The 288358-nt window shown below is 44.7% G+C and overlaps 9 protein-coding genes and 1 pseudogene across 17 annotated transcripts; 8 read left to right on the forward strand and 2 right to left on the reverse strand.

Annotated features, from left to right (window-relative positions):
- Positions 1-6152: 6152 nt before the first annotated feature.
- Positions 6153-18783, reverse strand: LOC103007461 (cytochrome P450 2J5-like). The gene is made up of 8 exons (XM_057544922.1): positions 18498-18783; positions 17641-17801; positions 16978-17361; positions 16425-16566; positions 15444-15631; positions 10446-10587; positions 10163-10357; positions 6153-6256 (listed from the first exon to the last, which is right to left on the reverse strand). The coding sequence occupies exons 1-8, from the start codon at positions 18781-18783 to the stop codon at positions 6153-6155; spliced, it is 1602 nt and encodes a 533-aa protein (XP_057400905.1).
- A 16477-nt stretch (positions 18784-35260) lies between these two features.
- ABCC5 (ATP binding cassette subfamily C member 5) lies at positions 35261-232818 on the reverse strand. Of its 8 annotated transcripts, none has more exons than XM_057546143.1 (30): positions 232075-232818; positions 116963-117143; positions 93677-93834; positions 93336-93491; positions 92534-92681; positions 87484-87717; positions 87163-87336; positions 86404-86551; positions 83357-83505; positions 82840-82947; positions 78282-78638; positions 74619-74690; positions 72295-72419; positions 72103-72175; positions 70279-70482; positions 69257-69400; positions 66703-66805; positions 63691-63875; positions 63146-63292; positions 62716-62845; positions 61043-61196; positions 60823-60951; positions 57942-58128; positions 56144-56233; positions 53390-53579; positions 50740-50899; positions 39800-39878; positions 38655-38768; positions 37831-37995; positions 35261-35770 (listed from the first exon to the last, which is right to left on the reverse strand). In XM_057546143.1, exons 2-30 carry the CDS (start codon positions 117086-117088, stop codon positions 35669-35671), a joined length of 4311 nt encoding a protein of 1436 aa, XP_057402126.1. In that variant the 5' UTR covers positions 117089-117143; positions 232075-232818; the 3' UTR covers positions 35261-35668. The 8 variants fall into 8 exon arrangements, with proteins under 8 accessions (XP_057402126.1, XP_007195392.2, XP_007195393.2 ...); XM_007195330.2 differs by lacking the exon at positions 232075-232818 and adding an exon at positions 120414-120518; XM_007195331.2 differs by lacking the exon at positions 232075-232818 and adding an exon at positions 118253-118360.
- LOC130708171 (40S ribosomal protein S15a-like) lies at positions 66207-66671 on the forward strand (annotated as a pseudogene).
- LOC103010942 (5-hydroxytryptamine receptor 3C-like) lies at positions 131290-136206 on the forward strand. The gene is given in 10 exon segments (XM_057546150.1): positions 131290-131356; positions 132510-132676; positions 133051-133095; positions 133559-133668; positions 133923-134092; positions 134276-134436; positions 135233-135262; positions 135265-135449; positions 135632-135872; positions 135985-136206. Coding segments are annotated over 10 exon segments (1398 nt in total).
- LOC103010665 (5-hydroxytryptamine receptor 3C-like) lies at positions 158339-164073 on the forward strand. The gene is given in 11 exon segments (XM_057546151.1): positions 158339-158405; positions 159670-159836; positions 160256-160300; positions 160764-160876; positions 161149-161315; positions 162147-162263; positions 162266-162303; positions 163101-163298; positions 163300-163309; positions 163495-163736; positions 163849-164073. Coding segments are annotated over 11 exon segments (1389 nt in total).
- LOC103010371 (5-hydroxytryptamine receptor 3C-like) lies at positions 182066-187681 on the forward strand. The gene is given in 10 exon segments (XM_057546152.1): positions 182066-182132; positions 183436-183601; positions 184046-184091; positions 185329-185438; positions 185709-185875; positions 186223-186246; positions 186249-186382; positions 186746-186950; positions 187156-187371; positions 187479-187681. Coding segments are annotated over 10 exon segments (1338 nt in total).
- Positions 232819-233810: 992 nt separating the features above from the next.
- EIF2B5 (eukaryotic translation initiation factor 2B subunit epsilon) lies at positions 233811-242956 on the forward strand. The gene is made up of 16 exons (XM_007195329.2): positions 233811-234040; positions 235140-235264; positions 236101-236286; positions 236378-236555; positions 237056-237136; positions 237412-237489; positions 238013-238325; positions 239212-239357; positions 239586-239727; positions 239854-239955; positions 240137-240244; positions 240381-240471; positions 240775-240898; positions 241613-241738; positions 242171-242281; positions 242457-242956. Exons 1-16 carry the CDS (start codon positions 233831-233833, stop codon positions 242514-242516), a joined length of 2181 nt encoding a protein of 726 aa, XP_007195391.2. The 5' UTR covers positions 233811-233830; the 3' UTR covers positions 242517-242956.
- A 5861-nt stretch (positions 242957-248817) lies between these two features.
- Positions 248818-265393, forward strand: DVL3 (dishevelled segment polarity protein 3). The gene is made up of 16 exons (XM_057545759.1): positions 248818-249229; positions 254646-254715; positions 255244-255365; positions 255486-255595; positions 255785-255920; positions 256098-256191; positions 256407-256476; positions 257115-257254; positions 257422-257498; positions 257607-257674; positions 257830-257979; positions 258583-258714; positions 258907-259074; positions 262132-262347; positions 262447-262857; positions 263715-265393. Exons 1-16 carry the CDS (start codon positions 249069-249071, stop codon positions 263744-263746), a joined length of 2157 nt encoding a protein of 718 aa, XP_057401742.1. The 5' UTR covers positions 248818-249068; the 3' UTR covers positions 263747-265393.
- A 1171-nt stretch (positions 265394-266564) lies between these two features.
- On the forward strand, positions 266565-275598 carry AP2M1 (adaptor related protein complex 2 subunit mu 1). The gene is made up of 11 exons (XM_007195326.2): positions 266565-266704; positions 268612-268728; positions 270570-270835; positions 271573-271655; positions 272267-272402; positions 272493-272634; positions 273140-273259; positions 273365-273500; positions 273604-273701; positions 274203-274314; positions 274988-275598. The coding sequence occupies exons 2-11, from the start codon at positions 268655-268657 to the stop codon at positions 275120-275122; spliced, it is 1302 nt and encodes a 433-aa protein (XP_007195388.1). The 5' UTR covers positions 266565-266704; positions 268612-268654; the 3' UTR covers positions 275123-275598.
- A 2035-nt stretch (positions 275599-277633) lies between these two features.
- ABCF3 (ATP binding cassette subfamily F member 3) lies at positions 277634-285585 on the forward strand. 2 transcript variants are annotated; one of them, XM_007195322.3, is made up of 21 exons: positions 277634-277787; positions 278016-278163; positions 278304-278383; positions 278889-278935; positions 279101-279198; positions 279300-279422; positions 279588-279854; positions 280167-280247; positions 280336-280395; positions 280497-280553; positions 280666-280688; positions 280799-280854; positions 280971-281171; positions 281272-281348; positions 283345-283389; positions 283470-283602; positions 284198-284286; positions 284391-284482; positions 284670-284802; positions 284941-285028; positions 285118-285585. In XM_007195322.3, the coding sequence occupies exons 1-21, from the start codon at positions 277715-277717 to the stop codon at positions 285274-285276; spliced, it is 2130 nt and encodes a 709-aa protein (XP_007195384.3). In that variant the 5' UTR covers positions 277634-277714; the 3' UTR covers positions 285277-285585. The 2 variants fall into 2 exon arrangements, with proteins under 2 accessions (XP_007195384.3, XP_057401373.1); XM_057545390.1 differs by lacking the exons at positions 277634-277787; positions 278016-278163; positions 278889-278935; positions 279101-279198; positions 279300-279422 and having other exon boundaries at positions 278310-278383.
- The last annotated feature ends 2773 nt before the right edge of the window (positions 285586-288358 follow it).

Below are 288358 nucleotides of genomic sequence, written 5' to 3' on the forward strand. Positions count from 1 at the left end.
GAACGGATTAGTGACCTGGAAGACAGAATGGTGGAATTCACTGCCATGGAACAGAATAAAGAAAAAAGAATGAAAAGAAATGAAGACAGCCTAACAGACCTCTGGGACAACATTAAATGCAACAACATTCGCATTATAGGGGTCCCAGAAGGAGAAGAGAGAGAGAAAGGACCAGAGAAAATATTTGAAGAGATTATAGTCGAAAACTTCCCTAACATGGGAAAGGAAATAGCCACCCAAGTCCAGGAAGCACAGAGAGTCCCAGGCAGAATAAACCCAAGGAGAAACACACCAAGACACATAGTAATCAAACTGACAAAAATTAAAGACAAAGAAAAATTATTGAAAGCAACAAGGGAAAAATGACAAATAACATACAAGGGAACTCCCATAAGGTTAACAGCTGATTTCTCAGCAGACACTCTACAAGCCAGAAGGGAGTGGCATGATATATTTAAAGTGATGAAAGGGAAGAACCTACAACCAAGATTACTCTACCTGGCAAGCAGCTCATTCAGATTCAATGGAGAAATCAAAAGCTTTACAGACAAGCAAAAGCTAAGAGAATTCACCACCACCAAACCAGCTCTACAACAAATGCTAAAGGAAAGTCTCTAAGTGGGAAATACAAGAGAAGAAAAGGAACTACAAAAACAAACCCATAACAATTAAGAAAATGGTGAAAGGAACATACATATTGATAATTACCTTAAACGTGAATGGATTAAATGCTCCAACCAAAAGACGCAGTCTCACTGAATGGATACAAAAACAGGACCCATATATATGCTGTCTATAAGAGACCCACTTCAGACCTAGGGATACATACAGACTGAAAGTGAGGGGATGGAAAAAGATATTCCATGCAAATGGAAATCAAAAGAAAGCTGGAGTAGCAATACTCATATCAGATAAAATAGACTTTAAAATAAAGAATGTTACAAGAGACAAGGAAGGACACTACATAATGATCAAGGGATCAATCCAAGAAGAAGATATAACAATTATAAATATTTATGCACCCAACATAGGAGCACCTCAATACATAAGGCAACTGCTAACAGCTATAAAAGAGGAAGTCGACAGTAACACTATAATAGTGGGGGACTTTAACACCTCACTTACACCAATGGACAGATCATCCAAACAGAAAATTAATAAGGAAACACAAGTTTTAAATGACACAATAGACCAGATAGATTTAATTGATATTTATAGGACATTCCATCCAAAAACAGCAGATTACACTTTCTTCTCAAGTGCGCACAGAACATTCTCCAGGATAGATCACATCTTGGGTTACAAATAAAGCCTCAGTAAATTTAAGAAAATTGAAATCGTATCAAGCATCTTTTCTGACCATAACGCTATGAGATTAGAAATAAATTACAGAGGAAAAAACGTAAAAAACACAAACACATGGAGGCTAAACAATACATTACTAAATAACCAAGAGATCACTGAAGAAATCAAAGAGGAAATCAAAAAATACCTAGAGACAAATTACAACAAAAACACGACGATCCAAAACCTATGGGATGCAGCAAAAGCAGTTCTAAGAGGGACGTTTATAGCAATACAAGACTACATCAAGAAACAAGAAAAATCTCAAATAAACAATCTAACCTTACACCTAAAGGAATTAGAGAAAGAAGAATAAACAAAACCAAAAGTTAGCAGAAGGAAAGAAATCATACAGATCAGAGCAGAAATAAATGAAATAAAAACAATAGCAAAGATCAATAAAACTAAAAACTGGTTCTTTGATAAGATAAACAAAACTGGACAACCATTAGCCAGACTCATCAAGAAACAGAGGGAGAGGACTCAAATCAATAAAATTAGAAGTGAAAACGGAGAAGTTACAACAGACACCGCAGAAATACAAAGCATCCTAAGAGACTACTACAACCAACTCTATGCCAATAAAATGGACAACCTGGAAGAAATGGACAAATTCTTAGAAAGGTATAACCTTCCAAGACTGAACCAGGAGGAAATAGAAAATATGAACAGACCAATCACAAGTAATGAAATTGAAACTGTGATTAGGTCTTCCAACAAACAAAAGTCCAGGACCAGATGGCTTCACAGGTGAATTCTATCACACATTTAGAGAAGAGCTAACACCCATCTTCTCAAACTCTTCCAAAAAACTGCAGAGGAAGGAACACTCTCAAACTCATTCTGTGAGGCCACCATCACCCTGATACCAAAACCAGATAAAGATACTACAAAAAAAAAAGAGGACTTCCCTGGTGTCGCAGTGGTTGGGAATCTGCCTGCCAATGCAGGGGACACGGGTTCGAGCCCTGGTCTGGGAAGATCCCACATGCCGCGGAGCGACTAAGCCCGTGAGCCACAACTACTGAGCCTGCGCGTCTGGAGCCTGTGCTCCGCAACGGGAGAGGCCGCGACAGTGAGAGGCCCGCGCACCGTGATGAAGAGTGGCCTCCACTTGCCACAACTAGAGAAAGCCCTCCCACAGAAAACGAAGACCCAACACAGCCATAAATAAATAAATAAATAAATAAATTTATATTAAAAAAAATTACAGACCAATATCACTGATGCATATAGATGCAAAAATCCTCAACACAATACTAGCAAGCAGAATCCAACAACACATTAAAAGGTTCATACACCATGATCAAGTGGGATTTATCCCAGGGATGCAAGGATTCTTCAATATACACAAATCAATCAATGTGATACACCATATTAACAAATTGAAGAAGAAAAACCATATGATCATCTCAATAGATGCAGAAAAAGCTTTTGACAAAATTCAACACCCGTGGGGCTTCCCTGGTGGCGCAGTGGTTGAGAATCTGCCTGCTAATGCAGGGGACACGGGTTCGAGCCCTGGTCTGGGAAGATCCCACATGCCACGGAGCAGCTGGGCCCGTGAGCCACAACTACTGAGCCTGTGCATCTGGAGCCTGTGCCCCGCAACGGGAGGGGCCGCGATAGTGAAAGGCCCACACACTGCGATGAAGAGCGGCCCCCGCACCGCGATGAAGAGTGGCCCCCACTTGCCACAACTAGAGAAAGCCCTCGCACGAACCAAAGACTCAACACAGCCAAAAAAAATAAATAAATAAATAAAAAAAGAAGTGTAAGCCTACTGCAGGCTTTAAAAAAAAAAAAAATTCAACACCCGTTTATGATAACAACTCTCCAAAAAGTGGGCATAGAGGGAAGCTACCTCAACATAATAAAGACCATATATGACAAACCCACAGCAAACATCATTCTCAATGGTGAAAAACTGAAAACATTTCCTCTAAGATCAGGAACAAGACAAGGATGTCCACTCTTGCCACTGTTATTCAGCATAGCTTTGGAAGTCCTAGCCACGGCAATCAGAGAAGAAAAAGAAATAAAAGGAATACAAATTGGAAGAGAAGAAGTAAAGCTGTCACTGTTTGCAGATGAGAATCCTAAAGATGCCACCAGAAAACTACTACAGCTAATCAATGAATTTGGTAAAGTTGCAGGATACAAAATTAATGCACAGAAATCTCTTGCATTCCTATACACTAATGATGAAAAATCTGAAAGAGAAATCCATTTACCACTGCAACAAAAAGAATAAAATACCTAGGAATAAACCTACCTAGGGAGACAAAAGACCTGTATGCAGAAAACTATAAGACACTGATGAAAGAAATTAAAGATGATGCAAACAGATGGAGAGATATACCATGTTCTTGGATTGGAAGAATCAATATTGTGAAAATGACTATACTACTCAAAGCAATCTACAGATTCAATGCAATCCCTATCAAATTACCAATGGCATTTTTTATGGAACTAGAACAAAAAATCTTAAAATTTGTATGGAGACACAAAAGACCCCGAATAACCAAAGCAGTCTTGAGGGAAAAAAACGGAGTTGGAGGAATCAGGCTCACTGATTTCAGACTATACTACAAAGCTACAGTAATCAAGACAATATGGTACTGGCACAAAAACAGAAATATAGATCAATGGAACAGGATAGAAAGCCCAAAGATAAACCCACGCACCTATGGTCAACTAATCTATGACAAAGGAGGCAAGGATATACAATGGAGAAAAGACAGCCTCTTCAAAAAGTGGTGCTGGGAAAACTAGAAAGCTACATCTAAAGGAATGAAATTAGAACACTCCCTAACACCATACACAAAAACAAACTCAAAATGGATTCGAGACCTAAATGTAAGACCGGACACTATAAAACTCTTAGAGGAAAACATAGGAAGAACACTCTTTGACATCAATCACAGCAAGATCTTTTTTGATCCACCTCCTTGAATAATGGAAATAAAAACAAAAATAAACAAATGGGACCTAATGACACTTAAAAGCTTTTGCACAGCAAAGGAAACTACAAACAAGATGAAAAGACAACCCTCAGAATGGGAGAAAATATTTGCAAACGAATCAATGGACAAAGGATTAATCTCCAAAATATATAAACAGCTCTTGCAGGTCAATGTTAAAGAAACAAACAACCCAATCCAAAAATGGGCAAAAGACCTAAATAGACATTTCTCCAAAGAAGACACACAGATGGCCAAGAGGCACATGAAAAGCTGCTCAACATCACTAATTATTAGAGAAATGCAAATCAAGATGACAATGAGGTATCACCTCACACCAGTTAGAATGGGCATCATCAGAAAATCTACGAACAACAAATGCTGGAGAGGGTGTGGAGAAAAGGGAACCCTCTTGCACTGTTGGTGGGAATGTAAATTGATACAGCCACTATGGAGAACAGTATGGAGGTTCCTTAAAAAACTAAAAATAGAACTACCATACGACCCAGCAATCCCACTACTGGGCATATACCCAGAGAAAACCATAATTCAAAAAGACACATGCACCCCAATGTTCATTGCAGCACTATTTACAATAGCCAGGTCATGGAAGCAACCTAAATGCCCATTGACAGATGAATGGATAAAGAATGTGTGGTACATATATACAATGGAATATTACTCAGCCATAAAATGGAACGAAGTTGGGTCATTTGTAGAGACGTGGATGGATCTAGAGACTGTCATACAGAGTGAAGTAAGTCAGAAAGAGAAAAACAAATATCGTATATTAATGCATATATGTGGGACCTAGAAAAATGGTAAAGATGAACTGGTTTGCAGGGCAGAAATAGAGACACAGATGTAGAGAACAAACGTATGGACACCAAGGGGGAAAGTGTGGGGGGGTGATGGTGGTGATGTGATGAATTGGGAGATTGGGATTGACATGTATACACTGATGTGTATAAAATTGATGACTAATAAGAACCTGCTGTATAAAAAAGTAAATTAAATAAAATTCAAAAATTCAAAAAAAAAAAAAAAGCTATCGGAGCAGTTTACTAGGTGTAATAACAGGAGGCTTTTCTTTTCTCCCCACTACCACCTCTGGACTCATGGGCTTATGAGATATATTACAACACTGTCCTCTGATTCAAAGCTTGTACTGCATCCTGTAAGATAGAAGCCCATTCTTAAAAAAAAAAAAACCAAAACAACAACAACAAAAACATATAACAGCTATCATCGTGAGATTATAATTAGAAACTGAAGTGAAAGCCCATCCACAGGGGAAGGGCGCCTCTCGTCATCATTTTCATTTTAGGGCCATAAATGAAGATGTAGTGCTTATGTGTGTGTGTGCATGGGGGAAAGAGATCTCCATCAACATCAGCTGAGCACTTATCATGTACCAGGCTCTATGCTGAACATTGGCATTCACAACAGTCCTAAGGGAGAACTCCTATTATCATTCCATTTGACAGATGAGGAAATAGAGGCACACACGTGTTTTATTGATAGCAAAACTGAGATTTCAACCAAGGTCAAAGCCCATGTGAAAGAAAGCTTCCTGGAAAAGTTGGCCTTTGAAAGGAGTAACATGCAGGGGGTCAGGCAGGATCAAAGACAGGAGGCTGGATGGGGGTGGGGGTGGGTGTTAGAGGGTGCTGCAAGCTTGAGATAGTGGCTCCAATGCATGTTTTTCACACCACGAAGCAATTCTGACATGATCTACCTGGAGATTCCACAGGTTATGGGCTAAGTCCCACAGGACTGCTCCCATTCCTCACTTCTGATGCCAGTCACAAATTCAGGGTATCACCCGTGCTTCTGACCAACAGGCTATAGGCACTCCTGTCGCTTGGGAAATTCCAAGGGTTTGAGGAGCTTTGTGCCAGGAACAAGGGACAGAGACCAAATGCATTTCTTATTATACCACAGGGGCTCTAACAGGGAGAGAATTGACAGAGGATTAGGAGAGTGAGGCAAGAAGTAGTTGAATTAGGGCCCACTTTATTTTCTCCACACTAGAGCCTGCCTGGGTCACAAAAGGCTGCCAGCCCTGGGAGGGGATCACCCAGGCAAGAGAACCCTAGGCTTTCTGCTGCTTTCTGGTACCCTGCTTGCCCAGAGGGCCCCACTCTGGACTCCCCAGGCGCTGGGTATGGTTCCACACAGAAAATGAGGTATCTGTGAGAAAACTTCAAGATTTCTAAAAGCCTATAAGAGAATATTACTCAGCCATAAAAATGAATGAAATATTGCCATTTGCAGCAACATGGATGGACCTAGAGATTATCATACTAAGTGAAGTCAGATAGAGAAAGACATATATATGATATCACTAATATGTGGAATCTAAAAAAATGATACAAATGAACTTATTTACAAAACAGAAATAGACTCACAGATATAGAAAACAAACTCATGGTTACCAACGAGGAAAGGGGGAGGAAGGGATAAATTAGGAGTTTGGGATTAACATATACACACAACTATATATAAAATAGATAAACAACAAGGACCTACTGTATAGCACAGGGAACTATATTCAATATCTTGTGATAACCTATAATGTGATAACCTTTTTTCACAAAAGAATCTAAAAAAGAATATATATATATAGATATATATATACACACACACATATATAACTGAATCATTTTGCTGTACACCTGAAACATTGTATGTCAACTATACTTCAATTTTTTTTTTTTTTTTTTTTTTTTTTTTTGGCTGTGTTGGGTCTTCGTTTCTGTGCGAAGGCTTTCTCTAGTTAAGGCGAGCGGGGGCCACTCTTCATCGCGGTGCGCGGGCCTCTCACTGTCGTGGCCTCTCCTGTTGCGGAGCACAGGCTCCAGACACGCAGGCACAGTAATTGTGGCTCACGGGCCCAGTTGCTCCGCGGCATGTGGGATCTTCCCAGACCAGGGCTCGAACCCGTGCCCCCTACATTAGCAGGCAGATTCTCAACCACTGCGCCACCAGGGAAGCCCTATACTTCAATTTAAAAAAAAGAAGAAAAAAAAAAAGCCTAGAAGAACTGTACATTTGCTTACAAAAAGGCCAGAGGCTAATTAATACAAGTTTCCTCATTTCTGGCTGGAATTTTCCCAGCTCAGTGTAGCAGTTGTGAATGAAAAAATTAATAGTCGATCTAAGAAAGAAATGGAAAATTTTATTGGAACCAACCTGAGGATTCCAACCTGGGAGACAGTCTTTCAGAAAGCTCTGAGGACTGTTCCACCCATTAGAGGTCAAAGCACAGTTATGTAAGTCTTTGAGACAAATATACATCAAATGACGTATTACTGACAATTTACACAATCCAGATCTGCATGTATAAAGCGAGTAGTGGGTCATGTGTCATCATGGCCCCTTATGAGATTAAGAAGGAAGGTTATCTCCTAAGGAGGTCTGGTTAACGCAGATGCACGACACACACTAAAGGGGAGGGAGGAGGCCCAAACCGGCAAAGAAAATTTTTGTTTAAATTTGTTCTTGTCTTGCTGTAAAGTATGAATTTTATTTCATCACAGTAATGACTGATATCCTACTAATTAGAAATGTTGGTTCATTCTGTCCACTGAAAAAACACACAACTTAAGAGCAGTGAGTTTCAGTTTTATTCAGGGACTGTACTGAGGACTGTAGCTCGGGAGACAGCCTCTCAGAGAGCCCTGAGGAACTGCTCCAAAGAGGTAGGGGAGGGGCCAGTATGTATATGAATTTTTTGGTGGAAAATACATGTAGTTAAGCATAAAAAAGGTTACTGCTAATCACAAAGTTAATGATTTTAGTGCTTATCTATCTATGCATAGGAAAATGCAAGAACCTGGGGGTCATTGAAATTCTTCCTGAGGTAAGCATCTTAACTATCTAGGGGCCTTTATACCCAAAATACAGAACACTTCGTCCTGTTTTTTCCATCCTGAATTCCCCTCAGAGTGCATTGTCATGGGTGACTACACTACCCCTGGTAAGTGGGTTGCGACTTAACCCTTTGTATAAGGGGATGATGAGTGACACCCTTTGTTTGTTTGTTTGTTTTAATTTTTATTGGAGTATAGTTGATTTACAATGTTGTGTTAGTTTCAGGTGTATAGCAAAGTGAATCAGTTATACATATACATATATCCACGCTTTCTTTTTTTAGATTCTTTTCCCATACAGGCCATTACAAAGTACTGAGTAGAGTTCCCTGTGCTATACAGCAGGTTCTTATTAGTTATCTATTTTATATATAGTAGTGTGTATATGTCAATCCCAATCTCCCAATTTATCCCTTCCCCTGCCTTTATCCCCTGGTAACCATAAGTTTGTTTTCTACATCTGTGCTTTGTTCTATTTGTTTACAATTCATAGGTACATCTTTTAAATAACTCAAAGGAGAAAGGTAAGACATTTCTTAGAAGTCAGATTTACTGAGATATGATTTATACACAATAACATTCACCCTTTTAAGTATACAGTTCAATGATTTTTGACAAACACATACAGTTGTGTAACCATCACAATCAAGATACAGAACATTTCCATCATCCCAGAAAGTTCCCTTGTGTCCCTTTATAGTCAACCCATATCCCTACTCCTAGACCTTGCCACCAGTTATGTTTTATGTCCTATAGTTTTGTCTTTTCGAGTATCACAGAAATGGAATCAGATAGTATGTTTTGTTGTGAACATATATTTTCATCTTTTTTGGTTAAATACCAGGAGTGAGACAGCTGGGTTATATGGTATAATGTTAATTGTACCAGGAATTCCCAAACTGTTTTCCAGTGTGGTTGTACCATTTTACATTCCCATCATCAGCACTGTGTGAGAATTCCAGTACTTGGGCTCAGGGCTTTGTTTTCAGCAATTCAAATAGCTCTGTAGTGGTATCTCATTTTGATTTTAATTTGAATTTCCTTAACACAAGTTATTCTTTTTTAATAAGCAAGACTTGTCTGGAGACATGGTGTTTTAAACCTTGGGGCATCCTAATTTGCGGGCTTTGCCTGATACAGAGACTCGGGAAGATCTTTCCCTGTCCTGTGTTGGCAAGGACCTGCACTTCTTACCTCCAGTCAGTAGAGGACAGGAGAGGACAGAAAATAAGCTTCCCAGTTTTTGGACTATCAGGGGCCAGCGTGGATAGTATTCGGATGCATTACTGTATTTATGGTTTTTCTCAAATTCCTCTCCCTCTGAACCTCTTTAGCTGCCACCTTGTGAGGCTTGACTCCCCAGATTAATCTTGTGAAGTGATTCAAGGCCAAACCTCTTAACTAACCTTGTAAAATCCTAAGAACTGAGCTACCAAAACTGAGCCACCTTTGTAGAGTCCTTAATATGTCTACTCTCCAATGTCACTCATCAGAGCCTGTGTTAGGGGGAACCACAGGCAGCTGAGTTGGTGAACCTCTGTTCTTCAACTCTTCAGGAGCCAAAAGAGACTAAGGGGGCTTCCCTGGTGGCACAGTGGTTGAGAATCTGCCTGCCAATGCAGGGGACATGGGTTCGAGCCCTGGTCTGGGAAGATCCCACATGCCGTGGAGCAACTAGGCCCGTGAGCCACAATTGCTGAGCCTGCGCGTCTGGAGCCTGTGCTCCGCAACAAGAGAGGCCGTGATAGTGAGAGGCCCGCGCACCGCGATGAAGAGTGGCCCCCACTTGCCGCAACTAGAGAAAGCCCTCGCACAGAAACGAAGACCCAACACAGCCATAAATAAATAAATAATTTTTTAAAAAAACAAAACAAAAGAGAATAAGAAAAAAAAAAGAGACTAAGGAAGGTCTTTGTCGGGGACAAGTCTCCAGACCGCCCCCACCCCCTGCCATTGGCCACACGCCCTCCTCTCCAGGACCTGGGCTGGGGCAGTTCAGACGGGGCACGGCACAGATCTTCTGGGGCCGGGGCTGCCGAGTGCCCCCAAAGATGTACTCCAGCCTGAGCCCTGGGCTCCCCTCTGGCAGTTGGAACCAAAAGGTCCTGAGGAGGGTGGCAAACATCAGGAAGAGCTCCATCCGAGCCAACTGGTCCCCTAGGCACACCCGATGCCCTGGAAGCAGAAGGAAAGGTCAGAGGGTGACAGCTGTCCCTGTGCCTGTCCCGTCACACCCACCATGACCCAGTGCTGTGTCCAGTACCTGCAGAGAATGGCAGGAAGGCCTCATTGACCAGGAAGTTTCCATCCTTGTCCAGGAAGTGGCCAGGGTTGAATTGTTGGGGGGTCTCCCAACACTCAGGGTCATAGAGCACAGAGGCCAGGTTGGGCAAGATGATGGTGCCCTGCAGAGAGGAGCTGGTATGGCTCAGGGAGCTCAGCTGGCCCAGCACCCAGCCGCGATGCTGGGCTGATATGAGCTCAGAGAACACTCGGTGTGCACAGGGGAGTTGCCTGGGACCAGGGGGCCTCAAAGAGATTCAGCAGACAGGCCTTCACATCAGTGAAGTTGTTGGGCATTATGCTCTCCTGGCTAAGGGGCACCCACCTCCATCCTAAAGACTCCCGGCCCAGGCTAGAGACTCAGCTTCTGCCTCCTAGGAAGAGGGCCAGTGTCTATTGGGCATGAATGGAGGGGACCAAGTTCTGCACAGGGCAATGAATACTGGCGGTGTGTGTGTGTAAGTGTGTGTGTGTGTGTGTGTGTGTGTGAGAGAGAGAGAGAGAGAGAGAGGAGAAATGGAATGGCAGACAAACAAAGTGAAAGAAAGACTGAGTAACAAGGCAGAGAGAAGAAGAGACAGAAAACTTCAATCCTTAGGATTAGGGAGAGGAGAGAGTGACCTCTAACCCTAACCTAACCCGAGCCCTCACTCTACCTCAAAGAAGTGAATAACTGGAAAGAGAATCAGACTGAACAGATGGGAGCAGAAAGGAGCCAAAGGCTCCTGTTGGTGACTTCTGCTCCTTATCACGTGGGCCCTGCGCTGACCAGGAAGCCAAAGTGGAACCAGGATGGGGTTGGCTATGGACCTGGGACCTGGGAGTGCAGCTCCAGGTGTTCTGAGGAAGGCCTCATATCCTGTGGCTCAGTAACCAACACCAGATAATTAAACTGGTCACCCCTGTGGGGACTAGAGAACTGACCACAGGATTCTCAGTTTTGACAAAGGCATCTTGAAATTAAAAATTAAAAACTCAGCAGTTTGAAGCCTGCACACCAAAGAGAAGCCAGTGAAGAATGCAGAAGTTCAGACAATGTAAATACTTTCAGAAGGCACTTTTCTTTTTTCTTCTTCTTCTTTTTTTTTTTTTTTTTTTTTAGTTGCTCTACTGTAACCTTAAGGGAGGGGCCTGACCTTAGCCATCCAGACTGACAGGCACCCAGACCTCTTTACTCCGTGGCTTTAATCAGTGGGATTGGGAAGCACATGTTCTTGCTGCTGCCTGAGTGAGCTGTTTGTTTCCTAGTTACTGTCCTGGGAATTTCCCTCCATTTTCACTACCAGGGATGAAGTAACCTCTGCATTACAACAGTTCTTAATAATCACCTTCAGATGCAGAGGCTCCTGGCAAGATGCTCTTTTCCCTCCAGAATTATTTATATCCTGTTCTGGGTAATGTTCTGGACTCCTTGCAAAGTGATTAACTGATATTAATTCATGGGACAGGCTCAGACCATAGCCTACCCAGCACACAACAAGGGCAACCCTCCCTCCCCTCCAAATTATAGAGCCATCTGCCTGCTGGATACCTCCTGGGGATTCTATCCCAACTTCTTCCCAGTAAATGGCAGCATGGAGTTTACAATCAAATAGAATGTCTGAAGAGAGACAGGCTTGAAGTGCCACCTCTGTATTAGGGACCATTGCTGTTGTCGCTGTCACTCGACTGATGGAATGGTTAAGAACCATTTAGGAATATGTGTAACATTTAATGATCTACTGTCAAGCTTTGATTCTACTTTCAGGAGACGTCTCTCGCCCAAGTTGGAAAAGCTCAATATTGATTCCAGGCTGTTAATGGTTCCCTGGAGCTCTTATCACAGAACACCTCCTAGAATCAAATTGGCAGGAATGGGCTATTAATAAGGAAATTTTTAATCCCAAACGACATAAAACAGAGCTGAACCTTAGTTCCCTCCTTTTTAACTTGACCTAATTTGGAACAACTCTTGGACATCCAGGGCCTGGGCCCTCCTACCAGGATAACAGCAAAATGAGTTGATGACATGGTCCTATCCTCACAATTAAGGAGACATTTGTCTAACCTCTGAACTTGATGGCCAAAAACTGTCAAGGACTGTTCAGTATTAGCCAATCTGGCAGACCAATAGACAATGCAAAACACCTCCTTCCAACGTGCTGATACATTTACCTTCCTAAAGAGGCATTTTTGGAGCAATATGAACGGCAGGGAGTATGGTAGAGCAAAAAATTTGGAATCAGAGGGACATGAATTCGAAACTCAGTTAAGTACCTTACTAACTGTGTGTTTGGGGCAGTTACTTGAGCTCTCTTAAGCTATCTGTTAAAAAAAAAAAGAAAGAATAACAGTAGCAACAGCATCTAAAGGACAGGGTTATTATGAAGAGAAAAATGCATGGAGACAGGAATCTCAAGTCTGATCAAATTAATAAGAATTTAATAATCACATCCTGGCAGGGCCCTTGCTGTCAAGCCTGCCCTGAACCATGGTTGTAAGAGTTGAACAAAGATTCTCATGATGGAAAAAATTGGGCCCCCATACCTTCTATCCCCAATGTGTTCATGGTGTACCACCTGGTACCATTGAGGCTTCCACCAGAGACAGGCTGGAGCATCAGTGCTGAGCCAAAGTCCCTTTCTGAGGAAAGTCTTACACAGCGCACCTCCGTGCATAAGGCACCAAGATGAGTGACTCTGTTTCATCTTCATTAAAATGGCAACCTTGCCACCTACACACCTGTGCTACATTTCCTTTAAAATGACACCCCACTCCCAAAATGATTCTTGATGCCTGTCATTCACTCCCCATAAAACCATCTCCCCTTGAGGGTGGGCTGGCTCTAGTGACTCACTTCTAGCAAATAGAATATGGCAAAAGTGATGGGATATCACATCTGAGATTAGGATACAAAAAGACTGTAGCTTCTGTCTTCTCACTTGCTCTCTCTAATGGAGGTCAGCCGCTATGTTTTGAGCTGCCCTATGTAGAGGCCCAATGTTAAGGAACTGAGGGTGGCCTCCAGCCAACAGCCCAGGAGAAACTGAATCCTGAAGATAGCAATGCAAGTGCTCTTACAGTGGAATCTCCCCATGGAGCCTTCAGATAAGACTGCAGCCCCAGCCAACAACTTCATCATAACAACATGAGAGACCTTGAATCAGAGGCATCCAGCTAAGCTGCACCTAGATCCCTGACCCACAGAAACCCAGATCCCTAGCCCACAGAAGTGCTATTTTTGTAAGTTGCTAAGTTTGGGGGTAATTTATTACAAAGCAAGAGAGACAGACAACTAATTCAATAAATATCTTTTATCTAGGATCTGCATGGCAGTCAGTCATTGTGAGGACTGAATGCTGTAGTGGACTCAAAGCCCTTAGCAAACAGTAAGGCTTGGCAAAGAGCAGGAATTATTATATTGTTATCCAGTTCATGTCAGAAACCTGCACAGAAACCTGTTTCAAGCTGAATCACCAGAGAGCTACAAACCTGAACTCTCTTGTTTAACTCCATGCAGAAATGTATTCATGTTAAACTTTCACTGTTTAAAATGGGTTGAAGATAAGAAGAAGCTACCATATGAAAGAATATTTCTGTATCTTTAAACTCCTACTGAAGGCACCACCCAATACATTGTCCACTGGCCCTCAAAAAGGTATTATGATTGATGATCTTCATAATAACTTCTTGAAGGGTGATAAGCCAAAGTTTTCCTGATACAGGCATGCTTCCTTTTATGACATAATGAGAGCCATACCTAATTGGGATTTCCTTTTTTGACTTGATCCAGGGAAGCTCAGACTCAAGTTTTATGTACATATACAGTGGCTGTTCTTGACCTAAAGTTCGATTTACCTTTATTCCTCTATCTCTCCTTATTCAGTACTTGTTCTCTTAACCTAGTTATAAAATGAAAGAAACGAGACAGGCATGTCTACTAGAAATCAGTTCTAAGGATATAACACAAAATGCAGACCAAGCCTAAGGCACATAAATTGCAAATAGGCTAAATGTTCACCAATAAGGGTTAAGAATTACAAAACATCCATTTGGTGGAACATTATGCAGCCATTTAGAGTGATGTGGAACAGTGGTTTTCAAAATGTGGTCCCGGGGGCTTCCCTGGTGGCGCAGTGGTTGAGAGTCTGCCTGCCAATGCAGGGGACACGGGTTCGAGCCCTGGTCTGGGAAGATCCCACATGCCACGGAGCAGCTGGGCCCGTGAGCCACAATTGCTGAGCCTGCGCGTCTGGAGCCTGTGCCCCGCGACGGGAGGGGCCGCGATAGAGAAAGGCCCGCGCACCGCGATGAAGAGCGGTCCCCGCACCGCGATGAAGAGTGGCCCCCGCTTGCCGCAACTGGAGAAAGCCCTCGCACGAACCGAAGACCCAACACAGCCAAAAATAAATAAATAAATAAATAAATAAATAAATAAATAAGAAAATCCTTTAAAAAAAAAAAAAAAATGTGGTCCCGGGACCCAAAGCATCCACACCACTTGGGAAACTGTTAGAAAGGCAGATTCTCAGCCCTCACCCTCAATACTCTGGGAATGGCTCCCAGCAATGTACATTTTAGCAAGCCCTGCATGTGATTCTGGTGTACCTAGAAGTTTGGGAACCAGTAATGTAGAAGAATCAGAATGATATGTTAAGTGAAATGAAGGATTCAGAGTTATATATTCAGCATAATCACAGCTATGTAAAATGTCGGACAAAAAAGATTGGAAAGAGGTGTGTTAAACTGTCTGCAGGGGTTACTTCTGAACAATACAGAACATTTAAAAATATCCCTAATTGAGTGTATTCTTTCACAATCATAACTCTCCATCCGGAATGACATAGATAGAGATGAATGGATGGATGGACGGATGATTGACTGAGAGTTGGCAGACAGGCAGAAGCTGCAGCAGGTGGCTGTGCTGGGCAGGCAGCCCAGCGAAGGGTGCTTTCTGCAGGCACTGGATCGGGCATGAGGTCACACTGGGGCCACCTACCTTGGGCACGGGGTGGCCGTGCACACGGGTGGAGGTCACGCACTGGCGCACGGCACCTGCGGTCACGACGCTGTTGAGGCGCTGCACCTCGTGGAGGACGGCGCGGGTGTAGGGCAGTCGCTCGCGGTCCTCGTAGCGGACGGCCCGGGAGGTACCCAGCACCGCATCCAGCTCCCGCTGCACCCTCTCTGCAGGCGGCTCCGCGTGGGTCCCGGGAGGGGCTGCAGCCCGACCTCCCCACTACGCCCCACCGTCCTCGTCCCCACCCAGAGACAGTCACCGAGGTTCATCGCCCCTAGGTTGCCCTACCCCCCTCAGCCACCCCTGGTCCCAACAGTGGCAGCCCCTGTCTGAGGCAGAGCTTGTGAACAAGATTTTGCAGGATTTGCTCCTCCAAGGGGGACTTGAGGGAAGGGCTAGGACCCAGATTTGAGCACCCACTATGTGCCAAGTGTTCTATATACAAAGAGTCCTATGGGGTAGGAACTGTTGTCTCCACTTTACAGACAAGAAAACTGAGGCTGTGACAGGACAGGTACTTTTCTGAAGGTCACAAAACTAGTGGAACCAGGATTTGAACTTAGGTCATGGCCAGTTTGTCCCTGAGAGAACTCTAGCCACCTTTTTTTCCTTTGTGATCTTGAGTGGACATTGACACAGGGCCTGGCACTTAGTAGGTGCTGGATCATTACTGAATAGGTGAAATAATGTTGCCTCATTTCACACTGTCCCTAAGTGGTTGAATTACTTACCCAGGATCACTCAGTAAGTAGCAGGGTGGGACTAGAAGTCCCCACCCCCCAGCCCCTCCATCTGATTCAAAGCCATGAACACCTCCTACACCACAGCAGTGAGAGCAGGACCCACCCCTGGGGCCACAGACCAAAGACAGTGATAGGGACAGGTTCCTCCAGCCCAGAAGCCCACAGCAGGGGTAATGGGCATGGCGCAGTCAGCAGGGTATAACCACGGCCCCCTTACCCTCGATGGCTCCATGCTGGACCATGTAGATGAGTGCCCAGCACAGGGTAGTGGCCGTGGTGTCGGTGCCTCCCAGAAACAGGTCGACCACCACCTGGATCAGGTTTTCTTCATTGAATGTGGAGACAGGGTCGTCCGTGGCCTGGTGGGTGGGGGATGAGTGGTGGGGAGAGCAGCTCCGAGTCTGAAGCTCTCCTCTCACAGAGCCCTGGCATCTCCCTGACTGAGGCCTGGCCTGTCCCTAAACTTGTGGGACCAGAACTCCTCTGGGGTCAGAAGGGCCTGAGTCCCAGGACTGCACTGACTTTTGAGGGGGGAACTGCCCTGACATCAGCCAGGTCCCCTGCTTGCCACCCTACCCATGTCTGCAGGAGCCAGCGCTGGCCTGGGAAAAGATAGGGAGGGAAAAACCCGAACGGCTGCTGCTTCAGCGTGCTCTGAAGAACTGAGGCCAGGATGAGGAACTGAGGCCGTGGCCTTGAAATGAGATGCAGCCGGGAAGACAGCCCCCTCCGTCCCTCCCTCCCTCTGTCTGCAGCTGTTTCAGGCCCACCTTAGTGATCTGGGCCAGGTAGCAGCTGATGAAGTCCTTGGGGGCCTCAGGTGTCCTGAGTTTGTGTCTGCTGATATCCTGGCAGAAGATATAGCCCCGCACAGCCTTCTGGAACCTAAACATCTCCTGGTGGGGGCCTGGGAGGCGGCAGAAGGCCCAGGGGAACAGATCATATAGCTGTGGGGGAAGAGGCCCACCCAGGGGTTTCTCAGGTGCTGACCCTGAGTCAGGGCAGCTCAGAATGGTGCTGGGGGCACCAAAGTGGTCTGGGACCTCTGACATGGGCATCCCAGGACTGCTTGTCATCTGGAAACTCTCCACACTCCCAAAGTAATCTAGACAGTAATGAAAGCAGTAGTAGCGGAGACTGGATCCAGGGCTCAGCTAGGATGTCGCAGGCCCAGATAGCTGTATTTAAGGGGATTTAACCTGTCTCTTACTCCCTGCCCACACTTCCATGCTCAACCACAATAAAGGAACTTTGATGCTGTGAATCGTCATTTTGCTGAGCAGAGGCTGCCTGAGGAACACAGAATCAGGCCCTGTGGCCTTCCTCCTGCCTGCCTGACACCCTCCCTGCTATGCCCTGGCTGAGGCCCCTGCCTGCCCTGGCTACCAGCTGTCCAATGGTCGGCACACCTGCCTCCCCGAGGGCCAGCTTACCCTGCGCCAAATGGTGCTGACAAAGGCCAGGCCAAAGTCGATGGGTTGAATCAGTTCCTGGAAGAAGGGATCCTCCAAGAGGAAGTGGCGGCCAAACACGAGGGCCCCAATGACTCTGGCCGTGGACGTGACAATGTGTACCCGAGGGTCGAAGGGTCTACCTGAGAGCAGAGGGGCAGGGCTCAGGGTGAGGAGGCGAAAAGAGCACTGCCCTGAGTGTTCATCCAGTCTGTATACGGTCACTCATTGCATCACTCATTCATTCCCAGTCTTCAGTCATTCACTCAGCAAATGCTTACGGAGCAACTTCTATGAGCCAGGCTTGGTGACAGGCACTGGGTTTGCAGGGAGAGGTGTGGGAGACAGACCCATTTAAACACACTAGAACGTGGGGCAGGTATGTCCCAGCTGGGAACAAAGGATGCAGGAGCCAGCTGTGCCTGGGATTTGGGGAGGGCTTCTTAGGCAGGTGATGTCAGCCAGGTCTGAAAGGAGCAGTGGTTTCTCACAGGGAGGGAAGGGGTGTGGATTAGGACATTCCAGAGGGGGAACAGCATGTGCAAAGGGTCTGTGGTGTAAAAGGCTCGAGATGTTGAGGGAGGACATTTCCCCACCTGTAGAGAAGGGCGTCAGGCTTCTCAATGGACTGGACGTTCCTGGGCCTGTGTCTGCCCACTTGCCCACCTTACAGAAACTCCTGATTTATTGATGTAGCACAAATCCCCTACTGGATCCGCAAAGGGTCCACCCCTTTATACACACATTCCCCCCCCACCCCGAGGGCTCAGCCTCCTTGCAGAAGTGTGCGTGTTTGTTGTGGAGGGATTAGGGTGGGCCTGCCCCCGCCCGCTCCTTACCCTGCTCCTGGTGGAAGGCCTCTGCCAGCTTTGCCGCCTCCCCCTGCAACTGCAGGTCCAGTGCCAGCTTGCCTAGGCCTAGCTCCCGAAGCATTGCAGAAGCATCTCTGCTGCCTCCACGTGTGCCCATGGCTGCAGATGACCCCTGGGCCCGGGTTGGGGGACAGTCAGCAGCCCGTCCCAGCCTCCCAGGCCAGGGCCACCTGGCTCTCACCCAGGCAGGGAGAGCAGACCGCTGGGCAGCCTTCCCAATCAGCTCGGGGCTGGTGCTCTGACCGAGGGGCATTTGGGGGTTGTGTGGTCCGTGAGCCAGGTGCCATCAAGGTGGGCTCAGCTATGCCCTCCTCCCAAGCTGCCAACCTGATTTTGCCTTTAAGAGTCCCCACAAGAAATGGACGAGGAGATAAAGAAGGGAAGGGAGGACGGAGCCTGGAGGGGAGGAGGCGGGGGGAAGGACATGTGCTGAGCCAGGCGCTGTCCTGGGCACTCTTGGCTGTGGGGCTCACTTAATCTCCCCCACATCCCGGGAGGCGAGAGCAGTCACTATCCCCATCTAACAGATGAGCACACTGAGGGACGAGAGCGAGGCTGCCTCGCCCGGTCACAGAGCTGGTTCCTTCCCATGCCCGCCCCTCCCCTCGCACAGCGGTGTTTGAGGAGACCCGAGCCCTCCTGGCAGATTCCTCCCTGCTAACAGTTCTGGGTCACCCCAGCGGACTCCTGAGTGCGGTCTCCATCCAGCCACCCCGTTCCCCGCAGACAGGGCAGCCTTGCCTCTTTCTCCAAACAGGTCCCGGAAGAGCCGGGTGAGGGGCCGGCCTGAGAACTGCTCCGAGTTGGAGACCAGGGCTTCCTTCACCACCCGGAAGCCGCTCAGCACCACCACGGGCGTCGGGCCCACCCACACGGTGAACACGTTGCCGTGAGCCTTGGCCAGCTGCGGAGAGACAGGGTCCCAGGGCTGCAGAGAAAGCTCAGCTGGCCCCATTCCCGGGCACCTTCCTCTTGGCATGAATCTCCACCTTCTCGCACCCAACACTTACCTCAGGTGCACCTTCTCAGTGCACCCGCCACCCCATTCGTCAGACAAGCCAAACCCTGGGTTCCCACGCCAGCACTAGGGCCAGCTGGGGTCACATCACAGGCTCCCTGAGCACGTAGAATAGTCAGGGCCCAGCACTTACACACACAGCGTCTGGTTTGGACCCCAACGATCCTGGGAGGTGGGTATGCTCTACCCATTTTACAGATGATAGTCAATTATAACGATACTTTCTTCAGGGCTCAGTGTCCAGTGTGGCCTTTACATAGATTACTTTAGTGCACTTTCAGTATAAGTGTGCGAGGTAGGTATCATTATCTCTAGTTTATGAAAATGGAGGCCAGGGAATTCCCTGGCGGTCCAGTGGTTAAGACTTGGCGCTCTGGGCTTCCCTGGTGGCGCAGTGGTTAGAAATCCGCCTGCCAATGCAGGGGACACGGGTTCGTGCCCCGGTCCGGGAAGATCCCACATGCCGCGGAGCGGCTAGGCCCGTGAGCCACAATTACTGAGCCTGCGCGTCTGGAGCCTGTGCTCCGCAACGGGAGAGGCCGCGACAGCGAGAGGCCCGCGCACCGCGATGAAGAGTGGCCCCCGCTCGCCGCAACTGGGGAAAGCCCTCGCACAGAAACGAAGACCCGACACATCCAAAAATAAATAAATAAATAAATTTATTTAAAAAAAAAAAAAAAAAAAAGACTTGGCGCTCTCACTGCCAGGGGCGCGGGTTCAATCCCTGGTCAGGGAATGAAGATCCCATAAGCTTCACGGTGTGGCCAAAAAAAGAAAAACAGAAAGAAAATGGAGGCCAAAAAAGAAAGCAAAAGACCAGGGCTCCACACCCGGGTCTCCCAACTCTCAGTGCCGTGCTTTTCCTACTACATGAGGAGCCTGGGGATCATGGTCATCTAGAATCTTCAACCAGAATTTTATAAAATTCTTAGTCAACATTGATGAGAGCTGAGCATTGTCATGGGGAAGGGAATTGTCTCCTGCCCTCCAATTCTCAGCAATAATTCAGCTCTGGCCCGGATTTCAAACCCCCCACTCAGGGCAACAAAACCCTCCCACTGGTGGGATCCACCCACCCTAGAAGGGGGCCTGGTGTAGCAGTGCTACTTGAGTGTGCCCTCGGGGGTCCCATTGTCCCCAGTTCCCATCCCGAGTGGCTTTTCAGAAAATTCCTTCCAGCCACAAACAGGGCTCTCCTGGAGCAGAGTCCTGTTAAAGAGTTTTCTCCACCTCATTACATTGGCAGTGGAGCTCTGCCGCAGAATCCTCTTGGGTGACCTCTGTGCAAAGTTTTTTTCTTTTTTTCTTGTAAATATTTATTTATTTGGTCACTCCAGGTCTTAGTTGTGGCATGTGAACTCTTAGTTGTGGCATGTGGGATCTAGTTCCCTGACCAGGGATCAAACCCATGCCCCCTGCATTGGGAGCATGGAGCCTTAGCCACTGGACCGCCAGGGACGTCTCTGTGCAAAGTTTTTACATTCAATGTTTGCAATCTCCCAACAACCCTGCATTTGACAGATGAGGAAACTGAGGCTCAAGGTCATAGAGCAAGTGAGTGGCAGGTGCAGGATTCACCCCCCCCACGCGTGTCTGAGCCCAGTTCCTTTCTTCTAGTGTCCCTGGGCTGAGAGGGAGGGTCCGTGTGCCCACCCCTCCAGAGGGCACAGGACGTCCAACTCAGGACGGATTCCCTACCTGGAGAAGTGTCTCTGGGTGCAGCTGAAAGCTTAGTTGCCATAGGTTTCCAAGGATGGGGAAGGGGAAAGGACCAGGAGGAAGGCGGCTCCTTTCCCAGTAGACGGTGCCAAGTTTCAGGAGCAGGAAGGAGACAGCCAGTAAAGCCAGCCCGCTGAGCAGGGAGAACATCTCGGGCCTGCACGTCCCTCACCCCTTTGCCTCCAGCCCTGGGCTGCGCTCAGGCCTTCTCTTTAGCTCTGTCCGGCCACCCTCCTCTCCAGCGCCATCTGACCTCTGCTGTTATCCCAGCACAATCAGGCAGTGTCATGTTGGGAGGCAATCCCAGGAGTCTTCTCACAGTGGAGTAAATCCACTTGGTCACGCCAGTCACACCCAGGCCCGGCTACTCAGCAGGGCCACAGGGCCCCGGCCTGGGACAGGTTGGGAGAGCTTCATTCCCAGAGCAGCCTCACCTCTGGCCCATGGAGCTCAACCCCAGTCAAGGTCCTCTCGGCCTCTTCCTGTGAGTCTCAGCCGACCGCCTGGATCAGCTCGGCGGGGATGGGGCAACCACTGGCAGCGGCGGTGTCTCCCCTCGGGATACGCTATTCTGGCTCAGCATGATGCAGACCGGGCTCATCTTTCCTGCTCCCCTCTGCCCAGGTGCTAAACAGTCTCTCTGGAGGCCTCACCAGCCTCCCAGTCACCCCCATCCCCGCTCCAGCGTCTGGTCAGCTTGGACTCTTCACCTGCCCGGGATCCTCGTGTTTGTCAGTTGTCACATTCTGTAGCCTTTGCTTTTATCTCAGCTGTCCTGGAGCCAGATTGCTGAGTGGAAATCCTAGTTCTCCCCTTACTAGGCGAGGACCTTGGGCGAGTTATTCAGCCTCCCCCTGCCTTGGTTTTCTCATTTGTACAATGGTGATGATAATTTTAGGCACTGCGTCAGAGAGTTGTTGTACCAGGTGTGGCGGGAGATAAATGGTACACTCAAGTTGAGTAAATTGAAGATTGGTTAAGAGAGATTTACAAAGGTGTGTGGGCAGGAGTTAGTGGAACCACAAGGCACGGTGCAGTGCTCCAGGGTAGCCACGTGGGGGAGCCCTGCCCACTCAAGGCTGAGAGAGGAGAGGGGCATCGATTAACGAGTGTGGAGTTTCAGTTCAGAATGATGGAAAAGCTCTGGAGATGAATGAGGGTGATGGCTACACAACAATGTGAACGCACTTAATGCCTCTCAACTGTCCACTTAAAAATGATTAAAATGTGGGAAATTCCCTGGCAGTCCAGTGGTTAGGACTCCTTTCTTGCACTGCAGGGGGCCCAAGTTGGATCCCTGGTTGGGGAACTAAGATCCTGCAAGCTGCACGGTGTGGCCAAAAAAAAAAAAAAAAAAAAGATTAAAATGGTAAGCTTTATACTGTGTATATTTTACCACAATTTTTTAAAAAGCCAAGGGACAGAGACATCAGCAGAGGAGCCTGGAGCCCCTAGTTTGGTGGAGACCCACCAGTGACTTCGGTGGATCATTGACAAGAGCTCTGGCCTTCATTAGTGAGATGCAGCTGGTTTATGGCAATCCTGCAGAAAATAAATACCTCATCCTCACTCTGCTCTACCCTCTGATGTCTGTAATGTAATGTGCCTCCCATTGGTCAAATCCAATTAGAAGCTGGAGGGCAAGAAATCCCGTAGAAAATGTAAAATGGTGCAGCTGCTTTGGAAACAATCTAGCAGTTCCTCAAATGGTTAATCATAGAATTAGCACATGATCCAGCAGTTCCACTCCTAGGTGTATACCCAAGAGAAATGAAAACATATGTTCACACCAAAACGTGTCCACAAGTGTTCACAGCAGCATCATTCATAACAGCCAAAAATGATGAATGGTCCATCAACTGATGAATAGTTCTCAGACTTCACTCTGCATATGGAAACCCTGCACTAATCTCTCCATCCACACAGCCAGTCCTTCCCCATCTCTATGCCTTTGCTCATGTAGTTCCCTCTGCCTGGAGGCCCTTCCCCCATGTCTCCTCCTCTAGAAGTTCCATCTATCTTCAAGGCCTCTCTCACCTGGATGTGATGACAAGGATCCTCCCCTCACAGGGCTGTTGGGAGGATGAGCTGAGACAATGTGAGATGAAAGTGCTTGTGGATAATGTACATGCTGGTACAAATACTGTTACTGCTGCAATTTCCACAAAACTGCTGGCTTCCACTTTTCATAAGTTGCCTTCCCCTCTCCAACATGTCATGTTCCTTCTTCCTCAAATTGTTGCTTAAGAGCCTACACTTCTTGAAATGCTTCTCTAGCCAACCTCACCGGTCTCTATCCACTACCTCCAAACACCCCAACCGTCTCCCACAGTGGTCCTTGCCTTGGCTCTGTTAACTACGTGGTGTCCACTCCATCTCTTCCACAATATGACAAGGTCCTAAGGGCAGGTGTCATGTCTCCCTTTCTTTGGGTTTCTCCAACAGTGTCACCCGATCGCTCAGAGTCCCAAGGTGCCATTAGGTAATGTGGACTTACTAACAGAAGGACCTGGTGGCCCCCCAGGCCAGTCCCATGGCTCACTTTCCTCTGTGTGAGCACACCAGTGTCCACTGCATGAGAGCTCCTCCATGGTGGTCCTTCCACACACGTCTAGACTTCTGCTTTACCCCCTTCTCTCCCCCACTGCAGTGGGAGGACCTTGGAATATCTCACATGTAACCTAGTACACCGTTGCAGCCTTTGAGTTAACTCAGATGGTTTTGGTGGTTTGAGCACATGAGGATGGTGTTCTGGGGATGGCTGGGGTGGGTGGTGCTGGCAGTCATGAGGGTTTTAGTAGAGGCTTTTGCACAGATGCAGGGAATTGGGCAGTGGCTGTGATGGTGACTCTGGTTTGGGAGATTGTCGTAGGATAGAAAGATGGGTCGGTCATCTGTCTTGTGACCCACTGACAACATTTCATTCGGGTCCAGCTACATTCTGGGTATCTTGGCTAGGTAGGAATGTTTCTCAGAGCCTCCTCAAAATCAGATATAGCATTTGAAGCCTTTTCTTTAAGACACAGAAATTTATTCCCCTAATGGGAGACTTGCCTGGTCAACATTCCTAAGTGTGTTGAACTTTGACAAACTTCCTCCCCTCCCTCTGGCTCCTGAGGGTGGGATGTGGCTTCTGGAAGAGAGACACACACAGCACACAGGGCCAGACTGCAATCAGATTCCAGGGATGGCAGGTCCAGGACCTGGAACAGAGGCCCCAGGGCACTAGCCCCCTCCTTGTTGCTTGGCCAAGGCCCTCAGTGTTACACTGTGAGGTGTAGCCTCCCCAGCAAGATGGTGGACGTGGGCCACACGGTTCCCACCTAGAGGGAAGTCCCCATGCAGAGTGTCTGATCCTGTGGTAGCCCACTCTCAAGTCGTACCTTCATAGATGGTCCCCTTATGATTCCAGCCACCATCACCACCCAGGCCATAGGGCTCCCTGTTTCCTTGTTAGAATTCTAAGCCAAGGGCGGACAAAGCTCAGACCCCTATCTCCTATTCCTCTAGGAACAGCTCAAATCAACTAAAGATGTCTTGGCTGAGCACCTGCCCTGTGTGAGGTATTTGCCCATCAAATTCCTAAACCAGTGCTTTCTATGACACTGTGATGGATGTTACTATAAGCAGGTAAGGTAGGGGATCCCCGGAGAAAGAAATCCAAGCAAGCCTGGCTTTCTGGACATAAAAGAAGCCATTTTTGACCTAAGCCATTTTGTAATCTAAGCCTGGCCACAATGCTGGCCCTTGATTGTTAATAACTAATGATCTTAAGGGAACAAAAGAATGCAGAAACAAACAGCTGTTATCAGGCAAGAGAAGTAAAAATAGCAAAGGTAATATCAGTTGTCAAGACTCCCAGTTCTGTTACGACGGTAAACATTAGCCTGAAGGGCTCAACCACCAGATCAACTGGAACCTAAGGGATGATGATGTTGACCTTTTCTGACCCTCATGACTTCAATCAACTAAAGCTTGGACTCTGTAGACCGCCCAGGCCCCTTTATGAATATGCATCTGCACTTAGCTTAAAACGCCCCCAGTTTTGCTGTTTGGGGAGAAACTGCTTTAGGAAAGATCCCTGTGTTCTCCTTACCTGCTGCGAGTAATAAATCCTTCTCCTCTCCTGCTCTTTGGCTTGGTTGCATCTTTTGGCTCGACACCCACCAGGAGGTGAACCCAGTTTTTGGGTAACATTATTGCTTCTGTTTTACAGATGAAGAAAGCAAGGGTGAACTGATTTGCTCAAGAAAGTGGTAGGGCTATAATTCTAACCCAGGTTTTCTGTCTCCAAGTTCAGTTTTCTCTTTCCCCAGCTGCCTCTCAGCTGGGACAAGCCAACATACTCAAAAGGGAGCTTACTAAAGGCCAAGAGAAAAACGAAAGTGAGAAACCCTGAGCCAGTCATGCTTCCAGAGATTCTGATGCAGCTGTAGAATCTTCCTTCACAGGGCCCAGGCTGGTCCCAGGTCTGGCTTTGCATCCTGTCTGATGCTGCAGCCAGGAGCCCCTTCTTCAGAACTGAGATGCCTTTTCCACTCCTCCTTTCTCTCCTCTCCCCCATCCAGGGGGACCCCCTTCTGTGGCCCCTGGAGAAACAGTGGCTATGGACAGCATATCAGAGCCTCAACCAAGGGGCCTGTGCCCCAGGCAGGAGGTATTCTCCAAAATAGACTGCTCCCTGCAATGTGATGGATTCCAGATAAAAGGCTGCTTCCTCCCACCTCTAGATCTACCCAAACCTGGGCCTAATCCGTGCTCACTTCCACTCCACACCCACTCCAGCAAGGTTTGGGCTATCTGTAGCCCCACCCCTACCTCTCCCTCCACTCTGAAGGGGAGGAGACAAAAATAAGGAGGTACGGAGACCACTAGAGATAAAAGAAATAAGAAGAGGTGAGGGAGGAGAGGCCCCTAAATTTATTTCCGTACACATGAACAAAGAGAGGGACTTGTACTTCTTACATTTGTGTTGAATTTGCACAATGTGCCTTATGCCTCCTGGGAGTGAGTGGGAAAAAATACAGGTGGCCTCCGGACAGTTAGATGAAGTCCCCAAAGAACTGGAGCTATTTCTGGGGAAGATTGGGAGACCCACAGATCCCTAACTGAAGGAGGGTCAGATTCAGAGACCACACCCAGGCAACTGGGGCAACGGCCGGCCCTAAAGGACATGTCATGCTTTGCACATTATAACATCAATTGTGCCTCTTTCATTCTCCAAAGTATCCCAGTTTGACCACTCCCCATGAACACCCTACAGCCTCCGACTCCGAAAGTGTCCAGGCTTTGCAGGCGGGGAAATGATGATGTGATGTCTCACTGTAATGAGATCTCGGCATTGAGAATTCTGCTGAGCGTTCCAGTTCCCACAGGGAGTGGCTCTCTTTCAACCCCAGTTTGAGAGGGGGAGTGGGGCCACAAAAGACACTCCCGCGCGCCACTGCTGTGCCCCAGGAGTAGGACCCCAGGGCTCAGGAGGAGGCTTGGTGTCTGAAGAGCGCGGCAGAGGGCAGCCAACACCCTCCCCACGCGCACGGGCACACCCACACCCAACACCTTCTGCCTTCACGGAGCTCCGGGGGTAGTTGAATTATTCATCAAACCAGAACGATGTTTTCGTTATACTCAGCCTATTCCTCTTATGCAAACAAGATTTATGGACGTTTTTCATTAAAAATATTAAATATATTTTAAACAGTCAAAAGGAAAGACCCAAAATCTTATGGAGGACCCTGGAAATAGACGGAGACAAACGTACTTACAGTGCCTGAGCTTAAGAATAAGAGTGGAGGGCTTCCCTGGTGGCGCAGCGGTTGAGAATCTGCCTGCCAATGCAGGGGACACGGGTTCGAGCCCTGGTCTGGGAAGATCCCACATGCCACGGAGCAACTAGGCCCGTGAGCCACAACTACTGAGCCTGTGCGTCTGGAGCCTGTGCTCCGCAACAAGAGAGGCCGTGACAGTGAGAGGCCCGCGCACCGCGATGAAGAGTGGCCCCCGCTTGCCGCAACTAGAGAAAGCCCTCGCACAGAAACGAAGACCCAAACACAGCCAAAGATAAAAATATAAATAAATAAAAATTAAAAAAAAAAAAAAAGAATAAGAGTGGAGACACCACGTGTTCCAGAATCCCCATTGAGAAGCAGAGAATTTTCCCAATAGCAAATTCTGAAAGGGATTTACTGTGTGGACTATTATCTAGTAGACAAAGTTGTCAACAGAGATTTTCTGGAAGATGAGCAGCAGCTTTCCTCATGGGTCCATTTCTGAGAGTGACTCTAGTACTGACCAAGGACAAAGAATTGAAACCAGAGGAGCGACGGTCTTTCTGTAAGTACAAAATGGCTCGCCTAGGGTGGTGTGATTTACAGGGAGAATCCGATCATACCTAGGAATGGGTAGTATCACATCTCTTAGTCAAACATTGTTTTGCTTATCTAACTATGAATGCCAGCAGTTGTATCACATGGTGGGTGGCCAGGACCGAGCACCTACAATCTTGACCAGCTGCCAGGCTCCCAAAGGAAATATCCACCAAGGATGCTCTAGGCAAAAACCCTTCCACTGATTGCTTCAAGGCTTTGCCCTCTGTGAGGCAGCTTGGTGGGTTAGTCTGGACAGTCTGGTGCAGAGAACTCCTGTGGCCGGTCTCAGGGTGGCCCAAGGCCCAGAGGCCTTTTTGGCCTTTTAGCACCAGCCCCGGGTTCACATCCTTATATTAGACCTTCAGACCTTTCCACACCCAAGGTGAGAACGCATGACCCCAAGGTAAAGAACACTGCCGAAAGGAGGAAAGGGTGTCTGTACAACCCAGGCCAGAACGGGTCCAGGCACCTCCCCAGTCATGAGAGAGCCTGGCTGCTTGGAACAAGAGCGGAGAATCACGGAGGAGGAAGGAGGGAGAGAAAAAGAGACAGCTACAGAGAGCACATTGTTTCAGTCTCTCTTCTTTTTCAGCCGTGAGCTCCATGTGTCTGTTTTTGGTCTCCAGTGGCCAGCAGAGTGCCCAGCACTTAATGGGTGCTCCATAAATATTTTGGGGGGAAAGGAAAAAATCCAGAGGAAGCTAGAGTCCAGGTATTGGGAAGCTGCGAGGGAAGAGATAGTTGGGTCAATAACATGGGAAGGAGAAGCGAGAGCTTGGAGGGAAGGCCTCTCTCATAGGCCCATGGGGATGAGGTAGGGGAGGACCCCAAGTGGGCCCGTTGACACATTTTCTGTCATCAGTGGACAGAATGGCCCCAGGACCACAGCCCACTAGATTCTTTGTCAAGGACACAAAAGGTTCATCAGGACAGTGTCCCTCAGCCCCTAGAACTGTTCTGAGCAAGGTGAGTGTCTTGGCCCCAGCAACCGTGTGCCCACAGTCCTCCCTGGCTGGCACTGGGCCAGTCCTGGGTGGGTGATGGGGCTCCTCTTCAGGAAGGCGGCTGTACCATAGCTGTGGGAGACCAATTCCAAGCTCTGACAGTTCTCACTCGGGCAGCAGCTGGCTTGGTCTTCCTATGCTGAGTCCACCAGAGGGGGTGGGTGGGAGTTTGCCGGAGCCCAGGCCAGAGACAGCAGCAGGATAGGGAGAAGATCCCAGGAAAAGAGGTGACCCCCTGCCTCCAAATACACACCATCTCCCTCGTGGGAGCTAGGAGGGATGGACACAGTTCTGGAGCTATGCTTCAAATGAGGTTACCAGGACCCAGGTTTTTCAGGACATATTTGTTGATCCACATTAATCAGAACTGGAGCTGGAAGAAATCTTAGAGACCATCTGGTCCAGCACATGCATTTATTCCTGAAGCAACTGAGGCTGAGGTCATAAGATGCAAGAGAACCACTAGAAGTCTAGAATCAAACTGTCTGGGTTTGAATTCTATGTAATTTACCACGTACTGGATATGTGACCTGAGAGAACTTAATCTTCATGGACCTGCTTCTTCATCAGCAAAATGTGTTTAAGAACACCTACCTAGTACAATAACGGAGAAAATTAAATAAGGTCATATTGCAGGCGCCTCCACAGTGCTTGGCACACAGGTGCTCAGATAATATGAGTACTCTCTTTCCGTGTTGAAGGTGACAACACTGATAGGTTATAAAGCTTATTAGGTTTAAAACCTTAATTAAAATACAACAAATTAATACCTATTATGAAATAGACATGAGGATTTTATGGGACTAGTATTTTGTTTCTATACCTGTAAACAGGCTCCAACGGGTCACTAATTCCCTGCAGCAGAGGTGGCTAGATGTTCACCAAAGCTGTTTTGTCCTCAAAGCAGTTTTTGCCTCCTGGGCACACAGCTAGACATTGCCCAGCCTCCCTTGCAGCTAGGTGCAGCTACAGAAGTGAGTTCTAGCCAGTGGAATTTGAGTGGAAGCAATATATACTATCTTTAGGTCTGGCCCACAAAAACTTCCTGTTCACCATTCCATGCTCTTTCTTCCCTGGTTTACTAGCCCACACAGAGGATCTGGCTGAGGACTTCAAGCCTAGAGGTTGGCAGAATGACCAGAAGGAGAAAGCCTGGGTTCACGAGTGACTCTCACTCCCCCCTCCCAGCACCACACTGCTCTGTGACAGGGGTGGGGTCATTGTGATAAGCTGCTGAAAGCTTGGCTTGTTACAGCAGTTAGCACACTCTGACTATCTACTTGGACTCAGGGAATTATAAGCTGTGAGAGGACAGAATGGTGATGTGGAAATTGCCTTTAAAAATCAAATTTAGGGACTTCCCTGGTGGTGCAGTGGTTTAGAATCTGCCTGCCATTGCAGGGGACACGGGTTCAAGCCCTGGTCCGGGAAGATCTCACATGCCACGGAGCAACTAAGCCTGTGCACCACAACTACTGAAGCCCGCGTGCCTAGAGCCCACGAGCCACAACTACTGAGCCTGTGTGCCACAACTACTGAAGCCCGCGCGCCTAGAGCCCATGCTCCACAACAAGAGAAGCCACCGCGATGAGAAGCCCGCACACCGCAACGAAGAGTAGCCCCACGCGACACAACTAGAGAAAGCCCACGTGCAGCAAGGAAGACCCAACGCAGCCAAAAATATATAAATAAATATTTTAAAAATCAAATTTAAAGACAACATGGAAAAATGAAAACTGAAACAACCTAAATATCCATCAAAATTGGATTGTTTAGAGACTTTCCTGGTGGTGCAGTGGATAAGATTCCATGTTCCCAATGCAGGGGGCCCGGGTTCAATCCCTGGTCAGGGAACTAGATCCCACATGCATGCTGCAACTAAGAGTTTGCATGCCACAACTAAGGAGCCTGCTTGCTGCAACTAAGGAGCCCATGAGCCTCCATTAAGGAGCCTGCCTACCACAACTAAAACCCAGTGCAACCAAAAAAAAAAAAATTGGATTGTTCATATAAAAAGCACATCAAAGTCATCTTCTCAGTGAGACTGGACAGCCTCTCTATAATTTTACCCTCTGATGCCCTTCCCTGCTTTTTTTTTTTTTCCTGGTCCTTATCATTATCTAATATTCCATATATCTTACTGACTGCCTGTTCTCCCAGTAGGATGTAAACTCCATGAGGGCAAGGATGTTTCCTGTTTTATTCACTACGATACTGTCAGTTCTTAGAACAGTGTCTGCCTTATACTAGATGCTCAATAAATACTTTTTGAATGAAACAAATAAGTGAATCTCTACAAGAAAATGCTATAAAACTATTAAAATCATGTTTCTGAAGAATATTTGACATGAGAAAATGTTCATAATATATTAGTTGAGATCATACAAGTTGTATATGTAAGTTATCCTAATTTTATTTTTAATGACTTTTATTTTATTTTGGCCATGCCGTGAGGCTTGTGGGATCTTAGTTCCCCGACCAGGGACTGAACCTGGGGCCATGGCAGTGAAAGTGCCAAGCCCTAACTGCTGGACCGCCAGGGAAGTCCCTGAATTATATTTTAAATGAATAATGCTGTTATGTGTTTTTAAAAATTGCCTGGAAAAATATAGATCAAATTATTAACAGTGGTTGCCTTTTTTGTAGGGAGTGATTAAGATGCATTTCTACTCTCTACATTTTTATGTTTAAGTGTTATTTGGATTTCTAACAAAAATGCATACATAGTATTTTTGATAATTTTTTAAAAAAGAAAAAATACATGTTTAGAAAAAGCTATAAAGAATACAACCAGGCACGAAGAACCTAGGGGCAAGACGGGAATAAAGACGCAGACCTACTAGAGAATGGACTTGAGGACACGGGGAGGGGGAAGGGTAAGCTGGGACAAAGTGAGAGAGTGGCATGGACATATATATACTACCAAATGTAAAATAGATAGCTAGTGGGAAGCAGTTGCACAGCAGAGGGAGATCAGCTCGGTGCTTTGTGACCAGCTAGAAGGGTGGGGTAGGGAGGGTGGGAGGGAGGGAGATGCAAGAGGGAAGAGATATGGGGATATATGTATATGTATAGCTGATTCACTTTGTTATAAAGCAGAAACTAACACACCATTGTAAAGCAATTATACTCCAATAAAAATGTTAAAAAAAAAAAAAAGAAAGAATACAACCAGGGACTTCCCTGGCGGTCCAATGGTTGAGACTCCGTGCTTCCACCGCAGGGGGTGAGGGTTTGATCCCTGGTCGGGGAACTAGGAACCTGCATGCTGCGTGGCGGAGCCAAAAACAAACAAACAAACAAACAAAAAACCTGTTAAAAAAAAAAAGAAAAGAATACAACAAGATAACACTGGCTATTTTTGGGTGATGGATGCCTCAGTAGTGTTGTGAAACTACCCCAAAATGTAATGGCTTAAAAAAATTTTATTTTGCTCAGGAATCTGGGGACAGCTCAGGCTGGCCAGTTCATCTCTGATTTACGTGGCATCAGCTGGGATGTCTGGGGCTGGAGGTTTCACTTCCAAAATGGCTTCTTCACTCACATGTCTGATGTCTCGGTACTCCCTGGCCTCACTCCATCTCCATACAGTCTCTCATCCTCCAGGAACCCTCCATGTGCTTTGTAAACCTCACGGTATGCTGGTCTCCAGATAGCTGCACTGCTGACATGGTGGTTGGCTTCCAAGAGGCAGGAAGTGGGAGCTGCTAGGCCACAGAAGGGCTTTGTGCAGAACTGACACAGCACCGCCATATTCTGGTGATGCATAGGTGGTAGTGGTGATGCATAGGACCTGGAAGTGGCTAAATTTACTGCGAAGGGGCAGGAGAACTGAAATAACTCAAGGCTTCTAGCCTGAAAGACTTAAGGAAGTCAGAGGGGCTATTAATTAAGACAGGGAGCACTGATTTGCAAGAAGCTGTTTGAGGGGCCTGGGAGATGCGCCCAGCAGGCAGCGGAGATTGGTACTAAAGAGAGAGGTCAAGCCCACAGTTGAAGGTTTGTGTTGGTGGGAGTGAAAGAATCCAGGCAAGGAGAGCAAAGGGAGAGGGCAAAAGGCAGGGAAATGCCTCCTTTTAAGGGGACAAAGCAGGTTACAGGGGTGGGAGGAGACCCAAGAGATGAAAGAACAAAACTGAAGGAGGGGAAGTTAGTGTCACGTGCAGCAGTGAGCTTGACTAGGACAACCACGTAGGGCTCCTTCTGCTGACCTTGTTACTTTTTTTTTTTTTTTAATTTTTATTGGAGTATAATTGCTTTAGACTGTTGTGTTAATTTCTTGCTGTACAGCAAGTGAATCAGTCATACGTGTGCTTATATTCACTCTTTTTTAGATTTTCTTCCCATTTAGGTTACCACAGAACATTGCGTAGAGTTCCCTGTGCTATACAGTAGGTTCTCATTAGTTATCTATTTCATACATAGTAGTGTATATATGTCAGTTCCAATCCCCCAATTCATCCCACCCACTTCTTCCCCCCTTGGTAACCATAAGTTTGTTCTCTACATCTGTGACTCTATTTCTGCTTTGCAAGTAAGTTCATCTCTACCATCTTTCTCGATTCCACATATAAGCAGTATTATACGATATTTTTGTTACCCTTCTTGGAGGGTAAATCCAGTGCATCCAAAAAAGTGGTTGCTTACGTTGGTGCCGTCCAACAGAACTTTCCACAATTATGGGAATGTTCTATGTCTGCGCTGTCCAGTACAGTAGCCACAGGCCACATGTGGCTACAAGAGCACTTGAAATGTGACAACTGAGGAACTGAATTTTGTTTTTAAATTTATTTTATTTATTTTTGGCTGCATTGGGTCTTCATTGCTGCACCCAGTCTAGTTGCGGCTAGTGGGGGCTACTTTTCGTTGCGGTGCGCAGGCTTCTCATTGCGGTGGCTTCTCTTGTTGAGGAGCATGGGCTCTAGGCGCATGGGTTTCAGTAGTTGTGGCATGCAGGCTCAGTAGTTGTGGCGCACGGGCTTAGTTGCTCCGCGGCACGTGGGATCTTCCGGGACCAGGGCTCGAACCCGTGTCCCCTGCACTGGCAAGCGGATTCTTAACCACTGCGCCACCAGGGAAGCCCTGAATTTTTAACTTAACAGCCAAACCCCTGAATTTTCAAGACACCGGTTTACAAAAAGGGCTGGGTTTATGATATGATTTCTGATGACTCAGCAGAACCAATACCAAATAGTTTAATGCCGCTTTCTTGGCTGCATTCAACATGAGATATTGAGAAACTCTAGAATGAGTACCCTTTCGAATGGGCACTTAATTCTCAATGAGTTAATCTGAATGAATTGGCTGAAAGGGCCATTATATTGTTTGAATTGCTGAGAACCCTCAACGAACTTCATTTAAAATGTATTTCACCACAACCATCCATCTTACCACATCCCGTCCCACTCCCCACCCCTCTTATTAGCAGCACAGGCGCTTGATTTGATGACCATGCCCAGGAACACAGGCTGGAGGGACTAAGGCCCGCCGCAGCGATTCCAGGCAAGCGGGGCTCCACGCCCCTTGCAACCAACCAGCTCTGCTACTGGTCCCTCCCATCTGTCACTCCACAGCTGAATATTCAGATCCGAGGCTCCGGGACTCCGAAGCCATTCAAAGACGCTTGTTCCCCTCCCAGATAATTATTTTATACACCGAGAGTTTTAGAAAATCCAAAATAATTTTATTCACTTTTTCAGATTTTTGCCTCCACAAGGTGTTCAGCAAACATGCTAAGGCGACAGAATGTCTAGTTGGTCACAACATGCAACGCTGACCATTGGACGGATGACAGCAGCGACCACGCCCACCTGAGCTACTGGCCCCAGAGCACAAACGGGGTTTGCGGGGAACACACCGAACCACACGGCACTCAGAACCTGAGGTAGGTCTCTTTACAGTACAAAAAACTTCTACACCAGTGTGAGGCACTGATGAGCAAGAGCTGCTTTAAGTCGCAGACTCTGGAGAGAGGAAGAGACTCTGCGGCGACCACAGGGAGAAAGGGGAACAGACCCACAAAATCCTGAACCCTGTCACTCAACTGTGGGCTCGTGGGGCAAATGAAGGCAAAGGAAGAAGTACCACCGGGAAAAGCAGCAGTGGGCTCCAGGGTTCGGAACCAACGGGTTGAGGGGCCGGAGAGCTCTGTGCAGTGGCCAGCGTTAGGAACCTGAGGCAGTGGGACACTGGGAACAGACTCGATGCTTGTTGTGAAACAGCAGCGAAAAAGAGGAAAGCAGGAAGGACACTCCCCCCTCACTGAGGAACGTCTCGGCGACTCTCATTTCCGACGGAGGGAGCGAACAGAGGTCTGGGACTTCGCCCCACCGCTCTCCCGACAGAAACAGTGAAGTGACAACAGGACAGAAAGCAGGAGCCCTGAGAATTCACGGTGCTCTGCGTGGCCTCCAGTGGCCCCCGCTCCACCCCGCCCTGGAGTGGCTTGCTGGGGAGGCGACAGGGGGGCCACTGGAGGGCCCGCTATTGCCACACGCCTTCCTTTTGGACACCCAGAAAACCCGGCACCATGAAACAACCAGCTGGGGAAGAACATATGCTACCCTTCCTATAGTCTAATAGTGAAACCAGATTCTAGTGCAGCAAACTGTACAAAAATGATAGAAAGGAATCTGCACTGTTCTTAGCACAGTGCTTATTTTAATATAAAATAAACGGCTTACATTTTCACTGGAAATATAGGCTATGTACAGAATTATATATAGATATAGCTACACGTATAAAGCTTCATTATAGGCCTCTGATACATATATAATAACGGTTCCCTGAACCTTTTAGAGTGCAATTAAGAACAAAAACTAAATTTTGTTTACATGAATATGGAATAAATACAATAATCAAAATATGGCTCTCCCTAAAAGTGAAACACACAAGCCAATCCTGAATTGCTGTGCTAAAGATAAAATCGGGAAAGGCAAGGTTTCGGCAGGAGGACACGATGAGGGGCCCGCCCCAGGCAGGGAATGGCAACGCTCCAAAGAAAAGAGACTTGGGCGGCGGCGGGAGGAGTTAGCCCTTGACGGCGATCTTGTTCTCTGCAGCAGCAAACATGGCATAGAACCGGGAGCTGTCATTGGAAAGAAGGACCGATGGGGTGTCGAACTCCACCACCTGTAAAGGAAGGAGACGGTATCAGAATGTGACTCGGGGACACATGGGGTGATTTAGAGGATCCACTGCTCAGGAAGAGGGGCAAAGCCCAAAGACCCCTGAGGATGGAATCAAGGTGGCAATTCAACTAGCCCTGTCATGCCCAAATGGGTTCTTTTTTTTTTTTTCAACTAACCAGGGTTTAGTTAAGAGAAAGGTTAGAGAGAAAAACCTCCAGACCTCCTTCACATACAGCTCAGTTCTTTCAGCCTTGGGTATGAAGGAATCAATCAACAAAGTCCTATAAGCTGCAGGGGAAAAAATTGCAGCTCAAGTCAAAGGCATACCAGGCAAATGTCATCTTGTTGTGCAAGCTGATCTGAACCTATGGATAGAAGAGGAACAGCTCAGGATGCCTAGTTGGCAGGGGGAAAAAAGGGAAGTGAGTATAAAGTCAGTATAATCAACTCAGACAATTATCCATTCGCGTGATGGACTTCTAGGCGGCCACTGGAAATTATATTTCAGTAGAAAATGAATGACATGCTGGCAGAACCTGCCTCCCATGAGAGAGGACACATACTCTCCCAGCCTCCCCTGCTGCAGGGCAAAGGCATGGAATACAACTTTGGCCAAGGAGAGGAAGGGGACATCTCCTAGGGTGCTTCTAGGAAAGGTTGTCCTGCCCAAGAGACAAGCGTAAGGACAAAGTGTTCTTCCTTAGGACTGTCTGTGTGAGGGTATGACGTTGGGTGCTAGAGCAGACATCCTGCACCATAAGGGGAAAGGTAGACACTGGCTCTATTGAGGGATAGGCAGATTATAAGCAGATCCATATGGGAGAGGGAACAAGAGGAAAGGGCATTTTAGGTAGATGGCACTGTATGAGTAAGACACAGAGGCGAAAAAGCTTAGGGGATTCAAGATTGTTTATAGCCAACAGCACTGCAAGGAAATAGCAGGAAACGAAGAAGGCTGGGGGGCCAGATTGTAGGAAAGCTGGGACCAGCAAGAAGTTTGGCGCCACTACATGACTGTAAAAAGCAGACATACAGGGACTTCCCTGGTGGTGCAGGGGTTAAGAATCCGCCTGCCAATGCAGGGGACACGGGTTTGAGCCCTGGTCTGGGAAGATCCCATATGCCGCAGAGCAACGAAGCCCGTGCACCACAACTGCTGAGCCTGTGCTCTAGAGCCTGCGAGCCACAACTACTGAAGCCCACGTGCCACAACTACTGAAGCCCGCGTGCCTAGAGCCCATGGTCCACAACAAGAGAAGCCACCGCAATGAGAAGCCTGCGCACCGCAGCGAAGAGTAGCCCCCGCTCAACGCAATTAGAGAAAGCCTGCACGCAGCAACAAAGACCCAACACAGCCAAGAATAAATAAATAAATTAATTAAAAAACAAAAAAACAAACAAAAAAAGCAGACATATAGTGGCTGGCCTCAATAGCTTTGGGAAATTCTTGTGCATGTGAGTGAATTACTAAGTACACGTGCTCTCTGACCTAAGTCAAAATGTTACTGTTGGGCTTCCCTGGTGGCGCAGTGGTTGGGAGTCCGCCTGCCAATGCAGGGGACACGGGTTCATGCCCCGGTCTGGGAGGATCCCACATGCTACGGAGCAACTAGGCCCGTGAGCCACAACCACTGAGCCTGCACATCTGGAGCCTGTGCTCCGCAACGGGAGAGGACGCGACAGTGAGAGGCTCGCGCTCCGCGATGAAGATTGGCCCCCGCTCACCGCAACTGGAGAAAGCCCTCGCACAGAAACGGGGTCCCAACCCAGCCAAAAATAAATAAATAAATAAATAACTTTTTAAAAAAAAGTTACTGTTTACAAGTAACAAAAGAACAGGTAGTAAAGCATAATGAGAACCCTGTAAGAGTGCTCCCAGTTCAGTCTCTTGACTGGGAGGGCTGCATCCCACCCAGAAGGAACCAGACTACAGTCATTATGGCTGCTTATCTGAATGCTCAGAACTACTCTAAGAGGGCCATCTGCCCAATCCTGCCAGGGCCCAGTTTTCCTCCCAGACAAGGCCATGTGCCAAGCCAAGGTCCCTTGGGGGCTCAGTACCTGCCCCTGGGCCAGCACCATAATCCTATCAGAGCCCAGGACTGTATGTAGGCGATGGGCAATTGTCAGCATGGTGCAGTCGGCAAATGCTTCTCGGATGGTCTCTTGGATCAGCAAGTCTGTCTCCGTGTCCATGGCAGCTGTGGCTTCATCTAGAATCAAAATCTGCCGGGGAAGAGAAGAAAAAGAGGGATCCGACCAATTCCTTAAGCATTCTGGTTAATCTGGGTTTCACTAAAATGTATTTTATGATTTGAATTTTACACCATATGTTGTTTTTTCTAAATAGGTACACGCATATGTAAAAATACTGTTTTGTTTAGAACTGATATAACTTCAAACCCCTATGTTTGCTGTGATTTCCATGAATGAAAGGATATATGTGAAATACTGATCTAACAAAAAACTAGCCCCACTTGTTCTGTAACTCTAAACACGTACAGTAATCTTTCTGGACCTCCCTTTTCCAGTTTTAAAATGAGGGGACTGGATTTGATGACCTGGATATGTCTTACAGTTTTAAAATGTTTTAAATCCATGGTTTCCAGTACTACAACTACTCAGTGGCTAGAAACAAGGTGCTCTTGGAAACTGAAGGCTCAGGGAAGTTAAAAATAAAAACAAACAAGCAAACAAAATATCCATATACCCAAATCGTGTCAAGGTTAATTTAGAAACATCTCTGGGCATACTCTTTAAGAAGTGCCACTGGGCTCGGAGCCAGGAATGCCTTTGGACCTTGTGCCACAGGCAAAAGCTGTTCTCCCATCTTCCTGCGCTTCTCTGCTGATCCCCCCTCCCTGCCACCCACCAAACTGCCTTACCTTACAGTGACGGAGCAAGGCTCTAGCTATGCACAGGAGCTGCCGTTCCCCCACTGAGAAGTTATCCCCATTCTCCATCACTTCAGATTCAAGTTTCAGAGGTAGCTGAGCAATCTAGGGAGAAAGGAAGTAGAGATTAGAAGGGTAAAAAAAAAAAAAAAGTAAATTTTGAAAGATAGAAAAAAAAAAAAAAGAAACTAAATTTGGTCAAAAATCCAGTGGCAAAAATAAATTATTCTGAAACAAATGAAAGAATTATTAGCCCAGAACCTAGCTCACCTAGAAAGAAGGTACAGGTGTGATGATCATGTAGTAGGACCACATTTTCTAGGCCATTCCATATTTCAGCTAAACTATTCTATTAGTCTCATATCATCAAAACGTCCCAGAAATTCCAATATTTTCGTCCCCAAAGCCTGTCATTTTTGGTTCTGAAAATATGGTCACGCAATGAGAAATGGGGTAAACAAAATTACTCTCTTTCTGAAGTCCAAAGCTGTAGGCCCATGGCTGTCAAACCTTTCTTTCCATAAACTATAGAACCTATTCTTCGAGTGAACTTGTTTGAGGAAGCCCAATATAAAGGTGATGAAGGCAGAGTGGATCTAGTTGAATCAGCGGAAGAGATCCTGGGCTTGTGTGCAGGAGCACAAGAGACCCTTCTCCAGGCCAGGGGTATCTGCAGATTGTGGCCCCTGGAGGGGGGCTGCTGAGTTACCCTAAGAGGTCTGTGAATCCATTCACACACTTTCTCAATAAGTGATATATCTCTTACACATATATAGATGCTTCAAAAAGATGTTGTACTGTTACAGTTAATAAGAATAGAACTTGATTTTAAAGCATTACTGAATTCTGAGTGGTTGTCATTAATATCTTTTCAATTAATGGATAGTAAAAAGGGCAATATGACCATGGGAGGGGGCTAAGGGGGGAGGTGAGGGTCGGGATATTAACAACCTTTATGCCCTTTCTGAAATGCCTGGGAAGCCCTGCTCTAAAATGCTCCTCCACAGACATCCTGGAGGTGGAGGGAAAGGCTGGGCTGGACAGCGGCAGCCAGAGCAGGCTGGAGAGTGACCACAGCATCACTGTGTTTCCAGCCCTGAAAGGCCAGCAAAGCCCTCCGTCAGTTCTTTACTTACACATTCTTTCATGTGTGTCCTTTCTAGGGCATCCCAGATCTGGTCTTCAGTGTACTGGTTGAAGGGATCCAAATTTGACCTAGTGAGAAACATAACAGGAATTCTCAGGGATCCAACCTGTACGTGACCATGCTGCAAAGGCTGACTGTGGTAAAGGGTTTAGACATTGGGGCTCAAACCCCATCCAGCCACAGGGGGAGGCTGAGATGGGAGCGCTGCTGCCTGCCTGTCGCAGGAATGAGCCTCCCTTTCTTCTTCACAAAACTTTATTATTATTATTATTATTTTTTTTTTTTTTTTGAGAAGAGCGTGTGGTCATTGCAGGCCCGACTCCAGGTATTATTTTTATTATGTAAATGATACAAGTTAGTTACAGAAAAATTAGGAGATATAGGCATACAAAGACCAAACAAAAACTAATGTATGTTTAATGACTTCTTATCAGACCCTCAGAAACAAACACTGTTAGCACTTTGGCATAGATCCTTCTAGATTTTTTCTATGTATATACATGTTAAAATATCTCTCTCATATGTATAAACTGAGAAAAACGCCCTCTTTCTTCTTGCTGCACCAGGGTGAGAGCCCTGCCACTGAGCAAGGGGTCTCAACAGCTAGCTGACCAGGAAAGGAGCCAATCCAGCAGGAAGGCAGAGGAGAAAGCTGAGCATAATGGGGTCAAGAGGAAGGATTTTACTGGCACCGAAAACTAGTTTGGGGACTATTCTTGCTTACTGTACTAACAGTATCCACCTCAAGGACATCAAGATTGATACCAAAAGAACAGGTCTAGGTATTTCTGGAAGTGTTAAAGACAGGAGAAAAAGCTCTTGGTCATGGAGGATGAGGGGGAACAGGTGGTGATGAAACAGATATTGGGTGGAAAGTGGGCTGTTGCATTAATTTGGGGTGTCTTGTCTCGACCTAAACGTCGCATTTGTGGGTCTAGTAATCTGAAAGGTATTAAGTATAATTTGCTTTGCTCATAAATTATGGTTGGCATATGGGAAATAGAAAAATCTTTGGGAGAACCTTAGCCCTGATCCACACTCGTCTCTGTGTCTGGGGAGACTAATCCCAGGCGTGAAAATGCAAGCAGGTCATTATCGCAGAATTCTGCCCGAGAGGAGAGCGCAGGCAGGCACACGCCATCTCTGGACTCCTGGGCAACTCTCTAACCGACCCTGCTCTCTTGTGCCCCTTTGCACGTGTGCTTCCCCCGACTTAGAACATGCGACCTCTCCCCACCTTTTTACTTGAGAGGCACTGGTAAAACAAGGGCTCTGGAGCCAGACTGCCTGACTCCTTCACAGCTTCTATCAATGACAGCTGTGTGACCTTGGCCAAGTTAGCCTAACTACTCTATGCTTCAGTTCCCTCAACTGTAAGACAGGGATAAAAGAGCACCTCCTGAAAAAGGTTTGTTTCGGGGACTACATTTCACATGTATAAAGCACTTACAGCAGTACCTGCGGCAGGACTGGCAGTGTGTACGTGAGAGCTACGATTACCGTGTTATTATCATCATTGTTCTTATTCCTTGGCTGTGATTCCTGCTTGTCCTTCAGCTCTCAACTTAGATGGGGTCTTCAGGAAGTGTCTCCTGACCCTTCAAGCCTGGACTGGGGGTCCCCCTGCTCACCCCTATAATGGCACTCGTCACTTTGTTCACTTGCCTCTCTCCTCCATTGGATTAGAATCCTTGTCTGGATCTTATTCACTGTTGTAGCCCATGTATTCTGTCTAATATTTTTTGTAAGAAAGAAGAACTTATTCCTCCCATCCTTATTTGGTTCCTGATAACAGACATTAGTATGTCACAACTTAAGTATTTTCAGTAATAACAGAGGCAGAAAGCAGCATGGTGGAGGGCAGGTGTAGGCACACATAGGATCTGGGCAGACTGGGTTCGATCCCTGCTCTGCATGGGATTATCTGCATGACCTTGGACAAGTTAGCCCTCAGTCTCCTCATCTATAAAATGGGGAGATAGTGACACGACCTGGTAGGTTGCTGTGAACATTAGAGCTGTGTAGATACAGTGCCTGGAACACGGCAGACACTCGATAGCTGGTAGCTGTTAAACTGACAAGGGACGTGGTCACTTTAGATGCCTGGTTGCACTGCTTGGTGGCTTTGACTCTTATATTTGATGCATTTTTCAAGTGGACACAATAATCCCAGGATCCTGAATACCAGGGTCCGAAATAGTTCTGATAAAGTCCTAGCCGTGAAAGGTCTAGATGGGAAAGACATTCTCTGCAGGCATGCCATCTAGGAAGAGCCCTCTCATTTAAAGAATGATGGTCTAAAACTGAAATGGCAGAGCATGGGCCTAAGTCTAAGGAGAAGCTCACCTGCTTCTAATCAAAAAGAGATGCTGAAAGCACCTGATCTTCCTTGTCCCTCTAACACTCTGGAGTCTGCCTGAGCTTGCCTCAGGGTTGATGAGATCTGTGTCTACGGCTCTCTCTCCAGCTGCCTTGTACACTGATACACCAACAGATCAGGGTGAAACCTGTGTTCTCCATCCCAAGTCTGAGGGATAAAAGGTTAATCACATTTTTGTTTGGTTCAACACAGACTGGTGGGAATTCCCATGGGGCAAGATTAGCACAATCCACCCCCCCCAAAAACAACAACAACAACAACAAAAAGATTAGCACAAGCCTCTGAGTGACATTTATCTAGACGGCAATGCAAGTTTTCACAATAAAATATTCTCTCTCCTTTTGTGTCTCATATCGACTTTCTCATATTTTACAGCAGGATTCCTGACCTTAGGGCTCACAACAGGTGTCTCACTTTTGAACCATAATGCTCAGAGCTCTTTTTTTTCTTTCTTTTTTTTTAAAAACAAGTTCCTCGGAGCTCTTTACAAGAGTCTTTGGAAGTCCTCATCAAACCTAGACAGAAGGGGCACCCGCCCAGTGGGAAATCACAACTGGTTCCATACAGGGGTCACGTCCTGCTTTGCCTGGTCTCTTGCTCCTCACCCTCCACCTTGGTCTCTGTACAGCTGCCCCACAGGACTGCACGCTGGAGAAGGGCCTCTGCCCATTACAGGGAGTCAACTCTGACCTCGGGCAGTAGGACCTGAAGTCGGTCCACATGTGGTTTAGTGCCGGGCTGCTCTGGATCTGCATCCTGCTCTGTGATTCCCACTTAGCGTCACGGGACCCTATTGAGCTAGAATCTCCCCCTGTCGGACAGTTCTGCTAGGTCAGTTCCTGTTGTGTCTCCACGTGCCCAGGTTCCTATCTTGACAGGCTGCTCAGGCTCCCAAGTTTCGGGGCCCCACCTTGCTCTGGTTTTATCCGTGAGCTCCCTGATTATAAATATCTGCCTTTTGGGGTCTCTGAACACTGCCCAGTCGCCACTGCTGTGGTCTGTTTGCCAGAGGAAAATCCATATTACCTAAGGCTGGAATTCCCAGCACCAATAACTTGATAAATTGCCACCTATGGTTTGATGCCTCACTTTCTGGATTTCTGGTTTAGCCCATCTCCTACCTCTTAAATCTTCCCTTTCTCTACCTCTTCCTGGAAGGAATGTGTAATTCTAGGTTTTAGATTTTACCACTTGTTCAGATTCCTCCCACGTCTGCTGAGTTGAGTCCTTTGTACAGAGTTAAAGACCTCAACAAATATATGTTCAAGATGGAAGGGTCCATAATGTTGGTTTCCAGGAAAGGAATGTGTAGAGTTCCCCTAGACTTAGTCTAGGAAGTGTTCTTTAATACTGTACAGTGATGCCTAGTGTCATGGGTTGAAGAGTATCCCCCAAAAAGATAATGTTGAAATCTAACCCTCAGTACCTAAGAATGTGACCTTATCTGGAAATAGGGTCAGTGTAGATGGTATTGGTTAAGATGAGGTCATCCTGGAGTAATGAAGTAGGGTGGACCCTTAACCTAGTAGGACTGATGTCCTTATAAGAGAGCCACATAAAGACAGAGACACAGAATGAGAAGGCCCATGTGACAACAGAGGCAGAGACTGGGATGATGAATCTACAAGCTAAGGACACCAAAGACTGTTGGCAAACCACTAGAATGTACTAGAGGCAAGGAAGGATCCTACTGGTTTCAGAGGGAGCATAGCCCTGTTGACAACTTGATTTCATACTTCTAGCCTCCAGAACTGTGAGAGAATAAACTTCTGTGGTTTTGGGCCACCCAGTGTGTGGCACTTTGTTGCAGCATGCCAAGAATACAAATACATCTAGTAATTCATCAGATACCTCTTACCAGACAAAGAGTAAGTACACAAGAGTGCAGTCCCCTGCTCACTGAGCAGCTGCCCCATCAGACTCGGCAGACACACAGACGGGCTTGGCATTCAACCCCACCCAGGCCCGTCACACCAGCTGAAGGAGACTCCCAAGGCTAAGCAATGGGTTCCGGATATGTAAGGAATATACACGTACACCAGCAGGTGGTAAACATACACATTAAGGCAGACCAGACTGATCTCAACAGGGAACTCAATCAGGAATGAAAAATATATATATATACCCTCATTAGAGGGACCAGATGGTCCTGGTCTGACCCACAGATACAAATGAAAGCGAAGTTATGCATCCACTGCATCAAGTACTCAGCTGGGTAGATGGAGAGAAAGAAAAGCGTCTGAGCATGAAGGCACTTATTTTTAACAGAACTCCTGGAGTCCTATGTTGCTCAAAGTGCATTTTCATCTTTGGTTCTTTATATGTTATTTTTAGCAATATTCTAAGTTTACCTATTGACTACTACTGAATAAGGTCAAGAGTATCTCCCGGGGTGTCTGAGGATACAGCAATCCCCTCCGGGCACACAGAAGACACCATGCTGAACCACGTCGTCCTCTGTCGGTGGTGAGTGCCTCCCTGCAGCCTCAGCCTCAGGACAGGAGACTACGGGACCCTCAGACCTTCATCTCTCAGGATGTTAAAGGAAAACTCAAAATAGTTATTCAGAAACAAGGTCTGGCTTTTAGTTAATAGTAGAGTACATGAAAAAGACTAAAGAGAACAGCAGAGGTTGTGTGAAAATTTTTTTCAAGAAGGGGTACAGAGGCTGTGCAAATCTGAAAGCATATGAGATTTTGAAGATGTCAGAAAAAGAAAGGTAACTAATGGTCAAGACCCCTGCGGAAGCAGGCCCAACCCTAGTTTTTGGAGAAAGAGATTACCTCCCGAGGTAGTGATTAAAGAGGCTGTGGTGATAACTTCAGAGACAATACAGTGAGCGGAGTGAAGGAGAGCCCAGGCTCTCAGCCAGACAGCCCAGGTTCTTATCTTTGGGCAAATTATTTAACCACTCTGGGTTTTAGCTTCTTCATCTATAAAATAGGCATAATAATAGTGCCTACCTCATTTGAGTTTTGAGTATTTGATGAATTAATACAATTTAAATGCTTAGGACAATTCACCGCATAGTAAGTCCTCAATATGTTGTTGTTGTTCTTTAAAGCAGCAATATCTGGCACCAAAGGACCTTTTTCTTTCTTTTTTTTTTTAAAGACAATTTTTTTAGAGCAGTTTTAGGTTCACAGCAAAATTGAGAAGAAGGTACAGAGATTTCCCATATACCCCCAGCCAGAAGGACTTCCACAAAAGTTAGATAACATCTAGTGTTCTTCATATAGTGATCCTAGACTTCGCATTACTTTCTGACATTGAGATTAGAAGCTTTGCGGGATTCTCCGATTCCACTAAGGGACTAAGACGTCAAAAAAAGTAAAAGGGGGTCCCTTAAACAACAGAATAATTCAAAGACAAATGAAAGACCTTGAGATTCTAAGATTCTGTTTCAAATCTGGAGCAACTTCCATTCCCTCTAGAGCACTAGGTGCTTTTGCTTGAAGGTGTCTGGGTCCAGAATGAACCAAAGCAGAGTGGGTCAGTTGTGGCCTCAGTTGTTTTTGTTATGATTTTGAATTGAGAGCTTGAAATATTCCTCAAAAGCAGAAAAAAAAAGAAAGTTAATGGGCAGTTGGAAAAGGAGAGAGAGCATCTGAACAGGAAGAACTGAGAACACTGCCTCTTGCTAACGAAGGGATGCCAGGCAGAGATGCTCCAGGTGATGAGAAGTGCTCACCCCCCACAAGGAGACTGAGACTCAGAGACACGCTAGAGTGACAGCTGAGGACAACTAGTCTCACTAAAGGGCAGATTAACCACCAGCCAAGGCAGGCTGCAGACAGTCCACAAGGATGGAAAGCATTTGAGCAGGAGCTGCTTAGGGCAGAGGCAAAGAGATAGGCTTTCTGAGACCAGGAAGCACGGGTCCTCTGGGGAAAGAAAAGTACTGCCAGGACCACGAAAGAAGGAAGGTCAACAAAAGTGTTAGGGCTGGATGAGAAGGGACCTCTCTTCCTGGAGCCAACCATCAGGGCAAAAGGCAGGGGAAAGGCACTGGCCACAGAAACACAGGCCCTACAATTCAAACCCAGACAGTTGGATGAGGGAGGGCTGGATGAGCTATTGGAATGGACTGAGGTTCTGGCTAACCTAGGGAGGACTGTGCCCCTAAATGATCCGGTCTATGATTTATTTATATTTGTATGCAGAACAATTCAGAAATGTTTAACTTGCAAAATTCTCTGAGTTCTGTTTGTTTGATTTTGGTTTTACCTTGACTTCCCTCTAAGAGCTCCTGATACGTTTTAACTGCATGTCGGTATCTCCAGGAGAGGTATGCACCCCCAATGCTGGTTAAAGGCAGTGGAGAGACAGTTTCCAAATTCAGAGTCTCCTGGAGGTAGCTGAGGAAGCAGCTGATCTACCCTGCCTTTGCCTTGGGAAACTCATTATAGGCCTTCTAATTTTCTAACAAAAGCAAAAGAACACCAAAAGCTGGATATTCTTTTAAACCTATGAGAAACCTGAGAGGATAAAGGGAAGATAGAAGGTCTGGGATTTAACTTGTCCTCAGTGTCTACTACTGACTTAAAAAGTCAAAATTACAGCAGGCAGAAAGTGAAACTTATATGATTTCCTAGGTTTGCACAGCCGACTAACCAAACAGCGCTCCAAGCTCAATTACTAAAAACTCAGTCAACAGCACACCAGGCACTGAGCCTGTCCATCAAGTGGCAACATATCTCTGGAGCTGATAACAAATGGCCCCATCTCCCACGAAGGCTGTGCTTCCACAGTGTTCTACAAACAGCAGCCAGCAGGTCAATTCTTAACCATTAACTCCAGAAGCCCGAGTCACAGACCCAAATGAAGTGCTGTAAAAATTTGAAATGAACGCTGATACTTCTTGGTGGCAGCATATTCAAGGGAAGTCTAACGTTTAACATGCCTTATTTCCTAGTTCTCTTCTGTTTTTAAAATTTGTTATTATTTTTTACATCTTTATTGGAGTATAATTGCTTTACAATGGTGTGTTAGTTTCTGCTGTATAACAAAGTGAATCAGCTATACGTATACATATATCCCCGTATCCCCTCCTTCTTGCGTCTCCCTCCCACCCTCCCTATCCCACCCCTCTAGGTGGTCACAAAGCACTGAGCTGATCTCCCTGTGCTATGTAGCTTCTTCCCACTAGTTATCTATTTTACATTTGGTACTGTATATATGTCAATGCCACTCTCTCACTTTGTCCCAGCTTCCCCTTCCCCGTCCCCGTGCCCTCAAGTCCATTCTCTACGTCTCTGTCTTTATTCCTGTACTGCCCCTTGGTTCATCAGAACCATTTTTTTTTTTTTTTTTAGATTCCATATATATGTGTTAGCATACGGTATTTGTTTTTCTCTTTCTGACTTACTTCACTCTGTATGACAGACTAGGTCCATCTACCTCACTACAAATAACTCGATTTCGTTTCTTTTTATGGCTGAATAATATTCCACTGTATATATGTGCCACATCTTCTTTATCCATTCATCTGTCAATGGACACTTAGGTTGCTTCCATGTCCTGGCTATTGTAAATAGAGCTGCAATGAACACTGTGGTACATGTCTCTTTCTGAATTATGGTTTTCTCAGGGTATATGCCCAGTAGTGGGATTGCTGGGTCATATGGTAATTCTATTTTTAGTTTTTAAAGGAACCTCCATACTGCTCTCCCTAGTGGCTGCATCAATTTACATTCCCACCAACAGTGCAAGAGGGTTCCCTTTTCTCCACACCCTCTCCAGCATTTATTGTTTGTAGATTTTTTGATGATGGCCATTCTGGCCGGTGTGAGGTGATACCTCATTGTAGTTTTGATTTGCATTTCTCTAATGATTAGTGATGAGCATCCTTTCATGTGTTTGTTGGCAATCTGTATATCTTCTTTGGAGAAATGTCTATTTAGGTCTTCTGCCCATTTTTGGGTTGGGTTGTTTGTTTTTTTGATATTAAGCTGCATGAGCTGCTTGTATATTTGGGAGATTAATCCTTTGTCAGTTGCTTCCTTTGCAAATATTTTCTCCCATTCTGAGGGTTCTCTTTTCGTCTTGTTTATGGTTTCCTTTGTTGTGCAAAAGCTTTTAAGTTTCATTAGGTCCCATTTGTTTATTTTTGTTTTTATTTCCATTTCTCTAGGAGGTGGGTCAAAAAGGATCTTGTGGTGATTTATGTCAAAGAGTGTTTTTCCTATGTTTTCCTCTAAGAGTTTTATACTGTCTGGCCTTACATTTAGGTCTTTAATCCATTTTGAGCTTACTTTTGTGTATGGTGTTAGGAAGTGTTCTAATTTCATTCTTTTACATGTAGCTGTCCAGTTTTCCCAGCACCACTTATTGAAGAGGCTGTCTTTTCTCCATTGTATATTCTTGCCTCCTTTACCAAAGATAAGGTGACCATAGGTGCATGGGTTTATCTCTGGGCTTTCTATCCTGTTCCATTGATCTATATTTCTGTTTTTGTGCCAGTACCATATTGTCTTGATTACTGTAGCTTTGTAGTATAGTCTGAAGTCAGGGAGCCTGATTCCTCCAGCTCCGTTTTTCTTTCTCAAGATTGCTTTGGCTATTTGGGGTCTTTTGTGTTTCCATACAAAGTGTGAAATTTTTTGTTCTAGTTCTGTGAAAACTGCCATTGGTAGTTTGATAGGGATTGCATTGAATCTGTAGATTGCTTTGGGTAGTATAGTCATTTTCACAATATTGATTCTTCCAATCCAAGAACATGGTATATCTCTCCATCTGTTTTTATCATCTTTAATTTCTTTCATCAGTGTCTTATAGTTTTCTGCATACAGGTCTTTTGTCTCTTTAGGTAGGTTTATTCCTAGGTATTTTATTCTTTTTGTTGCAATGGTAAATGGGAGTGTTTCCTTAATTTCTCTTTCAGATTTTTCATCATTGGTGTATAGGAATGCAAGAGATTTCTGTGCATTAATTTTGTATCCTGCTACTTTACCAAATTCATTGATTAGCTCTAGTAGTTTTCTGGTAGCATCTTTAGGATTCTCTATATATAGTATCATGTCATCTGCAAACAGTGACAGTTTTTCTTCTTCTCTTCCAGTTTGGATTCCTTTTATTTTTTTATTTTCTGATTGCTGTGGCTAAAACTTCCAAAACTATGCTGAATAACAGTGGTGAGAGTGGGCAACCTTGTCTTGTTCCTGATCTTAGAGGAAACGGTTTCAGTTTTTCACCACTGAGAATGATGCTGGCTGTGGGTTTGTCATATATCCTAGTTCTCTTCTAAATGATGATTTAAAAAATTAAGAAAAATGGTTATTTTTCCTGAGTCAAAATTATAAGGTTAATTTTATTCTCAAAGGTATTCCTGTGGCCTCTAAAAATAGAGAGATTTATGGGAAGGAAGAGCAGATTTGGCAACATCTCTCAATTTCTTAATTTTAGAACTGAGTCTTCAATAAGTTTTAATTCTCTTTAATGTTGCTTGTTTGACCTTGTTATCTCAGTACCCAAAGGGAATGACATCCTCATCAACAGATCCAGTCTATGCTGTCCAAATTCATTAGTGTTTTAGAGAAATGCCAAAGTAAACACACCCAAGAGCATTCACCCCACATAAATGCAGGTGAGAAGTCAGTTTATCCACCAAACCTCCTTGAATCAGTGGGTTCAAATGCCACTTCTGAAGAAAGGGGGGGCAGTGTGGAGGCCTAGTTTTAAAGACAAGCCTGAACATTGCCTGTGGTTATTTGAAATTAAGTTGGTACCTTTTTTTTTTTTGGAAACTGCTAAAAATTAAAGAGGGAATGGCAATATCACTTTTAGAGTGATTTAAAAAAAAGGAGTCCTATCTAGGTCAACTGTATAGTTAAAGCTGTTTTTATTTAGAAGGAATCAACTTAAATACAAATGGACTCAAATTATGGAAACACATTGTTTTTAGGAGGCAAAAGCTTCAGGCTAAAGGTAGAATAAAGCATAGGAAAAGATAACGGGGTTAAACATATTTCCTTTTTAGTTATTTTATCTTTGGCAATCTGGCAGATTTCAGAGACAGGCATCATTCTAGAGTAAGAACCAAAGGCGGGGGAAGATACTGGAAGATGAAAAAACGTGAGGAGTAATAATGCCTGAAGACCATCGTGAGAACTGTGACTTGGAGTGTACCTAGAAGAGAGTACAGCATGGGGAGGATGATGATGGCTGCTACCACGTATAGGATGCTCACCCTCTGCCAGCCTCTGTGCTTGTATAAAATTTGTACAAATTTATTCAATCTTCACAACAAGAGGGCTTAGTAGTATCCCCATTTCATGGAGGAGAAAACAAGCTTAGGAGTGGTTAACTTGTCTAAGACACAGAGCCCAGATCTCTCTGACTTCTTACCACCACGCTGCAGGGCCTCTGGGCCCCACTTAGCTAATGAGATGGCTCGCACACTGGAGCTACCCCTTCTGCGATGGGGAGCACGTGGTGTCGTGGGAAAGCGCTAGATCAGAGGCCACTAGATCTCAGTCCCCGATGGGGGCCCTAACATGCCCACCTGGCCTGAAATGTGGCACGAAACACATGGGCGCTGAGCTCCTCACCTGACAGTGCCGCTGAAGAGCACCGGCTCTTGGGGAATGATGGAGAGTTTGCTCCGGAGGTCAGCAAGGCCGATATCACTGATTCTCACTCCGTCGATCTTGATGCAGCCTCCAGATAACTCCACCAGACGGAAGAGGGCCATGCCCAGAGAGGACTTCCCTGATGAGTCAGAAGACGGGCAGAAAAGTCGTTCAATTAGCAAATTCTGTGAAGACAAAACTGGTTTATTCTCAGGGCAACATCATCTATTTTTCTATTTCTGTTCAATCATTATTTCAACTGATTAACTCAGATAATGTATAAAATGACAGCCAGAAACAAAAACAAAAACCAAAACCAATGAACTTTCCTGGGACTTCCCTGGCGGTCCAGTGGTTAAGAATCCACGCTTCCACTGCAGGGGGCACGGGTTTGATCCGTGGTTGGGGAACTAAGATCCCACATGCCGCGTGGTGCAGCCAAAAAAAACCCCCAAAAAACAATGAACTTTCCTGGGCTACCAAGCATATACCTTTACATCACACAGCTCCAGCCTGAGAAGGAGTGGGAGGGACCGTTATACTCTCATGAGAGTAAAATGGAAAAACGCCTCCTGTCTATCTACCATTCTGCAAGTCAGACCCATAGTTTAGATGCAGAACCACAGGTTTTTATCTGTTAGAGCAGTTTTCCTAGTTCTTGGCCCTCCTCCCCTCCTCTGGCTCCATGTTCTGAAAGACCTCTCATGGCAGCCTTGTGACTGTCTATTCAGAGGTCAGTGAGGGCACAAATACCTGCCTCACCCCAGTGTTCGCAGCCACAGTCCTGCTGTTGAGATTTGACCCCCGTCAAACAACCTGTGGGAACCCAGAACGTCCATCTCCCTAAGGTAGGCGTCCTCAGGTCCATCTACCAGAAACGAGTTGGGAAACCTGAGTCCAGGTAGCAGGACAGTTCTTGATGAGGCCTCTCTTCCTGGAACTGGCTTTTTCAGGACTGGAGGATCTGGTTAGTGGCCCCTCACCCAGGTAGAAGGGAGGAGGTGGAGGCCCTCCCCAGTGCCATGGCAGTAGTTCAAGATTTAAGCTGAGGAAGGAATGGCGCTCAGATAAATAGGTTAAGTTGTTCCATTTCAACAGAAGATCTGAGACTAGACTACCTTTGTACTGATGGAACGTGCTGGTAAAAAAGGCAATGAGGTCCTCACGGTGGTTACAACCACGGCAGAGAGCCAGGGCCTATGACATAGTCTCAGAAGAAGCTTATTAGGATTACAGTTTAGACTTCGTAAGTCGGGTTATTTATAATTATTTTATTTTTGTTTATATCTCATCTGTCACTACTCATGGTTTAATAAAGTCTTGGTGAAAATTTCGGTCTGTCTTACCTGTGTTAAAGGGAAATCACAGGAAGGGAGGTCAGTCAGAGCTTTCAGGGGAGCAGTGCACCCCTGGGGGCCAATGTAGCAGAGGGAATTCGAGGGAGAAAGCAAAGTAAGAGCCATGGGGACATTCCCCCTCCTTGGCTGGGCATTCTCTTTCCAATGCACAAGCCTAGAGGCAGTATCTTGTTTTGACATGAAACAATTCCTTCAAAGAGGAAGCAGCTTTTTCTTTTCTGCTTAGCAGGCTCTTTAAAGTAAATTGGCTAGAAAAGACTTTTTTTTAATGGCAAGAAAAAAAAAGTTAAAAGAGTTTTGATGCCATGGAAGCATGGAACTCAGAAAGCTAATGAGAAGTGACTCAGAGAGACCTCTTACACAAGGGTGAACAGGTTAGTGAAAGAAGACAAGACTCAATCTTGAAATGTTATTCAGGAAGGAAAGAGGGAAAGAAACACATTATTCAAGTCTTGACTCTAGAAATCTAAGGGGCATATAGTAACACATTTCTAAGAATAAGAGTGAAATTAAATGCCTAAAATGAAGGCCTAGTCTCTATTTGCAACTGATGTCAGATCAAGAAAATAACTTCTGTCTTCAAAGGAACATAGGTTCCTTACTTAAAATGGTGTTGGCTTCTGATAAATATGAGGCTATACAGGCAACACATCACAAAGACCTTAAATTTTTTGTATATTTTGACTTCATAGAAATAAGGATGTTCACTGCAGTGCTATTCATAATAGTGAAAAACTGACAACAACCTCAATGCCCTTCAATTGGGGCAGGGTTAATATAAATGATGGTACATCCATAAAATAGAATTTTATATCATGCTGCATAGAAATCATGTCATAGAATATTAATTGACATGGAAAATATTTGGTAATTTTAAAAGCAGGCCATGAAACAGTATGTATAAAAGGACCTCATTTTTGTAAACACACTTGTTGATAGAAAAAGCCTAACAAGATATCCACCAAAATGTCAGCAGTAATTATCTCTGGGTAATGGAGTTATGGGCGCCTTTCCCCTTTTGTACTTTGCTATATGTTCCAAGTGTTCTGCACTGAGAATGTATACTTTTATGATTAGAAAAAGCATTAAATATTATGAAAGCAGGGTTGAAAATAAGCCTAGAAAAGTGGTTTCAGAGACCGAGACACTACTGCTCATCTAACAGGAATCTGATATGAAGGGATGAGACTGGTATTCAATAAACAGGAAATCATGGGCCCCAGACTCGATTCTGGTAGGTTCAAATGTTTCTCCAGAGAGGACATCCTTACCCGATCCCGTCCGTCCCACGATGCCAATCTTCTCCTTAGGTTTGATGGTGAAGGACACTTTCTTCAAGACCAGGGGGAGATTTTCTTGGTACCTCATCTCTGCATTCTCAAAGGTGACCTCTCCTTCCTGCGGCCAGTCAGGGGAGGGAGACTTGTTCTTAATTCTGGCAGGTGCTTCCAAGGAAAGAGTCTGGGGAGACAGAAGTGGCTGGTTCAGACTGACTATAGATTCTGGGGGAGCTGCAAGGCCTTGTCACAGAGAAGTAAAACCAGGACACCCGTAGCAACCACACAGAGAAAGCTGCCGCTCTGTTCCCTTGCTGTGAAAGAGTCCCCTGGCAGTGAATGCTCATCACCAGTAAACTAGACAGAGACAGAGTACAGTGGTCTCTACACTTAGCAGTTTACAATGGCTACTAAGCAGCAGCTCGGGAAGGGCAGTGGCTTTCAAACTGCCTTCTGTCATAAGGAATTCTTCCACAAAACCTCCTTGGAGGGACTTCCCTGGTGGTGCAGTGGTTAAGAATCCGCCTGCCAATGCAGGGGACGCGGGTTCGAGCCCTGGTCTGGGAAGATCCCACATGCTGCGGAGCAACTAAGTCTGTGAGCCACAACTACTGAGCCTGCGCTCTAGAGCCTGTGAACCACAACTACTGAAGCCCGCGTGCCTAGAGCCCGTGCTCCGCAATAAGAGAAGCCGCCGCAATGAGAAGCCCGCGCACGGCAACGAAGAGTAGACCCCACTCGCCTCAACTAGAGAAAGCCGCACAGCAACAAAGACCCAATGCAGCCAAAAAACCCAAAAAAACAAAACAACACTTCCTTGGAGGCCAACGTGAGGCATGAGGCCTTCCATCCCTCTTCAAGCACAGCAGTTTTTATTGGAATTTTTTGAAAATATTCCCCTTGAAACAGGGTTCCATCATTTGAAAACCACTGGCCTGAACCCAAAGGAGGGAAAATACATTTATTGAACATTAATCAGACCCTGGCATCCCGCCTTCTCAGTCAGTCCAGGAGAGACAGACTCTACTCCAAACTCCACCACTAATAGCTGCGTGACTCAGACATATCACTTCTTCACTCTTTGTCTTAGTTTCTCATCTGCAAATTGTGGGGAATAGATTAGATGATTTTAGAAATCCATTCCAGCTTTAAAATGCTGTGTTTATTAATACAACCATTGGGTAATTTTTGTCATCAACAGTCACACTTCACGATGCTTTAAAACTCTCTGGTGACTAGTCATGGAGCTTATAGCCTCACAGGGAAGTAATGGCCAAAGACTGCAGTGCTCTGGCAGGCGGGGGTGGAGACTGAAGTCTAAAACTCCGTGTTGGGACAGGCATTCAGGGTGGGGACTGGCAGTGGGGAGCCAGTCCTCAGGAATATGACTGGTTTGTGCAGAGTATACTCTGTACCACGGCTGACCATCACCCTGACCTTTCCAGCAAGAGACTCACACCAACAGTGATATTAAATCAAACACGACACACCCACATGTACACCCAAAAATTGTCCACAGACCAGAGCACTGTGCCAAGAGACTCATGTATAAACATGAAGAATAGCTTTTAGCAGATTTATCAGATAGCCATCCGCCATTCTTTCTGATAACAATCATTTATAAGTTTAAGAAATATCCTACGACTGATGAGTTTCATTGTCAAAATAAATCAGCAGGGCATGTCTCTACTAGAAAGTGCAGTTTACATAAAATACTCGTTCTCAGTGAAAGGCTAGTTTTTTAAAACTATGTTTGTAAGTCAACGTTCTAGTTGGAACTTGGACTGTATTCATTATCTGTAAATAACGATATAAATGCTAATAAAGTGGGCAGTTCACAAAATAGGTAACTCCTGAGAAATAGATTAAATGCGAGAATCCTAACTACTCAGGACTCCGCTTCTCTCTACAGAAAATTGCTTTCGAGTTCCAACTATGACACCAGCAAGACACTGCCCCATGGCAGGACTGCAGGGGTTACTGGGGAAAGATGGGAAGAGCTAGATCATCTCAGTACCAACTCAATTAACTGGTTTCTGAACTGTGAATGCAGTTTAGAATTAGCTACGGAGCTTTTAAAACTTCAGAAGTCTGGGTCCTAACCCAGACCTATTGCATCAGAATATTCAGAGATGAGGCCCATGTTAGTCTTTGCCTCAAGCTCCATATGGGATTCTGATGGCCTCCCTGGTTAAGAACAAGTAAACTGGACTAAGACTTGAAATAATACATGGTTTTAAATAGTGTAAGGAAAATGTTACATTAGCCAGCTTAACTGAATTAATGAGATTAGTAATACTTCGGGGACTGCCCTGGTGGTCCAGTGGGTAAGACTCCATGCTCCCAATGCAGGGGGCCCGGGTTTGATCCCTGGTCAGGGAACTAGATCCCACATGCACGCCGCAACTAAGAAGTCTGCATGCCACAACTAAGAAGCCCGTACACCGCAACTAAGACCCTGTGCAGCCAAAATAAATAAATGAATAAATAAATAAATAAAAGGAATGCTTTGGAAATTAGCTGATGAACAAAGGTTCTCAATCAGGCACAATTCATAAATATATTTAGAAAATCTTAAGATATTCTCTTCTCCACTCCACACATGCTGGAGAGACCGCTGCCTCCCCTGTGGGACAAGATAAGGCAGAGAAAACAAGCATCCTCCTGGGACATTTACTCCAGGCTGTAAAAGGGTAAAATTGCTCCATGAAAAGTCAGATTGTAGCAAAAGGCCTGTAGTAGCCTGACCTTGATGTAGTGGTTGATCCTCTCAACTGAGGTGAAGCGAGCTTCTGTCTCAGACGCCAGTCTGACAGTAAACTGGAACAGTCCTGTTAACTGATAACGGAAAACAAGAATCCAAGAGAGAATTTACTATTAATACACACCAGGCCAAAGTTAGAAAACCTCCTTCATCTAAGGGATCACAACTCAAGTTATAAGAACTAACTGGGCACATGCAGCAGCTGGTTTTAGGGACCAAGTCATTCTCTAAATATTTAAGACAATGCCTAATAGCACCCAATCAACTGCAATTCTCAGTGAATGCAGGTGGCGTTGTGGTACTGCTGGCATTGACTTTCCTGTATCTGAGGGCTTTCCGCCTGTCTTTACATTTCCAGTAATTCAACTGTAGCTGAATAACTGCTGTGCTTCATACTTGTACCTACACCTGACGTAGCAGTCACAACAAATGAAGATTATATCAACCTGTGTGCAGCCGTGAGAATGCTTCCAGCAAGGTCAAATAAGAGAAATGAGGCTGGGCCAAAACTGAACACAGAGCCCCTGTGTGCCTCAGACTGAGAACTCTGAAACACAGTATATATAACACAGATTCTCCCCCCACCTCTAATAATCAAGGAAGTCTGCAAAACATGGACAAATATCTTTGGGTATCTGTGAAGATACATCTCTCTTCTTAGGTTTCTTCTGGCTACTTATTTTTATCTTTCCAATATAGAAAAATGTCAAATGTATACAAGAATAGAGAGGAGAGTATAATGAACTCCCATGTATCAAACATCCATCTTAAAAAATTATCAGCTTACAGCCAATATTGTTTCATCTATACCACCCCATCCTTCCGTATTATCTGGAATCAAATCCCATATAGGCTATCATTTCACCCATAAATATTTCAGCTATATCTCTCTAAAATATAAAGACTCTTTAAAAACAACCATTGTCATATCTTAAAAAGTTAGTAACAATTCTTTAACATCTTCAAATATCTAGTCAGTGCTCAAGTTCCTAATTGTTCTTTGAGCTATTTGAAGACCTTCAACCATCCCTAGGGGCCAGAAGGGTTTACATATGTAACAGTATTGGGAAAATCAGGGGCCTGAAAATAAAACACACAGAAGAAATGTATTGATACATATTTCTTAGAAGACTAGGAAGAGGCCAGAGGTGAAAGGGTAGTGAAGACAGAAACCTGCAATTAAGAAACCATTTTCAGAATCATATTTATTTAAGAAAAAAATAGCACCTATTTCATAGACACATGCAACAGAGTTAAATCCTTTTATTCCTATACAGTCAACCTTCAGTATCCATGAGGGATTGGTTCCAGGACTCCCGCCAATAAAAAAAATCCACGGACGCTCAAGTCCCTTATATAAAATGGCATAGTATTTGCATATAACCTATACACATCCTCCTGTATCCTTTAAGTCATCTCTAGATTACTTATTATACCTAATACAATGTAAATACTATGTAAATAGTTATCAATACAATGTAGAAAATAGTTGGGCAAAAATAAATAGTTGCCCACCTACAGTAAATTCAGTTTTGCTTTTTGGAACTTTCTGGAAATTTTTCCCCCCAAATACTTTTTGATCTGCAGTTGGTTGAATCTATGGATGTGGAACATGTGGATGTGGAGGGCTGATTGTATACCAGTCCAGAGTGTTACTGCCAAAGCAGACGGGGAAAAGCTCTAGGAGTCGGAAGTAAAACAATGGCTTAGGGTAGAGCCCCCTACCAGCTCTCTCCTAGGCCAACATACGAGCAAGAGGACGCCCCCATCCCACAGACTAACCTGGACAGCATAGGAGATGGCAAGCCCCGCGTAGGCCGGGGGAATCTGCCCGTGCATGAGAACAATCATCAGCCCGGTGGTGGTGATCAGGGCAATGCTGATCAGGTCCAGCCGCACTGCCAGCCACCGCATCGCACACGTGAACAAGAAGAAGGGACTCTGGTTGTTATCCAGTAGCTCCTGGTACCTGTGAGGAAGACAGAACACCTAATAGGCAAATAAAGTACCACACCACCCTGGTCATGGAAGATGCCAAAGCTCTGGTGAGTTATGGGTGGAGGGCTAATACTGAAGTACTACTGTTTGTAACCAGGAGCGTGAGATGGAAACTTAAGGAGTGCAGAGTATTCCAGGCTCCACAGACAGGAGGACACGAGGGTTTTCTAGTTTTACCCTTTCAAAGAAACGTGTTAAAGATGCTAGGGAAAGATATCTACTTCAACAGCATAGGGAAAGCAGGAGGGAAGGAGACCAAATAAAGAGGCTGCTTAAGCTTTAGAAAAAGGTTTTAGGTCAGGGGTCATTTTCTCAAAGAAAGAGAGGTTACACAGGTAAACTGCAGAAATGGCACAAGACCAGAAAAAAAGAAAACCTTGGACCGAAAGTGGAAATTGTCTGCTGACACACTTGTTTCCCAAGGCCATGGAGCAAAGAACCAGGAGCAGTGATTTAAACCAGAGCAAAAAGACCTAGACAACCTTTGTCACTGCAGGAGCAAGACACCACTGTCACCAGGGGGCCTAGAGAGCAGATCACGCCCCACCTGAAGGTCTGGCACCTACACACAACTAGAACTCCAGAGTGGGAGATCTGGGTGGGCAAATGTGCTTTGCTTTAAAAAAAATCACTACCCTCCTTACAATAAGATATGTGCACTTTAGAGAAAATTAAGAAAATGCAATAAAAGAGGAAAATGTAAAATTCCAGTACTCTCACCACTCAGCTAAAACCAGAGTTAATATTCTGCTGCATTTACTCCCAGCATTTTTTTCAATGCACTCACATTTCTGTGGGTATGTACATACACACGTACACGGTCAGCATATTTTACTTTTTTTCACTAAAAGTTAGGATGCATTTTTCTGAATTGTTTAACTAGTTAGGATGCATTTTTCTGAATTGTTTAACTAAACCGTTCTATTTTAGAGTTCCTTTTTAACATTAATTACTTAATTTTTGGAATGAATAATATACCCTACAGGACAGAATATTCACAAGGTACAAAAGGTTTTATTATGAAAAGCTGGTCTTTCTCCTGCCCTCCTCCAGCTACTCAGTTCCCCTTTCCAGTGGCAACTATTAGTTTCTTATGTGTCCTTTCAGAGATATTCTAAATGTTACAGATACAGACACATAATTAAAAGGAGCACACAATACCCGCCCATCTGTACCTTGCTCTTTCACTAATATACCTTGGAGATCATTCATTATCAGCACCTAGAGAGCAGTCTTGTTTTTTTTAGAGGCCATATAATATTCTACCACATGGGGACAACACAGCTTATTTAACCAGTCCTCTACTGAATGACCTTTAGTCTAATTCAATCTCTTGTTAACACAAATCTCCACAATGACTATATATGTACATAAATTTCTCATACAAACAATACTCAACAGCTAAATAAAATGTCAGTCTAATGTCAATGAATGTCTTTTACTGTTCAAAAGATAAAAAAGTAAAAAAAAAATAAATAATAATAATAATAAAAAAGCAAAACTCTGGGACTTCCCTGGTGCAGTCGTTAACAATCCACCTGCCAATGCAGGGGGCACGGATTCGATCCCTGGTCTGGGAAGATCCCACATGCTGCAGAGCAACTAAGCCCGTGCGCCACAACTACTGAGCCTGCGCCCTAGAGCCCGCGAGCTACAACTACTGAGCCTGCGCTCTACAGCCCGCAAGCCACAACTACTGAGCCTGCACCCTAGAGCCCGCGAGCTACAACTACTGAGCCTGCATGCCACAACTACTGAAGCCCATGATCCTAGAGCCTGTGCTTTGTAACAAGAGAATCCACCACAACAAGAGAAGCCACCACGGACCTCCTTGGTGGCGCAGTGGTTAAGAATCCGCCTGCTAATGCAGGGGACATGGGTTCGAGCCCTGGTCTAGGAAGATTCCACATGCCACGGAGCAACTAAGCCCGTGCGCCACAACTACTGAGCCTGCGCTCTAGAGCCCATGAGCCACAACTACTGAAGCCTGCGAGCCACAACTACTGAAGCCTGCGAGCCACAACTACTGAAGCCCGCGTGCCTAGAGCCCGTGCTCCGCAACAAGAGAAGCCACCACAATGAGAAGCCTGTGCACTGCAACGAAGAGTAGCCCCCACTCACTGCAACTAGAGAAAGCCTGCGCACAGCAACAAAGACCCAGCACAGCCAAAAATAAAATAAATAAATTTATAAAATAAAAATTAAAAAAATAAAAGTAACCATTCCAAAAACAGTAAAAAAAACAAAACAAAACAAAAAAACAAGAGAAGCCACTGCGATGAGAAGCACATGCACCACAACAAAGAGTAACCCCTGCTCTCCACAACTAGAGAAAACCCACGCGCAGCAGAGAAGACCCAACGCAGCAGCCAAAAATAAATAAATAAAATAAATTAATTTAAAAAAAAAAAAAGCAAAACTCCATCAAATATAGCCATTCAGAACTGAAAGCTAACAGACTCCAAATCTGTGTTTTTGTCTTCCCATTTGCTCAGAAGGGAGTTCCACCAAGCAAGTGAATCTTAACCAGAGATCATTAAATTACTAATACTCTTAGTAATGAGTTTTATAATCCGGAATTCTGACCTTCAAAGGCTTCTTAAACTCTCATTAAATGCTGAGATGCTGGCTCCCCATTGAGCCCTTGGGCCCCCATTGAACTAACCTGTGCAGAAATTCCTGCCCTTTGTTGTAGGCGTGGATGGTGGCAAGGCCCTGTATGCTGGATGTGATGTGGGAGAGGAAAGGTGACTGCGTGATATTGTCCAGACGCTTCAGCTCTCGGATCAGAACCCTGGAGAGAGAATGTGTTCTGTGTCAGAGGGGTAGACTAGCAACTCTGGCTTCATCCTTTGCCCTGGAAGACATGAAGACTTCCTGTTTACCTGGAGACAATGTGCAGAACTGAAAAGAGGATGATGAGGGGCCCCACTGCCACAAGGAACCACGGGAAAACTCCCGCGATCATTCCAACACAGAAGAACACAAGGATGACGTTCTGGATGAACATCTCAGCCTGGAACGGCAGGCGCACATCGACTGGGGAAACCGTAAAGGAACATGTGTCAGATGCTGGGATCCACAAACAGGGAAAATGGAATTTTAAATTTCCCCAAATTTTTAAAAAACAAAAAGAGGCTCCCTAAAATCCCTATCTGAAAGTTGTGATTTTTGCCTTTTAAACAGTCTGATCAAAGAAAAATCTGGAAACCCGGTTGCTCTAATTTTTCTTATCCCAAGAGCATTAAAGTGATCTTTCTCCCCTGTGCCCTCTTTTTGGTTCACTATGCTGCCCAACCCCTTTAAACATTTCTTCCACTTTGCAAAGTAATATATGCTTGTTGTAAAATATTTGGAAAATAAATATGCAAAAAAGTTAAATAAACATAGTCTTTATTCTTACCAATATCAATGAACTGCTGCTAACATTTAAGAAATTTTTCATCACGGAAAATTTTAAACATACACAAAAGTTGAAAGAGTATAGAACCTCCAATAGTTCAATCAACATTTTCTTCACCGTTTTTTGAACATCTCCTCCCCCCACCTATTTTCATGCAAATCTGAGACGTGTTGATACCACTGATTTTTTTTTTTCAGTCTTTTTCCCACTTGTCTGTGTGCATGTGAGTTTAACGGAAATGGGATCATGTCATGCATGTGTATCACTGTTCTGTGTATCAGTGATGGTTTTGATCCCTTGTTACCTCTGGCCATGGCTTTACACTGGCCTATCAACATCTGAAACAAACTCCTTCTATGGAGGCAACACAGTACAGTAGCTAAAAACATTAGCTCTGGGATCAAAAAGATCTGGGCTCAATTCCCAGCTTGTTATTTAATAGCTGTGTGATCTTGAGCAAGTTCTTTAACCTTTCTAGGCATCAGCTTTTCCATGTATTCAGTGGATGAAACACTATCCACACCTCATAGGGCTGCTGTGAGGATTAGGATAACGCATGCAGAACATTCAGTACACTGCTTGTTACACAGTAAGCCCTCAATAAATGTCAGGCAGCATCACTATCATTATGGGCTATGGGAGTATAGTTGACCCTTGAACAACGTAGGGGTTAGGGACGCAGACCCTCTGTGCAGTCAAAAATCCACATATAACTTACAGTCAGCCCTCCATATATGTGGTTCCTCATCCATATTTCCGTATCTGCAGATTCAGCCAACCTGTCGTTCAAGGGTCAACTGTATTTAAGTTCTGGTGCTGGCACAGTCCATGAAGCATCCAGCATCCAGCAAACCTGTCAGAGGTTGCAGGTGTCCAAGAACCTATGCACTACCCACAAGTAAATATGTGTTTTGGACTCAGATGCCCCTGTCCAAAGCCTCTATGCTAACTCAGTGCTCTGAACTGGTTTTCAGTTTAAATAAGATCAAATAAGAACTCAGACAAAAGGTGAAAAAGCAGATAGGTCCTCAGCCTAAAGAGAGGCTGCAATGTGGAGAAAATGCCAAAACTAAAATGTTCCTGACGCAAACATCGACAGACACTGTGCTCTGGCTTGTGCTCCAGAGCACAACAGAGAGAAGCAGTGAGAAATACCTTCATCCATGTCTTTGGAAAACCTGTTGAGAATCCTCCCAGTGGGGGTAGTGTCAAAAAACTTCATAGGGCTTCGGAGGATCCTTCGGAAAAGCTCGTCATGGAGCCGGGAGGAGGCTCGCAATGTGCCCTGAGGGGCAGAGCACAGCGTGATCAGAGATCTGGGACTCAGGCAGGCTCAGCTCCCACTCCACGGGTCGCAACTCCACAGGACATCGACGCCCAAAGCCGGAGAAGGGAAAACGGCCATGGAGGAGGGAGGTGGCTAGTAGGAGAAAGCTGAGGCTGATGGGATGCAGGTCACTTCGGCGAGGGCCATCCTGCTTTAAAGGAGCTCCCCGACTCAGAGTAAACCCGAGAGATGCCATGCGGGGTCCTGACCACACAGCCACTGGGGAGAGGAGGAGCAGAGGCCCCCACCGGTGCATACCTTGACAAAGACCACTCCGCGAATGGCTTTCAGGATCAGCATGACCGCCATGGAGAGGGCGTAGATGCTGGCATAGTACTGCATGAGAGGATTGTCCTTCATGCTGCTGCTCACAGACGTCCTGTTTTCCTGAGTCACTGTGGTGTTCTGTTTGGAGGCAAGGGTCTGTGAGGCAAGACTCCCAGGGACTGCCAAGAACCCCACATCGGGGCCATTCTTGGCTCAAGGGAGGGTACAGGATAAAAACTCTGGGACCTGGTTGAGGCAGACACAAGGCAGACTTTGCCCCGCTCCCTCTCTCTTTTCTAAGGACGACAGCAGACAGCCTACAGTTGGCTACTGATAAGCTCTACTGCTCCGTGAGTTGGTCAGGGAGCAATTATCTGCTGAGGTTACATTAGGGACTCATCTCTTATCCTGGGTAATCCTTGTTCATTGCTTCTTTTAACTGAAAACTAGAGCAGTTCCCCTAAGGAGAGACAGGGACTATGGAGAGACGGCCACTTTATTAGACATATAATTTTCCCATTAATGAGGAACCTTACCCCACTTCCTTGCTTGATCCAGTAACCCAACCACCAGTTGCTGAAGGCGGTACTGCCCACGTTCAGCATGAAAAGGGACAGAATGACCAGGAATGCCAAGGGGCCCCCAGCAGCCTGGATGTAGACACCATATACTGACCAGGGCACGGAACCCTGCCCCTTCTCTTCCATTTGCACAAGCTGCCCTAGGTAAGGAAAAGAGAAACACGAACTCAGAAAGGAAAGGCTGCTTTTCAAAACTAAGTTACCTGTAGGAGAGCAGAATCAAAGGGAGCCTACAGTTTCACAGAGCTCTAGATGAGAATTATTTCCCCTTCATCAGGAGCATTCATTTATCCATGTAACATTTACTAAGCACCAACTATGAACCAGGCCCAGGATGAGGCCCTGGAGCGGTAACGGAGATTAAGTCCAGGTCCCTGCCCTGGAGATCTGGCTCAGATCATCCTTCCACAGTCTAGTAAGACAAACAGGTAAATAAATACACAATTATAATAAAATGTGTGAACTCCAACGCTAGAGCTATTTGCAGGGCAGCATAGGAACATCCAGGAAATGCATATAACCTACTTGCGGGAGCTGTGATGGGCTTAGCAGGGAGTTTTCCGGGAAGACTTTCTATGCAGTCCATATTGCGTATTTTTTTTTTTTTTGTCTGCACCACGTGGCTTGTGGGATCTTAGTTCCCTGACCAAGAATTGAACCCAGGGCCTCAGCAGTGGAGGCGCCAGGGAATTCCCCACACTGTGTCTTGGAAGGTAAGCCAGAGTCGGCCAGATGGGGAAATGATGGGCACAGGTGTGGGGAAACAGCAAATCGGTATACACAGATATCCAATTCAGCATGGCTGGAACATTCTGTGTGCCTAAGGAGTGGCAGGAGATAAGGCTGATGAAGTAGGCTGTGGTCAGGGGATAAAGGCATTTGAACTTTATCCTTCAGACAAGAACTTCTCAAGAGAATGGGCTACAGGGGTGTAGAGATTTGACTCCCCGGCCCTGCTGTGCACTAGATGGGCCTGGGATGGCCAGACCAGCCACCTCAGGCAGCCTCTACCATGCATCCCAGGGGCTCAAAGAAATAGTGGCATTTTTCTGTGTGCGCCAAATCAGGAAAAAGATTAGAAAATGCTGCTTTGACATTGGGAGGCCACTGAAAGGCCTCAGGCAGTAAAGTGAGTTGGCTGGTTTTTAACTAGATCTCTCTGCTGTTCGTGTGGAGGACAGATCTAAAAGGAGGCAGCTGTAACAGTCTGGGTAGGAGATGATAAAGGCCAGAACCAGGGTCATGGCAATGGGGACGGAGTTTCAGGAGGTAAATTCAGTAGGACGGAGTGACTGGCTGTGGGAGGAGAGAAGAGATTCCAGGATATTTCCTAGGGGCTCCCTGGGCTGGTCAGGTGATTGACGCTGACAGGAGAATACAGAGAAACGGCCCCACAGGAAGCAGCCTCCCCTTTATCATATATGATGTGTAATTACCTTGGAACAAGCCACACATGCCTTGAGCACTTTGCGATGTGAGTCTCCAGGTTAGTGGCTATGTAAATAAGGACAAATGTCCCCTAAAGACATTCTATTTCTTTTATGCTGTCTATGGCAGGAACTGACAGATGTCTCAGGCTTCTGTGCTGTGTTTGCTTTGTGTGTGTGACAGTAAGGCATCTCAAATCACACCGGAATTCAAAAGCTCATATGTGGCTAATTGAAAGAAAGACAAGAGGCAGGGAGTGGTAAATCAGGATGGTCACCTCCTAACGCCAAATGCTTTAAGAACAAGGAAATGAAAAAAGCAGTGGCAAACCCAGGAAACGTCCTGGATTCAACACGTCAGGTGAGGAGGTGACACAACAGAAAGAACTTTAAAACAGGACTGCATTTTTATTTATTATTATTCTTATTCTTTGCAAACTGATATGCAGCTTAAAGTTCACAAAAGTGAAAATGCCTAAGGTATTGCATATAGCTTTTCTAACTCCCAAGATTTCTTTCAGTTGATAAGATAAAGGGTTTAAAAAACAGGACCAAGGACTCTGGATAGGAAAATCAAGTAGGAAAAACCTTGGCTGTTAACTCTTCACCACAGCCCTCCTGCAGTCTGCTTGGGACAAGCAGAGGAGTGTATCATTGTAACAGGGGAGGTTCTGAGGATGTAGGCATTCTTAAAGCTGGCATGCCTCTGCATTGGTTGGCATGACTTCTAAAGAGCAGAGATGAACCCACGATTCAATTTTTGCTTAGTCAAGATGACTCAGCTATGACTACCTACACCTCACCCCACCCTGCATAGGAAAAGAAGGCATAGGATTAAAGGACATTCTTGTTGCCTTGGTCGGCTTAAGCAAACACAAGGTGCCTCATGGTCTCCCAACAATCACACAAAAATCTGGTATTCTAGAAATATAAGGCCAGGCGCTCTACAACACACAATGCTATCAAACAGCATGAATTACCACATGGCGTAATTTCTGATAAACTTTAATGACACACTTTCCACCATCTTTCTGTGCTGCCAAAATGGTGCTCATGAACGTCCTGGCTGGCTGATGCTCTCAAGAGTATCATCAATGGGAAAAAGAGAGGCAAACGTCAGGCTCTTATCAGGCCATGCTCCAAAGTCATCACCTGGTTTCTAACTGTGATGGTGAAGCATGGTTATACTGGCAAATTTAACTGACGATCACAGGGCTGGGAAAATCGCTGTGAACTTAAACAAGTGTGGAGATCAGCCCCAGATTTGATGGGCAACACAAAGATGTAGAAAAATGGCAGGTCCCATCCCGCCAATTTGGTTTCATTGTACTGACAACCTCATCTAACATCATGGACCATGAAAAAGCAAGTGTGTGAAAACACACTGGAGGGAAAACAATGGGATCCTTTTTCTAGGGATGTAATACATATGTGCAAATAAAATGCTTCAATGCTTCAATACATATGTGCAAATAAAATGTTTCAGTGGAAAATAAAAACCAAAAAAACTTGAATGACAAATCTCAAAAAAGTTCATTACCTTCCTCTGGCTTCACTGCTTTCTCCTTCTTTACTGATCCTGTTTTAGGACACTTGTCTTGTGTTTTCTTCTGTGAACCACTGGTTTCCTTTTTAGAATTAATCTTAAAAAAAAAAAAAAAAAGAAGTGTCTCTGTCATCATGATATGGCCATTCAGACAAATGGCCAAAGGACATGTTAGCAAATCATCCATCGAGCTGCTGCTCTTATTGAAAAGAGACACATCCAGCTTCTTAAAAGTTAACTTCTGTAACTTCCCCAACTCCTTAAATCTTTGAGCTGGGTTCCTACCATTCCACTGACACTGCTCTCCCCAAAGTCACTAAAGACCTAAACTCCAAACACAGTAGCCTTTATGCTGTTCTCATCCGTTCCAACTTGTCCAGAGTATTTGAGCTGGGGTCACTTCCATTCTTTCCATCTCTGATCCCCACGTCACTAAATCAAATCATAGATCTACCATGGGATAAACTCCCACTTCTCAGCCTGCTTTTGCAGCACCTCCACATTCTGGCCCTAGCCTAGCCATGCCTCACATCACACTGCCATTTCCCACTTCTAGACTTCTATCCACACTGGTTCTTCACTTGGGATGCTCCTCTCCTCTCCCAACTCAATCACAGTTGTCCCCATTCAGATGGATTCAAATCTTAATTCTCCCTGAGGCAACTTAACACTCCTCTAGAATAAAGTTCACCCTCCCCTGCTTTCCCAGGCACTTGTTAGTACTTTCACAGCATGTTGCTACATACGTGACCTGGTGTTGTTACATATGTCCCCTGTACGAGCATAAGAGTACTGGTCTTCCCTAGAAGACTGCGAGTCCCTCAAGGACAGAGATGACATCTCACTCATGGTTATAACCTACACAGGGCCCAGCACCCAGAACTGCCCATAATAGGGCACGCTGGGACTTAACGAAACATTCATCAAATTGAACCTGAGATAATAGAAACTACTTAATGTCCTCCTTTCCAAGTTCCTCTTATATCGTTATACAGGAAATTCTCTATACATAGTTTATTACATTTAATTCTATGTCATTGTCAGCCTCATGACCCCAGTTTGCTCTCCAACTAGATTTTTTAAATTGACAGTGAAAATAAATCAGAAAATAATATAAAATTTAGAGCCACATCTGGAACATAAGATAGGACTCTAAATTTTATATTTACCACAGTGCATGAATAAATGCACTCTCTAAAGAGAAAATTACTACTTGTTGACCACTGACTGGGATAAGAACATTACATATTATTTCAAATGCACCAACTCAAAGAGGCAGGTGCCACCCCCATTTCTAAGATGAGGAAACTGAGGCTCAGGAAAGTGAGGTGATATACTGAAAGCACGCTCCTCCACTCAACATGCTCCCTCTCGATACTCCTTTGCTCCTTGGACATTTCATGTTTTAGCTTCTCTCCCTCTCATTTTCCCCTCCATGTGTACAGTGAGGAGGAAATAATCTGAAGAGCCCAAAGTACCGTGAGAGTCACAGGGAGAGATCATAAAATCCAAATCTGGATCAGGTGTCTCTATAGCAGTTACTGATGACACTCGCAATGTCGGAGTTATATCAAAAGGCCTAAAACACATCATGAACAATGAGTTGTACTGAACCTGAAATCAAACAGGATGATACCCAAACACTGAAATAAGATTCCCAGAAAAGGTCCCAATAACTTTTTGCTTTCATCCTACTCAACACCAAAATGACCTAGTAGCTAAGAAGCGGCTTTTAGCCCAGCCTGAGTGAACTCCTAGGACCCAAGGCGACCAGAGGATAAAAAGGTCAATACGAGAGCCAGCTCTACGTACGCCCTTGTCTTTGCCTAACTCAGAGCCCAGAGGGGGCGGCCAGCTTTCCGTGTTGCTGCAGGAGGCCTGGCAGCATAGCAGAAGGAGCACTTTGGAGTTGAACTGACCTTTCCAGCAGGCTGTTTAGCCTTTCTGAGCCCCCATTTCCTCGGCTGTACAACTGGGGGATAATCATATCTGGCCGCAGAGCTCTGTTAAAATGGCTGAACAGGATGACAGCTATAAAGTGCCTAATCCAGGAATTGGGACACAGCTGGTACTAGTTAATGAGTGCCAAGTCGGCAGCCAAGACACCATGGATAATTTTCAAATGTATGCAGTATTTAATGTCTCTTCTCTGCCACCTTATTCATTTGATTATTAAGAAAGGAGCTTCCTAATGTTTCAGTCAGGATTTGATGGAGGTTAGGAAACTAAGTTATGACTGAACAGCAGCACACACTGAGCCCACGTCCTTCTCCTTGTCATTGCCTTGCTGATGAACTCTCAGTGACAGAAGACCTCGGTTCTCTAACCCCACAGCCCTGCCCTTGTACAATAGAACCAGTATGCGGACTAAAACACAGCAGTCTGGTCACCAGAGAACAGGGCCCCTGCCAACAAGACACAGACAATGAATTCAGCTGAGATTTCTCCATCACTCACTACGGTCCTATCTCTCTTGCTGGAAACACACACACACACACACACACACACACACACACACACACACGTGCATGCACACCATGAATCTTACCTCAACTGGGGGTGTCTCTCCCAGCAACAGGTTATTAAAAATGGTAGCATAATCACCATTTAGATTCATCAGTTCCTCGTGGGTGCCTCTTTCTGTAATACAGCCCTCTTTCATGAAGATCACTTCATCACAGTCAGCCAGGTACTGGAGACAAAGACAGGGACAACATAGTGTGGCTGATATTTGTGCAAATACATCCAAACGCCTATACCTTAGTTCAGCGGTTCTCATCTGGAGGTGACCAAGCCCCCCAGAGGATACTTCCTAATATCTGGAGACATTTTTGGTTGTTACAGTTGCGGGGGAGGGGGTACTACGGCCATCTGGTAGATAGAGGCCAGGGATGCACAGGACAAGCCCCCCACAAAAGGGAGCTCTCTGGCCCCCAAACCCCACTGTGCTGAGACTGAGAACCCCTGCTTTAGTTTGTCCTGCCTCGTGATGTAGTTCAAAAACCAGTTCCTCTAATTTTTGACATAAATCTGCTGATGAAGCCACACAAAGGCCTGCATTAAACTTCACATCCCTTCCCTGCACTCAGAAGTACATATAATTACAGTCTTTCTGTGGCAGAATGGGGGGTTAGCCCCCCAAACTTGACAACATATGCAAAGCAGATGGTAACATCCTTAAGCGGCTCTCTGAAGTGGCTGCTGGTCATGGAATGACAGAGGGAGAAGAGCTTGTTTTCCCTAAACAGTTCCCACTCGCATATAGATGTTAACACAACCCTTTCCAAACTGTCTCATACCCAAACTCCATTTTCAGTCTACTCCTCTCAGCCCTTTTACTTACTGATTTACACGCAGAAGCTAACATGCTCCAAGGATCTCTGATTCAGATGGCCATCTGATATAAAAGCTTTATTAGTACAATGGGACAGGGGGCTGTTTGCTGAGGAAGTGAACACTCATGATTCCAGGGACCTCTAGGGGCCCCACAAAGGTACCTGGACCAAGCCCACCTCCCTGTTTCTGATTTCCCAAGCCAACGTGGGGAGCCTGGGGAAGGAAGCACCATACCTGTAACTGGTGGGTAATGAACAGAACCGTCTTGGACTTGAGGTGCTTCTGGATAGCACTGTTGAAGATGTGGTTGCCCACGTGGGCATCTAAGGCACTGAGGGGGTCATCCAGGATGTAGATGTCTCGGTCACTATACAAGGCCCGGGCAAGGCTGATCCTTTGGCGCTGCCCACCACTCAGGTTGGCTCCTCGCTCGCCAATCTACAGGAGCCCAGAAAGCACAGGAAGCCTCCAGCTCAAGTCCAGAACAATGCTCAGTGATCACCCCAGTCACCTCACCTCTCCTCCACCCAAACCAGCTTCTTCTCTTCACTTCCCCACCTGGATGAAGTGCCGCCATGTCCTCCAGGGCCCACACAGAACTGGGGGGGCATCAGCCCAGATGCCGCCTCCTCTCCCACAACCATGTGGTTACTAACCAATCCTGTATCTGAGCCTCGCCACGCCCTCTTGATGCCCCGCTACAATCCATTCTCCGTGGGCAGAAAGACCTTTCCAAAACACAAAGCTGACCATGTCCCACCCTTGCTTAGTCCTAAAGGACATAATCTAAGCCCCCAAATATGGCAGACAAAGCAGGCCCTTTACCACCTGGCTTCCCAGCAACTCTCAGCCTCCACTGTCAATCCCCCTTCCATACCCTGGGATCGGAGCATTTTCAGTTGTGTGTCTATTATGAACACACACCACCACTGTCATGCCTTCTCCTGTACTGTGTCTGCTCAGTTCTGGAGTCCCCTCCTCTGTGAAGCCTACCCCCACCCCTCTCCACTAACACCCAAAAGAAAGGGGACTCTTTCATCAGCCTATTTTGCGCCTATTTGTCGGGATGCCTCTCTCGATTGTAAGCTTTTTGAGGACACAGACTATTGTCCTTTTCTTTCATATTCCCAGTGCCCCCAGCAGCTTCTGCACATGTAGCCAGCATATAACAAGCACTTAATAAATGTTACTAAATAAACAAATGAAAAAAAAATCAATTGTCAAACGGTAACTGGCTCTGTATTTTTTAAAAATCTTATCCTTAAAAAAAATTCAATTAATTCGGAGGTTTTCAAATAAGAACATGTATGAGAATTACCTGCAGGGCTTGTTAACACATATTGTGGAGCCCCACCCTTAGAGTCTTGGATTCAGTAGGTCTCAGGTGTGGCTGAGAATCTGCAGTGATGCTGCTGGTCTGCTGCTAATCAGGCGACCGGGATCTGAGAACCAGTAAACTAACCAAACCATTCAAATCTGGTTTGAGGGCTTAAACTGAAGTCAGCTGAGTAAAAGAGTCAGCCCCAGAGACCTCCAGGGCAGGTCATGGGAGGTGAGTGTCAACACTGAAGGCACTAGCCAGTTCCAAAGACAAGCCTCTGGGAACTGTTCCACGGCAGAGAAGCAAAGAAAGGCGCGGGTTTGTGCTAAGGACTCTTTCTTTCTAGAGGGAGAGGCCTCTCTAGAGACCACATGTGAGTAAGGAAGTTGGCAGAATGAAGTTCAGGGGAAGAAGCTCAACAGGCACATGCTTGACTTTGGGTTTAAAAATGAATAGGGTAGAAAACATGAATTCTGAACCAACAATGGGATTTTGTTTAAAATCGACATGACATGAAATATTTATATGCTTAAAACAGGTAGGGTTGATATTCCTGCCCTAAGGACCAAATGCTTTCCTAACATAAAGTCCCAGAGAAAGTAAAACTCCCGTGTAGGTTCTTCTCCCATGCATTTAAGATGCACTCCTAGGAGGTGGTTCTGGCATAGCCCTGCCACCTATCTTCCAGCATCCTCTCTGCTAAACACCCTGGCCCACCAGGGACAGAAGACTTGTACCTCCGTCAGGTCGCTGTTGGGAAGGATGGCCAGGTCAGGCCTCAGGCAGCAGCTGTTCAGCACAGAGTTGTATCTGAAGGACACAAAGAGACCCAGCATCAGGGACACGGCTGGGGTAGAGCCTGCTGACTCGGGCTGCCTGTGTCTCACACAGCCAAGATGAAAGCATGACAGAAACCAAACATTCCTTGCCTTTCTTCATCAAATTCCTTCCCAAAGAGGATGTTGTCTCTCAGAGTGGCATTGAGGATCCAGGCCTGCTGCGCCACATAGGCGAAGGTTCCGTTGACTGCAATGCTGCCCTCTAGAAGTGACATCTAGGGAAAGAGACACCACCGAATGGCATCACAACGCAAAACCATCACCCTAAGCCAGCAGAACCCCCGACATTCCACAGTGGAGTTGAAAATCTTGGCAATTTCCTTGGATGCTTTTTGAACCCAAATCTGGACCTCACCTTTGTTCCACACAGAGCAAAGCTACAGCAGTCAAGAAAATCAAAGTTCTCCTTGCTTACGTGTGATGGGAGCCCAGCATAACCCATGACTTGAATGAACGAATACTTCATTCAGCAACCCATAAGCTACTTTATTATCCTTTTTTCCTAACTGCAAACTGTTCTAATTGAAGGAAGCACAAGCAGAAGGCCCCCTGCAGAATTCCCCTGGGCAGTATGCTGTAAAGATTTAGAGCTAGTCCCTGCCTCAAGATGAGCGCAGGTCCACTCATCCACAGAATTAATACAGGCTGTTGGCTACGTCAGCTGCTTCTGTAAAACGAGGACCAGAGGGGGAAAAAATTCCAGTTAGGCATCAACTAGTATTATTGAGTATCTACACAATGATGACAGACCCTCCCCTCCAACATGAAGAGACTACATGATGAGCCATGTGCTTTGAATTGTGTTTTCAGTTGCAGTGGTCGACATGAATCGATTTACCCATTTTATGCTCTTTCAGTGTTCCTTTTGGAACTAACAGTAGACGTTTGTCTTGGGTTAGGAATGCTATAGCTTGAAACAGTTTCATTAACCAATCTGCACATACAAGTTTGTCCTCTCAAACATGGTAATGCACAGTGTACACACACAGGCCATAACACAGTACCACAACTGCCCCCAAACAGGTAAGTACACTGATAATGCACTCAAGTGTTCAGAAACCCCCTGAGGGTCTAACTGTGGAAATCCAGCTCTCTTGGCTGCTACAGTACAAACACCCCACACTGCAGACCGCCAACAAAGAGTTACACTCTAAAAAAGCAGGGCTGACCAGTATTCCCAGACTCTCTGTCGGAGAGAAGGCTGTCAGGATTTGATCCAGAAGCAAAGACCCACTCATTTTTCAATTTAACTGCTGCCCACTAACCCTCCTTCCCCTTCACTCCACCTGTGTCTCTCATCACTGGCCCTGAAATCTGGCTGATGATCAGAAATTACATAGGAGGTCTTTGGCTTTTTACAAAGACCAGTGGCTGAGCCCAAGCACTGTACAGCCTCATAAAGCAGAAGCGGGTGGGGGTGGGAAGCTGCCCCTCCCGATGATTTGAATGCAGGCTTCCTCAGACCACCCCGGGCACCACTGCTCTAGAGGAGAGCCACAACTCCACCAACTGTGACAGTGACGCCGAACAGGACCAAATATTCCACAGACTGGATGCTACAAAACAATCTTCCCCGGCCCCTTCTCCCATTTGTTTAATTTCCTCAATATGGACAAATGACTCAGACGACTTCATCCATCAGGAGGAATAACCTTAAGTTTATCCTCATCTCAACCAACAAGTCAAGCTAGTTTAATCCAAATGCTGACAGCCCTCTTCCAGGCCCTCTGAGCACTATTCACTCACTGCCTTGTGCTGTGCTTGTGTGTCTACAAGGCCTAGCACCCCAATCAGACCATGGACACTTTTTTTTTTTTTTTTTGGGGGGCAGCGCCGCGTGACATGCGGGATCTTAATTCTGCGACCAGGGATCAAACCCGCGCCCCCTGCAGTGGGAGCACGAAGTCTTAACCACTGGACCTCCAGGGAAGTCCCAGACCATGGACTCCTTGAGGGCATAATTCTTTCAATGGTTAGGCTGAAAACGGAGTGGGTCTTTACTTCTAGATCAAATCCTGAAGGCTCTCTCTCTGACAGGGAGGCTGGTGAGGCTGGTCCATTTGTTGGCAGTCTGCAGTTTGTCCATCCCTTACCTCTGACATTTCCCAGCACACTGTCCGGCATACCTATGGCACTCAGTAAATACATGCTGAATAAAAGAAGGCAGGAGAAACAAATGACTCCAGATGGGTATCAATCAGTCATTCAGCCCCCTTCCAGATACAGTGCTGTTGTTAAGGGGTAGGAAAGTGGGGGGAACAGGCAGGGGGCGGGGTATGATACAGACCTAGGGTCATTTTGTTTCCACCTTTCCTGACTCTCTTCAGGAAATAAGTTCATTTTTCCTGAAAGTCTGGCCAAGCAGAATCCAGAGAAAGAAGCAGAAAATGCCAAGGACAATAACAAAATCTTACCTGGCCTAAAATGGATGAAATGAGAGAGGTTTTTCCACTTCCCACACTGCCACAGATTCCAACCAGTTTACCCTGGACAAAGCACACGAGAGAGGAAGGTCGTTAAAGCACTACTGACCATTCATCTCTAGGACTTCGGATTTCTTTGAAGAAAAAAATGTTAACGACAGTCCATCACTATGGGAATGTCATCCTGAGGACCCAGCAAGTCACTTACCTCTTTTCTCCCTCATCAGCCACCCACGTCATAGGGTTTCTGTGGGGATGCACTGAGGTAACAGCTGTGTAAGCCTTTTGGAAAAATTAAATATGCCACAGACATTAAGGTATCCCACATCACTTTTAGAAAGGCCTACCCCCTTTCCTACTTTGTTGGTAACCCATGCTTTTTGATAACTTGTTTATTTTTATTGTTGTTTTCGGAAGAGAGGACAGGACTCTTGAAAATTATTTTGTTTTCCTTTTATTTTATATGATTTTTTTCTCCAGGGCCTATAAATCATTTTCATAAAAATTATGTGCACTGTTGTTTCCATTTTTCTACAAAACACCTCCAAGAATCTGAGGGCATATTTTTACCATCAATCCCACGTGAAAGTGGAAAACCAAGCCTGTGATTAACTGAATATCCTCAGGCAAAATGATGAGTTCTCCATGGGCAGTGTTAAACGTTTTCAAGAACACACAGATGATTTTAACAGGGCCACTTGTTCAGCAACACTCTGTTGCCTCAAGACTGGCAGCGAGGAGAGGGATGGAGAGTGGTGGTGTGGAAAGAGCATGGATTCTGGAGGCAGACGGGTCTTGATTTGAATCCCAGCTCCACCAGCACTTGCCAACTGTGTGGACTTGGTCTAATTACTTAAACGAATACTGTCTCTCTGAGCTTTGAGCAACTTGGAAGGAGCCATCCTTGCAGGACCAAACACAGTGTCTGGTACTTAATAAAAGTATACTGGACAAAGTTTTTGACATGGTTCAGGAGGTTGAGAGATTACAGCCCGGTCATGATGAGGAGACCAAGTCACAGGCTCAGATTCTGCTCAGGTCGGTCAGGTTAACACAGAGAAAATGCTGTTCCAATGACTAAATGGTGACTAAAGATGTCAACAATGAAGTACGTGCCTGGGGCACAGAAGACATCAGGCAAATATTAACTTCCCACCTCTTCCCTAAAGAGGGGGGCTGGGGGAATTGTGGTATCTCTTCAAATAGCTAAAGGTCTGTCATGTGAACGTGGGCTGGAAAGGGCAGAAGCAGGATCAATAGATAGAAAGGAGAAGAGTAAATTTCAGCTGATTACAAGCAATAATCCTCTAATAGAGCTGATCAGCAATGTGATATAGTTGCCTCAATCAAGATAATCGTTATTAAATAAGGAGCCTGCTGTTAAACGTTAATTGAAGTCTGGACTTCCCTGGTGGCGCAGTGGTTAAGAATCTGCCTGCCAATGCAGGGGACACGGGTTTGAGCCCTGGTCCGGGAAGATCCCACATGCTGCGGAGCAACTAAGCCTGTGCGCCACAACTACTGAGCCTGAGCTCTAGAGCCCGTGAGCCACAACTACTGAGCCCGTGTGCCACAACTACTGAAGCCCGTGTGCCTAGAGCCCATGCTCCGCAACAAGAGAAGCCACCATGAGAAGCCCATGCACCGCAACGAAGAGTAGCCCCCACTCGCCACAACTAGAGAAAGCTCACATGTAGCAACGAAGACCCAACGCAGCCAAAAATTTAAAAATTAATTAATTAATTTTAAAAAAAGTTAATTGGAGTTAAAAAAAGTGACTTGTGTGCCCTCCAATGATGAACCATGTTAGTTGTTTCAGGTGGTCTCATAGAGGACCATCTCCCCCCGCTCTTGTCTATAGCTTCCAAGAGCTGGGAGCTTTTTGTTTTCCCTTTAGTCAAGCTCTGGATCTGTGTAACAGGCCTCACACCACATGAGAACCCCCTAAGCCCACTTCCAATTAAGTAGATGAACATTCCTTACCACCTACATTACCACCACCCTTGGTCCAGAAAACTCTTATGTTTTTCCTTGGTTCTCCTCACTTCCCTCCTGTTTCCCTACACACTCTTCTGAATCCAGAAGCTAGAATGATTCTATTCATACGTAAGTCAGATCACATCACTCTTCTCCAAACCCTCTAACAGCTTCTCTTTCCATTCAGAGTAAAGCGGAAATCATTCCAGGAGGCTCTGGCGCCCCAAGCCTCTCTGCCCTCAGCACCCTCCCCTCTCTCCCATGCTCACTCTGCTCTTGTGACAGGCACACTGCACACTCGGGGCCTTCATGCTTCTGTTCCCTCTGCCTGAATGCTCTTCTGCCTCCACGTATCCATGTGGCTCGCTCCTTCAAGCCTTTGCTCAAACACAGGCATACCTTGGACATATTGTGGGTCTGCTCCCAGACCACCGCAGTAAAGCAAATATCTCAATGAAGTGAGTCACACGAATGTTTTGGTTTCCCGGTGCATATATAAGTTATGTTTACACTATACTTTAGTCTACTAAATGTGCAATTACATTATGTCTAAGAAAAACAATGTAAATACCAATTTAAAAACTATTACTAAAAAATGCTAACCATCATCTGAGTCTTCAACGAGTCGTAATCTTTTTGCCGGTGGAGGGTTTGAAATATTTCGAGAATTACCAAAATGTGACAGAGACATGAAGTAAGCAAATGGTGACGGAAAAATGCCTACAGGCTTGCTTGATGCAGGGTTTCCAGAAGCCTTCAATTTGTAAAAAATGCATTATGCCTGTTATTACTTTTTTTTTTCTTTTTTTGGCTGGGCCGCATGGCACGTAGGAACTTAGTTTAAGTGAGGCCTTCCCTTAAGAGGCCTATTTAAATTGACCACACCTGCTCCCCGCCCAGCAAGCACTCTATCCCCTTTCTTCTAGCCCTTTTACTTGTTTACCATCTATCTTTGCTCAGAAGAAGGTAAACTCCAGGAGGGCAGGGATTTTGGCCTATTTGGTTTTTCGCTGCTCTATCCACAACTCTGTAACAGTGCCTGGCAGGGAGCTGGCACTCAAAAATGGAATGAGTAGATATATATACACCTGGGACCCTCTGGATGCTGCAGCCCTCAACATGGCACTGGCTCCCAGTCATATTCTGTATTTTAAAAGCCTTGAACCTGAAGTGTCTATGGCAGCCACTCTCTATAGGAGGACCTGTGGGAGACTCTAGTCCTGTGTTACCTGGGCCGTGACATCATATACCATAACGATCCTTTACTTACATTAAAAAATAAAGTTACAATAGAATTGCTGAGGACAGCATCACTGAGAGTACCTATTATATGTCAGGTTCTGTACTATGCACAGCCCAGTGCTAATAAGAAGCTCACACAGAGTTACAATAACTAGAAATAATTATTACAGCTCACATACAACTAAATCAAACCTATTCAGGGCAACATTGTGGAAAACCCGGTCGAATGCTTCATTTCCTCGCTTATAAAATGAGTTATCTCATGAGAGCAGTTGTTATTCATTTCTATTGTTAAATGCCTAAATATCCCTTCTAGAGGTGGAACTGGCCAGATTTGCTCTTTAGTTCAAAACCACTCCCAGAGAGAAAGCCCTTTGCTAAAAGGACCGGCAGCTGCCTACCCCGGCCAGAACAGACACCTGGTAGATGGTTTACCTCTTCAATTTCCAAGTCGATGTTGTACAGCGTCCTCTGCAGGCGGAGGTTCCCCAGGTGGGTGTGCTTGCCCTCTTCCTCCTCAGGACTGGGCCGCTCGTCACTATCCAGGAGGAGGTGGCCCTTCTGCTCTGCCAGCACCGCCTGATGCTCAGTGCGCTGCAGCTGCCTCACCTTCTCTTTCTTGCCCCTGGCAGCCCTCTTGTCTTTTTTCGTTTTGGGGGTCAGCTTGGGTGAGTTCTGGAGACTGGAGTGGGAGGGGTCCCATGCCAAGGTGGCATTTTTCATCTCTATCGTGATGTGAGGGCTGGTTGGTTTTTTCTTTATCATGTGAACCTCTTCCATTAGAAACAAACTCTGATAGGAGTTGTGAGAGAGGTGCAAAGATGAGACACTGGATCAAGACCAGGGAGACAAGCCTAGGGCGTACACTCACGAAGCAAAACACATCAGGCTATACAGTGGAAGGAAGCTGAAGGGCAAAAGGTAGCTCATTAGTGTAGCTCAGCCTCAGGCCCACGGAGAGGTCACGGGAGTGTGGGGACACCCTCGGGATGGACAGGGGCCTACTTAACTGGCCCAACACTCTACGCTACCAGTTACATGCTAAACTACTCTTTCCTTTTCCACCAGTCTAATGTGGACCAAGGGCTATTTAACTGACTGGTCTGCAGCCCCTGTTCTCACTCATGAGTTGCTGAGTAGCAGGTAGTAAAATGCAAGCAGGGAAACCAAAGGGTGGGCACGCTGCTCTCCTGCCCAGACCCTCGTCACTCTGTTTGCCTTCCAGACCACTCCTGCAGAACCCCCAAGCCTAGGCACTTCCCTCACGCACATGTCGGGGGGAGAGGCAGAGCTGAGATTGTGACCAGGCCTAGCTCGCTCTGGTTAGAAAGGAGTACCTAAGGTTTTATTGACGGCGAAGTACATCTTCTCGCCAACAAGTTCTCATGTCTTCCAAGTCCTGCCTCGGAACTTGTGAGAATTCAAACATAGGGCTTGCGTGGAAGGGAAGGGTATCTCCCTCGGAAACATCCTTGGGAAGAAAGAAAGACTCTTCCCTCCCACTCATTCCCCAAGTCCCACTGAGTTATATCAGGGGAAGAAAAATGGAATGCTTGAAAAGCTAAGTGTCTCTGAAATTAGATCTGAAACAGTAACCATAATAAACCTCTGCCCAGGACCAACATATGCCCATGACTTTGAACCCACTTTGACACCTCCCTTAACCCAGTGATCTTCCCTATAGGGTGCTATCCCGGTTGGATTCCCAATATGATTAAAATTTTTTTTAAACATTAGAAAGTCTTCAGAGAAAAGATGACTCTTAATGGCAGGACTCTTTGCTTAGTTACCGAGAACCCCTATTTTGAAGTTTGCAGGTGCTATTAAATGTACCATATAATCCGCTTGCCTCAGAGCAAGCTCTTTCTCCTAAATCCTAAACTCCTAAGCTTGGTCTTTGCATCCCTAAATTGCCACGTCTCCTATCCATTCCCAATCCCTGATCTTCCCAGAAATGTCATGTTTCTAAATCTCCTAGATAATCTTCACTCTTGGTCAACCTTTAAAAAAAGTAGTTTTTTTTTTAAAGTTCAGTTTTCTGAAAAGAGCCATTGGTTTCATTTGTTCAGAGCCTCCCTGAGAGACTGGGCTGAGAATAACATGCCAAATATTCTGCCCACCTTCACAGAGTGAAACCATATGCTGACAGAATTCCTATCATTTCTCTCTCCTAAAGAGTTACTAAATGGGTCTTGTAGGCCTCATGCACTATAAAAACTAGGCTAGTGCCTCTGGCTTGCACAGCTCGTCCACACTTTCCCTTCCCACAGGCTCCCTGCAGTCCCGCACCCCTCCCAGGAGGATTTCAGCTTCAGGTCACTCTGCCTGGACATGCTGAGGCACACAAGCGCCCCACACACCTAAATTTATATCTACTTGGATTTGCACCTGCCAGGACAACAGAATCTTAGAGATACATAAACCATAAAACTCAACTTTACATCAAAACACTACTCTCACTCACTGAAGCAATCAAATCAGAATGTATCTTTTGAGCAGAAGAGGGGACTACTCATAGGGTTGCCGGATAAAATACAGGATGCCTAGTTAAATTTTGATTCCAGATAAACAATGAATAGTCTTTTAGTATAAGTACGTCTCATGCAGTTATTAACTGGGGGGTCTGTGTTTTTATTTGCTAAACCTGGCAACACTATACTGGTGACTGTCTTATCAGAAAAGTTATAAGGTGGCTTCTCACTGCCTTTCTAAAGTTATCATTCTCCCAGAAGTGGAGGCGGGGGGAAGGAGGAGACTGCCAAGCGGAATTAACTAGAATGCGACTCATTCTCATGAGGCATACAACAGAGCTGGGGGTGATTTTGCTTCTATTATTAACTCTGAAGCTTCCTGGATAGAGGAAGGATCTATAGCGTGAAAAGCCACCTGCTAAAACAGGTTCTCACTAGTAAGTGAAAAGAAGAGAGCTCTCGAGAAATAAGGGGGGTGGGGGGTGGGTGTGTGTGAACAAATCTATACTATAAATTCCTATTCCTTCGTCTAAAATACCACCAAAGCCATTCACTAAAAAGGACAGAGAAACAAATAGGGGGACAAATTTATGCTCAAAACATCTGCCTTAGGGGTGGACATTCTGCTTATCACAGATGATTTCAACTGATCTATCTTCAAGTTCACAGACTTTCCTTTGTCACCTGTATTCTGCTACTAAGTCCATCCAATATATTTTCAAATTTTGATTAATATATTTTCTTAGCTTAAAATTTTTTTATTTGGTTATTTTCTATATCTTCTATTTCTCTGCTGAGACTTTCTATCTTTTCATTTCTGAAGTCTTTTTCTGATAATTCCAACATTTGGGTCATCTCAGTATCTAGACTTTCTTTGTATGCAGAGTAATTTTGGATTGTATCCTGGGCATTTTGAATATTATATTATGAGACTCTAGGTCTTGGTTAAATCCTATATAAAATGTTGCGTTTTTGTTTTAGAAGGAAATTGATCCATTTAGGATGAGTTCTGGTCTGCTTCCTGTGGGATGTTAAAAACAAGACAACAGGCCCCAAATGGAGTCACTTATGCTAAGCCCCACGTCACCAAACTGAGACCAAACTATAGTTTCAGCTCTCCCAAAAATGGAATATTAAACAAGTCAATCAGGAATCACCTGATCAGCACTAGTTAGGTAACCTGCCTGATAGACCCCTGCCATCCCCTAAAGGAAAGTAACCTTGTAATAACCAATGCGATTTTCTGCCTAGAATAACTTCCTTGTTCCTGCTCCCTTCTACCTATAAAAGACTTTCATTTTGTACAGCTCCTCGGAGCTCCTTCTAGTTGCTAGATTGTATGTTGCCCAATTCATGAATCGCTGAATAAAGCCAATAAGATTTTTTTAATTTACAAAAAAAATCTGCCTTCTTCAAAACTAGATATTGTGGGTTCTGCAAAATAAGGCTCTGATTACAATTAGACCATTTCTTTTCACGTGGCTCTGGATCTTGGCCTTCTAGCAGCCAGGCTGGGGAGAGGGAGGGCTTGGGGCTAGCGTCGGGGGGCACATTCTTGAGAACTAGCTTTCTTGACCAAACAAAATTCACCTGGTTAACTGTAAACAAGTAAAATATAAATAAATCTTGGGAAGCTATTCTCCATTCTTCTTAAGGGGAAAACCCAATTTGTTTTCTCCTGAACACCTAAGGTGATGGTATCAATCCCTCAAACACCTGAGCTTCAAGCCTTCCAGGTACTGACCTTGCTTTTGTACTGCTTTCAGCAGCCAAGAAGGATTAGGAGGAGCTACTCTCTGCAGTGGCTTTGTCAAGAGAGTCCAGCCACACAGGTGCTGGACTTTTTTTTTTTTTTTTTTTAAGTATTAACCACTTTCAAATATCTATCTCCCTCCACCCTCCCAAATATATCTACCTCTTGTATCATGTATTTGTATTATTCTGAAGCCACAAAAAACACAGTCAAGGCACAATCAACTAACCACGTGCAAGGAAAAAAAAACCCCTGATACGTACTTAACTGCAGTTCTCAGTATGATCTAGTCTTATGACTATTCCCATGTCACTGCATTACCTGTATCATGAGTGGCAACCACAGGGCAGGGAAAAGCATCAAAAAGAGCTTATTCCCGACAGTATTTTGGTAGAGGTAGATGTAGATGTAGATCAAGGTGAGAAAAAGCTGACAGCCTCCTGATAATTCTATGCCTAGGTTTGAATCACTTAAAGACCCAGTAAATTATAACATATATCCATGTTAGGTCCAGGCAGAAGGGACTAGCTCTGAAGGGGAACACTGAAATTTTGGGAGCCCAGAACTAGGCTGTCTACAAAAGGTAAAAATTCATATTTCTTTGAAAAGGTCCCCTGAGTCTCCTCCACTGCCCCCTTTCTTACCAACTTGCCGAAAGGCTGAAGGTGAAAAAAGCCAAGTGCAGCCAGCCCATGTGGCCCATTGGAATAAAGGCAGCAGTTAGTTTTGCCACGGCTCCTGACACGGAGGAGGGAAGGGAACCACTTACCTTAAATCTGTCGACAGCAACGGATGCTTCTGAGAGGGACTTTACTGAAAACGGTGTAACTTTCAAAGCAAAAGTCATGGAATTGAAGACAGTCACCACTGTGAAAGCCTGAAAATAGGAAAAGAGAAGAAACTGAGCCTGATGAGGCTATGCGACTAAAGTAACACGACGTCATCAATTTCCTTTCAGGTTTAAGGAGGGCTGTAACTTGACTGTCAAATGTTGGTACGAGTCAGATATATTTCAGATATATATTTTTTAAGGTAGAGTTTTTATGAGACCTCTAATTAAAATTCTCAGTGAATCTGAATCAAACAATGACCTGTATTTTCAGAATTAAACCCACAGTTGTAAAACAACCCGTACACTTGTTTGTGCACTGGGGCTAAATCCCCACTCTTCTACTTCTCAGATTAACCGCATGAATGAAAAAAATCCAAATCTAGTAACAAGAGGACCAGAGCATCTCTATATGTGGTATTTCTAAAACGTCCCCAAGCCCTGAGGGCTCACTGACCTGTGCTGCCGTCAGATCAAAGCCAAGGGTCATGTGAACAGAGAAGGTCACAACACTGGCGATCACCATCACAATGGGAGCCACACCAACGGTGATGCTCTGAAAGTACCCGGCTTTTTCCAACATCCGACGTTCCTCCTCTCGGATTTCTAAGAATAAAAAGCAAGCCAGTTTCTAAAAGCAAGTCGAAAGAAACCATGGGATATTGCTCCTCTGTCACCAAACAAGACTTGGTAGGTCTTCAGCCACCATTGGTTTTAAAACGACCCTGTAACATCTATGATGCAAAACACTAGGTCAATATGGCCATCAATTACAATCACAAAAGCTGGCACACAAGCTTGAGGTTTGAAATGGATCAAGTCACAGGAATGAATCTAACAGAAAACAGTCACTACTTCTCAGTACAATGATCATCTTCTGCCTTAGTCTAATTCTTTTCGCAAATTTCTTATGTTTAGAAGGAATGAACAAATTAATAATATCTGCTAGTGGCAGTTTTGTTTGCTTACCTGGTTGTTTATTTCTAGGTTAGGTACTTATAAGAAAGACTATAGGGCTTCCCTGGTGGTGCAGTGGTTGAGAATCTGCCTGCCAATGCAGGGGACACGGGTTCGAGCCCTGGTCTGGGAGGATCCCACATGCCGCGGAGCAACTAGGCCTGTGAACCACAACCACTGAGCCTGCGCGTCTGGAGCCTGTGCTCTGCAACAAGAGAGGCCGCGATAGTGAAAGGCCCGCACACCGCGATGAAGAGTGGCCCCGCTCGCCACAACTAGAGAAAGCCCTCGCACAGAAACGAAGACCCAACACAGCCAAAAATAAATAAATAAATAAATAAATAAATAAAAATTTTTAAAAAAGACTATACAACGATAATGGAGAATTAAAAAGGAACTAAGATTTACTAGGGTGCCTACTGTATGTTGGTGCTAGAATAGAGGCTTTCACACAAAAAGCAGTAAGGGTGATTGGAAGAAGATGAGTGAAATACAATTTTTGTAAGCAGAATGATTTTTCTTAAATATTTATAAAACCGACAACCTTATTAACAGAGCAACCATGGAGTACAAAAGACCAGGGAGTAAGAAGTATGACAATAAAGCGGTGAGGTATTTTCAAAAAATTTTCAAACATAAAAGCAATTTTTCTGGGAGACTATGAACTGACCTTTAAAGGAATTACCACTGTCCCAAACACTGGGAAATATATTGAGAGCCAGCTCTCAAGTCATACTTTTAAAAAGTTCAACTCATTGCTTTAACATGTATCACATAACTTGCCCAAGTCTATAATGAGCAAGAATGCTCTTTTCAAGCTAAAACACACAGGTAAAGATACCAAAGTCAGGGGCTGAAGGATGACTGGAGTCTCAGAAAGAAGATTATAAAACTGAGAAAATTAGAATCTGAGAGCTGGAAGGGACCATCATTGGTGACCCTGCCAACAGGCTTGGCAGACGTCCTGTTAGCACCCAATTGTTCCATTCTATTGGCAACAAACTCACTACCTGAAGAAGGAGCCTAATCCACTGCTGGACGTTTCTGACCACTCATAATTAAAGTTTATGAAGTGGACACCATATTCCTAAAGGTCTGTTTAGTCAACAAACCAAGCAGTGAAAATAAAACAGCTTCCTTGATCTGAACACTGTATTTCTATTCAACCCAAAACTGCACCAACTTTTAAACTTTTTTTTACTTTTTTATTTTTTGGCCACGCCACGCAGCATGTGGGATCTTAGTTCCCCGACCAGGAACAGAACCCACGCCCCCTGCGGTGGAAGCGCGAAGTCCTAACCACTAGACCGCAGGGAAGTCCCCTGCACCAACTTTTTAACTGGATCATATTCAGGTTACCTCACTGTGAGATTATGGTCAATGAACAGTCATATCTTTTATATTTAAATTAAATTTAAATGTAACTATGTCTTCTCATTTGAACTCTAAAGTGCCTTTAAATATTTATTTATTTATTTATTTATTTATGGCTGTGCTGGGTCTTTGTTGCTGCGCGGCTTTCTCTAGTTGCAGCGAGCGGGGGCTGCTCTTCGTTGTGGTGCGTGGGCTTCTCATTGCATTGGCTTCTCTTGTTGCAGAGCACGGGTTCTAGCTGCGTGGGCTTCAGTAGTTGTGGCACACGGGCTCAGAAGTTGTGGCTCGTGGGCTCTAGAATGCAGGCTCAGTAGTTGTGGCGCACGGGCTTAGTTGCTCCACGGCATGTGGGATCTTCCCAGACCAGGGCTTGAACCCGTGTCCCCTGCATTGGCAGGCGGATTTTTAACCACTGTGCCACCAGGGAAGTCCCCTAAAGTGCCTTTAAATATATTTTTCTTAAATTCACCTTTTTTAGGGCCCAAGATTTCAACTTTTGTTGAGATCTTTTGGAATGCCCAGCTAATGTGCTAATTATTCCTCCAAACTCTGTGGCATTTACATACGACATGTTTATGTCTGCACTGAATTTACGGATCAGGATCGGGGCAGGCACTGAGAACCTTGTGACTCAACATAAATCAATTATTTGAAAAGAAACCAAATTAAAACACCCCTGTGAGTTAGTGTCAGAGAGAGGCCCAGAGTCCAGCTGTCCTGACCTCCAGCCTAGCCCTTCTCCCAGCACTACCCCCAGGGTCTCACACCCACCTACCCGTAGTGCGCATGCACCCACAGAGTGGTGGGGGCAGAAGCGGAGCTCTCAGCGGCCACTTGATACTGTTTTCCGTGATGTCCTCACGGCCAGACCAGAAAATTATGGGCTGGATGAGAGTATAGATAGGGGGCTTTGAAACTGAATAAATTACTCATAACCAGCTGAGTTATCTTGGAAAAAATCACAATTTTCTCAGGTCTCAATTTCCTCATTTGTGAGATGAGGTTATGGGTGCCAGTCTCGAAGATCCCTATCAACGTAAAGCTCATAGGCTACTATAAGAACATAAGGTATTATGATCCTATGACATTAGGATTCCCAGTAGCTAATGTGCTCAGGAAGCACAGAAGCCAACATCCTTCTACCATATACACATATGAAGTCTTTAAACTCACTTTGTACACTCTGAGAGAATGCTTTGACCCAGGCATACATTTTAATAAATTTAATGTAGGTGAGGACTTCATTCATCTTCTGGACACGGTCATCTGTGATGGTCACACATTTTCTCCTGAAATATGCAGTGATCCGTGATACAAACATCTGAAAGGAAAAGCGATGTCATGCCAAATCAGAGCTTATTCAGAGTTAGAACTGTCTAGTCTTTCCGGGAAATAAATCCGCTTAAGATTATTATAAATAAAGTGAGCATCCCGTAGTTGTACTGCTTTTTAATAGAAGTGGTCTATTAAATGATAATCAAATAGTATTTGACTCTTATCCTTTGGAAGAAAGTTAAGACAAGTAAATATCTGTCCTCAGAGTAATCACAGATACCTATGCTACCAGAGGGAAGCGGGAGAGCCATATCAGTTAGTATCACCTTGAGGTGCTGTGACTCAACCTCTCCTGTGTTACCTGGGGGAAGCAGGGTTCACCTCCTGACCTCCTTCACTCACACTCCCTCTTTTTAAATCTCACTTAGGAGCTACTGCCTTTATTCAAGTGACATCTGACGTCCTCTGAAGTCAAAATGCTGCCTGTATGGATTGAACACTGTCTAGCTCTTTTTAGACATTTCCAAACCAGGTACCTGCTTAAAGGAAATTTCCAATCAAAGATGTGATACCTCGGTGGTGCCTACTATATATAGCCCAATGGAAGTAACTCATCTGAGGAGAAGCTGCCAAAATACGGTAAGGAGGCTTACTCACCATTGCAGGATAAAAGAGGATAAAAACAGCTGATCCCAGGAAGCCTGTTGGTCCCAGAATAATTACATTATAAATCATGCCCAAGATGGCAATAACAGGTCCTCCAGCCAACAAGCTGCCAACAGCAGCTGCCTCGAACATCCTCTGTCCATCGTTGGAGCACAGGTTGATGAGCTACGAGACACAAAGAGCAGTGAGTGGACACCGTGAGGACGCAGACACTGCCTGAGGAAGAGGAAGGACAGAACGGGGACCCAAGGGAAGGAAAGAGCTCAGGTTGGGAGCTTTCTCTCTGCCCTGAAGCAGACACCCCTCGCTCACCTCACCCACGGACTTCTCCTTAATGTTCTTCAGCTTAAGGATCTTCTTAAACGCCATGGTCAGGATGGCCCCCCGCAAGCGGACCCCAGTTCGGTAATTCAATGCCCACGTCAGTGCAAGTGACCAAGAGCGCACGATTTCTGTCAGGAGGAGGCCCAGGACTAACAGCAAGCTGTACTGGAGGTCAGACTCTGTGTCCTGGGTGTACTCCAGGAGGTGTTTCACCATGAAGGCCTACAGGGAGAAACACACACCGCAGTCAGCTTCTCCACAGCACTCACACGCCACGCCACAGCTTTATGTTAGGTTAGAAAGAGGAGGCAGCTCCACTGTACAGTGACAGGTGCCTAAGCAGAGAAAGACCTTCTCGGAGGACCAGCTATTGCTGACGGTCCACCTGCAGCTATTTACGCAGAGCAATTTGCAGGAGGTAGGTCTAATTTGAAACTTTCTTCCTTCAGGACACCACCAAAACCCATACTCTTTCTAATGTAACATAAACCTGTCCATGAGCTGTAATTCATTCTCAACACACGGTCATTAAAAAGTATATATTTGACCTTATTCCAGTATCTCCACACAATGATACATTTCTTTACATGAAATTAAGACCCTTTTTTTTTTTTTTTGGATCGTTTCAAACGTGCTTATTTGATAAAAAGGAACAGTGTACCTACAGTTGGACTGGGGAAGAGTGAGAAGTGCATTTGCAAAACATTCCTGAAAATAAACATCAGCAGTTTAATAGTACAGAAGAGAGCAAACAAAGCAAGACTATTCCAAATCCAGAGACCCTCCCAAGGGCCCTCCCACACTCCCCGCTCCCTCCCAAAAACAAAAACATGTTACCTCAGGTAGCACATGTCTAACACCACCTGCAGGGAGGGAAGGCAGCAGCCCCCAAGAACCACCGAGTGCCACCTCCAGCTCTGAGGTCCTGCAACGCCGGAGCACACACTCACACGAGGCACATTCAGCAACAGGATTAAATACCAGGAAGTGGGAGGTAATGTACTTTTATTGAAAATGAAAAAAATAAAAAGTACCATCTTCAAAGAGCATCTCACAGACACTGTACAACAGGAGGAGCATTGCGGTAACATACATGGGAACATACAGAGTCGAGTTATACAGGGCTAGCCAGCCAACAGGTCTGGCCTCGACTGTTGTTTTAACTACACACAGTGGAAATTACAGCATAGAACCAATATCTGTTTCCAGAGTCCGGAGTAGCGCATCAAGCTGACAGCACTTAATCGGTTAGGGCTCCTGAAGTTGCAGTTAGTCTGCAATAGAGGAGATTCTCCAGGAATAAAGACCTTGCTGCTAAGGAAAGAGAATTAAAAAAACAAAAAAACAAAACTGGAAACTCCCCAAAGAGTTGACTCTGCTTAAAATCACTGGTGCTATTGGTTCACTAGGCTGTGAGGAGTGACCTCTGCTCCGGAGGGAATACAAAAATCTAGGCCTCAAGGAAAAACGGGTGGCATCCTTCAGAGTCTTTTCGAGTCCTTGCAGCTAAAGTTGATCTTGCCAAAAATGAAACAAAACAAACCACAACAAAAGAAAGCCAAATCAATCCCCCTCCCCGAAGGAAGAAAATAAAATTAAGGAGAAACCCATTCACCCATCTACACCGATCCTTATAGCAAAGGGTACTGTAGCTGGAAACCAGCGCTTGAATGACAGACAAAAATGGAGGCCAGAAGCAATTGTCCTGAAGCAGCTAACGCTGAATTCCAGAACCCAGACTCTCTCTGGGTAAATCGGTATTTCTTGTTTTTCCTGAGAGGAAATTAATATCAGATGTCAACTAGATCCTAAGAGATTCCCACCAATCAGATTTATGTCAAGTCTCAGTAAATAACCTGATCAAATAAATAGGAGATTTCAGATTCCAAGAACTATTGCATCCCATCTCTCCCCTCCCTCGGATTTTTAGGTTTTATATCCATTGCTTGGGTCACCACTGCATACAGCTGGGTTGTTGGTTTACTAGCAAGAAGATTGGCTTCTTTTCCAGTATGCAATCCAAAATGTGGAACTGAGTCACTGAGTGGCAGGGTCAAAACCCCATTTTCCTCACGTGAAGCAACTCAGTAAGATGGCGGTGCAGTAAAGCATTTTCTCACACACCTCGGCACTGACGGAGCAGTCTCCAAAGGAAGGCGTGAAAGGACAGCAGGTTGTAGTTTGGGGTTCCTTCCTTCCCATACCTTTATTGTGCCATTTTTCAGCACCAGGTAATAGCATTAGTACCTCCCAGAGAGGAGGAGCAGGGGGAAGGTAAAAGACAAAATGAATGCTTACACTATGCAAAACTTTCAAAGGGGAGGGAAAAGAGGAAACAGCAGATTAAAGAATTTCCAACACATAGGGGGTTTTTAAAAAACAATTACATTTCAAACCATTTCGTATGGAACAAAGAAAAAAAAAAGGTTTTCATGAAAAATCTAACCAAAATTTCGTTTTAAAAGGTTACAAATTAATCATTTAAATTTAAACAAACTGGGAGATAACTCGAGATTGTCAGCATAGTTGTCTGGCTGTGGAAAGCATTCCCAGTGAATAAACATTACCTTACCTGAACTCTTGGCGAGAGATTCTGCCCAGCTTGACTCTCTCATTCTGACCGCAGAATACAGCCATCCTGAAAATTCTAAAGAACAGCTTCTGTCACTGGTTCCACTACAGAGACACTCCCCCCAAATCCAGATCCTGACAGCATCAAGCAAGCTGCAGCTGGAGAGAGGTTGGAAGGGTGGGAAACTTACCTCTCTAGAGGCTTTTCACTGTCCTTTCCCCAAAAGGCCCGTGAGCAGAGTTAGCATTCACCAAGAGATAGCACTGCAGGAGGGAGCCGTCTCTTGCAGATCTACAGGGCGGATGCTAATTCTTTACACACAGATCATAGGTCAGGCCTGGTCTTTTAAAACTGTTTTAATCCAAGAAGGCCACAAATCATCTCTGCAAGTTTAGCAATTTGGTCACTCATCGTAGGTCAGGACCACACCCTTAGAGATTCTGGCTCTCCATTAACACTATGGTGACCCTTGGACACCGTGCGCACAGAGCACTGGTCCACTGGCATCACTGAAACCTTAGATCACCTTGATCATTAATGTCCAGCCCCAGCTGGCCAGCAGTTAAAAAACAAAACAAAACACAGTCACTTGATTGTGTTTTATTTGCTCTGCATATGGCTACCAAGGTTCAGTGAGACCTGAGGGGAGATTAAAAAAATATATAGTATCTGGAGAGTCAGATCTTACGTAGATTTCTGTAAGAACAGACTAAGCCAGTTTGAAAGCCTTGCCATATTAGAAAACGTGCAAAAATCTAAAATGGATGTTCTTCCAGAGGATTTAAATCCACAGGTGGAAGGTATGCTCACTGCTAATACTAATCTCAAACCCGATCCTTCAAATTTCCAATTAAAAAGAAATTTGTCAGAATTAGAGCTCCAAAAAAAGAAGTTTTCATTGCTTACAATTTGAAATCTTTTTTTTATTAATTAGAGACACTGTGGATGGGACCATTGCTTTCTTGATTGTTCTAGGGGAAAATCTCCCGAAATAACACAGGCCTTAAGGTGCTCTTCCTCAAGAGGGTGGAGAAAAGGAAAAGCGTGCTGCTGTTTTCCTATTAAAGGAAGGCTCTCAGCTTTCCCTGGCATCTAGAAGAGTTTACTAGAGATTAGTATTCCAGTGCGCTGTGCCTTAAAAGAGAGATAAAGGAATATGCAGATGCTCAAGTGAGTGACTGTAAGGCCCCCAAGCTGAACAAGCATAAGAAACTTTTTTTCCCAAGTAAAAAATTAAAATCCCAACAATCTATGGAATTTTGGGGGGGCAGGTGGGAGGAGCCAATTAAATTCTTGCATTGGCCAAATGGAATCAAGGAAGCCTGTATACCGTGCTACCCAGCTGAAAGAATTCTTCCAAAGATCAGAGCAGCCACCAGCCCTGTAGTGAAACAATGACAGAAGCTCTTCTTGGGGGAAGCTGGTCCTATGAAAATGTTTGCCATTTTGGTCAGTGACATGATATTCAGTTACATGGTCCCTCTTACTTAAAACTTATACAAAAATATGTTAGTTGGTCAATTAATAAGAAACCCAATACCAGAAAAGTAGTGTTCTCTGCTTCAGAAAAGAGATCAAAACTTTTAAAAGGCATCAGACATTAAAAACAAAAACAAATGAACAAACAAACAAAAAAACATAACAGAAAAACTGCAAATTACTTTTACCTAATCACCATGCACCTTAGGCCCATACTTACCAAAACCATGAACCTCCAGCTTACCCACACACGGAAAACGCACAGAATAAGGAGTACTACGGCTCCGATGCCTCAAGGCAAATATGTAGAGAATAGATTTAATCAAAGTCTCAAGTGTAAGGCAGCACAGCAGGTGTAAGAAACAGGCGTCCAGAAAACAGCGTGACCGTCACTCTTCTCCCCTACTCTGCTTCAGCAACGCTAGGAAAACCAGGGCTGCCACCCCAACACCTGCCACACGGTTTACACTGTAAACCAGAACTTGAAATGGACTTCAGGTTAGCCTCTAAGAACCTCAACAGTCGTCCAGCTTCTTGAGGGCTCATGTGCCACAGAACCGTCAAACATGTGACAACTCTGCACCCAGACCTTCAGTGTGTCACCAGCACCAATGCAACAGCCTACGCCACACAACACTGCTCACGGCACTGTGAGACACCTTTCCCGAACCAGGACTGTCGTTTCGTGTCGATACGCGGCAAAGCAGCGCGGCCCTGGGCAGACCTGGAGTCATTCAGCTTCACCCCCACCCCAGGGAAGCAAGCCAGGTCCGCTTCTCCTCCGGCAACGTGGCCCCCTCCTCCTTCCAGTTCTCACAAACCACCATTCACCCCAACATCAACTGCGCCCTTGCAAAAGACCTGGAGGCATCTCTAAGGCTGCTAACTAGCCCAAAGGTGAGGGTGACCCCTGCAACAGAACAAGAAGGTTACAGCTGGCCGTGGCTGGGGCCCTGGAGACTGTCAGGAAGGATGGTTAGGACTTACTGGTCCACTGAAGCCAGCCAGCTGCGTGATCATCAGGCACACGATGGAGAGGATGAGCCTGGTGCGGCAGAAGGTCCACACAACCCTCCGGAGGGAAGCAGCGTCTGGCCCAACTTCATGCAGCTCTTCTTGCCACAGTCTCTCTAGTCTTAACAAGGGCACATGTCCTCCGTCACACATCTCCCCAGGGAATACGCACACCGCCCCACCCAGCCTCCCTCCTGCCACCATTCACACCAGTCTCTCCTTTCAAGTTATGTACAGTGTTCACCTTCTAGGGAAGAAAGACCTTTCCTGGGTAACTACATATTTACCCTGTATAGGGAGCCTCTCAGGATTCAGAAAATGATGAGAACGAAAGTCTTTCCTTCCACCCAGAAAAATTATCCCTGAATAGAATCTGCCTGTGGATAAGAACTTCCTTCCTCAAGGGTCCCCAACCCTTTCTGAAGGATCCTGTGGTAAAATGTAGAGTCGTAACTAGATTTTAATCATGACAATCGGCTACCACAAAAATGTATTCTGTCACAAGGCAGCAACATAATCTCCCTGCAGACTCAGGAAGAGAAGCGGGGCTGAGAGAGAGAGAGAAAGCCCGTGGTTAAAACAGGATTAAAGATGATATAGGAGATAAAGCAGAAGAGCAAAGGGAAAGTCACCCCCAGGCTACCCTCCCTCCATAGGATAGCTCAGATCCTAAAAGGACACAGAGCTCTGGACTTGACACTGCCGGACCCACACTCCTAGCTCAGGCCCTACACAACCAGTATGTGGGAGATGAGGGTGGATCAGAGACGCCTACCTTCTACAGTTCACCTCGGAAGACTCGTACTTGGACAAAGACCACACGTCCTCCGTTGAGAGCTCCCCCTTCTTGTGGGCTATGCGAGCCAGAGGAGAAAGCCAAGAAAAAGTCATACAGGAGAAGAGCCCAGCATTGTCCACTGGGTGCTGGTGTCTGAGGAGAGAAAACCCAAAGCACAAAATTGTCAACGCACGTGGAGAGGCTAGCCAACACTTACAATACAATGTTTAGTATACAGAACTCCTGGCTAAACCCAGGTTTTCTCCAAATAGTCTAATCTTAGCCCGAATTTTTTTTGGTGCTTCACAGCCAAGCCACTAACCAGCAGAACCTCTTACTTGGAAGTGGTCCGGATGGGCTTCAGAGCACTTAAGCTATGATGGTACTTTCCCTTGGGATGTTCCTCATCCAGGATTCTGAGCTGAGAATGCATGGAGGCATCCAGGGAAAGGCCCTCAGCTCGGGCTGCTGCTTCCAAGGCATCTTGGCAATCCAACTGTTTCAACAGATAGGGAGGGAAGGCAAAAGCACAATTAATGAACATTAGAAAAACAGAGAGTACCAAATCTACCTGACATAACAGCTCAAACTGCAAACCAGATTCATCTTACCCAAGAAATCCCAAGGGTCAGGAGGTTAAACACTAACTTGTATGATATGAACTTGCTAAGGAACATTAAACCAGATACTTAAAATGTCTAAACTAATAGACTTCATTTTTTTGAGCACTTTCAGAAAAATTGAGCAGAAAGTACAGAGAGTTCCCATATACCTCCTCACCTCCCCCCGTTTCCTCCATAATTAACATCTTGCATGAGTGTGCTACATTTGTCACAACTGACAGCCCAATACTGATATATTATCACTAACTAAAGTCCACAGTTTACATCAGGATTCACTCACTGTGTTGTATATCTTAAAATTTATATTTTTATCACCAACATGTTTTATCTTTCATTTCCCAATATAGACTGAGAGTCAATTACTACACTACTAACTGCAAATTCTATTGCCCATTTTCTATGGTAAAAACGTCAATCCGCGCCCCCCCCATTATCAGCTCTGTCATGCAGAAAAAGCCAGGATGCACACATGCCTCCTCTCTCTCTCTTATCAGCAACAGGGAGAGCAGAAGCGGGGCTCTCACCCTGGCTGCCCCGCTAAAGAGCTCCTACCCAGACTTCTGCAGCATGAAGCAGAGCGTCTCATGGGTGGAAATACAAGGTTATACATATTTACTATAAAGTTTATAAGTACCAATTAATCATATTAACAAAAATGCGTATAATTCAAAGTCTGACTGTGGCAGAAGAGGGTGGACCAAAAATCTGGACACATCTACGCCCGTTTACTCTAAAAGTAACCCAAAGTCACTTAATTTTTTAAAAAAGTTTATTGAAGTATAGTTGATTTACAATGTTGTGTTAATTTTTGCTGTACAGTAAAGTGATTCAGTTATACATATATATATATATATATATATTCTTTTTCATATTCTTTTCCATTATGGTTTATCCCAGGATGTTGAATATAGTTCCCTGTGCTATACAGTAGGATCTTGTTGTTTATCAACCAAAGTTACTTTTGCAGTTACTGTTGCAGAAACATAAGCATTCTTTTCCTCTAGTAAGGATTATAAGGACCTTATCCTTTTCTCACATTCTCACAAATATTTCCAGCAATTATTGTGAACTAGCAAGAAAGAATAGATCCCCAGATCAAGAAAAAGTTAAGTGGTGCAGCACCTAACACACTGTGCCTCACACAAAGTGGAGTCTCTATTTTGACACACCACCTCTTTTATACACAAAACAGAGGCAACTCAAATATTAAGGATTTGTGCCTGGGGGTCACCTGCATGCCTATGTGGCTCTCTCCTCAGATACAATAGCTTTAGTTCACAGCATACTTATGAATCTTCAGATAAGTCACTGCTTAGTATCAGGAAAGTACACAGCAACTGGGAAGCATTTTTTCCCTTTTGTCAAAGGCAAGGCAAACTTCAAAACAAAGTCTACCTTCAAGAGAATTAACAGCAAAATGTGATAAAGGAGTCAACACCAAGAAAAGAATGAACTCATATAAAGTCCTCAGGTATAAGGTGAACACTTATTTATGGCACCTAAAAATGAACTTAAGTCTACTGAGATTCAAGTACACAACAAAGGTTTTTTTGTTTTGTTTTGTTTTGTTTACATAATATTTATTTAACCTTTAAGCTGCCCATAACCACATGGGGAAGAAAAGAAAACAATTAGATTGAGAAAGCAGAAAGACACACTAAAAATACAAACATACTCTCTATAAGGGAGGAGAAACTGAGAATACGTACAGAAGGTGACAAGGACCAGCCTTATGTGGATGTTCTAAGCTTCAAAAGAAGACAAAAATTAAATAATACCACTTCAAGTACACACTGGATAGCTGCCCTAAATGAACTATATGCTGGGTCACAAGGCAAACCATAACACATTTCAAAAGACTGATATCACAGTGTATGTACTCTGACCACGAGGGAATTCAATTAGAAGTCAGTAACAGAGATAACATGAAAATCTCCAAATATCTAAAAATTGCAACACACTTCTAAATAATACGAGTTAAAGAAGACATCAAGTCAAAATTAGTATATATATTCTGAGCTAAATGATAAGAAATTGTAACACATCAAAATCTGTGGGATGCAGCTAAAGTGGAGTACAGAGAGAAATTGTGAAGGCTTTCAAAGCATGTATTAGAGAAGAACAAAGAGTGAAACATCAATGCTCTAAGGTAGGGGTTGGCAACATTTTCTGTAAAGGTCCAGATAGTAAATATTTCAGGCTTTGTGGGCCAAAAGACAAAACAGAGGATATTATGTAGGTACTTAAGTTACAAAAGAAAACAAATTTCTACAAAATATTTATTGCCAAAATTCAAAATATAGTAATACTAATTGAGTACAATTTTTTTGGTGGTACAGGTCTACTAATGAGAAGAATGAAATTCTTTTATGAGGCAATAACATTTCACTTAACTGGGGTTTAAAATCGTTTTCCCTTGGTTACATTTCTTTATACTAATGATGAAATATCAGAAAGGGAATGCAAACAAATTGTCCCTTTTAAAATCACATCAAAAAAATAAAATACTTAGGAATAAACCTCACCAAGGAGGTGAAAGACTTATATACTGAGAACTACAAAACATTAATAAAGGAAAATGAAGATGATTCAAAGAAATGGAAAGATATCCCATGCTCTTGGATTGGAAGAATTAATATTGTTAAAATGGCCAGACTACCCAGAGCAATCTACAGATTTAATGTGATCCCTATCAAATTATCCATGACATTTTTCACACAATTAGAACAAATAACCCTAAAATGTGTATGTAACCATAAAAGACCTAGAATTGCCAAAGCAATCCTCAGGAAAAAGAACAAAAGAGGAAGCATAACCCTTCCAGACTTCAGACAATACTACAAAGCTACAGTAATCAAAACAGTGTGGTATTGGCACAAAGACAGACATACACATCAATGGAACAGAACAGAGAGCCCAGAAATAAACCCATACACCTATGGTCAATTAATCTCTGACAAAGGAGACAAGAATATACAATGGGGAAAAGACAGTCTCTTCAGCAAGTAGTGTTGGGAAAGTTGGACAGCCACATGTAAATGAATGAAATTAGAACACACCCTCACACCATACACAAAAATAAACTCAAAATGGCTTAAAGACTTAAATGTAAGACAAGACACCATAAAACTCCTAGAAGGGAACATAGGCAAAACATTTTCTGACATAAATCGTACAAATGTTTTCTTAAGTCAGTCACCCAAGGCAATAGAATTGATAGCAAAAATAAACAAATGGGACCTAATCAAACTTATAAGCTTTTGCACAACAAAGGAAACCATAAACAAAATGAAAAGACAACCTATGGACTGGGAGAAAATATTTGCAAATGATGCGACCGACAAGGGCTTAATTTCCAAAATATACAAACAGCTCATACAATTCAATAACAAAAAAACAAACAACCCAACTGAAAAATGGGCAGAAGATCTAAATAGACAATTCTCCAAAGAAGACATACAGGTGGCCAACAGGCACATGAAAAGATGCTCATCATCACTAATTATTAGAGAAATGCAAATCAAAACTATTGTACAATGAATTATCATCTCACACCTGTAAAAATGGCCATGATTAAAAAGTCTACAAATAATAAATACTGGAGAGAGTGTGGAGAAAAGGGAACCCTCTTATACTGTTGGTGGGAATGTAAATTGGTGCAGCCACAATGGAAAACAGTATGGAGGTTCCTCAAAACACTAAAAATAGAGTTGCCATATGATCCAGCAATCCCACTCCTGCGCATACACCCACACAAAACTATAATTCAAAAAGATACATGCATCCCAGTGTTCATAGCAGCACTATTTACAATAGCAAAGACATGAAAGCAACCTAAATGTCAATCGACAGATGAATGGATAAAGAAGATGTGGTATATATACCCAATGGAATATTATTCAGTCATTAAAAAGAATGAAATAATGCCATTTGCAGCAACATGGATGGACCTGGAGATTATCATACTAAGTGAAGTAAGTCAGAAAGAAAAAGACAAATACCATATGATATCACTTATATGTAGAAACTAAAATATGACAAATTAACTTATTTACGAAACAGAAACAGCCTCACAGACATAGAGAACAGACTTGCGGTTGCCAAGGCGGGAGAGGGGAGGAATGGATTGGGAGTTTGGGGTTAGCAGATGTAAACTGTTATATACAGGATGGCTAAACAACAAGGTCTTATTGTATAGCACAGAGAACTACATTCAATATCCTGTGATAAACCATATGAAAAGAATACGAAAAAGAATATATATGTAAAACTGAGTTATTTTGCTGTACAGCAGAAATTAACACAACATTGTAAATCGACTATGCTTCAATAAAATTTTTAAAAATTGTTTTCCCTTTTCATCAAAATTGATTGTAAATTTTCATCTGTTAATGCTGATTTGTAACGAGATTTTATAATTTCATCTTTGAAAACCTCTTTTCACACAGATAGGTACAGCCAAGTACTGAATCAATCCATGAGTATATGATTTTAGTTGAGCGTACTTATCTCCTGGTAGGCATCATAGGATTCTATTAGATTATCCTCTTCACATTTGCCTTTATCATATCATTACATTGCAGATTTGTCACTTCCAATTCAAAGTTAGGTGGAAGTCACTGAATGGCAAAATTAAATGGACTTTTTGTGTGTGTGTGGCAAAATACATACAATATAAAAATTGCCATTTTTACCATTTTTAAGTGTACCATTCATGGGCATTACTTATATTCACAATGTTACGCAACAATCGTCACTATCTCTTTTTTTTCAATAAGTTTATTTATTTATTTATGGCTGCGTTGGGTCTTCGTTGCTGCACGTGGGCTTTCTCTAGTTGCGGCAAGAGAGGGCTACTCTTCGTTGCGGTGCTCAGGGATATACATCGTTGCGGTGCGCGGGCTTCTCATTGCAGTGGCTTCTCTTGTTGTGGAGCACAGGCTCTAGGCACGCGGGCTTCAGTAGTTGTGGTATGCGGGTTCAGTAGTTGTGGCTCACGGGCTCTAGAGCGCAGCCTCAGTAGTTGTGGCACACGGGCTTAGTTGCTCTGCGGCATGTGGGATCTTCCCAGACCAGGGATGGAACCCGTGTCCCCTGCATTGGCAGGCAGATTCTTAACCACTGTGCCACCAAGGAAATCCCTCATCACTACCTATTTCTAAAATGAATGGATCTTTTCAATTAATCTACCACAAAGGAGGCAAGAATATACAATGGAGAAAAGAGTCTCTTCAATAAATGGTGCTGGGAAAACTGGGCAGCTACACGTAAAAGAATAAAATTAGAACATTTTCTCACACCATATACAAAAATAAACTAAAAAATGGATTAAAGATCTAAATGTAAGACCAGAAACCATAAAACTCCTAAAAGAAAACATAGGCAGAACACTCTTTGACATAAATTGTAGCAATATTTTCTTGGATCTGTCTCCTAAGGCAAAGGAAACAAAAGCACAAATAAACAAATGGGACCTCATTAAACCTAAAAGCTTTCTCACAGCAAAGGAAACCATCAACAAACTGAAAAGACAATCTACTGAATGGGAGAAAATATTTGCAAATGATATGACCAATAGGAGGTTAATATCCAAAATATATAAACCGCTCATACAACTCAGTATCAAAAAAACAAACAACCCAATTAAAAAATAGGCAGAAGACCTGAATAGACATTTTTCCAAAGAAGACATACAGATGGACAATAGGCATGTGAAAAGATGTTCAACATTGCTAATCATCAGAGAAGTGTAAATGAAAACCACAATCAATTATCACCTCACACCTGTAAGAATGGCTATCATCAAAAAGACCACAAATAACATTAGTTGGCAAGGATGTGGAGAAAAGGGAACCCTGTACACTGCTGGTGATAACGTAAATTGGTGCAGCCACTATGGAAAACAGTAAGAAGGTTCCTCAAAAAACTAAAAATAGAATTACCATATGATCCAGCAATCCCACTCCTGGGTATATATTTGAAGAAAACAAAAACACTAATTCAAAAAGATACATGTACCCCAATGTTCATAGCACCATCATTTACAATTGCCAAGATCTGAAAGCAACTTAAGTGTTCGTCAACAGATGAGTGGATAAAGACATGGTGTGTATATACATATATATACACACACACACACATATATATACATACACATACAATGGAATACTAGTCAGCCATAAAAAGAATGAAATTTTGCCATTTATAACAACATGGATGGACCTGGAGGGTATTATGCTTAGTGAAATTTGTCAGAGAAAGACAAATAGTATGTTATCATTTACATGTAGAATCTAAAAAGTAAAACAAACTAGTGAATATAACAAAAAGAAAGAGACTCATAGAGAACAAACTAGTGGTTATCAGTGGGGAGAGGGCAAGGGGGAAAGGCAAGATACAGGTAGGGGATTAAGAGGTACAAACTACTATGTAAAAAATAAATAAGCTACAAGGATAGATTGCACAGCACACGGAATATAGTCAATATTTTATAATAACTACAAATGGAGTGTAATCTATAAAACTTTTGAATCCCTATGTTGTGTGCCTGAAACTACTATAACATTGTAGGGACTTCCCTGGTGGTGCAGTGGATAAGACTCTGCGCTTCCAATGCAGGAGGCCTGGGTTTGATCCCTGGTCAGGGAACTAGATCCCACATGCATGCCACAACTAAGGATCCTGCATGTCCCAGCTAAGGAGCTGGAGAGCTGCAACTAAGGAGCCTGTGAGCCACAACTAAGGAGCCCACCTGCCACAATTAAGAGCTGATACAACCAAATAAATAAATAAATAGATTTTTTAAAAAAAGAAGAAACTAATATAACATTGTAAACCAACTACACCTCAATTTTTAAAAATTTAAAAATTAAATAAAATAAAATGAATGGATCTTGAAATATGGAAATTTCCTTCGTACTTCACTGAGGTTCTGAAACACACTGCTGGAACTGTAATTTAAGCTCAGAAAATATATAAACTACAAATCTGTAAGGGAATGGGGACCCCACTACTTATTTCAAGTTTTGATAGCATGAGAACTATATAAGGTGACTTGACATTACTTATGATTCAAACGTTAGTTGTCACTGAAATTACTTTGTCACAGTCTCATTTCAGATTCCCACCAGCAATCTATGAGAGATCCAGTTTCTCCACATACTCGTCACTGCCTGGTATTGTCGTTATTTTTTATATTAGCCACCTGAACAGGTGTGGTTTAGTGTTTAATCATGACTTTAATTTGCACTACCCTAATGGTTAATGATGTTTAACATCTTTTCCTATTCTTATTTGCCACTCATATATCCTTTTGGGTGAAGTGTCTGTTTTAAGTCTTTTGCCCATTTTCTAAATGGATTGTTATTCTTAGTGTTGCATTTAGAGAGTTCTTTATCTATTATGGATTCAAGTCCTTTGTCAGATGATTTGAAAGTATTTTCTCTCTTAATAGGGTCATTCACGGAGCAAAAGTTTTATATTTTGATCAAGTTTAATTTGTTGATTTTTTTCTTTTAAGGATTGGGCATTTAGCGTCATGTCTAAGAACTCTTAGCTCTAACCCCAGGTCATGAATGTCTATGTTTTTTTCTAAAAGTTTTATAGTTTTAAATTTTGATCTGTGATCCATCCTGATTAATTTTTTGATTAATTTTTATATAAGGTATAAAATTTAGGCAAAGGCTCATTTTTTTGACTATAGCTGTCCAATGTTCCAACACCATTTGTTGAAGATTCATCTCTCCATTAAGTTGCTTTTGCACCTATGTAAAAATGAGTTGGCCATACTTGTATGGGTCGATTTCAGGACTCTATTACATTGACCTATTTGTCTATCCCTTCACTGATACCATTAACTTGATTACTGTAGCTATTTTGTAAGTCTTAAAATAGCATAGTGTGATATCTCCAACTTTATTCATCCTTTACAAAACTGGTTTAGCCATTCTAGTTCTTTTGCCTTTCCAGGAGAACCAAGTTCAAGATTGAGGAGAGTTTTATAAACATCTTTTGATATTACGGCATCAGAGAAGGAAAACTTGGTATGCCATCCATTAGTATTCTCACATAAGAATGACGTAGTAGCATTAAGAGAAAACTAAAATCTTCACATCTTACTTCATTCATTCTTTCAACAAATAACTTACTGAGCACCTATGTACAAGACTGTCCCAGATGCTGGGAATAAAAAATATTCTAATTTCTATCTTTGTAGTACACTAATTTCATTTTATTCATCTCTAAAATGCCTAGTTACAATTTTCATCAAAACCTATGAATAGAAAAGTGAATGGATGACAACAAACAAAATCCTCTTATTGCATGAGTTTTGTTCCTTTGACTATATACATGATATCATGTTCCACCACCTCCTGGTAGTAAGTTACTTCCCATAATGGAGAATGCCAAATTCAAAGGCTCTCTAAAAAGACTCAGATGAGAGCAGGCAGGCAAGGTTTCATTCCCAAAGGCATATCATGAGTACTATACAAGCATTATCAAATGCCTGTAACATATCAGAGACTGAGGACTCTTGCAATGTTTTTGATTTTAGAACAAGGCACTCAGTATAATTTTATTCTGACAAAGAAAAACTCCCATAAAAGTGGCTGAAAAAGTGGTTGAACTAATTCTCAAATTTTCATAGAATAATAAAACATGGAGTAGGAAGGACCACAGTAAAGGTATGGAGAAGTCTACATTGTTGATCCAAGCCAATCAAAAGTTGCCATTCTAAGCAACCCACTTTCCAAGTCTCATCATATTTTTGCTATTCTTTCCTAAACTGCTTCCCAAACTGTCAATCTTGTTGTCGTATCTTACTCACTGCCCAGATGAGGACAGTGAAATATCTGATGGAGATAAGAAGATTCCTGCAGGATGCTCTGTTTTGAAACAGTCTTGCTCCATATTTGCACCTAGCTCCTTCAGAGGCAGGACTCTCAAAACAGTAAGCAACAGGTGTTTAGGTGTTCCCCCCTCCTATGTCTTCCCTGCACTATGCCACTGCAATAGGATGCTTGTACTAAGAACTCCTGGACTAACTCAGTTAGGCTGACTAACTCTTGTTTGCACCCCTTGCCCCTGGCACAGTACAGAGCCTGGCACCTATTATTCAAATGGCAACCAGAATATCTCCACGTTGCCCCACAATCTGCATTATTATCATGTAAAACTGCATGACATACCACTAAGAAATCTTCTTAACCAATCCACTTCTGTTTAATTTCTCTGCTCTTTTGCTTATTATTAATTGTATAATAAACAATTACAGTTTATTTTTCTCTTTCTGGATTATTTAGGATAAATTCCATCAGTGGGATTACAGGATTAAAGAGTGTAGCTCCAAGCAACTAGACATCCATCCAGTTTGTTTAATTAACCTTATTATAGGATATGTACTCCAGTATTATTGCAAAAGAGAACTGCTCTTAGTTTTAGTACTTTCAGTTCTATTTTGTTGACCTGAGCCTGCCTCTATCCCACCTACTCTGGGACATTAGCAAGAAACAGGAAGTTAGGGCAATCTTCTTTGTTTATAGCCCGATCTCATGACTAGCATGTATCTGTAAAGGCAAACTGCTTACTTGAAGGTGATGGGAAAATTTGGGCAAATGAACTAATAACAAACCAACATAGCATTTACTATGTGCCAGGCACTGTTTTAAATGTTTTACAGATACTAACTCTTATAATTCTCATAACCACCCTATGAGGTAGATACTCTTATTTCCCCTGTTTTACAGTTGAGGAAACTGTGAAGTAGCAGCAAAGATATGAAGAGATCTTTAAAAGCAGAGATTGAATCCAGGCTCCAGAGTTGAGGCTCTTAATCACTATGTTATGTGCCATTCAAAGAAAAAACAAGCAAATAACTCATCACTGTACAAGATGAACTCAGATGTGTCTTTATAGACAGCCAGCTCTCCTCTCTTCCCCAGGGTGAGTATCAGATTAAAATAAACTATGACTCTCCTAACTAACCTCATTATAAGCAAATGGTAATTTCCAAAGTCAAAGGCACAAGTATATGATTAGAACACTAGAATGTAAATAAACTATTTTACTTAATTGCAAAAATCCACTTCCTGGTTGTTTTTCAACTAAAGACGAGTAGATGCTAAAAGATGAATACATTATGGACTCATATTTTAAAATAAAATAAAAGCATTTTTATACTACCCTGCCAGTAACTGCATAGATGTCTTATACTTGTAACTGTTTGGTTGGACGCCTAACTTCTCTTTCTTTCTAGGCTTCCCAAAAAAGCTTACCTGGCCAAGCAAGCCAGGGGGAAAAATGTCTATCTAAAGTAAAAACGAATTTAACCTACCATATTAACATTCTGTAAAGTGAGTTATCAACGTTCTAAGATTGAGTGGATTAAAAATAGAAATGAACCAAGAAAAATGACTTAATATATTTAAGCTATATGGGCTTACTATATGAACGCGTAAATAATATAACACGGTAGGGAAATATGATTCAGTAAATATCATTGGGACAAATACAAACAGATTGGAGATGAACTGAGATCCAGGTTTCACACCATACATTAATCTATCTGGAATTAACCCCAAAAGTTACATTAAAATGATGAAATAAATAGAAGAGAATTAAACAGCATACTTAGCACACCTAGGGAAGGGAAATAGTCTCCATTTCCCCCCAAAGCCTGAAACTTATCAAAGGCAAGATGGATGGGTTAAAATATAAAAAGGAAAACTTTTTGCATAATGAAATTAGCATTAAGGGGAAGGGGAATACAGCTAAAGGAGTGACCAGGTAACTAATATAATAATATATTTTGAACAGCCAGCTTTTACTGAAAAACATGTTTTATCCATTCATTCAGCAAGTATTTATTGAGGGGACTACATGCCAGACACAGCTCTGGGTGCTGGGGACACAGGAGTGAAAAAACAGACTTGCACCTCAAAATCACTGCCTTAATGCAGGTTACATTCTAGTATTTATAAAAGGTCAAAATCCAGAATAATCTACTAAATTGGTTCAGAAGCTTCTCTCAGCTTCTGAATTCAATGTTACCAGTCAAGAAATTAAAATTAAATTTTAAGATACAACTATATATACCTTAATAGAAATAGAGATAAAATCCAACCCGAGGAGGGAAATGTAAGACAACCACATATCATCTGAACCTTGACCTGATTTTTAATGTCACTGGCAGGTACTCAGGGGAGCAAACTGGTCATATGTAACACTTTACATATGCTTTGTCTCCATAGTATTATTATAGGAAGGAAAATTTTCCAAACAAAAAATATCATTTAAACCCAATGGTTTACTGGGAACTAAATGCCTAATAGAAGATTAATGGCTAAACTACAGTAGAGCAACACTCCAGTGCAGTGCTGCTTAACAGAAATAAAATACAAGCCACAAATGTAATTTAAATGTTTCTAGTAGCCACATTTAAAAAGTAAAAAGAAACAGGAGAAATTAATTATAATAATATACTTTATTTAACCCAATATATACAAAATATTATCTTTTAAACATGTAATCAATAAAAATTATTAATGAGATAGTTTATATTCTTTTTTTGGTTCTATGTCTTTGAAGTCTGGTGTGTGTTTTTCATAAGGTTTGTTTTAAATTAATTTATTTTATTTATCTATTTTTGGCTGTGTTGGGTCTTTGTTGCTGTGCACAGGCTTTCTCTAGTTGCGGCGAGAGGGGGCTACGCTTCATTGTGGTGCGCGGGCTTCTCATTGCGGTAGCTTCTCTTGATGCGGAGCATGGGCTCTAGGCACGTGGGCTTCAGTAGTTGTCATATGCGGGTTCAGTAGTTGTGGCTCACCGGCTCTAGAGTGCAGGCTCATTAGTTGTGGCACACGGGCTTAGTTGCTCCACAACATGTGGGATCTTCCCGGACCAGGGCTCGAACCTGTGTCCCCTTCATTGGCAGGCGGATTCTTAACCACTGCGCCACGAGGGAAGCCCTGGTCTGTGTTTTATATATACAGAACATCTCAATTCGGACATGCCACGTTTCAAATGTCCAATAGCTACATGTGGCTGGTGGCTACAGTATTAGATAGCGTAGTCCAGTAGTTTTCAATTGAGGGTGATTTTGCTTGCCCAGGGGACATTTGGCAATGTTTGCAGACATTTTTGGTTGTCACAACTGTGCATTCAGTGGGTAGAGGCCAGGGATGCTGCTGAACATCCTACCATGCATAGAACAGGCCCCCACGACAAAGAATTATCTGGCCCCCAAATGTCAGTAGTGCTAAGGTAGCCCTAGATAGCTAAACAGCTAACATGGCTAGTACTCAATGTATGATGATCTAGGGGAATCTGTTTTACGAGGCCTATTTGTTTTTTACGTTACAATGCTTTAAGCCAATTTTAGAAATAACTTTTTAAGGCTTCTCCTGAGACGGGATGAAGGCACTCATTTCTCTTTACTTCTCTTAAGGGGCACTGCAGACTGAAGGTCTCTCCATGGCCAGATGTTGCGGCCACAGAAGGTGTCAGCAGCAGTTGATTCGTTCCAAAGGGAAAAATACTGCTTGATCCAGGAGTTGAGAAAACATTAAACAAGGAAATACTGTTGCCATTTGTATCTTCCTGAGGACTGTGGCTAGGAGACATGAGCATTTTTTTTTCCTACCAAGGTGATGGGGACGGAGCAGGGCAGGGACACTGGGGAACTAAAAGGGTACAATGAAACTTAGATTCTGCCATGGTTCAAACAAAGGTCAGGGAAACACAGAGTCATTTACCTGCCCATCCCGTGAGGGAAACAAGGAACTTTGATCCATAAGCAAACAGAGAGGCTTGCACAAGAGCCCTCCATCCTCTGTGCGCTAAGACCATCCCCAGGGCTGGGATAATTAGCTCTCACTATCACACCGCATGGCTTCCTCTTATCTAGTTTGTCCCATCTCATTTTAACAGGCTGCCAGAGCGGAATGTCTGCTGACAGGGCAACCACGGGCTTCCCCCTGAGTGGAGGCCCCTGGGACAAGATACCAGGGGGCCAGCAATCATTCCCCAGGCTGAACAATCCTTTCCCGACAGCAGGACAACAGCAGGGAGCCTTGCTAAGCCTGGAGGCTGAGGAATCAACCAGAGGCACCTCTCCGCTTCCAAGGGGATTAAAGGCTGCAATATTCCCATCTGGCCCGCCCCACAAGGAAAGCCGCACTTAGGGCACAATCAGAACGGACAGGCCTCAGACTCTACAGCATATTCTTCCTCCCCTCTCCTTAATTCACAAGGTCTTAACACAAATACAGACTGGGTAGCCTCTTCTCATAAACCCTTCTGGCCCAAGTAAAAGCTTCTCTGCAGGTGTCCCAGCCCCACAGCTGCCTTTACAACAAACCTTTAGAAAGACAAACTTTTAAGAACTGTTACACTGTCAGATACAGTTTTCAAGAGACTCAAAATGTTAAAAATTAAATTAAAGTTAAATTTTCTTTTAAATTAAAAAAGAAATGGGGACTTCCCTGGTGGTCCAGTGGTTAAGAATCCACCTTCCAGTGCAGTGGACACGGGTTCGATCCCTGGTCAGGGAACTGAGATCCCACGTGCCACAAGGCAACTAAGCCCGTGCGCCCTGGAGCCAGCACACCACAACTAGAGAGAAGCCCATGCACTGCAACTAAGACCTGATGCAGCCAAATAAATAAATAAATATTAAAAAAAAAAAAAAGAAATGAAAAAGCTGATACCCTCCCAGGAACAGCTGACTCCAGGCATCCCCATCCTCCCTCTCCCCGACAAGTTAACACTACGAATGACATTTCCTCTCCCAATTCTCAGCACTTCCTTATTCCAATGGGTTATTAACATGATTCTGACCGTCTCTAGGACTTCCCTTAAGAACTTCCAAAGAGCAGTCACTTCAGTCAAGAGGGACAGCGAAATTCTAGAACGTAATCTTCACAGGAAGGAAGCAGAATATAATAGAAAGGGCTCACTATTCAAAGTCAGGGAACCTGGTAAGTTCAGCCCTATTGCTCAGCGGCTATGAATTAATTTGTACTCCAGCTCACTAATCTGTAACTAGGCTGTATTACCCTCATGCTGAGGATAAGCTATTACAATTCACAAGTGTAAATATGTAAAACCAATGGATATAACTTGGACCACCATCACGTTGAAACAGGTATTTTTCCGCAGCTCATAATCTAGCATTGCCCCAGAATCCGGAGGAATTTGAGGGCTTTCAATTGTTTCATAAGCTAAATTCCAAGGCACTTTTCTAAAGTTCCTATTACATTAGGGTGTGAGATTAACTTTGTTATTATAATGATAAGGTTTCAAAGGACTAAATTGAAAATAAATCACAGAAGGGGAAAAAAGACATGGGAAACACTTGGAGCCCCATTGGTTGAGTGGACAGAAGAGACTTTATTCCATGAAATCTAAGGTAGAGGTTCTCAGTGCTGCTGACACATTAGGATCACCAGGGCAGCTTTTAAACAACATGGATGCCTGAGTCTGACCCCAGAGACTGGTTTAATTGGTCTGGAACATTGGTATTTTTTTTAACGCTCCTCAAGTGATTTTAATACGCAGCCTGAACTGAGAACCACTGATGTAGATAGTAGGATGCTGGTCGTTTGCATTTGACAAAATCCCTTCAACATTTTCAGGCTTTAGCTTAAAAAAAAAAAAAAGCCAAAATATAATTTGTAAATGAAACTCCCTTCAGTGATCAGTAAGTACCATGTGAGCCCATGTTAAATGCCTAGAATAAGACATTAGTGGGTCCAACATGTGACTCCTGTACTGCAGAGCAGGGTGGAACCACTGACAATGGTGGGAAGCAAAGGCAAAGGTGAAGATTTGGGCAGTCTGGCTATTTTTCCACTGTGAGAATACAACATTTAAGGAAACTGACTGCTCAACACCATATCTGCTCTAGTAAACAGAAGTTTTCATCTGATATCTAATAACAGTTAAGTTGATTCTTTGAACAGCTAATTCAGAAAATAATCAAAACATATGTAACATCTAATTAATTATCTAAATAGGTTAACTCCCTAAAAGGGGGGTAAGGAGGGAAGGAATAGACTTAATAAGCTTAATTCTACTGACAGGTTCAACCATTGCAAAGACTTCCGGAGGCTTTGTTTCCTGTTCCTGGCATTGACCTTTTTATTTTTGATTAAGAGACAGGGAGGGACAGAATGGTGAGACATCCAAAAAAGCATTAGCGAAAGGCTACCTCAAAGCAAAACCAAAGTTTCACTGAAAAAGTTTTCATTAACCATTTGTAACTTCCAAGTTACAGATCTTAACAAAATAAAGGTTTGGGTATTTAAAACTGCTTAAAAAACAAAAAGCTAGTTCCAATACTTTTCTTCCCTTTTGACAGAAAGCTCCTTTAACTCATGCCAACAAGCTATATTTATTTCCCTTAAGCAGCAGTTCCTAGGAAAGAAGCAGCAGTCCTGCTGCAGATGGCATAAAAGAGCTCATGATCAAGGCAGCAGGCCAGTCTTAGGAGACCCACGGCACTGCAGACTCAGTCACCGCGCAGGAGAGCCGCCTGGGCTCTGCACCAATGGCAGCAGTGTTGTCATCTCTACCAGACAGCTCTGGGCTGCTACTGGAGACCAACATCTGGCACCAGGCCAGACACCGTATCATACCGTACTAAGCTTTATAAAGCTTTATAGATGCCTTCAGGGAAAAGAAAAAAAAAAAAAAAAAAGGCAGGTGTTCTTACGCATCCTATTACTAACTGTCCAGAAAATGTGCTGAGTCACTGAGTAGCATTCAAGAGAAAAATAATGCAGAGACTGCAAATACTAATCTCCCTCACCCTGTTCTCCTTCCTAACAGCAAGGAGACTCACAGGTAATACTTTTGACACTGAAAACACAAGAGCATGGAAAAATTCACATACCCTTAGTCCATAAAGAAAAGCTTTCAGAGTTAAATTTTCTAAAAGTGTAATGTACTAGACAAAACTATTTTATGGTAACAATAGTTGTCTCTAGGTAGAGGGGTTAAGGCTGATTTATTTTTTCTATAATCTTCTACAATTTGCACATTTTCTACAATGAGACCATAATTCTTTCATAGTAATATATCTTAGAATCATATTTCTTGGTAAGAGATTACATCCACATCTTTGTCGCTAGCATGTAACTTCAATTCACCCAAATATTTCCTCTCACTAATTATGAACACTCCAACCAGGGCTACAGTGTCAGCCAAACAAGGAACTAAAGGAGACACTAAGTGAAGGTCACTGGACTTTGCGAATACTTGCTTTGTTCCTTTGCCTAGAAGCAGAATATTCTAACTTGGTAGAAAGCAAATTCCACCAGTGGTACACTTCTTCTTCTTTTTTTTTTTAATTTATTTATTTTTGGCTGCATTTGTTCTTCGTTGCTGCGCGCGGGCTTTCTCTAGTTGTGGCGAGCGGGGGCTACTCCTTGTTGCGTGTGCAGGCTTCTCATTGCAGTGGCTTCTGTTGTTGCGGCACGTGGGCTCTAGGCGCGCGGGCTTCAGTAGTTGTGGCATGCGGGCTCAGTAGTTGTGGCTCGCGGGCTCTAGAGCACAGGCTCAGCAATTGTGGTGCACGGGCTTAGTTGCTCCGCGGCATGTGGGATGTTCCCTGACCAGGGCTCAAACCCGTGTCCCCTGCATTGGCAGGCGGATTCTTAACCACCGCGCCACCAGGGAAGCCCTGCTTATTTTCCATGTTTCCTCCTTTCCTAGATTACACATGCTAGGAAAAAACAAGTCACCTTTGGCTTTAGCCTGAGCACAGTGAGAAAACAAACAACCACCACAATAAAAAAGCTTATAAAAGTGTCAAATAGCTTTGTCTTGTTTTTGATTAAGTTTTAATTTAAAGCAACTGAAATCCAAATTCCTTGGCCTATTATTCAAGAACACATCATCTGAAACTCAGTGACCTATCCCTCTACAGATATGACTTCACACTTCATGCTGAAAGCCAACAGCACCTAGTTGGTCCTACCCACAGCTCTTTCTTCTACCAGGCATGTTCTTCATTTCTCTGAATTCTACCTATTCCTCTAAGTCTCCAACCAAATGCTACCTCCTGCTGAAGTCTTCCCTGATCTCAAAGACTGAAGCACTCTCTCCTTCTTGTTAATCTCCATAGCATCTAAATTACAGTAATCTATGTACGTGCCTGTGAGTTTAAGCTTCTACGGAGGGCAGGCAGGCCCAGCATTAATTTATCTTCATGTGCACCAGAACACTTCATTCAGGGCTGTGCGTACATCTTGGAGAGTGCTCAAATGTTTGCTGAATTAAAAAAATGAATAAACATCACATCTTAAAACAAACCAAGCCGGGGGCGGGGGGATGAATTGGGAGACTGGGATTGACATATATACACTAATATGTATAAAATAGGTAACTAAGAAGAACCTGCTGTATAGCACATGGAACTCCACTTCACTGTACAGTAGAAACTAATACAACATTGTAAAACAGCTATACCTCAATAAAAAAAAAAAAAAAACACACAAACCAACCAGACTTGGTGGAGTTATGTGATCGACATGTGCATATATATCTGAATGCAGTTATAAGAAAAGGAGCTGTGCTTGGAGAGTCATGCCTCAGACACAGGAACAGTGTTAAGCAGCGGTCTGGACAAAAATCTTTGTTAGTTGAAATAATGCCAGCCTAACGCCAGCCAAGATTAATACTTAGGCTCAAAGAACTAACAGCAACAGAAGGCACCCCTATTAGCACTTCAGGATTAAAGGATGTCTGCAAATCATCAAGTTGTGTGTGGCCACAAGCTTTAACTCAACAGTCCTGAACAAAGGGGAGGTGTGAAAATGCATTATTTTTAACTTAATTAGCTCTAAGCAGATGTGATACAAATATCTGAAACGTGAATGATTAGAGCAATTTTCACAAAGAGTATTCCAAAAGATTTGGTCACAATATTAAGAAACAGGCAAACTGTGTACTCTGCAACTTTGCTTACAGCTTGAGAGAAAAAAAATCACCGGCCTGTTTAAAATGAGAATTTAATCCCTGATGCTTTGCTTCTGACTTCCGTTTGACAGTTTCATGTGTCCATGTTAACTGGACCTATTGAAGGCTAATGGTGGTGAATAAAACCTTGTTTTCCAATTAAGAGCCACAGATGATGTATCCTTATCTTTTGTTACTTTGGGAGGTACTGTTTTTTTAGTTCTGATGGATAATAGACATGCCTGTCCTCTGGGAGGTCCCATCCCAGATTTCATCTCTAACAACTAATATAGAAACAATGGTTATGATCAAGAGACATGAAACGGTAATCTCTACTCAATTATCTACTTACATTCTTAAAAATGGTATGCTTATACAGCCATTCTACTTCCCAAATACTTAAATTACCCATTTGTAAACTATCGCTGAACCAGAAATTTGTCATCTTGCTGATTTCCTCTATTAGCAAACTGTTAACATACGAGGCAAGTTCAAGATATATTTATATCTAAGATTTTGGATTTTGACAGGTAATATGCAAGAAGATTCTAGGTGGTATGTGAACTTTTAAAAACACTTGATATTTACAAATTCCTTTTAACGTGTGTAAAAAATAGGTTGCATAAACCTACGATTCTATTGCTTAAGTCAAGGTTGAGCAAAAAAAAAAAAAAAACAAGCCAGTATATTAAAAGAATTAAGGACTTTCCCGGCGGTCCAGTGGTTAGGACTTCGCCTTCCAATGCGGCGCGTGCAGGTTCGATCCCTGGTTGGGGAGCTAAGATCCCACATGTCTCGCGGCCAAAAAACCAAAACATAAAACAGAAGCAATATTATAACAAATTCAACAAAGACTTTAAAATGGCCCACATCAAAAAAAAAAAAAATCGGGCTTCCCTGGTGGCGCAGTGGTTGAGAATCTGCCTGCCAATGCAGGGGACACGGGTTCGAGCCCTGGTCTGGGAAGATCCCACATGCCGCGGAGCAACTGGGCCCGTGAGCCACAACTACTGAGCCTGAGCGTCTGGAGCCTCTGCTCCGCAACAAGAGAGGCCGCGATAGTGAGAGGCCCGCACGCCGCGATAGTGAGAGGCCCCCACTCGCCGCAACTGGAGAAAGCCCTCACACAGAAACGAAGACCCAACACAGCCAAAAATAAAAATAATAAATAAATAATAAATTTAAAAATTAAAAAAAAAAAATCTAGAAGAAATAGCTTAAGTAAAAAAAAAAAGTTCAGAGGGTACAGGATATGGTAAAAAAACAGGAAAACAGTACTCAAATGTAAAAGTTTAGGAAACATCAAAGGATAATGAAAATGAAATTCATGTGGACTGCTCAGATTTTATAAAAGTGGTTGGTATCAGCCTCCTATTTCTTCAAGATGAGGCTCAGTCACACAAAGGAAACTTGCTGTCTGGTGCCTGACTTAATAATTTAGGGGACAAAAGGCACAACAGTGACTCCATTTCCAGTTCTTCTCCACCCACAGAGGAAAAGTTTGCTGCTCCCACCGCACACCCTAATGTCAGTTCTGCTCTAACCAACTGCACAGGGCCTCTGTCGCCAGAAATTTCACAGGGCCACACACTACCTTCCCAGGTTCCATCTCTTCCTGCTCTACAAGCTACCCATGGGCAAGCTTGCTCACTCCTAAGGCTTCATCTACATGGATGCACTAATGACTCCAAAAATTGTCCCTGTTCTACTCCTTGCCTATGCTCTAATTATCTACTAATCATCTCATGTGGATGCACTTCAAATTCCACATGTTCAAAAGCAAACTCATTCTTACCTCCTCTCCTTCCTTCTCTTCCCTTATGTCCATCAATAGTTTTAAATCCTTACCACGAATCCCAGGCACCCCAACGTTCCCCTCCCCTTCCAGAGATGCCCCCAAATCTCTCCCCTCTCCTCCATCCTCACTATTATGCTTGGACACAGACCACCCTTGGCCTCTTTCACATGGGCTGGCACAGGAGCCTCCAGATTGCTCCCTGTATTCTGTCTCTCTCTTTCTCTCATACAGGTTTTTCCTACACTGCCTCAAAACTAATCTTCCTAAGATAAAAATCAAGTCTTAAAAATCTCAGCTCAACTGCATTAGCCATTAGGTAATGCAAATTAAAACTACAATGAGAGGGGCTTCCCTGGTGGCGCAGTGGTTGAGAATCTGCCTGCTAGTGCAGGGGACACGGGTTCGAGCCCTGGTCTGGGAAGATCCCACATGCCACGGAGCAGCTGGGCCCGTGAGCCACAATTGCTGAGCCTGCGCGTCTGGAGCCTGTGCCCCGCGACGGGAGGGGCCGCGATAGAGAAAGGCCCGCGCACCGCGATGAAGAGCGGTCCCCGCACCGCGATGAGGAGTGGCCCCCGCTTGCCGCAACTGGAGAAAGCCCTCGCACGAACCGAGGACCCAACACAGCCAAAAATAAATAAATAAATAAATAAATAAATAAGAAAATCCTTTAAAAAAAAAAAAAAAAAAAACTACAATGAGATATCAGACATACCTATCAGAATAGCTAAAATAAAATTAATAGCACGAAATATTGGCAAGGATGCAGAGAAACTGGATCACTCATACATTGCTGGTGGGAATATAAAATTATACAGCCACTCTGGAAAAGAGTATTGAAGTTTCTGATAAAACTAAACATGTACTTACCATATGACCCAGCAATTACATTCCTGGGAATTTACCCAGAGAAATGGAAATTTTATTCACACAAAATCCTATACACAAATGGTTCAGAGCAGCTTTTTTTGTAATAGCTACAAACTAGAAATAACCCAAATGTCCTTCAACAGATGAATGGTTAAACAAACTGTGGTCTATCTATAACATGGAAAATTACAATTAAAAGGAAAGAACTATTGATACACACAACAAATTAGATGGATCTCAAGGGAATTAGGCTGAGTGAAAAAATCCAGTGTCAAAAGGTTACGTACTATATGATTCCATTCGTACAGCATTCTTAAAATGGCAAAATTACAGAGATGGAGAACAGATAAGTGGTTGCCAAAGACTGGGGGAGAGACCGGGACTTCCCTGGTGGTACAGTGGTTAAGAATCCACCTGCCAATGCAGAGAACATGGGTTCGAGCCCTGGTCCGGGAAGATCCCACATGCCGTGGAGCAACTAAGCCTGTGCACCACAACTACTGAGCCTGCGCTCTAGAGCCTGTGAGCCACAACTACCGAGCCCGTGTGCCTAGAGCCTGTGCTCTGCAACAAGAGAAGTCACCGCAGTGAGAAGCCTGCACACTGCAACAAAGAGTGGCCCCCGCTCACTGCAACTGGAGAAAGCCCACGTGCAGCAACAAAGACCCAACGCAGCCAAAAATAAATAAATAAATAAATTTATTAAAAAAAAGATTGGGGAGAGGGCAAGGGAGGTGGCTGTGGCTCTGAAAAGGGAGCATGAGAGATTCTTTTGGTGGAGCTGATTTGTATCTCTACTGGGGTGCTGGTCATACAGATTTACACATGTGGAAAAATTGCATAGACTACACACACTCACAAATGAGTGCATGTGAAACTGGTGAAGTCTTAATAAGGTGGCTGGATGGTATCCACGTCAATCAATAATCTGTTGTGATATTATACTATAGCACGCAAGAAGTTACCTCTGGGGGAAGCTAGATAAAGTATGTATGGGATCTCTCTGTATTATTTTTTACAACTGCATGTGGATCTACAATTATCTCAAAATAAAAAAGTTAGAAGAAAAAAATCCTCTCAATAGCTTCCAATTGTTCCCCAACACCCATAGTAAATGATTCCTTAGCATGGCGTGCAGAGCCATTTCTCACATACATCCTATGCTCTAGACAACTAGCTCTAAGACCTAACACTTTCTGAGCACAGGCTATGTGGCAGGCACCATTCTAAGCATTTTATATGTATTAGCTCATTTAATCCTCAAGGGAGCTCATGAGTTAGGTTCTACTGTTGATACCATTTTATTCATAAACCACTAAGGCACAGATGACTTAAGCAGCTTGAAAGCATCCCCACCTCATCAGTCTTCAAAGCCCTGCTCCAGTGTTACCTTTGTGATTTTTTCCAGTTTAAGTGCTATACTAACAGTGTCTAGCATTCAAAAGATACCCGATACGTGTTTAATTCACATAAGGTTTGGACAAAGGGACAAAGAAAAGGTACAAAACTGGCACCTTAAGGATTTGATACTGATTACATTGAATCTATGTTTCCCCAAAGTTAAGCTCGAATGGGAAAGCACTGTATAATATACAGTAGAAACAGAAAACACCCATCAGTTAGAAAATGTTGATTAATAAGGCAACAGCTTTCAGGTAGCAAAGAGGGACAGGTAACGTCAGGCTAAAGAAACTCCAGTGTCAGCTGCAGAGCCGTATCTTTCTCCAATTTTCACAGAACAAATAGATGAACACAAACCTCAACTTCCTACCCAGCAACCCCCGTTCTTCCTTATTAGTTACTTCTGCAATTCAAGAAAAGGTATAATTTTTTCCCCAGAATAAAGATATTTCTTCCAGTTTAAAATGTATATTCATTATTTCCCTTGGAGGAAATTAGGTTATTAACTAAAGGCTCCTTTACACTCATGGGTTTACTTGAAAATTTTACTGATTATCCTCCAACGATCTAGAATTGTTCCAAGTACACGCTGAAATCTGAACGAAAATCTCCAAAGGAGTCACCTTTTAAAGGCAGACAACAGAGGCAGAGAGAGAAAACAATTTTAAGTACATGAATGAAGTTTAATGGTTCATATTCCCTCTGCTCCCTGCCCAGGCCTTCCCCTGCCCCACCCGGCATAAACTGTCTTCTCTCAAGCAAAGCCTTTTTAGAGGAGAACCCAAGGGGAAAAATAGGTGAGAAGCTAAGAGCCAACCTCTCCTCTTTCATAAATAACCATAAATTCTTAACAGTGACCTAAAGCCAATAAAGAAAAAGAAACTTATTTTAAATTAGGCATCTTGTGAAGAGAGAAGGTGTGGCCTAGCACCGCAAGCAGGTAAGAAGAGGGACTCAGGCAAGGCAGTACTGACCGGTTGAGTCTTGTACTTGGAGTCCTCTCGGTCTCGGTGCTGCCCTGAATTGCTGGTTCTCTCCCGCACGTTTCTATAACCAGGGCTGGGGATGATATACTCCTTTCTTATGTCAATGTCCTTCATCTTCTCTGAGCGGAGGTGCCAGGGCTCACAGACTCTTGGTTCCACTTGAGAATTTCTGAAATTAAAAATTCATCAAGGACAGATATTTCCTAAATTGTGCTTCATCATAAGCGAAAGTGCTTTAAAATAGGGGGAAAAAGGACAAAAGCATTAAAGTTTTCTGTCATTATATTTATAAAAATAAATTTTCAAAAATCTTCCAATTACCATTTTATTTTTTCAAGAAAAAAATTCAGTGTGATTGATAGAATCAAGAAGAATTCTCGCCTCCCACCTCTAAGGGGGAAAAAAAAAAAGATTTAAAAAAAATAAACACAGTGATAGAGACACCTGTCTTCTTCACCTTCAACTATGTTCAATCACGATGTACAGAGCATTTAGATAGGTCTTAAAAAAAAAAAAAAAAAGGCTTTCTGGAAACAATTTAAGTTTGTTCCAAGCATTACAAATTCCACAATTTTAAAACGGATAAATTTTACTAAATGAAAACTTATAAAACACTTATTCTACCAATGATATATCCCATCTCTGTATTTTTATAATTAGGTAATGGGTTAACTGATGCTTTTAAAGCTCTGTGAAGTTACATAGCTAAAACACAAAATAATACTACACCTTACCTTTAAAAACAAATTCCCCTTGGGTTACTGAAAGTGTTCTAAAATTAGATAGTAGTGATGATTGCACAATTCTGTTAATATACTAACCAAACACCAAGTGGTATACTTTAAGGGGTGAATTTCATGATACAAAAATATCTCAACAAAGCTGTTATTAAAAAACAATAACAAAAACAAATTCCCTACCCTGTCCTACTAAGTCTTACCTCGTATCTACCTGAAACTCTGTTCTAAACCCTGCTAGCCTGGTTATCTCTAATCAATATCTGCTATCAACTCTGGTTACTTCTGAAAAAACAAAACACATGCATACGTCTCTAAAACATTTCCCCCACTCTAAGATGGTTCAAAGCTTCCCAGATACAAGTTGGGAAAACAATTTTCATACCAGCCTCACTAGAAATTAAAGAAGTGTAGCTGTGTTGCCTTTTGAATTCCATAAATTCCTAGCTATCACTGAGACTTAAAAGTACAACAGTATGGACATAATTCTGATAGCTACAATTCATTTTTTAAGGTATCAGAAAAAAAGGAGAACACTTACAAATCCTCTAAATAAAAAGGACTAAATCTCCTCCACAGAGACGTGTTTCCAGCACAAAGAAAGCTTTACTTCTTGCCTTTCAGGGGTCTGGCTCAAGTACCCTGAGTTGATACTGCTAAGTTACTTAGCTCCAAAGAAAAAAGTCACCTTGTCCAATGACAAACTGCACCATAAAGAGCACCGGCTTACAACCAAGAACACAGCAATCACGTCACTGAGACCTCAGCAAGCCTAAACTATAAACAGACCTGGCATCTGCCAGTGTCCCCAATGTCGGGATGCAGCTGCAGATCAGAATAATCCTTCTTACAGGGATCACTGAAGTCCAACCTTCCCCTCCAAAGGTTCCCCAGCCTAGCTGATTATCTGGAAAGCAGAAAAGATTAGTCCTACTTTGAAAAAAGGCAAGTGGAGGGGAGGCAGTTTGAAAGGGAAGAGGCCAAAGTATTGTAACTCACTCACAATACCAAATGCCATGTCAGGAAGAACACAAAGATCATCTCAATTGTCTAAGAATTCATGTAACCTCAGTTTCTTTCAATCACTTTATTCCAAGTTATTCTATGTTGGAAGGGTGTGGGGAGCAATTTCCCATTCCCTCTAACACTCCTGCTTCTTTAATTTCCTGGGGAAAGAGGCACAGCTCTGAAAGTAGGCAAGCCTTGTGCAGGGACAAAGCTACTATCTCCTGGCCTTGAACAGAAGGAGGATTCCAGCTTCTGTGGATCAGGGATATAAGACAGGGCAGCCCACATGGAGGCCAGCCAAGAGCTAGGAAGTCCAATGGGTCTGGGGAACAAGGCCCAAATCTGAAGAAAACAGTTAAGGAAAGATCACTAGCTAGACTTCTTCGGGATACTTTTTGTATTTCTCTCTTTTCTTCTTTCTGTTCTCCCTTAAAGTTGTTTAAAAGTCTTTTTAAAAATGCCAACTTGCTCCAACTATTAAGAGAGGGAAAAGGGAAGGTATTTTTATTTATTTTTGAGTCAGAGCTGAACGATGGCACTAGCAGAATATTCAAAGTGGGAGAACCCAAAGAGGTGCTCAGCGCAGAGGCCACTTGGTCAGCTGCCTTTTTTTTTTTTTTTTTAACCAAAACTCTCTTTCCAGTCATAAAAGTGTAGACGTTCTCCTGCACGATGATGCAGTCGAAACTGCATGGGGGGAGGGGGCTGCACAGGATTACAAGGACTGTAAGTAGCCAGACTGGTGTTTCCAAATTGCCTTCATTACAACATTCCTTAGGTTTCCAACACCTCAGGAATCTGGTTCTAAGCCCTGCAGCTACACAAAAAGACCTGAGGCTACAAGGATATGTATTTACCACCCCCCTGACATCCACTCGTGCCCCAGCCATCTGCACCTTTCACTTACTCACGCTGGAGACCCCAGAAGGACCTATTCATCTTCTCCTTCAAAACCTTCTGAAACTTTGCCAGTCTTTCCTGTGCCCATCTGCCTCCTGCCTCCCCACGTCCGTGCAGAAACCAAACGACCCCTATGTGATAAATACAAAGCACCATGCAGCTCTGTGTGGCGGAAGGGGAAAGGGCACTAATGACAGTCAAGAGATCTAGATTCCATTCCGGACTCTGCCAAGTGTTTGCTGTGCGTGCTTCTGTCACGAACCTCCATCTACTCATTCGCCAAAACGAGAGGTTGGCTTCTGAGGTCGCTGGCAGCTCAGTCTCCTCTGTGGGGATTGAGCGGGGGTGCCCCAAGCCGCCTCCCTACAACCTTGAGGATGGGGGCTTCTCTCAGGCCAGCTTCGCCTGGGATGCCGGGGCCCTAGGGCGTTCCCGCGGCCAGTTCGGGCCCGCAGAGGCGATAGCTACCCACACCCACGGGCCGCGGGCGCAGCACCCCCTGGTGGCGTTAGCCGGGAATGTGGCCGGCAACCCCAACCACTCATCCCACCCTACCTGCCTTCCGACGCCAGGACCTCACCACCTCACCACCAGCCCTCAGGGGTCAAGTCCCGAGGAGGAGGCGGCGGCGGGAGACTAGAGGGAAGCCTGGCCCCGTTTCTCAGGTCTCCGGCTTCCCCTGACCTGCTCGCATCCTCGATCGCAGTCCCCCACCTCCGGACGAAACACACGGGAGATAGTCCCCGCAACAACCCGAGGGAGACGGAAGGGGTACGGCGATCGCCGCTACCTACCAGTGCCCCAGCTCCAGGACGACCGCGTCGGCCGCTCGACCACGCTCCCGAGCATCAGCCCCGGAGCAAAACAAGCCTTTATAGCGGCATTGGCCGCCAGACTGCGCAGGCGTGCTGCACAAAGAATTCCCAAGACTGAAGGGAATTGTAGTCCCCCTTCCAGGAGCCCGAGGCTCGATTCGCGGCAACGAACTATATTTCCCAGAAGCACCGTAGAAGCCCTGGAGGAGGTGCAGGTCGCTCCTCCCTTCCACCGCGCTCCAGGCTCTGCAGCATTCTTCCCAGAGTTTCTGCGATGCGATCCTGTCTGGAATCTTCTCTGAGGCCCTGTGTTCCAGTGGGTGGCCGGGAGGGTTGACAGTAGCCCTCTGTGGGCGGGCAGCACAATCAGTGTTTGTAGGCAGGGCGGTCACGGCGGTGCTTGGCCGTTTATGCACCGGAAAGCACTGTGAAGGTCATCGTAGCCTCTATGTCCTCGCGACCAGCCAGCCCCAAATCTTATGAGTGGCCCTTCACGTTTTACTACTGCTTGCTCACGACTCTGCGCTATCACCTTTCTCCTTTTAATCCCACTTACCATCACATAGTGCTATGCTGCCTGGTTTCTAGCAAATAAAGGCCAGGATCACAGTTTTTAAGAGTGGCAAGAGCCTTAGAAATGGCATGCCAATTCATCCCTTTCTTTTTATAAATGAAACTGAGGTTTCCAAAGAGACTGATCACTTTATCTCTCTTGGTGTTTCATCTGTATCTTCAACATGGTCATAACATAAATAGCTACTGTGTTGAGTGCCTACCTGTTCTGTATCTGGTGCTTTACACGCTTATTTTTTAAAGTCTCCATATCAACCCTATGTATAGGTATTATGATTATCCATTTCAAAGATTTAAAAAAAAAAAAGTAAGGAAAGTGACTTCTACCTTTATACAACTAGCTAGTATGAAACACCAATGGAGGGAATTCCCTGGCGGTCCAGTAGTTAGGTCTCTGCACTTTCACAGCCAAGAGCGCAGGTTCAATACCTGGTCAGGGAACTGAGGACTGAGATTCCACAAGCCCCACGGCACAGCCAAAAAAAAAAAAAAAAAGCACACCAATGTACCATAAAGCTGAAGTAATTAATACAGTGTTCTTACACAAGGATGGATTAATATACCAATCCATTTTTCTGTAACTGAGAAAACATTAGAAATCAGTAGAGGAAGAAAGAAGATTCTATGAATAGCACTGGAACCATTGGTTATCCATATTTTTTAAAACTCAGGGATTACTACTTCATACCACACAGAAAAATCAATTTCACGTAGATTGAAGGCCTAACTGCGAAAGGGAAAACTTTCAAACATTTAGAAGAAAATGTGAAATATCTATGTGAACTTAGGAGTAGAAAAGAACTTCTTAAACAAGATACAGAAACAAATTAATAAAGGAAAGTTTGATAAATTTGTACTATATTAAAATTTAAACTTCTATATTAGATGCCATAGAGTACAAAAATAAACCACAAATTATAACTGATGAAGTTTTTAATACAGAATATACAAATAATTTCTACAACTCAATAAGAAATGGTAAATAATAGGAAAATTGGCAAATGACATGAACAGACAGTTCACAAAAAAGAAAACTCAAGCAGCCACTCAAAGATGAAAAGACACCCAGGGAGATTAGCTCAAGATGGTGAAGTAGAAGGACGTGGGCTCACCCTTTCTTACGTAAACACCAGAATCACAACCAACTGCTGAACAGCCATAGACAAAAAGCTGGAACCTACCAAAAAAGATATTCTACATCCAAAGGCAAAGAAGAAGCCACAACAAGGTGGTAGGAGGGGCGAAATCGCAATAAAATCAAATCTCATACCCGTCAGGTGGGTGACCCACAAACTGGAAAACAATTATACCACAGAAGTTTTCCCACTGGAGTGAAAGTTCTGAGCCCCACGTCAGGCTTCTCAGCCTGGGGGTCTGGCGACGGGAGGAGGAGCCCCCAGAGAATTTAGCTTGGAAGGCCAGCGGGGTTGGTTTTTTTAAAAATAAATTTATATATTTTATTTTATTTATTTTTGGCTGCATCGGGTCTTCCTTGCTGCGCGCAGGTTTTCTCTGGGTGCGGCGAGCGGGGGCTACTCTTCGTTGTGTTGCGCAGGCTTCTCACTGCGGTGGCTTCTCTTGTTGTGGAACGTGGGCTCTAGGCGCGCGGGCTTCAGTAGTTGTGGCACATGGGCTTCAGTAGTTGCGGCACGCGGGCTCTAGAGTGCAGGCTCAGTAGTCGTGGCGCACGGGCTTAGTTGCTCCCCGGCATGTGGGATCTTCCCGGACCAGGGCTCGAACCCGTGTCCCCTGCATTGGCAGGCAGATTCTTAACCACTGCACTACCAGGGAAGCCCCACATGTGTGTTTAAAAATGTAAAGCCAGGCTTGGGCACGATCAACAACAAATTTGAGGTGTAATTACTTCTGGTTTGGAAGGAGGAGAATAAGATCAGAGAAGGATACACAAAGGGCTTCATCTGTTTCTGTAATATTTTATTTCTTTAAGAAACGACTTTGGGCTTCCCTGGTGTGCAGTGGTTAAGAATCCGCCCGCCAATGCAGGGGACACGGGTTCGAGGCCTGGTCCAGGAAGATCCCATGTGCAGCAGAGCAACTAAGCCCGTGCACCACAACTGCTGAGCATGCACTCTAGAGTCCGTGAGCCACAACTACTGAGCCCGCATGCCACAACTAGTGAAGCCCACGCGCCTAGAGCCCATGCTTCGCAACAAGAGAAGTAACTGCAGTGAGAAGCCCACGCACCCCAACGAAGAGTGGCCCCCACTCACTGCAGCTAGAGAAAGCCTGCGCGCAGCAACAAAGACCCAATGCAGCCAAAAATAAATAAATTTTTAAAAAAAGAAATGACTTGAATGGACCTAGAAATTATCATACTAAGTGAAGTAAGTAAGAGAAAGACAAATATCATATGATATCACTGATATGTGGAATCTTAAAAAATGATACAAATGAACTTATTTACTAAACAGAAACAGCCTCACAGACATAGAAAACAAACTTATGGTTACCAAAGGAGAAAGGCAGGGGGAGGGATAAATTAGGAGTTTGGGATTAACAGATACACACTACAGGGGTTTCCCTGGTGGCACAGTGGTTAAGAATCCGCCTGCCAATGCAGGGGACACGGGTTTGAGCCCTGGTCCGGGAAGATCCCACATGCCGCGGAGCAAGCCCGTGCGCCACAACTACTGAGCCTGCGCTCTAGAGCCCACGATCCACAACTACTGAGCCCACATGCCTAGAGCCCGTGCTCCGCAACAAGAGAAGCCACTGCAATGAGAAGCCTGCGCACCATAACAAAGAGTAGCCCCCACTCGCCGCAACTAGAGAAAGCCCGCGTGCAGCAACGAAGACCCAACGCAGCCAAAAATAAATTTTAAAAAAACCAAACAGATACACACTACCATATATAAAATAGATAAACAACAAGGACCTACTATATAGCACAGGCAACTATATTCAATATCTTGTAATAACCTATAATGGAAAAGAATCTGAAAAAGAACAAATATATATATTATATATATTATATGCATATATATATATATAGCTGAATCACTTTCCTGTACACCAGAAACTAACACAACATTGTAAATCAACTATACATCAATTTGTAAAAATGACTTATAAATGTTAAAATTTAACAAAGCTTGGCAGTGGGTACACAGGTGCTTCTAAAATCATTTGCTGTACTTTTGGGTAGCCTTTAAGTATTTCATAATAAAAAAGTTTTAGTATCATAGGAACAAACCATTTCTCCTCTCAGTGGGGATATGTTCAATTTAACAGAAAAATCTTGAGGATTTATATAGATATAGATATATAAATGTAGATATAGGTATAGATATATAGATATATATCTACTGAGAATTCCTTAAGCACCTCTGGCCACCTGGTGGGATAAGAAAAACCTTTTTCAGCACACCTCAAGCCACCTTTCCAAGGCATACTGGTACTTCCAACCATGCTTCAAACATTGTAGTACCCAAAAGCTGCATATCTGATACCTTCATATAAAATAAAAATCTTCAAAAATCTCCCTGAATACTTCAAAAATAGGTTTTTAAAAAATGAATGAGCACTATACAACCCTGGTTCAACATCTCAATACACCATGGTACTACCTCAGCCTGTCCAAGGATAGCCTGGGCCAAAGACTTAACTTATTTACATGGTATTAATTGCAAAGCATCCCCTCCTTGAACTGTATTTATGTTGTGAAGTGTTTTGGGGCGGAGGCTGATATTCTCCAACCTTCAGGCAAGGGGCTAGAGAATCTATGTTGCAATGCAGAATTGTTAAATATATTTATGTTGTGTAAGGTACTCAATATACTCATTTATTCAATATTTGATAGAGATACAATGGAGTTAAAACAGACAAGTTTCCTGCCCTCATGGGGTTTAGAGTCCTGGATAAACATTAATCCAAATTTAAACTATAACTATGGTATGTACCAGAAAAGAAAGGTTTGTGTTACATGTGAAGAATAGTAGGAGTTAGCGAGGTGAAGATGGTGGAAGTGAGCAGAGGAGAGAGCTCTCCAAGCAGAGGGAACAACAAAGGCCGGGCAGTGGGAGAAGGAAGGGAAGGTCTCCAAAGGTAGACCATGTTATAGGTCTTTAGAGTAAGAGCAAAAACCGACCATTGCAAGGTTTTAAAAGGTGAATGGGTTAAGGGTTGAGAAATCATATTTACATTTTTTTTTAAATTAATTAATTAATTAATTAATTTATTTATTTATTTATTTATGGCTGCGTTGGGTCTTCGTTGCTGTGCGAGGGCTTTCTCCAGTTGCGGCAAGCGGGGGCCACTCTTCATCGCGGTGCGCGGGCCTCTCACTATCGCGGCCTCTCTTGTTGCGGAGCACAGGCTCCAGACGCGCAGGCTCAGTAGTTGTGGCTCACGGGCCTAGTTGCTCCGCGGCATGTGGGATCTTCCCAGACCAGGGCTCGAACCCGTGTCCCCCGCATTGGCAGGCGGATTCTCAACCACTGCGCCACCAGGGAAGCCCGAGAAATCATATTTACATTTTGAAAACTTCCCTGAGGCCGGCAGACTGGAGAAAGAATTAGAGACAGCTAGAATGGAAGAGAAGAGTCAAGCTAGGAGTGACTATCATCATCCAGGATGGTGGCTTGGACTAGAACTGTGGTGGAAAAGATGGAGAGAAGTGGGCAGACTCGAGAAATTTAAGAGGTCAAATGGACAAACGATGGATTAGATACTGTGGGGTGAGAAAGAGAGGTGTCATGGGTAACAGCTTGGTTTCTGGTTGCAGAACTGGATGGATGGTGGTCCCATTCATTGATATAAGAAATGCTCTAGGGGCTTCCCTGGTGGCGCAGTGGTTGAGAATCTGCCTGCCAATGCAGGGGACATGGGTTCGAGCCCTGGTCTGGGAAGATCCCACATGCCGCGGAGCGGCTAGGCCCGTGAGCCACAACTGCTGAGCCTGCCCGTCTGGAGCCTGCGCTCCGCAACAAGAGAGGCCGCAACAGTGAGAGGCCCGCGCACCGCGATGAAGAGTGGCCCCCACTTGCCGCAACTAGAGAAAGCCCTCACACAGAAACGAAGACCCAACAAAAGCCATAAATAAATAAATAAAATAAAAATTTTTTTTAAATTAAAAAAAAAAAAAGAAATGCTCTACTCCAGCAGCCCCCCGACACCCTCCTCTACCCAGCTTGTTAGGAGCTAATGTCAAGTGTGGTCACCCCACATCTGCTGTGGCACTCCTGAATTCTTCTGCCAGTTATAAAAACCAAACTTCTCTTTTGCAGATCAATTTCGCAATGAAAGTCATTTTCATGGAATAAAACTTTTTAAAAAAATTAGTTAATAAATGGAATCTTTTATTTAACATCATGGTAACAATATAGTGCAACAGAATAACGCACCTCTTTAATGGTCTCAGGCAAATTAGGAAAGAAGAGAAGAGGATTTAAGATGTAAACAATGCTGAATGAAAGCCAAATAACATCATAGCATGTTATAGAGACAAAGGTTTCACAGAATTTTTAAGAGAGAACTGCATGGGAGAAGCTGAGTGCTCACAGAGTACACAGTGGTATAGGCATGTTATGATAAGTCATATCACATATTCACCTTATGAAGGAAAGAATTACACACTCCCCACCTTTGCAGTAATAACCTCCTAAGTTCATTAGCAGTAGGGGTAGTAGTTAGAATGAAATGAAGAATTGCTTTTTAAAAAATGTTTACGGGGCTTCCCTGGTGGCGTAGTGGTTGAGAATCTGCCTGCTAATGCAGGGGACACGGGTTCGAGCCCTGGTCCGGGAAGATCCCATATGCCGCGGAGCAACTAGGCCCGTGAGCCACAGCTACTGAGCCTGCGCGTCTGGAGCCTGTGCTCCGCAACAAGAGAGGCCACAATGGTGAGAGGGCCGCACACCGTGATGAAGAGTGGCCCCCGCTTGCCGCAACTAGAGAAAGCCCTAGCACAGAAACGAAGACCCAACATAGCAATCAAGCAATCAATCAATCTTTAAAAAAAAAAAAAAAAAGATTACGAACTCTTATATTGAGATGCACTATCAAATTGGCTCAACAAAATAACAGATAGGTGTTCCAAAAGCTAGCTCTGTATTATAAAGAGGGGAATAATGACATCAATTATCTAATTTTAGTAAAACAATATTATGCGCTACATTAAATTAGTGTTGTGTTGATTCTGTAGTCTTGTATGTAATAATTTGTAAATTTATTTTAATTTTATAGTGCTATGAGAACTATAAAGGATATAAGGACTTTATACATGGTTTTATGAATATACATATTTAAGTAATATTATAATATAAATAATTTAGGTCAACATCAGGGGTTTAGGAGAATTGTTTCCCTTAAAAGAGGTCTGAGACTTATTCAAGTTTGGGAAACACTGGGCTATGAAATTAAACCAAACTTGAGCTTGGTATACAAGACCTGTGATCTGTACCCACGTTATACTACAGTTTCATTTCCTGTCACTCGCCGACTCAAATATGAGGTCCTGATAACACTGTAATTTCCATGTTTTTACTCTAGCTGTTCCCTCCACCCAGAACAATCATCTAAATCTACTCAGCTCAAATAACAAGCATCACAATTTATAGACAGGCCTTGGGATTTTACTCCTCCAAGAATGACAATTAAGGATTACTTACTCAAGCGAACAAAAGAATGCGGTATGTCTAACGTCTCTAATGGTAAAATGTGCATGAGAGATTTTCCCACATTGTGAGGTATTGACTGGGTACCTGTCAGGTCACAGACAAGAGGCAACAGGATCCCACTAAGCCGGAGAAGACAGAACCAATAGTCCAGCCAAGATGGAGGCTTCTCACTAGAACAGGCCTAGACAAATTGGAAGAGTGGTCGCTCCCAGTCATCCCCCAGAGCTTCTCAGGTGTGTTGCTTTATAAATACGGGCTTTTGATCAGAAGAAGAGATAAACAACCTTGGGCTACATTGGTGATAACCTTTCTGGCATGAATGTCAGTCCAGAAAAATTTAAAACTGATGCAGGCTGTGTGTATTTTTCACTCAAAATAATTCACTTATTGAATTCCATGAGGAAAAACTATACACTGTTGAAACACAAATTATATACGTTATTGATTGCAAGACCACCAATGAGAAAAATCAACATTGCCCTTCTACTAAAATGTTACTGTCTGAGCATATTTGAGAGGTAACAATACCAAAGAATGTTTTTAAACTCTCATCTTAAAATTAGATCTAGGTGGATAACATATGGCCGGCAGCTGGTAAGCCATTGATCTAAAGGAAAAGAAAGAAAAAAAAGATTCCTCCTTGAGGCAGTCTAAGTTTATATTGCTCAGGGATTCAGAAACAGCTTGAAATTGGTATCTATTTACCTTTTATTTGTTTGTGGGTTCTTACAGTTCTAATCAAAATTCAGGTTTAAAATACTTATCTAAAGAAAAAGCACTTATCTCGTTTATTTTTTAAATTTATTTTCTTTTTAAATTTATTTATTATTTATTTATTTATTATTTTTGGCTGCGTTGGGTCTTCGTTGCTGCGCGCGAGTTTTCTCTAGTTGCAGCAAGAGGGGGCTACTCTTTGTTGCAGTGCGCGGGCTTCTCATTGCAGTGGCTTCTCGTTGCGGAGCACCGGCTCTAGACGCGTGGGCTTCAGTAGCTGTGGCTCGCGGACTTCAGTAGTTGTGGCTCGCGGGCTCTAGAGCGCAGGCTCAGTAATTGTGGCGCACAGGCTTAGTTGCTCTGTGGCATGTGGGATCTTCCCAGACAAGGGCTCAAACCCCTGTCCCCTACATTGGCAGGCAGATTCTTAACCACTGCGCTTCCAGGGAAGCCATATTTTTTAAATTTCTTGATTTATTTATGCATATGCTGCAGCATTCTATATTCTATCTGTAGCAAGTCTAAGACAAAATTTTCAGGTTTTCTTTCTTCTAGATTTACACTATTTACCTAAAGCAGTGTTTCACAAAAATATCCGTGGAGTACTAGTCCTGCAAGATATACTGAGAAAAAGAAATTTCCAAAAGTCAACTACATTTGGGAAATTATATACATGATATTCAAATCACATTAACATTTTAGTTAAATACTCTGAGAAATCCCACAGTAATAAAACCTGTTTCTCCTTGATTTTTTTAAAATAAATTTATTTATTTTATTTATTTATTTTTGGCTGTGTTGGGTCTTCGTTGCTGCGCGCGGGCTTTCCCTAGTTGTGGCGAGCAGGGGCTACTCTCCATTGCAGTGCACGGGCTTCTCATTGCAGTGGCTTCTCTTGCTGCAGAGCACAGGCTCTAGGCGCGTGGGCTTCAGTAGTTGTGGCACGTGGGCTTCAGTAGTTGTGGCTCGCGGGCTGTAGAGCACAGGCTCAGTAGTTGTGGCGCACAGGCTTAGTTGCTCCGCGGCATGTGGGATCTTCCCGGACCAGGGCTCAAATCCATGTCCCCTGCATTGGCAGGCAGATTCTTAACCACTGCGCCACCAAGGAAGCCCTGTTTCTCCTTGTTTAATTCAGCATTTCTCAGACTTATTTGAACTTGAACAATGAAAAAAAGTTTTTCAGAAAAGCATTGAACATCCTGTAGAACTAGGGTTCTGCAGAAAATGCTTTGAGAAATGCTGATCCAAAGGAATCTTTTTTAAAAGAAAAAATAAATAAATAAACTTCCGGAAGGGGAAAGAATTCTCAAAAGATGAAGAGTGGTGCTAAGGAGAGTGGAGGGAGGGTCCTTGTCAGTATGCAGCTGAGTGAAGCTGAGAGAAAACACTTTTCTGCTCATGGGAACTGGGGTTAATTCAGTCTACTCAGACATTCTAAGTCCAGAAGATTCCATTCAGGCTGAAGCAACCTGCACGACCTTGAGAGAGTGAGGATAACAATAACAACTACTCTTACTGCCATTTTTAATATTATTGCTGCTCCAATTCATTAGCTGCTTAGGATGGGACAGGCAACGTACAAATATTACCTCCAACCACATAAAACCCCTGCATGACAGGTCTTATCATCTCAATCTTAGAGAGGAGGAAACTGAGGCAGAGAGAGGGTGACATGATTCTAATAGAAACAGGATTTGGCCTTAGACCTTTCTTACTGTCTCATACCAACTAGTCTGAAAAGCTTCTTCACTGAAGCAACCTCTCCCTTGGCTTTCCTAGCCACTGATGACACTTCCTGGGGCCTTCCCCAACAGAAATCATTCTAGAATAAAACAGGTTAAACAACTGATGACTCTGGCCCACTTTCCCATATGTCTGGTTTCCACCAGGAACCAAATATTTGCACGTTCTAAATCTGACAAGACCCGTGATCACCTAGGCATGCCACGGTATTTTGAAATTACTTCTTAAGGTCCTTTAAGAATCGAACAAGAAAATTAATCTTAATACTCAAAGGCAAACTTAAACACCAACCAAGGCCAAGCAGGTAACATAAATTAGGGGAGCTGGTCAGGAATAAGACAATAGTTGGTGACAGAAACTGTGATGATCTAGAGACAAATATTCTGCATCCAAAGGGCTTAACCACTTCTTAGCTTTGGCAGAAAGCATTGTTGTCAAGCAGAAATGTGAGCCCAGTACTGCTTGATCTTATTTTTCAAACAAAGCCAGAAACAGTTTTTACATGAAATCTCCCAATTTTTAAAATGTTGACAACTAACTAATTTCCTTAAAACACTAGCAGGGCCAAAAACAACATGAATTTGCAGGCTGATTGGTCATGACCTCATAAAGCAACTTCTACCGAAAACTCTGTGATCTCCCCTCCACCCCACCCCCTCCTCCAGTATACCTGGGTCCAAATTGCTTTTGACACACGCAAAAAATAAAAAGTTAAGACTTGCCAGTACAGAAGTCATATTTAAAACCTCAGAGTCTGAAGTTGATTATATAAAAGGAGACCCCCCCCTCTGCAATTTTTTTGAAAGATGGCAGCAGGGTTAAAATAAGTACGTGTGCCACTTGAAGGCAATAGAGTCATTTTGTGCCTTTCCTATGGTGCATTATATGCCAGAGTGACTCTAAAGTATGAGGAAGCCATTAGCACTGCTCCAGTGACCAAATATTTTTTCTTCCTCCTCTCCAAACTGATTTGTCAGATACTTTTGGAGACCAAGTTCAGGTCTAGTTAGGGCATGGGGTGGGGTAGTCCTCCATGATATTCTGTTGTCACTGGGGGTGCTCGTTAGAGAGATGGCTAACGCTACCTGACACCTGAATTATTCAAAGCTAAGGCTTGAGGTGTGGCCTATGGTCTTTTAAGGTCAATGTCATCACTAAGTCCCCAGAGAAGAGCCAAGGAGAGGAAGATGGAAAGAGGTTGGCTCCATGGGGAAGGATTCCTCCTCTGCCTCATTCTCCACCTGCTGCTTCAAGGTAAGATGGGACAAGAGCAAGAGCACAGCATCCATATAACTTCTGGGAAACAGAGAAACCAGGCTAATTTTTATTTCTAGACAATGACTGGGTGTTCATTTTGGTAAAAATGGAAACTCATGACACTGACAGCTTTGTAGCTCTTTCTAGGGTCCTAAACAGTTAGTTGACGCCTCTGTTAATCTATTTCTCCACTCCCCATACATCTATGGGCCTCTTCCCTTTCCCCATGTCATTCTCTTTCCAGGCATATAATCTACCCCACGGTTTCTGGGTATCGACTGACATTGAGAAGAAGAAAATTCTTTCTCAGTTCCCTTAAGCAAATGAAAAGAAAGATGCCAAGGGGAAGGAGGTAGAAGAGAAGATCTGTTGTGAAAGAGGGAAACTTTTTCAGTACAATTTTCCCAGTCTAGAGTAATTTCTTGTTCATTATTGAGAATAAGCAATGAGGGATAGGACAACATCAGAGACAGATAAAAACAGACTCGACCAGAAGATGTTACCACATACATTCTCTGTTTCTGCCCCACAAAGTATGACAAGAAAAGGTTTGGGTATAAGATGGGTATCGAGGAACTCTTTTTAAGATAGTCTCAGTGGTGATGAGTCCTGAGTTTTAGAAGAGAACAATTACAGCACAAAGCAAGGACACGATATATACCATTAAACTGAAAACTGAGTTCCTTCTTTAAGGAGTTCTTTCCTTAAGGTCCCACAGATTGCTCACTACCTACCTGATTATTTCCCTCATCATTAATTCATGACCATCTATGCCCTGTTCATATAGTGAGGAGGAGAACTGTGATTGCAAAATCTGTCACTGACATTCACCCAAATGGCTCAAGGACAAAGGTTTGTGGTGAGATTGTTAAGAACACAACAGGACACTAAATAGTGGTGGTCAGGACTGAGTTTGCATACGCATTTAGACAAGTTTTGCATAGAGAGAGAGACAGTGGAATTGAGGATGGAGCCCTGACTCAGCTCACCTCATCAACTTCCACCATTTGCATACCAGCCTAGCCCAAGCTCCCTGGTCCAGGAAGGAGGAGTCCAGACATTTCTCCCATGACCCCTGTTGTCTCTCTGTGCAGAAACACTTCCCAGACCCCAGTGCTGGCACTCCTTTCACAGTCTCTGCTCTCTACAGGAAGAGGAGACAATTTCATCATCACTTGCTCAGGATTCGACCAGCATGGGGTGGATCCTGCTGCCTTCCAAGCAGTGTTTGACAGGAAGGCCTTCCGTCCAGTCACCAACTTCAGCATCCCCACTCATGTCCACATCTCCTTCACCCTGTCTGCCAACCTGGAAGTAGTAAGTCCTGACCCAACTCTGTAATGGTCTAGTGGTGAGCAGTGGGTTCCCTGACTGGATTTTGTAAAATTAAAAGCTCAGTCTATGGGGTAGGGAGGAATGACAGGGAATGCTACAGTGACATCACTGCAGGTAAAAGCTCTCCCTCTTTTGGGAATACGCCACAAGAAACATGATCCCAATGGACTCTCATACTGGTGCTTTCACTTACATTTCTCATGTACCCTGGATTATATGACCTACCATTTTTAGTGGCTTATGAAAAATATCATAATTGCCACACAGAACAGCCTTGGAAATGAGTAAGAGGTGGGTGGTGGCACTGGACCTGACTTCATAAAATTAATGATCCTGGATGAAAATTGTTTTTCCAGGATGCACATCTTCAACTGATGACATCATTCCTGTGGCTAAATGTGGTAAGATAGACTCAGTTTCCCCTTTGTTATGGTACCTCTCTTTTTGCACTCCAGGGTCCAACTTCACAGATTAAAATGGATAAAGCTAAGAATACCCACAAATTAGACAAATTCATACAGAACCAGCCAATAATGAAAACATAAAACTTCCTGATTATTCTGCCAGTTTAAGGAGGGCAGAGATGGGGCTCAGGGAGCAAGTGGCATAAACCAAGGTCATGGAAGCCAATACTTAAGTGGCTCCAACCCAGGGAATCCAAAGCCAAGCTCAAGGTCTCCCTTGAGACCACTGAGGGAGAAGTGGAAGCAAATAAAACTTTGTCAATGACATTGTGACAGCTGTCACCAGAGAGGGTGGGAGAGTCAAGAAATGAGTAAAAAAAGGGATGTAAAGTGCAAGAGACAGAGGAAGACTAAGACCAGTTCCCGCCCCCTGTTTGTCCCACACCACGGTTTCCTCTAGATGTGGTACAATCCATTCCTTAGGTGGAACCCAGTGGAATGTTGGGGCATCAGGAAGCTGAGCGTGGCAGCTGAGAACCTGTGGCTTCCAGATATCTTCATCGAGGAGTTGTGAGTATCGGGGGCTGAAAAAAGCAAGAAGGAGACCATATCTCCAGGGAAGAGCATGAGTAACCAATAGGGGCCACGCAAAGACTCACCTTAGAAAGGAGCAGCGTCTGAAACCCCCAAAACATGGCAATAGGTGGAAGGGGGAGGTCAGATGAGTGGGGCTGGAGCACAGGAATGGGTGACCTGAGAGAGGAAGAAGGCCAAGTCTGATGGGGAACCCACAGCACTCACCTCCCTGTCCTTCTCACACACAGCATGGATATGGATCAGACCCCTCCAGGTCTCATGGCTTATGTCAGCAGTGATGATCACATCGAATACAGTAAACCAATGCAGGTGACCAGCATCTGCAACCTGGACATCTTCTACTTCCCCTTTGATGAACAGAACTGCACCCTCACCTCCAGCTCTTTCATCTACACAGGTGAGTGAGGCTCACATGTTGAGAGCTAGAGAAAGGGTTTGGGAAGAAGAGGACAGAAAGCTGGGAACAGTGAGGGAATCTCACCGAAAGGGGTGTGAAAGCTAAGTGGTAAGGAATCCAACAGTGTGGGCAAAGGGGTTGGGAGCGCTGGGGGAAGCTGAGTTGCCTGGATCTCCTTTGCAGTGCAGAACATGGTGTTGGGCATGGAGCAGGACGTGCAGTAGATTTTGAAAACATCACAGAACGTCGTTTGGAGCAAGGGGGAATGGGTACTTCAGGGTATCCATCAAAGAATGATGAAGATGACTGTGGGCACCAATGAGTATGACCAAATCATCTTCTATGTGAGCTCAGGGGCCCTGGATGAGATCTTCTCCTTAGATGCATAGCTTATGTCCTCCACCAGAATGTAAGCTCTCCCACGAGAAAATAAGCTCCACAAGGACAGAAATTGTTATCACTTTTCTCACTGATAAATCTCCAGTACCTAAAACAGTACCTGGCCCTCAGTAAATATTGATTGAATGGCTCCTCCCCGAGGAAGAAACAAAGCTCCCATGGCAGTGATTTATAGTGAGCATGAACCTCCGCCCCCTGCCAGGGCTATCAGAACTTTTTGGAGGGCAGGAATTTTTATATTTATTTTTTAAAAGAGGTGGTGGGAAAGTTATGAAACACTGTCTTAGGGATATTATGATTCCAAATCCTGGTGACCCCAAAATGTCTGCTCTGTCTTGTTTTCCCTCCCCCTGGTTTTAAATGTCCACCAACAAAGTCACTAGAGATTAGACCTTGATGAGGAAAGCAAGCAGAAATACAATGCACACAATACCTAAGAATCTGGTCCCTTGATTCTGCTAAGAGCACATTGGTAGTAATAAAAATTTAGGTGGAGAAAGTTGAACTTTGGGCCAAGAAGGAATGAGATACATTTCAATGGTAAGCAGCATGGTAGACTCAAACCATGGAAAGGCAGTGTGGTGATTAAGATGGCTTTGCTGGAGAGGCAAGACAGAGAAAGGGACTTGAGGTAATATTTCCTTACTAGAAAGTAAGGAGCAAATCTCAACTCTTGCTTTTAACTGGCTTGGCAGCCTCCCAGGCTTCTCCTCAGTTGCGTCCCTCTCTCCTCCCCACCAGGTGACCATCAGGCACAGGCGCAGCCTCTGGTGCCCAGAGTCATAAGCCTCCTGGTGCCCAGTAGCTTTCTGATAGCCATCGACGTCCTCAGCTTCTACCTGCTGGCAGAAAGCGAGAGCTATGCCCCATTCAAGATGACACTCATGCTGGGCTACAACGTCTTCCTGCTCATGACGTTGAATGACTTACTCCCTGCCAGTGGCACCCCCCCCCCATCAGTATGGCCCCTCCCTCCATCAGGAGAAGAAAAGCAAGGTGGGGGGTGGAGTGGGGAGAGGGACCAATGAAACCAGGTCAGAGTAAAAAGAGATCCTGCAAATGGGCCCTCCGGGAACAGAGGAAACAAGAAGTCCCTGGCTGGTGCCTCTGGCCCTCAGGCAGGCCCAACTTCCCTCCAGGTGTCTACTTTGCCCTGTGTCTGTCACTGATGGTGCTCCGCCTGCTGGAGACCATCTTCATCACCGACCTGCTGCACCTGGCCACCACCCAGCCCCCACCCAGGCCCCGCTGGCTCCGTTCCCTGCTTCTACACTGCACCAGCCCAAGGAAACGCTGCCCCGCTGCGCCCCAGAAGGGAAACACGGGCCTGGGCCTCAGCCCTGCCCACCTGCCTGGGGAGGGAAATCAGCACTGCCCACGCGTCCTCTCCCATCACCTCCCCTTCTCTGCTCCCGCCTCCTTCCTGCCCCCACAACCTCCCAGCTGACCTTGGCAGCCCACAGCGGAGTCTCTGTCTCTGCGTAGGTGTGAAGGAGCCCGTGGAGTTGGTGGGGAAGGTGCCAGGTCCCGGAGACGCAGAGCTAAATGGGTGCCCTGGGTCAGCGAGGGCCCAGCAGGAAGACGAGGCTCAGAAGCAGCACTCGGTCAGCCTGTGGCTGCAGCTCAGCCACATGACGGACACCCTGCTCTTCCGCCTCCGCCTGCTCTTCCCGGCCCGCTCCGTCGTCACGGTCATCATCCTCTGGGACACCTAGGCAGATGCCCACCTGCAAGCTCCAGGCAAGAGCTTCTCTTGCCTCCAGGAACCAGCCAGGCTCTCATCCCTGTCCAAATCCCACCTTACAGCCCTGGCAACCACCTTGTTTTCAACCCAGACCTTCTGTTCAGTTTCAGACCAGACCTGAATGGTCTCCTAAGCTCTCCTGAGTCAGGTCCTTGCTCCTGCACGCCATCAGCTCCCCTCAGCCCTCCCACGAGTCCTGCCTGCCTGGCTCCTCAGGATTCAGGTTCTTGGAATACTTCCTTGATCGAATCTCCTCCAATAAACCCCTTTGCGGAAAGCACTGGCTCTTCTCTGCAGTATATTATAGTTTCAAAACCCTTGAGGTTGAGGGTCTTCTTGCAGACACTTCTCATTACCAAAGTAAGAAGGATTTTCTTGTTTGTGTGTTTGTTTTTTAAGTCTATTAGACAACATGTGAAAGTGGGGAGAGGGGAGAGAAGAGGCCAAAATCTATTACAAGGAATTATAATGAAATAAGGATTAACCTCCTAAATCCAGTTATCCCAGATTCAAGCTTCAGAAATTAATAATGTGCCAGAACGAGGCATCTCTTGTTTAAAGAGTGAAGCGTTTTGTCACAGCCTGACATATGACTCATTCATCATTAAACACTTAGAGTGTTAACATAATCCCGAATTCTGCTGTCTGTGTTGCAATTAGAGTTGATCCGTCCCTAATCATGCTAAGAAAAGAACACTGGGCCAAGGAGAGCACGTTTGAAAATGGCATCTGCTTTACTTGGGAGTAACACAAATGCCCCCATATGAACTGGAAAATTCCCCTTCCTGGCACTTGCCTTGTCATTTTGAAAGTCTTTGTCTCTTGGCCCATTATTTCCAATAGTTTCTTGAGGGAAGTGGAGACCCCACTGTATCACTGTACACCAGAGCTGTGGCATGATTTGCTGGACACCAGGTTCAGAAAAGCACAAATTTGAGAGCACCTTAATTACAACTTGAACACAATCTTTCATTTTTAGCAACCATTTCTTTTCCTTTCTTTAGTTTATTCTACTACTGTCTATCTGAAGCCTAAATTTCCCAGGTTATAACAGGCTAGGAGTAAAAAGAAAGTCACAATATTGTTCACTAAAGTATATTTCCTTGGTTCCTCCTCTCCACTGCTCTTCCTCAAACTCCTTTGGCTTCCTCTGGTCACTGGTGGCAAGGTCACCGAAGGGTGGCAAGGCTGCCAATGTCCACTAGAAGTGCTGCTGCTGGTGGTGTGGGCCTGAGTTCCCATCCCAATGTTCGCTGCAGGAGCTTCTGCCCTCTCAGAGCCCAGGCCACTAGAAGGCTGAACCCACAGTGCAGATGTTCCCACTGGATGCTGAGTCACCATGACCAACTGTAACTTGCTCTTTCCTTGCAGTCCCCTTCTGCTGGGACTCAGGCAGAAGTCCATGGGAATCTGGGCATACTGAGGCAGAAATACACTGCTATACTCTGAATGGCTCCTTTCACTCAGGCTCCTGGTCTTCCAATTAAACTTGTGCCCCTTAATTCTCCTTTTTCTCCGCTTTTTTTTTTTTTTTTTTTTTTAATTTCAGGAAGGTCTTTGGCTCTTCGGTTTCTAGAACCTTGTCAAACACTCCCTTCACCATCACCAGCCCTCCAGGCATGTCGAAGATCTAGCTAAGCTTAAATCAGGAGCCCTGACATTCACCTAAATAAATGAGCATGTCTGTTATAATTTTGGATATCTGTTATTATTTTGGCAGTTCTTCAACTCACAGCTTTCTACAAAGTCTTTAGAAAGGACAGAGTATAGGTATAATAATAACCAACATTTATTAAGTTATTAATATGTGACAGGCACTTTTCTAAGTGCTTTATATGAATAAGCACATTTAATCTTTATGGTAACCCTATGAAGCAGGAACTATAGATCCACACATACCTTGTAGCCAAATGTGGAATTTTTCAGATTTTAAAAAGGTAACAATCATGCATGTACTATATGTTACTAACACCCCAAGTCGCACCCTGTAATCAAACACAATTAATATTTCTGCAGTGAAATCTATGAATATTCACACTTGGTAGCAAAAATGAAACTACGGACAGACTCACAACTGTTCAGGTCAGGCTTTGCCACCAAATAATTTATGAAAAATAATTTGGTTTTCAAAGCCCTTTAGGTTTTAAAACTGTGGTTTTGTATTATTATCCCCATTTTATATATTCAAATACATGAAATGAAATAAATGAGAAAATGAAGCACAGAGAAGTGCAGTGATGGCCACTGAGCTGTCTCCCAAGTTTCCACAGCTAGTCAGGTGACAGAGCTGCAATTTGAACCGAGGAAGCTGGCTCAAGACACGGGACTCAGCCTCTGCCACACGACCCTCCAGAATGAGGATGAAACCAGACAGGTTCTCCAGGAGTCCCGTATTGAGATATCAATCCACTTCAAGTCTTTTTTTTTTTTTTTTAATTTATTTGGCTGCACCGGGTTTTCATTATGGCATGCGGGATCTTCATTGCGGCATGCAGGATTTTAGTTGAGGCATGCAGATCTTTAGTTGAGGCATGTGGACTCTTCAGTTGCGGCATGTGGGATCTAGTTCCCTGACCAGGGATTGAACCCGGGCCCCCTGCATTGGGAGCACGGAGTCGGCCACTGAACCACCAGGGAAGCCCCCACTTCAAGTCTTCATCGGCTAACACTATAGGAGAATTAAAACAGGAAGAGCAAGTCTCTGATCAGGGTCCCTAAGACAAACTTTCTTTTCAATTTCCTTTTACTCCCTCCCTCAGTCTTTTCTACTCCTCACCCCTCCCTCCCACCTTCATCATAAGTCATAACACCCAAATCCACTACCTGTACTTCCTCCACTGCTTTCTGGAGTATATATTTCCCCAAATCTGATCTGGGCAATCCCTCTTTCCTTTGTATTCTCTATGGATTTAGCTTCTTGCTGCTGATATCTATTGCCAGATACTTTTGGCTGTTCCACTCCTATGCCCTATCCTGAGACAGTCACCTCACCTGGAGACTCATCCTTGACTTTGCTGAGTAGCTCACTTACCCAGATTTCAAGAGGTTCTAAAATTATGTGAGGTCCATTTGCATCATTTTGTTCTTTCCACCGATCTTCATGGTACATATTTCTCTACTTATTTTCTTCACATTTTTTCCATTACATAGCTTTATGTTTTATTTGAATAGTAATTATGCACTTTATCTTTTTTGACATATGGATTAAGACACTAAATCTCCTTTCAGTAAAAGAAGGCATGATATAATTATAGTGATTTTATTTTTTCCAAAATCAAAATCTGAACATGTGATCTTTACACACACTGGATAATCATACAGAACCTTTGAAATCAGAGAGCTCCCAGAAAAGTAACAAATGTGGTAGCTGTCTTTCTATTCCATCTATAACAGAATCATATGATAAGCACACTTTGTGCTAATGACTTTCCTCTTGTAAGGTGGCAAAGCTTTGAAAGTGCTTTGCAAGGTAATTTATGACCTCTTTAGGAAAATTTGCAGATAGGCAGCTGGTCCAGCCTGGGCCATCTTGCATTTGATGGCCTGTCTCTGCCAACAGCTCCTCGCCGCCCACTCATCTGCACTGTTACCCTTTGGTCCTTGCACACATTTTTGTTCACTTTCTTTTTCTCTAAACCATTATAAGCAGTACTTCTCCACATTCTCTACATATTTTTTTGGTTCCATATTAACCCAGGATTAAAGTGTATTATCTCATTATTGTCTTTGCCTCTCTCTCCTCTTCCTGAAGACCCATTCTAGGATATGAAGTCACGGAATTCATTACAAGCTTATCCTTTTCCTCCTCTCCAATTTATGATTCTCCCTTTGATAAACTGTCTTATTTAGTCATCGATTGGCACTGGTTCTTCTATATAGCAGGGAAAAAAATAGCATAGTATAGAGACTTTGGGATCTGGCAGCCCTAATTTGGTTCCATTACTTGTACAAGTGGCTTAACCTTACAAGTTTAAATGTCTTCAATTGTGAAATGGAGCCAATAACACAGATTAAATTGTTTTTTTTTTAATTAATTAACTTATTTATTTATTTTTGGCTGCATTGGGTCTTCGTTGCTGCACGCAGGCTTTCTCTAGTTGCGGCGAGCGGGGGCTACTCTTTGTTGCGGTGCGCAGGCTTCTCATTGCAGTGGCTTCTCTTGTTTCGGAGCACGGACTCTGGGCGTGCGGGCTTCAGTAGTTGTGGCACACGGGCTCAGTAGTTGTGGTTCGCGGGCTCTAGAGCGCAGGCTCAGTAGTTGTGGCGCACAGGCTTAGTTCTCCACAGCATGTGAAATCTTCCCGGACCAGGGCTCAAACCTGTGTCCCCTGCATTGGTAGGCAGGTTCTTAACCACTGTGCCACCAGGGAAGTCCCAGATTAAATTATTTTTAAAACATGGATTTTAAAAACCATTTATAGCCTTATAGAAACTAGAAAGCCCAATGTGATACTCTAGAGAGCATCTTTTCATCATGCAGACTGACACCTAGAGGGCAAAATCGACATCTAGGTGGGAGGCACTAGACATAAAGAATTATAGACTTCCTAACACAACCCTCTCATTTTTTAGATGGGAAAAATGAAGTGGAGAAAAGTGAAGTGATAAGTATGGGGCTGTCACACTTCAAGAGAATTCAAGCCTGTTAAAGTGGCAGCCACAGCTGAGTGCTTGTCTTGGTCTCTTTTCCCAGGTGCCTCTGAGGAGTCCCAGGACCCTCCCTCTTTCTGTTCCAGGCACCATAGCCAACCTGACTCAGCTAGTGACTCACCCTGCAGTTTGGATGTTTTGGCTGCCTCCATGCTCCTGGATCCTTAGCCCTGGCCAATGGCCTCTGTATGTGATTGCCATCCATCAGGGCTGCAAAAGAACGGCCTTCACTTACCCTCCTCCCTCTACCAGCTAATTCTGCCCTTGTCAGGTTACAGCTATATTCCCAAATCCGATCCCTCAGGATCCCAGACGAATGGGGCCACCAGAGGGCCATGTAGTGTGATCCCCTTTGGAATAAGCTAAGGTGAAAGGTGCTGGTATCTGACTTGCAAAACTACAGCTCCTGTCCCTACTGTTTACCTTTGGAGCCAAATGTTGTCTAGGCCCAGGGATTTCATTTGTGGAAACCTAGGGGCCTAATAATCTAGTCCACAAGACTCCCCAGCTATAGAGTAATGAAAAGAGCAAGGAAAGAACAATGGAACTAGACTGACCTGGGTTTGAATCTAGATTCTACCAATATCCACCTGGATGGGCACTGAGCAAGATTTAGATTTTGTTTTACCTGTCTATACCTCAGTTTTCTAATCTGTAAAATTGGGAGTAATAGTGCTGACCTCTCAAAGCAGTTGTGAGGATATGAACACTGTATGTAAAGTACATAACACAGTATAGAGCACATGGCACAAACTCAATAAATGATAGCAAAGCAATCTACAGGTTCAATGCAATCCCCATCAAATTACCAATGACATTTTTCACAGAACTAGAACAAGAATTTTACAATTTGTATGGAAACACAAAAGACCCCAAATAGCCAAAGCAATCTTGAGGAAGAAAAACGGAGCTGGAGGAATCAGGCTCCCTGACTTCAGACTATACTACAAAGCTACAGTAATCAAAACAGTATGGTACTGGCACAAAAAAAAATGTAGATCAATGGAACAGGATAGAAAGGCCAGAGATAAACCCATGCACATAAGGTCACCTTATCTTTGACAAAGGAGGCAAGAATATACAATGGAGAAAAGACAGCCTCTTCAATAAGTGGTGCTGGGAAAACTGGACAGCTACATGTAAAACAATGAAGTTAGAACACTCCCTAACACCATACACAAAAATAAACTGAAAATGGATTAAAGACCTAAATGTAAGGCCAGACTCTATAAAACTCTTACAGGAAAACACAGGAAGAACACTTTTTTTTTTTTTTAATTAAACCTTTCTTACAACGCTTCTTAATTTTATTTATTTTTGCTGTGTTGGGTCTTCGTTTCTGTGCAAGGGCTTTCTCTAGTTGCGGCAAGCGGAGGCCTCTCTTCATCGCGGTGCGCGGGCCTCTCACTATCGTGGCCTCTCTTGTTGCGGAGCACAGGCTCCAGACGCGCAGGCTCAGTAATTGTGGCTCACGGGCCCAGTTGCTCCGTGGCATGTGGGATCTTCCTAGACCAGGGCTCGAACCCGTGTCCCCTGCATTAGCAGGCAGATTCTCAACCGCTGCGCCACCAGGAAAGCCCCGGAAGAACACTTTTTGACATAAATCACAGCAAGATCTTTTTGACCCACCTCCTAGAGTAATGGAAATAAAAACAAAAATAAACAAATGGGACCTAATGAAACTTCAAAGCTTTTGCACAGCAAAGGAAACTACAAACAAGATGAAAAGACAACCCTCAGAATGGGAGAAAATATTTGCAAACGAATCAACTGACAAAGGATTAATCTCCAAAATATATAAACAGCTCATGCAGCTCAATATTAAAAAAACAGTGGGCTTCCCTGGTGGCGCAGTGGTTGAGAATCTGCCTGCCAATGCAGGGGACACGGGTTCGAGCCCTGGTCTGGGAAGATCCCACATGCTGCGGAGCAAATGGGCCCGTGAGCCACAATTACTGAGCCTGCGCGTCTGGAGCCTGTGCTCCGCAACAAGAGAAGCCACGATAGTGAGAGGCCCGCGCACCGCGATGAAGAGTGGCCCCCGCTTGCCACAACTAGAGAAAGCCCTCGCACAGAAACGAAGATCCAACACAGCCATAAATAAATAAATAAATAAATAAATAAAATTAAAATCTACTTTCTTTAAAAAAAAAAAACAAACAAACAACCCAATCAAAAATGGGCAGAAGACCTAAATAGACATTTCTCCAAAGAAGACATACACATGGCCAAGAGGCACATGAAAAGCTGCTCAACATCACTAATTATTAGAGAAATGCAAATCAAAACTACAATGAGGTATCACCTCACACCAGTTGGAATGGGTATCATCAGAAAATCTACAAACAACAAATGCTGGAGAGGGTGTGGAGAAAAGGGAACCCTCTTGCACTGTTGGTGGGAATGTAAATTGATACAGCCACTATGGAGAACAGTACGGTGGTTCCTTAAAAAACTAAAAATAGAACTACCATATGACCCAGCAATCCCACTGCTGGCCATATGCCCTGAGAAAACCATAATTCACAAAGAGACATGTACCACAATGTTCACTGCAGCACTATTTACAATAGCCAGGACATGTAAGCAACCTAAATGTCCATCAACAGATGAATGGATAAAGAAGGTGTGGCACATATATACAATGGAATATTAGTCATAAAAAGGAATGAGGGCTTCCCTGGTGGCGCAGTGGTTGAGAGTCTGCCTGCCAATGCAGGGGACACGGGTTCGAGCCCTGGTCTGGGAGGATCCCACATGCTGCGGAGCAGGTGGGCCCGTGGGCCACAATTACTGAGCCTGCGCAACTGGAGCCTGTGCTCCGCAACAAGAGAGGCCGCGATAGTGAGAGGCCCGTGCACCACGATGAAGAGTGGCCCCCGCTCGCCACAACTGGAGAGGGCCCTCGCACAGAAGCGAAGACCCAACACAGCTAAAAATAAATAAATAAATTTATTTTTAAAAAAAAGGAACGAAATTGAGTTTTTTGTAGTGAGGTGGATGGACCTAGAGTCTGTCATACAGAGTGAAGAAGTAAGTCAGAAAGAGAAAAACAAATACCGTATGCTAATGCATATATATGGAATCTAAAAAAGCAGTACTGATGAACCCAGTGGCAGGGCAGGAATAAAGACGCAGACATAGAGAACGGATTTGAGGTCACGGTGGGGGTGAGGGGAAGCTGGGATGAAGTGAGAGAGTAGCATTGACATATATACACTACCAAATGTAAAATGGATAGCTAGTGGGAAGCAGCTGCACAGCACAGGGAGATAAGCTCGGTGCTTTGTGACCACCTAGAGGGGTGGGATAGGGAGGGTGGGAGGGAGGCTCAAGAGGGAGGGGATATGGGGATATATGTATACATATAGCTGATTCACTTTGTTTACACAGCAGAAACTAACACAACATTGTAAAGTAATTATACTCCAATAAAGATGTTAAAAAAAATGATGAATAAAAGCAATAAACAAAAAATAAATAAATAAATGGTAGCTCCAGTTAGGCCATTCTGAGCATAGTCTTCACTGGAAACTTAGAGGGGACAGTCAGAAATAAAAGTCCGGGCCCTGGCTCCAGCCCTCTGGAGGCTGCTGTGCCTCTGCCAAACCCCAGCTCCACCAAACTGCACCCAAGGTGGAGGCCCACACCTCAGCCACACCATGGGAACAGCAGGTAACTTCTCTGACATGGCCTCAGGACTCCCATGAGGATACCAATCACCTTTCTTACATCTGCCAAAGGTGCCTGCGTCTCTCTCCCCATCCAAGGTAAACTGACAGGCCAGATATTTAACTAAAATTTATTGAGCATCTTTTCATGCCTGTTGGGCATCTGTATATCTTCTCTGGAACAATGTCTATTCAGGTCTCCCGTCCATTTTTTAATCAGGTTGTCTGGTTTTTTTTGATATTGAGTTGTATGTGTTGCTTATATATTTTGCATATTAAACCCTTATCGCTAATCATCAGAGAAATGCAGATCAAAACCACAATGAAATATCACCTCCCACTGTCAGAATGGCTATCATCAAAACGTCTACAAATAACAGATGTTGGTGAGGATGTAGAGAAAAGGGAATCCTAGTACACTGTTGGTGGGAATGTCAATTGGTGCAGCCACTATGGAAAACAGTATGGAGATTCCTCAAAATTAAGAATACAACTACCATATGATCCAGAAATTCCACTCCTGGGTATATATCAGAAGAAAATGAAAACATTAATTTGAAATGATTCATGAACCCAATGTTCACTGCAGCATCACTTACAATAGCCAAGACATGGAAGCAACCTAAGTGTCTATCAGCAGAGGAATGGATAAAGAAGATGGGAGATAGATATAAAGATATAGATATAGAGATATGATGGAATACGACTATAATACTATATACTATATAATACTATATATAAGATATATGTAATGGAATACTACTCAGCCACAAAAAAGAATGAAATTCTGCCATTTGCAACAACATGGATGGACCTAGAGGGTATTATATTTAGTGAAATAAGTCAGACAAAGACAAATATTGTATGTTATCATTTACATGTGAAATCTAAAAAAACAAACAAATGAATGTAACAAGATAGAAACAGACTCACAGATATAGAGAACAAACTAGTGGTTACCAGTGGGGAGAGGGAAGTGGGGAGGGGTAAGATAGGGATAGGGGATTAATAGGTATAAACTCTTATGTATAAAATAAGCAACAAGGATGTATTGTACAGCACAGGAAATATAGCCAATATTTTATAGTGTTTTAAATGGAGTATAATCTATCAAAATATTTCATTACTATGTTGTACACCTGAAACTAATATTGTAATATTGTAAATCAACTACACTTCTATTGAAAAGCACTTATTGCCTACTTACTGCTATATGCCACACACTGGGGGACCAAAAAAAAAAAATGTTTCCATCTCTCCCTGAAATTACAGAGCAGGAGGAGAGACACACATGTAAAGAGATGTTTCCAGTTTAAGGGTCACAACAGCATTCAGGAGCACATATGCAAGTGTGCGTGTGTGTGTGTGTGTTTGTATAAGAGACAGAAAGAGAGAAGGAGAGAAAGAGAGATTGAGGAAGGCTTCACAGAGGACTAGATGCTTGAGTTGAGCTGAATCTTTAAGAATTTATTAGTGGGACAAGAGATCAATGGTAGAATGTGTATTTTAGGTCGAGGGAATGTGGAGAAATAAAATCACATATTGAATGTTGAGGTGCTACTTAGCATGTAGTGTTTCTCCCTGTGTAGTCCAAGATCCACGTGCATTAGAATCAGCTGTGGATCTAGTTTAAAATGTAAATTCCTGAGCACTGTTGCCTGCAATTCTGATTTGGGGCTAAGATTCAGATTTAGGGCCAGAGTGGTGAGGGTAAGGCACATTAGGTAATCCTGATGCATATTAAAGATAAGAACAACTCTTTTATAACGTAAAATCAAAAGTGGGACTTCCCTGGTGGTCCAGTGCTTAAGACTCCGTGCTCCCAATGCAGGGGGCCCAGATTGGATCCCTGGTCAGGGAACTAGATCCCGCATGCTGTAACTAAAAAAGATCCCGCATGTCGCAACTAAAGATCCCAAACGCTGCAACTAAGACCCGGCGCAACCAAATAAATAAATAAATATTAAAAAATAAAATAAAATCCAAAGCAAAATGATGGAGAGATAGGTGGGACTTAAGTCAGAGAGTACTTTACATCATGCTAAGGAGTGAGATTTCATCCTATAAGCCAGTGGTTCTCTAAGTGTGGTCCCAGGATGAGTAGCTGCAGCAGCACCTGCAAAACTTGTTGAAAATACAAATTCTCAGATTCAGCAATCTTAACATAACTGCTATAGACAATGGGAGCCAGGGAAAGGTTTCAAGTGTAAGAAGGACATGGTCAGCTCTGCTTTTCAAATTACACAGCCTACACACTGGAGGATAAGTTAGAAAAAGCCAGACTAGGAGTGAGACCATTAAGGAGGTGACCAGGTGTGAAGCCCGGGGGCTTTGATGGTACTATACAGTCTCCAGAGAGATTCTTTACCATTTAGTGTTTGCATAGGGCTTAAGAATCAGGATGAAGGTGACACCTGCCCTCATCTCAGAGGAGAGCAGGCTCTCAAGGCTACTCACACAGACCCTGCTGACTGGCCTGGGTGCTGGAGCCTCTGAGCCTCGGACACTGTTTCTCACCTGGGCTCCTAAATCCAGTGTCTGTGCCTCTGGCCTTGATATCCAAAGCCATAGGGAATCTGGTGCCCAACCTGCCTATTCCTGATTCCCCAGAGTACAGCCACGGAGACACCAGACACCAATACTAAGAAGCCTAAAAAGGATGTGCAAGTGTCGGCTCACTGTACATGCTGGGAGTTCCATGAAGATAGGCCAGAAATTGCCCAGCCAGTCAGGACAAGGAATGAGAGGAGAGGACACAGTGACCATCCTATAATCATTTGGGATTCTTTTTTGAAAAATTGTTGGGAATTCCCTTGCAGTCCAGTGTTTAGGATTCGGTGCTTTCACTGCCAGAGCCCAGGTTTGATCCCTGGTCAGGGAACTAAAAAAAAAGAAAAAGAAAAGTTAAATCTCTAGGAACCCAAGTTGCCAGTGCTCAGGCTGTGGGATATTTTACCCCCAAATGGATCTTTGGCAATGTCTGCAGATGTTATTAAGGTTACGACTGGGGTGGGGAATGGAACTGGCATCCAGTGGGCCAGAGATGCTGCTAAATATCTTACAGGGCACAGGACAGTCCTCCAAACAAAGGACTATCCAGCGCCAAATGCCAACAGTACTGAGGTTGAGAAACTCTGCTCTAGGCAATCCCAGGTTCACAGGAGTCCTAACTGGCCCCATATTTGCCTAAGCAGGCAGCTAAAGCCCAAATTCAGAGCTGCTGTTTTTTAGGTGTTATGACTGAGTGCCCAAGAATCCTCAAGATATATGAACCCAAGATGGAGGCTCCAATGATACCCAGAGAAAGCTGAGAGTGGAGGAAGTCCCTGGCCCTCCCACAACGACCCCTGAATCAGCTAAGAGTTTCCGAACCATCTCCTAGTTCTGAGTCACCATGAAAGCCCACAGCTTGGCTTAGGAGAGACATGCATCTGGAGCTAAAATGGGAGTCTTAGAGACTCCCCAGGATATTCCAGAGAATGTTGGGGACAACTATTCCTAATGGGCTCAGAAAATGATAATCCAGCTACTGCAGCTCTGTCTAAATATAGCTAACTTCCCCTATCTGAGAGCCTAGTGGAGAAGAGAAGGAGGAGGCAGGCATACCCAGGAGGGATGTCCAAACCACATTTGTAACAAGGAACTCTGTTCTGGCATTAACTCTAAGCGAGAGCTAGCCTAAGCTAGTATGCCTCCTAAACAAGCATTCCAGGTGCTTACTAATTTGTCTGAGATGAAGGACTGGCCATTGTGAAAAGTACCCTGTACACGTAAAGAATTCTGAAGGTAGAAAGAGACCCAATGTCCATGCTGAAAAACTATGTGATTCTTATATGGCTTGTTAAGAAGCCATAAGCATTGGAAAACCTGCAACCCTGGTTATTTTAAGTACTATCATTGTTATTGTTTTACTTGAAAATGGTCCCTAATTCATCATTTTAGGTATTTTTATATAAGATGATCAATAGGGGGGACCTTCAAGATGGCGGAGGAGTAAGATGTGGAAATCACCTTCCTCCCCACAGATACACCAGAAACACATCTACATGTGGAACAACTCCTACAGAACACCTACTGAACGCTGGCAGAAGACCTCAGACTTCCCAGAAGGCAAGAAACTCCCCAAGTACCTGTGTAAGGCAAAAGAAAAAAGAAAAAACAGAGACAAAAGAATAGGGACGGCACCTCACATCTGGGAGGGAGCTGCGAAGGAGGAAAAGTTTCCACTCACTAGGAGGCCCCTTCACTGGCAGACGGGGGGTGGGGGGGGAAGCTTCAGAGCCATGGAGGAGACTGCAGCAACAGGGGTGCAGAGGGCAAAGCGGAGAGATTCCCACACAGAGGATCGGTGCCGACCAGCACTCACTAGCCTGAGAGGCTTGTCTGCTCACCCGCTGGGGTGGGTGGGGGCTGGGAGCTGAGGCTTGGGCTTCGGAGGTCAGACCCCAGGGAGAGGACTGGGGCTGGCTGTGTGAACACAGCTTGAGGGGGCCAGTGCACCACAGCTAGCCGGGAGGGAGTCAGGGAAAAAGTCTGGACCTGCCTAAGAGGCAAGAGACCATTGTTTCGGGGTATGCGAGGAGAGGGGATTCCTTCCCCGTGTGCCCACAGAAGGCAGAGCACCACCTAAGCGAGCTCCAGAGACAGACGCAAGCCGTGGCCACCAGCTTGCACCCCAGAGACAGGCAAGAAACGCTAAGGCTGCTGCCGCTGCCACCAAGAAGCCTGTGTGCAAGCACAGGTCACTACTCACACCCCACCCCTGAGAGCCTGTGCAGCCTGCCACTGCCAGGGTCCCAAGATCCAGGGACAACTTCCCTGGGAGAACACATGGTGCGCCGCAGGCTATTGCAACTTCATGCCGGCCTCTGCCGCTGCAGGTTCACCCCGCATTCCAATTATGACTACTGTACCCCTCCCTCTCCCTGGCCTGAGAGAGCAAGAGAGACCTAATCATCCGCTGCTTTAACCTCCTCCTGTCTGGGCAGGAAACAGATGCCTGAGGGCGACCTACACAAAGAGGCAGGGCCAAAACCAAAGCTGAACCCCACGAGCTGTTCGAACAAAGAAGAGAAAGGGAAATTTCTCCCAGCAGCCTCAGGAGCAACGGATTAAATCCCAACAATCAACCTGATGAACCCTGCATCTGTGGAACACCTGAATAGACAACGAATGTTCCCCAAATTGAGGCAGTAGAGGAGCAACTGTAGACTTGCGGTTTGCTGTCTGTGACTGATTTGTTTCTGATTTGTATGTTTATCTTAGTTTAGTTTTTAGTGCTTGTTATCATTGGTGAATTTGTTTATTGGTCTGGTTGCTCTCTTTTTTAAAAATTTTATTATTATTATTATTATTTTTTAATATAAATTTATTTTTGGCTGCTCTGGGTCTTTGTTGCTGTGTGTGGGCTTTCTCTAGTTGTGGTGAGCGGGGGCTACTCTTCGTTGCAGTGCGTGGGCTTCTCATTGCGGTGGCTTCTCTTGCTGTGGAGCACAGGCTCTAGGCGTGCAGGCTTCAGTAGTTGTGGCTTGCGGGCTCCAGAGTGCAGGCTCAGGAGTTGTGGCGCCTGGGCTTAGTTGCTCCATGGCATGTGGGATCTTCCTGGACCAGGGCTCGAACCCGCATCCCCTGCATTGGCAGGCGGATTCTTAACCACTGCGCCACCAGGGAAGCCCTATTATTATTTTTTTAATTTGATTTGATTTGATTTTTTTCTTCCTTTTTTTTTCTTCCTTTTCTTCTGAGCTGTGTGGCTGACAGGGTCTTGGTGCTCCAGCCTGGTGTCAAGCCTGAGCCTCCAAAGTGGGAGAGCCGAGTCCAGGACATTGTACCACCAGAGACCTCCCGGCCCCACATATTATCAAACAGCGAGAGCTCTCCCAGAGATCTCCGTCTCAACACTAAGACCCAGCTCCACCCAACAGCCAGCAAGCTCCAGTGCTGGACACCCCATGCCAAACAACTAGCAAGACAGGAACACAACCCCACCCATTAGCAGAGAGGCTGCCTAAAATCATATTAAGTTCACAGACACCCCAAAACACACCACCAGACGTGGCCCTGCCCACTAGAAAGACAAGATCCAGTCCCAACCACCAGAACACAGGCACCAGTCCCCTCCACCAGGAAGCCTACACAAGCCACTGAACCAACCTCACCCACTGGGGGCAGACAACAAAAACAACGGGAACTACAAACCTGCAGCCTGCAAAAAGGAGACCCCAAACACTGTAGTTAAACAAAATGAGAAGACAGAGAAATATGCAGCAGATGAAGGAGCAAGGTAAAAACCCACCAGACCAAACAAATGAAGAGGAAATAGGCCATTTACCTGAAAAAGCATTCCGGATAATGATAGTAAAGATTACCCAAAATATTGGAAATAGAATGGAGAAAGTACAAGAAATGTTTAACAAGGACCTAGAAGAACTAAAGAGCAAACAAACAATGATGAGCAACACAATAAATGAAATTTAAAATTCTCTAGAAGGAATCAATAGCAGAATAACTGAGGCAGAAGAACGGATAAGTGACCTGGAGGATAAAATGCTGGAAATAACCGTCACAGAGCAGAATAAAGGAAAAAAAAATGAAAAGAATTGAGGACAGTCTCAGAGACCTCTGGGACAACATTAAAGGCACCAACATTCAAATTATAGAGGTCCCAGAAGAAGAAGAGAAAAAAAAGGGACTGAGAAAATATTTGAAGAGATTATAGTTGAAAACTTCCCTAATATGGGAAAGGAAATAGTCAATCAAGTCCAGGAAACACAGAGAATCCCATACAGGATAAATCGAAGGAGAAACACGCCAAGACACATATTAATCAAACTATCAAAAATTAAATACAAAGAAAAGATATTAAAAGCAGCAAGGGAAAAACAACAAATAACATACAAGGGAATCCCCATAAGGTTAACAGCTGATCTTTCAGCAGAAACTCTGCACGCCAGAAGGGAATGGCAGGACATATTTAAAGTGATGAAAGGGAAAAATCTACAACCAAGATTACTCTACCCAGCAAGGATCTCATTCAGATTTGACAGAGAAATTAAAACCTTTACAGACAAGCGAAAGTTAAAAAGAATTCAGCACCACCAAACCAGCTTTACAACAAATGCTAAAGGAACTTCTCTAGGCAGGAAACACAAGAGAAGGAAAGACCTACAAAAACAAACCCAAAATAATTTTTAAAATGGTAATAGGAACATACATATCGATAATTACCTTAAATGTAAATGGATTAAATGCTCCAACCAAAAGACACAGATTGGCTGAATGGATACAAAAACAAGACCCGTACATATGCTGTTTACAAGAGACCCACTTCAGATCTAGGGACACATACAGACTGAAAGTGAGGGGATGGAAAAAGATATTCCATGCAAATGGAAATCAAAAGGAAGTTGGAGTAGCAATTCTCATATCAGACAAAATATGGAATCTAAAAAAAAAAAATGGTCATGAAGAACCTAGGGGCAGGAAGGGAATAAAGACACAGACCTACTAGAGAATGGATTTGAGGACATGCGGAGGGGGAAGGGTAAGCTGGGACAAAGTGAGAGAGTGGCATGTACATATATACACTACCAAATGTAAAACTGATAGCTAGTGGGAAGCAGCTGCATAGCACAGGAAGATCAGCTCGGTGATTTGTGACCACTTAGAGGGGTGGGATAGGGAGGGTGGGAAGGCAGGAGATGCAAGAGGGAAGAGATATGGGGATATATGTATATGTATAGCTGATTCACTTTGTTATAAAGCAGAAACTAACACACACACAAAAATAAATAAAATAAAAAAGTGAAGTATAATAATAAGAACATTCTTATTATTAAAAAGAAAACATTTTTCCTAAAAAAAAAAGACTTTAAAATAAAGACTATTACAAGAGACAAAGAAGGACACTACATAATGATCAAGGGATCAATCCAAGAAGAAGGTATAACAGTTGTAAATATTTATGCACCCAACATAGGAGCACCTCAAAATATAAGGCAAACACTAACAGCCATAAAAGGGGAAATCGATGGTAACACAATCATAGTAGGGGACTTTAACACCCCACTTTCACCAATGGACAGATCATCCAAAATGAAAATCAATAAGGAAACACAAGTGTTAAATGACACATTAAACAAGATGGACTTAATTGATATTCATAGGACAGTCCATCCCAAAACAACAGAATACACTTTCTTCTCAAATGCTCATGGAACATTCTCCAGGATAGATCATATCTTGGGTCACAAATCAAGACTCGGAAAATTTAAGAAAATTAAAGTCGTATCAAGTATCTTTTCCAACCACAACGCTATGAGACTAGATATCAATTACAGGGAAAAAACGGTAAAAAATGCAAACACGTGGAGGCTAAACAATACACTACTAAATAACCAAGAGATCACTGAAGAAATCAAAGAGAAGTCAAAAAATACCTAGAAACAAATGACAATGAAAACATGACGACCCAAAATGTATGGGATGCAGCAAAAGCAGTTCTAAGAGGGAACTTTATAGCAATACAATCCTACCACAAGAAACAAGAAAAATCTCAAATAAACAACCTAACCTTACACCTAAAGCAGTTAGAGAAAGAAGAACAACAACAACAAAAAAAAACCAAACCCAAAGTTAGCAGAAGGAAAAAAATCATAAAGATCAGGTCATAAATAAATGAAAAAGAAATGAAGGAAACAATAGCAAAGATCAATAAAACTAAAAGCTGGTTCCTTGAGAAGATAAACAAAATTGATAAACCATTAGCCAGACTCATCAAGAAAAAAAGGGAGAAGACCCAAATTAACAGAATTAGAAATGAAAGAGGAGAAGTAACAACTGACACTGCAGAAATACAGAGGATCATGAGAGACTACTACAAGCAACTATATGCCAATAAAATGGACAACCTGGAAGAAATGCACAAATTCTTAGAATAGCACACCCTTCCAAGACTGAACAAGGAAGAAATAGAAAATATGAACAGACCAATCACAAGCACTGAAACTGAAACTGTGATTTAAAATCTTCCAACAGGGACTTCCCTGGTGGTTCAGTGGTTAGGTCTCTGCCCTCCCATTGCAGGGGGCCCGGGTTCATTCCCTGGTCAGGGAGCTGGATCCCACATGCATGCCACAACTAGGAGTTTGCATGCCACAACTAAGAAGCCTGGAAGCCGCAACTAAGGAGACTACCTGACTCAACTAAGACCCAGCACAACCAAATAAATATTTTTTTAAAAAAATAAATATTTTTTTAAAGAGATTAAAAAAAATCTTCCAGCAAACAAAAACCCAACACCAGATGGCTTCACAGGTGAATTCCATCAAACATTTAGAGAAGAGCTAACACTATCCTTCTCAAACTCTTCCAAAATATAGCAGAGGGAGGAACACTCCCAAACTCATTCTACGAGGCCACCATCACCCTGATACCAAAACCAGACAAAGATGTCACAAAAAAAGAAAACTACAGGCCAATATCACCGATGAACATAGATGCAAAAATCCTCAACAAAATACTAGCAAACAGAATCCAACAGCACATTAAAAGGATCATACACCATGATCAAGTGGGGTTTATCCCAGGAATGCAAGGATTCTTCAATATACGCAAATCAGTCAATGTGATACACCATATTAACAAACTGAAGGATAAAAACCATATGATAATCTCAATAGATGCAGAAAAAGCATTTGACAAAATTCAACACCCATTTATGATAAAAAAAAATCTCCGGAAAGTAGGCATAGAGGGAACCTACCTCAACATAATAAAGGCCATATATAACAAACCCACAGCCAACATTGTTCTCAATGGTGAAAAACTGAAACCATTTCCTCTAAGATCAGGAACAAGACAAGATTGCCCACTCTCACCACTATTATTCAACATACTTTTGGAAGTTTTAGCCACAGCAGTCAGAGAAGAAAAAGAAATAAAAGGAATCCAAATCGGAAAATAAGTAAAACTGTCACTGTTTGCAGATGACATGATACTATATATAGAGAATCCTAAAGATGCTACCAGAAAACTACTAGAGCTAATCAATGAATGGTAAAATAGCAGGATACAAAATTAATGCACAGAAATCTTTTGCATTCCTATACACTAACGACGAAAAATCTGAAAGAGAAATTAAGGAAACAATCCCATTTACCACTACAACAAAAAGAATAAAATACCTAGGAATAAACCTACCTAAGGAGACAAAAGACCTGTATGCAGAAAACTATAAGACACTGATGAAAGAAATTAAAGACGATACAAACAGATGGAGAGATATACCATCTTCTCGGATTGGAAGAATCAACGGTGTGAAAATGACTATACTACCCAAAGCAATCTACAGATTCAATGCAATCCCTATCAAACTACCAATGGCATTTTTCACAGAACTAGAACAAAAAATTTCACAATTTGTGTGGAAACACAAAAGATCCTGAATAGCCAAAGCAATCTTGAGGAAGAAAAACAGAGCTGGAGGAATCAGACTCCCTGACTTCAGACTATACTACAAAGCTACAGTAATCAAAACAGTATGGTACTGGCACAAAAACAGAAATATAGATCAATGGAACAGGATAGAAAGCCCAGAGATAAACCCATGCACATATGGTCACCTTATCTTTGATAAAGGAGGTAAGAATGTACAATGGAGAAAAGACAGACTCTTCAATAAGTGGTGCTGGTAAAACTGGACAGCTATATGTAAAAGGATGAAATTAGAACACTTCCTAATGCTGTACACAAAAATAAACTCAAGATGGATTAAAGACCTAAATGTAATGCCAGACACTATCAAACTCTTAGAGGAAAACATAGGCAGAACACTCTATGACATAAATCACAGAAACATCCTTTCTGACCCACCTCTAGAGAAATGGAAATAAAAACAAAAATAAACAAATGGGGTCTAATGAAACTTAAAAGCTTTTTCACAGCAAAGGAAACCATAAACAAGACGAAAAGAAAACCCTCAGAATGGGAGAAAATATTTGCAAATGAAGCAACTACAAAGGACTAATCTAAAAATTTACAAGCAGCTCATGCAGCTCAACATCAAAAAAACAAACAACCCAATGCAAGAATGGGCAGAAGACCTAAATAGACATTTCTCCAAAGAAGATACACAGGTTGCCAACAAAAACACAAAAGGATGCTCAACATCACTAATCATTAGAGAAATGCAAATCAAAACCACAATGAGGTATCACCTCACACCAGCCAGAATGGCCATCATCAAAAAATCTACAAACAATAAATGCTGGAGAGGGTGTGGAGAAAAGGGAAACCTCTTGCACTGTTGGTGGGAATGTAAATTAATACAGCCACTATGGAGAACAGTACGGTGGTTCCTTAAAAAACTAAAAATAGAACTACCATATGACCCAGCAATCCTACTACTGGGTATATACCCTGAGAAAACCATAATTCAAAAAGAGACATGTACCACAATGTTCATTGCAGCACTCTTTACAATAGCCAGGACATGGAAACAACCTAAGTGTTCATCGAAAGATGAATGGATAAAGAAGATGTGGCACATATATACAATGGAATATTACTCAGCCGTTAAAAGAAACGAAATTGAGTTATTTGTAGTGAGGTGAATGGACCTAGAGTCTGTCATACAGAGTGAAGTAAGTCAGAAAGAGAAAAACAAATACCGTATGCTAACACATATATATGGGATCTAAAAAAAAAAAAAAGGTTCGATGAACCTAGGGGCAGGACAGGAATAAGACGCACATGTAGAGAATGGACTTGAGGACACAGGGAGGGGGAAGGGTAAGCTGGGACGAAGTGAGAGATTAGTACTGACATATATATGTTACCAGATGTAAAATAGACAGCTAGTGGGAAGCAGCTGTATAGCACAGGGAGATCAGCTTGGTGCTTTTTGATCACCTAGAGGGGTGGGATAGGGTGGGTGGGAGGGAGGTGCAAGAGGGAGGGGATATGGGGATATATGTATACATATAGCTGATTCACTTCGTTATAGAGCAGAAACTAATACAACATTGTAAAGCGATTATACTACAATAAAGATGTTTTTAAAAAAAAGATGATCAATAGATTGTGGGTGTTTGATTCTTGCGGTTAATGACAAAATTTATTTTGCCTTAAATTTATTATGTTTTAAATTATGATCAGAAAATACAAGATCCAATTGCCATCTCTCTATTTACTTGGCTCCATTTCTTTTTTCTACATACTCCTATCCAATATCTGCATTGTAGGATTGTTGGGGAACTACACAAAATGAGGTATACATCGCCTGTCATACAGTAAAGTACTCAGTATGTTAGTTACCACCTGCAGCAGCAGCAGCAGGAGAAATAGCTCCTGAGATTTCCAGATCCCAGAGTTGAAACTCGGACTCCCCTGGTCGGAAGCAAACCTGTGCCTTACTGCTTTATTTCTCCTGCCTCTATCACCTCCACTTCCTGGCAGCTATATCTACTTCTAAGTCCAATTGGGACTTAGGTCCCGTTTTTCAGCCAACTTTGATAAAAACAAGATATATGTCAACTATCTTCAGCCACTTTCAGCAGGGCTTGAAGTTAACCCTCTTTTCCTAGATCCAAGGTCTGGGAGCCTAGCCCACCTGTGGAACTCAAGTGTCCCTTGAAAGCCCTTCACTCTTGGCCAGTCCAAGAGTCCGGTGCCCCATGGGTGTGTCCATGTGGACACAGTAGTACTTTGGTCCTACATGACACGATGGCCCAATCCTTTGGCCAAGTTTCCAAAGAAGGGAAGAAATGACTTACAGAGCTGGTGGGGCTGAAGGACTGCAGACATTTCAAACTTTAAACAAAAGATATTTCAGCCTCTGTCCTGTACTTTCCCACTTTGGGCCCCTAAGTCATTCCTGCCTGCCTTAGCAGTTTCTATTTTGGGCTGTCATGATCTTCCATTCTAAACAAAGTTTCTTTTGTACTCTAGGTCTTACTCTTCACCCTTTCTGCAAGGAGAAATTTCCAACTTTCTGGAAACGTAGCTAAGATACTTAATATAACAACGCCCCAATTCACTCATTTGGTCCGATTGTGTTTTTCTACAGAGATGTGACATAAGACATAACATTGACACAGGCCATTAATATTTATGCTAGCTGAGATGACTAGTTTATGATAACGTATAACACTATTGACAATATAAAGATGTTAAAAACAGATCTGCTACCTGTTTTGTGACGTCTAATTATCATGTAATCAATGCATAGAGTAAAAAATTATATGGAGAACATTAGTCTGGGGGAGAATGAATTAGGGAGGCAGAAAGACTGGAGAGAGGAAATCTAGCTGGGGAATGTTGGAAAAATATAAACAGCAGATAATGAAGCTATGAATCAAGATTTATAATTTGGCATTTGCAATTATTCTGAATGAATACATAACCAAATCACTACATATTGTTACCTTTCCAAATCTGCAGATTCCTTGGCCTTAGAAAATTAATTCATATTTCCCCAGCCCACGCTCTCTCATTAAAGTGAGTTATTTTGTTATTGATCTCAGCACAGAGCTTCCAAACAGGATGCTTCTCCCTTAATCTTGGCCCAACTTTCTCCCTTCCTGGAGCCCGGAAAGCATACCTGGACAGGGCTAAAGCAGGACACTCTGCTGTGATCTCTCTGGCCACAGCCTCTCACCAGGGTGTGGTCACCTGTCATGAGCAGTATTCAAAACCAGGAACCAAGGTGTGGTCCGAGCTCCTTTAAGCCCCAGGGTTTAGGGGCTCCTGGTGAGTCCCCAGAGAAGAGTCCAGAAGAGGAGGATGGAAGAGGGGTGGCCTGCTAGGAGGGGAATCCTCTTGTGCTTCACTATCAGCCTCCTGCTTCAAGGTAAGATGGGGCAAGAACAGGGAAGACCAGAGTGTGGTTCTGAAGGATATCTAGGCACTTCCTTCTGGCACTTGAAGGACATTAGAATTAACATGTTAAATAGTTCTTCCATAATGTCAGTGTTTTGATTTCCTTTTGGTGACAAATAGAAAGACATTCCACTGCTCAGGACACACAGCCCTCCTCTCTCCCTGACTGCATAGGGATCTACCAAACTGTCCCGTTTCACCACCTCTCCAATTCTACGTTTTCATTGTCCTCCAGTGCCTCTTCCACCACACCCTCATCCTACCCTCCTTGTCTCTTTTTCCTTTGATATGGCGTCTATGAAAAGAGTAGCCCTGAAGGAGTAAGTAAAATACCAAGAGAGGGTGGGAATCAATCTGAGGTAGAAGAAAGTGGATACTTTGCCTCCATGAGGGAATATTTGTTCCCAGTCTGGGTACATACCTTAAATGTTATGGAAAGAGATGGAGATAGACAGGAGCAGGCAGAGAAAAAGATCACACAAAAATGGGAATGGGGCAAAGATTCTGCTCAGGTACTGGGATGGCTCCCTGGCCATGGCCAGGAGAGAACACCCACATAGGGCTCACTACATGACTGGCATACGGTTTATGCCCAGCGATATCGCCTCGTGATCCCAGTGCTGGAAATAAATCCTAAGATATCTGAGGTCACTAAATCTGAGAAGGGCAAAATAAGCATAAAGCACCAAGGTAAGCTTTCAGAATACCTACTATATGTCTCCCATATCTACCTAGTAAGTGCAGTTGTTTATCTCTCTTATCTTCTTGATAAATCAGCTCTTGTCTTAGATAAACAGAAGTCTCTGAAAATGAAGATGAGAAATCATTAGAGCAGATTTCTAAGTGATCTTGACTACAAGTTCTAGGGCGTGCTGAGTGGTACTACTAGGTGGACCCAAGAGTATTATGATGGGTACACCATAGGCTTTATTGAAGTGGCTGCCAATACATCAAGGATGAGTTTGTAAACAGATTTGGGCAGGTTTTGCATGAAGATGAACAACGAGAATGAGAATAGGTACTGACTCAGCTCTCCACATCAATTTCCACCATTTGCCTATCAGACCAGCCCGTCCGCTCCAGCCCTGGCAGGAAGGGCTATGGCCTTGGGAAGTCTTGGCCCAGGAAGGAGGGCTCACCTGCTTCTCCCAGTGCGTCCCGTGTTTTCTCTCTCTGCAGAGAGGCGCCAGCCTGGCAACAGAGGCCTTCTCTCACAGGGTCTCTGCTCTCTACAGGAAGAGGTGACACTTTCACCATCAATTGCTCAGGACTCAGCCAGCATGGGGTGGATCCTGCTGCCTTTCAAGCAGTGTTTGACAGAAAGGCCTTCTGTCCAGTCACCAACTTCAGCATCCCCACTCATGTCAACATCTCCTTCATCCTGTCTGCCATCCTTGAAGTGGTGAGACCTGGTCCCCACTTTCCATCACTTCCAGTGGGGAATAAGGATCCCCTGCCCTGTCAATCCAACATTGTACTTGTCTAGTGGTGAACAATAGGTACTCTGAATGGATTTTGTACCAATTAGAGGGTTTTCCTATGGGATGGGGAGACACAGAGAAGAATGCTGCAGTGACATCTTTTCAGGAAGGATTTATCCTTGAGTCCTGACCTTTCTGGAAGGCTCCAGAAAGAAATTGTCTATATGGCAATTAAAACCTGAATTGCTCCTAGATGCAAGGGGAGAAAATAAGGAAAAGACACTTAAGCATCTAGAACTATGCTTGGCCCAATAAATTAGAAAATATTTATAAGAATAAGTGGTGGGCGTGGGCCAAATCTTTTTGCACTAATAATCCTGGATGGGAATTTCTTTACCAGGATGCATAGCTCCAGCTTCTGACATCATTCCTGTGGATTACTATGGTAAGGCAGATCAACTCTTCCCTTCCCACTTCCAATTATAAGTTTAAATTTGAGGAGTGACTTAAGGTTTTCCAGACCTCTACCCAATGTATAAATCTTCCTGGGACCAAATAACTCCATCTAGAACTGGACTGGTCCTGGGGACACAAATTTCCCTGGGCAGCTTAGGAAGATAGAAGTGGTGACCCAAGAAAATGGCCAAGGGGTTGTAGACCAATGTAGTGGTATGTCTCTGGGTCCAAATGGTTTTAGGCTATATTTAAGGTCTGCCTTAAAAACAGGTCATTAAGAGGTACTTTGCCAATAACACTTGGCTAATAAAGTAAGGGAGATAGGCTGCGGTCATTAGGGACCCCAGTGGGAGTAAGAGGATCAGAGTTTAAAGAAGAAAGGAAAGGGCAGGAGGGGCTGACTGGACAAGCTCCACCATCACTCATCTCTGCTTCCACCACCCTGGCTGCAGATGTGGGACAATCCTTTCATCAGCTGGAACCCAGAAGAGTATGTCAGCAACAATAAGCTCACTGCATCATCAGCTGAGAACCTGTGGCTCCCAAACATCATCATCATGCAATTGTGCATATCTGGGTGGGGGCAAGCCAGCATGAAGCCCATCTGCAAAGAACAGCTGAGGGTCAGTGCAGGGTGCGGGGACACCAACAGATTCAGACTGGGGCACAGCCTCACTTAGGTGACTCCCACAAAACACTATGAGCAGAAGAGACGAGAGAGTGACCTCAGAGAAAGAGCCCAAAAGGAGCACAGTAGGGGAAGACCTGGGACGGAAGGGAGTCAAAAGCTGATGAAGGCACCCACAGCACCCACCTCTCCCTGACTCTCACAAGCAGCGTGGATGTGGATCGGGGACCTCCAGGTCTCACCGCCTGTGTCAGCAGCAAAGGTCGAATACAGTATGACAGGCCAATGAAGGTGACCAGCACCTGTAATCTGGACATCTACTTTCCTTTTGACCAACTGAACTGCACGTTCACCTTCAGTTCCCTCCTCTACACAGGTGAGCGAGACACATTTTGGTAACCATTTAAGGTTCAAGGGGAAGATATTTAAATGATGTAGGTATTACTTAGGAAGGTTTTAGATTAGTGTTTCTCGACTCTGACTACCCACTGAAGCTTTTAAAAAATACCCATAACTATGCATTCCCTCAGAAATTCCAATTTAATTGTTCCAGGTGGGGCTCAGTTACTGTGATTTTTTATATCTCCCCAGGTGATGCTAATGTGCAGAGAGGGTTAAGAACTACTGCTTTAATTCCTCAATAAAGTAAATAAATAAAATAAATAAATACCACTCCTTTAGATCTTAGATGGCCCTTGCACCAAAGAGGCCCACCTGACCCTGAGCTGCTGCACATCTATAAATTTTAGCTCAAACCTTTTAACATTAATAGCTAACACACTTAAACCAGTAATTAACGTAACTGAATGCCACCAGGTATCCTGTGGCAGAACTGGATAAATTAATCATTATAATAGGCATGTGTGTAATTATAAAAATATTGAGCTGCTCAAGACTGAGTCCACTAAAACAACATCATAGAACTGGGGAATTGAGAAGAAAGACAGGAAAGTTCTTGACTCACGTTTGAGTCATATCTAATCTTCCCATAACTTTGACTTCAACAACAACAAAGAAACTCCCAATGCTGCAGCCCACACATATATGAATTGCTGGTCCTGTGACCCATCTGAGACAACCTGGTTGCCCTGCTTTAAAGGACAGAGAAGAGAATTTGTTGAAGAAGCTCAGTGAAGGAGGAATTGAATCTTGTGTACAGGAGACTTGAGGACACTTCTGGACTGAGCGGCCCCGGCCTCCCTTGCACTGGACAGCATGCTCCTGGGCATGGATAAGGAATTGTGGGTGATAACAGACACGTCTCGTAACGTCATTCTGAGCCAGGGGGAGTGGCAGCTCCTGAACATCGACAAGGCCACCCCACATTGGTGGACAGCAACCTATATGACCAGATCGTGTTCTCTGTAAGTCCAGGGGCCCCTGTTTGACTTCCGAGCCCAGTTGCTCTGTGATTTTCCTCTTGATCTAAGGCCCTTTGAGATGTAAAAATAGTTCCAGGGGGTTAAACACCTGCTCCTCACTCTACCCTCTACCCTAACTGCCCTCAAGAAGGATCCCCAAGGCCTCTGCCCTGCAGAGAGGAAGAGCAGCTGGGCTGTTGTAAGAATGGGCAGTCCTGTCCGATGATCCAAAGTGCCCCACTTGCCCCTAAAAGTCTACAATTGTTGTGTTCCCAGCAGGTGGAACATAAGGGAAAATTAGACAACAAAATTGGGGGCACTTCGGAAGAGGTCACAATTAAATGCATCTGTTACCCAAAGAGGTCATCCCATGGCCAGCCTAACTGGACATCAGCAAGGATTGGATAATCAAATATAGAGTTGAGGGACTTCCTTGGTGGCCCAGGGGTTAAGAATCTGCCTGCCAATGCAGGGGGCATGGGTTCAAGCCCTAGTCCGGGAAGATCCCACATGCCGTGGAGCAACTAAGCCCATGTGCCACAACTACTGAGCCTGTGCTCTAGAGCCCACGAGCCACAACTACTGAGCCTGCGTGCCACAACTACTGAAGCCTAGAGCCCGTGCTCCCCAACAAGAGAAGCCACTGCAATGAGAAGCCCGTGCACCACAAAGAAGACCCAACACAGCCAAAAATAAATAAATAAAATAAATTTAAAATATATATATATATATAGAGAGAGAGAGAGTTGAGCCCTCTGGCATCGGTTATTTGCCACGTTCTCCACACTCCTCCCCACCAGGTGACCATCAGGCGCAGGCCCAGCCTCTACGTCATAAACCTCCTGGTGCCCAGTAGCTTTCTGATAGCCATCGACGCCCTCAGCTTCTACCTGCCGGCAGAAAGTGAGAGCTATGCCCCATTCAAGATGACACTCCTGCTGGGCTACAACGTCTTCCTGCTCATGACGTTGAATGACTTACTCCCTGCCAGTGGCACCCCCCCTCATCAGTATGGCCCCTCCCACTTTCCGGGGAAGCAAAGGCAGCAGGGGACATGGTGGGAGGCAGGTAGCAGGAGAACCGCTGCCTCTCCACTTAAGGAGGGAATAGATTCTGAGGAAAGATTGGATTTGGGGGAAAAAAATTGTAGAGAGGAATCTGCCCAGATTTATTTATAGTTTGCTTTGCCTTCAGGTGTCTACTTTGCCCTGTGTCTGTCACTGATGGTGCTCCGCCTGCTGGAGACCATCTTCATCACCGACCTGCTGCACCTGGCCACCACCCAGCCTCCACCCAGGCCTCGCTGCCTCCGTTCCCTGCTTCTACACTGCACCAGCCCAAGGAAACGCTGCCCCGCTGCGCCCCAGAAGGGAAACACGGGCCTGGGCCTCAGCCCTGCCCACCTGCCTGGGGAGGGAAATCAGCACTGCCCACGCGTCCTCTCCCATCACCTCCCCTTCTCTGCTCCCGCCTCCTTCCTGCCCCCACAACCCCCCAGCTGACCTTGGCAGCCCACAGCGGAGTCTCTGTCTCTCCGTAGGTGTGAAGGAGCCCGTGGAGTTGGTGGGGAAGGTGCCAGGTCCCAGAGAGGCAGAGCTAAATGGGTGCCCTGGGTCAGCGAGGGCCCAGCAGGAAGAAGACGAGGCTCAGAAGCAGCACTCGGTCAGCCTGTGGCTGCAGCTCAGCCACGTGACGGACACCCTGCTCTTCCGCCTCCGCCTGCTCTTCCCGGCCCCCTCCGTCGTCACGGTCATCATCCTCTGGGACACCTAGGCAGATGCCCACACCTACCTCTCCCTGCAAACCACAGCTTGAAGTTTCTCGTGGTCTTAGGGCCAGCCAGTCACAGGCCCTTTCCTAATCTAAACACCCCCAGTGACTACCATGTCCCCTCTATATTCCCAAAACTCCAACAGAGCCCTACCGAGCAGGTTTAGAACAGCCCTAGACAATCTCCTGACTTCTCATATGCACAGTCCTCAATCCTGCACACTTTCAGTGTTCCTTAGCCACACCTAACCTCTGACTCCCTTACCACTGAAGATCGGAGTCAGTGGAGTCTCTTCCTGATTGTCCCAATAAACGACTTTCCAGGGCTTCCCTGGTGGCGCAGTGGTTAAGAATCCACCTGCCAATGCAGGGGACACGGGTTCAAGCTCTGGTCCGGGAAGATCCCACATGCCGCGGAGCAAATAAGCCCGTGTGCCACAACTATGAGCCTGCGCTCTAGAGCCCGCGAGCCACAACTACTGAGCCTGTGTTCCTCAACTACTGAAGCCCGCACGCCTAGAGCCCATGCTCCACAACAAGAGAAGCCACCACGATGAGAAGCCCGCACACAGCAACAAAAGGTAGCCTCCGCTTGCCACAACTAGAGAAAGCCCACGCACAGCAACGAAGACCAAACACAGCCAAAAATTAATTAATTAATTAATTAAATTTAAAAAAACAAAAACAAAAATGACTTTCCAGGAAGCACTGGCTCCTCAGTACATTTATCATAGCTCCACAAACACTGGGGTAAAGAGTTCTCTTGCAGAAGCTTTGATACTTCACCCTAAACAGGTATAATCTGATTTGATTTTAAGTCTCGCAGACACTTTCAGAGATTCAAAGGAATGAAAAGGTCAATCTCATTTGCAAGAAATTACTATAAAATATTTACAATTGCAAAATGTCCCTTTCATCAACCATTTCCATTTCATTTTCTTTTGTGTCATTGATTTACTCTGACAGGTCCTTCTGATTTCACAAAACCAAACAGAGATATACATGCCTGGAGGAGGGCCAGGAAGACTAGTTAAGGGCCTCAATTAAAGGGTTCAGGTTACATAGTTGTACAGCCACACAGTGGAATGCTTTGTAGCCATTTAAAGTGAGAATACAGATCCCTGTTAAAACCATGGAAACAGGTCCATGATATATAAAGTGGAGAAAACAAGTTACAAAACACTATGTATACATAATTCCTCTTTTAAAAAATAGAGTGCTAGATAGAAATGCAGAGGAGGGGCTTCCCTGGTGGCGCAGTGGTTGAGAATCTGCCTGCCAATGCAGGGGACACGGGTTCGAGCCCTGGCCTGGGAAGATCCCACGTGCCGCGGAGCAGCTGGGCCCGTGAGCCACAACTGCTGAGCCTGCGCGTCTGGAGCCTGTGCTCCGCAACAAGAGAGGCCGTGATAGTGAGAGGTCCGCGCACCGCGATGAAGAGTGGCCCCCGCTTGCCACAACTAGAGAAAGCCCTCGCACAGAAACGAGGACCCAACACAGCCATAAATAAATTAAATAAATAAATAAATAAATAAATAAATAAAGCATGACACAAATTAAGCAATGTGAATACCATCAAGCTTTAAAAAAAAAAAAAGAAAGAAATGCAGAGGAAAAGGTATGGATGGCTAGACACCAAAAAAAAAAAAACAAGAGCAAATTTTGTCCTGCATAATGGGATTATGAGTGATTGCTATCTTCGTTTATATCCTTGTCTGTGTTTTCAATGAGCATGTATTATTTTTACAAAAAAAAAAAAAAATCAACAACAACCTATTTTTTAAAAAAGAGTTCCGTATTAACAGTACTTCACACTGCCACCAGCAGATATCATCCTGCGGAGGACTCTTAACAGCTAGCTGGGAGCAAGGACCTGAGGAGAAAGAGAAATTGAAAGGGGAAGTGAAAGAATATGAAGGATGAATATCTGGATTATGTTTTAATTATATTCAACTAGATGAATAGATTTCAGGGATTTATTTATATTTCTGCCTCCACTTGGAGAGTGTGCCTTCCTAAAGGTCAGGTACAATGTCTCATCCATTTTTACAGCTCAGTATATGGTACCATGATCATGATGCCTGACACATCATAGGTGCTTAATAGACTTGTTGAACTATTAAATGCATGAATGAACGCCAGCCAACCAAGAATCAGTGTCTATTAGCTCTAGATGTAATCCCTTTATCCCATCTTGGCATATTTTATTTTATTTTTCCATAACTTATGTAGAAAATTAGCAGCCCATTTTTACATGTCAACTATCTTTGCGTTCTTAGAGACGTTCCTTATACAATGGCAAAGGCATTTCTGCTTGCAGATTCTCTTATGTTTCCCTCTTTCCATTAGTTGGAACATGTTTCTCACTCAGAAACTCGTTCTTGACCTTTGCCAATAACTTAAAATGAAGAGTGTTTATGACATCATTGAGGAATTTCAAATTCCTTAAGATCACCTTTGCATCATTTCTTTTTCCTTTCCCATCCCCATATTTGTACTTCTCTAGACATCATCTTGTAATTTTTTTTCCACCTCATACATATGTGACTTTAGGTTTTCTGTGCCAGGATCATTACAATTGACAATATCCTTTGCAAAACAACATCCTGTTCATATGTTAAGGTTGAGGTGAGCCTTGCAATTTAAAACATGACCTGACAATGAAGCAAAATATTTTAAGCTAGTTCTAGCCTAGATATGTCAGCAGGAATGTTAGGGGTATCTCACAATTTCAGAGGTGGTGCATCTGATTCCCAGTGGCCCTCTCCCATTCTCTCTCTCTCTCTCTTTATATATATATATATATATATATATATAGATATAGATATAGATATAGATATAGATATATAGATATATATATCTCCCTTATGATAACTTTATTTCCTTTTCCTCCATTTTCTATTGTAAAGCTCTGTTAAGAGTACACACTGGAAACTTATGAACTCTTTGGTCCTGGATATACTACTCTCTTCAAAAGCTTGATTATGTTTCTAACTTCTTAGGTGACGATTTCTAAGCTCCCACTCTCTCCTTTTGCTTATTTATTTATTTTTATTTATTTATTTATTTGTTTTTTTGGCTGCGCTGTGCGGCATGTGGGATCTTAGTTCCCTGACCAGGAAGGAATTGAACCTGTGCCCCCTACAGTGGAAGTACGGAGTCTTAACCACTGGACCACAAGGGAAATCCCTCTCTCCTTTCATTAGCAGCATCCAGGAGTATCCGCACAACCTTCTCACCTCTCAGTGTTTCTTTTCTCAGTCTTTAAACAATTCTGAGAAAAATTTCTCCCTACTTATTCTTTTGGCACCCCATATATATTCCCATTCTTATTGTACATTTTGTCTCAACACTGCCTTTGATTCTTTCCACCTTCTGGAAATCCAGAATATCTACAGGCAGTACCATATTTCATACTTATCCCCTCTCTTCTTTCATCTCTCTGCTTCTCTCTCTGAAAACCAAGCTTGTCTGTTTGCTCTTTCAACATCATTTTCTCTCACCTTTCTCTGTTACTACTCTTGTATTTTCTCTTATATCAATACCTTCCTTATACCAACATCTTTCACTATTATTTCTCCTTTATCTTTACTAGTTCTTCTGAAAATCTCCCATCCGTATCTGATATTAAGGACAATTAATTTATATCGTCATCCTTAATAATTCAGAGGTGATACCCCTGATATTGATTATTCCACATATATAGCATAGTAGTAGGAATCTATACTAAATAAGTAGCACTTTATAATTATACCATGAGGATTTTCTATAACGTGTGGCTACCTGTCTCAAGGAACCACCAAAAAGCTTTGGAGCTTCTTATTCAGCAAGCACAAGGATTTATAAAGACACAATTTAGCAGACAGAGGATAAAATGCAATTAGGAAATAAGCCATTCAAGATTCTTCCCTTCAAGGTAAATTCAGTAATTCTGCCAAGTTACCCAAAGCCAACATTTCCAATGCCCAGGTCTCTCTTACTCTCTTACTGCCTGCTCCAGACTGTTCTAACATGATCTTCATTAGACACCAAAGGAGCAGCAGTTCTGTCTGCTTGCCCAGTTCCTACTTCTGACAAAAGTTAAGACCACAACTCTTGCCTATTTTCTCATACTTTCTGAGGAAAGATCTGCTTAGAGTCCTAGTCTCAGGGATCTTGAGCTCACAAACTACTTTCTTTTCACTCTTCTCTGCCTTACACTTGGATTCCATCTTTCATGTATTATTTAAGCCAGTCTGAGACATTTAGTCACCCAAAGTAGTTTCTTATTTCAGTATTCAATAATTCTTAAGCAATATCTTGAATCATTAACTCAGGCTTTCAACATATAAAGTGCAACACACAGCTGGCATGCCGAAACCTTATATAATAAAGAAGGTTTTTCTTCCTTCACATAACTTTTTAAATTAAATTTTGTATTGCAATACAACATACATACAGAAAAGTGTACGAATCTATGTGTACCACCCAATGAATTTTTAAAATTGATCACACCTGTATAACCACCACCCAGGTGAAGAAATAGAACAACTTTAGGAAAAACACTCCTTGGGGCCCCTCCCAATCATTACTCCCATTTATTCTCTCTGAAGATAATCACTAACCTGACTTCTAGACTCGTTTAGCGTGTTTTAGGATTTTAGATAAATGGAATTACAGTATGTATTCTTTTATGTCTGGCTTTTTTCCTCAATATTATGTTTGTGAGATTTAGCCATGCTGTGTGAATAGCGATAGTTTGTTTATATTCATTGTTGTATAGGTTTTCATTTAACTATTTTTAGGTTAGTAATTGTAGTCTTATTTAGGAGTTAACAGACTCAAACTTACATTAGTTAAAATCACTGCTCACTTGTTGATATTAAAAGAACATCGGGGGACCTCCCTGGCAGTCCAGTGGTTAAGACTCCGTGCTTCCAATGCAGGGGTGTGGGTTCGATCCCTGGTCAGGGAACTAAGATCTCACATGCTGCAGGGTACGGCCAAAAAAAAAAGTTAAAAAAATAATAAAATAAAAATAAAAGAACATCAGCAGATTGCCTTCAATCATGCACTAAACTAGATAATTTAACAGTACTTGCTTATCTCCCTTTATATCCTCAGTTAAAGGGTATAATATCTTAAATCCTTTTTGTAACAAGGAAGGGGATGAATAGAAGTTGGGATGCTAGATGCATGGTCCAAAGCCTTCACTCTTCAGGAGAGGGTTCACTCAAGAGTTGAGGGTTCCCTCTTGACTATATGATATTGTGCTGGGAGGAGGAACTGGTTTACAGTGAGAGCATGTCTCCATCTTTCCTACCCATTTCCATGTGGGTATTTTCTCATTTGCCTGATATGTAAGAGTCACTCAGCTAGCATAAATATAAAGTTATAACTATAAAACTTCTGGAAGAAACTAGAGCAAAACATATTGCAACATTATGATAAGCAAAGATTTTGTACACTGAACAAGGGACTATAAAAATAACCAGATGTATTAGAAGAAGCAAATATAATTTCTAAAAACAAAAAATATAATTATTGAAAAAAACCCTCAGTGGATAAGTTAAAGCAAATTAGAGACAGATAAAAAGGAATTGGTGACTTAGAAGACAAGGCTGAAAATATTTCTCTGCCAGAAAGTGGCAGAGAGAGACAAAGGAATGGAGAAGGAAAAATGAAATGAGGAAAGAAAATCCTAAATGAAACCAAAAGTCAAAAAGGAGGAAAAAAGAAACAAAGTGTGAAATAAGATGGCAGAAATAAATCCAAATATTTTAGTAATAAAAATGAATCTAAATGTACTAAACTCAACAATTTAGTTAGTATTTGTTTAGTTGGATTTTTAAAAGACACACCTAAAACCTAAGGACACAGAAAAGCTAAAGGTAAAAGAAAGGGAAAGTTATGTAAGGCAAATACTAATTAAAAGCAAGCTGGGAGGCGGAGTCAAGATGGCGGTGTGGGAAGACGTGGACTTATCATCTCCCCACAACTAAGACGCCTGCCGGCCGCTGGTGGGGGACTCTGTCACCCAAGGAGACGGGAGGAGCCCCAAAGTGAACTGGTAGGAAGTAGACGGACTGAGGGGGGTCGGAGAAGTGGAGGCCAGACAGGATCAGCGCCCCTGAGGCGGGGGAGATGAGGAGAGGCAGGTGGGAGGGACTCTCCGGGAGAAGCGGGAGAGGAGCGGAGGGCGATCACCTGGCCCACTGGGGCTGGGGAGCCTGCTGAGCTCCCAAGCTGGTACCCCCGCCTCCAAAGCCCCCTCCAGGCCACATGGGTCCCTGGGGGCATAGGAGGGAGGCCTGGGGAGATCAGGAGAGGTAGGTGGGAGGAGCCATCTGGGAGGAGCGGGAGAGGAGCAGAGGGCGATTGCCCTGCCCACTCGAGCCCAGGAAGCCTGCTGGGCTCCCAGGTGAGGTCCCTTGCCCTCTGAGACCAGGGGTGGGGGGCACACCTGGGCCCCTTCTGTTCCTTGAGCCTAAGCCTCACCCCCCCATAGCCCCCAGGGCCTTTTCCAGCCCTGTGGGTCCTAAGCACAGGCCCCACCCACCGCCCAAACCTCACCCTTGCTTAGGCCCTGCCCTCCACAGCCAAGGCCTTCCCCTGCCTTTTTTTTTTCTTTACCCTCCTCTTTTTTACTATTGTGGTACTGATGTACCTTCTGGTTGTTGATTCATCTATATTTTTATTTTTATATTCTTTCTAACATATATGTTAGTTTCCTAGTCTAATTTTATTTTTTACGTTGTTATTGTTTTGTTTTGTTTTGTTTTGCCACCACATGTGGCTTGCGGGATCTTGGCTCATGAGCCAGGGGTCAGGCCAAAGCTCCTGCAGTGGGAGCTCTGAGTCCGAACCACTGGACTGACAGAGAACCTCAGACCCCAGGAATATTCATCAGAGTGAGGTCTCACGGAGTTCGTCATATCAGCACCAAGATCCAGCTCTACCCAATAGCCTACAAACTCCAGTGTTGGAAGCCTCAGGCCAAACAACAAGTAAGACAGGAACACGATACCACTCATAAAAAAAAAAAAATGAGATGGCAAAAAAATATGTCACAGGGCTTCCCTGGTGGTGCAGTGGTTGAGAGTCTGCCTGCCAATGCAGGGGACATGGGTTCGAGCCCTGGTCTGGGAGGATCCCACATGCTGCAGAGCGGCTGGGCCCATGAGCCACAACTGCTGAGCCTGCGCGTCTGGAGCCTGTGCTCTGCAATAAGAGAGGCCGCGATAGTGAGAGGCCCGCGCACCGTGATGAAGAGTGGACCCCGCTTGCCACAACTGGAGAAAGCCCTTGCACAGAAACGAAGACCCAACACAGCCAAAAATAAATAAAGTAATTAATTAATTTAAAAAAAAAAGTCACAGATGAAGGAGCAAGGTAAAAACCTACAAGACCAAATAAATGAAGAGGAAATAGGCAATCTACCTGAAAAAGAATTCAGAGTAATGATAGGAAAGATGATCCAGAATCTCAGAAATAGAATGGAGGCAGACTGAGAAAATACAAGAAATGTTCAACAGAGATCTAGAAGAACTAAAGAACAAACATACAGAGATGAACAACACAATATTGAAATGAAAAATACACTAGAAGGAATCAATAACAGAATAACTGAGGCAGGAGAATGAATAAGTGAGCTGGAAGACAAAATGGTGGAAATACCTGCCGAGGAGCAGAATAAAGAAAAAAGAATGAAAAGAGTTGAAGACAATATCAGAGACCTCTGGGACAACACTAAATGCACCAACATTCAAATTATAGGGGTCCCAGAAGAAGAAGAGAAAAAGAAAGGCTTTGAGAAAATATTTGAAGAGATTATAGTTGAAAACTTCCATAACATGGGAAAGGAAAGAGTCAATAGTCAATCTACCCAGCAAGGATCTCATTCAGATTCAATGGAGAAGTCAAAAGCTTTTCAGACAAGCAAAAGCTAAGAGAAATCAGCACCACCAAACCAGCATTACAACAAATGCTAAAGAAACTTCTCTAGGTGGGAAACACAAGAGAAGAAAAAGACCCACAAAAACAAACCCAAAACAATTAAGAAAATGGTAATAGGAACATACGTATCAATAATAACCTTGAATGTAAATGGATTAAATGCCTCAACCAAAAGACACAGACGGGCTGAATGGATACAAAAACAAGACCCATATATATGCTATCTACAATAGACACACTTCAGGCCTAGGGACACATACAGATGGAAAGTGAAGGGATGGAAAAAGGTATTCCATGCAAATGGAAATCAAAAGAAAGCTGGAGTAGCAATACTTGTATCAGATAAAATAGACTTTAAAATAAAGACTGTTCCAAGAGATAAGGAGGGGCACTACATAATGATCAAAGAATCAATCCAAGAAGAAGATATAACAATTATAAATGTTTATACACCCAACATAGGAGCACCTCAATACATAAGGCAAATGCTAACAAACATGAAAGAAGAAATTGACAGTAACACAATAATAGTAGGGAACTTTAACACCCCACTTACACCAATGGACAGATCATCCAAACAGAAAATAAATAAGGAAACACAAGCTTTAAATGACATAAGAGACCAGATAGATCTAATTGATACTTATAGAACATTCCACCCCAAAGTGGCAGAATACACTTTCTTCTCAAGTGCACATGGAACATTCTCCAGGATAGATCGCATCTTGGGTCACAAATCAAGCCTTGGAAAATTTAAGAAAATTGAAATCATATCCAGCATCTTTTCTGACCACAACGCTATGAGATTGCAAATCAATTACAGGAAAAAAACTGTAAAAAACACAAATACATGGAGGCTAAACAGTGCACTACTAAATAACCAAGAGATCACCAAAGAAATCAAAGAAGAAATAAAAAAATACACAGAAACAAATGACAACGAAAACATGAGAACCCAACCTATGGGACGCAGCAAAAGCAGTTCTAAGAGGGAAGTTTATAGCAATTCAATCTCACCTCAAGAAACAAGAAAAATCTCAAATAAACAATCTAACCCTAAACTTAAAACAGCTAGAGAAAGAAGAACAAAGAAAACCCAAAGACAGTAGAAGGAAAGAAATCATAAAGATCAGAGCAGAAATAAATGAAATAAAAACGAAGAAAAAAATAGCAAAGATCAATAAAACTAAAAGCTGGTTCTTTGGGAAGATAAAGAAAATTGATAAACCCTTAGCCAGACTCATCAAGAAAAAAAGGGAGAGGACTCAAATCAATAAAATTAGAAATGGAAAAGGAGAAATCACAACTGACACTGCAGAAATACAAAGGATTATAAGAGACTACTACAAATAACTATATGCCAATAAAATGGACAACCATGAAGAAATGGACAAATTCTTGGAAAGGTACAATTTTCCAAGACTGAACCAGGAAGAATTAGAAAATATAAACAGACCTATCACAAGTAATGAAATTGAAACCATAATTAAAAATCTTCCAACAAACAGAAGTCGAGGACCAGATGGCTTCACAGGCGAAATTCTATCAAACATTTAGAGAAGAGCTAACACCTATCCAGCTCAAACTCTTCCAAAAAATTGCAGAGGTAGAAACACTCCCAAATTCATTCTATGACGCCACCATCACCCTGATACCAAAACCAGAAAAAGATATCACAAAAAAAGGAAATTATAGACCAACATCACTGACGAACATAGATGCAAAAATCCTGAGCAAAATACTAGCAAACAGAATCTAACAGCATATTAAAAGGATCATACACCATGAACAAGTGGGGATTTATCCCAGGGATGCAAGGATTCTTCAATATATGGAAATCAATCAATGTGATACACCACATTAACAAATTAAGAAATAAAAACCATATGATCATCTCAGTAGATGCAGAAAAAGCTTTTGACAAAATTCAACACCAATTTATTATAAAAACTCTCCAGAAAAATGGGCATAGAGGGAACCTACCCCAACATAATAAAGGCCATATATGACAAACCCACAGCAAGCATCATACTCGATGGTGAAAAACTGAAAGCTTTTCCACTAAGATCAGGAACAAGACAAGGATGTCCACTCTCACCACTATTATTCAACATAGTTTTGAAGTCCTAGCCACAGCAATTAGAGAAGAAAAAGAAATAAAAGGAATACAAATTGGAAAAGAAGAAGTAAAACTGTCACTGTTTGCTGATGACATGATACTATACATAGAAAATCCTAAAGATGCCACCAGAAAACTACTAGAACTAATCAATGAATTTGGTAAGGTTGCAGGATACAAAGTTAATGCACAGAAATCTCTGGCATTTGTATACACCAACAACGAAAAATCAGAAAGAGAAATTAAGGAAACACTCCCATTTATGATTGCAACAAAAAGAATAAAATACCTAGGAATAAACCTGCCCAAGGAGGAGAAAGACTTGTACTCAGAAAACTATAAAACACTGATGAAAGCAATCAAAGATGACATAAACAGATAGAGAAATATACCATGTTCTTGGATTGGAAGAATCAATACTGTGAAAATGACTATACTACCCAAAGCAATCTACAGACTCAATGCAATCCCTATCAAACTACCAATGGCATTCTTCACAGAATTAGAACAAAAAATCTTAAAATTAGTATGGAGACACAAAAGACCCTGAATACCCAAAGCAATCTTGAGAAAGAAAAACGGAATTGGAGGAATCAGGCTCCCCGATTTCAAACTATAACACAAAGCTACAGTAATCAAGACAGTATGGTACTGGCACAAAAACAGAAATATAGATCAATGGTACAGGATAGAATGCCCAGAGATAAACCCACGCATATATGGGCACCTAATTTATGACAAAAGAGGCAAGAATATACAATGCAGAAAAGACAGCCTCTTCAATAAGTGGTGCTGGGAAAACTGGACAGCTACATGTAAAAGAATGAAATTAGAACACTACTTAACACCATACACAAAAATAAACTCCAAATTGATTAAAGACTTAAATGTAAGACCAGACACCGTAAAACTCTTAGAGGAAAACATAGGAAAAACACTCTTTGACATAAACCACAGCAAGATCTTTTTTGACCCACCTCCTAGAGTAATGGAAATAAAAACAAAAATAAACAAATGGGGCTTAACTAAACTTAAAAGCTTTTGCACAGCAAAGGAAACCATAAACAAGACAAAAAGACAGCTCTCAGAATGGGAGAAAATATTTGCAAATGAAACAACAGACAAAGGATTAATCTCCAAAATATACAAACAGCTCATGGAGCTCAATATCAAAAAAACAAACAATCCAGTTAAAAAAATGGGCAGAAGACCTAAATAGATATTTCACCAAGGAAGACATACAGATGGCCAAGAGGCACATGAAAAGATGCTCAACATCACTAATCATTAGAGAAATGCAAATCAAAACTACAATGAGGTATCACCTCACACTGGTCAGAATGGCCATTATCAAAAGATCTAGAAACCATAAATGCTGGAAAGGGAACCCTCTTGCACTGTTGGTGGGAATGTAAATTGATATAACCACTGTGGAGAATAGTATGGAGGTTCCTTAAAAGACTAAAAATAGAACTACCATATGACCCAGCAATCCCATTACTGGGCATATACCCTGAGAAAACCATAATTCAAAAAGAGACATGTACCACAATGTTCATTGCAGCACTATTTACAATATCCAAGACATGGAACCAACCTAAATGTCCATCGACAGATGAATGGATAAAGAAGATGTGGCGCATATATACTGTGGAATATTACTCAGCCATAAAAAGAAATGAAATTGAGCTATTTGTTGTGAGGTGGATGGACCTAGGGTCTGTCATATAGAGTGAAGTCAGTCAGAAAGAGAAAAACAAATACCGTATGCTAATGCATACATATGGAATCTAAAAAAATGGTACTGATGAACCTAGTTGCAGGGCAGGAATAAAGAGGTAGATATAGAGAATGGACTTGAGTATTTGGGGTGGGAGGGGGAAGCTAGGGCAAAGTGAGAGTAGCATCAACGTATATACACTACCGAATGTAAAATAGTTGGCTGGTGGGAAGAAGCAGCATAGCACAGGGAGATCGGGCTCTGTGCTTTGCGATGACCTAGAGGGGTGGGATAGGGAGAATGGGAGGGAGGCTCAAGAGGGAGGGGAGGGCTTCCCTGGTAGTGCAGTGGTTGAGAATCTGCCTGCCAATGCAGGGGACACGGGTTCGAGCCCTGGTCTGGGAAGATCCCACATGCCGCGGAGCAACTAAGCCCGTGTGCCACAACTACTGAGCCTGCGCGTCTGGAGCCTGTGCTCCGCAACAAGAGAGGCCGCGATAGTGAGAGGCCCGTGCACCGCGATGAAGAGTGGCCCCCACTTGCCGCAACTAGAGAAAGCCCTCGCACAGAAACGAAGACCCAACACAGCCATAAATTAATTAATTAATTAATTAATTTTAAAAAAACAAAAAGAGGGAGGGGATATGGGGACATGTGTACGCATACGGCTGATTCGCTTTGTTGTGCAACAGAAACTAACACAGTATTGTGAAGCAATTATACTCCAATAAAGATCTATTAAAAAAAAAGCAAGCTGGAATGGTTCTTCAACATCAGACAAAATTGTCATTAAGACAAAAACAATCATTCAGAATAAAGAGAATCTCAACATAACGATAAAATGTTTAATCACTTGGAGGATATAAGCATTATAAAGTTGAATGCATCTATAAAATAGCCTCAAATATATATAAAGCAAAAATAGAAAGAATTAAAAAGATAAAGTGACAGTTCTGTAATTACAATAGATTTCAACACATCTCAAGGTGACAACACATTATTGAAAAAATAATATACTTTAACCACACAGTTAAATTAGATTTAATGAGAATATATAGAACTCTACACTTAACAATTGGAGAATACATTCTTTGCAAGCACATTTGGAATATTTACAAAAATTAACTATATATAGACTATAAAGCATGTCTCAAAATTTAGCAGCAGTCAGACTGTATTCTCTGAAATTATTGTTATTAACATTTAAATAGTGCTAATTATGTACAGCACTGTTCTAAGCATTTTATAATTATGACCTTATTTAACCCTTATAACAACACGATGAGATCAGAGCTATTACTATCATCCATTTTATAGATGAAGAAACTGAGGCAAAGAGGTGAAGTAACTTAAGTAACTTACACCCAGGATCACACAGCTTGTAAATGGTGGACCTGGGATTCACACTGAGGGAGTCCAGCTTTAAAGTTCATGCTCTTAACCACTTTTCTATGCTGCCTCTTTAGTCACAAACTAGAAACAAAAAACAAACAAAAACTCTTCCACATTTGTAGACTAAAATGTATGTTTCTAAATAACTCATAGATCAAAAAAATAAATAATTGATTTTTTTTAATCCCTTAGAATTGAAACTAGTACATAACAAAACTTGAGGGAGATAAATATTTCAAAGGAAATGTATAACTTTAAATAAATATATAAGGACTTCCCTGGTGGCGCAGTGGTTAAGAATCCGCCTGCCAATGCAGGGGACACAGGTTCAAGCCCTGGTCCGGGAAGATCCCACATGCCGCAGAGCAACTAAGCCCGTGCGCCACAACTACTGAGCCTGTGCTCTAGAGCCCGTGAGCCACAACTACTGAGCCCGTGCACTACAACTACTGAAGCCCACGTGCCTAGAGCCCACGCTCCACAGCAAAAGAAGCCACTGAAATGAGAAGCCTGCACACCACAACGAGGAGTAGCCCCCGCTCGCCGCAACTAGAGAAAGCCCACGCACAGCAATGAAGACCCAACACAGCCAAAAATAAATAAATGAATTTACAAATAAACATATATGAAAAGAAGAAAGGATGCCACAATTCTCGGAAATGTGAAAGTAATGTGTAGTAACAGATCAGTGGTTACCTGGGGTCAGAATGGGGTGGGGAAGGGCAGGAGGGAGTGGTTACAAAGGTTATAACCACTCCTTGGTTGTGTTGATGGTTCCACAGGTGCATATATATATGTCAAAACTCATCAAAGTGGAGTCTTTAAACAGTTTATTTTATGCCAATTATACCTCAAAAAAACAATTTTATAAATGTGCCCATAGGGAAAAAAAACTTAAACGTTATATGAGGGTGTAAAGTGAAAAGTAAAAGTCCTTCTGCATTCCCCACCTGCCACTACTAATGTCTTTGAAGTCTTCCATGAGAACTTTCCCAAGCATATCCATCTCCCTTTCCTCCAAGGAGATAATAACTCTTGTAAATTTTGTATTTATTATTCTCTTACTTTTTGTTTTAGTTTTACTGCATAAGCATATTTCAAACAATCTGTTGTTTAAATATGTATATTTGGGGATATACATATGTTAGATAATATCATACTGTATATATTTTGCAACTTGTTTTTTATTATTCAACATTGTACTTTTTTTCCCCAACATTATACTTTTGAGATTTAACCATGTTGATAGATAAAGTGAAGTTAATTCAGGTCTTTGCTGCACAGTATTCCATTACATAATTATCTGCACTAATGCTATAGCCGCTAACCACATGTGGCTACCGAGCACTAAAAATGCAGCTGTTATGACTGGGAGACTGAATTTTTAATTTTAGTTAATTTAAATTTTAATCGCCACATGTGACTAGTAGCTACATACTAAACAGTGCGCTGCTAGAGTATGCACCTAGAAGTAGAACTGCTGGTTCTTACAATACACACATCTTCTATTTTAGGAAGTCACAGCATACTGTTTTCCAAAGTGCTTTTACTCCCATCCACAGTGCATAGGAGTTTCTGTGGCTCTACAGCCTCACCAACACTTCTATTATCAGACTTTTAAAATTTTGCCATCTATTGAGTGTGAAATTATATTTTCTTGTGATTTTAAGTTAATTTGCTTTCCATAATTGCAAATGAGATTAAGTATCTTTTTATTGTTTAGTGACTGTGTTTCCCCTTCTGTAAAATGCCAACTCAGTACGTCTTCAGTACATTTTTATAATACATGGGGGAGGTAGTTGTTGTTATTCATTTATAGGCATGTCATATTTTTCTATTATTATTTTGTCAGTTATATATGTGTTGCAAACATATTTTCCCAGTTTGTGACCTGACTTTTCATATTTAGTGTCCTTTAATGAACAAAAGTTTAAAATTTTCAACACTGCTGAATTTATGTTTATCACTTTAGGGTCCCATGTTAATAAATCCTTGCTTATCCAAAATCTGAAATTTCTAAAAATGCAGAAAAACTGGATCACTCACCCATCATTGGTGATAATGTAGAATGGGACTGCCACTCTGGGAAAGAGTATCCCAGTTTCTTTAAAAACTGTATATGCAGGGAGTTCCCTGGTGGCCTAGCGGTTAGGATTCCAGGCTTTCACTACCATGGACCATGTGGGGCAGTCAAAAACAAACAAACAAAAAACTGTACATGAAAATACCATACAATCCAGCAATTACACTTCTGGGTATTTATTCCAGAAGACTTATGTGCACACAAAAACCAGAACACAAATGTCTCTAGCAGCTTTATGCATAATAGGCAAAAACTATAAACAATTCTGTGAAGAAAAATGCATTTGACCCCTGCTCCCAGTTCCTGACACAGAGTTCCTAAAACCCTGTAATTTCCTGAGTGATAGGGGTGTTAGGAACATCTTTTGTTCTGATATTTGGTCTTTGATCCTGGTTCCTGACACAGACCTCCTAAATCCCCTGAATTTCCTGGATGATAGGAGCACTTTTTGCTCTCCTGAGGTGACTTTTGGTGGACTCTTGGATAGCTTCAGGATGGGGACTGGTCACTAGAAAGACCAAGCCATGATTAGAAGCTCCAATCCCCATCCTCTGAAGAGAGGAGAGGAGCTGGAGATTGACTTAATAATCAATCATGCCCATGTAATGAAGCTTCCATAAGAAATCCTGAACTATGGAGTTTGGAGAGCTTCTGGATTGACGAATACATCCACGTGCTGGGAGGGTGGCACACCCCAACACCACAGGGACAGAAGTTCCTGTGCTCAGGACCCTTCTAGACCTTGCCCTGTATGTCTTTTCATCTGGCTATTTATCTGTATCCTTTATTATATACTTTATAATAAACTGGTAAACACAAGTGTTTCCATGAGTTCTATGAGCCATTATAGTAAACTATCAAACCTGAGGATGGGGTTGTGGGAAGCCCCAATTTATAGTCACTTGTTCAGGAGTATGGGAGGCCTGGGTTTGGGATTGGCATCTGAAGTAGGGGGCAGTCTTGTGGGAATGAGACTTTTACTTGTGGGATCTGCACTAACTCTGGGTAGTTAATGTCAGAATTGCTTGGTATGAGGGGGGGGAACCCCACACATTTGGTGTCCAAAGTGTTGTGAGTAAAACAGAGGAAATAAGTGTTCTCCCTTAAAACTCAGAGGTCCTTCACCAGGTGAAAAAACAAACTGTGGTATATCCATACCATGGACTACTACTCAGCAATGTAAAAGGGGTGAGTACTTACACAGGCAGCAATCTGCATGGATCTCCAGAGAATTTTGTTGAATGAAAAAAGCCAATCCCAAAAGGTTACATCTGCGTGATTTGATCTATATAACATTCTTGAAATGACAAAATTATAGACATGGAGAACAAATGAATGGTTGCCAGGTGGTGGAAGAATGGGGAGGGAGGTGGTTGTAGCTATAAAAGGGTGACATGAAAGAATCCTGGTGTTAATGTTCTGTATCGTGAGTGTATCAATAGCAATATCAATATCCTGATTGTGGTATCTCAATATAGCCCATCCCAAAGGTTTTCAATAATGTGAGTGTGAACCAGAACCATCCGGGGAGCTTTCAGACATACACACACAAACCTCCAAATGGTTTTTCTACTCACACACATTACCTGATGGCACCAGAGCTGTAGGCCTTTACAGACATTAGATAAGGAAGGGTAAGTGGGAGAGTTCTGTTTTAGGAGAATGGCAAAATAAAGGATTAGGTTGGGGAAAACTAGACAGAGGAAACCTTATGAAGAAGCTATTCCAACAGTACGTACAAGGGATGACGCAGTTCTGTACTGTGGTGCTAGCTGCAGGGACAGAGTTCTGATAGGTTTATGTCTCATAAAAGGAGCTTAGGGCTTCCCTGGTGGCGCAGTGGTTAAGAATCCGCCTGCCAATGCAGGGGACACGGGTTCGAGCCCTGGTCCCGGAAGATCCCACATGCCGCGGAGCAACTAAGCCAGTGTGCCACAGCTACTGAGCCTGCGCCCTACAGCCTGCGAGCCACAGCTACTGAGCCCGTGTGCCACAACTGCTGAAGCCCACGCACCTAGAGCCTGTGACCCGCAACAAGAGAAGCCACCGCAATGAGAGGCCCGCACACCGCAACAAAGAGTAGCCCCCGCTCGCCGCAACTAGAGAAAACCCACAGCAATGAAGACCCAGTGCAGCCAAAAATAAATAAAATAAAATAAATTAATTTTTAAAAAAGGAGCTTAACCTCTCAGGCAAGCTTCTTAACTAAGTATTGACAGTAATCCCTAATGTCCACAGTTGGATAAAGGATATACTTCTAGGTCTGCAACAAAATAATTACATGTTCTTGCCTTGTGAAATCAACAAGTGTCCCCGCCACAAGAGAGCGTACCCATCCCTTCCTGGTGATCCATGCACTTTCTCTGAGGCACAGTTAGTTCCAGAAGGACCTGAGGAGACCTTTATCAATGGCCTCACCTGCCCCATCTCCCAAGTCCCCCAGTTTTCCTGAAAGGTCCTTGTTACTCAAATTTAAACCACTTATCTAGACAAGGCGGCTAAACAGGTGCTTCTCCCCTAGTCTTGGCCTAACTTCCTCCCTGCCTGGAGCCCAGAAGGCATACCTGGACAGGGGCAAAGCAGGACACTCTGCTGTGACTTCTCTGGCCACAGCCTCTCACCAGGGAGTGGCTACCTGTCATGAGCAGTATTCAAAACCAGGAACCAAGGTGTGGTCTGGGCTCCTTTAAGCTCCAGAGTTTGGGGGTTCCTGGTGAGTCCCCAGAGAAGAGTCCAGAAGAGGAGGATGGAAGGGGGGTGGCCCACCACAGGGGGATTCCTCCTCTGCCTCCCTGTCAGCCTTCTGCTTCAAGGTAAGATGGGGCAAGAACAGGGAAAGAGGGGAATACTGTTCTGGGAAAATTCCAGAAACCTCCTCATTCCCCAGAACTAGAAAGCATCTAAAATAACTGGGTTATACATTTCTTTTCTCTGTAGTATCTATATTTTGGTTTCCTTTGGGAAACAGATGAAACACCCATTTCACTGATCAGTACGCACAGCGCCCGTCTCGTTTGCCTGCATAGACATCTACCAAATTGTCTGTCTTTCCATTTTACTACCTCTCTGATTCCACCCTTTTATAATGTTCAACTCTTCCTTTATACCAAGATTAGTAACTATGAACAGGGCCGTTTGGGTCCTGTTAATAATAATATAACTCCTTTCCCACCTCACTTGGGAAGGTCTTGTAGAGGAGGTAATGTGGAGGGAAAAGGACAATGTTTGCTTCCCCTCAGATATGTTTCTCCTTAGTCTGGAGATGTACCTTATGAGTTAACTGGTATGGGGAGACAGTAGAAGAGGCATGGGAAAGAACTTGCTGGGCTCAGCTACAGGAATAACCAGAGTCACCTGCGCTTGGGGTGTGGGTGAGGTGGGCAGAAGGGCTTTTATGTTTCGTCACATAGCTCCACCAGTCACATGGTAGATGATCAATGAGATCTTTTCAAGATGGTGATGATGAAAATGGCTCCCACAGATCTTAGAGGAAGTCAGTGGGTTTGAGAAGGGCACAGAGCCCAGAACAGTGTAGGTAGTCAGTAAATTTACACTGAATACAACGTTCTTTAAGTTCCCGCATGTTTTACATCACACTCATGTTTACTTCTCTCCAAACTTTTCCTTTCAGGAAATGAGAAAACATGAAAGTGGGAAGGGAACACTGAGAAACAAAATTTTAGGGGAATTTTGTTCAGTGTCTATGAGGAAGAATCACAATAGAGCTAGAGAGAAAAAAGTATGGTCAGACAAAGGCCAAAACTTTAGGGTTATGACTATGGAAGGAATAGGCCTCCCCAGAGAGGCAGTCTACATACAGATTTGGGTAGGCTTTATATGGGAGCAAAACCACAGGAAGAAAGGGCTGAGCCCTGACTCAGCTCACCACATCAACTTCCATCATTTGCCTACCAGACCAGACCAGCACCCCCAGCCCTGGCAGGAAGAACTTGGCATTCGGGAATCTTGGCCCAAGAAGGAGGGGTTCACATGTCCACCCCATGTCCACATTTTCTTTCTCTGCAGAGAGGCTCTAGGGTCCCAGCCCTGGCACTCCTCTCACTTAGGAAACACAAAAGCCCTATTCCCATCTCATGGGGTCTCTACTCTCTACAGGAAGGGCAAACACTTTCAGCATCAATTGTTCAGTCTTTGACCAGCGTGGGGTAGACCCTGCTGTCTTCCAGGCTATATTTAACCAGAAGGACTTCCGTCCAGTCATCAACTACAGCATCCCCACTCATATCAACATCTCCTTCACCCTGTCTGCCAGCCTCAAAGTGGTGAGTTCTGACTGATAACATTCTTTCCATAGCCTGCTAATAGGAAACAAGAACTCTTTACCCTGTCAATCCAACACTGCACCTGTCCAGTAGTGAGCAAAGAGTCCCCTGAATGAATTCTGTACAAGTTAAATGTTCACCCTATGGGGTGGAGAGACATGAAGGGGAACGCTGCTGTGACATTTCTGCAGGTAACGTTTGTCCTTGAGTCCTGCCCTTATAGGAATATTATACTAAGAAAACATTAGTTTTCCAATGGGCCCCCATGCTGTTTTTTCCCCTATATTTTCCATGCAACCTGCATTTTTCTGAACTACTTTCTTTTGAGACTTGTAATTGAAAAGCTGAACTGTCACATGGGACCACTTAGGAAACAAAGGAAGGAGGTAGACCAGGACCTGATTTCATGGCATTAATGATCCTGGATGGGGATTTTTTGGTTCGGATGCACAACTTCAGCTGCTGATGTCATTTCTGCAGTTAAAGTTGGTATGTAAGCTCAGCTTTCTTCTTCTCTCTTTCTCCTTGCCTGATTTTCTGGCTTTGTTTGCAAAAATCACATTTTGTTGAAATTGACAGTGCCCAAGGGAATACACAAAGCCAACCAGAATGGGGCCAGTGCTGGTGACAAATAGCTGGGCTGCCAATCAACTTTGAAATTCAGATGGAAAAAACAGAAAGAAGGAGGGCAGCACAGTTGGAGGCCCCTAAGTAAGCTTCAAGGTCCAAATGTATCCAGAACCCAGCTCACGATTTCCCTTGAGCAGGAAGTGAAAGGCCAGTAAGACTTTGTTAGCTAGAGAAGAGGGACATTATCACCAGAAAGAGAAGAGGAAAAAGAGTTTAAAAGGAAATGTGGTGGGGCTTCCCTGGTGGCGCAGTGGTTGAGAGTCTGCCTGCCAATGCAAGGGACACGGGTTCGAGCCCTGGCCTGGGAGGATCCCACATGCCGCGGAGCGGCTAGGCCCGTGAGCCACAATTACTGAGCCTGCTTGTCTGGAGCCTGTGCTCTGCAACAAGAGAGGCCGCGATAGTGAGAGGCCCGCGCACCGCGATGAAGAGTGGCCCCCGCTTGCCACAAGTAGAGGAAGCCCTCACACAGAAAACAAAGACCCAACATATCAATCAATCAATAGATCAATAAAATAAATCTAAAAATATTTTAAAAAAAAAAGAAACATTCTTCCCACTTTAAAAAAAAAAAAAAAAAAAGGAAATGTGGTTAAAAAAAAAAAAAAACCCTCAGGGAATTCCCTGGTGGTCCAGTGGTTAGGACTCCGCACTGCCACTGCACGGGGCACAGGTTCCATCCCTGGTCGGGGAACTAAGATCCCTCATGCTGCGCGGTGTGGCCAAAAACAAAAGACCAAAACAAAACAAAAAAGCAACATGCATAATAATGTGCACAGTATCATTCTATCTGTGTAAATAAAAATGAATGCTGGAATATATATTTTTTCTAGAATGCTATATAAAAAACTGTTAATAATGGACCTGAGTTGGTGATATGAACTGAGTTGGAGTGAATTAAGGAGGGAAAAAATTATTCTTCATATTATACCTTTCTGGAACTGTTGAAGTTTTATCATATGCCCATAGCACATACATTTAGAAAAAAAATACATACATATGTATATATTTTTAAGGGACTGGAAGGGCAGGAGATGCTGACATAAACTAGCTCCAGGTTTCAGCCATAACTATCCGTCTGGGCCCTATGCCCTAGATCTGGAGTCACCCATGCATCAGCTGGGACCCAGAAGAATGTGGTGATATCAGTAAACTCACCCTGACAGCTGAGAACCTGTGGCTCCGAGACATCTTCATCGTGGAATCGTGGGTATCAGGGCTGGGAAAAGCCGGGGGAAGACCCTTCTGCAAGGAGCAGGCTAGGGCACTGCAGGGCAAACCCATGCAGCGGGGCCACTGCAAACTTATTTCAGAGAGGAGCACAGTCACAGCGCATCAACTTCTCCGCTAGAAATGAGAAAGCGGTAGGGAGAAAAGATGGCGGAGTGGCAGCATTGGGAAGCCCTGCCTTAAGAGCAGAACATAAACTGATGTGAAACCCAGAGCATCTGCCCCGCCTCCCCTTCCACCACTTAGCAACGATTTGGATCACACTCTGGATGGCCTCTCCGCCTGTGTGACTAATGAAGGTTGCGTTGTGTACAACAAACTGATGCAGGTGACCAGCATCTGTAGCCTGGACATCTACTTCTCTTTTGACCAGAAGAACTGCACCCTCACTTTTACCTCTTTCCTCTACACAGGTGAGTTGCAGTGGAGGTTCTGGCACGGGGTAAACTGAGATCAACCGTGGGGCAACAAAAAAGCACTCAGAGGCAAAGTCATTTTTTTAAATGCATAAAAAAGGACAGTGGAGTATTTGCTAATTGGGGGTGTGTGGATGGTGGGGTAGGGGAAGTTGAACTTAAGAGAGAACAAGACTTCCTGAGAAAGCCCAGAACTGAAAGAAGGCAATTGGGCAGCAAGGAAGTCACATTACAGGACTGTCTGAAAGAGGTAGCTAAAGCAGTTGTTGAATCATCTCTCTGAGCCCCACACAGAGTAGGTGCTGAGCAGATGTGTGCTGAGTGAGTGTCTGTCTCCCCTGCAGTGGAAAACATGTTGCTGGGCATGGACAGGAAGTGTGGGAGATAACAGACACCTCGCGTGACACTGGCCACACACAAGGGGAGTGGGAGCGCCTGGGCATCAACAAGGCCACCCCGAAGGTATCTGTGGGCTCCAGCCTTTCTGACCAGATCATGTTCTATGTAAGGCCAGAGATTCTGGCATGGCTGTCCATCCCCCATTTCTTTCTCATCGTACACTTCTAAATCTCAGAGCCTCTCACCTCTCGCCCTAAGACCAGAAAGTCCCTGGGCACCATAACCCTTATAGCGTTCCTCTCTCCCAAGTCCCCCAAAGAAGTCCCCCTCTCTGAACCAGCTCTGGCCTAGGTTTTCTTTGGTGGGTATGGGGGAGTCTTATTAGTCATATGAAAGCTGCTCCTCATCCAGCCCCGGAAAGAGCCCCTGCTGGAGTGAGCACATCAAGAAAGGAAGAGTCTGGAATCATCTCTTGGTTTCCCTTCAGTTCTAGCTTCACCTGGTTCTCTGCTCTCTCCTCCCCACCAGGTGGCCATCAGGTGCAGGCCCAGCCTCTACGTCATAAACCTCCTGGTGCCCAGTAGCTTTCTGATAGCCATCGACGCCCTCAGCGTCTACCTGCCGGCAGAAAGTGAGAGCCGCGCCCCATTCAAGATGACACTCCTGCTGGGCTACAACGTCTTCCTGCTCATGATGAATGACTTACACCCTGCCAGTGGCACCTCCCTCATCAGTATGGCCCCCACCTCACTGTTGAAAAATGAAAAAAGAAAAAACAAGGAGGCAGGGTAGGTGGGTGAACTGGCTAGATCTGCTGAGGCAGCAGAGGGAGACAGTGGTCATCTTAGAAAGGGCTCAGTGTGTGAGACAGAAAAAAGGGGGGCTTGGTGGTTCCTCTGGACCTGACTCACTCAGGTGTGCTCCTTCCCGCCACCCAGGTGTCTACTTTGCCCTGTGCCTGTCACTGATGGTGGTCAGCCTGCTGGAGACCATCTTCATCACCTTCCTGCTGCACCTGGCCACCATCCAGCCCCCACCCATGCCTCGCTGCCTCCATCCCCTGCTTCTACACTGCACCAGCCCAAGGAAATGCTGCCCTGCTGCTCTCTGGAAGGAGGATGTGGGCCTGGGCCTCACACCCACCCACCTGTCCGGTAAGAGAAGTCTGCACTGCCCACACTCTCTGCACTGGGCCCAACTTCCCATTTCTCTAATCCTGTCTCCTTCTCACTTCACAGCTGAGTCTCTGCCCTCTCCACAGGACAGAAGGAGCCAGGGGAATTGGGAGGGAAGGAGCTGGGACCCAGAGAGGCAGAACTGAATGGTGGCTCAGCATGGACAAGGGCCCGGCTAGCTGACCTGTGGGTGCAGTTCAGCCACATGATGGACACCCTGCTCTTCCGCATCGACCTGCTTTTCTTGGCCACCTCCATCACTACGGTCATCATCCTCTGGAACACCTAGGAGTAGTGTTCTAATGGTGCAAGAACACCTGGTGTTCAGGTTTCCTTGGCTTCAACTAACCATCCCAGGCCCTGTTCCCCTGCTCCAGTCCACATACAACAGTCTCAGAAATGTGCCCGCGATCCCTGCTCCAGCCCTCCCAGGGCTTAAACAGAACCACTGCCGACTCTCTCAGAACTGACATTATATTTCCAAAACACAATGAATTCAGAATATACATGTTTATGTTAGAAATATCATTTTTACTGGAAAAGGAAGGCTTTATAATAAAGACTACAAATATTTACCAAAAAGTAATTCATGTTGCTGGAATAGAGGACAGGGATTAAATCTCTTGAAAAATAGGCTGAAATATTTATTTATTGTTTTAATAAATATTTATTGAGCATCTACTACCTGCTAGGCACTGTTCTGAACTGTGAAGATACAGCAGTAAACCAAACTGGCAAAAATCTCTATCCACATGGAGCTTACATTGGGGGTGGGTGGAGAGTGACAGTAAAGAAGATAAGTGAGAGAAACATAGAGTATGTGCTAAGTGCCAAGGAGAAAAAGCAAATCAGGGAAGGCAGAATGGGAAATGTGCGGAGGGGCTGCAAGTTTAGGAGGGTGGCCCAGGAAGACCTCATGATAACTTCCTGCCGGGCTGGGTCCTGTGCATGGTTCCACAATAATGCCAGCTGGAGACTGCTGTAACCCAGTCTTTTACGAGAGGCTCAGAGGTTATGTAACTTGCCCAAAGTCATGCAGTTCTTGCTATTTTTAGTTCTTTTTTTCAGGGATAGATTCCGTGCTTTTTTTCAGGGATAGATTCCGTGTGCTTAATGAATGTTTACTGAGCCCAGGTGAGGGGATAAACAAATGTCCTTGGGTAACCCTGTGGGAGACTTGAGGAACCAAACACAATGTCAGTCCTCAAAGAGCTTGTGGCACAGCTGGAGAACTAAAATACATATGTAAATAATTTCAATGAAATGTAGAACATCTTTTTAAAGCTTTGTTGAGCACCATTAAAGAGAAACTGCAGGAATTCCCTGGTGGTCCAGTGGTTAGGACTTGGTGCTCTCACTGCCGGGGCCCTAGGTTCGATCCCTGGTCGGGGAACTAAGATCCTGCAAGAGCATCACATGGCCAAAGAAAAGAGAGAGAGAGAAACTGCTACAGAGTTCAAAGGAGAAAGAATTCCTCTAGCTGGAGCAATGGTTCTCAATCCTGGCTGCACGTTAGAATCATCTGAGGAGATTTTCAAATAATCCTAATACCCAGGCTTTACCCCAGACCAATTAAATCAGAACCTTTGGCATGGGCCACGGCTTTGGTGCGTTTGAGAGCTCCCCATGAGATTCTAATGTGCAGCCAGAGTTGAAACTACTGGGCTAGAGGTTAGGAGAGCTTCATGTGGAGAAGGCAGTGAACAGAATGTATGAACAGATGGAGGGACATGAGGCCTGAGAGGACTCACTGGTCACAATACACCTCTGGGGTTACATACAGGTAAAATCATAGCAAATGGGCCTCAGGGCATCCAGGAGTTTGTGCAGCAATAGTTAAATAGTGGGATCCAAGCAGAATCCCAACACACTCATTCTCATGGTACTCAGGGGACTCGAGTGTCCAGAACAAACTCATAAAACCATCTGCCAGAAATAGTCCCCAGTAGAATGCAAATGGTGCAGACTTTAGCAAACAGCTTGGCAGTTCCTCAAAGTGTTGAACACAGAATTACTATATGATCTAGCAATTCCATTACTAGATATATACCCAGGAGAAATGAAAACATATGTTCACACAAAAACTTGTATTCAAATGTTCATAGTGACATTGTTCATAATAGCCAAAAAGTGGAAACAACCCAAATGTCTATCAACTGATGAATGAATACATAAGATGTTATATATCCATACAATGGGATATTATTTGGCCATAAAAAGAAATGAAGCACATGATATAGGCTACAACATAGATGAACCTTAAAAACATGCTAAGTAAAAGAAAAACTAGTCACAAAAGACCACATATTATATAATCCCATTTATATGAAATGTCCAGAATATGCTAATTCATAGAAGCAGAAAGTAAATTAGTGGTTGCCTAGGACTTAGTGAGGAACGGGGTAGGTGAAAGAGGAATGGCTGCTAACGAGTACAGGATTTCTTTGGGGGATGATTTAAAAAAATGTTCTAAAATTAGACTGTGGTGATGATTGCATAACTCTGCAAATGTACTAAAAACCATTGAATTGTGTGCTTCAAATGGGTGAATTTTATGGTATGTAAATTATATCTCAATAAAGGAATCAAACAACAACAACAACAAAATAACCCCCCACAAAATTCTCTCTTTTCACCACTTCCGGCTTATTCTCTCATTCCACTGCTCCCCACTGTCACCTCCCAGACTCTCTCATTCCCGGATCCATATATTCAACTTTCATCAGTGTCTGCCCTGGCCCTCCTCTACCTTCGGATGAATCACCAGGGCTCAAGGACCTCAGCTCCCCACCCACCTATCAGCTCTACGTGCTTCCTTGATGTTGACATCACTCACAGCTTCAGCTCGCACACAGCTTCCACCATTTCTAATTATATGAAACCCTCACAGCCAGACCAGCTCAGGGCTCCTTGATAGGAGATGGGGATTCAGACAATACACCTAAGATGAGTTTCCAGAGCTTTGGACTATTTCTCATGGGGATGGAGGAGGTTGGGGGATGCAATGAAGAACACCAGCCCTGCTTCTATTTCTGCAATTGAAGAAGAAAATATAGGGCTGGGGTAGCTGACAATCCCCACTGGTCAGCCAGCAGGTGGACCTCCTGTACATGCAACATGCCATCAGGCTTAAATGAGAGCTTCTGCCTCCATGGACCTTCCAGTCATCTGGTCCCCAGAACAGCAACATGGAATGAATGAATGAGTAAAGCACTCATTCATTGTTCAGCCAATCTTCACTTAGTGCTTACTTATGTTCTAGACATATTTTTAAGTGCTGGGGATATGGCAATGAATAAGACAGACAGGAGGAGACTGAGGAGGAGACAGGAGGAGAGTGATGATTTCACACAATGATAACTGTTCTAAAAAAAATAAACAGGGTAATAGGACAGAGAATGACACACAGGTTAACAGTATGTTCCAGGATGGCCTCCCTGAGAAAATGACATTTGTGCCAGCTGAGAAATGAATGATAAGATAATGATGAGATGTGTCCTGGGATATCATCCTGATGTATTTATTCATCAGAAGAGGTCAGGATGAAGCATAATAGACAGGCTCTACATTTATGGAAGCAGGTCAAGGTAGCCAGGATCTCTGGATGAACAAGGTGAGAAATTGGAGAGAGACTCCTATGTTGGTTATTTTGTTGCTATTGTGTAATGTTTAAGGATTGTGAGGGTAAGCATTTATAATCCCATCAAAGAATTTAGAAAAGTATCTTTCAAATGGTTTTGATCATGGAATCTATTTTACTCACCCATGCATAATGCCTCACTCAAAAAAGAACCAGTGATAATATAGAATTGAAAAGGAACAAAATTAAAAGTTGCAGCAAACTTGTTGCTATAATTACATGTGAATTTGTTTACTATGTACTATATAAGAGAATGAGTTTACCTGAGTCTTTTTAATCAGAAAATAATGCCCTATAAACTTTAAAATAGGCAATATTTTTATTATACTTGTCTTGATATTATATTACAAGTTATTTAACTAGCTTACATTCTCTGAAAGTACATCACCAATGTAGTGTCACTACACAAGTAGATTTAAAATTTGTATATGTCCACTTTAACAATAAGGTATAGATACCTGAACCAGAAAGCAAAACTACTTTTTTCTTAAAAGCAAAGCTACTTTTTTTTTTTTTTTTAATGCTTTCTATTTTTTTTTTTTTTTTTTTTTTTTTTTTTTTTAATTTATATTTATTTTTGGCTGTGCTGGGTCTTCGTTTCTGTGCGAGGGCTTTCTCTAGTTGTGGCAAGTGGGGGTCACTCTTCATCGCGGTGCGCAGGCCTCTCACTATCGTGGCCTCTCTTGTTGCGGAGCACAGGCTCCAGACGCGCAGGCTCAGTAGTTGTGGCTCACGGGCCTAGTTGCTCCGCGGCATGTGGGATCTTCCCAGACCAGGGCTCGAACCCGTGTCCCCTGCATTGGCAGGCAGATTCTCAACCACTGCGCCACCAGGGAAGCCCGCAAAGCTACTTTTGATGCAAATATGCATTGCAACACCCTGAAGGGGGAAATCAAACAATTTACATGACACTGAACAGATGATGATGAAACAAAGCTACCAGTTCATTATCAAAAAGCAGTAATAGCAGCTCAACCACCTCAGGTCAATGCTGCTAATGCACTGATAAAAAAAGCCCTGGAAACAGAGAATTCCAACATGGGGGTGTCTGCTTGCAGGCAGGAGACTTTTAACTTTCCCAGAGAATACAGGATCTTAGTAGAATGAATCAGTAGTTGAATCCTGATGACACTTGAGTAGTGTGCAAATTTTAGTTTACAAATGCCTCATTTTAGCAATCCTGAATTAGCAGATCCTTAGTGATATGTAAAGCTGAAAGAAAGGACTTGGATTTGTCAGCCCTTCAGGAGTCCCTCACCACCCTCTAGTGGGGACACTACTCAGACCCCTCTGAGATCATTAGGGAACCTAGGATATGTCAGAAGAGCATATTATGCACAGATGCCTACATTACCCATATTTTCCTGACTAGAATTTGGACACATTGTCAGATTTTTTTTTCTGATTTGTAAAATCATTTATATGAACAGCCTTATAAATCCTTTCTTACATGAAAAGAAATATAAAAGTTTCAAAGAAAACAAAGAACAGGTATCAACTAACATGCACCTGTGCTTTTCATCATTGACCTATTGTTGAGGTTGATGATTTGATGAACTATTATTCCATTTGTCCTTGTTGAGAAAGAACTCTGCTTGTTTGAGTATTAGTGGGTCTAGAGTAAAATAAAGACATGGTGGCTTCTGCAGTTTTCTGTGTCTAAACCAAGGCCTTTCCTTGGTTTAAACATAGAAAGTTGTTTTAATAATAATAGCTATCATTTACTGAGTACAGTTGACCCTTGAACAACATGGGTTCGAACTGAGCAGGTCCACTTTTACACAGATTCTTTTCAATAGTAAATTCTGCAGTACTACACAATACAAGGTTGGTTGAATCTGGGGTTGGTTGAATCTGCAGATGCAGAATCACAGATATGGAGGAACCATGGATATGGAGGGTCCACTATAAGTTACAAGTAGATTTTCAAGTATGCGGAGGGTGGGCGCCCCTAATTCCTGTGTTGTTCAAAGGTCAACTGTACTTTCTATATGCCAAGCCCATTACAGTCTTTATTTCATTTGATCCTCACAACAATTCTATGAGGCAGATATTAGCATTGGACATCTAGGTAGAAAGAGAATAAGATCCTTCCCCAGGATCATATAGCAGGTAAGTGGTAGAACCATTTTTAATCCAATTTTGTCTAACTCTTAATCCTATGTTTTAACACATCCAGGTCATGGCCAAGGAATGCAGAAATAATAATTCTTGAAATTGAAAAACTAAGTATTAGACTCTGTATCCAGAATGATCCCCACCAAAAGATTTATCCCATTTCGCTCTGATAACTTTTTTTTTTTTAAGGAATTCCTTTATTTTTATTTTTTATTTATTTATTTATTTATTTTTGGCTGTGTTGGGTCTTCGTTTCTGTGCAAGGGCTTTCTCTAGTTGCGGCAAGCGGGGGCCACTCTTCATCACGGTGTGTGGGCCTCTCACTATCGCGGCCTCTCTTGTTGCGGAGCACAAGCTCCAGACGCGCAGGCTCAGTAGTTGTGGCTCACGGGCCTAGTTGCTCCGCGGCATGTGGGGTCTTCCCAGACCAGGGCTCGAACCCGTGTCCCCTGCATTGGCAGGCAGATTCTCAACCACTGCACCACCAGGGTAGCCCCTCGCTCTGATAACTCTTAACCTCAGGGTGTCAGTCTTCACAGTGGCCAACATCAGCCTTTGGACTTTCCAAAGTTCTCATGATTTCCTTGCCTCTCACTGGAACCCTCCGAAACTGGCTTGTTCACACACACAAATGAATGTGTGTATAACTGGTGAAATCTGAATAAACTCTAGGGATTATACTGTTTAAAGACAATTTTCAGAAAAAAGGCAAAATCATGACTCTCGTACAAATATAAAAAGGAATACGTATTAAAGAATTGACTGGGTGACGTCAGCAACATGGCAGAGTCAAAGCTCCCTTTGCCTCTCCCCTTCAATCTACAACCAGTAAAACATCCAAAATTCAACAAAGGTGCCTCTGCCCAACACACCAGGACACCAGAGAATTCCAAACATCTGTACATCTAAAGGTGGTGGACTGGAACACAAACAGGAGGCAGAACTGAGGGAACAGCAGAGTCAGTGGCTGCAGTTCTGGCCCTCCGGCCATGGCAGTTGAGTCCACAGCCCCAGAGGACTTGGTAGCGGCAGGGGAGACAACACACGACTCCAGCAGCCCCAGCAGCCACAGGTAACTGGGCAGCAGCAGCAGTGGGCTCTGGGACCCTGTCCCTCCAGCGGCTGAGGCACCCATGCTCCTGGTCCTTGGCCCCAGACTCGCAGTGGCAGAGCCCGTGAACCTTAAAACACCAGCCAGGACAGAGGTGCCTGAGTGATCTGGGCTCCCCCCTCTCCCTGGGCCTCCCCTGACAGGGCAGATCCTGAGACTCAGGGGAAACTAGTGGCAAGGGAAGAGCCCAACATCCCAGTGCACCAGGAAGTAACAACGACAGCAGCACTAACAGAAGCAAAGCAGCAACGAACCCAGAGGCATAAGAAGCTATAATGAAGGCACAGAGCCACACCTATTACAGAGATGGTGGAAAGCACTGACTCCTAAATAAAACCGAATGCAGCCCAGGTAAGAGAAACCAAAAACTTGTACTATAGCACCACCTACTAGAAAAAGAGAAGGGCCTCTAACTTCTAACCTGTCACTACTTCAAAGGCACAGGCAGAGGAACAGTTCATCAAGTGCTATGAAAAGCCACAGTTCACATTATACCACCAAAAGAAAATGACAATTCTCCAGAAATTAAGCTTAAAATCACAGAATACTAATCTAACTGATAGAGAATTCAAAATAGCTGTCATGAAGAAACTCAATGAGCTACAAGAAAACTCAGAAAGGTAGTTTAATGAACTCAGGAATAAAATTAACAAACAGAAGGAATACTTTACCGAAGAGACTGAAACTCTAAAAAAGAACCAAACAGAAATGCTGGAGGTAAAGAACTCAATAAACAAGATGAGGATGCATAAGAAAGCAATGGAAATAGAGCAGACCATATGAAAGAGATAATTATTGAGCTCGAAGATAGAAACCTAGAAATGAAAAAAGTGGAAGAGGAAAGAGAAATAAGATATTTTTAAAATGAGGGAAATTCTACAAGAGCAATCTGACTCTTTTAGGAAGGGCAACATTAGGGTAATGAGTATCCCAGAAGAAGAGAGGGAAAAGGGAGCAGAGAGTTTATTTAAAGAAATAATAGCTGAGAACTTGCCAAACCTAGGGAAAGAACTGGATATACAAGTCCATGAAGCTAAGAGAACACCTAATTACCTCAATGCCAAGAGACCCGCTCCAAGACACATTGTATTTAAATTGTCAGATGTCAATGACAAAGAATGTTTTTTAAAGACAGCCAGGGAAAAAAGAATGGTAACCTACAAAGGGACTCCCATTAGTCTATCAGCATATTTCTGAGCAAAAACTCCACAGGCCAAGAGGGAGTGGAAAGACTTTTTTAAATTCTGAAGGATAACAACTGTCACCCAAGAATACTCTGTCCAGCAAAGTTATCATTCAGATATGAAGGAGTAATAAATACTTTCCCAGACAAACAAAAGCTGTGGGAATTCATAAACACTAGACCTGCCTTACAAAAAATTTTGAAAGGAGCTCTTCTACCAGAAACAAAAAGGCAAAAGAACACAAAAGAACACAGAACAGAATTTTGAGCAAGGTGATAAACAGAATTAGAAAATTGCAAATCTTTATCAGAATAGGTTTGTAAACACTTTTTATAGGATAAAGGTTAAAGGGGGGAAAGCATAAAAATAACTCTAGCTATTTCAATTCGGTAACAAACTCACAACATGAAAAGAGATAATTTGAGAAAAAAACAAACAAACATAAAAGTGGGAGAGGAAAAGGATGGAACCTGTATAGGCAAATGAAGATAAGATGCTATTTGAAGAAAAAGGACCATTTTATCTATGAGACATTTTATACAAACCTCAAGGTAACCATGAAACATAATATAGAGCAGAGACACAAAACATAAATAAGAGGAAACTGAGAAAACCACCAAACCAAAATCTATGGGATACAGGGGACTTCCCTGGTGGCACAGTGGTTAAGAATCTGCCTGCCAATGCAGAGGACACAGGTTCGAGCCCTGGTCCAGGAAGATTCCACATGCTGCGGAGCAACTAAGCCCGTGTGCCACAACTACTGAGCCTGTGCTCTAGAGCCCACAAGACACAACTACTGAGCCCACAGGCTGCAACTACTGAAGCCCGTGCACCTAGAGCACATGCTCTGCAACAAGAGTAGCCACCGCAACGAGAAGCCCGCACACCGCAACACAGAGTAGCCCCGTTCGCCGCAACTAGAGAAAGCCTGCATGCAGCAATGAAGATCCAACACAGCCCAAAATAAATTAATTAATTAATTTTTAAAAAATCTATGGGATACAGCAAAAGCAGTACTAAGAGGGAAGTTTATAGCAGTACAAGCCTATCTCAATAAACAAGAAAACTCTCTGGGCTTCCCTGGTGGCGCAGTGGTTGAGAATCTGCCTGCCAATGCAGGAGACATGGGTTCAAGCCCTGGTCTGGGAAGATCCCACATGCCATGGAGCAACTGGGCCCGTGAGCCACAATTACTGAGCCTGCGCGTCTGGAGCCTGTGCTCTGCAACAAGAGAGGCCATGATAGTGAGAGGCCCGCGCACTGCGATGAAGAGTGGCCCCCGCTTGCCACAACTAGAGAAAGCCCTCGCACAGAAACAAAGACCCAACACAGCCAGAAATAAATAAATAAATAAAATTAAAAAACAAAAAAAGAAACAAGAAAACTCTCAAATAAGCAATCTAATCTTACACCTAAAGCAATAAGAAAAAGAAGAACAAATGAAGCCCAAAGTCAGTGGAATGAAGAAAATAATCAAGATCAGAGCAGAAATAAATGAAATAGAGATTTAAAGGACAACAGAAAAGACCAGTGAAACTAAGAGCTGGTTCTTTGAAAAGATAAACACAATTGACAAACCTTTTGCTAGACTCACTAAGAGAAAAAGAGAGATGGTTCTGATACATAAAATCATAAATGAAAGAGGAGAAATAACAACAGATACCAAAGAAATACAAAGGATTATAAGATAATATTATGAATAGCTATATGCCAACACACTGGACAACCTAGAAGAAACAGACAAATTCTTAGAACTGTACAACCTTCCAAGACTGAATCGTGAAGAAATGGAAAATCTGAAGAGACTGATCACAAGTACAGAGATTGAAACAGTAATCAAAAAGCTCTCAAAAAACAAAAGACCAGGACCAGTTTCACAGGTGAATTCTACCAAACAGTAAAAGATTTAATACCTATCCTTCTCAAACTCTTCCAAAAAAATTTAAGAGGAGGGAATGCTTCCTAAGTCCTTTTACAAGGCCAACATCACCCTGATACCAAAACCAGACAAAGACAACACAAAAAGAGAAAATTATAGGCCAATGTATCTTATGAACATAGGTGCAAAAATCATCAACAAAATATTTGCAAATCAAATACAACAATATATTAAAAGGATCACACACCATGATCAAGTTGGATTTATTCCAGGGATGTAAGGATGGTTTAACATCCACAAAGTGATCAATGTGATACACCACATTAACAAAAGGAAGGATAAAAACCATATGATCATCTCAATAAATGCAGGAAAAGCATTTGACAAGATTGAACACCCATTTATGATTAAAAACTCTCAATAAAATTCATATAGGGGGCTTCCCTGGTGGCGCAGTGGTTGAGAATCTGCCTGCCGATGCAGGGGACGCAGGTTCGAGCCCTGGTCTGGGAAGATCCCACGTGCCGCGGAGCAGCTGGGCCCGTGAGCCACAATGCTGAGCCTGCGCGTCTGGAGCCTGTGCTCCGCAGCGGGAGGGGCCGCGATAGTGAGAGGCCCGCGCACCGCGATGAAGAGTGGCCACCGCTTGCCGCAACTAGAGAAAACCCTCGCACAGAAACGAAGACCCAACACAGCCTTAAATAAAAAAATAAATTAATTAAAAAAAAATTCATATAGAAGGACTGTACCTCAACATAATAAAGCCCATATATTACAAACTCACAGCTGATATCATACTCAATGGTGAAAAATTGAAAGCTATCCCTCTAACATCAGGAACAAGGCAAGGTTGCCCACTCTTGCCACTCATTCAACATAGTATTGGAAGTCTTAGCCAGAGCAATTAGGCAAGAAAAAGAAATAAAAGGTATCATAATTGGAAAGGAAGAACTAAAACTGTCACTGTTTTCAGATGACATGATTTTATATACAGAAAACCCTGAAGACTCCATCGAAAAAACTATTAGAAATAATAAACAAATACAGTAAAGTTGCAGGATACAAAACCAATATACAAAAATCTATTGCAGGGGCTTCCCTGGTGGCGCAGTGGTTGAGAACCTGCCTGCTAATGCAGGGGACACGGGTACGAGCCCTGGTCTGGGAAGATCCCACATGCCGCGGAGCAACTAGGCCCGTGAGCCACAACTACTGAGCCTACGTGTCTGGAGCCTGTGCTCCGCAACAGAGGCCACGATAGTGAGAGGCCCGTGCACTGCGATGAAGAGTGGCCCCCACTTGCTGCAACTAGAGAAAGCCCTCGCACAGAAACGAAGACCCAACACAGCCAAAAATAAAATAAATAAATAAATAAATAAAAATTTTTTAAAAAAATCTATTGCATTTCTATACACTAACAATGAGCTAGTAGAAAGAGAAGTTAAGAAAACAATCTGGTTTACAATTGCAACAAAAAGAATAAAATACCTAGGAATAAGTTTAACCAGAGATGAAAGACCTAAACACTGAACTATAAGATATTGTGTTGAAAGAAATTAAAGGAGACACAAAGAAATGGAAAGATATTCCATGCTCATGGATTGGAAAAACTAACATTGTCAAAATGTTCATATTACCTAAAGGAATCTACAGATTCAATGCAATCTCTATCAAAATCCCAAGGACATTTTTCACAGAAATAAAAGAAAAATTTCTAAAATATATATGGAGCTACAAAAGACCCCGAATAGGCAAACTAATCCTGAAAAAAGAAGAACAATGCTGGAGATATCACACTCCTTGATTTCAAACTATATTACAAACTATAGTAATGGTATTGGCAACATGATATTGGCAAAACAGCATGGTATTGGCAAAAAAAAAAAGATACGTAGATCAATGCAACAGAATTGAGATACCAGAAATAAACCCACGCATATGTGGACAATTAATTTGCAACAAAGGAACAAAGAACATACAATTGATAAAGGATAGTCTCTTCAATAACTGGTGCTGGGAAAATTAGACAGTCACATGCAAAAAAAAGTGAAACTAGACCACTATCTCACACTATACCCAAAAAATAACTCAAAATACATTAAAGACTTGAATGAAAGACCTGAAACCATAAAACTCCTAGAAGAAAACCTAGCCACTAAGCTCTTTGACATTAGTGTTAGCAATATCTTTCTAGATATGTCTCCCCAGGCAAGGGAAACAAAAGCAAAAAATAAACAAATGGGACTACATCAAATTAGAAAGCTTCTGCACAGCAAAGGAAACCATCAATAAAACGAAAGACAACCTACTGAATGGGAGAAGATATTTGCAAATGATATATCCAATAAGGACTCATACAACTCAACACAAAAAACCAAACAGCCCAATTTAAAAATGGGCAGAGGAGCTAAATAGACACTTTTTCAAAGAAGACATATGGATGGCCAACAGGCATATGAAAAGATGTTCAACATCACTAATTATTAGGGAACTGCAAATCAAAAACACGAGATATCACCTCATGCCTGCTCGATTGGCTCTTATCCAAAAGACAAGAAACAACACGTGTTGGAGAGGATGTGGAGAAGAGGAAAACCTTATACACTGTTGGTGGGAATGTAAATTGGTGCAGCTACTATGGAAGACAGCATGGAGATTTCTCAAAAAATTAAGAATAGAACTACAATATGATCCAGCTATCCCACTTCTGGGTATGTATCCAAGGAATACAAAAATAACAATTTGAAAAGATATATGCTCCTCTATGTTTATCACAGCATTATTTACAATAGCCAAGATATGGAAACAACCTAAGTGTCCATCAATAGATGAGTGGATAAAGAAGATGTGGTACCTACATATGTCATATACATATAATATGTATACGTATATATATATATATAATGGAGTATTACTCAGCCATAAAAAAAGATGAAATCTTGCCATTTGTGACAATATGGAGAGACTTTGAGGGTACTATGCTAAGTGAAATAAGACAGAGAAAGACAAATACGGGATGATTTCACTCATATTTGGAATATAAAAAACTAATAACCAAAATAAATGAAGAAAGCAAACCAAACAAAAACAAACATGTAGATATAGAGAACGGAGTAGTGGTTACCAGGGGGAAGGGGTGGGGGGGAAAGGGAGGGCAAAATGGGTAAAGGGGATCAACTTTACAGTGACAGATGGAAGCTAAACTTTTGGTGGTGAGCACATTGTAGAGTATACAGAAGTAGAAATATAATGTTGTATACATGAAACATGTTACCTCAATAAAAATAAATAAATAAAAATAAATTTTAAAAAAAGAATTGATTGAACTCATAAGATATGAGAGAACCAGGCAGATGTTATAACTGGTTCAAAAGTCAAGCACAAATCTATATGGAGAAAAGATACTGAATTGCAAATAAGGGCAATTTTTCAATAAGAGGGAGAAAGAAGTCCACTGGAACTCTGTAGGAAGAGATTGAGTTTGCATTTTGACAACATTGAACTTTACCTGAGCCCTGTGCTCCCAGAAAACAACAATGGTTAAGTAGCCCACCTCCCACTCTTTTGCTTTCTGAAATCCCCACACCCTTTTGTGTTCCAGGAAATGACTGACTGCAAAGAACCACTCTTACCCCAGGACTTAGATATCTAAGATGCACTGTCCACTCTTTCTCACCTCTCTTTTGTTTACCTGTAACAAGGCCAATCACGAACTTTTCCCCTTTGGCCCAGACCCCAACAACAAGGCCAGGCACACAGTCTCCAAGTACCAGTTCTTTGTCACATAAATGATTAACTGAGATTAGCACTGTTTATCCCCTGAAACTAGCTAGACACAAGAGGTAAACATTTCCTGCTCAACTGACTGAGACTTTCCCTGATTACAAAACAATCTCAACTGTAAATCATTCCACCTATAATTTGTCTGCTTCTCTCTATAAAAAAGTCTAAGTAAAACCACCCTGCCGAGGTACTCTGATCCACGGATCTGGGTGATCTCCCTATTGCAATAGCTTGAATAAAGTCAACCTTCTTAATTGTTTGATTTTGTCTTTGACAATATTCCTCAGTTACCTGCAATTTAAAAAGAGCTGCAAAATAATTCAAAGGCAATGAACAGGGCTAGAATCAGACAGCTGGGAACACTTACTCAAGACAATGCATAGTTTCGCATTGAAGTACAATTTTTTTTTCTATAATCTCCTTCCTTTTAATCAAAAATAATCTCAGCGGAAGATTATTCTTGATCACAAAATAAGGCTGCTCTCAACATTTGGCTTCACTGTTTACATTGGTACAAAAAGAGTGATAATCTGCCATTTAGGTGTTCTTAAGTTTGCTTAAGTTTGCTTTGCTGTAGGTTTTCAAAAAATCTCAAATTTGACTTTTAAAAGCCTCTTGAGGCTAGATAGCTGCACCAAGAACTCACCACCAGTTTTCACCTGTAGTACCCATTGGGTGAATTCCTCTGTTCTTGAAGACCTAAGATTCCTGGGTCTGGCAGAAGGTGGCCTTACCTACCTAGAAGCTGGTAACCCTGTAAGCCAGGTAGCAGCCAGTTTTCCTAGAAGGGTTTCTAAGCATTGGCTCCATAAAGTCAACCTTAGTTCCTTAGAAGTGTCTGACCACATTTGATTGAATGAGCATCATTCTCAAACATAACATTCCAGGCATAGCCTTGGTTGTATAATCAATATTTCCAATTATGTCTTGGTAAAAAGGAAACAGATTCTTACTAAATCTATGCCAGTAACCATATTGTTATGAAAATATGATCATTATATGTCATGAAATTAAGAATATTCAACAAGAGTTTCCAAATTCTGAAGGGGTCAGGCAAGGAGAAAGGTATCATTTACCAATATTTCATTTCAGTTTACAAAAGCAGAGTCAAAAAAAAAAAAAAACAGAGTTATAATTACTGAATTATGAGATATAGCTAGCTTAACAGGAGAGAAAAAGGTCTTCCTCAACTATCCAGAAAATAGAACATTACAAAAAATATCAACAATAGTTCAAACAAAAACTGTAATCATCCTTCATGAGTTCATTCAGTCTTATGTAATTAATTCTTGGTCTCACTGTATCTCGGGCTAGCAGTCTCATGAACCCATGGGCCTCTGGACTACAGTTCTAGAAGTCCTGCTCAGTCCACTAGCATGGCCTCAAAGTTGTTTAAGTGGTGCCATCAGAAGCCTGTACCCCAAAGTATATGGCATAGTCCTTTTCCACAGGACACTGAGACATTCCTTTGTTGAAGACAAAGTACCCTGGCCTGCAGTAGATCATCAAACTTTCAGGGAAGCATCAAATAAAACACTGTCTGCAGACGACTTTAAGTGGCTGTAGTTAGCTTACTAGCTTATTACTAATAACTTTCAAAAGTGAAAGGTCTGATAAGAATGCATTACTGGGCTTCCCTGGTGGTGCAGTGGTTAAGAATCCGCCCGCCAAAGCAGGGGACACGGGTTCGAGCCCTGGTCTGGGAAGATCCCACGTGCCGCGGAGCAACTAAGCCCACACGCCACAACTACCGAGCCTGCGCTCTAGAGCCTGGGAGCCACAGCTACTGAGCCCATGTGCCGCAACTATTGAAGCCCGAGCACCTAGAGCTCATGCTCTGCAACAAGAGAAGCCACCGCAATGAGAAGCCCGTGCACAGTAACGAAGAGTAGCCCCTGCTTGCCCCAACTAGAGAAAGCCCACGTGCAGCAACGAAGACCCAATGCAGCCAAAAATAAAAATAGAGTAAATTTATAAAAGAAAAAAAGAATGCATTACTGTACAAGAATTACACAGATGACAAGGAAATTTAGTTGTTTTTGTGGCATGCAAAACAAGATAATAAAGTCAATCCAATAAGAAGTTTTAGACAAAATAATTATAAGCATAACGATTAATTCTATTTTCAAAGACAGTGTACATTACATTTAATTTATAAAAATAGACGAATATAATCTTTACAAATAAAAAATATTAAGACACAACATATAATAATCCTGACTTTATACATCATGAATATACAAGCTTACTGTAAGAAAATACCAACAACATATCAAGAATATCAAGTAAAAATTCACTAAGTCTTGGACTTCCCTGGTGGTGCAGTGGTTAAGAATCTGCCTGCCAATGCAGGGGACACGGGTTCAAGCCCTGGTCCGGGAAGATCCCACATGCTGCGGAGCAACTAAGACCGTGCGCCACAACTACTGAGCCTGCGCTCTAGAGCCCACGAGCCACAACTACTGAGCCCATGTGCCACAACTACTGAAGCCTGTGCACCTAGAGCCCGTGCTCTGCAACAAAGAGAAGCCACCTCAATGAGAAGTACGTGCACCGCAACAAAGAGTAGCCCCTACGTGCCGCAACTAGAGAAAGCCCGTGCGCAGCAACGAAGATCTAACACAGACAAAAATAAATAAATAAATTTATTAAAAAAAAAAAAAGATTCACTGAGTCTTAACTCCTAGACATCCGTATATTAATTAAATTATATAGATCGGTTATATGAATCCCCAGCTGAAGCCAAGAAGATGCTAGATTCAAATTAAAGAAGTAAAAATGTGACCATGTTAACATTAAAAAAGTAATAATAACTGAGATTATGACCAAAGGCTACAACCACACCACCATGAGATCTGCTGCCCTCTCCTGGAGGTTGATACCCCATGATTCAACTCTGGCTCCAAGGAAAGAGAGGATGCATGCAGAACCTCCAGACTTACTTAGCTTTTTCTTCCTTCCTTCCTATGTTTCTTTTTTCCTATAAAAAAAAATGATTTAGAATTCACATCAAGTTGCAAAAATAGTACAAAGAGCTCTTGTGTACACTTCACCCAGATTCCCCAACTGTAAGTATTTCTAAATCATTGAGAATAAGTTGCAGAATTGATGACCCATTAACCCTGAATACTTCAGGGTGTATTTCATAAAAACAAGGGCACTCTCTGGGAATTCCCTGGCGGTCCAGTGGTTAGGACTCGGAGCTTTCACTGCCGGGGCCCGGGTTCAATCTTTGGTCGGGGAACTACTAAGATCCCACAAGCCATGCAGCGCAGGCAAAAAAAAAAAGAAAAAAACCTAGGACACTCTCCTATATAACTACAGTATAACCATCAAAATGAGACAATTAACGTCAGTCCAATATTACCATCTAACCTATAAGCCCTATTCAAATTTTGCCTCTTGTCCCAATAATGTCTCTTACCAGTACAGGATCCAATCCTGCATTTAGCTGTTATACCTCTTCAGTCTCCTTCAGTTAAGAATAGTTCCTTGGGCTCCTTGTCTTTCTTGAAGAGTACAGGCTATTTATTTGTAAAGTGCCCCTCAATTTGGATTTGTCTAATATTTACTCATAGTTTATGCATTTTTTGCAGGAATACCCCAGAAGTGATGCTGGGTTCTTCTCAGCATATCACAGGAAGTGCACAATGTCAATTTGTCCCTTTACTGGTGATATTAACTGTTATCACTTGTTAAAATGATATCTGCCAAGTTTCTCCACTGTAAAGATAATTGGTAAGTATGCCATACTTACTACTTAATAAGTAACTTATAAGTGTTTTGTGGAGAGATACTTTAGACTATGTAATTATCCCATTTCTCATCATGAATTATTTCTCAATATGATTTACTTATTATGAATTACTTATTCTATGATCTTTTCAAAATTGTGATTTTCTAATTCCATCATTTCTTCTACACTCATTCATTGGCATTCTTTTTTTTTTTAATTTATTTATTTATTTTATTTATTTTTGGCTGTGTTGGGTTTTCATTTCTGTGCGAGGGCTTTCTCTAGTTGCGGCAAGCAGGGGCCACTCTTCATCGCGGTGCGCGGGCCTCTCACTGTCGCGGCCTCTCTTGTTGCGGAGCACAGGCTCCAGACGCGCAGGCTCAGCAGTTGTGGCTCACGGGCCCAGTTGCTCCGCAGCATGTGGGATCTTCCCAGACCAGGGCTCGAACCCGTGTCCCCTGCATTGGCAGGCAGATTCTCAACCACTGCGCCACCAGGGAAGCCCAATTGGCATTCTAATGTAAAGTAGAGCTTTCCCTCTTCTTTTTTTTTTCCCATTAATGTTTTCATATTTATTACACGTTGAAATGATATTTTTAGCATCTTGTTCAAATTAATTTCACTTGTTTCTTTTTACTTTAAAATATTATGGCTGCTAGAAAATTTAAGATTATATGTGTGGCTGGCTTATAAAAAATTTACTTTTAATAATTTTCTCCAAAATAACCTCTTAAAAATTAGCATATTTCACAATTAAAGACAATTTTAAAGTTTACATTTTATTTCTATCGGACAGTGCCAGTACAGCTAATGTAGATGCTTCTCTCCCCTGCATCTGTTTTCCCCCATACCTGGCTTTGTCACCTTTGATTTGCTCTCTGCCTTTATCCAATCCCACTTCCATCCCTCAGCCTGAAAACCACCTCCTCCCTCCAAGAAACAGCATTTCTTTCTTCAAGGGGAGTTTTTTCCCTCTTGGTTCCTTCCCATGTTCTGGAGTACCTAGGAGTCTACCCAAATAAGCACAAATGTTCTTCTCTGTTCAGTATCACAGGTTGGAAGGATGGGCTCTAGTCATGCAAATTGGAGTTTTAGGGTCTTTGGGGTCTCGTTCCTGTTCCTCATCAGAAAGGGCCTCAGGCTGGCACCGAGTCCAAGCTCGCTCTGCTCGCCGCACGACAGGCCAGTGAATCGGAGACGAGGTGCTGAGGCAAGGAATACAACTTTATTCAGAAGGCCGGCAGACCGAGAAGATGGCAGACTAGTGTCTCCGATAAACCATCTTATCTGGGTCTGCTTTCCCTCTTCTTTTACTCATTGATTCATTTATATCAGTATGGATTCATGAATCCCTGCTGTATTCAAAGAGTTACAATCTATTACTATGAATATTTATTTTGATGCTCAAGTTGCTTGGACTTAGTATAGACCAACAAAGAAGAAAGCAGTAGTTGGTGATACAGCAGTGACAGGAACTGGGGGAAAGTGACCATTTCATCTGTCAATGCCCTCTGCCAAAGAACACCAGGACTACACATAGAGTTAAACAAGTTGGCTTTACTATTCATTGCAACAAGGGAGGACACACACCATAGGTAACCGTGGGTGTCTCAGTAAGAGTGTATTAGAGAGAACCTGTTATAGGTTTGGGCTTCCATTGAGTGATTTGGGGAGAGCATAAAGAAGCAGGGATTTGTTCAAGATTGAATACTATCAGAAATCAGGGGTATGAGTGGATAAAGAAGTATAAGTCATTCATTTAGCAAGTGGAGGGCATGTTTGGTATTTCGTGGGTTTGCACAGTTGTCTTGTTTTTGTGTGTGCTTAGACAGACGTATGAAATAGCCCTGTTTTGTCTCCTTCTATCATGTTCCTGGGGTAATCATGTCTGAGGTTGGTATTCCTCAGACTGTTTGAGATTGTTTACCTCCAACAGGAGAACAAAATGACCAGTTCTGGACATCAGGGCATTATTTCTTTCTCACAATGTAGCTTGCAGAACTTCAAAATCGAGATAAAACTGGGCAGAATCAAACATGGGCAACGTACATTAGGAGAGAAGATTTCAAAACATTTGGAAAAAAGATAGGCCTCCGATCAGCATGTGCAGGCCCTGTGGGTCCTCTAAATTCTCTTGTCTCCATGGTGATGTCCCTTATCTCTTGGTCACCAGGCACTCTGCTGGCCCCTGCTGTTTAAAGTCTGCCACTGGTGAACCTTGGTCTGACTCTTGGCTCTGACAGAGCTTTCACTCACTGGCTTGTCCCACCCCAGCAATCGCATCTGCTGCAGACCCCTCTAAGCCTCACCCAGGGCCTCTCTCTGGCCTTGGCAGTCAACCCCACAGGCTCCACTGCAGGGCTGCTTCGTCCATCCCTGACTCCACGTCAACTCTGTGGGCTCTCGTGCAGCCTTCATCCACCTTCCACGCAGGGCACAGAGGAATTTCTGGTGCCCTTCCACATCTCCTGGGCACAGAGGGTGATGCAGGAGCGCTACCTCAGGCCCTCTCTCTGCCTAAGCATTCTGTACTCCAACAGTTTCCACGTGTCCTTTTGGGCCACAAGGAATGGCAGTCCCTTTCCAGGGTCCCAGAAGAGTGGTGGGACATAAGCCCCCTCTGCTTCTGTCTTGTCTCTCAACCTACCTAGCACCCTCCCAATACACACACACACACACTCAGATTTCAGCACAGAGAGTCAGAGAGAGAGAGAGAGAGAGAGACTGTGTGTGTGTGTGTGTGTGTGTGTGTGTGTGTGTGTTTATTGGGAGAGGGCTTCTCTCCCTCTTTCTCTTCTCTCCTTTGTCCTGTATTCCATCAGGCCAGACAGACAGGATTTAGTCCCCATCTACTGCAGCAGACATTTTCCGTAAGTCACATTCTTCTGGGAGTAGCATTTGCCCTCCCCTGTGTCTATAATAGCAGAAGGGCTACAGAGGGAACTGATTTATGGGGCTGCAGGGAGACAGATATATGTGTGTTGGGAGGGAACAGTGAGGACTGAAAATTTCATAAGGACTGTTAATGTTTTTGGACATTTCTCCATTACACGTGATAATTGTCTTGAAATATTTGAAAGGCATGATGCTGAAGACAGAAATAACTTATTCTTTATTCTCTAGTAGGCAAAAATTACACCAGTGGTGTAAGTTACAAGAATGTAAATTTGGATTTAAAAAAAAACTTTTAAGTAACCAGATATTTTGTTCAAAGATAAAATAGGATAATCTAAGAAGTAATGGGCAGTGTCACTGGAAGCATTAATAGTAAACCACATGAGGTTAGATGACCATTGGTCAAAGATTCATAGGTAAAAACTACATTGGCTGAAAGATTGTAATAGATGACCTCAAAATTACCAAAATATACAGATTCTCATTTTTTTTTCAGAATGAGATTTTTATCATACATTTTCTGACATCATTAGCACCCAGACTGCAGACTGATATGTCTCTGAGCTGGCCATCTGTGATGAGAAAACAGTCATTTTGAGTTGCTGCCTAGGCATTTTACAGTATGACAACCCTGCTTACACCCAGAGTCTGGACATTTAGATAAGGACCCAAGTTTAGGATTCCCACCATGCTTTTCCCCAGGCACCTTTAAGAATGACCACTCGGGGACTTCCCTGGTGGTCCAGTGGTTAAGAATCCGCCTTCCAATGCAGGGGACGCAGGTTCAATCCCTGGATGGGGAACTAAGATCCCACATGCTGCAGGGCAACTAAGCCGGCACACCGCAACTACTGAGCCCAGGCGCCACAACTAGAGAGAAGCCTGCGTGCCGCAACAAAGAACCCCCGTGCTGCAAGGAAAGATCCTGCATGCAGTAACTAAGACCCAACGCAGCCAAAATAAATAAATAAATATTTTTTTAAAAAAAAAGACCACTCTGAGTTGAGCCTGTGGACCCGCTTTCAAAATTAGTGACTTCTGCCCCAACCATCTCATGAGTAATAGGTGCTTGCTACCTTGCTCTTATCTCCTGCTCACTTGTGACCTTGGAGGAAGGACTGCCCTTCCCCAGCTCACTGCACCCTTGTTCTGGGATTTGTAAGTAATAAACCTTGCAGCTTTACTTCCTTTATGTGACTGCATTGAAACCAAGCCTTCAATCAAAATGGCCCCAGGGGTTTTCACTTCCCTAAAGTGGGAGCTCAGATGCAAAGGGAGCAGCTACCTGCTGACCAGTGTGAGTGGTTTGTGCCTCCTTATTCAGCAGGTCATAATCTACATATTCTTAACATACCAGCTCTGGGTTTTCCAACACACCATCCACTACTCACCCAATCTCAGAATCTAAAATGCAGCCAAGGACTTGGGGCCAGAGGTGGCAAGGAAAAGTCACATGCAAGGAATTGAGACACCAAAGCTGTTTCACATATTGGTATGGAGTCTGAATTTACATTAATCATATGATGCAGGATTCTTAAAAATTCACACACACACACACACACACACACACACACACACACACAAATGGCTTAGACCTGGTAAAACCTTCAAGGCCATGACAGAGGCAAATGAAAATTTTCTCTGTAGGGAAGCTTCACAACCCAAGGCACATGAAACACCCACTGAAATAATCTAATGAAGATGAGTTTACAATCAAGAATTACAAATCACATGAGGAAACAAACCACAGTGAGACAAAGTTAGCAAAACTCTTAGCATACCAAGAACTAGTTGTAATAAAACAATCTGAAATTGTAAAATAAATATGTTCTGTCAAAAGAAAATTCAGAGAACTTTACTTGATGTGAATATTTCATTGAGCAAGAAACTAACTGAGAACACAGAGACTTCCAACCAAAAGTGGTTAGGAAGCTTGGCCCTCAGCAGTTACAGCTCAGTTTATAAAGCATGAATAGTACATTGTTTTCCATTGTGATTGGTTACTAGAAACTTACATTCTTTGTCACTGCATAAGCTTGCAGTGTTTGTAGCTGATTAGCTAGGAAACTGTAAGGTCACATTGACATGAAGAAAGCTTATGTTTCATTTAATGTCAAAGTAGGCATCTCAGAGAAATCATAACAGTTTTAAACTTTGATTACATGACTATGAGTGTTTGGTCTAGGGGTATATTCAAACTGTGGCCTCTGCTTTGGTTTTTCTTTAACAGTTCCAAATAATGAAAGATTAAAAAGGATTGAAAACCAAAATGAAAGAACAGAGCAGTAGAAAGACACAAAAGAAAGGAAGAAAGAAAAAAGAAAGAAGAAATTGATTTTTTAAAGAACCAAGTAGAACTTTCAGAAATGAAAACCATAATCATCGAAATTGAAAACTCAGTAGACAAATTAGATGGTAGTTTAACACAGCTGAGAAGAGAATTTGTTACCCGGAAGCTAGCTCTGAGGAAATCAGGAGGGACACATATATAGAGGTGGAAAATAGGAAAGAGGTGTGGTAGGCAGAATAATGGTCCCCCCAAGATGTCCACATCCTAATCTCTAAAACTTATAAATATGTTAGGTTACATGGAAAGGGGGGAATTAAGGTTGCAGATGGAATTAGGTTGTTAATCAACTGGCCTTGAGATGAGAGTAGCCTGGATTATCCATGTGGACCCAATATAATAACAAGGATTCTTATAAGTGGAAGAGCATTAGAATGAGAGAAGTGGCCCAATGTTGGTGGCCCTAAAGACAGAGAAATGGGACCCTGAACTAAGAATGCAGGTAGCCTCTAAAACCTGGAAAAGACAAGGAAATGCATTTGCTCCTGGAGCCTCCAGAAAGAATGCAGCCATGCCAAAACACTGATTTTAGCCCCGAGAGACTAATTTCAGACTTCTGGCCTACAGAACTGTAAAATAATAAATATGGGGTTTTTTCAGCCAGTAAGTTTGTGATTTGTTACAAAAGCAATAGGAAACTAATACAAGAGGTTAAGAGGCATGTTGAGATAGAAGGAATGATCCAATATGTGTCTAATTAGAGAAATAATAGAAAAAATACAATGTTTTTTAATAACTGAGAAATTTCCAGAATTAAGGAGATGAATCTTCACACTGAGAGATCACACCAAGATCTGAATATAGTAAATATCAGCTAATCCACAACCATACACATTGTAGTGAAACAGCTGAGAGAGAAAGTCTTAAAAGCAAACTGAACCTCAAGCTCACAGAATGATTCAAGGATTTGCCTGGAGAGCACTGTCACTTTGGGAAAGGATAAGGTTTGATGTCCTTGGCACAGAGATCATCAACCATCTTTCTCATTCCAGGTTGTTACTCCTGAAATGAATTTCCACCAGTAGAAAATTAGAATCTTTATTAGTCAGAACAAAGGGGAAGGCAACACCTCAAAAGCTCAAACTAGAAAGCTGATATAAGGTTGAGTGGCAAAATAGGGAGAAGGAAGGTTGGGGCAGTTAAGGTGAAACAGATGTGTTCTCTTTGGGGCTCCAGGAATGTAATCCTATCTGATGGCTATCGCTGCCCCAGGGCTCAGTTTGCATATAGATTTGGGCATGCTTTGCATGGAGACAGAAACATTAGCAAGGAGGCTGGAGCCCTAACTCAGCTTACCACGTTAGCTTCCATCATTTGCCTTACCTCCAACCCATTCTCCCTGGCCTTGGTGGGAAATGCCCAGCATCTGGATCACGGTGATCCTCTTCCCCTATTCTCCATCTCATCCCTGGGGGTGTAGGGTTCAGCAGCATCAGACAAACCCAAGCTCAAATCAAGTCCGGTTTCTGCCTCTTATTATCTATTTGACCTCAGAAATTTACTTCCTCTTATTGCACCTCAGTTAACTCATTTATTATATGAGGATAAAAACAGTTTCTACCTGATAGAGGCTTGGGGGGATTAAATGAGGTAATCCATTTAAGGGGCTTAGATTATACCTGGCACATTGTCAATGTTCAATAAATATTAGGTATCATTAATATCACAGGCTACCCTCAAGCTCCTGCCCTGGGACCCCTCTCATACAGAGAACACAAGAGTTCTCTCCCAATTCTCACACATTCTGTGTTGACTACAGGAAGGAGCTGTACTTGCATAATCGATTGCTCAGGGTTTGGCCAGCACGGGGTGTATACCACTGCCCTGGATTCAGTGTTTGGCAGGAAGGCCTTCCGTCCAGTCACCAACTTCAGCATCCCCACCCTAGTTAACATCTCCTTCACTATGTCCGCCATCCTAGATGTGGTGAGTACTGACCCTTCCAGCCCTCCTTAGTATCCTTAATCTTTTCCCAGCCCCTGGCAAGGCAGCCCCCAAAGCCCTTAACCACATTGCAGCCTCCTCCATCGTTCCTCTATGGCATTTGCCTCATGGGGATCTCAAAGAAGCTCTATCCAGTTCAGCAGGATGAGGTATTACAGCACAAGGAAAATAATTTCTTTTCTTCTCACCCAGTGATTCTCTCCCCTGACTGGACACCAGTGTCCAGGCTCCAGTTCCAGAGGTTCTGACTGGATAGAACCCAAGCATCAGGATTTTTTAAGCTCCTCAAGTGATTCTAAGATAGAGCCAGGGTTGAGAAGCACTACTCTAATCCAATCCTGCCGTGAACTCTCCTGCCCATGGCCTAACACTTCTGTTTTGATCAAGATTTTGTCCTTGACCTATAATGTTGGACTTGATCACAGCACAACTTCTATATACCTTGGGGGCTGATAAACAAAAATGGGTAGTGGGTGGGATGGACAGTCTTTGTACCAACAACATGCTGGAAACAGGAAATTCTTTTGGCAGGATGAAGAGCTACAGCTCTTGTCATTTCTGTGGCTGGAAACACTGTGTATTCTCTGCCTTCATTTACAGTCAGAATGGATTTTAAACAAAGATATAATGATTATGACCCTTTAGGTACCCAAGAACATTAACTTTGAAATGCATGAGGGAAAAATTTAAAAATCCACAATCATGGTGAAAGGCATCAATAAACTGCTTCCAGAAATCAAGTAAAAAAGAATAAACATATAGTGATTTTTAAGAAATTTGATTTAATAAACATATCAAACTTTGTACCAATGAACATGCATTGGTATTTTCTGACACAAATGGAATATTCCCCCAAACTGACCACACTTTTGGCCACAAAGAAGGAAAGGAAGGAAAGCAAAAATTATCTAGATCAAAATCTCTTACTATAATACAAGAAAATAGAAACTACAAAAGATAGCCCCCACCCCCCAAAACCTTATTTCTTAGAAATTTAAAATTAAACTTCTAAATATGTTGGACTAAAGAGAAAATAAAACAACTAAGTAGAAATTAGAATGAAGAGCACTACATACAAAGGTCTATGAAATGTAGCCAAAGTATCAATATAACTCAGTGGAAAATTTCTATCTTAGGTTCTTTAATTAGAAAATGAAGGGAAAAATGAAAGTAAATGAATTCAGTTTCCAACTTGAAAAGCCTGGTTGAAAGGAAGGAGAGTGGAGAGGAAGAATAGTCATGATCACCTAACCTTGCTCTCAGAGTGTGGTTCCCAGATGGGCAGCACTGGCTGATTGCACCACCTGGAAACTTAGAAATGCACTTGATCTTGGGCCCCTCCTAGCGTGACTAACAATCCCAGTGTGCCCAAGACTGCGGAATTCTCAGAACATGGAGCTTCGCTAAATCCAAGAAAGTCTCGGGCAAAGCAGGATGAGTTAGTCACCCTACCTAGTGGATCAGAATCTGCATTTCAACACAATGCCCAGGTGTTTTGTATGCACAGTGAGATTTGAGAAGTGCTGATCTAGTACAAATTTTTATTTAATGCGCATAGAGCCCTCTGTTCTGGCTGTGGTTCCACAAACTGCAGCTGCTGACGTTGTAAAGGCCCTGAGACTAGACAAGCCCCCCAGCCCACGGAATTGGATAATCCTTGAAAACAGTTTCCAGAGAAGGTTGCCAGCTTTGGAAAGGAGAGCTTGGAAAGGTCATCCCAGAGACAAGAAAGGATGGTGCGTGGCACCTGCCAAGGAGAGGACGACGACTAAGTCTCTTGGCTTCACCCAAGGGCTTGTTCAAGGTGTCCTTTCAGTAGAGACTGGTGATAGGGGCCTGGAAGACAGTTGAAACCACGCTAGAGACTAATACATAACACCTATAAACAGCATTACAGTCCACAAAATCCTTTCACATGCCTCATTTTATTAAATCTCACTACTACCCTTATTTCACACTAAGGAAACTCTAGCTCAGAGTTGATCTTTCAACTCTGAATCGCATTCCTTCTGCAGAAATTAGAGGATTTCTCTGATTACCGGTAATTTCCCACAGAAGTGGGAAAGCAGAGGGATCAAAGTTTATGAAGAAATGGACATAAGGAACTTCAAGTCTACCTCTTACAGCATGGATGTGGATAAGACCCCAAAAGGCCTCCAGGCATATATAAATAATGAAGGTCACATCAGGTATAACAAACCCAAAAAGGTGGTGAGCATCTGTAGCCTGGACATCTTCTACTTCCCCTTTGACCAGCAGAACTGCACCCTCACCTTCAGTTCATTTCTCTGCACAGGTGAGTTGCAGTAGAGTCTCAGCAGTGGGGGTGAATGAGGGCAACCAATAAAGCAACAGAAAATAAAATATAAAGAAATTATGAGGGGCTTCCCTGGTGGCGCAGTGGTTGAGAATCCTCCTGCCAATGCAGGGGACACAGGTTCAAGCCCTGGTCCGGGAAGATCCCACATGCCACGGAGCAACTAAGCCCGTGTGCCACAACTACTGAGCCTGCGCTCTAGAGCCCGCGAGCCACAACTACTGAAGCCCGCACACCTAGAGCCCATGCTCTGCAACAAGAGAAGCCACCGCAATGAGAAGCCTGCACACTGCAAGGAAGAGTAGCCCCTGCTCCCTGCAACTAGAGAAAGCCCACACACAGCAATGAAGACCCAATGCAGCCAAAAATAAATAAATAAATTTATTTTTTTAAAAAAGAAATTATTAGTATATGGTGAGCAACAGCAGCAAAATTTAAGGCTCTTTGGATGCTTAAATATTTTCCATAAAGGCAGAACCCAAGTCTACCTTGTGCGTTTCCATCCCTAGCTCCTAGAAAATTTCCTGACATATGGTAGGCACTCAAAAATATTTGTTGAATGAAAGGACGGAAGAAGAGAGTGCAGTTGATTCAACAGGAGATTTTATCCTTGGAAAATTATTTGGATCTTCCTTTCAGTGGAGAACATGTTGCTGGGCATGGAAAAAGAAGTATGGGAAATAGCAGACACATCCCAGGACATGGTTCAGACCCATGGAGAATGGGAGCTCCTGGGCATCAACAAGGCCACCCCAAAGATGTCCGTGGGCACCAACCTATATGATCAGATCATCTTCTATGTGAGCTCAGAGGCCCTTGCTTTTTCCTTCCTTCCTTGCTTGTAGAGTTGCCTACAATCTCCACCAAATGGTATCTCCCAAGTTTCAGGGTTTCTCAGTCTTACCACTTCTGCCAGAGGCCAGAACCCTCTCTTCTTTCTTGTCACATTGGATTGTCATCAAAGCTTTATCACAGGCAGAGGGGTGCACAGATGATATTTTGAAACTATCAGTCCTGGATAGTTAACTTTTTACCCCAAAACATGACAAAGAGCCAGAGTTCTCTGCAAAATGATTTATGGGGACAAGTTAAGCAGGCAGAGGAGGTAGGACTGCTATGCAGAAGACATAAATGGGAGCCTAGAACCACGTGGGAGGGCTGAGGGAAGCAACAGAATGCAGGAACAAGAGGAATTCCTGTCTGAGAAGTTTTAATTCTCTTAGGCATTTTTAAAGATGTACTTCTTACTTGTAGATCCTTCTATTCATCTTTTTCATTATCTTGTACTAATTTCATCTTAATACTCTCCTAATTTATTTTGTTTCATTTTATTCTTTTATTTTCTTTTTTTAAATTTTTTTTAGATTAATTTTTTAATTTATTTATTTTTGGCTGCATTGGGTCTTCATTGCTGTGTGTGGGCTTTCTCTAGTTGCGGGGAGTGGGGGCTACTCTTCGTTGCGGTGCGCAGGCTTCTCATTGCGGTGGCTTCTCTTGTTGCAGAGCATGGGCTCTAGGTGCGCGGGCTTCAGTAGTTGTGGCATGCAGGCTCTAGAGTGCAGGCTCAGTACTCATGGCGCAGGGGCTTAGCTGCTCCGCGGCATGTGGGATCTTCCCAGACCAGGGATCGAACCTGTGTCCCCTGCATTGGCAGGCGGATTCTTAACCACTGAGCCACCAGGGAAGCCCTACTCTTTTATTTTCTAAATTGAATTCTCAATTAAAATATTCTTAGTCTTTCTATAAATTTTACTCTGACACAGTTTGAGCGGCATTCTATAGGTTTTAGAATGAAGCGTTCTCCTCTTTATTACTTCCTAGACAGTTCATAATTTCAGTTTTTATTTCCTCTTTGATCTAAAAACTGTTTAGGAGAGTGTTTCTTTCTTTCTTTTTTTTTAATATTTATTTATTTTGGCTGTGCCGGGTCTTCGCAGTGGAATGCAGTTTCTTCATTGTGGAAAGTGGGATCTTTAGTTGTGGCATAAGGACTTCCTAGTTGTGGCATGCATTTGGGATCTGGCTCCCAACCAGGGATCGAACCCGTGCCCCCTGCATTGGGAGCATGGAATCTAACCCACTGGACCACCAGGGAGAATGTTTCTTATATCCATGGATAAGTGGGTTTTGTTATTGTTACGTTTTCTTTTTTTTCTTTTTTTTCTTTTTTTTTTAATTTATTAATTAATTTATTTATTTATGGCTGTGTTGGGTCTTCGTTTCTGTGTAAGGGCTTTCTCTAGTTGCGGCAAGTGGGGGCCACTCTTCATCGCGGTGCGCGGGCCCCTCACCATCGCGGCCTCTCCCGTTGTGGAGTACAGGCTCCAGACGCACAGGCTCAGCAACTGTGGCTCACGGGCTTAGTCGCTCCGCGGCATGTGGGATCTTCCCAGACCAGGGCTCGAACCCGTGTCTCCTGCATTGGCAGGCAGACTCTCAACCACTGCGCCACCAGGGAAGCCCTATTGTTACGTTTTCATTGTTAATTTCCAGTTTCTTGGATTATCATCAGAGAGCATGGTCTTTAAATCAGAAACTTTTTGAATTTATAGTTTCTTTCTGGCCGGATTCATGATTGATTTTGCAACTGTTTCAGGACCCGACACAGCCAAATAAATAATTCTTTTCTTTAAAGAAAGTATATATTCCCTAGTTATATGTACATCTATAAATAGAGCTTACTGATTGGATTATTCAAATCCTGTGTGTGTGTGCTAGAAGTATTTTATTCAAGTTCTCTGAGTACTTGTAGTTTTTCTTTTATATACTTAACTGCTACCTCATATGATGCATAAAAGTGTATGGTTATTCCATCTTCTTCATGAATTGTACCTGATTTTATCCATAAATAACATCTGTTCAATGTGTTCTGAACTTCATTTCCATTTGTATGACAATAATCTTGCCACTCTTGCTTTGGCCTGGTATCTTTGCATATTTATTTTACTAATTCTTGGTTAATTTTGGAAAGGTATTACACATATAAGGTACAAATATTAAAAGGTACAATAGAGTAAAACATGTCTCCCTTCTATCTTTGTTTCCAGCCACCTAGTTCCCTATTTTCTTGTACATCTTTCAGGGTACTTATTTCCCATCTTTCCTTGTCACTTTGTTTTCGGTGCATTTTATGTAAACAACATAAAGCTGCATTTTATTTAATTCAATATTGTCTTTTGACAGATGAATTCAGCCTTATTTACATTTAGAGAAAATACAGTTGGTTTTATTCTTTCCATACATTTTATGTTTATGATTTATATTCCTTGGTGTTGTTTTCTCTATTTTCCATTCCCTTAATTTTGCTGGCTTGGTCTAATTTCTATTAATTTTTTTTCCTCCTATAAATTTGAAGTCCTGTAATGCTTTTTAATTATGTTCATGCTGATCTTCCTAACAGTTATAATTAGACCAATATATTTCCATTAATTTCCAAAACGAAATTATTATGCTGATCCCCCACCAAGATGGGTTTTTTTAAATTCTTTTTTTAAAAATATTTTATTTATCTATTTTTTGGCTGCGTTGGGTCTTAGTTGCGGCACGCGGGGTCTTCGCTGAGGCTTCCGGGATCTTTCGTCGCGGCTCGGGCTCTTCGTTGTAGCACGCCGCCTTCTCTCTCGTTGTGGCGCGTGGGCTTAGGCACCCCACAGCATGTGGGATCCTAGTTCCCTGACTAGCGATTGAACCCGCGTCCCCTGCATTGGAAAGCAGATTCTTTGCCACTGTACCACCAGGGAAGTCCCCACCAAGATGTTTTATTTTAAGCAACACTCCTCTCCATCTAATCTTTTTCTGTTCTGGAGTTTCTCCTATTCACAGTTTAGCACACCTGTCCTCCAAACTCTTTTTCTTCATTCCCTTGTTTCTTTGTAGTTTGGCTTTGTGTTATAACCAATCTTCTAGACAACTAATTCAGTTCTCAGTAGTGACCATTTCTACTCTTAGTTCATCTATTGAATGTTTTAATTAAAAACACTTTTCTTGGGGCTTCCTTGGTGGCGCAGTGGTTAAGAATCCTCCTGCCAATGCAAGGGACATGGGTTTGAGCCCTGGTCCAGGAAGATCCAACATGCCGCAGAGCAACTAAGCCCGTGCGCCACAACTACTGAGCCTGCGCTCTAAAGCCCGTGAGCCACAACTACTGAACCTGCGTGCCACAACTCCTGAAGCCCATGCACCTAGACCCCATGTTCTGCAATAAGAGAAGCCACAGCAACGAGAAGCCCGCGCACCACAACGAAGAGTAGCCCCCGCTAGCCGCAACTAGAGAAAGCCCTCGCACAGCAATGAAGACCCAACACAGCCAAAAATAAATAAATAAATTTAAAAAAACACTTTACTTACTTTCATAAAGTCTTCTAAATGTTCTGATCGCATACCCTAAACATTACCTTCTCTTTTTTTATCTTTTCTACCTCAGTAGGAGCCTCGGTCCTGAATATCCATCTTGGTCATTGAGATGGTTAATTTTATGTGTCAACTTGCCTAGGCTATGGAACCCAGTTGTCTGGTCAGATAATAGTCTGGATGCTGTTGTGAAGGTATTTTTATATGTGATTAACATTTACAATCAATAGACTTTAAATAAAACAAATTACCCTCCATAATGTGGGTGGGCCTCATCCAATCAATTTAAGACCTTAAGAGCAAAGACTGACATTTCTGATGAAGGAATTCTGCCCCAAGATGCAACATATTTGTCAATTATACCTCAATAAAGCAGAATTTTTTTTTAAGAGTACAACGTAGAAACCCTGATTGAGTTTCCAGTCTCCTGGCCTGCCCTGCAGATTTCAAACTCAAGACTTCGACATCAACTCCTTCCCGAATTTTCAACTTCTCAGGCTGTCCTACAGATTTTGCCCCTAGAATCACAAGAGCCAATTTCTTGGGAATTCCCTGGTGGTCCAGTGGTTAGGACTCCACACTTCCACGGCAGGGCGCATGGGTTCGATCCCTGGTCGGGGAACTAGGATCCTGCATACCACACAGCGTGGCCAAAAAAAAAAAAGAACAAAAGAGCCAATTTCTTAAAATCTTAAAATCTCTCTCTGTATATATTTTTTCCTCAGGATATAAATATTCTGTTTCTCTATAATCTGTGACTAATAGAGTCATTCTTCCTGAGACTGAATCCCCTTAAGTAAATTGTCAATTTTCTTTGCCTGTTTATGATTTTGTGTTCCCTCAGCACCTATATAGGTCACATTGTAAGAGTCTTTTGAGCAAGAGCAAACCACCTTAACTGTGGAAGGCCTGGAATAGACTGTTCTTAGGAACCAGTGACGAAACAGTTTTATTCTGCTGAAGCACATGGAGGGTGCTTCTTAATTCCCAGGTCAATCTGGGACCAAGTAGCAATCCTTTTCCATCTTCAGGGACTGGAAATAATTAAACACATTAGTGTAGCTACCTGTCTCTCTCTCTCTCTGTCTGTCTGTCTCTCTCTCTCTCTCTCTCTCTCTCTCTCTCTCTCTCACACACACACACACACACACACACACACGAATCAGGCAGGTCTGCCAACGACCATAGCAGCAAGCAGTTAGAGGCAGCTCTTCCCCAAGCTTCTAACTCTGGGATCCCCTCAGAGAACTGTGAAGTTCTGATCTTCACAATCAACCAAAGACTGGCAAGCTTTCTCCTTGCTACTGGTCCATAGCACTCAAATGGGACCCAGAGAGGGGAAACAAAGGCACACATCTGACCATCTGCCTTCTTGTCACTGTCTCACCTATTTTGACCCTCTTATTTTCCCTACAATCCCCTAGGATCTCAGGGGTTAGGTTTTTCCCTATGTCATATCATCATTCTTTCTAACTCTAGTTTCTTGACTAAATGGCAGCATTATCTTCTCTAGACCAGGAGAAAAACTCCTGATCTGACCAACTAGGCCTAGTCCTTGATATGCTAAAGAGGGATATAAAAATATAGAGAAATTCCTTTCAGTCTCAAACTGCCTATTATCTTGCTATATAATCACTTTCGAATGTGAGCCATTAAATGTTGCTTCATTCAAAACTTTTTTTTCACAAACTGCAAACATATATAGAAAGGGAGAAAAGGAACCTACAAAGTAAAAGAGATTTAAGACGCATAACTTTAATTGTGATAAAATACCAAACAAACCTAAACTGATTTTAATAATTTGAAAAAACTTCCCATAGACCCAGATAGCTTCACTGGTGAATTTTGTCAAATACATAAAGAATAATTAATATCAATTCTACACAATCTCTTCCGGAAATTAAAAGCAGAGGGAATATTTCATAACTATTCTATGAGGCCAGTGTTATTACCCAGATACTAAAATCAGACAAAGACAGGGAATTCCCTAGTCATCCAGTGGTTAGGACTCCGTGCTTCCACTGCTGGGGGCTCAGTTTCAATCCCTGGTGCGGGAACTAAGATCCCACAAGCCGCGCGGCGCAGCCAGAAAAAAAAAAAAAAAGAAATGAAATAAAATAAAATAAAATCAGACAAAGACATTATAAAAAAGAAAACTACAGACCAATATCCCTTATGAATCTAAAAGCAAAAATTCTCAAACTACTAACGTACTAACAAATTGAGTCCAGCAACATATCAAGAGGATTATACACCATAAACAAGTGGGATTTATCCCAAGAATACAAGGTTGATTTAACATTTAAAGTACATTAATGTAGGGCTTCCCTGGTGGTGCAGTGGTTAAGAATTCTCCTGCCAATGCAGGGGACACGGGTTCCAGCCCTGGTCTGGAAAGATCCCACATGCCACGGAGCAACAAAGCCCATGCACCGCAACTACTGAGCCTGCGCTCTAGAGCCCGTGAGCCACAACTACTGAAGCCTGCGTGCCTAGAGCCCGTGCTCCGCAACAAGAGAAGACACCGCAATGAGAAGCCCACGCACTGCAACGAAGAGCAGCCCCTGCTCTCTGCAACTAGAGAAAGCCCGTGCACAGCAATGGAGACCCAGTGCAGCCAAAAATAAACAAATAAAAATAAATAAATAAATTTATTTTAAAAAAAGAACAAAGGTCAAAACCCACATGATCATTTCAACAGATGCAGACAAAGCATTTGACAAAAATCCAACACCTTTCATTACAAAAAAAATCAACAAACTAAAAATAGAAAGGAAATTCCTCAATCAATAGATAAAGGACATCTATGAAAAACCTGCAGCTTTCATCACACTAAATAGCAAAACACTGAATCTTTCCCCCCTAAAATTGGGAACAAGATAAGGATGCCCATTCTTTCCACTTCTAGTCAACATTGTACTGAATGTTAGCCAGGACAATTGGCAAGAAAAATAAATAAAAGGCATCCAGATTGGAAAGGAAGAAGTAAAACTATATTTGCAGATGACAGGACCTTATAAATAGAAAATCTGAAGGAATCCACTAAAACATCTATTAGAACTAATAAATAAGTTCAACAGGATTATAAGATGCGAGATCAGTATACAAAAAGCATTCTATTCATATACATTAGCAATAAACAGCCTGAAAATAAAATTAAGAATTATAAAAAAATAAGACATTTAGGTAAACTTAACAAAAGAAGTATAAGATTTGTATCTTGAAAACTATAAAACATTGCTAAAAAAAATTAAAGAGGATCTAAATAAATGAAAAGATATACCATGTTCAAGATTTGGAAAAACTTAATATTGTGAAGATGGCGATACTTCCCAGATTGACCTACAGATTCAACATAATCCCTATCAAAATCCTGCATTTTTTTGCAGAAATTGAGAAGCTTATTCTAAAATTCATATGGAAATGCAAGAGACTCAAAATAGCCAAAATAATCATGGAAGAGAAGAACCCAGTTGGTAGACTTACACTTTCTGATTTCAAAACTTACTACAGACTACAATAATCAAGATAGTGTTGTACTAACACAAGGATAAACATATAGATCAATGAAATAGAATTGGGAGTTCATAAATAAACCCTAACATTTATGATCAATTAATTTTTTTTTGTAGTAAAACAGGAAAAATGTGTTAATGGTAGTGCAGGTTCACCAAAACTCCTTTATAGATTGTAACAGCATTGTAAAAAAACAAAACAAAACAAAACAAAAAACGCTTAAAAGCAGCTTCTTCATCTTCCACAAATGATTTGAATGGAAAAAAATGAGCTGTGAAGGCACACAGATCTGGATTGAAGTCACAGGTTCACCACTTACTAACTTTGTGACCTTGGAGGGTTGTTCTGGTCTCATTGACCCTGGAGATGTCAAATATATGATCAATTAATTTTTACAAATGGACCAAGGCAATTCAATAGGGAAAAGAATCTTTTTTTTTTCAGCAAATGGTGATGGGATAACTAGATATCAACATGCAAAAGAATGAGTTTGGATCCCTATTTCACACCATACACAAAAATTAACTCAAATCAGATCTCTAGACCTAGATACAAGAGCTAAAACTCTTAGAAGAAAACATAGGAGTAAATCTTCATGATCTTAGGTTGGGCAATGATTTCTTATACACAACACCAAAAGCACAAATGATAAAAAAGACAGATAAATTGATTTCATCAAAATTTAAAACTTTTGTACTTTAAAAGAATCATCAAGAAGCGGGGGAAAAAGAGCCCACAGACTGGAAGAAAATATTTGAGGGTCGTACATCTGATAAGGGACTTGTATCCAGAAAACATAAAGAACTCTTGTTTTTTTTTTTTTCTTAACCATATTTGCTTAATTATTTATTTATTTATTTTTATTTTATGGCTGTGTTGGGTCTTCGTTTCTGTGCGAGGGCTTTCTCTAGTTGCGGCAAGTGGGGGCCACTCTTCATCGCGGTGCGCGGGCCTCTCACTATCGTGGCCTCTCTTGCGGAGCACACGCTCCAGACGCGCAGGCTCAGTAATTGTGGCTCACGGGCCTAGTTGCTCCACGGCATGTGGGATCTTCCCAGACCAGGGCTCGAACCCGTGTCCCCTGCATTGGCAGGCAGATTCTCAACCACTGCGCCACCAGCGAAGCCCATAAAGAACTCTTATAACCCAACAATAAATATACAAATAACCAATTTAAAAAGGAGCAAATAATGAATAGCAGAGGGAACTCTGCTCAATACTCTATAATAACCTAAATGGGAAAAGAATTTGAAAAACAGTAGGTACATGTATATGTATAACTGAATCACTTTGCTGTACACCTGAAATTAACACATTGTTAATCAACTCTACTCCAGTATAAAATAAAATTTTTTTAAAATAAAAAATAGGACTTCCCTGGTGGTGCAATGGTTGAGAGTCCGCCTGCCAATGCAGGGGACACGGGTTCGATCCCTGGTCCGGGAGGATCCCACTTGCTGTGGAGCAGCTGGGCCCAGGTGCCACAACTACTGAGCCTGCGCTCTAGAGCCCGTGCGCCGCAACTACTGAGCCCACGTGCTGCAACTACTGAAGCCTGCACGCCTAGAACCTGTGCTCTACAACAAAAGAAGCCACCTCAGTGAGAAGCCCATGCGCCGCAACGAAGAGTAGGCCCTGCTTGCCACAACTAGAGAAAGCCCGCGCGCAGCAACGAAGACCCAACACAGCCAAAAAAATAAAATAAAATAAAATATAAAAAGAAGCAAAGAATTTGAATAGATGTTTCACCAAAGAAGACATACAAGTGACCAATAAGCACATGAAAAGATGTTCAACATGTTAGTCATTAGGAGAATGCAAATCAAAACCACAATGTGAAGCCACTTCACGCTCATGAGAATGTCTCTGATCAAAAAGACAGATAATAACAAGTGTTGGTGAGGACATGAAGAAATTGGAGTCCTCATGCGTTGCTGATTGGAAAGCAAAATGATGTAGCCTTTTTGGAAAATAGTTTGACAGTTCCTAAATATGTTAAACATAGAGTCACCATATGACCCAACAATTCTACTCCAAGGTAGGTATATGACCAAGATAAATGAAAACACATACCCCCACAAAACTTTTACACAAGTGTTGATAGCAGCATTATTCATAACAGCCAAGAAATGGAAAAAAAACAAATGTCCATCCACTGATAATGGATAAACAAAATGTGGTATATCCATATGATGGACAATTGTTCAGCTGTAAAAAAGAATGAAGTACTGACACATGCCACAACATAGATGAACCTTGACAATATTCTGTAAGTGAAAGACATAAAAGGCCACATTGTGTCATAATTTATATGAAATGTCCAGAATAGGCACATTCATAAAGATAAAAAGTAGATTAGTATCTGCCGAGAGTTGGTGGGGGAGGAGATAGCGGTGGGTTGGGAGGAATGGGAAGTGACTGCTAATGGATACAAGTTTTCTTTATGGGATGATGAAAATGTATTAAGATTAGATTACGATGATAGAGGCACATCTCTGTAAATATACTAAAAACACTGAATTGCACACTTTAAATGAGTGAACTCTATGGTATGTAAATTATATCTCAATAACGCTGCTAAATAAAACTAAACTGAGTGACAGTCTACAAAATAACTGACCAGTACTTATCAAAAGTGTCAAAGTCATGAAAAGCAAGGAAAGACTGAGGAATCACTACAGATGTGAGGCGACTAAGGAGAAGTGAAAACTAAATGCAATGGGGGATCTTGATCTAATCCTGGAGCAGAAATGATATTGAAAGGGGAAACTGTTGAAATTCTAGTAAGTCTATAGCTTACTTAGTAACATTGTACCAGTATTAATTTTCTGGATTTCATGTACTATTATATTATGGTTATATAAATTGTTAACATTAGGGGAATAACATTAGGAAACTCTCTGTACTATTTTGCAACTTTTCTGTAAATCTAAAATTATTTCAAAATGATTATTTTTTAAAAGAGAGAAACTTAAGAGATATTTCAAACAATTGCAATGTATGAATTTATTTTCATCTTGAATTAAACAATAAACTGTTGAAAGAAAAAACACTTATTAGCTAAGTGGGAAAATTTGAACAGAGTGGATATTTAATGATATCAGAAAATCACTGTTAATTTTCAGCAGGATAATGACATTGTAGTTATTTTTATTAAATAATTCTTTTCTTCTAGAGAAAATGCTGGAATATTTACAGATGAAATGATAAGGTTTTTGGTTTTTGTTTTTGTTTTTACTGGGAAAATAACTTTATTTTGTTTGGGGGAGTGGTAGATGTCCAGTCTCAGAAATTCTGGAATTGCTTCTTGATGCTGGTGGCCTTGGTGACTTTGAGCACACTGAAGGGTACAGATGAAATAAGACTGTCTATAAGTTGATCACTGTTTCATATGGTGATGGGTATCAAGGATTCATTATACTATTTTCTCTACTTTTGTGTATGTTTAACTTTTTCATTATAAAAAAATTTTTTCACTGCTTGTTTCTTTCTGTTTGCCTCCTTTCTGTTACAAATCCTAATCTCTTCTCAGGCAGATGCAGGCCTCAAACCAACCATAATGATGTCATGTATTCAGAAAGATAAAGAAAAAAGCACATTACTGGCTCTCAAAATATTGTCTACAATTAAACTAGTATTATTGTCACAAAGTTTAAGGCAGTGATTCCCAGTTTGGGGGTTGTGGACCCAGGGAACCAATCTGTGGAGTTGACGAATGCACAAGTATACCAAGTAATGCCTGTAGATGGAAAAAACAACATTATATATATAAACAGGCATTTATATATACATATATGTACACATATATAACTATCTTTAGAGGTATGTTCTTAATTTCCAAACACATGGGGTTTTCTAAATTATCTTTGTATTACTGATTTCTAACTTAATTATACTGTGGTCGGAAAATATGCTTTGTGTCAACGCATGTCAAACTTGAATGTGCACATGAATCCCCTGGGGGTGTTGTCAAAATGCAGATTCTGACGCAGGAGGTCTGAAGTGGGGCCTGAGCTTCCACATTTCTAACAGGCTTAATTGTGCTGCAGCTGCTCTATGGACCATACTTTTCAAAGGGTCTATCTGACACCAATTTCTTGCAATCTGTTGAGATTTGCTTTATGCATAGTTAATGTTCACAAACATTCCACCGGCATTTGGAAATAATGCATATTATCTTATTACTGAGTGCAGTATTCTACATAAATTCATTAGATCAACATGGTTAATTGTGATATTCAAGACTTCTGTATTCTATTCATTTATCTGCTTGACCTACCAAATACTGAGAGAAATACATTTTTAAATCTCTTACTCTGAGAGTGGATTTGTCAACTGTTTCTTATAGTTTTGTAAATTTTTCCTTCATATGTTTTAAAGCTGCATTTGTAGGTGCACAGAATTTGAAATATTTTATATTCCTGTGAATTAAAGTTCTATCATTATAACATGACCATTTCCATTTCTAGTACAGCTTACCAACAGATTAGTTTTGGACAACATTTGCCATCTTTTTACTTTCAGCTTTTCTGAGTCCTTATGTCTTGTGTCGCTTGTAAACAGTATATTGCTGCATTTTATTTCTTGGTCCAGTCTTTACGTGAATAATAAAAAAGATCTTAGAATTTTTTTAACTCTGATCACCTCCTTCCTGACTTATACATATAAGTAATTTAGTACTTTCTTTTTTTGATGCTCCCCAATTTCGACATTAATATTTTTGGTATCAATATTTGTTTCGCTTTACTCACATATTTACAATATTCTTTACTAGATCTTCCACCTTGCAGCTAAGACCTTTGTTCTGGAATTTTCTCCTTCTGCTTGAGGAAGTGCTGTTCAATACACTGTTCAAAATGGTGGAAATTTTCTATATCTGTACTTTACAGTATACTAGCTGCTAGCCACATGTGACTACTAAGCACTTGAAATGTGGCAAATGTGATTACATTACTGGATTTTTTATTTTATATAATTTTAATTTTAATAGCTATATATGGCTAGTGGCTACTGCACTAGACAGTGTAACTTTAGAAGGTCAAAAGTCCTTTAGTCAAGGTCTTTTGATGATCAGTTGTCTCAGTTTTTGTTTATCTGAAAATGTCTTTATTTCTTGTTCTTGAAAGATCATTTCTCTGAGAAGACAATTCTAGGTTCACACACTGTTCCTACAATCCTTGCTCATCTGGATTCAAGACCTTGATGTTCAGGCTGGTCTGCTTGGCCACACTTTTTTCTCCTCTTGGCAATGCTGCCTCAGGAACCCTACTGGCTCTCCCATCCAGCCTGAAAGGTCTAACAATTGGTGAGTAGGTTGGTGCACAGCAATTACCTCTAGGGGGTGGTATTGCCTAACTCCACAGGCCACCCTCCAGCATCTCAGGGTCTAGCCAAAGTATTGTTTTATGTGTGTCAATCGCTTTCTTTTTTTCCCACACCCTTCTCCTCCCTTAAGCCTTTAAGTGCAGTTTCTTTTGAATAACCTCAACCTGTTTCAACTGAGCTTTTGAGAAAGTTTAAAGAATATTTTTCCTCAACTCTCATCCTGGACAAAGAGGATTGTCATACCTCTGGAGACTAGTTACACCTCTGGAGGTGATAGTGAAGATTCCAGGGGGAAAAAAAAGAGAGAGAGAGAGAGAGAGAGAGAGAGACCAGCAAGCTAGGACATGAACAGTAAAAACCTCAGCTATCCGATAGGATATTAACAACCCTCAACTTTCAGAACAAATACTCCAGACCTAAAAGTTATTAGAAAAATAAACACTCATGCAGTGAATAATTGGCTCTGATCACTAAGCAGCAAGTAAGCCCAGCTGAGAAGCATGAAAGGCCCTAAGATTTACCCTGAAAGTGCTCTAATACATCGGTTCGATGTATACAAAAAACAGAGCACTGACTGTTTAGCAATGTCTAGAAAAGTCCAGCTCTTGTACATGTATCAAGGGTGTCCTGAAGGGGACATATCATACCATTATTTTGACATCTTTACATGTAGAACCTGAAAAAAGTGCCATTTAAAAGTTAGAAGAGGGGCTCCCCTGGTGGCGCAGTGGTTAAGAATCCGCCTGCCAATGCAGGGGACACGGGTTCAAGCCCTGGCCCAGGAAGATCCCACATGCTCCAGAGCAACTAAGCCCGTGTGCCACAACTACTGAGCCTGCGCTCTAGAGCCCTCAAGCCACAACTACTGAGCCCACGTGCCACACCTACTGAAGCCCGTGCACCTAGAGCCCGTGCTCTACAACAAGAGAAGCCACCACAATAAGAAGCCCGTGCACCACAACGAAGAGTAGCCCCCACTCGCCGCAACTAGAGGAAGCCCGCATGCAGCAACGAAGACCCAACACAGCCAAAAATAAATAAATAAATAAATAAATTTATTTTTTAAAAAATTTAAAACATTTGTGCATCAAGGGACACCACCAACAGAGTAAAAAGGCAACCTATAGAATTGGAGAAAATATTTGCAAACCATATATCTGATAAGGGATTGATATCCAGAATATATAAAGAACTCCTACAACTCGATGACAACAAAACTGATGTTTTTTTAATATTTATTTGTCTGCATCGGGTCTTAGTTGCAGCACATGGGATCTTTGCTGCCGCGTGCAGGATCTTTAGTTGCAGCATGCAAACTCTCAGTTGCGGCATGTAGGATCTAGTTCCCTGACCAGGGATCAAACCCAGGCCCCCTGCATTGGGAGCACAGAGTCTTAGCCACTGGACCACCAGGGAAGTCCCAACAAAATTGATTTTAAAAAGGGCAAAAGAATTGAATAGACATTTCTCAAAAGAAGATAGACAAATGGTCAATAAGTACATGCAAAGATGATCAACATCACTAGTCATTAGAGAAATGCAAATCAAAACCGCAGTGAGATACCACTTCACACCTATTAGGATGGACATTATAAAATAAAAGTTTTTTCAAAGAAAATAACAAGCATTGGTGAGGATATGGAGAAATTTGAACCCCTGTGCACTATAGGCTAGAATGTAAAATGGTACAGGTGCTGGAAAACAGTATGGTGGTTTAAGATTAAACTATGCAATCCAGCAATTCTACTTCTGGATATATGACCCAAAAAAGTGAAAGCAGGGACTCAAACAGATATTTATACACTCATGTTCAGAGCAGAATTATTCACAATAGCTAAAACATGGAAGCAACCCAAGTGTCCATTAACAGATGAATGGATAAGTAAAATGTGGTGTATACATACAGTGGAATATGACTCAGCCTTTAAAAGGAAGGAAATTCTGATGTATACTACAACATGGGTGAAACTTGAGGACATTTCATGCTAAGCATTACTTCACTTAGCATTCTTTCATGCTAAGTGAAGTAAGCTAGTCACAAAAGAACAAATATTGTTTGATTCTACTTATATGCGGTACTTAGAGTAGTCAAAATCATGTAGACAGATAGTAGGATGGTGGTTGCCAGGGTTGAGGGGAGAAGAGAATGGGAAATTATTGTTTGATGGATACAGAGCTTCAGTTTTGCAACATGAAAAGAGTTCTGTGGATGGATGGTGGTGATGGCAGCACAACAATGTGAATGTACTTGATAGCACTGAACTGTACACCTAAAAATGGTTAAGATGGTAAATTTTATGTTATGTGTACTTTACCACAATTTAAAAAACAAAACAAAAAACATAAGCCTCAGCTTGGAGGAGCCTGAAATTACTTCTACTTATTTGTCTAAAATTGATGAGATTCTCACTTACTGACTGGCAACGACCAGTCATTCATTCAGCAAATATTTATTGAGCATGTGCCATGTGCCAGGTACTCTTCTAGACCTGGGATACAGTAGTGACTAAAACAGACAGAAAGCCCCAATTTTCACAGAGCTTACATGCTAGACTGGTTGATATTCAAGACTCATTTTGAAACCTTAATGGCAATATATTAATTTACAAAAAGAACCAGAACTGACGGTTGACCAAATGGTCTTTTAACATATGAAAATATGTTCAACCTCACTCAAACTAAGAGAAATACAGGGCTTCCCTGGTGGCACAGTGGTTAAGAATCCACCTGCCAATGCAGGAGACACGGGTTCGAGCCCTGGTCGGGGAAGATCCCACATGCCGTGGAGCAACTAAGCCCACGCGCCACAACTACTGAGCCTATGCTCTAGAGCCCGCGAACCACAACCACTGAAGCCCACACGCCTAGAGCCCATGCTCCGCAACAAGAGAAGCCACCACAATGAGAAGCCTGCACACCACAACAAAGAGTAGCCCCTGCTCTCTGCAACTAGAGAAAGCCCGCGTGCAACAGCAAAGTCCCAATGCAGCCAAAAATAAATTAATTAATTTTTTTTAAAAAAGAGAGAAAAGAATCAAAATAAAATAAAATTTTTTTTTAAAAAAGGGAAATACAAATTAAAACTACACTTCGTTCCCCTATAGATTGACAGAAAGTCCACACACTCTGTTTGTGAAGCTGCAGGGGAACAGGCACTCTCATACATTGCCAGTGTCAGGGCAAAACGGCACATTTTCCATGGATAGCCATTAAGTAATATAACACCATGAGCAATTAAGTCTCAGCAGGTTTCCCAGTGAGTTCAACAGCATATCCCCTGCCATGGGAATTGAATTCAATTTGAACCAGTCACTCTCCTTTAAGAACAAATTCTAAGAAATAAATGCAAATGTATAAAGATATCAATAGGAAGTGCTAGTTGCAGCATTATTTATAATAGCAAAAACTGCAAAAAAAATCTGAATGCTTATCAGTTGAGAAACGGTTGGATAAATAATGGTATATGCATACTACAGAATGTTATGGAATCATTGAAAATAGCTAGGTTTGTCTACATTCCACCATATATTAAACAAAAATTAAGTTGCAGACAAAAATGCATCGTCATAATATTAGGTAATACTTAAATTGTACTGACAATGTGTCAACAGTGTTCTAAGGGCTTTTCAACCTTATGAGGTAAGTACTGTTATTATCCCATTTCAAACATGAGGAAGTCCAGGCATAGAGTGATTGAGTAACCTGCCCAAGAATAAACAGCTAGTAAATGACTAGAGGCTGGAATGGAACCCAGCTCTGGGGATTATATGTTAGGGTACCACATTTTGCTTACCTATTCATACACTTGGGTTGCTTCCATATTTTAACTATCATGAATAATGTTGCTATGAGCATGGATGTATAAATATCTGTTTGAGTCCCCGCTTTCACTTTTTGGGGGTATATATCCAGATGTAGAATTGCTGGATCACATAATAATTCTGTTTCATTTTTCAAAGAACCACCATACCGTTTCCCACAGTGCCTGTACCATTTTACATTCCCACCAACAGTGCACAAAGATTCCAGTTTCTCCACATCCTCACTAATGCCTCTTACCTTCTGGTTTTTGGTTTTGGGTTTGGTTTGTTTGTTTTGATAACAGTCATCCTAATGAGCATGAGGTGATATTTCATTGTAGTCTTGATTTGCACTTACCTAATGATTAGTCATGTTAAGCGCCTTTCATGTGCTTGTTGGCCATTTGTATATCTTCTTTCAAGAAATGTCCATTCAAGTCCTTTGCCCATTTTTGTTTTGTTGTTGTTGTTAAGTTATGAAGCAAAAAATAAAAAATAAAAAAAATAACAACAGGTCGAGAAAGAGTCTCCTTAAGACCCATCCATTAAAACCTTATCCATCCAGCTACCTGTCTACAGAATTACAAGGCCTGGATTTACCACTCACATTTTCAGAGGTGTCAGGAGTCATTTAAAATTTTCTACAATTGGACCTATTTCCCATACCCTCAACACACCCCCACGCAACCCCCTCGTGTGTGTGCTCGCACAAATTACTAGTCCTGTTTACTCACCCATCTTTTCTCTTTCTTCCTGTGGATTTGTAGGACAGTGGAACACCTTCTTCTACAATGTTCACTCATTTTAATTGAAAACTTTTACTGAGTTGCCTTCTGCCTTTCCTTCTCCAGGCTAAATTTTCCAAAATCCTGGAGAAACAGTTTTCGCTCAGCGCTCTCATTAACTGGTAGAGGGAAGAAACGACAGACTCCTCGGACCCACGGTGCCTGAGTAACGCGGGCCAAGCCACAGCCGCCAGGCGGAAACAAACCTCAGCCCTTGGAGCTCCGAACCCAGACATGCAACGCGGCCATGGGTGGTAACGACGCTTGCAGAAACTTTGAGGAATCGATGGTGGAACTCCGACAGTTCTCGTGCTGAAAGAGCATGGTGCCTTGCTGGCAAGTTCCTTGTCCACCAAAGGACACCCAAGCTGCCTCACCTCGCTTCCACCACGTCCCCAAGGTCCCGCACTTCCGCAGGCCTGGCTTACCCGCTGCAGCCACTGCCTCTTTCCCCATCTGGTGCCGCGCCTCTCAAGACTCGGGCCTTGCGGCCTACATCCTCCAGGCCTACTCAACTTTAGAGTGTTCGTGGTTCCACCTTTATTTCCAATCTGATTAAGGCACAGAGTAGAGTTTCAGTAAATGCTGATAGGCTGAATGAATGAATAAATGAAGACATCATAAAATAATAATTTTTTATCCACACATGGCAGAAAGAGTGTGGAGCTATGACGTCATACGGATCGGGTTCCAACACCAGTTCTTCCACTTAGTAGCTGGGTGAACTTCACCCCACTGAGACTTGAAGAAACGTTTGTTGGGGCTTCCCTGGTGGCGCAGAATCCGCCTGCCAATGCAGGGGACACAGGTTCGAGCCCTGGCCCGGGAAGATCTCACATGTCGCAGATCAGCTGGGCCTGTGCACCACAACTACTGAGCCTGCGCTCTAGAGCCCGCCAGCCACAACTACTGAGCCCACGTACCACAACTACTGGAGCCCGTGTGCCTAGAGTCCGTGCTCCGCAACAAAAGAAGCCCCCACTCTCCACAACTACAGAAAGCCGGCGCGCAGTAACGAAGGCCCACAGCAGCCAAAAATACATAAATAAAATAAATTTTTTTAAAAAAAGAAATGTTTGTTGAACGAATGAATAAAATGTTCTCTCAGAGATGTGTGACGAACTAAGTGCGATAATGCTTGTACCATTCCCCGCCAGGATCAGCGCTTAATAGAATTACTACTCTCCCTTCTATTCCACGTTCTGTATTTATGTAGACTGTGAGCGCCCTGAGGGAAAAGAATGTCTGACTCGGTTCTGAGCTCCCCAGGGTGCCGGGTCACATTAGGTGATGAGAATGAAAACGGAGGACCACAATTTTTAACGTGCTAGGGGCGGAGAAGATTACACATCCAGAAAGGATCTGGCCGCTTCGCAGAGACCACGAGTCTCATTATCCCCCAAGAATCTCAGCCTGCTCACGACCAAATGACGGCCGATGATACTTGCAGATGGAGTCTGCAGTCCACAGGACCCCAACCCCGGGCGCCTCAACATGCGGCCACCAGCGCCGCGGGGCCCCACGCCGTGCTCCTTGCTGCTCAGCCTTCAGGCAGGGCTAGGGGAGACGCATGCGCATTCCTCTCTCCTCAGCTCCTCCCGCCCTCCCTTCACTAGTGCTTCGCATTTCGAGTGCTGAACCTTTTTGTCCCCTACTGCGTGCCGTGTCAGTTTCCGAGCGGAAGTGGTGACTGTGAGAGAAGAAGATGGCGGCCACTGTGGTGGCGCCGCCTGGTGTGGTGGCCGGTCGGCCCAACAAGCGCAGCGGCAGCGGGCCGGCAGGCGGTGGCAGCGGCGGCGGCGGCGGTGGGGCAGCCAGAGGGGCGGAGGAGGAACCGCCGCCGCCCCTACAAGCAGTTCTGGTGGCCGACAGCTTCAACCGCCGCTTCTTCCCCATCTCCAAGGACCAGCCTCGGGTGAGCGCCGCGCGCGAGAGCTGCCACAGGGCCCGGAGGTGGCGGAGCTAGAGCAAGTTATCTTTTCGACTGCCTAGTGAGGCGCGGAAGGACTTGGGTCCACTGTCTTTCCCAGAAATCGGGTTTATCTGGTTGGGAGGAAGGCGGAGAGACCGTCTAAAGCCTTGACGACTGCCTGACCAAGTGAGTGGCTGGCAGATTTGGGCACTCGTAATGCTGTCCACCTCATTTGGGAGGCCTGCAGGGGCTAATGTAGAAGCAGTGCTTGTGAGAAGCCTTCACACGGGGATTCAGTGCCTCAGGAGGAGGCTGCGCCGCCCTTATGTAGAGGAAAAAGAAATCCTTAGGTGAAAGGGACTGTCACCTCCTTTTGCCTCCAAAAGGGAGGTCATGTGCCTAAAAAAAGAGCAGGCTGGTCTGATCCCATAGTAACAGCTGTTTTGGATCTCTTACAGTGTGCTTTTTTTCTTTTCAGGTTTTAGTGACAGCTAGTGCTATCTGTCAAAAGGAGAACAGAACGGGTTCAGTGGCTGGTTGCCCGCATCCCCAGTATTGTCTAGACACTGGGGAACTGGACTGAGCTAGTCCTAGGGATTGCTGGGTCACTCAGCAGTCCTCAGTTCAAAGAAAAGGACTTGCATTCGGTTCAGGAAAAACTCTCTTTGACTCCCCACTCCCTCTAAATAGTCTAATGGCTGTTTATTTTGTACAGTTGATTGGGGTGGCTAGCCCCTGACTCTTAGAAAGGGATCAAGGAAGGAAATTTTATAGGAAAAAAAGCATTAGTGGTGCTTAAGCTTCTGGAGATGTAATTGATTTCCATATTATCCTTTGTCAGGGGTAGTCTGCTGTTCTATACCAGCTCTGTGTCTGATGCTAAGCAAGTAGATTCCATGCTTACATCCAAATTGCAACCCATTAGACTCTGATGTTTAGAGTATGCCATGAACATCAAAGGCAGCAGCCTGATTAGTTTGAAATAGGAAAGATAAAACTAGTGTTTGAAAATAGTGATAGAGGAGTGAAAATTGTGGTTGAAATGGGGGAAAGAATGATACTCAGAGGACCCTCATGACTTTTTTTCGTCTCCTACCCTCAGGTCCTCTTGCCCCTGGCCAATGTGGCGCTAATTGACTACACTCTGGAATTTCTGACTGCCACAGGTGTACAGGAAACCTTTGTCTTTTGTTGCTGGAAGGCTGCTCAAATCAAGGAACATTTATTGTAAGGCTCTGCAACTTTTCTTTCCATGTTTCACCATTTTTTCCCAGTTTCCTTAGAATGTATATAACTAAGAGGAGATTATGAGGGAGAAAAATGTGTCTGTTTGGATCCCATCATAAGGTCTAAGGGCATTCTCTTCACTTAGGAGGTGAGCAGCTGAAGCTGTGACAAAGATTAAAGAACAGCATTTGGATTTTTTCTGAATCTCACTTACAAAGTTTGGACCCAATGGGTTTTGCTTTTTATTTAGTGGCTCCAATATGCAAGTTACAAGAGTAATATCTTTGTTTTTCCACTGAGCTTCTAAATATTGAGCTCTTCCTCATCTTTGTATCTTGGTGCCTAGCTTAGTACCACACACATAGTAAACACTTAACAGATGTTTAGCGAAGTGTTTTTGAAAAAGAGTGAATCTCAGGATTTATGGAAGCTTAGGAAATAAAGACTAGGATATTAGCATGGTCTCCATCAAACAGCTCCTAAATTTGGTATGAGTTTTAGAAGGAGAAAAGTGGCATGAAATGTGTGTTCCCAGGATACTTTGTATAACCTAAGTCTCAGCGGGATTTTTAGTTCAAATCCATGTTTAGGGACAGGGGTCAGGGTATGGAGAGGAAATAGCCATGTTTCTGTAACCCATAAAACAAGACTAGTGACAGACTATGCTGAAACCATTAATTATAGTTCATAAACCTCTTTGAAGTCGAGGACGCTGGCAGGAGCCCCAAAAAAGCCATAGCAAAGGAGTGTGAATGTTGAATGGGGGGAAAAAATAGGGAAGCTCTGCATGATCTTTATGCTTGGCTTACTCATCCCCCTCACTTCCCTTCCTTTAGGAAATCCAAGTGGTGCCGCCCTACATCCCTCAACGTGGTTCGAATAATTACATCAGAGCTATATAGATCACTGGGGGATGTTCTCCGTGATGTTGATGCTAAGGCCTTGGTGCGCTCTGACTTCCTTCTGGTGTATGGGGATGTCATCTCAAACATCAATATTACCAGAGCCCTGGAAGAACACAGGTCAGGATGGGAAAACGGTAGAGATGAGGTTTGGGACCAGCAGAGCCCTAAGACTGCTTTTTTGCAACTCTCTCCCTCCTATCCTTTACAGGTTAAGGCGGAAGCTGGAAAAAAATGTATCTGTGATGACGATGATCTTCAAGGAGTCATCCCCCAGCCACCCAACTCGTTGCCATGAGGACAATGTGGTAGTGGCTGTGGATAGTGCCACAAACCGGGTGCTCCATTTCCAGAAGACCCAAGGCCTCCGACGTTTTTCTTTTCCTCTGGTGTGTGGGTATCTGGGGTCCTTGAGGTGGGAAAGTGACAGGCTTCAGCAGGAGAGATGAGTTAAAGTCCTTGTAGGGACTTCCCTGGTGGCACAGTGGTTAAGAATCCACCTGCCAATGCAGGGGACACGGGTTTGAGCCCTGGTGCAGGAAGATCCCACATGTCACGGAGCAACTAAGCCCGTGCACCACAACTACTGAGCCTGCACTCTAGAGCTCGTGAGCCACAACTACTGAGCCTGCGCTGTAGAGCCCGTGAGCCACAACTACTGAGCCCATGCACTGCAACTACTGAAACCCGCACGCCTAGAGCCCGTGCTCCACAACAAGAGAAGCCACCACAATGAGAAGCCCGCGCACCTCAACAAAGAGTAGCCCCTGCTCGCCACAACTAGAGAAAGCCCGCACGCAGCTATGAAGACCCAGCACAGCCAAAAATAAAATAAATAAATTTATTTAAAAAAAAAAAATAATGAAGTCCTTGTAACTTCTCCCCACAGAGCTTGTTCCAGGGCAGTGGAGATGGAGTGGAGATTCGCTATGATTTACTTGATTGTCATATCAGCATCTGCTCTCCTCAGGTGAGCTCCTCAGGGCCAAGGCTGCACATCCAAAGAGTAGAACTCTGAGGGTGTGTTATCACCCCCTTAAAAGGCCAGGGTATATTTCTTCTCCTTCTTTGTCTTATCTACAGCAAATAGGTGCTATCATCTTGACCCCAGTATCTCACTGGCAGACTTTTTTGGGATTCTGGCCCATATCCTGCTGTCATAGTGTTTGATAGGTCTCTGGGGGGCTTGTGTTTGCTTCCAGAGAATAGTGCTTAACCTTGGCCCCCTCTGACTTCCCCACACAGGTGGCTCAACTCTTTACAGACAACTTCGACTACCAAACTCGAGATGACTTTGTGCGAGGCCTGTTAGTAAATGAGGAGGTAAGAAAAGGCTCCCAATGCCTCTTTAGAAGAAGGCTGTGATTTTATCTCAACGCTGATAAATTTGGTCCCCCTTTTTTTTCTCTCTCCATTTGCTTTTTTATTCTGCCCATTTTTAGGGCACAATAGACCCTACTGACACACAAAAGCAAAAGATTCATTTGTGGTTTTTGGCAGATCCCCAATACCATCTGACCACCAGTGACATGCTAAAAACATCTCAAGATCAACAGATTAATTGCTAAAAACATGAGCATCCACCATTACACATAATGTGAAAGTTTGTTTTCCCTTGGGCAGGGTTGGGGGAGTTTGGGTCCCCTTTTATGTTTTATTAAACCTTAGGAGGAAGGAAAAGAGCTGGAGAGGAGAGGGAAGCAGTATACAGAGAAAAGTCTCAGGCCACTTGGCTGTGACATTGAGAGGCAGTAGGAAACTTAAGAAAGTTAGAATAGAATTATACCTGGGATGTTCTTTCTCTCTTGCTTGCTTGGGTGACCTCTCTTTTTTTCTCCTCATTCAGATCTTAGGAAACCAGATCCACATGCATGTGACAACTAAGGAATATGGTGCCCGGGTCTCCAACCTACACATGTATGCTGCTATCTGCGCTGATGTCATCCGCCGATGGGTCTACCCTCTCACCCCAGAGGCGAACTTCACTGATAGCACAACCCAAAGCTGCACTCACTCCCGACACAACATCTACCGAGGGCCTGAGGTCAGCCTGGGTCATGGCAGCATACTGGAGGAAAATGTGCTCCTGGGCTCTGGCACTGTCATTGGCAGCAATTGCTCCATCACCAACAGTGTCATTGGCCCCGGCTGTCACATTGGTGAGTACAGGTGGGGAGGTCAAGCTGGCCATCCTAGGAGCAGGAACCTGGGGGAACCCCCATGTCTCCAGAAAAGGATACAGAGGGATAGTCCCAGAGAGTAAGGAACTAGAGTGGCTGCCTTAATAAAGGAAGAAATAGGGATGTAAAAACAGTGATACTTTAATTTGTGGCCTGTGAGCCTGTTATTGGGTGACTCTTCACATTCCAGGGTACCCTTTATTCACATTCAGGACCAACTGGATAATTAACATGCAATAATAACATCTGTTTAGTGCATTGCAGTTTACAAAGGGCTTCTGCGTACGTTATTAAAAACCTTGTGAGGTAAGTATTATTTATAGATAAGTTTAGAGATAAACAAAAAAGCTGTAAGGTTGTCTCACCCAAGGTCATAGCTAATAAGAGGCAGTGCTGGGACTTGAATCTGAGTGTTCTGACTTTAAGTCCAGTGTTCTTTCTACTCGTAGTAACTCGCTTTGGTTGTAAGAAAGTGATGCTTCTAATGGAGCCACCCCTTTAAAAGAACAACAATAAGATTCTAATTCTAAAATGTACAAGAAGAGGTGGAATAATTTGGTTCTACTTTTAGGCATGGATTTAATTCTAATAAGGTTCTTGAGCTCAAGGGGTCCCCAGAAATCTTAAGGGTTCTCAGGTTCTTAAGTCCAGTATATAGTCTGTAATTGTTGTAAACCTGGTGGAGGGTAGTCAGGCGTCTCTGGCCCAAGCTTAGAGAGGGAGAGGGTATTCCTGGTGAATTGGGGATGGAGTAGTAGAGCTGGGTGGGAGCTGTGCTGATGTCAGTCAGCCCCATTCTCCACAAACGGCCCTGGTCTGGAATTGGAGCCCTGGGTGACCAGGAATCCTTCCTGTCCTGAGCCAGGTGATAATGTGGTGCTGGACGAGGCCTTCCTATGGCAGGGCGTCCGAGTGGCTGCTGGAGCACAGATCCGTCAGTCTGTGCTCTGTGACAATGCTGAGGTCAAGGAAAAAGTTATCCTGAAGCCACGCTGTGTCCTCACTTCCCAGGTAAGACGTGTTCCGCACTGCACATAGGCCCCAAGTTGAGTGGTGGTTATGCTGAGCCAGAAAGGGGCCTTATGTCCACCCAGTCCAGCCTGAATTGAGAGTCCCAATCCAGTGGTTTCCTTTGCCTTCTACTTGGCTTGGTTAAAAAAAGTCACTCTGATTTTCAGGATGTACTTTTCCCCAATATACTAATCAGTCTGTGCCACCCACTCCTTTGTTCTCCTCCAGGTGGTGGTAGGCCCAGATATCACGCTGCCTGAGGGCTCGGTGATCTCTTTGCACCCTCCAGATGCAGAGGATGATGAGGATGATGGTCAGTTCAGTGATGATTCTGGGGCTGACCAAGAAAAGGAGAAAGTGAAGCTGAAAGGTGTGAGGCTCAGCAGGTGTGGGGCATCTATCTGTGTGTGTCTCTGCCCCATAGAAAAACCAATGTTTCCCCCTAAGGGGTTGGTGCTTCTACTGGGCCTTTGCTAAAGATCCGTGCCTTTTCCAGGTTACAATCCAGCAGAAGTCGGAGTTGCAGGCCAGGGCTACCTCTGGAAAACAGCAGACATGAACATGGAGGAAGAGGAGGAACTACGGCAGAATCTGTGGGGTGAGCTAAGCCTTATTCCTGCCACCCACCTTCTAAATCAGATTATTTTGAGGGAGATTGAACACTTCAGAATCAGACTACTTGTTCATTACTTTATTTATGCAGACAGAGCAGATATATTGCTCTCTGTCAATGGCTCTTTCAATATTTTTCTCTTTTCTCACCCTTTATGGATTCTCAGGACTCAAAATCAACATGGAAGAAGAGAGCGACACTGAAAGTGAGCGAAGTATGGATTCTGAAGAGCTAGATAGCCGGGCAGGCTCCCCACAGATGGATGACATCAAAGGTAAGTGGCCAGGGGAGCAGTGTCTGGGACAAAAGAGGAAAATCTCCAGTTTGGTTAGGCATAAAGTCAGAACTGGATGACTTAAAGCATCCTGGAGTGATATTGGCCCATGAACTTACTCTTGCTTTGATTTTAGTGTTCCAGAATGAAGTCCTGGGAACTCTACAGCGGGGCAAGGAGGAGAACATTTCTTGGGACAATCTAGTCCTAGAGATCAACTCTCTCAAGTAAGAGCACCTCCTCCTTATTCTCGCCTCCTCGGGGTGATCCCAGGCAGGTGTAGGTTCTCTCCTACTTCTTCCCCAAGTAGGAACCTGTTCCCTCGACATCCCAACTGGACAAGGCCGGTAGCATTTGGAAAAGGAGGACATTATGTTTTTGCCTCAGCATAGACTTCCTCCTTCCAAAACCCTCTCTTTCCATGATGTTCCATCTGACTTTCTCTCCCCCAGTGTCCTGCCAAAGTCATAGTCCTACAGTATGCTGAAAGGGCCAATGAAGGCCCTGGTGTCACCCCAGTCTCCCCACAGGTACGCCTACAACATAAGCCTGAAGGAGGTGATGCAGGTGCTGAGCCATGTGGTCCTGGAGTTCCCCCTGCAACACACGGATTCCCCACTCGACCCAAACCGCTACTGTGCCCTGCTGATTCCCGTAAGCAAAGATTGGGGCTGGGTACAAGGGGTTGAGTGGAGATAGGTATACATCCTTACTGGGCTTGACTTTAAAGGAAATCAGGAGTAGAAGGTCTTGTGAGATATATGTTACTTGTGGTTCCTTTCTCCTTGCCTCTGGACACAGATTAGGTTCTAGAGCAGGTTTGGCTGGTCCAGGGGAGTCAATTTAGGTTCAATACTGAGTGGCCTTTGAGATTCCAGTATTCAGACGGTACTAGACCCCAAAGGCATACCCAGTATAGACCTGGACTGTCATACTGTCTGACTGAAAATGATTTGACCCAGAATGAGGTGAACCTTTAGGCTGGAAACAGGTATTCTGAGGGAGCCTGCAGCATCTGACCCCCTTCACCTTCCCTAGGAAATTTCTTTCTCCCCAGTCCTAACTACCAGCACTCCCGAGTCCTCTGACATAATTCCACAGGGCCTGTAACATCTCCCTCTTGTCTTTTTTTTTTTTATTTTAATTTTTTAATTTTTGACCTTGCCATGTGACTTGCAGGATTTCAGTTCCCCAGCCAGGGATTGAACCTGGGCCATGGCAGCGAAAGTGCCGAAATCTAACCACTAGACTACCAGGGAACTCCCCGTCTTGTCTTGAAAGACCCATGTTATCAATATTGATTTTCTTTGCTGTCCAGGTGTAGGTGCGTGTTCAGGAATATATTGCAACTTCTCCTTTCTTCCACAGTTGCTCAAGACCTGGAGCCCTGTTTTTAGGAACTACATAAAGCGTGCAGCTGATCATTTGGAAGCATTGGCAGCCATTGAGGACTTCTTCCTGGAGCATGAAGCTCTTAGTACTTCCATGGCCAAGGTGAATACCACCTCAGGCCCCCGAGTCCTGCATTTACTTTGAAACAGGCCTTGGTGACCTCCATGGAGACACAAAATAGACTGACATGAATCCGTATGGAGTTTGGTTAACAGCTTCATCCACCCCTAGTGTTGTGCTTATTGCTGGGATAGTACAGCTTGGAGCCAAACTAGTAAGGCAACCATTTGGAGGTTGCCCTGGGAATGTTCAAAGCACTACCCAGCAATAGTTCCAGAAGTCAGACCTGTCCCAGTATCAGAGTGAACAGCTCATTCTTATCTGTTTTGGAGGAGGCTGCTCCGTGTGTAGAAGGAGGCTGAGGGCCTGGTAGAGAGGCACTAGATCTTGCCTCCTCTTCCTCCATTATCCGTTATGTCTCGCTGAACCCTGCAAGGCCCCTGAGATCTCATCTCCTCTGCTGGCCTTCTGCAGGTACTGATGGCATTCTACCAGCTGGAGATCCTGGCCGAGGAAACAATCCTGAGCTGGTTCAGCCAAAGGGATACAACTGACAAGGGCCGGCAGTTGCACAAGAACCAGCAGGTAAGTCAGGCTGCCTTCCTGTCACTGCAGTGGTTGCCTGGTTCCCTGGCTCCTGGCCTTAGACTCCAGGTGGTTGGTCCCTGGGACTCTGGTTGTTAGAGCTGTTTATCTGCTAAGGAGAAAAGGAGGGTTATGTGCCCCTCCCTCAGTAGCTCTCCGCTCTGCTTCCTTACAGCTGCAGAGGTTCATCCAGTGGCTAAAAGAGGCAGAAGAGGAGTCATCTGAAGATGACTGAAGTCGCACTACCTGCTCCTGTGGGTGTGGTTGATTGCCCTCCTGGTTTCTGGGCCAGGGCAAGTGAGAGGCTAGTTGCAGAAGGATGAGTGACCACCATCTGAGCTGAGACTTAAAGGAGCAGAGGCTGGAGCTACAGTATTCTTCCCACCGCCAGCAGCCATGTGCCTCCCATCCTGACTGGGGAGTTGAGATGAGGGAAGTTGGGCTGGATAACAACTCTGCCTAAGGAGGAGCTAGGCAGGCCCTGCAGGTAGAGGAAGGCCAGAGGAACAGCTTTGTGCTCTGGTTTCCCCTCAGGGAACAGCAGAGAGCAGTTGGCCCTCTCTGTTGCTTGTATTTGTTAATATTAAAAAACAGAGAGAGGGGTATATTTGGTTTCTGTCCAACTCTGACTGATCAGCAGTGGAAGTAGGTCAACAAAGAGTTCTTAACCTCTGATGTGGTAGCCTTTCTTAACACCTGGTGGAGAGGGAGAAGAGGGGTGTTGTGGCCACTAGGTGGGACTGTGGTGCCTCGCTAGTTGACCATTGCCATGGCCACGGAGGTAGAGGGCCTAGATTCTTTTCCAGACTTTGTGGGCCAATTTGTGGTCCTGGAGTGGTGTGCCTGAACCTAGTTCTGTAGAGAGTCCTAGTCGGAACACTCTTCTGTCAGAGGGTGATGATGCCAAGCATATGTAAAGTCCATTAACCACTGCCAGTCTGTCACATGCTTTGTCCATTTGATCCAGTACTACTGTCAGGGAAGCTGGGCTACTTTTCATCTTATAGATAAGGGAATTTGCGCAAGGTCTCATGACTCTTGAGGGGTAAAGCTAAGGACTTGAGCCTCATAATCCAGAATTCTTTTTCCTTCAGCATATTCAGTGTCTCAGTGAAGGGAAATTGCCCCCAGAGGCAAACACAACCCCAAGCCAGCAATGGATATCGTAAGAACAGAGGAAGAACCTGTGAAATGGGCTGTCCCCTAATATTGAGAGAGTATCTACTGCATGACAGACTTTTTTTAATACACATTTATTTATTTGTTTATTTATTTATTTTTGGCTGCATCGGGTCTTAGTTGCAGCATGCAGGATCTTTCGTTGCGGCGTGCGGGCTTCTCTCTAGTTGCAGCGTGCGGGTTTCTTCTCTCTCTAGTTGTGGTGCGGGCTCCGGAGCACGTGGGCTCTCTAGTTGAGGAGCACGGGCTCAGTAGTTGTGGCACACGGGCTTAGTTGCCCCGAGGCATGTGGGATCTTAGTTCCCCCACCAGGGATCAAACCTGCGTCCCCTGCATCGGAAGTCAGATTCTTTACCACTGGACCACCAGGGAAAGTCCCCAGGCATTTTGCTAAATACTTTTCATGTGTTATTTTAGTTAACCTTCACATCAGCCCTATGAAGTAGGTCTTATCCCCATTTTCAGATGAAGAGCCTGAAGTTCATAGAGGTCCCGTAACTGGTAATTGATAGAGCAAGGATTTGTTATTGGACTCTAGAGCTGGAATTTGTCACCTATATTGTCTCCTTTAACCTCAAACAGGAGACAGGCCCTTCTGTCTCATCTTTTTGAGCTCTTTGTTGCTTTCCTATAAACCTTACTCTGTTAACACTTAAACTGTGGCAGATGTCTTTGGTAACAAGTGGCCCTCCTGGACATCACAGGTAAAATGGTTGCCTTTCTTCATTTCAGTTGGGTGGAGAGGAGTAAGATGAGGAAGGGGATACTGAACTGTACTCAGGGGTATGAAGGGGCATTACTCAGTATTTCTAAAGAGGGAAAAACAGGCTGGCCAGGGTTTGGCTTAATTTACTTTTCTTATTCAGGAAATTTCAGTTTCTCCTTTGTCAAATACAGGACCTAGTGACTAGAGAGCATAGGAAGGTTATGGCATGGACCTAATAGGGGCAGTTAAATACACGCAACTGTAGGGTATCTCTGATTTATACCTGATGGGTGGCAGAGATCAGAAGTGGCCTATAGAACTTTTTAGGAGGAAAATATTCCTTCTAGTTGCAGTGATTAGGGAAGGCTTACAGGATTGTGACACTTGAGTGGCCTAAAAAATAGAAAGGGTAGAGGGAACATTATGAGCAAAGCAATGGGTTTCCATTTAAATATGGCAGATTAAACACATGGGCTTTGGGGACTTCTCTGGCGGTCCAGTGGTTAAGACACCGTGCTTCCACTGCAGGGGGCACGAGTTCGATCCCTGGTCCTGGTCGGGAAACTAAGATCCCTTGTGCTGCGGAGCGGCCAAAAAAAAAAAGAAAAAAGAAAAAACTCATGAGCTTTTTACTCCAAAACCACTTTCAAATGGTAACAAAGGAATTCTTCAAAAAAGGCACGTGACTCAATGATAAGGAAAACAGAAGGTGACAACAATGAATGAGAGACATCAACATTTTTGGGGAAAAAAATAAATGGAAGGGTAAAAGTTGACCTAGCAGAGCAGAATGAGATGGGCTGTACCTGCTGAGGTGGTTATTAACAAGAAGCAAACCAGTGTGCCCTTCTGAACCCAGAAAAGGCTCAGCAGAGGGGGTAAGGATTGGGGCTGAGAACTGGGGGTGGAATGGAGGAGAATCAGACAAAGATCTGTATGAGAAAAAGCTCCCCCAGGTCCCCACTTTATCTGATCCAACCAAGTGATTACCCCTACTTCTCTGCAAGAAATGGGAGATTTAGTCTGGAGAAATGGCGGGGGGAAATTTTCAGAGAAATATGTATGAAGGTTTCCTAAACCCAAAGGTCATGAGTTTCTACACTGACAAGAGCCCATGAGTGCCCAGCATAATGAACAAAGTAACACCACGAAATTTCAGAACCTCAGGGAAAATAAATCTTTAGAACCTCTGGATTCGATAGGAGACATGGTGGGGATGGGATTGAGGGGCTAGATTGAAAATGAGGGATTAAATGAAAGTATATGAGTGGTAGGGCTCTGCATGTCAGCACACACTGACTTATACCCCCAGGCCAAAACTAACTAAATAATTGCAGACAAAAGGCCTACAAATACTTCCAATTTTGTTTCGGAAAAAAAAAAAAAAAGCCATCTTTCCTCTGCTCACCATACACTGAAGCCTGTTAGTTAATAAGCCAGTGTACATGGACAGAACTTCCAATCAGATTTTTAGTATCTCACTCTTACATGTGAATAGACTGTTAAAGGCCACCAAACATTTGAAGAAACTTCCACCATATGAAAGGCAGAGACCAAAACAAAATTGAAACCAAGGAAACTGACAAAGTAGGGAGCTTTTTGAAAACTTTAGAGGGGGGAAAGGCTATAATTCTCAAAACTCAGGGAAAATATTGTGTCTATGAATAAAGTGCTATGAAAAGAAAGAATTGGAGAACAAAAGAGCTCTTAGAAATTAAAAAACTATATGAAGTTTCTTTTCCCACTGAGAACTGGAGGACTACAGAACCAAATAGGGAAATTATACGTCCATCCTTATATACTTATTGAATTTTTAATTGTGAGTATTTTACCTATACAGTTGGATAGGGGAAAGTTTGGAAATAATGTTATGAAAATCTTACAAAAAGGTGAAATCATTTGAAAATAAAATGAAATGGATGATAAAGGAGAAAAAGATAAAAGGATCAATCCAGAAGATACAACATCCAACAGGACTTGCAGAAAGAAAGGAAGAATGGTAGTGATGTTATTAAATAATTCAAGAAAATATTGTTGAATTTCTAGATGGGTAGGGCTCGCCCAACGCCTCACACAAATGAATGAGCACCAAGGCACATCACCAAGAAATTTGAGAACCCCAGGGATAAAGAGAACTTCCTAAAGACTTACAAAGAGTTAAAAACAAGTGCCTAGGAAAGAGATCGAACTGATCACTAAATAGCAACACTGGAAGCTAGAAGACAATGGAGTGATGCTTTCAGAATTCTGAAGGAAAATTACTTTCAACTCAGAATCATACTTTCATCTTTTCAAGTTTCTCCCCAAACTTAAGTTTTTTTTTCCAAAACAACTTTTTATTGAAGTATAGTTGATTTACAATGCTGTGTTAGTTTCAGGTGTACAGCGAAGTGATTGTTTTATATCAATATATACTTTTTTCAGATTCTTTTCCCCCCACCACAAGTTTTTATTTCCCATGCTTTGAAGGGGAACTACCAAAGGATGTGCTTTACTAAACAAGGAGTAAAGTATCCAAGAAACTGATACAACACAGAGGAGAGGTAAAGGGATTTCTGAGAATGATGCAGAGAAGTGCCAGGATGACAGCTGTTCACAGGCTGAGACAGCCAGCAGTGCAGACCAGAGCAATGGAATGGAAGCCCCCAGGAAAGAAAACGGATTATCTAATACATTTGACCAAATGAGTAAAATATGAATTGAGAACCTATTAGATTATGTGGAAAGATTTAGTGATAGGTACACTATAGAAAAAAAAATGAAAAAGCAAGGCAATGATTAATGCCGGGACTTCCTGGTGGCGCAGCGGTTAAGAATCCACCTGCCAGTGCAGGGACACGGGTTTCAGCCCTGGTCCAGGAAGATCCCACATGCTGCGGAGCAACTAAGCCCGTGCACCACAACTACTGAACCTACGCTCTAGAGCCCATGAGCCACAACTACTGAGCCCGCGTGCCACAGCTACTGAAGCCCACGTGCCTAGAGCTCGTGCTCTGCAACAAGAGAAGCCACCGCAATGAGAAGCCTGCACACTGCAACGAAGAGTAGCCCCAGCTCGCAGCAACTGGAGAAAGCCCACGCACAGCAATGAAGACCCAACGGAGCCAAAAATTAATTTTTTTAAAAATGATTATGCCAGGAGGAAAAGTTGTAAAGGAAGCATTTATTCATAGTCAAAATGTCAATACTATATTATCTTATAAGTAATATAAGTACTATATTATCTTAACCAAAAAATGTGATCTTATAATTTTAAGAGGTTAGGAGGAGGTGGAAGAAAGGTAAATCCATCAATCAAAATTGGAAATCAATAATGTCTAGAATGCATATATCAAGAAATAATATGAGCTAAAAAAAGTACACTGGGGTGGGGGGTGGGGAGGGAAATGAGAGGACTGCTGTAAGTTTTCTTAATATTTGTCTATGCACACATATTACTTTGATGAAATTTTAAAGTAGAGGGAAAGGTATGAAATAAAAATATACAAGGTGTGTGCAGGGGCTGGCAAGTAGGTTGAATTGCTTAAGTCAAAACTTTAGTCAGGATATAATGAAAAAAAGGCTGTAAAGGTAGGTAGAGGTTAGATTATAGAGAGCTTTGAATATCATGCTAAGGATATTTGGAAGGCATTGCGGAATGTGGAGAGGTTTCTGAGTTGAAGAGGTGTTTGAAAGAAGTCCTTCATCTTGAAATGCTAATTTGGCAACAGTATACAAAATGGAGTGGGAGAAGCCCATATTTGTTACTGTGGCCTAAAAGGACCTATATGGTCTGGTCCCAGGCTACCTTTACAGCCTCATCTACCACTATCATTGTAGTCACAATGGCCTTCTTTTTGTTCCTCAAATTTGGCAAGTTTATTCTTGCCTTGGGCCTTTATACTTCGCTGTGCCCTCTGCCTAGAATGCTCTTCCCCCAGACCAGACCTTCTTATAGCTGCTTCCTCATTAGTTCTAAGTCTTAACTGAAATGGAAGAGGCCTTCTCTGACCACCCATATTACTTTTTCCCCTGTTATAGTTCTGGCTTGAGACTTCATGTCCCAGACTCACACGCATCTTCATTCCTGTACTCATTCTGCATTCAACCCATTTATTAAACCACTGCTTTACACCTAGGTACTGAAGTTATAAGAAGGAATCAACTCGATCTTGTTCTGTCCTTAAGGAGTTGTTTGGTAGACTCAGTGATAGCAGCTAAGCTTCTCAACAGACCCTAAAAGGCCATGTCGAGGTCCCTTTTCTCCAGCGATAGATACATGGTGAAAACCGCGCCCCCCGTCCCTTCTCAGAAAGCAAAGCGACCCCTACATTACATCCCTCCCCAGCCGCAGAGAAGCAGCCGATCCCCCTTGGGTCCAGAGCCAGGGCCTTGAAGACTCCGGGAACGCGGGCTGGAGAGATCTGCCCTTCCATCCTTGGGGGCGTAGGCGACCGCCGCCACGCTCCCCTCTGGGCCTGGGACCAGAGCGCAGGAGCTGAGCACCGCCCGGTGGCTGGGCGGGGTGTCTGCGGGGTACGGCCGAGGGCCAGGCCATCTGCCGCGAGGCCAGCGCGGCTCGGCGGCAGCCGGGGGTGGGGCCGCGCCGGGGCGGAGCCGCGCCTGGGTCGGGGGCGGGGAGTGGACCGGGCTGCAGCCAAGAGCCGGGAGGGCCGCGGCCACCGGAAGAGTCAACGTCGCCAGCAGAGCCGGGAGAGTGGGGAGCGGAAGCGGCGGCCGCGACGGAGGCAGGCGGCGCTGGGACCCGGGAGCGGCCGGAGAACAAGGGAGCTGGCGCCGCGGCCGGCCGCGGAGCTGGGCTGAGCCGCTGGGCCGCGCCGACCGCCGCCTCCGCCGCCGGAGAGGCCCGGCCCCGCCGCCCGAGCAGGCAGCGCGCGGGCCGCCGGGCCCGAGGCCGGAGCCATGGGCGAGACCAAGATCATCTACCACCTGGACGGGCAGGAGACGCCGTACCTGGTGAAGCTGCCCCTGCCCGCCGAGCGCGTCACCTTGGCGGACTTTAAGGGCGTTCTGCAGCGACCCAGCTATAAGTTCTTCTTCAAGTCTATGGACGACGATTTCGGGTGAGGATGGCCCCGCCTCGCCTCCGGGGGACCCCGGCCCCTCCGGCTTCCAGGGGCCCACTCGGCCAGTTCGGACTCCCCTTGCTACACTGGCTTCTACCCCTACTCTGGATTCTAGGGGCGACTCGGCCACTTGGTCCCCACTGGCTTTTTCAGAGGCTGGAGTTCCAGCCCCTCTAGGGACTCTCCTTTCCCCTCTTGTGGGGGACCTTGGTCCCCTCGTTTAAGGGGACCTCCAACTCCCTAAGAGCAGTCAGTTCCTGCGCAGTCAAGCCCCCTCACCTCCTCAGAGACCAGCGGCCCACACAGACACACCTTCCCCCCCCTCCACCCGTTCCAGAGCACAGCTCCCAACCCTCCTCCTGCCAACAGAGCCACCTTTCTAGCAGAGACTTGGGGTGTTTGGCACTCGGCCTTCTCCTTCTCCATCTTTTCAGCTCCACAACTCACAGCCATATTTGGAATATGGAGCATCTAAGGGCTATGCTGTGGGACTTTGCACTGGCTGGGGGACTTTGCACTGGCTGGGGGGTGCTCAGGCTGTACGCTAAGGCCTGCAGCTCTGATGTTTACTTAGCTGTCTCCCCTGTCCCTTGTGGGCTGTTCGGGATGTTGTCAGGGAGCAGAGCGCCTCACCCCTGAGGAGGATTCCCCACTAGCCCAGGTGCAGATTCCCTCACAGAACTGGGGCCTCTTAATGGGAGGGCCAGGAAGGGTCTCTTGGTGTTTATCCTCCCCTCCCTGGAGGGGTCTTCTCCACCCAGCTGCAGGGCTTTGGACGGGCGGAGTTTGGAAGCAGTGACTTCCCCTTTAAGAGGGGATGGAATGTTGGAGCCGGAAGGTTCTGTAGCAGCTGGCCTGGCAGGGGGAGCCTGGTGGATCCCCTCACCGCCCCCCCAACTCCCAGGGGACTGGGGGAGGGGGAGGCCCCCCACACTAGCCTGCCCCTCACTAACTGGGCACTGGGCCTGGAGGCCTGCAGGGAAGGCCTTCCCGGGCCCTCCCGGCCTAAAGGCCGCCTCTCCAGCCGTAGCCTGAGGCCTACGCTGCTCTTTAGAGCTGAGGCCCAGAGCTGAGTGAGGGGAGAAATTCTTCTCCCCCGTGTTCATCAGCCTGGCTTCTCTCCAAGGACCCCAGCCCTCCTGGCTCTGGGACGCTAGCACCTTTTCTGTCTTCTGCATGTTTTGCTGTCACCTTTCCCCTTGGAACTCAGGGTTTGTTGAGCCCAAGAGCTCATATGTGTGAAAGTGCTTTGTACAGTGGGAAGTGCTATGCAGCTTTTATTCTTGTTTCTGTTGTTGTTCCTGCCTTGGGGTTGGGTACTCCTAATGTAGCAATGATTGTCTGGCTTCAGTCCAGAGACAGAGACCCCTGATTGGAAGATGCTGAAGAGGGATCCATCTGCAAGGGGTGGGAGTGAGGTGGGCAGATGCCTTGGTCTGATAAAGGAAGAATGGAGTTAGAAGAGACCCAGATAGTGCCTCAGCGTATGGGATAGGGGAAAATCAGCTGCATTTCAGTACGCTGGGGCCACCCTGGGGTCAGGTGCCTTGAGGGACTGGGTTAGACCTGTGTCTCCACCCCCCACTCATCCCAGAGTCCACTGGGCTCTAAACCTAGACCTCTGTGGGCTGCCTCCCACTCTCCCCAGGTTGCTGTCAAGCCAGGCCTAACCCCCATTATATCCGCTCACTGTTGACTTAATATTGTTCTTTAAATCCACTGTCAGCCCACTCACGCTTTCTTAGTCTGACCTAATCAATAATATGAAACCACAGGTCTGATATTCTATTTATATTTCTTTCTAAAATATGTTAAAAATAAATATTTAACTCTCGAATTAAACATTCATTCAGATACACCTGAAGCCATCTTGCATTCATCAGTGGTACTTGAACGTGAAGCATCTTTTGCAAAATATTAGAGTGGGCCATTTTAGCAGGGTTGCGAACAATGGTAAAAATGAAGTGGAGGAGATTGATTTTGTTTTTATTCCTAGAAGGATTAATGATCAGGAGACCTGGTAGGGCTGTCTTGTCACAGAGGACTAACAGCTGAGGAATATATATTTATATACGTATTTCATTTATTTATCAAACTCTTTTTATGGTGCTTACAGTGTGCAGACACTGATCTAAATGACTTTCAAATCTTTACTCATTCAATGCTCTTAACAGTCCTGTGGAATAGGTAGTAATATCTCCAGTTTATAGATGAGGAAACTAGAGCACAGAAAACTTAAGTAACTTTCTTACCCAAGGTCACACAGCTAATAAGTGGCAGAGCTTATTAGGAACCTGGTTCCAAAGTGTAAGGCATTAATCACACAATTGTAGGTATTATCATCATCATTTAACAGGTACATCCTCTCTGAGGGAGATGCTGAGCCTTGGCAAACTGTATAGGTGATAGGGCTGCCACTTATCCCAGCCCCATGAGAGGGAGGTCGGGCAGGGGCCAGCAACCTCTGCTGACAGATGGAAAAGTGGGTCAGAGGAGGAAGGCTGCCATCTCCTCCAGCTCTCCAGGCTCTCCCTCTGGGGTTCTGGTGTGTAAGACTTGAGGATTCCCAACTCCCATCTGGTCTCCAGAAGTATTTGTCAAGCTCAGGGTAGGTCCAACCCTCTTAAATTATTTGGGATATGGAAGAAGAATTAAACATTTTCAGCACTGAGGAGATGGTGGATGGAAGAACAAGGTACCACCACTTGAGGGGCCTTGAGCCATGGGAGGAATAACATGGGAAGTCAGGCCTCTAACTGTTTTGCTCCCCGCTCCACGTCACACGCTAGCCTGTCTCTGGGCCTTCTACCTGGAGTACTTCTCTTCCCTTGTCTTCTCCAGGTCCAAATTCTCCTTTCCTCTGGGTTGCACTTCTAAAGTTATGGCACTTATTCCTGTTTATCCTTATACCTACCCAGCTCCTAGCCAGGACCGGACACTAAATAATACTCAGCAGATATCTGTCCAGTGAACACATCTGCTGCTCTTACAGCTCTGATCACTTCCCACTTGCAATATACTCACGTGAACTATGCATTGGACAGTAACCTCCAAGGACAAGGCCGGCTCCAGGTCTAATGCTTCTTGAGGTCCATGCAATGGCAAGCACAAAACTTAAAGCCCGCTGGGCTCTCGGCAAAGGCTTTTTAATTGAATGAACAATGAGTGATAAGCAGATTTATTTGGTCCCTGCCCTTCGAAACTTACACCTAGTTAGAGAGTATGGATCCCGCAAAAAATTGACAAAGTTAGTAACTAGTTTTTAGTGTATGCCTTGGACCATGCCAGGCACTTACAAATCTCACCAGGATGAGACAAAGGCTTGGAAAACTCAAGAAACTTCTCTAAGATAGGAGAGCTAATAAGTGGCAGAATTGGAATTTGAACCCAGATTTGTCCAACTCCACTTGGGATGTGTGTGTGTATGGGAGCGCATAAATGCTGCAGAACCCTGAGCCATTCAGCTCCACAGCGGGAGGGGGAGGCCTGTCTGAGGTCCCCCAAGGCTCCCGAAGATCAGCTGATCAATGTGAGTCAGCAGAGCCTTGGTGACCTGTCGGTGACCCCCAGAAAGAGAGGAAACATCTGTAGTGCTGAGCTGTGTGGTGGGGCCTCAGCAGCAGTTTCCCACCACAGGGCTGCTGAGACCCTCTCCAAAGCAGAGCACAGTCCCTGCCTCGTGACCCACATACCTCCTTTTAATTTGAGCCCCAGTTCCCATGGGGGCTGCAAGCTCGGGGTACCCTGTGGTCAGACTGGCTAGTGGGTCTGAGCTATCTCTGTGTCCCTGTTTTCTAGCTTGTTCTGTCTCTAGGCTTTCTGCCATGGTGGGCCTGAGCAGGATGATTTGAGCTGCTTTCTTGGGGTTGCTGTGGGGCTGGAAACAGTGGAGAAGCCAAAGCTGAACGGGAGGGAGGAGGGCAGGCTCAGCCTTCGAACTTGGCTGTGAGTCCAAGAATGTGAGCATCACAAGAAGCCAAGCACGTCCCGAGCTCCGGGCAGGAGTTGCTTTAAGAAAAAGGGAGGACTGGGCTTCCCAGCCTCCATCCTTGCTGTCTTCCCTCTCTGCTCATAACTCCAGGCATGTGTCTTCCTCTTGCCCCTGATCACAGCTTTCTAGCTCTGTGCTCCTGGGGTATTTGATCAGTCTGGGGGTGCAGGCCTTAAGCTTTTCTATCGCCTTTCCTGGCCCCATATTGTAGTTGTGGTCTGACTTCTTGCCTCACTGCATGCCCCAGGCCAAACTACATGCCTGAGACTACATCCTACCCTCCCCCCATCCACCCCCCCCCGCCATGTCCCACATCACTGTCTCCCACACCATCACCCTCCACACAGACCCACATCACCTCTCTCACTGTACGGGAAAGAATGTGAAATACCATGGAAAGAATATGGGGTTTGGAGTCAGACGAGCTTGGGGTGGAATTCCAGCTCTTGACATCTAGCTCTGTGACCTTGAACAAGTTACTGATTGTTTCTCAGTTTCCTTATTCATAAAATCAGGATCATATGGTCTATACAATGAGGCTGATGTGAAGATTATAAATTCTAACTATAGGGAGATAAGATGGTATAATAGGTAAGAATAAGGGCTTTGGAATCAGGCTGACCAGGATTCAAATTCCAGCTCTTCACTTATTAATCGTGTGACTGTAGGTGAATTTCTGAACCTACTGAGCCTTGGTTTCCCCATCTGTATCTATTTTATAACATTGCTATGAATGTTAAACGAAGTGATACAAGTAAAGTACTTAGCTTTGTGCTTGGCCCGTAATATTGGGTTGGCCAAAAAGTTCCTTGGGGTTTTTCCATAAGATAGTACGGAAAAATCCGAACGCACTTTTTGGCCAACCCAATACATGCTCAATATATGAGAGCAGTTGTTACTAATGTCATAGTGGCAGTAGAGGATGTTTGGTAAATGCCTTCCCCCCTTCTTTTTCCTAATTTCCTTAAATTCCTCATCCACATCTCCCAGAAGAATATTAGGATTCCCAAATGAGAAGGGAAGAACAGCGATATGGGTGTGCTTTTTCCTAGTTTAGGGTCAGAGGGAAAGATAAAGTCCAGCCCAGAGAGCCATTGTTGGGGATGGGTACAGCTCTCGAGATTCTAGGGGGCAGGGGGCGACTGCACTCATTGGGGACAGTGATTTGTCAGGTGTAATTTGCAGTCACCTGATGACCAAGAGGATGCCCCAGGAAGGCAGCTGGCCTGGGCATGGCTGGTGTCTTCCTGGTGGTGACAAAGAGCTGTCCCTGGTCACCCCATCCCTGCTCCCATTTGAACAGGCTTATGCTGGTGGTTTGATTCCCAGTTTAGGGTAGAGGAGCCCCTGAGAGTTGGGGTTGTGAGGATGTCTCCATTTCCACCCCAGAAAGCTCACTCTGATACCCACCTTTCCCTGCAGAGTGGTGAAGGAGGAGATCTCGGACGACAATGCCAAGTTGCCCTGCTTCAATGGCCGGGTGGTGTCCTGGGTAAGGAGCCCCCCTCAGTCCTCTCTCCACCTGCATTCCTGCAGTGGGCTGGATGGAGGAAAGGCATTGCTGAGACTGTGGTTTTATGCTTCAGTATCTGAATCTTCCTTGAGTTTTCTAACTGAACTGTCTCTCACCCCAGATTCTATAGCTTTGGTGAAAAGTGAGGGAGTGGTGAGAAGGGGGAAAAGAGAGAGGCAGAAATACACGTTGGAGACAAAAACGTCTCCTATGTCCTCTGAGGTACTTTGCCTCAGGTTCCCTTCTGTCACTTGCCGACCTCTACCTTGGACCTCTGACTCTTGTTCTCTGCCCCCATACCGCTTCACCAACCCATGCCTCCCAGCCTCCTCATCAACCCAGCAGTGGGTCCATTCCTCATCTCAGCTGACCTAACACAGTCCTGTCTCTTCTCCCTGCATGTCCCCTGCTTCATTCTCCCCAAGTCTCATGCCCTGCCAGAAGCCAACTATCCCCTTTTCCCTGGGGCCCCTGCGCCCTCCTACCCATGCATTTTCTCCCCATCAGCTGGTGTCGGCTGAGGGCTCACACCCAGAGCCAGCTCCCTTCTGTGCTGACAACCCATCGGAACTGCCACCGCCCATGGAGCGCACAGGAGGCATTGGGGACTCCCGGCCCCCATCCTTCCAGTGAGTGTGACCTGAGGGTGGGGAGGGCCCATGGGGGAGGGCTGCGTCAGCTCAGCTCAGGGCTGGGGGAGGGAGCCCCCAGCCTGCCCCCTCCCCCACCAAGTCCTCTCTTCCCTGCAGCCCTCATGCTGGTGGGGGCAGCCAGGAGAACCTGGACAATGACACAGAGACTGACTCCTTGGTGTCTGCCCAGCGAGAGCGGCCACGACGGAGGGATGGCCCAGAGCACAGTGCGTCTTCCCTGAACAGACACCTTCCCCCCGCCAACACCCCCACCCCCGCAGCTTCCACTCAGCTACCCACCTCTCTGCCCTACTTCCTGAGTTCTGGATACACCTGGCCCCAGTGCAGCCCCTGCTCCTTCCTCTCTCCTCCTTCTCTCCTGCATCTGTGAACCCAGCTGCCTCCATCCCCTGCAGCAACCCGGCTGAATGGAACTGCGAAGGGGGAGCGGCGGCGAGAGCCAGGGGGGTATGACAGCTCATCCACCCTTATGAGCAGCGAGTTGGAGACCACCAGCTTCTTTGATTCAGATGAGGATGACTCCACCAGCAGGTGGGGCTTTGGTTTCATGGGTACTGTGGGACAGGTGACCCCGGAGGAGCCCTGAACCCTGAGGATGCTGGGCCCCTGGGCGGGACCTGGGCTTGGTGGGGGGGACCTGGGCCCTGCGGTGCCTCTCATGGGGCAGGGCTGGGCCGGCTCGGTGGGGAATGACTGTGGGCCCCACAGGTTCAGCAGCTCCACAGAGCAGAGCAGCGCCTCACGCCTGATGAGAAGACACAAGCGGCGGCGGCGGAAGCAGAAGGTTTCGCGGATTGAGAGGGTATGGAGCTGAGACGTTAGGGTGGGTGGGAGCAGACCGAGCCCTCCTGCCCAGGCAGGGCCAGAGTCTGTGCTTCCTTAGACCCCTCCCCTTGGGTCAGAGTTTAGAACCTGAGAGGGGAGGTGGTGCTGAGGACTCACCTTGAGGCGGAGCTAGGTGGGAGCAGTGAGTTCCTGCCAGCACTGCCTGCTGCTCAGGGCCTCTGTCTGTTCCAGTCCTCGTCCTTCAGCAGCATCACGGACTCCACCATGTCACTCAACATCATCACGGTCACTCTCAACATGGGTGAGTCTGGTGAAACAACACTCGTGAGCACCTGCTACGTGCCAGACGCTGGGCAGACTCGAGGAGTTCAGAGAGGCACAGGCTACGTTCCCTGCCCTCAAGAAGTTCTCTTTCATAAGCATAAATTGGTACATACACTGATCACTTCAGTATCTCATGATCAGGGCTATGACAGAGATAAGCACAGAGAACTATGGACGCAGAGAATGGCATCCGGGAAGACTTCCTAGAGGAAGTGATTTCTGATTCCTCCCCCCCTTCCCATTTTTCAGGCACTGCATTCTTGCTCTCTGATTTCTACCCTAGGTGCTCTTCTTTAGGAGATAGCTGGATGTAGTGAAAAGAGCCCCAACTTTGGAATTTAAATCTGAGTTTGAATCCTGACTCTGCCACTTCATGGCTTAGAAAAGTCACTTAAATTCTCTGAACCTCAGTTGTCTGCTCTGTAAAACAGGATTGAGTCCCTACCTCATAGCCAACAAGGATCAAGTGAAAGCATGTTTGAGCATGTGGAATACAGTGCCTGACTCAGGTCCAATAAGTGTTAGTTCTTGTCCCTTTCTACCCTCTTCTAATATGGGGCTTGGAATTTGGGTAGGAACTTTGTTCCTCTCTCAAGGTCTTGTTACTCCCTGTAGAAAAGTATAACTTCTTGGGTATCTCCATTGTGGGCCAAAGCAACGAGCGTGGTGACGGAGGCATCTACATTGGCTCTATCATGAAGGGGGGGGCCGTGGCTGCTGATGGACGCATCGAGCCAGGAGATATGCTGTTACAGGTACCATTGCCCACCGTGGGTGGTGGTATGGCTAGGGATGGGGAGATGTCCATGCCGTCTGTACCCTGCTTCTTGGTAAGGGGAAGATCCCCTAGCCCACCAAACTCAGCTTCCCTACCCACCTCCCCAGCACAGCTGCTTATCCCACTCCTGGTCCTCTTTCCCAGGTAAACGAGATCAACTTTGAGAACATGAGTAATGACGACGCGGTCCGGGTACTGCGGGAGATTGTGCACAAACCAGGGTATGGATGGCATTGGGGAGGAGGGGGCAGGTATTTCTGGCTATCAGGCAAGGGGCTTGGTTTGGCCTCCACACATCCTGCCCTTACTAGGGACACCCTTGCTTTCAGGCCCATCACCTTGACTGTAGCCAAGTGCTGGGACCCAAGTCCACGTGGGTGCTTCACACTGCCCAGGAGTAAGTGGATGGGGCAGTTGGCCCTAAAGCTGGTGCTTGACCTATGTGAGCCCTATCTCTCCTTCCTTCCGTGTTACCCTGAACCCTCATACCTACCCTGTTGGGCCAGGCAGTAGGCAGGGCAGGCAGCCCCTGACTCCTCATCCTCCCCGCAGGCGAGCCCATCCGGCCCATTGACCCCGCGGCCTGGGTCTCCCACACTGCAGCCATGACCGGCACCTTCCCTGCCTACGGCATGAGCCCCTCCCTGAGCACCATCACCTCCACCAGCTCCTCCATCACCAGCTCCATCCCTGACACAGAGCGTGAGTGTCCAACCCTGACCCCTGAGCCCAGCAGACAGGGCCAGCTGGGAGGGACTGCTGAAGGCCCACCTGGAGCCTCTTGCTTGAGCGTCAGAGGGGGCTGGAGAGGAGGAGACTCAGTTCATTCCAGCTACCTTACTCTGCAGTTTTCCTCAGTGGATGCTGAGCCTCACCAAACAGAGTTTGCTTCTGAACCTGTACTGAGCACTCAGTAAGCCTCAGTTTCCTCTTGTAAAATGGGACTAATGATATGCACTTTACCAGGTTCCTGGGGGTTTAATGAGAGGATACAAGTAAAGCATCAATCACAGTGTGTGGCATAAAGTAAGCACTCAATAAAAATGACTCCCTTTTTATTATCATAGCACGCATTATACACTGGGCTAAGCCCCTTCATTTACACTATTTAATTCTCTCTTTAAATATCCTGTGAAATAGATCCTAAAGTCCCTATTTTTATGGAAGAGGAAACTGAGTGTCCAACAAGTCGGTAATTTGCTTGACATTGGTCCATGCTATTAGGTGGTAGAGCTAGAATGCAAACTTCTGTGTACTTAACTCCATAGCCCCTTTCTGCCTCACCATTCTGCCTCCTACCCCCAGGCCTAGACGACTTCCACCTGTCCATCCACAGTGACATGGCCGCCATCGTAAAAGCCATGGCCTCCCCTGAATCCGGGCTGGAGGTCCGTGACAGGATGTGGCTCAAGATTACCATCCCCAACGCTTTCATCGGTGAGAGGGCCCCATGGTGGGATGAAGGACAGGGTGGAGAGCGGTGGGGCAGGGCAGGCCGGGGTGGGGGGGCCAAGAACTCCCTCGGGCCACTCCTTTGAGCTGGAATGAGCACCAGCCTCATGGCTCCTGTGAGGCCAGAAGAGCCCAGGTCAGGTGGGCCTCCCAGTCAAGTGGCAGCCTTGCCCTCAGGCTCGGACGTGGTGGACTGGCTGTACCACAACGTGGAAGGCTTCACTGACCGGCGAGAGGCCCGCAAATACGCCAGCAACCTGCTGAAGGCCGGCTTCATCCGCCACACTGTCAACAAGATCACCTTCTCTGAGCAGTGCTACTACATCTTCGGCGACCTCTGTGGCAGTACGTGCTTCCCCCACCTCCTTGCCCTATCTCCTGCTTGGAAGTGGGGAGTTCCCGGGGATGCGGCAGCAGACTCTAGGGAACCCAGATGAGGGGGTAGCAGAGCTGGGGGAACCTCAAGACCTGACAGTTCTGCGGTAGAGGCAGAGCCCAGTCCAGCCTCTTCACCTGCCCTACATCCCCCTCTGGGGGCTGGCATTTTCTAAGTGCCTGCTCTGCGCCTGGCACCGTGCTGATTGTTTCTAAAGCATCATCTCACTCTCATTCAAGCCTCACAACCTCCCCACAACCCTTGGGGAGATGGATTACTATCCCTGTTTTCAGATGAGGAAACTGAGACTTATAGAAGTTAAGCAGTCCACCCCACGTTTCACAGCTAGAAGCAGAGGAGCTAGGCCTTGGATCTAGGTCATTCTGGCTCCAGAACCTTTGTTCTTCCCACCATCAGGGTTGTCCTAGGTTGTGTGGTGCTGCAGAAACATTGTCCCAGCAAGGCCAAACAGAGTTCCTAGCCTTGGCCCCTGCTCACCCTCACAGCACCAAGCAGCTTCCACTAAGGCAGGACCTCCTGGAGCTGGCCTGAGGCCTCAAGTCCACAGCCTCCTCAGACCCCTCAGGGTGGGGCTGTGCCTCTCAGTGAAGCTGGAAAAGCTGTCAGGGCCAGGCTGCAGAGGACTCTGTAAGCTGTACCAAGGAATTTGGACTTGATCCTGAGAGAGTACAAAGCCAATGAGGGTTATTAAGCAGGAGAAGTCTGCAGGGAACCCCCATTCTCCGGAGCCTGTGCACAGCTCTTGGGAAGGGGAGTCCTCAAAACAGGACAGCAGTGCTCAGGATGGGGAGCTGAAGCACGGCCCCAGCAGCCACCCCTGCCTGAGGGAGCCTTCTCTCAGCCCAGTGGTGCTGGCTGGAGTCCAAAAGCCAGCCCTTAAAATGCTTCAGATTAGGTTCTAGGGGCTAGAAAGGTTGTTCTTGTGGAGCACAAGTCCCTGGTGGAGGCTGGGTGGGGTCCCTGTCCCTCAGCAGCTCTGGCATGGCCCCATGGAGTAGTAATAGATGCACAAGGTTTTGGAGTTAGTTCTGAGTTCAGATTTTAGCTCCACCCTTACTGTGTGAACGTGAGTAAATGACACAGCCTCTCAGTGCCTCGATTTCTTGATCTGTAAGATGGAGATAACAGTAAAACTTATAGGTCTGTTTTGAGAATGATATAAGATAATATATGTCATGCTTTTAGCACCATGTTTGGCCCACAGTAATTGCTCTAAAAAAGTTGTCCATTTATCATACATTTAATTCTAAGATGAATATTTTTTTCACATTTCAGTATCTCTGAAATTGGGGTGCACCTTATCATCAATGGCTTCTTAGACTCAGTCAAATACGGCTATTATTATCATCATTAGTAGACGTGAGCCCTGGCCCCAAACCTTCATGGGTACATAAAGCGTCTCAGGATAGCTGTGGCTTTTGCTCAGAGAGACATTGTTCCATCCCAGGGGCATTCTGGGTCTCCTACCCATGGACCAAGTCCAGCAGAAGCCAAGCTCAGGGAGATGCTGACAGGACAGGTCTTTTCCTTCTCACTGGTGAGGTCTCCTCAGCTGGGAGTACGGCAGGCTCAAAGGGAATAGCTGAGGACCTGGGTAACCCCCGGAGCACACAGTCACTCCCCATGGGATGACAGCCTGGCGGCTGAAGTGGTCACCGAGGCATGCCCCTGCTTCCCACTGCCACCACCTCTCATGCTAGCTGCCGGCCTTGACTGGTTGATGGTTTGGCTGGTAGACTCCGTAGGCTGCCTCAGCCCCCTCTCCTGACCTCTTCTCCCCTGTAAGGTTGGCTCAGCTCCCTTAAGGGCTTGCAACAAAGGGCTCAGTCTGTATCCAGCAGCTGGCTCCTGGGCAATTGCAGCTCTCTCAGAGCTCTGGGACCTGGTACGGGTGGGTCCCAGAGAACCAGGGACCTGTTCACCCTGAACAAGTTCACCCCAGGGACCTGTGAACAAGGGGTGTCCCAGGCAGGCAGGTCTAGTGGCCCCTTATACTCCCTTCTAGATAGTTCCAGCATTGGTGGGAGCAGTCTTGCCTGTGTACAGTTTACAGGGGAGTCAGAGTCATGAAAGAAGGAATGTTAGTGCAGTGGCTCAAGTGCTGTGAAGAACTAGGTCTGGCTGGGAATGGGGTGGAGAGCACAGAGGAGGCATCTAAGTTGTTCTGTTTCTGGACCCTTCCACCCCACTCCCACCCTCCCCAGAAGCACCAGAAGATTGATCTGGGCCAAGGGCCTTCTGTGTGGGGAGGCTCTGAAAGGCCCTGTGTTCATTCTGGCTTTTAATGGGTGTTTTTTTAGTCCTAAGTGAGTGAGGAGGGCAAAATTTCACCTAAATTTCCCCAAACTGCTCCCTCCTCCTTACTAATGCTCTCATCTGGAAAGGTAAAGAGAAAGTAAGCAACTCTTAGCTTCTGCTCTGGCTGCAGTGTGGGTTGACCTCAGGCTGGTCATTTAACCTCTCTGGACTTCACTTTCCTCATCTGGAAAAAGTGTGACTAATACCTTCCTCATGGGGTGGTAACGTTTCCGTGAGATGAAGTGCTTGCACTGTACCTGAGGAAGTGCAGGTATGCAGTAGCTGGCGGCTCTCTGGTATTTCGGCCTCCCATATTCCCCACCCTACCTTTTCCCGTAAGGGAACAGAGGGGACGATTGCCAAACAAGAGTTTTGCCCCTTCTTCCAGCCCACGGAGGAAGGAGGAGAAACTGGGATTTGGCACTGAGCATCTGAAGTGGTGACTCAGGGCCTTCCTGGGGACGGTTTTCTCGGGGGCTGGCTCTGCAGGGTCTCCCTCCCCACCACCTCTGGAGGGTGACAGAGGGGATCTGAACGAGTGAGAGATCTCTGGCCTGTCCCTCGTCCCGTTCTGGTGGGACACTGCCACTGCTGTCGCTGTCTTCCCAAACGCACCCACCGGGCCGAGGCTGGGCATCTCTCTGCTGACTGCGGGTGCGGAGGCATGAGATAGACCCAGCTCAGACGCCCTCCCCTCCCCTCCACAGACATGGCCAACCTCTCCCTCCACGATCATGATGGCTCCAGCGGCGCCTCCGACCAGGACACGCTGGCCCCTCTGCCGCACCCAGGGGCTGCCCCTTGGCCCATGGCTTTCCCTTACCAGTACCCGCCGCCCCCACACCCCTACAACCCGCACCCAGGCTTCCCCGAGCTGGGGTACAGCTATGGCGGGGGCAGCGCCAGCAGTCAGCACAGTGAAGGTAAGGCGGCGGGGGTCGTGGAGGGAGCCCCAGGCGAGCCCCAGGCTTCCTCTGCAAGCTCTGAGTGTCCCCCACCCCGTCCCTGCCTGTCCCCTGCAGGCAGCCGGAGCAGTGGCTCCAACCGTAGCGGCAGCGACCGGCGGAAGGAGAAGGACCCGAAGACCGGGGACTCGAAGTCGGGCGGCAGCGGCAGCGAGTCGGACCACACGACCCGCAGCAGCCTGCGGGGGGCGCGGGAGCGGGCGCCGAGCGAGCGCTCGGGTCCTGCCGCCAGCGAGCACAGCCACCGCAGTCACCACTCGCTGGCCAGCAGCCTGCGCAGCCATCACACGCACCCGAGCTACGGCCCCCCCGGGGTGCCCCCTCTCTACGGCCCCCCCATGCTGATGATGCCCCCACCGCCTGCGGCCATGGGGCCCCCGGGAGCCCCTCCGGGCCGCGACCTGGCCTCCGTGCCCCCTGAACTGACCGCCAGCAGACAGTCCTTCCGCATGGCCATGGGAAACCCCAGTGAGTTCTTTGTGGATGTGATGTGAGCAGGGCCCCTTCCCCACTTCCACCCCACCCCGCCCGGGGCAGGCCGCGTCCCTCTCTCCGTCCGTCTTTTTTACTTTGGTACCTGAAAGGGAAATAAATGGAACTAAATCCAGGCCCGCTAACCGCTCGCTGGGTGCAGCGAGGGCAGGGTGCACCTGATCGCCACTGCAGCCCCTAACCTGCCACCAGCCCCGGCTTGTTCCTCTGCCCACTAACCGCTGCACAGGACTTCCTGGGATCCTTCGTGTCCCTGGGACCCAAACTGCTGGTGCTGCTCCTTACCACCCCGCCATCACCGCCACCACACACACTTCAGGAGCTGACCCAGCAGTGCCCTTGAGGGCCTGCATACCCCTCATCCCCACTTTCCCTCTCTCAGTTCTTTTTCACCATTCATTCAGCTGCATCATCCCTCTATTAACCCATCCCCTCAAGCATGCGTGCCAATTTCTTGGTTTTTCCCCTTAATACTGATACCAAAAAAAAAAAAAAAGACTTGCTTCCTCTGCCTCTCCTCCTAGCTGCCGTTGCTACTGCCTCAGCCCTGCACCCTAGAGCTGTAGTCACCTCCAGTAACCATCCGCACTAACTCCACCTGCGCTCAACCTTAGCAGAAGCCCAGAGGGCCCCCTCAGTTGCCTGAGCTGCTAGTGGATTCCAGGGAGCGTCTGTGCCCTATACCCAGCCCCACTGCTGCCCCATGCCTGCCTGGTGTGCTGGTTCCTTCAGACCCTAACCCTACTAACCAGCAGGCTCATCTCACCTCGGGGCCTGAAACATTTCTTTTCTTTCTTTTTTTCCTCCCCCAATTTTTCCTGGGCCTGGAGCAGCCAAGAATTTCGGGCTGTTTGACTTTCTGTGAGCCCCCAGCGAGGGGAGGCCCAGCCTCCGAGGAGACCAGGAACCCTGCTTCAGCAGCCCCTCAGGGCTTCCCAAGGATATTTCAGCTCCCATACCCACACCTTAACCCGTTGAGTCACTAGGCTTCTGAGGAGCACCCAGCCTCTTGCCCATGTGTGACAGACTCTCTCTTTCCCTCTCTCCCTCTTTCTCACACACACCTCCCCCACCCCCTGCCCCAACACACACGTGCCTATGCAAGTTCACTTAAGCCTCAGGGCTGGTCCCTGACCAGAGGGCTGGACCCTCTCTCCCAGTCCGCTCCTAGGTCGTGGGGCTGGTCCCCTAATTTCTCTCTCCCTTTCTTCATAGCCCTCAAACCTCCCACACATGTCCCCATAATATTTCTATCTGGTTAAAGCTCATAATCTGGGTCTCAGGTTGGGCTCAGCGCAGGACCCCCCGGGCAACCGACAGGCTGTTCTCACCCTGCCCCGTGCCCCACACACCCTCCTGTGTTTTCACCATCACCATGATAACCCAGAGCAAGGTTGGGCAGGGGGACTTCTGGGACTTCCAGACAGAGTGCCAAGTTTTAGTTTTTACCTTATTCTCCCATTTAAGCAAATCATGACTTTCTTTGTGAGCCTCTTCTATAAATTCTGGCTCACCTAGGCTTCCATATTTTTAGGTCTGGGATGTCAAGTGTAAGATGAAGTCCTAAGCTCCAGGTCTTGGAGCAATCCAGGGTAGGGGTATTTTGGCATTCATTCATTTAACAAAGATTCCCTGGGATTTGGGGTGCATGAGGGCTGTGTTAGAAGTGTGACTCAGTCTTGCCTTCCTTCTGGGAGCTCTAGGTTTGCTCCCAACCCAGACCATGGTTTCCTCTAGCCACCACTATAGGGCTGCCTCCTGTACTTCTCTTCCTCCTCTGATTCTTCTGTCTCTGACTCTCTTGAGGATTCCTCCACTATTGCTCATGCCTTCAGGGTCCCTGTATTTTATCTCTGGTCCACTTCTCTTTCCTCTGTATTTACTCCCGAAACGGTATCATCCATCCTGACGTCCTCAACTGCCACTAATATGCTGGTGATTCCCAAATATATATCTCCAGCCCTAACTTCCCTCTATCTTTAGATCTGTATTTTTATCACCCCCTGGACCTCTCCATGGACATGTCCACATGGACTCAACTCATTTCCTTCCCCCCACCCCGCCCCCGCCGAAGTGTGTTCCTTCTGAATTCCAATCCTGGTTACCTTCATCACACTCTTCATAGGCTCACCAGCTAGAAACATTTATGGGCTTAAATTCCTTCCCATATTTTACTAGTCAGTATATCATATCCATTCCACTCCAACAATCTTTCTTGAATTTGGCCCTTCCTCTCCCCTCTGCCTCTACTCTAGTTCACAGGAGCATGGGATTTGGAGTCAGGTTATTCTGGGTTTGAATCCCAGCTTTACTACTTTTTGGTTGTGTGATAAGAGAGTTATTCAGTCTCTCTGAGCCTCAGTTTCCTCATATGTAAAATGACGATAATAATACCTACCTCACAGGGTTGTTGTGAGGATTTAAGTTAGATATTGTACGAAAAGTGCCTAGCACAGTGCCTGGCACACAGTAGAATAGGTGCTCAATAAATGGTAGCTATTGTTATTATTACTATTATTATTATTATTTATTCTAAATTGGTAGGGGTTTAGGATATGTACTGAGGATGAAGCTTTTGGAAAGGTAGGAGTAAACCTTGAGTGCTGGTTCAAGAATTAGACGTGCCTGTATTGTCATTTAATGGCTTCAGGCTGTGACCCCGATTTGCAGGAAGTCAGATCATCCTGCCATATTCTGGCTTCTAGCAGGAGGATGTTAGGAACAGTAAGGTTTGCGACTAGGTTTACTGTTTGGTGCCCTTCGTTCCTCTCATGATGGGCTCAGCCCTGCCTAGGGAAGGCAGCAGTGTATCTTTTCCTACAGAAAGAGAAGAGCCAACGGATGTTCTTCAGGTCCTGCAAGAGCCAGGAAGGCCTTTCATGTGCCAGGATTGGCTCTGTCTCTTCTTCTCAGCTTGGATGTGAAGATTAACTGTCCATCAGCGAAGGGATTTCAAATCCCATGTCCAATTAAATTCAACTTGTCAACGGTTTTTTAAGCAACATATATGCCTGTCACTAGAAGGCGCACAGGTCCTCCTGGCCTTGAGGAGCTCACAGTCACATAGGTATAGCTGAGGTAGAACACAGACATATTTTTGAAAAGCTTTAGCTAGTTTCTTCCAAATATTTGCCGCCTCACTCCCTGCCCCCTACCTTGGGTCTTGATCCCTGGGAAAAGGCTCATGTCTAGAACAAATATATCATGCAAAAAAGCTTGGGAAAATCAGAGGTGGTGTCATAAAGCAGTAAACTCAGCACAAACGCTTCTACTGCCAAGTCGTGTGTGTGTGTAAGGTGAGGACAATCAGTCCTCAGACTCTGGAGACTGAAAAGGCCTACAGCAATCCAAGGCTTAACAGCCGGGCCTCAACAAATAGCACTAATCCTCTGAGGCTCTCGGAAACACTGAAATAGGAACAGGAGAGATTGCAGAGACTACAATTCCCAGAATGCTCAATGGGGAAAATGAAGTGAGTGTAGCAGTGCATTCTGGATTGTGTATTTCGAGTAGGGCTGAATAAGGCCACTCCTACCCCTCCCCCAAGGCACGCCTACCCCCTCCTTCTAAGGTTCTCAAAGGCCGTCGGTAGTTGTAGTTTTGCCAAACTTAGGGGGCTTATAATTGTAAGCGAGAAGGCCGAGAGGCCTGACGGGATTTGTAGTCTGCGGCCTCGGCGGACGCGCACGCGCAGCAGAGGCCGGGGCGGGGCCGCGGCACTGCAGTGAAAGCCGAGGCAGCGGGCAGGCGAGCAGGGGGCGGGCGGACATCTTGGGATCCGGAGAGTGGCCAGGCTGGCTGAGCAGGGGCCTGCGGACACCAGGTGAGTTCGGGATCTAGGTGTACGGGGTGAAGGAGGACGCCTGCCTGGCTGCCCAGCTTTGCTCTTCCCTGCACTGCGCTACGCGGAAAGCAGTCCACACCCGGGAGTGGCCTCAGCCTTCAGAACCGGGAGGGAGCTGACGGCGGGGCGGGGGCGCCCGGGGCGCGGTTGCAGGACGGGCGCTGAGCGGTGCCCTCCACCTGACCCGCCCGGAGCTTCCCGTGAGAAGGGGACCCTACTGGAATCCTCCCAGAGCAGGGATGCCCCGCGGCGGCCCCCTCCCTAGGATCGTGACAACCCCCTACCCCGTGGCGCCTCCTCTCGGCGCAAGAACAAGCTTCCCACCCTGCGGCACCCCCTCCTCGCAGTTGAATGACAGCCCCTGCACTCCCTGGAACCATCTTTACCCGCGACGTCCTCTTCCCCAGGGCGAAAAGCCCACCACCCTCGCCTGCTTCTACACCCAGCTTTCTCTTATTCACCACTACTAGTCTGTCCCTGCCTTTTTTTCCTCTTTAAAGCCTTGACTTCTGACATACTGGAAACTCTCTCCTCCAGGTGCCCCCACCATACCTGTTGCCACTGTGGGCTCACCTGAGTATACTGCCTGGCTGTTGCTGTCAGTCTGTCCCTTAACTAAATATGCCATTCCTGTCCTGGGCCCCACCTCTGTTTCTCTGATGCCCTGAGCTCCCTACCACTTGATACCTGTGAACTTGGTTCTTTGCCCAGGGCTCTACCTCCATTTTGCGCTTCCTCTCCCAGTCTCTTTGGGACTGAGGAATGGGATGTGTCCACCACCTTGAGAGACTTCTCACGCAGTCTGGGAGACCTTGACTGCCACAGTAATAGGCTTTATTTTCCAGTTTAGCAAAGTCTGCTAAACTGCCCCCTGTGAAATTAACACCAGGGCTAATCCAGGAAATCTAGAACTAAATTAACCCTTTTTCTCGTTGCAAACAGTCTAATTTAGTTTGACCCAAATAATTTGGATAATTCAGGGATTCTGCCCCTCGGTTTTACAGGCACTCGGGTCAGAAGTGAATTATGCTGTGGGTCTGGAATCACAGAATTTCAGCTGGAAGGATCTCTTGATTGTTATGAACCTGCACCCACCTCGTTCCCCCACACCCCTGTATTTTCATTGCACTTGGAGCTGAGAGGGAGCCTCTCTTTTTAAAAGAGAGGTGGTCAAAAATAACTAATAAGCAGCTTGGGTCACTGAAGTGTAGTCTGTCAGGACTGGGGTCTTTCTACTCTGCTCTTTTGCCTGTTTATCTGACTGCCTGGGAGAGGCTGGATCCACACTCCTGGGTCCGTGTCAGGGCCTAAGGCCTCCCTTCTCTTCCTCCCCACACCCTGCACACCCTTTCCTGGAATGTTTAGACTTCTGTGAATTAGAGAGCTGGAGGTTCGGGCCCTGCTGCCTTCTCTGAAGGGTAGTGGAGCCTGAGGAACTGGGCGCTCCTAAAGTTTTGCCTGGGGGCCCCAGGCCTGAACCAGTTGGAGTAATTCCTACCACCATTCCTGCAACCACAGGCAGGCCTTCACGGTGACTCACCCGCTAGAGCGAGTGAGAGTCTGCACAGGAAGGGGCCTTGCTGAGCTCAGCACTGTGAAAGGGGGGAGGGGGCTACTCTGGGCTCAGCCCCAGAAAAGGGGCGGGGGGGGGTGTCAAAATGGCCTTAGAATCCTGGGCCTAAGTCCCTCTCCCTTTTCTCCCTTCCAGTATGGGATAAACAGGAACTGGAGCCTGGCTAAGGGGAGGGGCATGCCTGGGAGGGCTGCAGGGTCACTTGCTGGAGGATCAAGTCAGAAAAAAAGCCCAGCCAGTGACCTGCACAGCCCCACAGGGGACATTGGCAGGGGTTCTGAGACCTTCCCTTACCCTGCCCCCCCCATCCTAGGTCTGTTCTCAGAGCGATGGGCCGCGGAGACTGAGCTGCCGCCATGATTGGAGGCTTATTCATCTATAATCACAAGGGGGAGGTGCTCATCTCCCGAGTCTACCGCGATGACATCGGGTGAGTCCCCTGGCTGAGCCAGCTGCGCCCCCGCCCCCACCCTCCTCCCCAGCATGCAGGACCAGGTCTCTTTCTCCCAGAGGCTTGATTGGCACCGCCCCCACCCCTTGCTCCATCCTGGAAGCTCAGCTAATACAGCCTGGTTCCCATTAGGTCTGGTGGTATTGGCCAGGCAGCCAGTTGCTGGCTGCTTGGTGGGACCTGTGAAAAGGCAGGCCCCCCACAGTCTTAGGAACTCCTGCCCTTCCTGCCTCCTGTTTGCTGTAGTGACAGACCTGGTTGCTGGAGCTGAGTGCTTTTGGCTGGGCAGATTGATCCCTCCTTTGAGGAGAAGGGAGATCTGTCTCCAGCGGGTGGAGTCAGTGGTCAGGCTGGTGGTACTAATCCACCTAAGTCTTGCTCTCACAAGCCCTTCTCATGGTGAGAGTCTTCACTGGACTCTTGAAAGCCTCTCCCTTGCTCAGGAGTCAAGCTGCTGACTCAGCTGTTTTCAGTTCCTCTGGGCCACTCCTGGAGGAGAGGTGGTGAGCAAGCCTGAGGCACTCTCCAGGTCACTGAGGGATGAGCAGGGAGGCTGTGCTGCCTTTCTGGCCTATCAGAGTAGCCTGGGAACAGCCCCTTGTCCTGTGTGCCTCAGACCTCTGTAAGGAGTCACAGCCTCACTTCTCGTTCTGCCCCACCCTGCATGCCACTGCTGTTCCCTGACAGAGGGGACTTATCCCAGCCTCAGCGGCTCTAACGAGATTAGGCTCCTTTGGTTCATGCTTTCCTGTTTTTCATCCTGGAATTGCTTAGGATAGACAGTCAGATGGGCCTGCTACAGCGGCTCCCAGTTTCTTGGCTAATGGGCTGGCCTGGCCTTTGTGGCTGTTTGTCCGTTGGCTGGTGGTGGGGCATGGGCTAGAGTTGTGGCAGTGCCTGGCTTGCATATACCCACCCACACCCCACTCCCACCCTGATGGACCTGGTTAAGCCAAGGCCAGGGCATACACCATCTTGCATGCCTTGCTGTGCTCTCCACCCCTTGCCTGTTGCCCGTCTGCTTCCACCTCATGGTGGGTGCTGCCTACCCCAGTGTGTTGTGTGTCTAATCCTCTCTCTCGTTGCTGTCACTCTCCTCTTCTTGCTGGCGTCATTTCTCTCATCCCATCTCATTGGCTGCCATAGCAATAGGTAAGCGGCGTGATAAGCTGCTGCCCAGGCACAGGTGGGTGGGGGATCCTGCCCCACCCCCCGGCCCCCGCATCGTTGTTCTGTTCATCCTTTTCATCCCTGAACTTGCCCTGGAATTGGATCCTGGACAAGAATGGGGTGGCCCAGCTCCATGGCCCCTCGGCTTTTCCCTCAGTAGATTAGAGCCTTCTCTGAAGTCATGCTGGCTTTGTCTAACTTCTGGAGGAGCCAGCCTTCCCCACTGGTGGGATCACTAGTGGAAAGACTGGAGAAGCAGCAGCGTCTCTTTCTCATCTGGGCCTGGAGCTTACTGAGAAGCTATAGAGGTGGCAGCAGGAAAACTGGAGCCAGGCCTGGAAGTCAGGGACATACTTCTCTAAACCTGATGGACCTCACTTTATTGTGGTTATATCTGCCGTCCTGTCATTGCCACCTGACTTCCCTGTCTCTCGTGGCCTTCAGATATCAGCCTAGCTCTGGCCCTCCCCCACCCCGTGCCCCCACTGGGAGGAGTCCTAGGGAACCGCCCCAACGGTTTAGGCATTGGCTTTAGAGTGCGTGCCAGACTTCAGCAAAGAGGGGGGTGGCTGTTTGTTAGCTGTGGTTGATACCTGTGGAGTGAGGTTTGCCCATGTACTGAGCAGCCTCTGTGCACCCTTTTCTCTCAGGAGGAACGCAGTGGACGCCTTTCGGGTCAATGTTATCCATGCCCGGCAGCAGGTGCGCAGCCCCGTCACCAACATTGCTCGCACCAGTTTCTTCCATGTTAAGCGGTCCAACATCTGGCTGGCAGCTGTCACCAAGCAGAATGTCAATGCTGCCATGGTCTTCGAATTCCTCTATAAGATGTGTGACGTGATGGCTGCCTACTTTGGCAAGATCAGCGAAGAGAACATCAAGAACAATTTTGTGCTCATATATGAGCTGCTGGATGGTGAGGCTGGCGGGGCAGTGGGTCTAGGGTGGGGATGCACCTGCTGGGGCCTGGCCTGGAGTTGGGAGCAGGTCTGAGGCTCCAGTGCCCTCTGAACTTCCTTTCCTGACTACCTGGTATTTTGAGCTCTGAGGAAGACAGTCCAAATCCAGAACTAAAGGCTGATCTGAAGTGAATACAAAAATAGGCTAGCGAGTGGAGGTAGGGGAAGACCAAAAGGTCTTTTGGTGGCTGGTCTTCCTGCAGTTCAGTTAAGCACGTTTCATCCTCTTATCTTTGTGGTTTGGGCCTTACTACACTGACTCTCCTCCCAGCTTTCCATCTCAACAGCTGCCTCAGAGCCTGGACAAGGGTGAGATATTACAAGGGCGCATACAACAAGGGTGAGATACAACAAGGGCTCATTGTTACTTCTCTTCCTCTGTAGCGTATGATTTAAGTCAACAGAGTCCTTTCATCTTTCCAACATCTCTGTCTTTTAAGGGCTAAGGGCTTCTTGACCTCTCACTCACTGGCCGTGCGACTCTTCTGCTGCTTTTTCTATTTGAAAAAAACGTGATATTTTCATTGTTTTCTTATAAAGCACAAATCCTAGAGTAAATGCTAAAACTTTGTTGCAGATGATGCCTAAATGTTTTTGGAGCTATGCTGGCCAGATATATCCAGGCCAGGGGAGGGATTGGCGCAAAGGAGCCTTCCACTTTTTCTAGGAGTTGACAGCTCCCTTCCTTTTGCAGAGATCCTAGACTTTGGCTACCCACAGAACTCAGAGACAGGCGCACTGAAAACCTTCATCACCCAGCAGGGCATCAAGAGCCAGGTACTCAAATTGTACAGGCTGTAGTCAGGGTGGAGCCCAACCTCCCTTCATCCCCGCTGGCCCCCAGGCCTTGTCTGAGCTGACTCATGAGCCTGCCCCTGACAGGAAGTGCTGGCCTGAGCCTTCTGCCATGACCGCAGGCCTCTTTTGCTCTGTGTGGCCCTCTCCCACCCCTGGAGCTTGCCAACTCAGCATCTCTGTTACTGGGGATACAGCTCAAGCAGTTTCCTTCTACACTGGGGGAAGGGGGGGTGTGGACTGCTCTGGAGGCTTGGTATTCCTCAGGAGGAGAGAGCTTGGGCCCTCTTCTAGGATCCAGGCCTCATAGCCTTCTCCTTCTTTTCTGCCTGCCTCTTCCCATCTGCGCCCCTCTGCTGCTTCCTGTGGGCACCATGTTGGCCCTGTGTTCTCCAGCATCAGGTAAGCTGTTCCCTCAGCTTCCACCCTTGCAGCTTTGCTCAGTTTTCTCCAGGCCCTGCCCCATGGGGGAAGATGGGTCACAGGGTGGGGACTAGAAGGGAGAGGGGATGAGGGTGGAGTGGGGATGGAGACAAGTGGATTGAAGGGGGAGAGGAGTGAGGCCTTGCTGTTTGTCTCTATCCCCCACGTAGACAAAAGAAGAGCAGTCTCAGATCACCAGCCAGGTGACTGGGCAGATTGGCTGGCGGCGGGAGGGCATCAAGTATCGCCGGAACGAGCTCTTCCTGGATGTGCTGGAGAGTGTGAACCTCCTCATGTCCCCACAGGGTGAGGGCCCTCTCGTGATGAAGCAGGATGGGGGCCAGGGCAGGATATTGGTCCTGACTCAGCTGCTCCTGTTTATCTGTCCATCACCAGGGCAGGTGCTGAGCGCCCATGTGTCAGGCCGGGTGGTGATGAAGAGCTACCTGAGTGGCATGCCCGAGTGCAAGTTTGGGATGAATGACAAGATTGTCATTGAGAAGCAGGGCAAAGGCACAGCTGATGAAACAAGCAAGAGGTGCCTGAGGCAGGGGAGCTGGTGGGAGAGGGTGGACCTTGGAGGGCTGAGCAGAGCCTGGTGAATCACAAGTTCCTTCTGGATTTCATTTTTGCAGTAATGCAAACTCCCTCTTCCTAAGGGTGTGCTTGGCTTGGTTGCTCTTGGTATCTGTGTTAAGAGAGATGAGGGGATTGTCCTCATCCTACTCAGAGTAAGCCCCTTTGTTTGATCCCAAGGACCAAGATTCTTCTGTACATACTGATGGCCCCTGCCCAGTGTGCCTGAAACTTTTGGGTTCCAAGCAGCACAGCTCTCAAAAGATGAGTTTGCAAAGCTCCCACTCATCCATAACTCTGGGACAGGGACCCGCAAGTCAGAAAGCTGCATTCTGACAGCTTTCCATAGATTACAGTGCACGCCTGTCCAGGCTCTGGCAGCCTTTGGGGGTGGGCTAATCTCCCAGCCCGACTCTCTCATGCCAGTCTCTTGTACCAATGAGGAGACCTTCTGTCCCTGCTTGCAGCGGGAAGCAATCAATTGCCATTGATGACTGTACCTTCCACCAGTGTGTGCGACTCAGCAAGTTTGACTCGGAGCGCAGCATCAGCTTCATCCCACCAGATGGAGAATTTGAGCTCATGAGGTGCCATTGGGGTGTGAGGAGCAGGGGTTGCTGTCGGCAGAGATGGGGGGAGAGGGAGGAGAACAGGCTCTGCTGTGCCAACCTGAAGGTCTCACACCCCTAAAGGTATCGCACCACCAAGGACATTATCCTTCCTTTCCGAGTGATCCCGCTAGTTCGGGAAGTGGGACGCACCAAGCTGGAGGTCAAGGTGGTCATTAAGTCCAACTTCAAGCCCTCGCTACTGGCTCAGAAGATTGAGGTGAGGATAAGGGACTTGGGGAGGAGGAAGCACTTGTCTCCAGGAATAAAGGGAGCTGATGGCAGGGTTTGACAGAGCTCCCTGACAGGTGTGTCACTTCTAGGTGAGGATCCCAACGCCACTGAACACCAGTGGGGTGCAGGTGATCTGCATGAAGGGGAAGGCCAAGTACAAGGCCAGCGAGAACGCCATCGTGTGGAAGTGAGTCAGTCCTTCATGAGGCCACAGCAGGGCTCAAGATGCCTTGGTGTACCCTCTTGTTAAGTTTCACCTTTCGTCCTGTGAGAGTGTGTGTGTGTGTGTATGGAAGGGGGTGACTGCTTCTCCAGGAGCCTTTGCTTGTGTTCTCACCCCTTATACCTCTGTGTAAGTGTGCACATGCCTGCACTGGGGTGCATGCATGCATGCATTTATCAAGATTCTTTAACATTTCCCTATTTGCCCTTGTAATACCTCTGTGAAGTAGAGAGCAAGGGATAGCATGGCCATGTATCTAAGCAGAAACTGTGTGCAGCCCACAGTGCTAAAGGAATAACAGACCCAAGGTTTCATAGCAAGAGGTTATCAGAGTCCTCACCACATTTCCTTGCCCTAGCACCTCCCACAAGCTCCTGGGTTCTCTTCCCTGCCACCCCCCAACCTCCCCAAAGGGGCAACCCCCCTTGAAGCTCCTCCAGGCTACCAGGGCCCCTGTGTTCCCAGGATCAAGCGCATGGCAGGCATGAAGGAATCGCAGATCAGCGCTGAGATTGAGCTGCTGCCCACCAACGACAAGAAGAAATGGGCTCGACCCCCCATTTCAATGAACTTTGAGGTATGGCAGAGAAGGGGCCTAGAGCCATGGCAGGGTGTGCTAGGAAAGACTTTAGAGATCATTCAGATCAACCTCTGCACCTACCACCTTGCAGACGAGGAAACTGAGGCCCAGAGAGAAGTGATTTCAATTCACAGACCCATTCCTTCCCGCCTTAGGCCTCCTACTAGAAATTGCTATTCACACCGAAAAAAATCTTCACCTTCCTTTGGCTTCTCATAAAACAATTCTTAGGGAAAACTGAAATAGCTTGCATGCCAGGTAAGACACAGTTTACAGACAGGAAAATGAGCTGACTTTGCTTTGTGCACGTTAGACATGTAATTTTTTCCACCTTATTGTTTAAGTCTGTAATATTGAGCAGGATAAGTATGTTCTAAGGCAGGTCTTTGGTTGCTGCCACCTGCTGATTAAAGGAATTGATTCAAGTCCTCACAGGCAGGGCCTGACTTCAAACCCAAATGATTGCTAGTTACTCCTGGATATGCTTTCTTCCTTAGTAACGTCTTAGAGGACCCCTCACCACCCCAGCTTCCTTCAGCTTCTTTTAGGGTCCCAATCATTCAGACACCTGTAGTAGAGAGATGAGGTAGGGCAAGGCTATGGAACTTCCCGGAGGAGAGCGGCAGTGAAAGGAAGGCCACATTCCTAACTGGAGCTGTCCCTTGCCCAGGTGCCATTCGCGCCTTCTGGCCTCAAGGTGCGCTACTTGAAGGTGTTTGAACCGAAGCTGAACTACAGCGACCACGACGTCATCAAATGGGTGCGCTACATCGGCCGCAGCGGCATTTATGAGACCCGCTGCTAGCTGCCTAGTGGCAGCTAGCCCGCCTCCCCACCCACCCTCTTCCACGGGCCTGGGTGCCCTTGGCCACCACACGTCAGTGTCTCCTCCCTCCTGCTTTGCTGCCTTCCCTTTGCACCAGCCCCTGCGTCTAGGTCTGGACCAACCACGTTGTGAGCGGGACTGTCGGAGCAGTCCCTGGGCTCCCTGGGCAGGGTGGTTTCTGAGGCTCCTGCTCCTCCGTCCATCTGCCTGCCCCAGCCCCGTGCCAGGTTCTGAGTTCTGCGACCAAAGCCAGGTGGGCCCCATCCCCTCCCCTCCCCTGTGGCCACATCTCTCTGGAGTGGGAGGGTCGGCTGCCCCTCACCTCGGAGCTCCCCCAAAGGCCAGTAACGGATCCCCAGCCCTCAATTCCTACTCTGCTTTGGGATAGTGTGAGCTTCATTTTGTACACGTGTGACTTCGTCCAGTTATAAACCTAATAAACTCTGTAGAATGGAGTTGCTGGCTAAATGTTGAAGTGGAAGGTACATGGGGAGGGGGTCTGGTGGGACTGCTGCTCCCCTGTCTTACTTGGCCTGCCAGGAGTAGAATTTTCTATTCCAAACTCTCTTTTGTCTCAATTGTTACGTCCCTCAGGGCCATCTAAGCTCCTGACAGGTGTTAGCCCCAGGTCTCCCGTCTCCTCTGAGAAAATAGCCTCAAGGACAAGAAGCCCCACCTGGCCCCGGTTCCCTGAGGGTAGAGATTCTTAAAATCATTCTCAGCTTTAGGCAGGTATTTTTCTAATTAGCAGAGATTAAGCAAGGTTTACATTTGGTCTTTCCAGCCATCCTTAGAAACTGACCTCTTAATTCCATCCTCTTCTCAGTTACTCAGGCTTCACAGACCTCAGTGGGTGGGTTGCAAAAAGGAAAAATGACTCTTCCCAGGCCTCTTAGAAAATTCCTCCCTCTGTGCCTCCCCTTCTCCATAGAATTGTATGGTGAGCGAGTCCCTGAGGGGAGTGCTTCATATTCTGCTGATGTGTTGGAGCAGATAAAGATTTGCCATCACTGGTTTTCCCTTGCTTGGTCTCAACCTTTTTTTTAAAAAAAAGAGGGCTTGAGTTTTAGCTCAGTTTTGTTTTTAAAATTTATTTATTTATTTATTTATTTCGGGCTGTGCTGGGTCTTCGTTTCTGTGCGAGGGCTTTCTCTAGTTGCAGAGAGCGGAGGCCACTCTTCATCGCGGTGCGCGGGCCTCTCACTATCGCGGCCTCTCTTGTTGCGGAGCACAGGCTTCAGGCGCGCAGGCTCAGTAGTTGTGGCTCACGGGCCCAGCTGCACCGCGGCATGTGGGATCTTCCCAGATCAGGGCTCGAACCCGTGTCCCCTGCACTAGCAGGTAGATTCTCAACCACTGCACCACCAGGGAAGCCCGGTCTCAACCTTTTTAAACCAAAAACATCTATTAAGAGAAAATATACAATGAACTCCCATGTCGCATCCTGGTGATTCAACTTGTCATCTCCTTAATATCACATCCAGCCTGTGTTCGTGCTTAATCCAAGTGTCCTACAAAAATTTTCACAATTTACATCTGGATCCAAACAAGGTCCATTGTGATTGGTGAATGCTTCTTAAATCTTAAAAATCACAGGTTCTCCCTTAGCTCTTGCAGTGTTGAAGAAACCAAATAGTTCTGTAGTTTCTCCATCAGAATTACTTTCCCTGTGTTTCATATGAAATGGAAATAACAGGATTGACTCCTCACCATGTCAAAAGGATGGATAACGTTGTGACTTTAGGTGACAATTTTAGAGCCCAGTTGGAAGAATATTCACAGTAAATGTGAAGCAGTAGCATCATCAGGGTACGAAGAAGTCTGCTTTGGGTGTAGGTAGGGAATAAATAGTAGTGAATTTACACAGACCTTGTCGATCTGGTTTTCTTGCCCTGTGGCGGTCAGTGAGGCAGTGCCTGGGGGTGGTGGGAGGACGTAATTCGCTTAAGTCAGCTGAGCTGTCAAGTGTGAGAGGACTGAGTGCAGGTCGCGGGCGGGCTGGCTACCTGACCAAGACAAGCAGCCCGTAGGGCCAGCGAACCGGAACAAAACCCGCGGCTGCACAGAACGGCGCCAGGGGCTTCTAAGAGCTCAGGGACCAGCGTGAGTCAGCAAAGCTCTCGGCGGGCTCCAAAATGGACCCAGACAGGCGCGCAGCGGCTGACGCGCCTCAAGGGAGCGTACAGAATCTAGCAAGGCCGAAGTGCTTTATCAACCGCCCTTTTCGGGAGGTTCCCAGATAAACCGCGAGCTTCCTTGCACCCAGCCCCCGCCGCCGGCAGAAGCTCCACCTCCCAGAAGGCAGCGAGAACCGCACGTGTGGCTAATTTTTTAGTGGAAAGGGTTGCGCAAGCGCAGAGAGTGTGGCTCAGCGTAGACTCTGAGCGGCGCTTGCGCACCGTTCCACCAGCTCCGTTCACCCCGCCCACCGGGCTCTGCGAACTCCGCGCCTTTCTTACGTCACCGTTTCGCATGCGCTTTGGAAGGAAGGGTGAGATTTCGGGGACGGGCAGGGGGCGGGCCTTGGCCGAGGTCTCACGGCGACTGCGCGGACGGGAGCCCGACTGGAACATGGCGACTTGCGCTGAAATCCTGCGGAGCGAGTTCCCCGAAATTGACGGACAGGTCTTCGACTACGTGACGGGTGAGCCGAACCGAATCAACGCGCTGGGGATGCCGAAGTGGTAGTCAGAGGGGGAGTACTAAGGGAGGGCAGTGCCGGGGGCCGCTGCTAGGCCTCTCCTCTGCGTGACCTCTTGGCCCGAGGGCCAGTTGGGTCTGGAGCCCGGACTGGGGCCGCGGTACAGGGATTAAAACTGCTTGTATGTCCACTCTACCTGGTATTTTCCTCGTCTTGCCACGCCCGCCCTAGGCGTCTTGCACAGCGGCAGTGCGGACTTCGAGTCTGTGGATGACCTGGTGGAAGCTGTGGGGGAACTGTTGCAAGAGGTGTCCGGGGACAGCAAGGATGACGCGGGCATCAGGGCCGTGTGCCAGCGCATGTACAACACTCTGCGCCTGTACGTGCCAGGGCACGGGGATTCGTGGGGGAGGTGGGAGGGCGGACGGTCAGGAGACGAGATGTGAGGGAGGAAGGTCTGATGGCCACAGAGCTTTCTCCTCCACTTCTGACTCTTTGCTTTCTATCCCTACCCTCAAGGACTGAGCCACAGACCCAGGGAAACAGCCAGGTGCTACTAGACGCCCCCATCCAGTTGTCAAAGATAACAGAGAACTACGGTGAGAGTGAGGGAAGATTGAACTAGCTGCCCTATGTCCTTTTCTTGGCCTCCACCCCCTAGCCACCTGCCCCCTGGAGCTCAGAACTCTTGGTACCTCTGTTCCACAGAACAAGGTTTTAGGAGCTAGTTGATGTCTTTACTGAGGGCAGATGAGCCTATTAATAAAGGGATTAGGATTGGAGAGTTCTCTAAACTCTTGGGTGTGGTAGGAAGCATATGGGCCTTGCAGCTGGACAGTCTTGGGTTCACTCCCCAATTTTGCGACTTACTAACCAACTGCATGATCTTGTAAGAGTTGCCTGTCTGCTCCCAGTCTCTGTATCCTTAATCTGTGAATTGAGTTTTTGTTTTGTTTTTAAGTGTTGGGAGGATGATATTTATCTCCAGGATTTGTAAGGCTTTCCTTTAAATGTATGTTTCTGTGTTTAGTTTGTGTTAGTTACTCAAAATGTTAGTTTCCCCTCCCTTAGGGAGAAGGTGACAGCTTTTCTTATCGCTTACAGACTGTGGCACCAAACTTCCAGGCCTGCTAAAGAGGGAACAGTCCTCGGTGAGGAGGGGGAGGAGGAAGAAAAGGAGAGGGCTGTATCTGTGGTGGGAGTGGGAGTTGCTTGTCTCTAAATATTGGAGTATCTTTCTGGGGGATTTCTGATTGTCTTTTCCTGAGTCTCCGAGCCTACACCCTAGGATGAAATGGTTGTGTTTGGACCCTTAGACAGTGAATGCAAAGAAGCTAGAGAAAGCTGAGGCTCGACTGAAGGCAAAGCAGGAGAAGCGCTCAGAGAAGGACACACTCAAGACCAGCAGCCCTCTGTGAGTTTAGTGAGAAAGGCTGAGAAGAGAGCAGAGCAGTCTCTATTGGGATGGAAGGGGGCTTGGGAGTGCTAAAAGCCATCCATTTCTCCCTTTAAAAGAGTTTTGGAAGAGGCATCAGCCAGCCAGGCAGGCAGCAGAAAGGAGAGTCGGTTGGAATCATCTGGCAAGAACAAATCCTACGATGTGCGAATTGAGAACTTTGATGTATCTTTTGGCGATAGGTGAGGGAGTGGCAGTGGGGGAGTGGGGGTGACATTTTTCTTTTTCCAGTTAAAGGAGAATTAGGAGAGGTGAAATGGGGCTAAAAATAGTTAGGTTTCTGTTGTTAAACTTGCTGTGCAACTACCTCTAGAGTACCCTTTGTCTCCTTCCTACTACCCCTGCAGGGTACTGCTGGCTGGAGCAGATGTGAACCTGGCATGGGGCCGCCGCTATGGGCTGGTGGGTCGGAATGGACTAGGGAAGACGACACTGCTGAAGATGCTGGCCACCCGGAGCCTGCGGGTTCCAGCCCACATTTCCCTGCTGCACGTGGAGCAGGAGGTTGCTGGAGACGACACCCCTGCCCTGCAGAGTGTGCTGGAGAGTGATACTGTGCGAGAAGATCTCCTGCGTCGGGAGCGGGAGCTCAGCGCCCAGATTGCTGCTGGCAGGTGAGGGCTCCTGGCAAGGGATTGACCAGCAGCAGCTGTGCTTCACAGAGTGCCTGCCGTGCTGGCACAGTCCACAATTCGTGTGCCCATCCTAGTAGGCAGCAGAGCTTAGTACTTGGCACTGTGGGGCTGTAAATCCCTTGTTCCTGGCACAGTGCCCATTGCCCTCACCGCCATGAGCAAGTCCTTCCTGTGCTCTGTTCCTGTCCCAGCAACAAGGCAGCCAGTGGCCTGCTTTGCAACTGTCCTGGGGTGCAGGATATACTAGTAGACTGCGCCCACTCAGGCTGATTGCTCTTCCCCCATTCGTAGGGCCGAGGGCTCAGAAGCTGCACAGCTGGCAGAAATCTATGCCAAGTTGGAGGAGATTGAGGCTGACAAAGCACCTGCCAGGTATTTAAAATTCCCTTCCTTTCTTCAGATTTCATCTTTCCCTTCTGTTACCTATTCCAACCAGGTTCTTTAATTTCTTCATTTCTAGAGCATCAGTCATTCTTGCTGGGCTTGGCTTTACCCCCAAAATGCAGCAGCAGCCCACCCGGTGAGTGGCCCTTACCATTCTTGGCTCTGAACACTGTTGGCTCTGCCTCTGCCTGTTCTCGTGAACACTCGCCCTTGTGATGCAGCTCTGTCTCTCTTTAGGGAGTTCTCAGGTGGCTGGAGGATGAGACTGGCCCTCGCCCGGGCTCTGTTTGCTAGGTGAGTCTCCTGGGCCTGTGTATGGATACTGTGGAGAATGGGCTTGGCTCTTGCAGGGTGGCAACAAGTCGCTGACCTAAAACCTCAAGCCTTGCATTCTTCTTTTCCACAGGCCAGATCTGCTGCTGTTAGATGGTGAGTTTGAAATGGGGCACCCTGACTTTGGGGTGCAAAAGCGTGCCATCATCCAAGTTCCCAGTTCTCTAGCCCTTCTATCCCAAACGTGTCCTCCTCCACTTTTCCAGAACCCACAAACATGCTGGATGTAAGGGCCATCCTGTGGCTGGAGAATTACCTGCAGGTGAGTGCCTGCAGGTGCTGGAGTAAGTCTGGGAAAGGTCTGCCTCCAAGACCGTTGGGGTCTGGGAGCTGACTGCCCTCCCAAACTGGGCCTGCCATCCTGTGACCCCCCCTCAGACGTGGCCCTCCACAATCCTGGTCGTCTCCCACGACCGCAACTTCCTGAATGCCATAGCCACAGACATCATCCACCTGCACAGCCAACGGCTGGATGGTTACCGGGGAGACTTTGAGACCTTCATCAAGAGCAAGCAGGAGCGGCTGCTCAATCAGCAGCGTGAATATGAGGCCCAGCAGCAGTATCGCCAGCATATCCAGGTGTGGGAGCAGGCGGGGCTGGGGACCTGTCCCATCCCATGGGTATTAGAGTTGCGGGGAGTGAGGGAGCTGAACAGTACCTGAACTCATCCACCTGCAGGTTTTCATTGACCGGTTTCGCTACAACGCCAACAGAGCCTCTCAAGTGCAGAGTAAACTCAAGATGCTGGAGAAGCTGTGAGTACTGTGTCTCTGACCAGGCTTTGACTCATGTCTCTTATTTGCTTCCCTCATTTTGTAGGCCACCCCTTGCCCTCCCACTCTAGATCTCCCCTTTTCTACAAACCAACTTTAATTTCCTCCCCTGCAGGAAGGCAGGGTATTCTGTTACTGCTCTTGGAGAGTTAATCTTTCCCCCAGGCCTAGGCAACTATCAGTCTACTTTCTGTCTGTATATATTTGCTAATTCTGGACATTTCGTATAAATGGAATTGTACATGTGACCTTTTCTGTCTGGCTTCTTTCGCTTAACATAATGTTTTTGAGGTTCATTGTGTCGGAGCATGGATTAGTGCTTCACTCCTCTTTATGACCAGGTAATATTCTGTTGTAGGGATAGTCCACATTTTGTTTGTTGACTCATCAGGTGGTAGACATTTGGATTATTTCCCCTTTTTGGCTCTTACGAATAATGCTACTATGAACATTTGTGTACAAGTTTTTGTGTGGACATGTGTTTTCTATTCTCTTGGGTACATACCTAGGAATGGAATTGCTGGGTTACATGGTAATTCTATGTTTAAATTTTTGAGGAACTGCCAAACTGTTTTTATTTTATTTTATTATTATTATTATTTATTTATTTATTTTTGGCTCCATTGGGTCTTCGTTGCTGCATGTGGGCTTTCTCTAGTTGTGGCGAGCGGGGGCTACTCTTCGTTGTGGTGCGTGGGCTTCTCATTGTGGTGGCTTCTCTTGTTGCAGAGCACGGGCTCTAGGTGCGCGGGCTTCAGTAGTGTGGCACGTGGGCTCAGTAGTTGCGCCTTGCGGGCTCTAGAGCGCAGGCTCAGTAGTTGTGGCGCACAGACTTAGTTGCTCTGCAGCATGTGGGATCTTCCCGGACCAGGGCTCAAACCTGTGTCCCCTGCATTGGCAGGCGGATTCTTAACCACTGTGCCACCAGGGAAGCCCTCCAAACTGTTTTTAAAAGCAGCTGCACCATTTTACATTCCAACCAGCAATGTATGAGGGTTCCAATTTCTCTGCCTTCTTGCCAACACTTATTATCTGTCTTTCGAATTTTAGCCATCTTAGTGGGTGTGAAGTGATATCTCATTGTGATCTTGATTTGTATTTCCTTAATGACTAATGGTGTTGAGCATTGGAGGTTTTTTTAATTGAGGTAGAGCTGATATGCAGTATTATATAAGTTTCACGTGTACAGCATAGTGATTCACAATATTTAAAGGTTACATTTCATTTATAGTTATTGTAAAATATCGGCGGTATTCTCTGTGTTGTGTCATATATTCTTGTAGCTTATTTATTTTATACATAGTAGTTTGTATCTCTTAATCCTCTACCCAGTCTTGCCCCTCCACCCCTTTCCTCTCCCCACTGTTAACCACTAGTTCTCTATATCTGTGAGTCTCTTTCTTTTTTGTTATATTCAGTAGCTTTATTTTTTAGATTCCACCTATAAGTGATATCATACAGTATTTTTTTTTCTCTGCCTTATTTCACTTAGCATAATATTCTTCAAGTCCATCCATGTTGTTACAGATGGCAAAATTTTATTCTTTTTTTGTGGCTGAGTCGTTTTCCATTATGTGTGTGTGTGTGTGTGTGTGTGTGTGTGTGTGCATTCATCTGTGGATGTGCAGACACTTAGGTTGCTTCTGTATCTTGGCTGTTGTAAACAATACTGCTGTGAACATTGGGGTGCATGTATCTTTTCGAATTAGTGTTTTCATTTTTTTCGGATACATACCCAGGAGAGCATTGGAGGTTTAATCTTGAAGCAACATTTCTGGATGTGCTGGTGGTAGGGGAGCTTAAAATCATAAGGCTTAGGATTTTGTGACCTTGTAACATACGTCACAGTATATTAACAGGGAGGACAAAAAAACTACCAAAAAAAGAATCCTATTTTTCCGCCATGTATATTACTTGTGTGATAAAAACAAATTTATTTTTTAAAGTCGTAAATCTAGTCTGTCTCCTCTCTCCTCAGACCGGAGCTGAAACCCGTGGACAAGGAGTTGGAGGTAGTGATGAAGTGAGTGCTGGGCCAGAGGGGCAGGTGGGGAAACTCTTGTTTCTGGCTGCCCTCGTGCTCCTCACCCCCACCTCCTGCAGGTTCCCCGATGGGTTTGAGAAATTCTCACCACCAATTCTGCAGCTAGATGAGGTGGATTTCTACTACGACCCAAAGCATGTCATCTTCAGCCGTCTCTCCGTCTCTGCTGACCTTGAATCCCGCATCTGTGTGGTATCGTTGCTGTTTCTCTGTTTCGTGAGCTGGGACTGGGCTCTCCCACCCCTTATGTGGTGTGGATTGGCCACATGGCAGAGAAGGCCCCCCGGAGTAGGAGTCAGTGTCTGGGCTGAGGACTTTGCTGTACTTGTGCTGGCCCCTCCTCCAGCCTCACAGGGCCGCTCTGCGGCATAGATGGAGAGCCTGGCATGTGGTATTTTATAAATACTTAGAGCAGTACTTTGTCTTACTGGTCTCAGCTCTGAGTTTCCTCAAACTGTGGAACATAGAGGAGAGAGCATGGGCTTCAGGGTCAGACTTCGGATCCTAACTCTGCCATTTCCTAGCTTGGTTACTAAGCAGTCTCCTCATCCTTAAAATGGATATAGCGTCTAACTCACTTGGTTATTGGGAGAATTAATTCCCTTGCACTTAGTGGGTACTTGGGTATTGGTCCCTTTTACATCTTCCTTCATTTTTTTCTATAGTTCCTTAAAAATATTTTTTTGGTTGTTGGAGTCCCTGGGACTAGCTGAGACCCATTCTCATCTCCTCCCCTTCTGTATCCCGCACAAGGATGCTCGTTACATTCTCATGTTACTTTTTACAGGTTGGGGAGAATGGGGCTGGGAAGTCTACCATGTTGAAGCTCCTTATGGGGGATCTGGCACCTGTTCAGGGCATCAGACATGCTCACAGGTAGGGCCCACATCGCCGCTCTCCAAACCCTCCTGTGCTGTAGCCGCAGTCTTTTATGGCCATTGCCCTCCATCCCCTCTCTCCACCTTACCATCTGCCTGCAGGAATCTGAAGATTGGCTATTTCAGCCAGCACCATGTGGAGCAGCTGGACCTGAATGTCAGTGCTGTGGAACTGCTGGCACGCAAGTTCCCCGGTGCGTCAGGGACTTGAGTTGGGGAAGGAGGGCCGGGCCTGACGCCTATAGCTAGGCCTACCTGGGGTTGCTGAGCAGCCCCCCGACTCTGGGTGTGAGGACATGTGCATTGGGGGTGGGGCTGGGGGGAACGTGAAGGGAGGGAGTTGGGCCGAGAACCCACACGGTGGGGTGGGGCCTGTTCCAGGACGGCCTGAGGAGGAATACCGTCACCAGCTGGGCCGGTACGGCATCTCTGGAGAACTGGCCGTGCGCCCTGTTGCCAGCTTGTCTGGGGGCCAGAAGAGCCGTGTGGCCTTTGCTCAGATGACCATGCCCTGGTGAGGCCTCCTTTTCTAGAGCTTTGCCCTCCCCTTTCCCATTCTTTCCTAATGGAAGATGATTGTCTTGCATTCGTATCAGAGTTCCTTTTCTCCCAGCCCCCGCAACTGCCCACCTTCCTTTGTTCTGCCTTCCAGCCCCAACTTCTACATTCTGGATGAACCCACAAACCACCTGGATATGGAGACCATTGAGGCTCTGGGCCGCGCTCTCAACAGTTTCAGGGTGAGTGTGCCTTCACACTGCCCACTCCTTCCCAGGCCTCAGCACCCCTTAGGGGCCCCCTGAGTGCCCCCTGGTCTCCTGTCTTTCAGGGTGGTGTGATTCTGGTGTCCCACGATGAACGCTTCATCCGACTGGTGTGCCGAGAGCTGTGGGTGTGTGAAGCAGGCGGCGTCACCCGGGTCGAGGGGGGATTTGACCAGTACCGAGCTCTTCTCCAGGAACAGTTCCGCCGTGAGGGCTTCCTCTAGGGCCACCAAGCTGAGGACTGTGCCCAGGACATGGACTGGTCTCTCAGACCCCTGGGCCACCACGTAGGCAACCATCTCCGGCCATGGACTTCCCCCGACTTTGGGGACAGCCTTATTCCTAAATCTCTCCTTTTGATTGGAGCATCCTCTTGTGCAACCCAGGGAGCCCCACCTAAGGGTCTTTGAGGACTGGTCTTCCAAGAGGAAGGGAGTCGGGGGTGCCCTCTGGGATTTTAGATTCTCCCCCACTGCCCCAGCTGCGACTGGGCTCTGAGTGGCCGCATGTAAATTAAATCTCCCTGCATCTTCCTCGCCTCGCCTCTGCTGCTCCCTGGCACGGGGCTACAGTGTTTGCCCATGGTTAAGGAGTGTAGGCTCTCTGATTTGGCATTTTCCTGTGGCATTTGTGTCGGTCATGTGGAGGAGGCCATGGCATTATCAGTGTTGCCCCTGGGCAGAGATGTCATTAAAGCCACTGGGGGTCGGCCTTGCAGTGGACCAAGCTAGTGATGAAGGGCGGCGTATTACATCACTGCGGTGCTGTTCCCTCTGGCCCGGGTTCAGCCTCAGCTGAAGGGGTCTGGGTTCTGCTGTCTCAGCCCCACTGCTTGAGAGAGTAAACTTGATTCTGTAACCTGGCCTCAAACATGGTTTGCCATTGCTTTCTCCAGTGGTCTCTGGCCCAGGCTCACCCTTCTTCTCTGATCTGGACCCTTCAGGGCCAAAGAGAAACTGAGCAATTGTCTTTGTCCCCATTTTGCTTGGGTGGTTTCATGTTCTTTATTTTTCCCCTAACCACGTAGGAGGGGCCTGGGAAGTAGGGAATTGAGAATGGGGTCTGAGGTGAAGAAAGAGAACCCTTTGGTTTCAAATTAACCAGTATTTAAACGGGGAGGGGAGTTGTTTAACAGAAGTAGTATGATTTATAAATACTGTTTCCCGGGTATGCAGCTGCTATATGTAACTGTGCAGAAGACACTAAAATAGAGACATTGCTTTGCTCCTAAAGACAGTGGAGAAACCAGCGTCAACAGAAGGAACTTGTTGGCTTCATGGAGAATTGTCGTCACAAAGCTCAACCAAGGAATCTTAGCCCAGCTGCTGAGGGTATGGTGGTATAGGTAGCCAGGGAGGAGACACCTGTTCAGGGGGAAAGGAGAATAAAGCCAGGAAGGCTCTGCACTGATGGACTGTGCAGAAGGCCAGCAGAAGGGTCACTGATCTTCCTGCCTCCTCAGCTTTCCTCTCAGGAGTCCTCAGGAGGTGTTCTTCCAGGTGCGTCTGTGGCCACGTGCATCCTGACAGTTCTGAGAGCCTTCTCACAGGCCCCATCACTCTCTTCCACCCTCGGATTTGCAGATGGGCCAGTTGGGGCTAGCTGGTGTAGGGTCTGTGCCTGCCTATTTGCCAGACTCTCAGCCCTTTCACCCCTTACAGGCTTGTGGTCCCTGTCTGAGTTCTCCCAATTCTTTTAGAGTCCCTGGAAGTGCTGCTGAAGGTTCTGTGGCAGAATCTGCTTCTTTGGAGGTGGCTTTGTGTATGAAGAGCACTGGAGTTGAATCTGTGATCGAATCCCAGCTCTATTACTGGTAGTAGAAGGGGTCACCTATATTAGCTGGGTAGCCAGAACAAGTTGGCCTTTTTGAACACCTTCTCCTCGGCACCTACAGAGGCACTCAAATGGACTTCTCTGTGACCAGTCTATGATTTGGAGGACCATCATATGAAAAAGTAGTAAATTTTTTCTGAATGACTCCAGAGGTAGGCGAGTTTGGGCTCAAAAGAAGGAAAAACTTTCTTAATACTTGATGCTGCCTTCTGATAGTTCCTGGCCTCTGGGGCTGTTAGCCCCACCGCTCTCTAGAGAAGGGCTCTTATGGCCTCTAAGCTGGCTCCCAATTTTATGATTCCATTATATAAGAGCCTGTATATATGACAACACAGGCCTACTGCAGGCCTTCAGAAAGTTGGGATGAATGAATTGCAGCAGTTGAGAAAGACCCTACAGTAAGTGTGTAAGGTGAATTTTGGGGGGTTAGAGGTGGGGAGTTGGGAGCAGTTGGTTGTCCTGATGGTAGAAAATGAAGGCAGTGTCAGCCATGTCCACTCCAGAAAACACAGGGCAGAGAGAATGGAGGAATCTGACACACAGTGGGGGAAGCTACCCCTTCCACACTGTGGAGAGCCTGTCCAACCCCAGTCATTGGGAAGCTGTTTCTTCTACTGGAGCCTTAAAGCCAGTCAGGAGCTGGCCAGGTTAGAAGGCCTGTCTGCAGGGTCTTCATTGAAATCCTGCCGTCCCTGCTTCTGCTGGCCTTACCACACTCACCAGCACCTTCTCAGGCAACCTGGCTGGTCCCCTGTGGGAGGCAGAGTGCAAGGGTGCAGAAGGGTCATGGGTTCCTCCATACAAGTCTACAAGGCACTTGAAGGTGCCAGTCAGAGAACTGTTTATTTCAATGTGGAATTGCCATCTTAAGATTCGTCGGATGTAGACAACATTTAGGTAAGTTCTCACTGGTTTCCAGGCAAATTTTAGCTGAGTAGAGAAAGGGCTATTTACCCTCACTGGCCATGCCCCAGTCTAGTTTGTCATTTAGAACATAACATCCTACTAAGAGCCACTCCCCAGGCCTGGGCCTGGCTCACCCACAGATGCAAACCAAACAACGTCAACATCAGCACACCACAGCTCAGCACCAGCCTGGGTGTGCAGCCTGGATGTCAGAGTGTGGGAAATCCCACAGGGTCCACCTGGATTGATGGACTCCCCTCAACCCCGCCCCCCTCCAGGTGGGCTTCAGTGCACTTTGTGTGTCCCTCACTGTGAGCTGCTTGCCATTATTAGGGTTGTAGTTCCCACTTTGCCTTGATATCCTTGAAGGCCAGACCATGGCTTGCTCATCTTTTCATCTTCTGTCCCTGTCACGGGTTGGGTTTCCTGGGAAGCAGCTTGAAGAGGAGATTGGTATGTTTACTGGGGGGAGGTGCTCCCGATTGAGCAGAGGGAGAAGTTGAGTATTGATGCAGGCCCAATGAAGGCCTCAGTCAACCCCACATTCTGGAGCTGGCAGGGATCTTC

Source organism: Balaenoptera acutorostrata, chromosome 4 (assembly GCF_949987535.1).
Source record: "Balaenoptera acutorostrata chromosome 4, mBalAcu1.1, whole genome shotgun sequence".
Taxonomy (NCBI): Eukaryota; Metazoa; Chordata; class Mammalia; order Artiodactyla; family Balaenopteridae; genus Balaenoptera; species Balaenoptera acutorostrata.

Excerpts from the sequence above, each read along its gene's own strand:
- ABCF3 (XM_007195322.3), top strand. The coding sequence starts at position 277,715 with ATGGCGACTTGCGCTGAAATCCTGCGGAGCGAGTTCCCCGAAATTGAC. Across the intron at positions 284,483-284,669 it reads GCTGGCACGCAAGTTCCCCG|GACGGCCTGAGGAGGAATAC; the intron begins GTGCGTCAGGGA and ends GGCCTGTTCCAG. Across the intron at positions 285,029-285,117 it reads GCGCTCTCAACAGTTTCAGG|GGTGGTGTGATTCTGGTGTC; the intron begins GTGAGTGTGCCT and ends CCTGTCTTTCAG.
- DVL3 (XM_057545759.1), top strand. The coding sequence starts at position 249,069 with ATGGGCGAGACCAAGATCATCTACCACCTGGACGGGCAGGAGACGCCG. Across the intron at positions 249,230-254,645 it reads TCTATGGACGACGATTTCGG|AGTGGTGAAGGAGGAGATCT; the intron begins GTGAGGATGGCC and ends CTTTCCCTGCAG. Across the intron at positions 257,675-257,829 it reads GTGCTTCACACTGCCCAGGA|GCGAGCCCATCCGGCCCATT; the intron begins GTAAGTGGATGG and ends TCCTCCCCGCAG.
- LOC103007461 (XM_057544922.1), bottom strand. The coding sequence starts at position 18,783 with ATGCCCCTCGGTCAGAGCACCAGCCCCGAGCTGATTGGGAAGGCTGCC. Across the intron at positions 16,567-16,977 it reads ACCTGGCCCAGATCACTAAG|GCCACGGACGACCCTGTCTC; the intron begins GTGGGCCTGAAA and ends CCCACCCACCAG. Across the intron at positions 10,588-15,443 it reads ACGGCCACCCCGTGCCCAAG|GGCACCATCATCTTGCCCAA; the intron begins GTAGGTGGCCCC and ends TCCTCTCTGCAG.
- EIF2B5 (XM_007195329.2), top strand. The coding sequence starts at position 233,831 with ATGGCGGCCACTGTGGTGGCGCCGCCTGGTGTGGTGGCCGGTCGGCCC. Across the intron at positions 240,245-240,380 it reads ACAGATGGATGACATCAAAG|TGTTCCAGAATGAAGTCCTG; the intron begins GTAAGTGGCCAG and ends CTTTGATTTTAG. Across the intron at positions 242,282-242,456 it reads AGTTGCACAAGAACCAGCAG|CTGCAGAGGTTCATCCAGTG; the intron begins GTAAGTCAGGCT and ends GCTTCCTTACAG.
- AP2M1 (XM_007195326.2), top strand. The coding sequence starts at position 268,655 with ATGATTGGAGGCTTATTCATCTATAATCACAAGGGGGAGGTGCTCATC. Across the intron at positions 268,729-270,569 it reads GTCTACCGCGATGACATCGG|GAGGAACGCAGTGGACGCCT; the intron begins GTGAGTCCCCTG and ends CTTTTCTCTCAG. Across the intron at positions 272,635-273,139 it reads GCTGATGAAACAAGCAAGAG|CGGGAAGCAATCAATTGCCA; the intron begins GTGCCTGAGGCA and ends CCCTGCTTGCAG.
- ABCC5 (XM_057546143.1), bottom strand. The coding sequence starts at position 117,088 with ATGAAGGACATTGACATAAGAAAGGAGTATATCATCCCCAGCCCTGGT. Across the intron at positions 83,506-86,403 it reads ATTCTCTCAGAGTGTACAAA|AAATCCGAGAGGAGGAACGT; the intron begins GTGAGTTTAAAG and ends TTTTATTCTTAG. Across the intron at positions 61,197-62,715 it reads TTCCAAAGACATGGATGAAG|TCGATGTGCGCCTGCCGTTC; the intron begins GTATTTCTCACT and ends CGGTTTCCCCAG.